Source organism: Toxoplasma gondii, chromosome Ib (genome assembly GCF_000006565.2).
Source record: "Toxoplasma gondii ME49 chromosome Ib, whole genome shotgun sequence".
NCBI lineage: Eukaryota > Apicomplexa > Conoidasida > Eucoccidiorida > Sarcocystidae > Toxoplasma > Toxoplasma gondii.
In genome coordinates this window covers 1,668,986-1,939,187 of record NC_031468.1, presented here as the reverse complement: position 1 = coordinate 1,939,187, position 270,202 = coordinate 1,668,986, and the positions used below count along the sequence as shown (strand labels likewise).

Sequence of the window (270,202 nt, the reverse complement as noted above, 5' to 3'; positions counted from 1 at the left end):
TAGAGTAGCACGCTACATTCCCCTCCCCCACATTCCTGGACGCCGGGTGACGAATCCTCACTCTCCGTTGCTGAGGGTTGCCGACATGGAGAGATCAAAATGCCTCGAATGCAGACACGCCTCGACAAACGGGTCCGCAGTCATTATTGCCTGTCATCAGCCTGCCGTCGCTACGAGCGGATCTCAATCGGCTGTTTATTCCCTCGGTCACACTCGCAGCTCTGGGGGCAACAGCTTGTCATCATTATCGCAGTCCATAGCGTTGGCAACGGCTTCCAAACTGTCGATGAACACTCTCGCGCGAAGTCCCACTCATACGTATACTTACCCTTGCATCCTAAACGAAAAATGCCAAAACGCGCGCTGGAACAAGTCTCTCAACCAATCCATGTGGCGGCAAAGCAGCACGCAGAGTTATACGAACTACTGCGGCGACGTCATCACCCGTCCCACAATACAACGGTAGTCTGCGACGTGGGCAAGCTATTATGATCTCAGTCTCCAGTAATCCACCGCGGCCTGTCGCCTGACTGGAGCGCCAGGGGTTCTGCGAAGCCCATCGACTACAACTGCTACGTCGAATGGAAAAGGCAGACCATGCACAACTCTCCTTCGACCATGGAGGTCCGCGGCACACTCCCTCATCCCAGCCATCCTCCCGCTGCCTACAAGAGGAAACGGGTGCAGCGGTTTTGCATCCCATCGGCGATTCGGTCTGACGTGGACACAAGGCCACCCTGGTGGTGGGGTACTGAGGCCAACCATGAGTCGCTGCCTCACCTCAAACTCCCTTTCCTTAGCGGCGTTTATGAGAACACCCATGTAATCCCTACAGACTGCGAAGCAAGCTCATCGTTAGACATAGGCGTCAGGTTGGGCAGTGATGCAACCACACCCTTCACTACGAAGCGAGTTTTCCAGGAAGTCGCTTCGCTCCGAATACTCGATCGTCGTTTGTGTTTACATTGGTACACATCGAATAAGCAGAGACATGAGAATACCTAAGATACCAAATATGACTCCAGTCATGAGAAACAGACAACCAAACTCTTCAGGATTGCGAACGAGATCCGCAGCAATCAATCGGCACCAACATATGGGTCAACAGCCTCGGAGACTACAGCGTTCCTCAAATTCAGCAGGAACGCAAACATCCGGCAAGGATGCGCGACACCACGGCTACAATCTTGCGTTCATATGAGCACGAATCTGCTCCAAAGCGAGCTGCTGCAACTGGGCGCTCATACGCGAGCCTGCCGCCGGCATAGGTGTCTCGAGGCGGAGGATCCCTGGCGATTGAAGGACCGGCCACGCGCGCGACGACCTTAAAGAATGTGGACCCGAAGGAGACAGCCAACCACCCACACGTGAATCGCCCTCCCCTTAGGACCGGAACATAACGCGTCCCTGTGGCACCAAGGACACTCAGTGGGGGAGAGAACGACACACTCAAATACACCGATCCTGTTGGTGAGGAGGCGGAAGCGGTGCTGCGCGGTGACACGCATAGCGCCAGAAGAGGTTATCACCTGCAAACGAGTCACGGCGTGTGACGCAACGGCGCTGTGTATTCCCTTCTTGGTTGATGCCTTCAACGAACGTCAGGTGACGAATTCGTACTTCTTGCAGCTTAATGTATGCGCGACAGATGAATGAAAAGACCTTTGATGGAAGGATACCGTGATGAACTGCTCCACAGTCATGACTGCCTGTCACCAGCGTAGCCTCTCTGCCATCAGAGGCCAGTTATGGGACGAACGTTTCGACATCCCCAGTCACAGGCCTGAGGGCCACGGCGTTTCATCATTGTCGCACTCGTTGTGCCTGCCCATGGTGACATATTAGATAAGTTGTGCTCTGACATTAAATCCCACTCATGCATCTGCAGCCGCGTTAGACTACACGACCAAGCCCCAAACGATCGCTGGGACCAGACTGTCAATCAATCCATGCGTACGTCAAGCGGAACGCCGCCTTCCATGAAATACTGCGCCGGCGACATCTCGTTGAACCACGAACATCTCTTCGACAACGTGGTCCAGATATTGCGCACACGTTGCCCAATGCACCACTGTCGCCTGTCGCCTGACTAGAGCGCCCGGGGCCTGACAGAGTCCGTCGACCTGAACTGGTAGTCGCATGGAAATCGCAGACCATGCATTACCTATAATAATCAAGAAGATCCTACTATACACCCACATACTCCCCAATCCAGTGACTACATTTCGAGTCATGCACCGTTGATGAATCACCATTCGGGTATTCAACGCTGCCTTAAGCAGCTGAGTGGGATGGGAATCAACTCTTCCTCACCCCTGGAGGCCCGGGTCAGATTTCCCCCGTTCAGGCCACCCCGGCGCCTCCTTTCCTGCAAGAACGAACTAATGCAGCATGTTCGTGGCATCGGTGATGCCCTCTGATGTGGAGAGACGGACACCTCGGTGCTCGAATGCGGAAGCCACCCCCTGAGTCGTTGCCTTTCTTGCGGATCCCTCATGGTGGCAAACTCTATGGGCTCTCCCATGTGATACGTACTGCCTATAAAGCAAGCCCACCAGTAGACGTATGCGTCAAGCAGAGACAGTGACGCGAGCGTCACTCCTTCACTACGAGTCGAGTTCTCCAAGAACCACGTGCTCTCAGGCTAAACGACCAGAATGACAGCCGCCACGCTAAACTGACATCAACATGTGGTCCAACAGTACCGAGTAAACTCACTAGTCCTCGAATATCTCAGTCGGCCAGATACTCGCGGGGGATACACCGTACCACGAGAACATGCTTACGCTCATAGACACACGCGCCTACACCCGAGCTAGCCTCTATGGCTGGGCGCCCATAGGCAAGCCTGCCGCCGGCACAGGTGACTCGAGGCGGAGGATCCCTGGGGGTTAAAGGACCGCCCGCCCGCACGTCGACCATAAACAATGTGGACCCGAAAGAGATAGCCAACCACCCAAACGTGAATCGCCCTCCCCTTAGGACCGGAACATAACGCGTCCCTGTGGCACCAAGGACACTCAGTGGGGGAGAGAACGACACACTCAATGGCAACACCAGGAACAGCTGTCAGCGCCCTTTCTTCCCGAATATACATCGGGACCCCAAGGGTCTGCCTGTGGCGCTACCCCAACACACGAGCAGTTCAATACACCGATCCTGTTGGTGAGGAGGCGGGAGCGGTGCTGCGCGGTGACACGCATAGCACCCAAAGACGTTAGCTGCTGCAACCCCAGAGTGGCGGCGTGTGACACAATGGCGCTGCATATTCCCTTCTTGGTTTATGACTTCAGTGAACGCCCCGTGGCGAATGCGCACTTCCTGCAGCTGAGGGAGTCCGCAGTGTATCTAATGAAACGCGGCGAATGAAGACACGCACCGTCGAACGGGTCCGCACTCATTAGCGCCTGCCATCAGTCTGTCCTCCCTATGCTTGGATGCGAGTACGGTGTTGATGTCCTCGACGTACCCAGTTGCGACCTCGAGGCCGGCGGCTGGTCACACGCGTCTGCCCATCTCTTGCAGGCTACACGAACAAAATCGAAAGGCTCGCTTGGACGACTCACTCAGCGAATCCAAGTACGAGTGCAACGGGGCGCAGCCTTGCACGATTCGCCGCGTCGGCATCATACTTCTTCCCCAATAATACTGCACAAACAATGTGCACAACATCCAACATCGAGACAGCCCCCCCCACAGGCGTCTCGCCCTCCCGTTAGGACCGGAAACACCACGCGCGCGTGAGGCACCAAAGACACGCAGCGGTCAAGAGAACGGCACGCTAAATGGCAACACCAGGTACAGCTGTCAGTACCCTTTCTTTTCGAATGTTCATCGGCCCACCAAGGTTCTATCTGTGGAGCTACGCTAACAGACGATCAACTCAATACACTGATCCTGTTGGTGAGGAGGCGGAAGCGGTGCTACGCGGTGACACGCATAGCGCCCAAAGACGTTATCCGCTGCAGCCGAGTGACGGCCTGTGACGCAACGGCGCAACATATTCCCTTCTCGGTTTATGCCTTCAATGAACGCCCCGTGACGAATGCGCACTTTCTGCAGCTGAGGGAGTCCCCAGTGTATCTAATGAAACGAGGCAAATGAAGACACGCACCGTCGAACGGGTCCGCACTCATTAGCGCCTGCCATCAGTCTGTCCTCCCTATGCTCGGATGCGAATACGGTGTTGATGCCCTCGACGTACCCAGATACGCGCTCGAGGCCGGCGGCTGGTCACACGCGTCTGCCCATCTCTTGCAGGCTACACGAACAAAACTGAAAGGCTCGCTTGGACGACTCACTCAACGAATCCACGTACGAGTGAAAGGGGTCGCAGCCTTGCACGATTCGCCGCGTCGGCATCATACTTCTTCCCCAATAATACTGCACAAAGAATGTGCACAACATCGAGACAGCCCCCCCCCACAGGCGACTCGCCCTCCCGTTAGGACCTGAGCACAACGCGTCCCTGCGGCACCAAGCACACGCAGTGGGCGAGGGAACCACAACCTCAATGGCAACACCAGGAATAGTTGTCAGCACCCCTTTTTCTCGACGGTTCATCGGGACCCCAAGGGTATGCCTGTGGCTCTACCCTAACAGATGGGCAACTCAATACACCGATCCTGTTGATGCGGAGGCGGAAGCGGTGCTACGCGGTGACACGCACAGCACCCGAAAGCGTTATCCGCTGCAGCCGAGTGGCGGCGTGTGACGCAACGACGCTGTATATTCCCTTCTTGGTTGATGCCGTCAATGAACGCTGCGTGACGAATGCGCACTCGTTGCAGCTGAGGATGTTCGCAGTGGATCGATCAAAACGCCGCAGATGAAGACCAGGCCTGACTGACTGGTCCTCAGTCATGGCTGCGTGCCACCGGTATGCCCTTTTTATGCTCCAGAAATCATATTGTGTCGACGCCATCAACCTCAGCAGTTGTTGTTTTGAGGTCAACGCCTCTGTCATTCAACCCGCACGCGCTGTGCTCGGCCAAGGCACCCAGAGAAGTGATTCATATTGGGACGTCAGAAGCCAGAGCTTCGTTTACTTACAAGCGAGTGCTTAAGCAGCAAACAAGGAGGAATCGCCGAGACCACGCTGTGAACACGCTCAAATGTGACACAGGCTATGCGCAGCCGTTCATGCTGTACGGCGTTGGTGAGTGTACCCGTTCCCCATCCGAAGATTGCTCTGTGACGTAGTTCAGCTACTCTTCACGCTGCCCATGATGAACAATTCTCGCCTCACCCCTAGTTACAGCTGCCGAGATGCAGTAGTGCTCGTCGACTGGAATTGCAGCGTCATATTGGACGCACGGCGACCACAGCTTCCTTTACTTATCATTTGTGTCGCTCTCAGTTTTACCAGCAGGCAGCTCCATGGCACATAGCCTCGTTCGAGCCATACCTTCCGCTACCGGAAGAGCACACTAGCGCAGCTGTTGTCGCAGGGCATGGATGATTACAACTGACGTGGAAGAAAGGAACCCTTGGTTGTGGATAATGAAAGCCATCCCTTATTCACTGCCTCCCTCACGGAGTGCGCTCCGTTCCGATTCTCATTAGACCTCCCACGTATGCATACTGCCTGAGGAACAAGGTCACATTTTACCACATAAACCGTGTCAGGAATGTCACGACCTTCTGTGAGATGCCCCAGCACAAAACCAATTTGAATGTAAGGCGCCAGATTTTTCGTCTTCCTCTGCCACCACAACTCATTTCCAACATCCACGCGCAACGCGACAATGCATAGAATAAACGGGAATTCCTTCACATCTGCAGCGCGCATTTACATTTTTGATCACCGCAAGTAGGTAGGTGCCTGTGCGCGAGCGAGCCATGAGCAGCAGCATCCTCATCTTTCAAATATGCACTCGCCACAAGAAAATATATTGGTTTAAGCGTGACCTGCCTCTTGAAGGTGATACGATCTAGAATCACAAGTCGGCCGATATCAGGGATTTGCCAATGAAGGTGTGCAGCATTTCCAAGGCTCCTGTACATCACAGCCTTTTATTTATATCGTGCCGGAACGTTTTGTTCTAGGAGGACGCTGTACTCAGAATCCACCACACAGCCAACCGCCAACTCGAATGCAGGCACTTCATTACGCCCACCGCGCGGGCCGACTGTGACGCAGCGCCGCCTCGCCATACTGCACTTCTCACCACGCGGACAAATACTGTGGTGGAAACACGATAACAGCACGAGCGTTGAGGGAAGACGGAAAAGTGAAACTCATGTAAACAAGCAGTCATGCTGCTCAACGAAGCGATGCGCCTCGTCTGAGAGGAATCGCATACAAAACGCACTACAACACAAAGACTATCCCAAGTATTTCTACTGTGTTCAGCACTCAAACACACCGCTTGCGAAGCCCAGAAGTCTACTCAGCCCCAAACCGCCAATTGACGATAGCGTGCGCGTTTGCTGCCCTGTTGTCTGGCCATCTTCAAGGAATAGCTCGCCACCGGCGCATACTGCTCTAATATGTAAAACACGTCAAGCCATTCCTTTGCTGGTAAAAGACGCCCATCCATTCTTTATGTCTAAGCATCCCGCCCGACCAGCAGCGGCCGCTGACGGCTTTGCATCGATGAAACAGACAGGATACGTCACCCCATCTGACAACATGACTTGTTTCTCTCACGTCAGCTCTGTTCTAGTACAAGGTGTCACACCTTTCACGAGGCTCTGGGTCCATCTGCACGCGCTGAGATGCGTCCCCAGTACAGGCCATCCTCTGTTGCAAGTGCGAGATGCCTTAGTCGCTGTACCAATGCCCTCTGAACAAAAGAAACCGCTAGGGTGCAAGCCGCGTCATCGAGCGGAGCTGCGGCTGTGTTCCCCGACTCTGGCACGTACTGCAATCACAGGACCACACAGCACCTCCCCATCCCCCACGCCGACTGTGAAGGCATCTGCCAAACTCATCTACTCGAAGCAGAGACGCCCAAACACGACGATATTCGATATCCACATGGTGAGCCTTTCTTTGGTGGCATTTCGCCCTGTGGTACAGTATATCTCGCATGCAAGGTCATCTGTAGCCTGAGAACGTTATCGATAACCGTCATGTAAACAGTACACTGCACACTTAATCCCGATGCTCAGATATCGTACATGACACCCGCTCGTCAGAGCCGCATCCTGCGGCTTCGCTACCGGGGCAGACTCTGCCTCAGCCGCTTAACGTGGCAAGCCTCCTTTATGGCCACGCCGCATGGACATAGCCGGTCCCCCCTAGTCCAGTCGTCTTCTGATTGCCTACAGCCTGATTTCGCGACCCAAATCTTCACCGTCTCCGCTGTGTACGAACGTCGCACCAGCCGATCCCGTGAAGGGCCTGGTCCCCCTTGAACCTGACTGTGAAGCCGTCGACACTCGCATTCAATCCCGATACACACGTCCCACCGCCGACAGCGGGCACATTCATCTGTCCGTTTTAGTCTGATATGATAGGATGACCTGTTCTCCACTGAACCAGGTCGTTGGGCGCTGCTACAGTCCCTCGACGAAGCCCAATCAGTCAGGCACACAGTGAGGGCTTAGTGCATATATCCCTGGTGCCTCTAAGAGTGCGACCGAGTACTCGGAAACAACGCACGTGTCAACACGTGTGGGCATGTCACAACGAACTCTTCTCTTGCTATGAGCAAACGCTAATCCCTCTACTCACAGTGTTCAGTGCCGTACAATCTGGCACCCGGTGAATCCGCTATTCATTCCACATGTGGGACGTTACAATCAGACTCGTAGGCAGTGGATGTCATGAGCGTTGACAAGAACCAGGCCCAGCGAGTGGAGTGAACCTCGACACATGCACCCAATTGGATCCAACAGCCTTTCAGAAACATGCTTGACATCACGTCTTACTTGTCGTGGCTACCATTTACTGCTTCTCTCTTACATCTCTGCTAAATCATTATGCCGTCAGCGCCGCTACCATGCCAGCCCGCTCTGATACCTAGCTCTGGTAGTTCTCAACTGACTCACATGCCGCCCCGACACTAGCTGGGCCCACTTGCACAGGTCGTTTGCCAGGTCTTTCCAGTGGTGAATTCACATTCCTTTTTCACTCCTAAATACCTACGCTGCGTGTCTGAACATTGAAACACAGACGACATACACGGACCACGCTGTGAACTAGCTGCGATACAAGGGGTCCGATACTACTACATACGAGACCTACCAAGTGGATATGGCCACCACCTTGTGACAGCATGGCCGAATTCAACCCGTGAACGCCATACGCAGACCTGTTCTAGGGCCCCTTCGCCGCTTCCTCATACAGCCCCGCAGGCCGCATTCACAGAACACTCTACAAGCGCTGACGCCACTTTGCCGGAGCCCACATTCGCTTTGAGCGTATGAGACCGTCCTCCATCATTGTCGCTGCCTTCGCATTGCCCCTCAGTCGCTGGCGATCTCATCATTAGCGTCCTTCCGGCACCGGCAAACACTCTCGACCATGTCCCTACTTCCTAAGTAGCAACGTGATAATACGTGCAACAACTACACTCAGGAGGCAAAGGACATTGTTCCACTTGCCCGAACTCGAACTCCATTCAGTTCTGACGCTTCCAAAACTTCGACCCTTATTATCAATGCAAGGCATATCCATCACCCTGATGGATTGCAGCAGTGGCGAGACGAGACAGAAGACACACACATCTTCGACACACATCTCGAACCCTAGCAAGCGCCAACATGTAGGCGTTTATAATCAACCCAAAGAAGGTCAACAGCATCCTAACGCTTCAATAATATGGTAGGAATCACTCCAATCAACGCAGTGAACGTAGAATAAAGTCGACACAACATGGCACGCACACACATCATATGCCGTTATCAATACGTACACTGTACTCAGCATCTCGCTTCATACAAGCGTCCTGCATGCAAGCGCTACACAACGAACGTCAGGTGAAACGATTATGACGCAATGGCGCTGCGCTATTCTACTCCGCCCCGCAAGCATACCAGAGTTACACTGGAATCATCACGGCAAACTGGAACCTTGGGGTAACCTACAAAAATCAAACACACGTGGACGTAGGGCGATGACGAACAAGACGTTCTTTATTTAGGAAGACATCCTCAGTACAGTCGGCCTTAACACCAAAGCGATTCTTATCCTATCCCCTACTCAATCGCAACACGTACGAAGCCTTTGCCCCGCCGTACACCGCAGCATGGCGGCACTACCCCTGCTGGAAGCTCTCTCCCCATACGCATCTTTCAGATTGACGGCAACGGCTTCCCCGCTATCCGTGCATACACGCTGAAGCTGGCGAAGACCGTGGCACCATGTTGAGCGAGAGCTTCTACGGGACAGAATCCGCCACACGCAGGAGGTTTCGCGGACAGCTCCAATACGACGGTAGCAACGCAACCCGCCACAACAACGCAGAACATATCTTGCTTATCTTGCGAGACCAAAATCTCTATTCAGGAACCTGCCACAGTCAGAGAGTCACTGGGTTCATCTATGCGCCCTAAGATAGGTCCCAGTACAGATCATCCTATTATGAAGGAACGAAACGCCTCGCCCACGGTACTTGTGAAGACTGTAGGAGGGAAAGAAGCAGAAGACGCAGCCCGGGCAGTATGCACACGGCGGCCTGCTACGTCGCCACTCTACGAAACTGAGGCTGTATCCCACGCAGCACACCATGAACTACACTCACGACTGCATACAACACAATTCCACGCAGTACCCTGCATTGTGCGGCCTTTCGGCAGACACGCTGATCCGAATCAGAGACAATCCGAACACGTCTCCAGTTGTTAACCCCTGTTGGGCACTATCTTGGTGGATTTTTTGCATTTGTTGCAGTACACATGACATTCCAGTTTGTCCGCGACCTGAGACCATTATCGATGACCTCATGTAAAGAGGCCACTGAGCCAGTGCAGTGGCGTAGTATACGTTATCTTACTCTCAGATGACGACCACGATACCCGATTGTCAAACAAATCTGCAACACACTACCTGTCACGCCGTTCGTACTTCGCCTCCACCACTGGCTGTGTCGCGCTTCCGGTTTTATGGCCGCATCAGACGAAAATCGCCGGTCGCACCATATAAACCGCTCCTCTACCAATCGCCTACACCCTGGTACCGCACTCGAAATAATCACCGGCTCAGACAAGTAAAGATGCATTGGTGACAGCTACCATGAGACGTCAAGACCACATTGAGCCCGACTATGAAGCCGTCACCACTAGCAGCCACCTTCCCTACACACAGGTCTCATCTTGACTGTGTGTGCGTGCATGGCGCCTTGTTCTCTTGAGACGCTACGAGGCCCTGTTAATACAAGTCGGTGGCCGCTCGGGATCACCCTGATTCACGTCCAGTACATTCGACATGAGGTTTGAGACTTGAGTCGAAATTTTCTGGAGCCTCTAGGCGTTCGAGCAGTCACATGGAGACACCACGCGCGACAATGCTCGTTTTCACGACGGTACGTTGAACGCCCTCCTCACGAAACGACGTCAAACCGTCTACTCACCCTAACATTCCCCAAAGAAGCTGATATCCCCTGGTTCCGAATTCTGCATGCCCTCCAACAAGCACCTGTCGGTTCATAGACGGACTAAGCGATCGAGCAAATCGTGGCCCGTTATCTCGCACATCCGAAGCAAACCTCCTACCCTCTGAAGCTGCATGGAACGTCAAATCCGGATGATTATGTGTGCAGTGTTGTCTAGCTTTTGCGTAAGTTGTTCCTCGCTCTCCTTTGCTGCCGCTCACCACTCTGAACTTCCAATACTCTACCCTCGATACACCGACAGGACCCCAACCTGCACAGCCGGCGCGGATGCCCAGGCCTCATGACCCTTAACGCTCTTACCTGCTTTCCGACACTCGCTGGACCCACCCGCATACAGTTCTCCACCGATACCAAACAGTGGACATACATTCTTTCTGCATCGCCCAATTGATGAATACCTACTCTTTGAACCTGAACGCGAAATAGAAGAAAGAGCAACTAGGTCTACGCTGTGGGTGCACCCAGGTGAGTCTCAAACGGCGGACAGCGGGTCACTCCATTCTCCCGACGGAGTGTTGGCTTGTTTCAACACGGCTATGGCTTTTCCACGAGCGGACTCCACCGAGCTGTTTCTTGCCTCAGGCCGTTGCAGAGGCCGTTTCGGAAGCACAAAACGTGCACCGCCTCAACTACGCTGCTGTACTCGTGGTAACACCGTGCCCCTCTCAAAGCCCATCGCTCGGATTTGACAACCCTAATTCGGGTAGGTGAACATCTGCAACCCTATGTAGCCATAGGCAGCCCTATATAGCTTCATACAGCTGCCTCGGTTGGTCCCACATCCGCGTATGTCCATTGAACAGGAACACCCATATGCTGCGTGCCTACGCGTTTGAACTCCAAAACCACCACTGCCCTCCCGATGGACTTTATTCCCATGCTTCGGCGTCCACAGAATACTTTTGCAAACAGCCAGAGGCTCTACCATTTGCCTACAGACTGTACAGCAACGCCACAATCGATCAAACAACGAGACCCAAGAGATGCATGCCAGCCTGTGGCATGTACCGTCACGAACCCATTTCGAATGGAAGGCATGCGATGCTTCGCCTCATGCGATTGATGCTGTGAATGTCCAACACCCACACGTGGTGTCGTCAGTACCACACACGACGCAGTAGTTGCACATCTGCCACACTCGTCTCGCCTGGATTCAGGGTGACGACCTTCAGCAGCATATCAGCTTCGAGCATGCGCATGCCGTCGCTACGCCCAGTGAACTAGATATGACCTGCTGTTAGCGGAACCTATTTCCGCCCTCACAATAAGTTAGCCAGCCATACAATGTAGTCACCATCCACCGTCAGACAACCGCCAACCCGCTGGCGCGTACCACGTGAAGCACGTCGCGCGAAACAAACGTGAGGCAGTGCCACCTCGGCCGTCTGCCCCGTCCTACACCCAGGCCGACACAGCGGTAGAAAATCGAAAGCGAACGCCATTGGTGAGACGACAGCAGAGCAACACTCATACGCACATGCAGTCACGAAGATCGAAACAATGTCGCGGCTACTTTGTACAGAGGTCATCTGCACAGTGACACAACATCGTACCCATGCCATATTTTTCTACTGTTCTCTACATCAAAAATGCACTGCCTCCGAATCCCTTGGATATCATTACAAAGCCCAAACAACGGCTCGAACTACCCGGTTAATTCGTCCCGTGTTCGTTCCCTGGCCTTCTCTATGGAATTTATCAACAACTTGGCTCCGCTGCATACCACCTGAACCTGGAGCACCGCGGCGATTCAACCCTTGAGAGGACGGCATACGAGGCGACCGATTCGAGAAAGAATTCGCTGTTTTCAACTGTGTCTGCAACAAACTCTCCCGCAGTGCAGCGGAAGCAACGGAGGCAAAACCAATGGATACAACGACCGGCTTGCATCATGCCATCGCTAGCCTGCTTGGGTAACGTTATACCCTTCAAGCCTCGGTGGGCTGCTTTTCTCTTTTGTGATGTGCTGCTACCGCAGCTCATTGTCAGCTGAATTCTCTTGGTACCTCAGCCACCGTACTTTTTCAAGCTGAAGAAGGTAGAGAGGTAGAACAACCACAAAAGCATGTACATATGTCGACCTGCTAAACCGTGGCCATACAAGGGTGATGTTGTGAATCGAGGACCCTCGTACGTCATTCAATCATGTCAGTCGAGACTCCTGGCATCCACGCCCACACGCGAAGTCACATAATACCAACTCTCTCGTTGTTCCCCTTGTCACATTCTCTGGGCCGCCACAAACATATACTTGCAACACAAGAACCTTTGTGACCGGACAGTCCCATTCACGACTCTCGTGCAAACCGAATGCTGTTCCTGCGTGGTACTACACGATATGCCGACATCCAGATGACGTAAATGATACCCGCTTGCCAAACATTTCCCCAACATGTTGTCTCTCCACGCGACTGAAGTCCACCTCAACCGTGGACCGTGGTCGCGCTTTCCTTCATTGCTACGGCGCTTGGGTTTCATTTGTCCTACCCTCGTGTGACCCCCTAACGATCGCGTACAGCCTGGATGGGACACCATAACCTCGTCCATGTCAGCTGTTTGCAGATGCCATGGAAGTAATCTTTGAACCGGACCGTTAATCGGCCGACGCTGGCGCCTACCGCATCAATGCCCAACGATGAATGCTCAACTACTAAATACACGCCGCCCCTAAATTGTCAGCCATGGAACGGTGCCCACACGCCATCCTTGAAAACCGTCAAAAACTGAACATTTTTACACGCCTTTTACACGCTGTCCAATCGAGAGAAGAAGCGTCCGTGGCTTCTCTGCGCGAGAGAGCTGGTACCTGTAGGGCTGCACCGTCATTTGTGTATGCATGCCGCAACAAACTATTTGGGTGTCGCATGCCTGTCCCCCAACCACGTACTCGCAGTATTATCTCTGTTACATGCTGATGTTCCGTCGTACCAAAACCAACACGCTCCCTGCGAACAACGAGGCACACCAAACACGTCCGCTGGATTGTCCGTCCGGCGTTACCTAATTCATCTCAAAGCACGTAGAAATAGCTTACCTGCTCAACCTAATGGAACGCCAAATCGGAACCACCACGCATGCAAAGACATTCTATTGATGTTGCTCCTCATTGCTTGCATCTGTCTCCAATCCACCTGCCCCGACCACCTTCCCAAATCAATGATCGATTTCCGCCTCATCCTTCGCAGTCGGCTTCAACGCCTACGCTCGTGGCCGGGAACGCCGTCAATATGCCTGGAGAGACTTGCTGATCCCAGTCGCATACCCTCATTCGTATGCTCTCACGTAGAGCACAGGCGTTCCGTCACTGACTCCAGTATTCTGAGTGCATACCGCAGTAGACTGAAGAAGAAAGATCACAAGAGAAGGGAGGGAACGCATTGATGGCATAGCCAGATGCGTCGGAAACGCTGTTCAACGAGCCACGCCTACCTGACCTGCATTTTCGCGACCCCCAATGCCAGATATGACGGCCGACATCGATGATCATGCCAACTAGCGGGAGGGAACAACTCAAGTCCACACAGTTATGATTCGCCTCATGGTCACATCCTGTACGATGCAAAGCCAATCGATAGGCAGGGATACGGCAGTGTTCACCACATACCACACTCACGCCTTCCTAGCTTCGTGTTTCTCCAGTGCATGTCGATACGCTCACGGCGTCTTTTTTTTAAGGACATTCGAATGAGCTGTCGAGCCTTCCAGTCACGAGTCACCATCTGATGCCTCCGTTCGCTCCGCCACGCTGTCACCATCGCGTCACTACCGACACCCGTAAATCGCTTGCTCCCTGATCATGAGCGTCTCCTCAGTACCGGCAAACGCCCAAAATCGTGTGCCTACTGTCTGTGCAGCAACACCACAGTCAGAAAGCATCTCGAGTTAGGAGACATGCGACCGCTTGCCAAACCCTGAATCACGGACGCGATCCAAATAGAAAGCATTCCATGCCTCCATAACGATTTCCGAACCACCAATATAGATTGCTACAAAGAAGGTACCATATCCTCCGTACAAAGCCGGCATTAAGAACATAAAGATCATAGTTAGACCCTCCAGTTGTCAACGAAATCCATATCCAACACTCAAACGCAACGCAGCGGCGCCGGACACAAATCCGGTTTACACAACGGCGACACGCACCTCAAATTTTGATCGCCGCAAACCGCTCTTCTCCTGTTTTCAGCGAGACGAGGGTCAGTGGCATGCGAGTGCTTCCACCATGCGCATGCCACCACTACAGTTAATACAATACACATGACCTCCTCTTGAGCGATACTCGCCTCCACTTTCGAAAGCCGTTAGCACGCCATACACTGTACGTATCGACCACAGGTTGACAGTCGCTAATACGCTTGCAGGCACCGCGTGAAGCGCGTAACGACAAAGGACTGAGAGGCAGTGCCAACTCGCAGGTCCACACTGTCCGCCCCAAAGGCCATCAGTGCACTGCAAACCCTTAAACAAATAAGAACGGTGAGAGATGGGATAAATTGCTGCTGCCCTGCAAACATTGAGACGTGACAAGCATTTAAATGTGGCGCACAGTCTACACAGGCGTCGTCCGCATAACCCTGTATAACAGGAAACCCATGGCCGTCCTCCCTCATGTGTCCCACACTCGAAGTCACCTTTGACGAAACCGGTGAAGATAGTAACAGAACCCGGAAGGCCGCGCAAACGGTCAGGTGGAGCGACCTGTTGAAACTGCTGGTCCGTCGTCGGCCCGCCTGCACCTTCTGATCTGGATCGACGCCGGCGCATACTTCCTGGGCCTGAACACTCAAGCGACGTCACTTCGCTACCACCCAACATGCGCAACAGCAGATCCGAGACAGTATCTCTACTGGTCAGCTGCTGTCGCCGATGGCTTCAACACGATATATAGAGGCGCAACGGTCCACATCAACGGAAACTGTGGTCGGTTTGCCCCGCGACACTGCCTTATTCAGAAACAGCACACACTTCTCGAGTCACGTCTGCATGCTCTGATATGCGCCGTCAGCAGTGGTCATGTGTTTACTGAGTGTCTCATCTAATATACCTTTTCCAGCTGAAGATAGGGAAGAGGCAGCGAAGCAGCCAAACCATATACAGTTTTTGGACAGGGCAAAACGCCATCACACTCAGTTGATGCAATGGTTTCAATAACAAGACCCGACGCCTTTTCCACCACGCCATATCCAAAGCCATTAAGGAATGCTCCACAATATCGTGTCACTTGCACGCATACATACTCACACATTTACACGCCGGATACCTTGTTCATGGCTCTCGTTGTGACGGTATCTCGGCTACTAAGACAGTGCATCACTCAAAGAGCGGTACTTCTGCGCCCACCAAGCATCATCCGTGACTCTATTCTCAACGCTACCACACACCAATGCCGCCACCCCCTCTTTACCGGCCTGTATGTATAGCCTCCTGCTTTTCTACTCGACCAGTCTCAGTCTCTGCCTCAGCCACAGAACGTGGCTAGGTTTTCTTTTACCGCTACGACGTGGACCTTATTATCACCCCCCGTCCAACGATTTGCAGTAACCTACACCCTGGATGGGATACCGAAACTTCCTCCATGTTAATCCTGTGAATACTCCATGAAAGCACGTCTTTTCATGCTTCTGGTCATCGTGAAACCAGACAGTAAAGCCGTCGACATCGGCAGTCATGTTGCCCGTTGCGGTGTCACACCATGGAGGATAGTTGTGTGTAACACATCACCGTTATTTCTCTGCAGTCGTGGTAAATTTCTTTCCCCCACCTGTACAAGCTTCCTTTCGATCTCGAACGCCATCGACAGATCATGAATTAGTTGTACAAATAGGACAGCCGTAGGGCCAAACACTCGATTTCCTTCAAACAGGTGACCGAATTCTGAAAACAAGCGTGCACTGTGGCATTTATGCGCATGCCGCAACACTGTCCGCTTTCAACGCGTGCCAATCCCCAAAGCGTCAACTCCCTCTATTATTCCTCGTACAAGTCGATGTGCCGTCGTAACGAATGCCGCAATCTTCACACAGCGCATTCATTCGAGTCTACACATGGGAGAAGCCCCCTTGCCTCAGCAGTATCATCGCGACCGCCATGATGCGCGCATACCAACTTCAGCTGAACAGCAGCGTTAAGCCTGAATCTCTAAATAACCACGTATGCGCAGTTGACGTCACTACACATCCAGCTACCATGTCAAGCCCTCAAGGTTTCCAGCGTGGTCAGTCTCACAACATGCGAAGCCAGCTCCGAAGTTAACGCCTCAGTCCCCGCGCTTACATACCGTCCGACAGTCGCTTATCTTAGTCGCATACAATTTCCTTGCAATTAACTCGCATGTTGACTTCCGTTTTGACTCATAACTACGTACATCTCGAGCCTGATGGAGAACCAGAAGTCACAACGCGGCTCACGCTTTGATCACATCTTGTTCCGCCTGAAATGACGGGTAACGAGCCACGCTTTCTCGCGGAAGACGATCCGATAACGACGGTGACGTTAACTCGTGGGCACAGATCACGACCCTCAGCATCTCTGCTGCTCTCTTCATGGTAATACCACACGCCTTGCAAAACGCATCCAGCAGATATAGCCGGCCGCAACTGATCACGTGATCACATCGAAGCCGTTACGTCCGCAAGCCAATGTATTTCACTTCCTGCCCCTGTCCCGCTTCCTGGAGAAGTAGCGCGTATCCATTTCACATAACGTTTCGCCTGTATCCGCGCCATCACACCAGAACCCACATTTGCTACGTGCGCATGCGTTCTCCCCCTGGCACCGTCGCTGCCTTCACGATGGCTCCTATGCGCTTGCGGCGGTATCCACAACGTCTCATCAGCGAGTTCACAATTCTTCTATCACGCGCCTACAGACTGTACAGCAACGCCACAATCGATCAAACAACGAGACCCAAGAGATGCATGCCAGCCTGTGGCATGTACCGTCACGAACCCATTTCGAATGGAAGGCATGCGATGCTTCGCCTCGCGCGATTGACGCTGTGAATGTCCAACACCCACACGTGGTGTTGTCAGTACCACACACGACGCAGTAGTTGCACATCTGCCACACTCGTCTCGCCTGGATTCAGGGTGACGACCTTCAGCAGCATATCAGCTTCGAGCATGCGCATGCCGTCACTACGCCCAGTGAACTAGATATGACCTGCTGTTAGCGGAACCTATTTCCGCCCTCACAATAAGTTAGCCAGCCACACAATGTAGTCACCATCCACCGTCAGACAACCGCCAACCCGCTGGCGCGTACCACGTGAAGCACGTCGCGCGAAACAAACGTGAGGCAGTGCCACCTCGGCCGTCTGTCCCGTCCTACACCCAGGCCGACACCCCATGGGAGACCTTCAAACGAACACGAAGGGTGAGAGGAAGTACTAACCAACACCATCTACACAGAGAGAAAGGGTGAGTGAAGGCCCCCAATGAAACGTGGTCCAAAATCTACGCAGACGTCATCCGTGCATCTATGTGCAGCCTCAAGCACAGCCTGCGCATTGCCATCCACTGACACCATATGTGCGCGTCCATTCAGGCTCAGCGTGGGAACACGGACAAACTGCTATACTGCTATCTTGGAAGTTTGATGACCAGCGCTCTGGCCGCATTTAAGCCGTCCAACGTCAGCCACGCATACCTCCTCGAGCTGGAAGATTACGCCACGCCACATCGCACGTGGAGCGTATGCGCGACGACCAGGTGGGGACAGAATCCGCATCGTTGCATGTTTGCAAATGCTATCCTTCGATGATCCAGACACGAAGCGCCACACCAGCAGAGGCCCTGACCGGCTTACCCCGCAAAAAAACCACCCTGCTAGGCAACGTTACCTCTGTCGGGAGTTGCTGGGCCCCTTCTCATGCCATGTGATATCCCTCCATTATCAGCAAGCGTCTGCAGACATATTCAGCGCTTTCGACGACGTACACCGTCAAGCTGGTAAATGGAAGGAGACAGAAGAACAGCCTGTCAATGTAGGCCGGCCAAGCCGTCATCTTCTCGAGTTGATTCCCATCCTGTTGTTACTTCGTCAACCAGCGGGAGAACGATAAAGGGTGAACAGGGTGCATGTATATTATATGAAGACTCACTACGTCTCCAACTTCATGGTTTACAATGGATCACGTTTGGGCAACCGCCTCCAAAACAGCACTCAACTTCTCTGTGCGTCAATTACTTCGAACAAACGTCGCGCAACTACAAGGCATCTACGCCCATGGATGACGCTTTGCTGTTATCTGTGTCGGGATCCTTCATTTGATAATCTCTCTTCACTTCCAAAGTATAACTCAAACTTTCACTTGTGTCTGCAGTCTAGCAGCGTAATCCATCACTCGCGTTGTGACGAGAGTCTTGTGCTCTGCCTCACCACGTTTCAGCAGCGGGTCTCAACGTTTCAACTCAGGATCGCTTGACAGAATAAAAAAGTTTGTGGGTCCCCTACTATGATGGTTCCCGTTGGTGGCGCTACCCAGGAGCACGGCCTGCTTTCATTGGATTCCTCAAGAACAAAGACACGAGAACGCATTGGTAGTCCCTGCACTGTGCACCTACAGTCTGCCAGGGAAACACAGAACGTTTTAGCCTGAGATGATAGTGGGAGTCCAAATCCAAAGGTCTGTTATGGATGCCCCTTGCACCCTTCACGCGGACGGTGCACAGTGCGGACGCTCAACCGAAGAAATTGCGACCATTCGGAGTAAAAAAAGTATCGAGGTCGAATAGGCTCCTCTCTACCTGTCCCTAATATCTAAACCGTCCCTCTTCTACGAATGCGTTTGCCTGTCACAGCCAACAGATCTACAAACACGCGTAGACGGCATAATCAGCCAGTGTCAACGAACGAAGCGGCACCGTGCTACCAGGCCACTGATCAGAGAGTAGACACAATCGCCCAGAGATATACGTCTCATTCCCTAACCGCGAAACGCACCACTTACACCACATCACAGCTTACAACCAGTCGATTCCAAATCAACCTCTCCATTCGTAACGTGCGAAAATTCAAGGTAGAGTCGATCTCCAACGCATTACCCAGTACCCTCAGAGAGACCACAGCCAGACCCCCGTCCTCCTTCTCCGTTGTAACTACTACATGACTCACATAACCTAAAATTACTGCGAGGCAGTGCCACCTCGACCTTCTCAGTCCGACCCGCATGCCAGCACTGCACTAGATAATCTAGAGTCAAACCCGATGGTGAGAGAGGACGGAGCAGACAATCACAAATAACTACCCAATCACGACTAAGAACGAAACGTCTGGTGTGCACAGATGTCACCTACTCAATGCACCATAACACCCTACTCAATCAAAATATCCCAACTGCGACTGCCACTCAAACACACCACTGACAAAACCCGCAGGTCTTCATTTAAACTCAACGCTGCGGCACAAAGCATCTATTGGAGTGATGTTGTCTGCGCTTGCTAACCTGCAGTCGTCCACCTGAAACGTCACTCATTCATACTTCCTTCAGCTGAGAAAAGGCGCCGTTTTACGCTGCATCCGGCTCGCATGTCCGACAGTCGACCTGAGGACGCATCGGCTGCTTGCACCAGTGTCTACAAGAAAGTTCCACCGCGAGGCTATTTACGCAACTCGCCACACAAGGGTCGCATGACCAGTCTACGCCGGGCCATCGCTTCCCTGCCCGAAGACATCGCTTCCTTCACGATTCACTTGGGTTCGCTGATTTTTTCTAGACTATGCTCCTACTAAATACCTGAATAGCCTGAGCTGACTGAAAGCTTTGAATGTCTTACCGTATCCAGCTGAAGAACGGATGAAGGTTGCAAAACAGCTGATTCATGTACACATGTCAACCTGCCAAGCTGTCAGCCGGCGTTAGTTCTGTGCCCCAAGATCATGGTATGCAATAACGTCACATTCGTGCATTATCCCGTCCTGGAAACGCCTGCTACACCGTCCGCCAAAGTTTTTCCGGCCGACGCCGGGCCACCGCAAGACAGCAACACTCACAAACGACACCAGTCGATGTCCTCTCCGTTGGCTTCATTGTGCCACTCTCTACCGCTTCACTAGTATACCTGAAATACAGGTTCATCTGCAATCTGACAAACGTATACACGACACTAGTCTCAGCATTATTCTGCACTGGTTAATCAACAAGCTACAACCTCAATTAGAATTCTCATAGTTGATGCCGGAGCGCCGAACACATCCACGACCTGCTGTCGTTCTACGCAACCACTGTTCGCCCGAGAGACTGGACGTAGCCACAGTTTCGCTCACAGTCACGTCGCTCGGACTGAACTGGTAGCTTCCACCTTCGACCCTCTGCAGATGACCTACAGCCTAGTAACGAGACCCAGGAGTGCACCGCTTCAGCTGTGTGAAGATGCAGTGGCAATCGTTCGCTTCTTCCCTCCCGCCCTCACTGAGCCTGACGGTGAGGCTGTCGCCACATTCATCGACCCAACAGACACAGAGGTCTCAGCGTCCAAGACCGTATCGTGCATGTCCTTTGTCTGAGTCGTTACTCCTTCCTGTCCACCATTACTGCAGTCCAACATTCCGTGCTAGAACACGCTCGTCACCATCTAAGCATGATTCCTTGCAAGAACGCCTTAACGCCACATAACAGTTTGTCTCTATAACGACAGGCAAGAACTCGGCAACAGCCTGCGCCACATCCCCTGCGCGCGTACCGCAGCAAACTCTGCCAACGCCACGTGTCAGGTCCCCTAAAATATTTATATACCCCCACTTTCATCCCCATAGAAGTTAGTGTCCCCTAGCATCCAGCATGCTTCCTACTCAACAGTCGCACCAGGCACGCGTACAATTCGCTCCCGCCTAAGCAGTTTCTTCGCAGGCCAATAACGTTAGCCTACTTCCTGAAACTGCAGGGGCGCACGCATCGCACAGCATGCACCAAACGATCAAGGACGTCAATCGTTCCTGACCGGTCAGGCCTCTCGCCCATCCACCTCCCCTGACTACCTTTCCATGGTCACTGCACTTTAGGTTTTGCAACGTCCACCGCCAGCTCCCAAGCCTACGCCCCACAGTCCGCAATGCTACCACATATCGTTCAGCATTCGATGACCTCACTCGTATAGATTGTGCCAACGATGGCAAGCGCTTGTCTTGCATTTCGGCTGTTTCACCCCCCAATCCCAACAAACGTACCTCATCAGCCTGACAGCGACCAAAAGGAAGGAACAGCGGAGGGGACGGGTCTTCACCCGCAGGCAACAAACCTCCCCTGGTGTCACTCGGTCGGCAAGAAGCCACGTCTCCTAGATCGTCTTCAAACGCGCTCGGTAAGACCTCAAATCGACGCAGACGCCGCCCTGTAGGAACGGATTACGACCCTCAGCATCTCTGCTGCTCTCTTCATGGTAATACCACACGCCTTGCAAAACGCATCCAGCAGATATAGCCGGCCGCAACTGATCACGTGATCACATCGAAGCCGTTACGTCCGCAAGCCAATGTATTTCACTTCCTGCCCCTGTCCCGCTTCCTGGAGAAGTAGCGCGTATCCATTTCACATAACGTTTCGCCTGTATCCGCGCCATCACACCAGAACCCACATTTGCTACGTGCGCATGCGTTCTCCCCCTGGCACCGTCGCTGCCTTCACGATGGCTCCTATGCGCTTGCGGCGGTATCCACAACGTCTCATCAGCGAGTTCACAATTCTTCTATCACGCGCCTACAGCATGTGCAGCAATGCTACAATCGATCAAACAGGGAAACCCGGGAGACATGCGAGCTTATTGTATGCCTCGTCACGAACTCGATTCAAATGGGAGGTACGCAGTGCTTCGCCTTCCACGATTGACGCAGTGAATATCCAACACCCTCGCGTGGTGTCGTCGTACAAAAAGCCAGACACAACACATTACATGCACATCTGCGACACGAGTCTCGCCTCCTGATCACTGCAAGCATATCGTGGCACGCGAGGCGTGCCAGTTAGTACTACGTGAGTACTTCAAACATGCGCGTAACAACACTACGCCTAATGAACTATGTATGAACTGGTGCTGACCAGAACTCGTCTCTACCCTCACAAACTGTTAGCACCCCACACACTTTCCTCAGCATTCGCCGGCAGACAAGTGCCAAAGCACAAACCAGCAGCACGCACAAAAAATCAAAAGAGTTGACTGAGAGGCAGAGTCAACTCGCACGTCTGTGCCGTCCTGCACGCACGGGCCAACAGTGCCGACACTGACGGAGGACGAACAGTCCAACACACATAACCGCCGAGCCATCACGATCGACGAAGGGTTGTTTCCGGTCTCGACCCACATCTATCGCACAACGCGCCACAGCATCATACCTTTTCTTCAAGCTTTATACTGTGTTCCTCACTCAAGCTCACCAATGCCAAAGCCCGTGACCCTCTATACCACCTCCGAGGAACGACGTAAACTACCTGATTGAGTAGCCTCCAGCGAGTTGACTGGCGAACCATCAGGTCGCCTCCAAAAAAAGCAACAGCTGCCTATCCGCCTGTGCATACTTCTTCGGCCTGTTGAAACACATCGCACCATGTCGGACCTGGAACGCATGTGCGACAGCCGATACTGGTGAGATCCCCCCCGTGTAGCGGCTAACGCAAGCCGCTTCAGTTCAATGATGGCAGACGCGACACACCACGCCAAGGGGTGCCATTCGTGGCTTAGCTCACTCCACCGTAAATATGCTTGAATACACCACCTGCCCCGATATATCCCAGGCCGAGTTGGTCCCCCACGTTGGCATTAACTGCAGCACCAAACGTCGCCTGAAGCTAGTCAAAGACTCAGATACAGTACACGTTGCTCCAGTAAGCGAAAAAAGAGGGAACCTCCACAGCCCAAGAGACGCCACCTGTCTTTATCATACGCGGTTGATATATTGTTATTCAAAGACAACAATGGAAACTGTTGTTGCTTGTCGCAGTGATGGTGTGTCTCAGGGTGCTTTTAAGCAGATCTTGCAGACAGTAGGCGACCGGAATGCGTTGGCGGCATCCGGTAGCCAATTCAACATCTCTTGGGGCAGTTTTGCCTGCCACTGCACATGTGTAAACATGCGAGTTTGATGGGAAAACTTTGTTCACGCTACTCCAAACCCCCTGCGTGAGAAGTCACTCGCCACGGCGGGTGGAGAAAAGCAGTGCTTCTCTCGCGATGCAGTAAAATGAAAAACGAAACAGCAAGCGAAGTGTCGTACTGGAACCTGGCTGATCTGAAGAGTAACTGCGCACAAGTGCTGCTGGGTTTAATGTGTCACCGAACCGCCCTGGAGAGTTGTTGATGCACAGTTGTGGTTCGTGCAGGTAATGAAAGTGTCAAGCTCACTACCAACAGCATGTTAACGCCGAAGCCACTTACACATTCTTCCTCGCCGCTGCGGTCACCATTGCTGTCGGCGCCGCCTTCTGCAAGTCTCCTTCTTGTGGTTCCTTCAGTTGTGTTCTTGTTCTCCTTCAGCTGTTGTCTGCACTGGTTCAGCTTAATTGTAGTAAGCACTACCGCGACGACGGCTGCGACCAGCAGGCTCAGCGTCACATTTAGAGCGGTTTTGTTACGACGTAATCCTGCAGTTTTATTTTTCAACGCGACGCCTCTGCAGTGCAGCAGGCAGACACACATCTTGTCCTATATTCCTTGACAGAGTCTTCGCAAATGGAGCATGAGTGATCCTGGCTAATTAACCGTTTGCATCGAAGCTGGCGAGCAGACATCACTGGGGAAGCATGATAGCTTCATGTTGCACACAAGGTCTGGTAATTAACAGACAGTTATTGACGCTTCACGTGATATCCGTTAATCGCGACCGCAACCCAGTATCTCATTCAGAGGGGTGGCACTCGCGGATCACGCGAATGTCTCCGACTGTAGTGTCTGTGTGGCCCCTGTATCTGCAACTTGGTTGCAACGGTTTTGGCTCAACTCTCAGCGTGTCAGCCGTACCTTTTCGAACTCCTAAAAATTACGGGGTGTGCTGCTTCCTGCTGATTCGTTTTGGCTGGTACACCTGTGGAGACCATGGCTGCTGCTTGGGCGTTGTTGTTCGTAGAGCTCACAGCTGGTACGAACAAATCTGCTGCCGCTGTTCCTTCACTTGCAACGCACCAGCTGGGCAGACCGCACAAGAGAACGGCAAAAAAGGCCAGAGCAGCTGCAGAAGATCGATACGCCATCCTGTTAATATGAGGAAAATGCAAAAGGGCACTCAACAGGTCAACGTGCCTGCTCAACGTGAGCGGGGCGGGCGAGCGGTGGAAAGTTCGACGACTTGTATACTGCAGGTATACGCGGACACGGTAGCGGCACGTCCGCTGTTTTTCTCGACATTCAAATAGCATGAATGCATTCGGGTGTTGGAAGCAACCTGTGAAAATGCCAGACAAAGAGCAAGCGTCAAACGAGAAATCGATACGATCCCTCCCTGTGGCCGCCACGTGGCACGTACCCCCGGAAAGCAGTAGACGCGTTGCCGCGCCAGCAGCGTCCGAGTGGCAGACCGAAACAACGTGCAAGCAACAGAACCGCGCCACACGGTAAAACGTGCACGTCCAGTTGTGTCCACTCCAAATTTCTGACATTGTCACATCGAGTGCCCCGTTACATCGACACGGAAAGAGCAAAAAGCAACCGTTACACGGGTACGTGTTTGTGGGCGAAACCCGAAGAACGGGCTCCCAGAAGAGAGGACGAACACAAAGATGGGCAGCGGCTTCAGCCCGCCCTGTTCGGTCTTTATATTCACTGCAGTTTCACCTGACGACAGCACACGAAAACTTCTGCTAGACCCCAACTCACGAGTTTATACGAAGAGGAGTGAAGTGGCTATTCGATTTCCAGTGAGCCTGAGCAGACATCAATCTCTCTGGCAAGCTAACGGAGATGGTGTCGAGCAAGCAGGGAGCAGCTATGCACCGCGTGGTTAAGCAGATGTGCACCATGATTTCTGTAGTACACAATTGTGTTGCTGGTAGACAGGAATGCACAGAAAATTGTAGTCTTAAAACTAGAAGGATGAGTGGGACCCAACAGTTCGCAGGGTTGCATCCAAAACCTCAGAAAAGCCCCGCAATGGACAGGAAGGTGAATGCACTGGAGCGACATAAAAGAAGACCCTCAATCACTGTTCCGTTCTCCATCACTTCACGTTTTTATCTCTTTGTTCTTGTATATCTCATCTGTCTCTATCTAGATGGTGAGTCTCCAACAGAAAATGCCTTGAACTCAAGCCCCCGGGGCTTTATACAGATGCTGTACCGATCCTTCGTAGTGCACCCCCTGAACAGTCTTAAAATGAACAGCTACTACCTCAGTGAGTCACAAATCATTAACTGGCTACAAGTGATACATTGTGCCTGTACGTGGCTGCCGTACTTCTGTCTGTTCTGGGCGCTCACACAGCCGCAGACTGGCCGCAGTCAAGCAACCGAACATGTGTTACAGCTGTGCGCAGCGTTAACTGCAGTCTCACCGTGATACTTGAGGGACCAAAAGGGTTTACTGATGTTGCCAGGAAATAGGAGGTTGCGTTTGCTTTCAAGTACACGACTTCCAAACCCCCAATACAGATTAGTATAAGGAAGTTAACGTCTCCTCTGTCACTTAAGTATGCAGTTTATTTGGAAGCTGGAATCATTTTCCTCTTGGATCTGTCGTGGCGGGCTCTGTACAGACTACGCCCAACAAGACATCACAATGCTATGAATGACTGATACACCTCTGAAGGCTGTCCGCGACAGCATACGAACCAAATTCAGAGCTGTCGCAGCATGTGACACGCTCAACAACGTAAACCGCAATGTTTGCCGCCATGCGCGTTTTAATCCGCGGCTCAATGGTTCTGCAGCAGTGTGTGCTATGCGCCGCATACTGGTACTGAGGCAAAAAGGTAGGCTGAGAAACTGTCAAGCTGAAATTAGCTGTAGAAGCGGACCGGGGGGGAGCGCAGGTCCGTGTTTCCGGAAAATCTGGATGAAGAAATGTCCTAGCATAGTGAAAGCAAACATTTTTAGCTGTATTAGGCAGTCGAATGAGGGGGATTACTCATTGTTAGGCTAATGTGATGACAGTTTCTACGCCTGTGTAATTGAACTGTATACAATGATTATGCTGTTCTATGCGTTTGTGTCGTTCCCCAGTCAATAATAATGAACGTCCAGTGTGCAGTAACGGTGAAAGCGGGGAGCAGACCAAGAACATCCCAGCGGACAGATAACGCTGGGTGTATGATGTGTGGCAGGCACACCTGGTGCCCTGAGACAAAAAGGACGCTGTACGTCTGCTAGCAGGCAGGACGAACCGATTCCATGCATGCAGGTGTAGTCGCCAAGTCTCTCCTTGTTAGTTTCTGATGCACAGTGCATCTTATACGACGAAGATTTCGCTAGAGGATATTCGAAAGAATGTCAAATCGCTTGCCCGCTGGTGAGACGCTTGATTCTCCGGACAGGCACTGGCGGACGACGTCCGCCCGCTAATGAGCCGTGAGTCTTGTTTCTTCTCGCTCAGAGAGTACGGCTTGCACAGCCTGCGCCGAAGTGTTAATTTACGATGCGGTCTATACGGCTTAACGCTATCGTGTTTCATGTTCGAATGGACCCCGCTGAGGAACCCCCCTCAAATCAAGCTGTGCATGGAACTCCTAAAAGAACGAATCCAACCAAGCATGAGCAGCTAGGCCGCTCGACTCAAATCTTTGTAGCCGCAGAAGGAAACGAAAAGTGCGAGCCCTGCTCCCGACTGATACCATGAAAAACCTTTCCCTCCTTCAGCATAAACCATCGCCTAACCGGAAAACTGATGATCTCCACCCCCAACCATGTTATAGAGAGAAACGCATCTCGACCAGCTGAAACAAGCGAGGCAACAACGACGGAAGGTCTGGCACGGCACCGTACAAATAGAATCAACTGTTTTCTGATTAGTGTATCCCTATTCCTCAGTCCACGAGTCTCCTTCTGAACGACCAAAACCGGAAGTAAAATCAGTTGTGAGGACAGAAATCAAATGCGGGGTGCACAAGCAAAAGCGGGCTGCAGATCCGGTAGCTATTGTAACGTTACAGTGTTCACTCTCCACGGTCGGCCAACACATTCGAGGTACCAAATACGGGATCAATTCCCATATCCGCCGCGACGCGCGCTATTTGTCCGTGCGCCTGATACGGATCGTAGAATGTATGTCTATGCCGCGACTTAACTCACAATTTTGTGTAGTGGTGTCACAAAATTGCCTTACCTGAGAGGGTATAACTCGTGCGCAGAATAATTGCAGTCTTCCGTTAAATATGAAGTGCGCCGGAACGATTCACAGCTCCCCTTAAATGAAAGTCACTGGGTGATTTTCATCTCAGCAGCCACCACTGTCTTGGCCGAGACCGGAGACAATCTGAGATAAAGAGGCAAAACGCCGACTACCAATCCCACAGTGGTTTTTCAAATCGAACTCGATTGACTGATTCGATCCTGATCTCACCTACAGATGATGCGTCCTGCAAGTCCATGATAACATGGTTCCGTAACTTAGAAATATACAAGAACGTGCGACTCAAGCTTGTTGTTCACTTTTCTGGACGACGCTGCCCTGTAATGCCGACACGGAAGTAGACACAGTTCTTAGAATTAACGGGAAACCTTCTCATGGCTTCACATCGCACCTCTCATTTTTTGGGATGTGTTCGCGCCATTGTTGTCACTGCGTGCATCCAAATTCTTTCTTGACGGGAGAGTCCCATACTCACTACCTGAACCTAGACATTCGTATGAATACGGGTTCCCTGCCACCACAACCTCATCCTTCACATTGTTTTCAGAATTTTCTCGTAACAACACCCTTTCACGAGACTGCAGGCATCTCCTGGTTGTGCCGATCCAACACCTGGCATGAGGCAATGCTGGTTTCGTGATACTTCTATGTGTCCCTTGGTTACCACAAGCACCAGGAAGCCCCCAACCATAACGGTCATAAGCATCGTAAAGGCATTGAACTGGCGACCAAAACGCCGTGAACATCTGACAGTGGCTACACATGTGAATGGTCACTTACGCCTTCGCAGCCATTCTTGTATCACCCTGTGTGTCTGTTTCGTATTAAGCACATTTCCACCTAAAACATGCGACGCGCGATAAGATTCTCACTCTGTTCGAGCAAATTTCTTTCGGGTTACTTCATGCCGCCTTCTCTCTTAGATTCCCCTTTGGGATTGAGGACTTGACATTTTCAGAGCCACTTCACGTGTAATTCAGGATGTGTACTGCTCTCTTAGTGAACCCCAAGCTTCTGCGCTACGAAACAATTTGAAATATGTTGACAAGGGACGCTGCGATGGCTTCAGACTCCACTCGAATGTTCGTTCGCTCACTGTGGGGATGTGGCACGTTCGTCGTTTTTCGTCAATGTGCAGTTGAACCGGTTACCCCTCGTGAGAACACTACGGCAAGCTGTATCATGTGGAGTCGACTGACGATGGCATACCCGGGAAATGCGCCTCATGCATGCTGAAGAAACGAATGCCACGAGACGAAACTCTTCAGTTTATCGGTTTCTCCCTCTATACAACTTTGTCCAGTGCTTTTGTGTTGCATGGTGTCTTCCAATGCTTAGTTCTCGCTTTTTACAACAAAACTTGTCTCGTAGTTCCCAACGACAGGCTCATCGCGCGGTGACACCACCCTGTAGGCGCGAGGTTTTGACGGTGCGAAAAAGTGAGAGGCCGAAGACACCGTAGAGTTCTACTGGCTTCCCCACTTCCCCAAAGCCGTTCCCTTTTAGGAACGTCTGTAAGTGATGAGGCGGATGGCTTCGCTTCCGATGGTGCTTCAGCTGAGGGCGAGACGCGCCACTTTTAGTCACATACACAACATACCGTTTCGACAAGCTGTGTGAAGACTGCCGTATTGCCAGGGGAGGTGCGTCCTGTCTGATTAACTATGCACCAAAACAACTACTGACTCGTCAGATTTTCGTGATCATTCGCAGCTTGGACTAATACAAGCATTTGAATCATGGTTGGAAAACGTTTAAAAGAAGAAGGCGATTGCGTGGTGTAAGCTCGTGGATATGGTTTGGCCCCCGTCCACGTAGGCGTTGGTTCTCCACGTCAGGCTTGCATGCGCACGCCACTGCATGCAGCGAAGACAATAAATGGAATCAACTTTTCTGACTCGACACTAGTTTCTTCAGTAAACAGAAGCGTTTTCACGACTACCCCGACTGTCTAATCGGTTGCACCCTGCGTTGTACTCCTTCTTCTGCCGTTTCTGCTTGATGCTTCCGCCGTGAGATGGCGAGCTCATCAAAGTAACTTTCCTTGTTGTTGAGTTCCGAGTTTTCTCCCGTGCGAAGAGCTCGATTTTTCCCATCCCTATCACAAATTGATCGCGTTTCCCTCATAGCCTAGGCAGTTTCTCTGGGCTGTACGGTCTTTATGTTTTTGTCACTTCCACTCTTCCGCCTGCTAGTCTTGCGTTCCTAGAGTTGTCTGCAACTCCTCGAATCAACTTTGCCTCAGGAATTTCGAGTTCACGCTGACTATCTTTCGTCTCTCTGTTCCGACTCGATACAACATTTCCCACGACTTTGCGCTGCGGCAATCTGCCTTGGCCTTAGGCAAGAATTACACTTCCGTCTTTTCCATTTGGTGGTGCATCGTGAAGGCAAAGCAGCTTCTTGCTTCTGGTTCGTCCCGTTTGCGCCGGCGTTTCCGAACCGCGTGCCCTTGAGCAACTCGATCGATGAATGTGGTCATATCCGTATCTCTCCGTTTGCATGCGCTGCACGGTCTCAGATTTCAGCCCGCAGCACGGAGGTCAAATGATGGTTTCCTGCTGGCTTTTTTGGCGCGTCTCAAGATCGACTTCCCGCCGTTGCCCATTGCATATATTTTAGTCTTTTCCTCCTCGAGTCTTCTCGTCTCATGTTGACTTTCTTGACTAAGGTTGTGAGGTGCGGACAAGCAGAGACTCCAGAGAGTTGCGGAACCCCGCAGCGTGGAGACGGCGTGGCTGAGGCAGTTTGAGGAGAAGAGCTCTGTAAACTCAGAAAGTAACGCTCAACTAGTAACACAGAACTCACCGAGAGACGGCTGCACACGGACAGCGTCAAGGAGCATGCATTTTCCCGTGATATTCGCCTCTTTCGACTTCCTGTCTTGGCGTCAAAAATGGATCTGCTGAAAAATATTATAGCGAAGCAGAAAGAGGCAGTTGCGGGTAGGTCGACGCATTTGATGCGGTGCTCTTCTTTTGTCTGTTTACCGGAAATACGCAGCTCTGTGGTGGTCTCCAGTCTTCAGAGAAGCTTTTCTATCCTAGTCACGAAGAGTGCATGCGTGGATATCTTGCATGATCTTGCATGAGCGCAGAAACCCCTTCAGATGGAGTTTTCTTTGTCTTCTTCGAGTTCTGCGGAAATCCCTCTGGTCATCTTCGGGCATTTAGCTGCCGAGGTGAAGAGAATGCTGTCTGTTGCTTTTTCCATGCGTTTGACAATGCGTGCATCTCCCCGTGTGCTTCCCCGTCGAGGCCACCCCCCAAAAAACTGTAGAAACGTTTTGTGCTTGCTTGCGGGGACTTTTGTCGATTTTTTTGTGACGAAAGCATTCGATAAAACAGTGCGTCACCCTCTTACTGGGACGTTTATCTAAATTTCAAGGCCAGATGCATCGTACGCGTTCTGTGGGGAGTAGAGACTGCGAGGTGGGCTACGCCCAAACACGAAATACAGAAGATCGTGAAGTCTTTCTGTTGTTTCTAATGCAGTGGAACTTGCATCCGGTAAACACAGAACTTCGAGATACAAACCGTTCTCAGTCTCGGCTGTGTACGGAGGCTATAGTAACTTCTTCGTACCACTATCTGTTGGTGATCTGGAAGTTGTGTTCCGCAGAACTAACATGTTTGTTTCCTTTTTCATAGCAACCCAGGAGCCAACTCTTGTGGTACCCGAGTAGTGCGTGTCAAGATTTTATCCTCTTGGCTTTAGGAGAAGAACATGGACAGTACGTCACTCTCTTCCGGCTTCCTTTTGGTTTTGTGTCTCAGCCGAGAAGGAGGCGACAGGGGGGCAGCGGTGGATTCAGCGTGGAAAGCTTGAACAGCAGCTTCGAGAGGAGGTCCAGCGGAAAAGCCTTGAAGAAGAAAAGAAACGAAAAAGAGACGAAAATGAGAGACTGAAGGTGAGATGGGGAAGCCTCTGGTTGTTTGGAAGAGACGCTGCATGCATGGAAAAAACTCGTCCCATCATCCCACACAAACGAGAGTTCCCCTTCAAATGTAATACCGGAGCTGGGCTAAGAGCATCTGGTGACAGTTTATTCCCGATCTGCCATTCGAGACTGTGTAAAGATACCCAACAGAACTGCACTGGTCACCTGAGTTGACATTCCAGGACTACTGCGGTCGTATTAACGATTCCGTCTTTCAGCTCCAGATCCATGTTGCAGAACAACTCATGTGGTGACCGAGAACGTGAGGAGTCTTCTATCGCAGCGAGTGATCCCAGCAAACGTCTGTTTGCTTCAATTGGCCAAAGCCTCCTTTCTGGGAAGCAAATAAGATGCAAGAACTTCCTGAGAAAAAGGGATGCTGCGGATTTGCCTGTCTCAGGAACTGGCACGACATTTAGCGCCGAAGAAAAGAAAGGACGCTCAATCGGCGGAGCACGCTGAGAGTGCAGCGGACGTTCACGACTTGCTGAGTGAGTGCTTGGCTTTTCTTATGTTTGACCCACTCCACAATCCCCATTTTTCTCAAGCACTCCTCGTAGCTATGAGGGAACGCCACATTATGAAGCGAAAGCGCTTAAAATGTCAAATCCAAAGAGAGAGAGAGCATTACAAATGACGTTCATGGAACACCTGCATTTCATTTCGGGGGAGCTTCGTTCAAGACCTGTGTCTCGCATTCTTGTTTTTTCTGCTGGCGGTGTTTGCAGACGACGAGGAGACAGAACCTCCTCTCCCCAAGCAGGAAATTTTCAAGAAGCTGAGGAAAATGAAGGAGCCGGTTACGCTCTTTGGCGAAAGTGACTGGCAGCGGTGAGGTTTGTTTTTTGACCGTAGAGAAAGATCGCGTTAAGCTCGCGTTGGTAGGAAACGGCCGCAGATGAGGTGCTGTGCTAGTCATTCCGACTCTCGTTCGCATGGCGTTTATGGAAAACGCTTTAGATAGAACTACTGTCGAATGTGAAGAATGAAAGGACCTCCGACGCCCAGAGGCTGACCACGTCTGCATCGACGCCGCGCGCACGGTGGTGCTTCTCAACGCGCAGGTGGTGCAGTTTTTGATTTTCTCTCCTTTGCGATTTGAACCGCGACGGCTGTTTGCTGTGTGATGACTCGAGGCGTGTTTGTGACGTCACTGCATGCATGCGCCTCAATGCCTAGTTTATTGACGAGCAGAATGACGGAGTTGTAGCGAAGAGTTGAAAAACGTACGTCTGTATTTGCGCTAGATCTTCGAGGTCCCCACACCCTCAGCAGCGGGGATGTTGGAGTAGTTGTTTGCCCTGTGCATGCAAGTGAACTGAGCAATCCTAAAACTCTACGCCTAGAACATTACCGGTACGGAACGATGGGAACTTGCCGACAGACGGATCGCTTCAGTCTTCGGTTCTATAACGAAGGGATATGCGATGGCGCGGCAACCTTTTCGTCTTTTTTTCAGGTACACCCGCCTGTGTGAATTGGAGCTGCTGCACCACGAGGACGAGTTGATGGGGGGACAGCGGAATGCTTTCCTGAATCCCCAGGATGACGATGAAGAGGATGAAGACAATCTCAAAGGTATATCGACACATTGGCTTTTCCCGACATACTTTCGTATTTGCTGAAGCAATGCTGTCAGACCGAATCCTCACCAGGGAGTTTTTCTGTGTGCATCCTGCTTTTTTACCCTCAAGCTCAGCTGCCCGCCATATTTGGTGACGAGTTTGTGCGCTGAGGACGCGGCTTAAAAGTAGGCGGATCCCTCCGCGAATTTACTTTGGCGTCGATTCGACGGGATTTCACGTTTCTCGTTGACTCGTCTTTGACATGTTGATGACTCAAATAGCAACAAACCACCGGTTTTGGATTGATTACTTTCAACACCGCAAAACCTGCAGGGAAGTACTATTAAAGTCTTCAGCCGTTGCGGCCTCTGTTCAGATGCCACGATGGAATGTAGCCTTCTCAGTCTGCCAACTCGATTCCTGAGAACGCCACTGCCGCGCACACTGAGGACGCATGTACACACACTCCGTACCCCGTGACCTGCCTGACTCGATCTGGTTGGCGAGTCTACAAGGTGCGTTTGGAGTGTGCCTGCACCCTCAGAGACAGAAGGAAGTGGTTTTCTCCTTTTCTTCGTTTCAGAGAGAGCCTCCAGCCCGCGAAGGCGACCACCCAGAAGAGAGCAAGGAGATGCGGACGAGGATTCTGGATCTTCTCCGCATGCAAGACCCGGTGGAGAGGAGGCACCTGATGCTGGATCAAGGAAACAAGGATACCTCTCTTCGTCGAGCGAGCGTGATTCAGGAGCTCCTGCAGACAAGGAAGCTGCGGCTGAGAAACGAACAAAGGCGACAAACACAGCAGGTTCAGGGAGCGACGAGGAGGACGGCACAGATGGAAGCGGAGTCGGCCGCGGTGGGCAGCAAGAACGACAGCCGTCGAAAGAAACCGTGTACGTCCAGTGCGTTGTTGTGAACGTTCGTTTCAACGAGGTGGAACTGACACCAGACATCCACGCGGGAGTTAGATAACTGTAACTCCAGTTGAACCGTCTCCAAGTCCTGTGAATCAAAACAGCAGAGAAGACGAACTCGGCTTCTGTCGCACGCCACGAATTGACATCCCAGTGAATCGTTGAAGGACAGTGCGTCTTTAGGTTTTCCAACTCAGGAGGCCGGCGCTGTACTTCGAGGGGTCGCTGTAAATATACTTCTTATCAAGTTTGCAGCATGCATTGTTCATTTGTTTACTAGTTCAGAATGATTTTTGAAAAAGAAAATACGAAAAAAAACATCCGGCTTTGTCTACAGACAGACTCCCATTGGATGTCGAAGATTCTTGCAGGACTCATTGGCTTCCTAGACTGAGCGTCGGAGAATTGTTGAAGGACAAACGGTTCTGAGTTCCCAACCTTGAGGAGAACAAGCGGCGGATGTAAAAGGGGGGGCAGCGCTGCTGCGAGATGATGCTAAGCGACAGAAAGAAGACTCAGACTGGCCAGATGAGATAATTTACCTATCGACTACTGAAAATCAGTGTTTGTTCTGAAAAAAATCGACGCTCATGGTTTCAGTGTCCAGGAGTACCTGGCGCCCTTTTGCCGGTTTATCCGCGCATGCAGACGAACAAATAAATGCCTGGCAGATTTGTCTTCACCTGTGTCCGCAGGGTCACGCGGTGGATACGGACTATGTTGCAGGAGTGGGAGGCGGAACTGAAAGCCAGGTAAACGCCCGTTTTATTTTCGTTTTTTCTTTCAAGTTTTTGTTCTAGATGCCTCGCCGCTCTCGAGTTTCCCTAACCTTGGAACTCCGCATTTCTTTGATTCTCTTCGTTATACTTGGAAATTTGCGTTTTCCGGTTGTGCGGTTACGCCTAGAATATCATCGGTACGAAACAGCCTTATTGTCGTAGGATATTAGACCCAACACTTGTAGCCGTCTTTTAAAGCAGTCCAGGGCCGTGGTGGTGTACAGCGATCATACAGAACTCGGTTTCTGCATCTGACAATTTTTAGACAATGACCGCAAATATCGTCGTGACTGCATGCAACACACTTTTTTTCGTTTTGTGTTTTTCCAGACCTGAGGAGAAGAAAAACAGCGCTGAAGGCAAACTCATGACGAGTCTACAGCGACAGACCCGAAAGGATTTGAAGCCGCTGCTGAGAAAACTTCGGCACAAAGAGTGAGGAAACAAATCGGATCCTGGTCTTCTGTTTAGTAGCTGAATGAACTCTTTCTACCACTTATGTGTATTCTGTTCGATTAACATTCGTTGACGAAGTTGTAAACTCGCCGCGCCTGAGCAGTGTAGATTGGATGTGGTGGTACCCATGGTCATTTCCTGGGACGCAGACTTGGTTTATTGACAGTTTTCCTTAATGCGGCAGTCTGGTTTTGGAGGGGGGACATCGCGCGGTTCTTCGTTGTTGGAGTTCAATGTCCTACCGGTATTCGTGCTTGCTTGGAAGCCATAGTCGTTAATAACGTTGGTTTATGTTTGATAGTCTATACCAACCGAGTAAAAACCGTGATGTCTTTCTGTCGTTTATATGCGTTTTGTAATGTTTGTCAAGTGTTTGTGTTGCTTGAGATCTATCTCAGGCTTGAGAACGACATTTTACAGAAACTGCACATCATGGTGCAGTGCTGCGAGGAGAGAAAGTACCGCAGCGCGCACGACACGTAAGGAGGATGACTGGATGCTGCCTGTAGGCTGTGGATATCTCGCAGGTTCTGTGTCTTATGTGCGTTGATTCCTTTCTGAAAAGTGACAGCGAGGCCACAGCGAAATACATTTGCTGCGTAAGTCAAACACGGTAGCTTAGCTGTTGCCTTCCATACTTTACTACCGGGCTGGTTCGATGCGTGTGCAAAACCAACACTGTTGAGGACTGCAGGGTCCAGGCGAACAGGAATAGCGGCAGGATGTTGAAATGAAGAGGACTGTCAACAAAAGGATTCGTTCCCGCTGTTTATTAGCAGGACACATCCGTGGTTTTTGATTGTCATTATGGCGGATCAGTCAGCTGTTTTCTTCCAGGGCTTGCGCTTTCTCCTTTTAGGTACATGCTCTTGGCTATCGGCAACGCCGCGTGGCCAGTCGGGGTCACGATGGTCGGCATCCACGAGCGTGTGGGCCGATCGAAACTATTTTCTTCTCAAGTGGCACATATTCTTAACGACGAAACGACGCGCAAGTATATCCAGATGTTCAAGCGACTGATGTCCTTCTGTCAACGGCGCTATCCTGCGGACCCTTCCCAAACAATATCGCTGAGCACCATCCACATCTGAGATTTCGCACAGGGGGGAAACCTTAGTCGCTTCCACCACACGGCACAGCTCCATTTCCGTGTTGGCGGCTGCGACACTACATGTTGACGCGGTTTATTTTGGAAACACCGCGATGCAGCTGACAGAAATGCCCTGAGACTCCAAAGTTGAACGAGACATGACAGGGTATCGAGAGCCCGTCAACTTGAATGCACAGGTGGACATTTAATTATTGTACGGTTTCTAACTGTTTGCCTCCTCAGTTCAAGTTAAGGAATCTTTTGTCTACAACTTGTACAACCGTGGGAGGCACCTTACAATAGATACTGATGGACTCTTGGCATGGCAACTCGCAGCGGCACCCCCCGCAGTGAGAGACTCTGAGGCACTATTCCGATTACACAGGAGCGAAAAGCAATTTTGACTTGCTTGGGGTAGACAATGCAGTAGAAATGAAGGACACGATAACTCGACACTTAGCACAGAATCTGTCCGTAGACCTTTTGGGTTCGGCAGAGTCCTTGGCAGGAGCAACTTGTAAAGCTCAACAATTATATTGCAATTTTTGGCGCCGATGGGACTAGTTACCCAGTGAATTCCGTGGGCATAAGCCCGTTCAAACATTCATAGTAGTTCAGCGTAAAATATGCTATTTTGGTTTTTCAAGCGTGCCAAGAGCACGATTCGCGGCCAGTCAGTGCTTCGAGAGCCGTCTGGGGTTCACGAAAAGCACCGCAGATGTTCATTACCACCAAATCGAATCCTAAGCTGGTCCGCTGATAATCGCTCTGCTGCTTGTCTCTCAGTTCGTATACGCCCCATATGGTTAGGAACAATTGCTACTAGAATTCAGCGAATTTTTTTGTTGTCGATACGTCCGGGGTTACTGCCCTTAACTGACGCATGGAACGTGCCCACCTCTGGGGCAGCGATCGCTGTTCAAGAGTGTCAGAAAGCGTGAGAGTCCAACTCTGAACCACGGACATTATTTACAGCGATGAACTACCGTGTCACTTCTCATAATCTGTATTGGTCTGTAACCCAGACAGCAGCGACCGTCGCCGGCACCTCGTGGCAAAAGACCGGACAGCAGCAGAGGGACTTCAGGAGTGTCAAAAAAAAGAAGCACAACCGGCGAGCTAAGTTTTGGGGGTTCGCCGGAATGATACCAGTTCCCTCTACTTGAAGCAGGTTTTCTATGTCGTGCATCGGCTGCACTTCGATTAACCTCCCGCCTTCGTGGTGCCTACCTGCTGCCTTTTCCCAACTCGTCTTCTAGGCCTGTCTTCCTCTTCGCTACACTCTTTTTCTCTGGCGCTACGTTTTAACACCACAAAAGAACGAAGACGCCGTCCAGCCATTAACCCAGTTCCCAGCAAAGACATCCTGGGATTGTGTACACGGAGACGCGCTTAATGAGAAGACGGTGTCACCCCACCCCGAAACGGGCAGCCCTGCAGAGTGCCAGGCGAAAGCAAACTTGATTTCGCATGTTTAACCATACTCGAGTGTCGCCGAAGGGAATACGCGACTCCGCTATTACGTCCACGGGGCATGGCTGAGCGTTCGCCAGCAGTGACCCTACCCTGCCAATCGTCCAACTTTCCAGACTCGATCAGCATACGAAGTACTGACATATCTCATTCATTATCAATCCCAATTTACAATGTGTACCAAAAAGAACATTGCTTATATATGCGCCTGATTATTGTGAACCGGTATTCCTCGGTATAGCTCTGCTGAACTAGTCATAGCGATGCACCTCTCTTTCTTTGAAACACATTTTCTGGGCGCTTGCTGTATCCAACAGACTCGCACTCCTGAAAAACAGGGTGATAGTCGCCACAGGTGTATGTCCCTGAGTGTGGTGGCAAAGCACCTGATCGGAATTCCACTACATTTTGTGTCAATGCGAATCAAAATCAAAATATACAGCTTTCCCAAGCCGGCGACCCTGTTCCTTAACTGACTGATGCCCTACTATTTTGTTTGCGCCTTCCCCAATTTTCAGAGTCAGAGACTTGGAGCGTGTTCTGTTGTTTTCTCCAAACGGAACCTCTGTCAAATCATGAAGTCTGTTGTTTAGTGCAAGCAAACCGATTCTGAGCAGAACGCCACACCTTAACGGTCCAGCGTTTGACGAGGTCCACCTTGTTTCTCGAACACACTGCCACTGTCAATAAGCGGGAGTGTAGCAGTACGAAACCATGAGGCTTCCACCTACTCCAAATGCCTGCAACGACGATCATGACATGGGCGGGGGCTGTGTGGACCACGGACAGTTGACCGTAGGCTTTACCAATAAAGCCTGGAATAGTTCAGAGTTCAGACCTACGGGAGGCAGTCGTCCGTTTCCATAGCAACAAAGAAGTGACCACTCAACTGAGGGAATTCTTTATCTGGCAGAACACCTGCACTCTCCTAACTTAGAAGCCAACCGCCACCCCCGTAGATTGCTCAAGACAGCTCAGAGTGCTGGAGTTAGACTTCCTACGACATTAAGGCCATTCCTTATTGGTTGCGACCTAGGAGTAACATATGGAGAACTGTGACCCGGGGTATTAACAGCGAGAGAGAACGAATCTCACCACCTGCCATTTCTGTCTTCGAGCTGCCACTAGAATAAGCAGGTCGTTTGCACGCAGACAGACTTTTCTTACCTTAAAAAGGTCGGCGACGAACTCGTCCGGCTGGGGCTGGATAAAGTTGTTGACGTAAACGTACTGCACAAAACGGCGCACAAATCCCGACAACACAGCCACAAAAGAACTCGTCAACTCCACCAGGTGATGATTCCAGTGTCCGCTAGCGTGGGGTTGCCTAGATCTCCATAGAAACACTAAAATAGCGCTGCGTCATAGTAAACGAAAACCTGTTTTTTTTATCCAGACTTTTCTGGACCACCCTTGAGAGACAAACGTACTAAGCATGAAGTGTAATGAAATTCGTTACACAGTACAGGGTTCAGCTGTGCAGGTGTCCCTGAGTTTTGGGCCTATCGCAAATTTCCACCCGGAAAATCAGCGTATTTTCGAGATAGCGACAAAGTGGAAAGCAGTCAGTAGCAAATGCCGGCGTAGTGCCCTGACCTTTTGCGCACAGAGCTCAAGCGATGCTGAGACGACCAAATACTTGAAAAATCGAGAAGGCGATTTGAAAGTGACTTTTATTGTACTGGTGACCAGGGCGATGCTTAATATATGCCATCCCCCAACACAGCTAAAAACCTGTATTAAAACAGTTGTCGCAATCACTTTTTCCGGTCGTAGCGTGCGGACTCACACCACCAGTCACTGAGGAAAACGAAACCGACAACAGCTTCGAGTTCCTCTGTGCAGACGTTCTGAATCAGCAGGATTTCCAAGACACGCTACGCTTCAGAAAAGCCCTTCTACTGACTTGAATGTTCCACATCTCCAACATAACCCATGTGAAATCACCGCAGTGTCGTAGGGTACAGAGTGCCACCGCCGTTAGTTGCACGAACTGCTCCTGAGCCTTCAACGGTAGTCAGCGAAAAACCCTTGGGTGTCACAGAGCGAAATGCCCGCCTGCTCACGATTCACACCCCTTTTCTGAAAAAGATGCTGTGTTGAGAGTTTGAGTTTGAGACCGAGGAGTTTCTTTCGAATTTCTAAAGACCATGGCTATCTCACAAGATGGTCGCGTTTTAGCGCCTTTTTGAGAAAACTGATCACCGTGTCGAACCGCTGGTAGCCGTCCACCTTGAATCGACTCACGCGGAGGCGAGCCGCGCCACCGACGTTCGACAGGGAAATGTGAACTGAACACAAACATGCAACAACCAAATCCCTTTTGACGCATCTGCTCCCCGTGGTCACTCTTCACGTTTCCGACAACAGAAACGACGCTGAAGGTGAGAGACACACCGGCGCCCTCGCGCGGTGCACGCTTGTCAAAGGGTCCATCGCACAACCAGGTGAATTATAAATGAATTCACCTCTCGATGCACAAACACACCCAAACTAGATGTTGGCGAAACACGCACGATCTCCGGAGTGCACAACGTCACAGAATTCTGAATAAAAATCTGTGAATCTCTCTTTGGAGTACATCTTAAAGCAATCATCAGAAACGTTTCTCGCACAAAATAGGTCGAGGAAAGAAATACTCCTGCTGCCACAGAGCAGCAAACGAAACCTGAGGAAATGGGCAGAGATTCACAGGTTCCAGGAAACAAAGACAAGACTGAAACGCGTAGATGGACTACACAGCGACACGACACCAAGCAAGAGTGACCATCTAGAGGGTAGAAAACATGTCAAGAGATCTCCTGCTCTGCGCAGGCACCCGCCTAAAACACTTGGAGCTCCCGCACAGAGGCAGAGAGAGTCTGCTGGGGCTCGCGACACTTGTCGGCCAACAAAAAAGACAACTCGCCCGCAGAAGCCGGAAAATGAGCGTTTGAGAGAGACAGTCCTCTGCTCGCCGACAGAAAGGAAAATATGAACAGGAAGACTCCACCGACAAATACGGTCACGAGTCCGTCTCCAAACGAGCAATGTTCTTCAGATTTTCACAACCTCTGAGTGGAGTCAGGAACTCCCGACACTACCGTTGCTCCAAATTGTGCTTGGTGTGTTTGAATTTCAATGTCCTACGACACTGCGATCATTCCATATGGGTTTTGTTCACACGCAATGGATCGACGCCGGCGTCCTACGTCGAACGCTTAGCCAGGAAGCCACGGATTTGCCACTTGTAAAACCTGCCTGTCGCGCGCTGGGGCGTTCGTGGTGACACAGACTGATGCCCCACCGAGTTTGGAGGCCCGACCTTTGAACGCAGCCTCCTCTGTTGAGCACTGCCACGCAGGCGGGGAAAACGACGAATGGAAATGAGAAGAGAGAGAGAAACGAGACCGCACGCTTCTCGACGTGCTCGTGCTCGCGCCTTACCTTTGAAATCGCGTAGCTGGAAAAAGTGGCTTTCTACATCCCAGTCAGGAGTGATCGACGGGACCCATCGAAGCTCCCATTCCTCTTCGCCGTGCGTGTCGTTTTCCGACAGAGACGGCGTCTCGAGATCGGAGAAAGACTGTTTCGTTTTCATCTCGTGCTGAGCTTGCTGTTGCAATTCTGTTTCCAGAGACTGTCCAACTTGATTCAGACGTCTTCCGGCGCTGTCTTCACCTCCGCTGCCGTCTTCACCTCCGCTGCTGTCGTTCTGTCTCCCACGTCTGGCGTCTCTGCGCACCTCCCTGGCTGCTGAGGGCGCAGGAAACAGAAACGCGTCTGCAGTGTGGGGATTTCCTCTTGTCACTTCTTCTTCAGATTTCGCCAGAGAAGCGGAGACACAGACGCCGGCCTGACAGACGGGAAGAAAACAGCACGAAAAAACTGGAGAAGGGTCTCTTCGGACGACGACATGGACGCGTGTTTTTGCGAAAAAGTAGGGTTGAGCTCTGTAAAGAGATCATCAAAGAAACTTCAGTTCAATTTGAAATGTTTTCAACGTGCCCAGCGCACTGACTGGACTTTGGAGACATGAACTTTGGCGCTTAAATCCATCTAAAAAGATTTTAGACATGATTCCATTCACAAACGCAGGAGGGTCACATTACTGTGCTTGAGTGCTATCGCAGACCGATGCGACTACAACGTCATATCTCGGGGCAGACGCAGGCGAGAACTTCTGAGAACGGCTTTTCCCTGCCATAAAACGTATGAGGCGTCTTTGTTGAACTGGACATAGACACCACGGTGGCGATCGACCACAGAACTCCCTCGTTTCGACAGACTGCAGAAACGTCTCAAGCATTCGCTAGCATTCGCTAGCATACGCTGGCGTTCGCTATCCAGTTGACTAAGCTTCGGTCGTATCGAACGTCTACCAAATATCTCAAAGAGACGATTGGAGATAGGAGGTTTGCGGTGCCTGTAGCACTCCAGAACGCACTTGTCCCCACGCTAGCACCACGCCGACACAGGCAGAGGCTCTACGGAGCTACTTTGAGTGGAGGTAAACTGGACAGACATCCAAGAGGCACACAAGTGGAACCCCATTTACAATACCCACTCCTCGGTTCAGCGACGAGACACGACATTCTTCTATAAGACGCACCTTGTTTGTTTCACGTGAAATTTCACTCTCCTGCGACCACCCTTCTCCTGTCAGAGAGCTGAGAGATTTCCTGTTCTCCTGGGAGCATGGTGTTCCAGGCGCCTCTCGCGCGTCCAGATCGGCCGCGTCAGGCTGACTGTTCGGCGAGCACAAGAACGCTGTTCGGTGACTGTTGTTTCGGCGATTTACCAAAGACGACTCGCTCTGCGTCCCGGCGACACTCGGGTCTTCAGAGCGAGTATCGAGGTCCTCTCGAGGAGACTCGAACTCGTCTTCCTCAAGGCTGTCAGCAGCTGTATTATCGCCTCCTCTCAGCTCGTGACCCCTCCTCGGCGTTTGCAGTCGCCCTTCGGACTCGTTTTCCTCATCTCCCTCCGCTCGCGTTTTGACATTCTTTGAGGATAACGCGGTGACCGTCGGCCCACACATTTCAGGTCGAGAGGCGACGTTTCTCGACGCAGAGGCGTCCGTCTGAGATGCCTGCATCGGGAGAACATGATTTTCCGGAAAAACAGTTCCCCTCTGGCTTTCGCGAATGCCTGTTGAAGACGCGGGCATGCCGTCACGTCGTTGCGGTCTCACGCTGCTTCCACTCCTCGCTGCAGAAGGCGACAAGTACAAGTCCGCAGCTGCATGCGCCTCCAAGAACTCCTTCGACTCTTGACACGCAGAGGACGGCGCCCGACGACCGACCTCCAACCGCCTCCCTGTTTCGCTTCCAGACTTCTGGAAATCCGCATCCGAGACTGAAGTCCAGAACTTCCGCTGTTCGCGTGGATCTTCTCGCTGTCCGGTCTTTTCGGCTTTTTCAGAAGTTGTTTCTTCTCCACAGACAGCAGGATCCTCCGGAGTGTTCGACGCTTCCTGTTCCCTGCTCTCGCTGCGACGCGTCGGAACTGCCTTGCTGCGTTCACCTGAACTATCTCTGTAAGGAAACGCGAGCTCTGAAGAGGCACTCGACCTGCCTTTTGCTGCATCTTCATCGGGCTCGGAGCTGTGCACAGACGCCCCTTGGCTGTCTCTTCCGAGCGTCGCCTTCAGTTTGAAAAAGCCGTCGTCTGCAGGATCTGAATCCGAGTCTCCAGAGTCGAGCAAGCTCGCAGACCCACTGTCGCTGTCGAGAAGAGAGGACGCCTCGCCGCTGCTGCTCGTGCTGCTGAGCGCTTCAAGTTCACCCAGATCGCCCTGGTGACTCGCTGAGACAGAACGACCGGAACTCGGGTCGACGACGTTCGACGCAGACGAGAACGAGTTTCTCCTTCCTGCGGAACTTTCGTTCGCATGTGCATCAGAAGGCTGAGAAACTCCCCAGACCCCAGAATGCGGCTCCGACGCCAGCTGGCTGGCACAGAGTCCTGCGGGTCCAGAGGGAGAAGTCTCTGGAGACATGCTGGAAAAAGAGCGAGAAAAAGGAAAGAAAAGTGATGCGGGAGAAACATGCGTCTACCAAGGAGACCGCAGGGGATGGACGGAAGCCGTGGGAGGACACGACCATCGGAGTCGAAGAAAGGCGATGAAGAAAATCAACCGGAATAGCCACGAGCAAAAAAAAACTCAACACAGGGGGTTTCGAACAGGTCTCGTACAGTTAGTTAACCGGACGGCAAAGTGATGAGACGAGAGCGAAGCGAGCACGCTTGGTTCTCGACTTGGAGAGTCGAAAAATTCCGACGAGGGTTCCAGATTTCAATCAGAGAAAACGCAGTGAGCTGCAGCCGAGGGGAAGCTGCCTTTTATCCCCGTAGGTCAGTGACAGACGCGAAATGACTGGCGTACTTTGCGGGTTTCGTCTTCTTGCACAAACGGGTTTGATGTGATGGAACGACCACGGCGAAACACCTTCGGATGTCGAAGAAGAGCTGCTGGATCGCTGCAAGCATTTACACGTTGTGCAGCGCCATTCGACACGAACTCTTGACTTCAGACTCATCTACAGCAGCGGTCCCTGCTGCGCCCAAAGAGTGACTCAGCATCCCTTTTCGCCACGTACCGAGGGCATGCAAGACCAACCAGAAAACAACTGAAGTTTGCGTGGACCTGGCCACCAAAAATCCCCAGAGTTTTTGACAGCTCAAGGAAAAAGCTGGATTTCCCGAAACGGCCGTCTCCGCAGACAACCGAGGCACCCCGCGACAGTGAATCTATCCGGGCAGGGACTGAGGAGCTACGCGAGCGAACAGAAGTTTGAGTTGGCGATTAAGAAACGCTATGGAAAATATACAGAGGAAAGACACTTTAGTGGAACGCTGGAATGGCTGAAAAGCGACGACACGCTGTCTGCATGCAGCCTATCCAGCTATTCTCGGACCGTGACTCGGTTCCGCATGCTTTTGTCCGATTTGCCACTCCATTCTCAGAATACACAGACACACATGCACTCGATAGCTCGTAATGCCAGCCAGAAAAGAAACGGAAGCGGCAGTCACTTTGTGTCGGCTTCTAACGCCCCAGAATTTTGGTCAAAGTCGGCGACGGAACCCCAGAGTCTTGGTCTGCGTGCGTTGAATCGATTGTGATTCTTTCTTACCTGCTAGAGACAGTATTCCAACGCTTTAAAAATCTTCTGTGCGCATGTAAATGACTCTAGAAAGTCGACAGATCTATATGGCGCGCCCTTTTCACTTGTCTTTTGCCATCAAATGACATGGCGGGTGCAGGAACCGGCCTTCCGAGAAACAAAGGGGTGTGCCCGAGAGCGCTCTGTTCTTCGATTCAGATCTAGAGCCCAACTCTCCTTTTCCCACAACTTCTTTCCGAGTGAACTGGGCAGTTTCTTGGACTTTTCGCGGAAACCCACACTCCGACGTAACCGTATTTCACTGTCTCTGCATAGAAAACGGAGACACATCGGCTTCCCCATTCTTGACGCCTTCGGTGCCACGACCTCTCGTGTTTTTTCTCTTTTCGAAGAACGGCACGAGTTGATTTCCATACCTTAACAAGCCGGTCTCGTAGGCTCTCGGTTTGTCTTTTTTTTCGTTTGTTTCTTCTTTAGTTCTGTCCATCTTTCTTTTCTTCTGTTCTCCTTCTCTACGATTCTTGTGCTGTTTTACTGAACGTCAAAGTTCGTTTCGTCTTTCTGCGTGAAAAGTCCTTCAGAAAGTCAATGCTGAAGAATCAATATATATTTATGTATATATATGTCTTTCGAACGCCGTATGACATCCAGAGCAAGCAGCCTTTTTTAATGAAACGCACGAAGAAAATCTGACCAGTGTCCTCGTTTCTCTTCTTCTGTTCTCCACCGCCATTCGGGGATTAGCTTTGCTACGTATTTCGTCTTGTCTTGTTTTTTCATATCACCACGAGTTGCCATCGAAGGAGAGTTTCTGCCTCGTCTGCGACCCTTCCTTTCGCGCCTCGTTTCCCCCTTTTTTTTGTCATTTCAATTCAGAGTGTTTCTGCCGCAATGCAGCTTCTCTTCGCCGGTGTTTGTGATGGAAGTCGAAGGCTCTTTGCTCCCCTTCTGAATCATGGCTCTTCTGCTGCGGTCGCCGACCGCAGCCGTTCAGTTGTCGATTTTTCTCCTTTTTTCGTTCGTGTTTTTCCTTCCCCCTCTATGCCTGGCTCTCCAGTCGACGAAGTTCAGTGCCGAGACGCATCGCCCCCTCAGATTCCGGCGTCACACTCGAGGTTTCTTCCACTCAACTTCTTGTTTTCTGCACTCCGTCCAGAGTAGCAGTGCCGTCTCTGATCGAAAAGCCTTTCTTGCTTGTCGCCTTCTGCATCCGCATCATTCGCTGTTCTGTTTCGCGTCGACGCCTCACCTGGATCCCCGGGAACACGCAGTTGCAGTCGATCCGAGACTCTTCGTTCGCTCCCTTGTCTTTTCTAGAAATTCAAGGACAGGAGAGATACGTCCAGGGTTTCTGAAACGCCAGCAGCTGCGGCACTCTCTGCACGCATGCACAGAGGAGGACGCCTCGTCACAGGAGAGCTTTTTTCTCCCCGAACGCAGAGGGCGGGGACGAGAAGGAGGTCCAGAGACAGCCAGAGGCTTCGCCGCTCCCCACACTGGCACGGAGAAGGAGATTTCTCCTCGCTCGAGACCGCCGGCGGACTGGCGGGCTCTTCCAGGAGCAGCAGTGCCTGTTCCTGGGTCAGAGAATTGTGCAGGGAAGCCGGGAGAAGCGGAGCATGTTGAGGCAGCGAGTCTCCCTCATGACGGCGCAGATCCGTTCAGGCCGTTTCTGCGACCGCACCGAGCGCGAGGGTCGCTCGTGCGCGCTGACGGAATAAAGCCGGAATTTCTCCTGTCCGGTGTCGTCGCCGTTCGCCAAGACGGCGAGGAAGTGAGCACAGGCGAAGAAGGAGGCCAGACGAAGAGTGGAGGTGCAGAGACGATGCAAGGCTCTCCAGAAGGAGAAAAGAAGCTGCCTCGTCACACAATGCTTCTGAAAAGCCTGGAGACCGACTGGCTTTCTGTAGGCAAAGTTGCGGGTGTCCACGGCCTGGCAGGAGAGGTCAAAGTCCGAGCCACAACTTACAGAATTCAAGAACGCCTGTGTGAACCAGGTAAGGATTCTGTTTCGTGGATGCTGGGAAGTCTTCCCCTGTCCATTCACTCGCGGAGACACCTGTGTCGCAAAGACGGGCGTTGTACGTGGAACTCCCCAACAGTGGCTCGAGTCAGGAGATATCAAAGGCGACCGAAGATCCAGGCGGCAGTTGAACGACAGGAACTCTCGCGACAAGCGGACCGGGGCACAGAGGAGGACTCGCAGCTCGTTTCTGGGGTGGAGGAGCCGAACAGAGAAAGAATTGGTGATGAAGAAAAAGTGAAGCACTCAGATGCGGGGGAGAGAGAGCGGACGGCTCTCGCGGGTGCGGGAGATCGTCTACGCAGGCGAGGCGATGCATAAGTTTCTCCGTAGACCGTGAAGCTTTCGGAGCGACCCTTCGCTGCACAGATGTGGGCTTCCTGTGAACGGCGATACACAAGCAGAGTCGCTCGCCATGCAGGAGTTTCTCACTGACGTGCGTTGACAAGGAGTTGCTGCCTTTCCGTGGACATGCGGGTCCTACAGTCGCATCCGAGTGTCGACAGGGACATGGCTTTAAGAGGAGACAGTCGGTCTACTGCATTTTGACTGCCAAACGAAACTGTGTGCTCCTTACTTCCACCCCAAGAAAAGGGTCGTGTAAATACCGGATTCAGAAAAGCACGGTGAGCGCACACAAACAGGGGCGGTACGTTCGTCTGCTGTTCCTTGCTTCCTAGGCAGACGCGTGTTCTACACTCCGCCAGGACGCGGACGACTCATCTCACTAGAAATTGAGTGGGCTCGACGCACAGCCGAATCGCGAGTGTTTTTGATGAAATTCAAGAATATCGGCGACAGGTGAGGAACGTAAATTCTCGACATTCATTAACTCGTAACTTCGCGTCTTCTTCAGTTCCTCCTCGCCATGAGGTTGCCTGTTCTTGTCTGGGGTCTCAACTCGGCACCGACTTCAGCCCTGTAGACCTCGCAAATACGTTCTTGATTTCCGCGGAGTTGCTGCGCAGGTCATCTTCGCGTCTGTCGCACAGATCTTGAAAAGGCGGCATCCAAACTTCCACACACAGGGATTGGTGAAGAGAAGGTGCCATTCTCTTTTGACAACTCTGGCTTAATTCCGTGTAGCAAAAGATCTCCATTGTAAATGTTTAGGGGAAAGATACCTGGACGCACGCGGCTGTTTAGTCTAGTGGTATGATTCTCGCTTAGGGTGCGAGAGGTCCCGGGTTCAATTCCCGGAACAGCCCGATGTCTCAAGAGCGCGTTTATCTCGAGTTTCGGGGGAGGAACTCTCGGTTTACTGTCCTAATGTGTCAACTGATGGGCATCGTGATAACAGGAAAGGAATAGACACCTTACACCTCTCTCATCTCTCGTATGCTTTTCAGTCTGCAGGGAATTCCTACAAGGTCGGATTCTCCTTGTTCTTGCACCGATGCGTAGCTGGATAAACACTTTCTCCCTGTGATGTTTTCGTGGAGAGCACCCGTTTTGTGTTTAGTGTCTACTGCGAAGTTTTGTATTTTGTGTTTCCGTGAGGACTGTCGCGGCGCGTGTTGGTGTCTTGGTTGCAAATACTGATTCTCGTGAACACAAGTAGTCGAATGTACTTGTTTGGAGCAGCCCGAGAAGCTCAGAACGCAATGGTTCTCTGAAAATATGAATCTTACCTCAGGAAGTTCCTGTTGGGCAACTTTTGCCTTCGTGAAGGTCTTGCTTTCACCCTGAACGATGAGAGACTTCATTCTACACTGTCGCGGTTTCTACGGGACTCTAAATGCCGGGGCTTGATCTGGGGAGCATCTCGAACAGGAACAGCAGAGAGACGCCATTTGAGTGAATTTCATTCGTTTTGATTTCAGTGGAGGAACACGTTCTGCGTCCGGACTGTATGGACCTTCCCAACGCTTTTGTACGTTCTAAGTGCTTCTGCTGGGACTCACGTGAACAACCGAATGCAGCTGTGTGAGCCTGCGTTCGCCTAAGTCTCGGACATTCCGTTTCCCTAGAGCTGTACGGAGCTAATCGAACCTCGAGGCAAAGAACTTGATCGTCTGTTTCAAGTTCCCCTGTCCAACACAGTCTATGAGTGACGGTTCTACTGGGGTCTGTTTTTTCAGAACCTCAGCTTTGTCCTTGAATGGAGGGCTCCTCCTCATTTCAGCACACCAGGCGCGGCAGGACTTGCCTCCTGGAAAAGTTCTGGTTTCCGACATCGCGGGGTTCTTTGTCACCGTTCACGGAGACCCTCAGAGAAACAAGGTGGGTTCTGTTTTGACACGCCACTTGTGCGGTGTTTTTTAATGCGATCTGGCAAGGATCTGTGCAACATTTGCTTTCTGGGCAAGCTGTGTTTTCTGTGCAGCCCGTGGTTTCTTACGGGAGGAGAAACTTGCACTATGCTGCACTTCCGATGGCGAAGCGCAGTCTTTCGTGTGGCGTGCACACGTTCCAGTTGACAAAAGCTCGGTCTATTGAAGACGACGATGAAGTCGCGTTCTTTTGTACCTGTTTCCTTGAACTTCTTGTATTTAGATTCGTGGAAATGCTCGGCGAGTAAGACATCATTCCACGTTTTCACCACTTCAGCGTGACAGTAGTTATGTGAGTCTCTCTGTGGTGTTTATGCCTTCTATTCAGATCGGACACATCGTTCGAGTAATTCCGAAGGAAACAACAGTGAGAGAGGTATGCGAAAGACGCCCGATTTCGCTGATGGATGTAGAGTGCACGCGCGTATTTCTGTAGGCATCAGATTTACAGTGACTCGCGCAAAGAGTCTCTTTTCTATTTGCACGCGTGTTGCTGTAGAGTTCAAATCTAAAGTTTCTACTCACACAAAACGTCCTTGCATATTTACGTAGTCTCGCGTCTTTCGAGTGGTTGTCGCCCTCTCCTTGACGCGCAGCAGCTGTCCGACGTTTCCGTGTCGAAAAGCAAAAGGAAGAGTTTCACCCTTTCTCTGATTCAGAGACTCGCGCGTCGAATTCGCGTAGGACCCTTAACTGGCGGTCCCTGTTGATTTGCCCGGGGTCCAGCAAGTAACGTTTTTCTCACGTTCCGTGGGTTTCCGGCTTCGGTTTTCCCTGGAATTCATAGCGGTGTCGGTGATTGTTTCTACTCGTCATACTGACGTGTGAGTAGGACGTTTTTCACGCTTTGATACAAGTGGTAACAGCAATCCCTCTATATGACTCCGAGCCGATAAGCGATACGGAGGAATCTTACTGCGTCATAGGATGTTGAAATCCAGCACTAAAAGTGCTGGAACATAACCAGTGTAGAAGAATTTCAGTGTCATAGGATCCTAAAGTGTAGACACAGCCAATGTGGAATGACCTGGATAGCATAGAGTGTTGAAGTTCAGCACTTGCGTCTGTCTCTGTGCTTATGTCGAACGTTCTAGTCCGTCATCCCTGCGGCCGACGACTCTCTGGAAATTCTGCTGTACCCCGATGTGGCTGCCAAGCCCCTGCTGCATGATTTTGCGCCGCCGCTGCGGCAGTTGCCCGCCGAGATTTTCGGGGAGAAGTACCTGAAAAGGAGTAAGCTGGAGGACCGCATGGAGGAGTGCGGCCTGGAGGTTTTGTTTCAGTGCGAATTTTGCGGAAAAAAGTTCAGGCAGTACGACCGAGCGAACGCACACGAGCTGCGGTGCATGCACACCTCGAGCAACTCGACTTTGGTGGCGGATTTCGAAGGGCGGCTTCTGGATCGCCGTCGGGAGGTTCTGCGGGATTTCGTGCAGCAGCGACAGGAGCGCCTCTGGCGCTACGGCCGGGCTTCTGACAGCTCAGACGAAGAGAAGCCTTTGCTGCTTCTCGACGAAAAAGGCGACAGCTACTCAGACGCTGAGGCCGCGGTCCGGACCCTCGGCGTGGGCGACCCGGGGGAACGCGACTTCGTGTGGCAGACACGGGAAGAACTGAGGAAATTGGAGCCTTCGGAGAGGAAAACAGACGGCGAATGGTGGGTCGACGAAGGGAAGGAAGGCACAGATTGGATCGAAGACGACGACGAACGATTTGCGCAAGTCGGAGACGGCACAGATCGAGGGGATCTCCTGACTCTCCAGAATCTGGTCATGGGAGGTTCGCAGGCGGGGAGGCTCTCCGCGGCAGAAACGGATCTCGACGCGCCAGCAGGGAAAAAAACGTAAGTTTGAGATGCTGCTGACTTGTCGATCGCCTCCAGATAAAAGGTAGTACTCAGCTTTCACACCTAGGGCCTCCAACGCAGTTTCCACGGACCTCAGCAACGAGCCAGGAGACTGCTACGTTCCTTCACTGAAAACAGGCCCGTGACAAAGGCTCTTCTTTCTGCGCGTTGTTCGCGGTAGAAATCATGAATGCCTGCACATTGTTTCGCCACCTCCAGTTTTAGTTTGCTTGTCAGTTCGCAAATGAGCCGTAGGTAACAACGCGTCTCCGGTCGAGTTCGCTTGGGTCAGAAAATTCGCTCGATGAATAATGGAGCAGATTCGTAGAGAAAAAGCCGACGCTCCTCTTGGGTTGGCTACTTTCAACGCAGTTCACTTTGGCAGTGCAGAACACCACAGAAACTTGCGTGGAGTGTCTTTCCTTTGCTATCAGGTTCTTGCTTCCGTTAACGTTTAACCAAACCGTCTGGGACATTGACTTCGCAACCCGGTCGGTTGCGATTAGTGCACCTCCCAGTCTCCTGGACTAAAAGCGAAACACAACCCTTGAGCGCCTTTTATGTCGAAGCGGCCTGCAGCCCGCCCACAAACACAGATGCTTTGCCTGAAGGGAATTGTCAGGGTGTTTTTGCCGCGGAAGGCTTGCTGTGCCTGCGTGCACATCCTCCCCCCTCTTCTTCTAGAGTTTCGGTCTTAAGGCGGCACTTGAAACTTCTCTTTGCGTAAATTTGCCTTCCAGCGTCTTTCAAACCCTCCAATTCTCCTCGATGCAATAACACAGATCCATTCAACAGGAATCACTCAACATGACTGTCGCTGTCGAATTCCTTGGTTTTCTTGTTCGTCACATTCAGAGAACTCTGGGTGGCTCAAAGAGGCTGCGTCTGCTTTTTATGTCTCTCATCGCCGAGTCCCCCGTGCACAGAAAGGCTCTTTTCCAGTGGGCCGATGAACGGAGCTAGAAACTGCGACTCAGGATCAGCTGAGGTGCAGAAGCCGTTAATATGCTGTAGAAAGTAGGCCATTGGCACTCCTCTCACATGCGAGACTAGATGACCTATCTTGCAAGGCGGATGGACGCAAAACACACATGCATACATCGTCGTGCGTGTATCTATCTCAGTACTTTTATTCGTATGGCTGCCTCCTGTGGACAGGTGCAAGGGCAATTCCCCGGACATACGTATCGTTGTGATGTTTACGCGTCGTAGTCGCGGCCCGCAAATGAGAAGTAGGGATACAGAAGGCGGTATCACAAGACTCGCAATCGCCTGATGATTCAGGCTCTTTGCAATCTGCCTCTCTGGTGTGATAAAGAAGGGGAAAAAGACACATAAGCCCCAAGACACGTGGAGAGGAAGCAAATGAAGGGGAAGGGCGTACACCAGTGGTGCTCCACAAAAACGAAACAAGACCACTGAACGTGCTGCATATGCTGTGTGAGACAGTCTTTATTTTTTTTTCTGTTGTGGCAGTTTTAGAAAGCCACAAACACCCGACAGAAACCCCCATTCATCCACAGGGGAGTCATTTTCTGAAAAGAACTTCGGAAACACAAGAAATGGGTTTGAATCCACCACGGAAATTATCTTGGCATTTTTCACATCTTTCTGAATTGCCTCTTTGTTCGGGGAAAGCTGCAGAAGCGTGTGGACGAGAAGGGGAGAAAGTCTCCCGCGAAACACCCACGTACGGCTCCACAAAAGGTCCACCCGAAACGCGCCTGGGCTCTGCACACGGAGAAGCCGTTCCACCGGCAGATCTTGCGCGAAAGAACTGTCGCTGTCGCGCTGCTCTACCAGATAAAAAACACTTACTGAGAGAAGAGTTAAGACTGAGAGTACTGCGTACAAAGTTGGAACTCTTCCGAGATGTGAGGTAGACAGTTCTAGCTCGCGGGTCACTTGCACAGAGACAACAGTTATTTCAACAACGCGATAACCACGCGGGTGCTGGGTCCTGATACTGACTATCGAGTGAGATTACTACGTCTGCACAAACTACTTTTTCGCAGAGTCGGTTTGGATTGGAATTCTTTTCGACGCCGCATGCGGGACAAGAAGATAGTCGTGACCACTCTGAGGTGGCGGTGCGTACCGGTGGACAGGTTTTGACTTATCTGACCGTGAAAGTGTCACCACACACGCCGCTGTTGGCGTAGGAAAGTTGATCTAGTTAGGCACGACTCACAATCGATTGAGTATGACTGCCGGTGACTATCCATCATTGACACATGCAGATTAAAACGACTTAAACGTGGAAGACAACTTTTTTGTCAACCGGAAATTTGGTTGATTCGTGTGTGTGGTGACATCCCGACGGTTTTGGGGGCAGAAGCCGCGCAGCAGAGTCGAATTTTCGTTTGAGAACGCGAGTATCACATGCTCCTTTTGCGTTTTGAGTCTTTCGAGCCTTGCTTCCCGGTTTTCAGAGAGCGTTGACGCCGCCGAAGGACTGCTCCATAGAGCGCAAATTCCTTCGCCGCTTGGTGGCGAATGCGACAATCATCAGCGAAAGGAGAACCTGAAAACCGCGACAGAAACGCACACTCAGCTTCAGCGAATACACTCGAGTCACTCGGACACCGAATACATGCAGTGCAGGTTCTTTTCACTTGATTTCTGGGTGCCGCAAACCTCAGACGACGCTCTGGAATCCGCGTGCGTTTCGCTTCCCAACCCTGTGCGAAGGGAATAGAAGACGCTTCTCTCACAAAAGATGCGAGAGTCAAACTGGATGCACAGAGGATACGAGGACTTCTTTGACGGTCTGCTGCCGCGAAAAACACTGAAAACGTCCGTAGGAAAGGCCACAGGAGACAGAGAGCGAGGAAGGCCTCGAGCCTCTCCGATATGGAACAACTGTGAAGCAGAAAAGCGCCTTTTTCTGAATTCAAGTCGAAGAGAACAAGTTTTCTCGGCGCGAAAGCGGAAGAAGCAGTGGAAAGCTCGGAAAACTTGCAAATAAATGACAGGTGTTCTTGCGCACAACCTGTACCAGACCAGCCGCCCCCGTCGTCGGTGGGATTCACGCAGTTCCTTTTGCGTCAGATAAAGCAAGTGGAAGGGAAGAGAGTCTTTTTAGTGAGTAAAGGTATTTCAACTTCGGAAAACGTCTTCCAGAAAAGGAGTTCTACTGCAGTCGATGTCTAACGGACTTCCTTCCCAGTCTCCCCGTCCTCTCTCTGCGACGCAGAGTACTCTCGTGACTTTTACTCAAGGAGTGCTCTTCTGTACCTTGGACACAAACAGACAAAGCCAGCCCAAGAGAGCGTAGACGAGAGTCGAAGGCGACGTCCACGAAACCCTGCAGACAACGAAACGCGTTAAAAAGTCGGATTCCACAGAAACAAGGAGGCGCTAAGCACGTTGATGGTGTGACAGTGGAGCGTCTTTATAAAAAAAACGAAGAGTGTGCAGAGACGGGCAACCCGCACGCAGCCAGTTGACGTAGACGGCTTCGGCTCTCGTAGTCGTAGCACTCTCAACTTCTGCGCTGCTTCTCTCAGGTGAACATGCACCGGCGAAAGCGAGCCTTGTTCCCCCGTTTCGGAGAAACAACACCATTTCTCACTGTCACTTAACTTTTTTCGTGACCCTGCTCGCATTGCTCTGAAGAGCGAGCCGCCCACTGAAGGAGACAGCTGCGCAGGAGACGATTCAATGTCTCTTCTGCTCGAGGTCACCCGTCGGGCACCGCCCCAGCACTGCTCCTTTTTACCGAACGTTTGTGATGAAACGACAGAATGCGGCATCTCCATGGCTTTTCAGCCCCAGCAGAAAAAGCCATGGTGGTCTCGAGAGTCAAACTCCTCCAACGCAGAAGCCTTCCACAAGATGAAGCGCGTGTCAGGGGAGAAAATCAAAAGACACTGTTCATCTCACCATCCGCTCCTGTTTCTCTCTCTTCTCTCTCTCTTCTTCACTCCTTTTCGCTTTCTGTTGCTCGCTCTCCTCCTGTTTCTACCTCATCACCACTTTTAACCTCTTTTTCTCCCTGTCATCTCTTCTCGCTTTCTCTCTGGTCTCCCTCCCGCCACCGTGCTTCGCTCTATCTCTTTATCATCCCTTCGTTTCTCCGGTTTATCACGGAAAAGCGAACAGGTCCTCATAGCGAAGATTCAAAACCTAACCGCAGAAAGGAAGGAAGAAGACCTGAGGCACATCTGACCTGAGTCTTCTGTCGAACGGACAGAACGAGAAAACGCACTGGCGGTCTCTCAAAATGCTGGCTGCAGCGAAGGAACGAGCAGCAACCGAATTCACACACGATCTTCTTTCGAAGATCGGCGGGATGTGCACTTACACCGGCAAGCAGGCAATGATGAGGGTGACGATAGGAAGCTCCATGAATCCAATGCGTCTGCAGGCGCGAGGCAGAACGAAACAGAACACAGAAAACTACTTAAGACGGATTAAAAAAGTCTCGGATCCTTCTCGTAATCGAAGAGAGAGATCAAGACGGAGACAAGGAAGACTAAGACAAACAGCAGAAGGATAACGCCGCTGGGAGCTCTTGGTGTTCCTCCGGAGAGTTTTCTGGGAGTCGGCAATCGAAACTTCGCATGCGAAAAGGGGGAACACGAAAGAGAGATGAAGAGAGAAAGTCCAGAATTCACAAGACTTTCGGCAAAGTACCTTGTTGGAATGTGAGAGAAAGCATACATGCCCCGACAAGGAACTTTGAAATTTCCATCTGGAAGCAGGTGGCGTTGGGCTTGCGGAACTCGAGAGAGCAGAACGTCCGCCAACAGCACCTGAAAAAGGAAAACAAAAAGTTGAAAAAACACATCAGTGGAGAAAATACGTGGACTGAAAACACACCGAAGAGAAAGAAGTGATCACGCGCAGAGAGACAGAGACACAAAGACAGCGAAACAAAGGAAAAAACAACGTGTGATAAGAAGGAACAGGAGAGGAGAGAGCGGAGAAGTGGAATCATGCCACGGGGGGAAGAAACTGACAAGAACTCGCCACTGCACGCACCTTGTCTGCTTCCTCATCTTGTCTTTTGAAAAGACAGAAATCAACAAAAGGCGCTTCCTCACACAAACGACTCGCACCGCTTCTCTCTTTCCCGACAGTGGATTCGTCTGCTGACCGTGAGAGGGCCGGCCAGGGAGCAAGTGTCTCTACACCCCGTGTGAGTTGAACGAATGTGCATCACATTTCTCATGTTTAATGATGTTTCAAGTTCCTAGTGCTACGATGCAAAGGAATCCAGGTGCAGTTCCCTTGCTGAATTCTCTCTTTTCGCGATGCAGAGACACTCTCGCTTTCCTCCACAGGGTAATCCCTGTCCGTCTACTCCGTAGTGGACCCCTCTTGAGCACAGGATGATTTTCTTTCCTGACTTCGCTCCACAGTGCATGAGACCTGCAGGGAGAGCGCGTTTCTCACGTGTTGATATTCGTCGAAGGCAGTCGCTTGGATGTTGTTGAATTTGACGAGATAGAGGAACTTCACCCAGTCCACTGCGATCTCCAGCAGAAAAACTCCGCACTGACAGCCAAAACAAAGAACATCCACGGTCGCATGAGAATGGCAGTGCCGCACAGGTGCTGCTTTCCCTGCGTACATGGCATACTCTTGCTTGTCTGCAGAGCCTTTCTGAGGGATTCTTGGCAACTGTGTCCGTCTATCTTTGGAGAGAAAATGAACGCACCGCTCTTTGAGCAGGACGCGGTTCGACGTTCCCAAACAGCGACTGCGCAAAAAACGCGACCTTTGTGACGCCACACACCGCGAAAGACCTCATCTACAGACACATCCACGAATAGGCATTTATGCGCGTAAATACATATAAAGATACATGTATATATACATATGCATACATATACATATATATACATATATATATATATACATTATGCACCCGCACATAGGTGTCTAAATGTATAGACCCTCGAACACAGAGAAAGGAGAAAAAGAGCGACGGCAAAGAGAGTCTGCATCTGACAGTGAATTGCCCCTCCGATTTCTGCCCCAATTCTTTCAACCTTGCTTCCTTCACACCGATCGATTCTTTCCTTCCACTCTTAAACTCCTTTTCACTTTTCGTCGAAGAGAAGAGCACGTTTCTCCGCAGCGGCCAGGCGAATGACGTTCCACTCTTTTGAACGTGAACTGCGTCGAAGCGTTTTCAGTTCTGGGATTTTCCTTTCATCTCACCAGCCAGGAACAGACAGCAGCAAGGGAAGTCGCGCGCGGAGATGCTGCGGTGGCGAGCTTGAGGGAGACGATGAACGCGTCGCAGCAAAGTTGAAATCTCTCCACCACGTCGGCCGCGACAATCGAGTAGAGAGTCGTGGGCGAAAACTTCTTGAACACCGAAGACTTTATCTCCCCGAAGTTGTTCGTCACCACAATCAAAAACATGGCCGACTGAAAACACGCAGAAGGGGGCCAGTGAGCTATTTCCAAAAAAATCTATGCACATGCATCTGAGCTCATATATGTGTACATATACGTACATAACCGTACACCCTTTAATGATATATATATATATATATATATATTTGCAGTATATCTGTGCACGCATAGCGACGCCTGTAATATATATATATATATATATATATATAATATACATGAGCGCAACTTTAACCTGCGTCCAATGCATATATAGGCATAGATAAATGCAGGCATATATGTAGTACACATACAGACTTTTAAGCCGTGTCCATAGGAAATATCGGCATCTACACATGCACATGCGTGTATTTTTTATGTATATATTCAGTAATTACGCGCAGTTTTAAGCCGTGCTCACTAGAACCTGATGCACAAATGTATATACATATTTATATTTACATATACGTATATATATATATATATATATATATATGTATCAGAATGCCTGGGACAGGTGTGCAAGACAGTCTTCTGTGTTTTCTTCTCTTGTGGTCCATCACCGTTAGTCTCGAGTTTTGGTCCTCACAGTTCACTACCTCCGTTCGTCTGTTGTTTCTCTCACTCGAACTCTTTGACCTCTCACCTCGGACGAGTTGATCGCAATATTGAGACTGAGCACGCGAATCAAATGCATGCATGTGTGAACGAGGACGTAGGCAAGAACGAGGAGGTACTGCGCAACCCACAACATCCACTTGTTCCACTCCACTCCTGTCTGCACCGAGAGTTTCCCGGACGCTCGCGACGACCGTGAACAAGCGGTGCTCGCTCTTCTCTCCGGATCCGCCTTCTCCTGCTCTCGCCGCTCACCAGGTCCTTCTCCCGACGCGCCTTCCCTCCCTCGCCTTATATTCAGAGAGCCGGCGGCTTCTTGGGCTGGCGCCTCCACACTGCACGCGACAGAGGCAGAAGAAGAAGCGACGAGGAGCACCGCCGGAGAGCGAGGAGAAAGGAAACCTGCCGCGTCCAAATGACCTGCAGAGTGCCGCAGCGTTCCTCTCCTTCCCACGCAAGATGCAGACGAAGAACGAGAAGAAGAATGAGAAGCCGAATGGGCCGAATGAGATCGAGAAGAACGAGAAGGAGAAGAATGATAAGGACCGGAAAAGGACGGAAGTTGACTTTGAGCCATTTGTGAGGTCGCTTTGCCTGCATGCACAGGAGAAGTCTGCTTGAATGCCTGAGATTCCCCGGCATCTTGAGAGGTCTCTCCCCTGCTCTTCGGAGAGATTCTCGGGGAATCGTGGACTTCTGTATGCGCCAGAAACGTCCAGCACTCTCGCTCAAAGTCTCCTGCCCAAGTGTGTCGTTTGAGAAGTGCATGAGGCTCTACAAAAGCTTCCTCTCCGGCCTGCCCCGTCGATTCACGAAACACAGAACACAATCTGGACTCGCGTTCCGTTTCCTCGTCTCCGTCCTCCGTCTTCAACAGTCGTCCGTTTGTCTCGTCGTTCTCTGGCGTCGTACGCACATCTGCGCGACACTTGAGAAACGCCGAGGAACCTTCAGAACTGCTCTCCTTGTTCTCTCCTCCGATGATGAACTCGAGTTCTCTTTCTCTGTCCTCTCTGCTGCGAAAAGCAGACTCGTTCTCTTTCTCTTCTTCCTGCCTGTGTCCTTTCCTCTTCTCTTCTCGTCCTTCCGCTTCTTTTCGCTTTCGCCCCCCTTCGTCTCGACATACGCGGCCTTCTTCAGACTCTCTTTGATGGCGTTTCCAGGTGTGGGGAAACGCAAGCACGGACGACCTCGTCTCCTCTTTTCTCTCGGCGGTCTCTGTGTTCTCCTCGCCTTCATCTGCAGTCGAAGCGGAGGACGCCTGCACAGGCCTGGAGAGGAGCTGAACCGTCGTCCGCATCAAGGCATCGAATATGTCTCTGCCGAGAGATCTCCACATCTTCTCAAAGAGCTCGAGCATGTTGAAAACGACGTATAGCTTCATGAATGGCTGGGCGCGAATGTAGTGGTACACCCGAGACGTATCGACCAGCAGAAAGAGAGAGACGCTCGCCACTAACAAAGAAAAACGCACCAATGCGCATACGTCTGCAGGCGCCAGCAGCGGCGGTTGGCGAGAAACACCCAGAGGAAACGCAGACACACCCGAGAGGCCGAAAGACGAGGAAGCATGCGGAGAAGAAGAGCAGAAAGAAGAAGAGGAAGAAGAAGACGAAGATGAAGAAGATGAAGAAGATGAAGAGCAGGAAGAAGAAGACGGAGAAGAGGTAGAAGAAGAAACAGTGGGCCTGAACTCCTGTGTAGGTGATGAAAGAGTTTGAGAGTCTTTGTACAAGGGTTTGAAGAGTCGCATGAAAGATGAATTCCCAGAACGTTTCTCTCCTTTGTCGCTGTCTTTCATCTCCTGTTGAAAATGCTTGTCTGAATTTGAGGCAGTGTCTCTCTTCAGCGTCTCCTCGGCTGCAGTGTTTCTCTTTTCTTCTGAAGAGAGGCGAATCCGCAGCAAAGAGCGAGAGACTCTTTGTGCACGCGAAAAGACCCATCCCAGAGAGAAACGACCTGGGCGCTTTAGCAGTCCGGCAACGCCGAAAAGCCTATCCTCCTCCAGTTCTCCCCCCTCTCTTCTCAGTCTCTCTTCTTCTCGCTCTCGCCTAGGTCTCTCCTCTCTTTCACCGTGGACTTGCGTTTTAACTGCGTTCCCAGCTTCCCGAGTCTCTCCTTCAGAGAGGGTGATCTCTCGGTTCTCCAGCGAAGAACTCCTCTTCTCCTCGACGCTCGTAGCCTCGCACGCCCTCGACTTTCTTCCACCAACATCAAGTGTGTGCTTTTCGCCTTCAGAGACTTCCTTTCTCGGCAAAAAGTCCTTCTTCTCCTCTGCCGTTTTGTGCGAAAAACAAGAGAGCTTGCGAAAAGACCACACCTTTCGCAGAAAGTGAGAGACGAAACGACGAAACGCGTCTCCAGGCGAACTCGGTCCGCCTTTGGAGACGCTGACGTAACTCCAAGCCGGGACCGGAGGCCTCCCGCTCGGGTGTACATCCACCTCGTCGAGAAAGCCTTCCTTCGCACCCTTCCTCTTCCCAGCTTTCTTGTCGCTTCGCCGACGCAGCTGCCCTCTGCGATGGTCCGCTCGCAGCTCCTGGGGTGTACAGACACCTGAAGTGGCTGCCTGTGCAGGCTCACCCATTTGTCTTTGCAGATTTCGCTCTTCGCTGGGTCCGACATGACGCAGGGAAAATGCCGCGCGTCTGCAGCTTTCAGACACTTGGTGGACCAACGAGAGAGAAAACGTCCTCGAGGCTCCAAAGAGAACTTGCAGAACTAAGAGAAGGGACATACCGATCTGCCACAGGAACGCCTGGATTTCTGCGAGTCTTCTCGTGGAGGTGAAGAAGTTGGACGCGTCTCTCCTGTCACTGACTGTCTCCAAATCTCCTCTCCGCGTGTGGGGTGTCTGTATTTGCCCATCTTCGAATCTCGGCACTCGCTTTCCTGTCTCCACAGAAAGAACGCCCTCTTCAGCTCCGCAGTTTATCCGTCCTTCATAGTTCTCTCTTTTCTCTCGTGTACTGCCGCTTCCGGCTTCTCTTCCAATCTCTGTCTCCTCTTCTGCCTCTCTGATCCCCCTTTTTCCATCTCTTCCCACCTCTTCTTCTCCCGGACTGTTTCTCTCCGCTTGCGTCGCAGACTTGCTTCTCGCGTCGGAGTCGTCTGCGGAGAAAGTCGTTTTTCCTTCCACTTTATACCTTGACTGCATGCATTCCTTTGCTGTTCCCGCGCCCGATGTTCTCTCCGTTTGCCTCCTTCCAGAAGCCCCCCCGAGAGCCCCGAACACGATCCGCGTGATGAGCACGAGAGCTTGAATCGGCATGAACGTTACTTCATACAAGACCGCGTCTAGGCAAAGAGCAGTTCCCAGGTAAACGACCTTTTCCAATCTGTAGGGCACACGACAAAGATTTCGCAAAGGCGTTTCTGGGATCGTGCAGCCGTCGTCAGTCTTCTTCTTCTCGCGCTCCGGGCGGCTCTGCTTCGCGTCCGCGCCGTCGTTCTTGCGTTGCATGCGTTCCGAAGAAAAAAACGGTTCTGCATGCGCGAGAGAGGCTCGGGTTCCGAAGAAGCGCGAGTCGCCAGCGCCGACTATCTCCCCGATCGTCAGACGCCGCACCAGTGGCGGAAATCCTTCAAGCAAGAGTCCTTCTCCACTCGTTCTCTGAAGCGCTTCTCGCGGCGGAGACGGAAGTCTCTTTTCTGCGTTTCTGCTCTCTCCCATCTGCGTGCAGCGCCCTGATCTGCTTGAGCCTTCACATCGCGCCGAGCGACCCCTGCAAAAGGTTAGCGAGTCTCTTTCCTCTCTGCGAGTTGAGCTGAGAGGAATCGAACTCGCCTCCTGTTCGCAGTCCCTGCGTCTCTCTCCTAGCAGATGGCCTTCCCGCGAGCCTCTGAGGACAAAAGAGTCGAGCGGCTCACAAGGAGGAGAATCGCGAGGATTGCAGAACTCTGTTCTTTCTCCGGAGAGTCTTCTGGGGAAGAACTCTGAGGTGCCGCGCCGACGAGGCCATTCTCGGTTTCTTCTTCTCTCCTCGTTTTGTTGAGCCGCTGAAGGGCAGGTCTTTGAGAGGGAAGAACCCCCGTCTTTTCTCGAAGCGTTGGGATGTGAACTCGCGAGGGAACGCCCACAGTCTCGCGGTCTCTTCTCAGACTCGCCGCAACTGGACGACCTCCGCGAACAAACGAAACGCGCCTCCTCTGCCCGATCGCGCTTGGTGTCTCGTCTCGCAACCCCCAATGCAGCAGGCGCGTCGTCTGCTTTCTGCGAAGCAGAAGCCGTTTGCCCCCCTTTGTTGCCATCGTTCTTCTGCCGAGGAAGCGGGCGAAAGGAGAAGACTTCATCGACGACGAAGGCCCCCAGGAGACGCAGCCGCTCCCGAACTGTGCTGCCTTCGTTCCATACGTTTTCCTCCTCGTCTTCTTCTCTCTCGCTTTTCGAGTTTGCGCCCGACGCATGCGCCAAGCCTCCTTTGTCGAAGGCCGCAAAACGCGAAGACAAGAGCTCCTGGGGATGCAGCGGCGAGTCTGGAGAAGAGAACCATTCGGGTGTCTTGACAGGCAACGTGGCACTTCGGTGAAGAGTGATCTCCCCATTCCTTTCCTTCCTCGAAATTCCAGAGAAACTGCCTCCCACAGCCTTTCCTGTCGAGACTTCCTCCCTTGGTAAGCAAACAGGGAAACCGCTCACAGTCTGCTTTCCATCCTTTTTCTCCTCGCTGACTGCGGCAATGCACGCAGTGCGCCTCTCCGCAGAAGCTCCGATTGCCTGCGAACTCTCTCCATCTTCGTCTTCGCTCTCCTCAACAGGCCTGAAGTTGAAATTCGGTATCCTCATGCTTGTGGCGTTCACTTGAGCGGGAGACGGAAAAGACGCCCTTTTTATCTCAGGAGGAAATGGCACGCGACGACTGTTAGGTCGTTCTTCTGTCTTCCTCTCTATTCCTCCTGCCTCTCTCCTCCCTACTTCTTTATGTGCTCTCTCTCTCTTCTCTCCCTTCTGGTCTCTTCCCTCCAGTGTCGCTTCTTCTGCGTCGCCTCTTCCATCGCCAGATATCTCAGTTCGTCGACTTCGACGCTTCTCTCCTGTCTGTCTTGCCTGCTGTCTCTCCTTTCTCGCTCCTCCCTCTCCTGCCTCTGCTGTCTCTTCTCGAGCACGCCTCTGCATGAACGACGACGAACGACGCCTTGCCGGAAGCGTTCTGGAGGGAAACTGTGAAATTTCCGGACCAGGGAAGAGGGAAGGAAGAGGAGTGGCGAAGCCCGAAGACAAAGGCGTCTGTGTACTCACCTCTTTTTCGATCCTGTTTTCACCTTCTCGAAAAGTCGACTGTCTCCTCCCTCTGTCGGTCCCCGCGCCGTGACTCGCGCTTCTCTCGCGACCTCTGTCTCTCTCTCCTGCTTCGTCCTCTTCAGGAGAACTCGCCTTTCTCGCAACCGCAAAGGGTCTCCTCTCTACCTCCTCCAAAGTCCCCGAACTCCACGCGCCACAGACACGTACTCTTCTCTCAGCAGGTGCGACTTGTGAACGCCTTTTCTTCTCCCGAGGAAGAGCAGGCGCAGTTTCCTCTCCCTCTCTGAGTCGCGGTGTTCTTCTCTCCTTCTCCCCTTGCAGTCGCGCTACCTCTGCTCGCAGCTCATCCAGCTGCTGCTGGTGTCTCGACAGCATACACGCGAAGATGCCAGCTGTCGAGAAGGTGGACTCCCGAGAGACGAGTGCTTCAAACGCCGCACACGTTGCAGGCGAAGGGGCTCTGGCACTCGAGAAAGCGCAAAGAGAAGTTCCACTTGGGGGAAAAGCAGGTCCCAGCATCCCTCTGGGGATACTCTGGAGAGACTGCGGCAAAATCCCCGGGCGTGTCACACGAGACACACACGAAGGATCTCCTTGTCTCTCGTCTGTCGGTCCAGCCAGCTGCTGCGAAACGCCCTTTCTCTGACGACCCATGGAACGAGAAGAAGACGAAGAAGACGAAGAAGACGCAGGAGGAAAAAACAGAGAAAAAGACGAAGAAGGAGAGAAAGACCTCGTCGAGTTTCCCTTCACTCCCTCTTTGGTTTTTCTCGAGCTCTCAAAAATGGAGAGTCTCGTTTGGGGGACTGCACGCAAGAAGTCCGAATCAGATGTGTCTTCTTCGTCTCTCTCCTCTGTCTCTTTCGCAAACGCAGGCGAGTCAGGAGCTGGCGAAGCCGCAGGCGAGAACGGTAGGAACTCTCCAGAGAAAAACGCTCCTTTCTCGCGACGCAGAGAAGAGGTCGGAAAAACCACCTCGACGTTCGTCTGAGGCGGATAGAGGACAGGCGTCTCCAAACGCCCCACAGTTGAAAGAGACCCTCTCTCTTCCTGGGCTGATGGACTTCGCCTGCCAGGTTTCTCCATACACTCCGGTAGAAGAGACAATACGCTGTCTCCGCGACTCGCATACGCATCGGCCGAAGTGCCTGGAGGAGAGAGAGAAGACGTTTTCTGCGCATGCGTCGAGAGAGACAGATCGTGGGCAGGCTCAGAGAGCGCTGACACCAAACTGGCTCCCGAGGGCGACAACGCCGGGCTCCTCTGGTTGAGTGTCTCGACAGACAAGAAGCGCACAGAAGAAGGCAAAAAACCGGAAGGGACGCTGAGGAGTTGCGCGCCAGACGTCTCGCCTTCCTTTGCTTCGCCGAGAGTCTCCTTTGACTCGAAGCGGCGCTCTGAATCCGCACTGTTTTCACGATGCGTCCATGCAGCCGAGAGCGAAGGTTGTTCGCGGTGACGACAGGAGAAGCCACCGGAGAAAGAGCACAAACTGGCGCCACCGTCTTCTACAGACAAACACGAGGGTCGCCTACGGTCGTCTCCGCGGGCAGAGAAAGAATCACAGGAGACAGAGGCGCAAGACCGCGAACTCTGGAGGTCAACAAAAGAGTGCGATCTCTCAAGGCTCTCGAAATCCAGGGAGACACGCGCAAGCGGCGAGCAGCAGGGCGCGCTCTCACACCGTTCTGTCCGCCCTCGCACGAAGGCGGGAGAAGAGAAAGCAGATACTTCTCTCTCTTCTTTCCCCGGTTCTCTTTTCTTTGTCTGAGGCCTCTCCACCCTCGTCGACCTCGAACCTGATACCACTGTCGATCCAGGGTGAGACAGAACAGATTCTGTCTCTCCAGGTCGATGCTGAGCAAAGGAAAGAGAACGGCGGTCGCGTGCAGCGTTAAGCAGTTGGCGGCCCTCGTGCGGCTGTGAATCCTGCGAATCCAGGAACCTGAATCGATTACTTGGAATAGAATCTCGTTGAGACTTCCCGACCTCGTGGCCATGAAGCTCGGGCAGAAACTCGGTAGAAGAACTCGCTGACGAAGCATGCGCGCCTCCCGCAGGGCACCCCGAGAGTGAAAATGACGCCGCAGCAGAAGCGAAGAACGGAGATGTGTCAGGCTTGAAAACTCGGTGGTTTTCCAGAGAAGAAAGGTCTGGCGATTTTCTTCTTGGCAATCTCCTCTCTTCCGTCCGCGTTTGGTTTCCCGACAAATCCAGAGAAAACTCAAAGTCCGAAGCATACTTGCGGGTCCAAGGCACCCTTTTTTTCGCATCTCCAGTGGCCTCTGCCGGGTCTACGTACACCTGACTAGACACGCGGCGCGGCGGCGGAAGTTCGGAGGCGCGTTTAGCCTCCAAGTAAGGATCGCTCTTCTCCCCACAGGCTCTCTGTCTTCTTTCTTCTGCTGGTACACTGACGTTCTCCCTTCTCGTCGCGTCTGTCTCCTTTCTCTCTTGAGCTGACGCGTCTGCACCTGTCGAGGCAGGAGACAGCCAGGCCCCGAAGGCGACATCTGCAGGGGTGCGGATACACTCAGGAGAAAAGAAGCCGTCTGTGGCGAGATCGGAGGAGAGAAAAGAAGAGAGGTTATCGCCGTGGTGGCAGCGAAACGGATAAGGCAACTCTTCCTCGAGAGCAGAGGGACACAGCGAAGAGACGAGTCGATTCGAAACCTCCACCTCTCGAATCCTCTTCTGGGACCGAGACAAACTGTCATTGACAGCTGCGTCTTCTCCGCCATTCTCAATCTGACGCCCCCCTCTATACGATGCGGAACTTCGTCCTCGCAGCTGCTTCTGACCTTCGACTGGATGAGAAGAACCAGCCGACGATTCACTTTCTCCAAAGTCGACAAATCCTGGAACATGACAACAACGAGAAAGAGACGGTCTCGCCCTCCTGGGAGAACTTCCAGATTCATCGATGCGGAGACCGCAAGAATTGATCTGCTTCTCTCGACTGGTCACTCTTCCTTCTCGTTGCTCCCCGCCTTCATCTTGCTTGCCTTCTGCATCCTTTTCTTCTTCACCTGCTTCGAGTGTGTCTGGGGGAAAAGGTTTCTGAAATGAGTGAGGGTCCAGAGAGGTGCGCGCGTCGTCAAGTGAGGAAACGCTTCTGACCTCGTTAGGAGAGTTGCTCCACTCATTAGGGGCGGCTACGCGTTCCAAGACACATTTTCGAGTTTTACCAAGAGGCATTTCCTTCGAAGCAGATGACCATTCCTCGCCTCTTGCCTTCGCCTCTTCTTCCGCGAGAGCAGGGACCGTTGCTGGACGTTGTCGACTGGGCGTCGAACGACTTTCCCTGTCCCGACAATCACCTGCGTGTTCGTTTTTCCTCTCTCGTTCACTTTCTTGCGAAAAAGACAACTTTCCGTCCGGCCTCGAGGCAGAAAGACCTGCCCGGGCTCCCAGAGACGCCAAGCGAGGGAAGCAGAGCAATCGCCTGACCGTGTAGTGTGTACACACACCCGAGCTGGTCCGAAAGGATCGGAAGGCGCTGTCACAAGAAGTCTGCGATGTGGAGGTGGAAGCTGACCGCTGCAGAAAAGCTTTGTAAAACTCTGAGTGCGATGAGGCGCCACCCTCTAGCGACTCTGCGACTTCTTTCCCCGAAGGCCGAGACACACCGCTATCGGAAACACCTTGCAAGTCCAGAGTTCCGGCAGACACTCGCGAAAAAGCGTCAGGAGATGAGGTACCATTTTGTTTCTCGACTGTTCCATTTCTTCCCTTTTCTCGCTCAGTTAAAGCCGTTCCCCTCTCGTCCAACCTCTCTGTTTCTGTGTGGAGAGAACCAGGCGTTCCCGAAGAAGCGCTCGACAGACACGACGCGGCGACTGCAAGGGCTGACGCAGGTGCCAGCGAGCTCGGCAGCTCAAAGGCGATGCCTTCGGGCAAACCTGTTCGAGTTGGAAATCCCCTCCGGCCAGCGCTCTCCTCTTTACCGAGTGGCGGCGGCGTCCGTCTGCAAAGGTGGAGTTGGAAGGCATTTCCTGGACTCCGAAGAAGCCCATATTCGCCGCGGGGAGGGGGAGACTCTGACAAAGACCGGGAGTCCTCCGCGGGAACTGTGGCGAGGCGCTCACTCGCTGGAGAGGCGACAGCGGCAGATGCCGCTGGCGAGGACGGCAGGGAGAGCAGCGAGCGCTGGGTGAGAGAAGGCGAAAGTGAGTGAGATCGTCGTTTCCGAGGCCCTGCATGAAAGGTTTTTCTTCGCAAGTATCGCAGTCCTGAGTCGCCGAGGTTCCAGTGTCTGGACGCGTGGAAAGAGCTGGAAGCTGCAGAGCGGCCTAGAGACCCAAGACGAACAAACGGCCAGTCCTGGAAGTCTCCTTCGAGGTGTCCAGAGCGACCTCCGCGCTCGGGCGAGTTGCCCTGGTCTCGTTTGGCGTCCTGGCGCAAGCGGCCAGGTTCTCCAAGAAACGGGAGAGACGACGTTCCGTGATCTTCGACGATGCACTCCAGTCTCCGCGTCGGAACCGGACGGAGACGCGCAGACTCTCCGCTCTTCTTGAAGTCTCTCCACAACCTTCCGTACCGCAGTGGTGAAACTCCAAGACCTTCCTCCGCCTTCTCCTCGCTCCCCGCCGCGAAAACCGCCTCGCCTCCTGCGCGGCGCGGACTCTCTTTGGCACTGCCCATCTGCGTTCCCTCCGGAAGGTCGCGCAGCATAGTGCCGTGGACCGAACTGTCTAAAAAAGGAGAGAAAGACGAATGGAAGGAGGCAGGGTCTGCCGAAAGAAAACGATCCGGAGACTGGCTGGAACCGCGCTCCGCTGAAGTGTGCAGCGAGACGTTCCAGCTGGTGGCATGGCGAACAGAGCGGGAACTGGGGCTGCGCCGCGGACGCTCGGGAGAACGCGGCAGGCTCTCGCGCCCAACGCCAGCCGACGGCCCTGTGTACATACCCCTGGGGCTGCCTGCGCCGCAGTCGCCGTTTTGATGGAGTGTGCGCGGCGTGGAGAACCAGTGGCGGGAGTCTCTGGAAAGCAGACAGACGGCCTCGTCGCTGTCCGAAACCGCGGCCTCGTCGTCAAGGGAAAGTCGCCGCCAACAAGAAGACGCGTCAGGAGCTGAGTAGTAGGAATAGACAGAATTTGCGTCGTCTTCCCCTGGACTCCCGACGTCGCGCTGAAACAGAACGTCACCAGCCAAGGAACCGTAAAGCGTGTACGGCGGGGTGGGCCCCGCGCCCGAAAGACCCTTCTCGGCGGCAGAGGTCGCGGCTTCTACATCGGGCACAGAGAGGCTCTGGACTGAAGCATCACGGGGGAGAAGCGCGACAGGTTCTGCTGGTAAGGGAGAAGTGTCATGTTCGTTTTCTTGTTGGTGCTGCCGGACAGAGCTGGCGCAGTCAACTGGCTCTTCGTCGGCTGAATCAGACGATCCGCGCGGAGCCACACCGGACGAAACGGAAAGCCAAGACGCCCGACCCGGCGAGAAGGCATTCATAGTCCCGTCATGGGAACTGCTTTTCCGAAATGTCTGCTCGTCACTGTCGGAAGTTTCTACAACGGTTGTGGCGCCGCTCTTTGGCGGCAGCTCTGGCGGTTCAGGAGTCATCGAGGCGGCTCATTCAAAAAACGTTCCTTCGCGTAGAGCGGGCTCCGTCCCTCACGCCTCGCCGTAGAGGAAGCATGAGTTCGTCCGAAGAAGGAACGCACAGCGGGAGAGTACCTTTGAAACGAAATGTTGCACGGAAACTGCGGCAGAAATGTCGAGAAACGCTGAAACGAAAGACGTCTGACACCACGGCTGGACGGATGCGCGGCAGAAAACAGCTGCGCCCGGTGTCCGTACGGCAGCCGTTAGTGTCGGAAGCCACAGAATCGGTGCACAAGGGCAACTCGAGAAAAGGGTGTGAGCATCTTCTGGAGTTTACCGCGTTTTCGACCGTTTGACGAAGGGGAAGAGCAAGCCTGGTGACAAAGACCGCTCGGCGGGAGAGAAGAAAAAGTACCGTGTTAGACAAGCCGACCAGAGAAGCCAGTAACGCTGACCCACATCACGCAAGAATCCGACAGCAGGATGCTGGGCTTTTTGAATTCCTCGGGGAGCGCTCTAGGGACTCGAGTTTCACCTCTTCAGACAAAAACTGCAGCCAAAAATACCCGGCGGAGACCGCCCAGTTTGCGGCGGCCTCCTTCGAGCAACTGAAAATGATAATGGCAACAGGAACGCCCTCAAAGTAGATGGTTCAACAGTTATCCGAGAGAATGCCAGAAGACAGCCAGTCTGGCTGAGCAGGCTCAAACTTGAAGGACAGAAAAGGTGCCTGGGACTAGCGTCGTGAGAAACGGCAACGAAACTTCGTGCATGCGGACCGTCTAGACACGAAGAATGCTTGCAGTCCAGGTCGGGGGAGCCGAGCCCCCTTTTCTGGAGTTTGTCACAAACACCGCGGCATTTAAACAATAGCAGTTTTTAATGTTTAGAAGTGACCAGAGGGACCGGTCTTCTGAAGCAATGAACGCGTCAAAGTGTGTAACCGTGGATTTGCCGCGATCCGCGCATGCGCGAAATACGCATCGATGTCCTCGGAACTTGGCCTCGGTTCCTGGCAACAGACAGCTCTTCTACTCCGGGCGATAAATGGGAATATGTGTCCAGGTAAACTGCAAACGAAACGCATGTATCATTGAAAGACGTTCCGTTTTGGATTGTCTATGAAGTGCACAAGGAAGGCTCTGGTGGCCAGCCGATGTTGCCCGAAGGTGGCGCACACCGCCGACATCGAGATGCGGCGACAAGAAAACGATCCTCGCAAAAAAGTTGGGGGACTACAAATTGATTTGGGTCCCAATCGTACCCAAAAACTTTCAAGGCGATTCTTGGGTCTTATTGGGCAAAGGAAAGTAGTCGTCACAGCGGCGGTGTTCCGTGGCCCATAGTGAATCCCGATAACGTGGAACAAGTCTCCGGGTCAGGACAGGCATGCCTCAAGTATTTACCAACTTCGTTGGAACATATGTTGTGTCATAAACGCAGGAAGAGATAGAGGAGTTCTTCATGACGCGTACCATATTAAACCCAGAAAGTGCACTGTGGGCCAGTTCGGCTGTCCTCGATTTATCCTGGGTATGTCACAGAACTAGACCTTAACTGTTTCGACGAGAATCTTACCTGAGCAAATAAAGGTGGATCAGCGGCAGGAGAGAAACCGACAGCCAGCGCAGACGCCTACCGATGAGATACTTTTGAGAACAACATGTTTCAATGCGGCTGAACAGAGTCTGGCGGCCACTCGTGAAATCCCATGGAAAGTCACTAGCGAAGAGCTCCAGATTAGCTTTCTTTTGTGCAGTTGGAGGCTGCAGCTCAAATACATCTTGTCTTCACGGTTAACTGAGCCGTCACCAAAATCTCGGAGTGCGTCGGAAAACACAAGAAAACGGCGATGCTTCAATGCCATCCACATTACCCTCCCAAACAAGAAGTACGTGATCGATTTGATGTTTCAAATAGAGGCAGCCTCTAGCATTTCAACTGCAGCATCACATGTGTGGAAGCTTAGCGACTGCGAACCAGAAATCAAATCTGTAGATACAGAATACACAAAGTTGATGGAGACTGCGAAGCCCGGCACGGCGCAACAGGCCGCTGTAGCAAACTGTAGTTTTCAGTGCGTGAGGGTCACCTTTGATCCTATTTTAGAAACTGTAGTTTGGCCGTTAGGTTGGACGGCATTAGACAGGAATTCATGCTCTCTTCTAAGGATGCGTGAAACACGGGCCTCCCCTTTTGCCAGAAAAAGGAGGTAAAGCGCATCTGAAGGATATCGGCGTACTTCCGTTTGCGATTGTACGGCGCGTTTTCGATGTGTCGTGGGAAATAGGTTTAAACAACTGCTGCGGGGTGGACGAAATGTTGTCAGGTGGCAAATCAGAAGCGACTACCCCAAAGTATGTTGCAAATTCCACGTATTTCACCTTCCTCCGTTGAAAGTTTCCCCGTTGTGGCAACCTTCTGGTCAACGAGCTGACCATGGGGTGGAGCGCCTTCCAAACCGAAACGTGGAAACATCTGGGTTCAGAGCGTCAAATTTCTGGCGTACTCTTTTTATGACACATTTCACATGATACACTCGTGTGACACGTCTCCATTTCTGGTAACTCCCCGCTCTACCCCGGGTCCAACGGAAAACTGAGTGGGCGCACACGCGCGTCTCAAACCTCGTTACGATCGTGTGACAGGCCATCTGCAAATTTTTTATTTGGTGATTTTCTATTGCTTTCTTCAGCTGATGCTTGCATGCGGAAGCCCTCGCCTCCTGTCACATGTGATTGCACCAGCCGCCTTCACAAAAGCCTCCATGCTGGGCAATTTAGAGCGAGGGTACCTACAGAGATCTGCATTTGATTTCAGACTGCAGCGTCACTCGCTGAAGGAACACGCGTATAGATTTTGCGCGTGGTGACGACATGCTCATATCCCTGAAATCGTTATTTGTGTCTCGTAAGTGGCGCCATGGTTGAAACTCGAGGCGAGAGTAGCGTTAGGAGGTCGTTGCCTGGACGCAGCCGGACTGTGACCCTCGCACTCTGCTTCTTCGTTTGTCTACTGTGTTATTCGTCCGAAAATGTGCTTCAGATTCTCGGCCCCGGGATTTTCCCACGCGCGGACGCCTCAGGAACGCTTAAAGTAGAAGCAACGGGACCACTTGCGAATACCCGAGGAGCTACTGAAGCGTCCGCACCGAAACACAACTCGACAAAAGCGGCTGTCGACGCCTTGCGTGAAGCAGCAGTGGAGGAGTGGCAGCAACTCATTGACGCCGAGAGGGCGTGGGAGGAAGCCTGGGTCCGAGCTGCTTTCGAGAATTCGACAAAATCAAACGGCAGTTGATCGGAATTATATTGAGGCACCGACAGACGACTGCAAAGCACGGGGCACGGAGAGTTAGAGTGGCTCGTCGCTGGATGGCCTGGTAATGATGTGGTGAGTCTGCTACAGAAGAATACTGTTGCAGACTCTTGTCACAGCTGCGTGATCACTGGAGTCATTGACATCTCGTCAACGTTTTAGACATGTAAGCTCGGTACACTGAAGCGATTTGTTCGCGCTAGTGGGTTTTTTGTGACACGCTCTCGAAGAGGCTGTGAAGAAGGGAATGAACAGGGCAAGGAAACGTCGAGTGGCCGTGGAGCGTCCGCCGCATACAGGCACTAAATTCTACACTTAATTCAGCACCAGTTCTAGCGCCCTCTGCAAAGGAGTCGAATCTTAGCACGTGTATGGGAAGCGGTTAAGGTGATATCCGGACGGTTCTAGCGTGTTGCGTTTCCGCCTCATTATCTGCAGGATAGCGAGTCTTTACCCTGCTTGTTTGCCCTCCATTGTCTGCCGCTGTTTCGTAGCAGTATCGTTGACAGATCACGTATTGACTTCTACGCTGCGACAGCAACTATACGTCTTGCCGGCAGAGCTAGACCGAACTATATCTGCATCCCCGACGTATAGCTGAACTATCTGACTGCACAGGCATCAAGCATGCGTTTCTTCTTTTGTCTGAAACTGAACTCAGTGACACGGTTTGCGTTTCTGGCTTCCCACTGCGCTGCCCGACACCCGCGCATTCAGAGGCGCCTGGGTGAAATTTCACTGCAGTAGAAACTGACTTGGCTATAACTTCGTGATTCCTCGCGTGATGGGAAAACTGAATGGATGGGTGCAGGTCCATCATGTCGCACGCCGATACCTCTATCTCTGTCGTCATCTCCACACGGATGTGGCATCTTCGGGAAGCTACACAGAGTGTTTAGCTACACAGTCTCCCGCTGGCATTTTGCATTTTCACGCAGGTACTATCGTTAAAACTTGACCTTTATAGTTCCTTTCTCTATCGCGGGACACAGATGGAGTTCCGAAAAGCCCAACCAAAACCTTTGAGTCGTCTCCAGCACAGGAAAGGAGTTCAGTTTGAATGCGTGCCACGAGTCGTCCACCATCCCGTGTGACTTTTAAAAACTTGCCAGAGAAACTCGCCTACCTCCAGCGCTCAACAAGCAATGAGTGGGCTTCCCACCCCATGAACCATAACGTACCCGCAGACAGCTGCCACGCAGTAGGTTGTGCTTTCCCCACTCCTTCTACACATACGTTGACGCCGACGCCGCTGCTGTTTTTCACGTGTTTCGCCCGTGTGACACCACATAACCTCACTTCTCTCTCCCGACTGTGTACAGAGACCCGGTGCTCACCGGCTGAGAGAGTGAGAATACGTTTGCCCAGAAATACCGACTGAGGCAGTGAGAGTCGTTATGCTGCGGCGGGAGAACGGTTGGAGGAAGTGGATCGTCTTTTTATTAAAGACGATCCCTCCATTCACCCCGTCCCTCCCCCCCCCCCCCGTGACCTCCGCAGTGTTCTCATGAAGTCCATAAACTTCCATATGGCTACAGCCAAAAAAACATTTGCACAATACCTCTAACAGGGCAATCAGCGCCATCTCTTGTTATATTCAGCGACAGCCGAAATTGCAACCTGAAACGGAATCTAAACACAAACTAGGTCCCATGCGAGCCCACCACGCCAAAAACTCTTGACGAGGAAACTTCGCACTCTTTCCACGACACAGGGCTTGAAAAACTCTTGACAAACCAACAAAACACTTTGGAACAACTCGCGGGAAACAATGTCACTTTAAAAAATCTTGACAGGCGAGAAGCATTCACTACGCACTGTGAAACAACTCGCGACGAACAAAGTCACCTTCAAACTCTTGACAAACGTGAAACATTCACTACCACACTGCGAAACAACTCGTGGCGGACAGATTCCCTTTTAAAAATCTTGACAAACGTGAAACATTCACTATACACTGTGAGACAAGTTGCGACGAACAAAGTCACCTTGAAACTCATGACAAATGTGAAACATTCACTATACACTGTGAGACAAGTTGCGACGAACAAAGTCACCTTGAAACTCATGACAAATGTGAAACATTCACTATACACTGTGAGACAAGTTGCGACGAACAAAGTCACCTTGAAACTCATGACAAACGTGAAACATTCACTGTTCACTGTGAGACAAGTTGCGACGAACAAAGTCACCTTCAAACTCTTGACAAACGTGAAACATTCACTGTTCACTGTGAGACACGTTGCGACGAACAAAGGCACTTTGAAAGTTTTTGACAAATATGGACAAATATGAAACATTCACCACGACACTTTTGGACCCACTGGAACGGTGCATCGATGAGCTGGCCTGGTGGCTGGGCGTGACTTCAAATCACGTGGCGCCTAGCGGCGCAGGGGTTCGATTCCTCCTTCGGTGCGGGGACGTCCCGCGAATGTATCTAAACTTGTGTAAACTTGTGAGGCAAGCAAAAAGTTTTCCTCGAGCTAACAGCAACTGCCCTGTCCCCGTCCCCTGGGAACAAAAGTTAAACAGGAAAACCCGTCGCAAGTTTCCTGTCTCTGCGTAAAAGGCGGAAGGTTAGTGCCGTTTCGGACAATCGACTCCGAAGGAACAGCGGGTCACACTTCTGTTTGCCTCCAGTTTGGATCAACAGCATGCACAGACAGCGTACAACGCAAAACTTCGCTCATACCGCATATGGCCCGTGAGTGGCTGAATCTATATCTTCGTTTTCCGCACTTTATTCCTCAAGCGAGTGATTTCGCTTGTCCTGTTTACGAGGTGCTGACCATTCGCGGTCTTGTGGCTTTGTAGAACGGACTCCAGCTCGGCCCCCGCCCAGTCTGCGTTGCGGCTCCTTCTGACAGCGAATTGTCCGTGTCTGTGAACTGACGCGCTTAGAAATTCGGTACGAGGAGGCGTGAGAGTTGCGACTTTCTGGTAAGGACTAATTCAAATCGATTCCGCTCCCAGACAACTGGTTTCGTTGCTTGCATCGAAAGCCCCGAATAGAGAGCAAAGCCCCTTTCTCTTCAGCCTGTATACGCAGCTCCAACTCGGTGGCGCTGAGGTCGTTGTTTGAGTAACGGAACTAGAGCAAATTTTCCGCTTTTCTCCACGCATACATCTGTCCTCTTTTTGCACGTTTCTTCTGCGCTGAATGTCCGTTTCGTTTGTTCCGAAAAAAGCGACACGGCCGCTGAAGACCACGCCGACGTCATCGCGTCACCGGCCGCAGCCGTCTTTGCGATTTTTTTCACAAAGTGTTCGAGTCTGTGAACGAGCAAACTGAAGACGTAACGAAGTAGAAGTGTTTTTTCCTTGAACTAGAGGACCTATTTGTAAATCGCGAGAACAGTCTCTTCCGTAGTGTCGTGCCGCGTAAAGGAACGTGACGCATCCCAGTCAGCGTCTCGATCTCAAAGGGAATTCTGAGCCAGTCGTTCCTCCTCCCCTACCCATACAAGCTCCCAAATCGGTAATTATTTCTTCCTCGCAGATTGAGGAGACGCCCTAAAATCCTCGTTCCCGCAAACAGGACCCGAGCGTCTACTAACGTGGACGCGTTTACCCTCTTTTTTTCCACCGTTCGCTGCGCCAGAGAGCGACGTCAACCGAAGAAAGAAGCTGCGTCCATTGTGAAACGCCCTTTTTTCTTTCTTTGGTCTTCTTTGACGGCCTTGTATTTGCAAGCGAACAGTCTCTCGTGTTTACCCCGCGCTGGCATTTAGGGAAACGGGTTTCTGCGCCTGCTTCATGAGGGGGCGCTTTCTGCAGTGCTGTCCATCCGGGGCAGGGCAGTTCCTTAGAACGAAGTTCACTCTGAGATAGGAGCAGGCTTGCCATGGAGAAAGTCACCAAGAAAATTTTCGTGGGAAGCATCCCCCACACTGTCACGGAGGTAAGCGATTTGTGATTTGCTGCGTGGAAACCTTCCAACCGAAAGAGTGGCTGTATTGTCTTCTGAGTACGCAGCTTTGCCTCCCCATTCAGATCATCGTGTCATTTTCGTCTACCTTCCGTGTTCGTTTCCGTTCCGTCACATTTTAGCGGATGCCAAACTTGCTCCAGCTCTCTTCTGTCGCAGTCTACACACACAGGTCCACTCTAAAAGTGGATGGGTCTGTCGCGCTCGCGCGTTCGAACCCGTGGTCTTTGTCTTATTCACGCAGCCTTCTCGAATCGTGACATTATGCTGCTCCTGCAAATCGAGTAAGGCTTGCCGAGTTGCGTGTATCTATTTTTAAGCTCGCTGCACACTTGTGACTAAGCCCAAAGTGTTTGACGATCAAACGCTTGTTTCACTTGCAAGTATTTCTCCGTTTTGAGTAGGTGCGGCTTTGTTCGCTTCACAGCTCGCTCCATAGTGAACCGCTCGAGAAAAACCTACAGCTGTACACCGGGGAACACCCACGAAAAAGCCGAGCTCAAACACATCAACGACGCGCAACGAAGCCGTGGAAAGTGAACTCGTATCACCTACAGGCGTATCAGTCTAGTCGCGAAAGGGAATTGCACATCCTGCATCGCCGTTTCTACACCAACAGTCACCGTGTGAGGGGCTCCAGTCAGGGAGCTCCAGACTCGTTCAATTTTTTCAAGGTCCCAGTGCTTCCAAACGCTGAAAGGGTGGTCGTTTCCTTTGCTCAAACAGCGCTCGAGCTTCAGTTGTTACCTGATTCGTACTGCATGCCCAAGAGTCGAAAGATTTTTCATTCTTGTCAACGGGGGACGCGGGATACTTTCTCGGGAGTGGGTTCGACTCAGAAAAAGAAAGACAATATCTTTAAGAGTCTCGAAAAACACTCGTGGAAAGAACGCTCGATACTGGGAGACCAAGTATGCATACAAGGGTCAGACTGAAATTGACACAGATTCCTACAAACCGTGGAAATCGCTCTTTGTCTAGCATGCGCTGGAGGGGGAAGCATTCGACTAACGTCTTAGGTCGTGAAAGTCTTTGCTCGCCAGATCCAAGTTATGGCGTGTGAGCAGAAAATCGAGTTTAGGGTCTAGATACATGTAAAAACATATATATATATATATATATATAAGTGTACGGCTGAAGGCATTTCTAGGGTGTGCGTGGTTCTTTTTTGGGTAAGGGAATGTTTTTTTTGTATTTTCGGAATTTTTAACGTTGGTGAGTTTCTCGGTGAGAGGGTTTCGGGGCGTTTCCGAGGCGCGCGTGTCGCTGTGCGGGGGGATCGCGTTCGCTGATGTGGTTTTCGTTTTTTCGATCTCTCGAAACTTTGCGTTTCCCTGCTGTTTCGTTTCTGCGGCTGCCTCGCGTCTCCACAGTCCGCTAGGTTTTGAGTTGCCGTTTTTCTCAGGAAGAATTCCGGAAGAAGGTGGAGGAACACGGCTCCGTCACTGCGTTGTTTTACATGAAGGATCAAACTGAGGGAGATCGCGGCTGGGCATTCGTCACCTACGAGACGGTCTACGACGCACAAAATGCCATCGAGGCCTTGAATGAAAAGCATCTCTTCAATGTGCGAGCAAAGACACAGAACAGCCGAAACGCGGGGTGTCGGAGCGAAGTTCACCCTAAGCCGAAAAAACGTTTCCTGAGAGTGCATGGAGAGAGAAACTGAAAACCGGAGGGATGCGGAGTCGAAAAAACGGTGGTGGGGAGACCAGGCGCCGTCTTTGTTGGCGCTAAGCTGTTAACCTGCAAACAGCGAGGAAGTGAAGAATCTTAGCAAGGCAGGAACAAGGCCGCGTGGTGCGGTCTGCGGTCCCTTTGTCGGTGTTCATCCAGCCTCAAGTTCTCTTGAGACGTTTCGCTGAGTGTTTCGGTCGAGCAGTAGTCTCTCGCACTTTGGAAAACGGAGAGAACGGTCGAAAGAGGAATCGATGAGTAAATTACCGAGAGGTCCTGCAGGTGTGAGCGCAAAGTAAATGGTGCAGAAGGCTTCGAATTGTTTGCCGCGCCTAAACTGCCACGATTTCGAGCTGCCTGTCTGCCTTCAATGAAACCCCCTTCTTTTCATACCTCTGTTGTTCTTCCTTTCGCTTTCTACGTCACCATCGCCTCTCGTCTTTCTCTGTTCTTCTGTCCCCATTTTCACTCCTTTTCATCTTTTATTTTTTTCCAGGACAGCTCAGGCCCCGCGCTAGAGGTGCGCTTCGCCAACCAGAAGCCCGGCTCGAATTCAACTTCTTTTCAAAACAAGCCTGCGAGCGCCGCTCCTGGGCCATCGGGTGAGATTGCTTTTCGCTGGAGTTCACAGAAACCGCATCTCGTTTCCGAATAAAACCACACGCTAGTTGAAGAAAAGGAGCGCGCAGGTCTGAGACGAGAACAACGGAAAACTGTATCGGAGAATACACAGGAAACTGTGTTTTCCTGCACCTGTTTGGCTTTGCCAGTTTCGCCGCCCAGTTTCTGTGGAGTTTCCTGCGTGAATTGTTCTCACGCCTTTCTCTCTCCTTCTTCTTTAAAGCAGCACGAGGTCGACCTGACCCTCCGCCGTCTCCTCTGAGGAGGGGTCTGTCTTCCACGCCTGTTGTTCTTTATTTCTTCCTGCAGGCTTTTTTCTTTCCGTGACAGTGTTTCTTTTCCTGCCGCTGGTGCGACAGTCGAATGTATCCTTGTCTCCATCGCCACCTGCTGGTTCCGGAGAGAAACTCTGTTTCCAGATGTCTCTGTCTGTTGCCTCGCCTCTCGGTTGTACCGTCTTCTTGTCTCTCAAATTTCCTTGTGTTCTTCCTCTCTTTTCCTCGATAACCGTTTCTCGTTTCTCGATGCCTTGCGTTGGTCAACTGGAGTGACCACCGAAAAGTGCATAACGCGGTTTCAACGCGGCTGTACCGTGGGAAACAGCGGAGACGTCCTGAACCAATCTGAGTCGAGAAACAGGCTCTTCCGTCTTTGCTTTTTCTCTCAAGTGTGAATCCCTGATGGTGTCTTCCTCTCACGTTTTCTGTTTTTCCTCTGTTGTTCTTCGCTTCTTTGCAGTGTGGCAAGAATACTTCACACCTGAGGGATACGCGTACTACTATAATACCTCTACGGGTACGGACCTGTTTCGAGTTCCTTGGTTTTTTCGCAGAAGTGCAGCTTGGTGCGCAGTGCGTGATTCTCTGGAGGAGACTGCATACGCATGCAATACAGAAAAAGGGCCCGCATCCAGCGCTCTCAACAGTCTCTGGGCTCGCGACGATGCTTCAGCTTTCTCAGAGTTTCATTTTCAGAAAGAGTTCTGGAATCACAGAACCATGAACATGTGGGAAGAGGTTCATGGAGAACGACGGTAGATAAGGAGAGCGAAATTTTTGTATATAGGTGAAAGATGGAGATATACGTGGAAACGTGACTGCATAGATAACTGAGAAATACGGCAATCGAGTGACAGAAACTAGAGAAATATATATATATATATATACATACATACATACATACATACATACATATATGTATGTATATATTCATATATGCATTTGTCTCTACATACTTTTTCACTTTTTTGCGTGCATTTCAGGTGTCACGCAGTGGGAGAAACCGGAGGACTTTGACAAGCCGGCCCCGGTGGTGGTTTCCAGGCCTGCTTCTGTGGGCATTGTGAACCATGCGGCAACGCGCTTCGGTCCTCCGGGTGAGTTGAAGGCAAGAAGAACAGTGAGGCGCTTCGCTCTGTCTGTTCCTAGAGATCTCGCGCGTTTTCAGGCCGAGACAAAGGCAACAGGCAATTTCTTCGCAGAAGTCTCGAGCTGCGTTTGTGGCCGACGTCGAGCGTGACGGAGTTTCGAGTGGAGGTAGACGTTCGCGATGCTTTTCCTTTTCTCGTATTTCGTTTCCAGAGTTTTTTCGGCCTCCCTCATTCTTGCGTGGGCACTTTCATGCACTCACTTTCTTCAGTTTTCTGCGTAGCGGATTTCCCTTGCGTGCGACAGCGAGGTCTCTTATGTGAAGGGTGTAGGGTGTGTTTGCCTTTTTACTCTCGCTTGAACTCTTCTCTTCTCTTTTTCGTACTTTCCCCCTTTTTTTCGTTTCTTCTTTCCTTCGGGAAGCAATGCGTTTGCACTGCCCTCTTTGCTGCGAGTGGAATGGCTCTCTTGAACATCACTTGCCTTCCTTTTCTTCAGGAAGCAATGTATTTGTGGCGAACCTGCCCTACGAGTGGAATGACATCGACCTCATTCAACACTTTCAACATTTTGGAAACATTCTCTCTGCGCGGATTCAAAGAGGCACCGAGGGAAACAGCCGCGGATTTGGATTCGTCTCCTTCGACAACTCTCAAGCGGTAAAGATTTCAGAGAAAGGCTCCCGACTCAACGGGCTGCACGAGCGTCGATTCGCTTCTCGCGCGAGTGCTAAACGGCGTTGCTTTCGTTTACGTCTTCTGCGATCTGAGAAAGTTCTCGTCGGAGGGTCGAGCGAGAGACGTCCACATTTTGATGCAAATGGAGAGAAGGCGTCTTGGGGGTTTTGAAGAGCTTTTTATGAAATGCAGTTGAAGTGGGGGAGAGAACATGCTGCGACACAGACGCGTTAACGAAGCTGCTCGTGCTCGGTGCATGCAGTTTTTTCGTTTCATTGTTGGGAGTTTTTGGAGATGTGGAGAGGCAAGACGAGACAACAGGTATTTTAGAAAGCATGTCCCCGAAGCTTCTCAGTAAGAAACGCAAGGCTCTTTCGAGCATCTTCAGACGTCTGCAAACATCGACCTCGCCTATTCAGATATCCGGTTTCCACGGAGCATGTTGCGTTTTTAAAATGTTTCTATCTAACAAGTCAGACAGTGTTGCATGCAGTGACCCTGTGCAGCTCTTTCGTTTCTTCCAGTTTTTCCGCCGGTCTTGCAGGCAGTCAACGCGATCCGTGGTATGAACGGATTCAGTTGTGGGGGTCGGTACTTGCGAGTCTTCCTCAAAAAGGGAGAAGAACACTACCTCACCGCGGGTAGGCAATCCCCATTTTCACCTTTTCTTTTCTCTCTCTCTGATCTCGTTCTCTCTTCTCTCCTCCTCGCTGCCTTCTGTTTCTTCTCTCCGTTTTTCTTCTCGCTCTTTTCTTGTCTTCCTGTTTCGCCGGGGGACCCTTGTGTTGGCAGTGGTTTCCTTTGTCAGCGAGGACCTCGCGAAAAATCGAAGGCGATACTTCTTTGCTTCCACGCAAAAAGTCTTTTCGCGTTTCTCTCTTTCCTCTCAACAGTTGCTTCGGCGTCTCTCTGTCTCTCTTCGTGCCTCTTCGAGTGAATGTACAGACACCGGAAGCAACCAGATATTACCCTTTGAACTTACGAGAACAAACATGCTGTTGCCGGCAGCAAGAAGCACTCGGTTTTTGTCCTCTTGTCGTTCTTTTCTCGTCTTTTTTCTCTTCGTTCGTCCGTTCAAGCACTTTTTTTCTGAGCGCGTCGAGGACGGCCGGAACGCACTCGGCGTTTCCCCGTCTCGCTGTCCACCTCGGTTTACATTTGTTTCGTACAGTGACGTTACAGGACTTTACATTTGTGTCGACAAATTACTTCTGTCTTCATTCTTGTTGACATCCTGGAAATGGAGCTCTTTAGATTCTCCCAGCGTCTCAAAAAGTCACTACATCTCTTCGAGTGTCGTTGAGCAACGTTGAACTCGTAGAAACGCAGCCTGCCTTCGTATCACGGGGGTTTGACCTTCTTGTCTGCAGTTTCGTCGAGGACAAGACGCGTCCATCAACTTTCCAAAATACTCACCAGTTTCTTCTTCCGGATTCCATCCCTGTGCATGCAGCGATGCAGGCGCAAGTTGCGCAGTACCTGGAAGCAGACAGGCGACCGCGACAGAGCGCCCGGCCGTACTGAGCTTCGGTGTAGGATGCAGAGGGTACGAGACGAAGCGGGAGAGCTTCATCTCGAATTCTCGTCATCTACGCGAAGGACCTCTCTTCTGTGTCTCCACCGCGTCTCCGCTGGCGAGTTGCTCGCAGTTCGTGCTCGAGGCGCGGGGCGTAAAACGTTCACCTGAGAGCTGTCTGGCAGGAGCCTGCAGGACCTCTGGGAAGTCTGTGTGTCTTTGCGCGGTGCTTGGGTAGCGCTCGAGTTTGTTTTAGGTGAAATGAACTGAGACAAGTGGTATTCGTCTTCCTTCGTCGGGATATCCTGTTTTTCGACGCGATCGCCTGCCTCGTATCCAGAGCGATCTGTCTCTGTCTGCAACGCCGCGCGCGAGGCCTTCTCAGAGAACAGGACAGCGACTCTCTATCGCAGAATCTGGCTCCTATAACGCGCCTGAAAACGCGCCATCAGCAGGTCGCTTTTCCTCTGCACATAAGCACTACGCTGCGCTACGTCTTTCCACACTTTCCCCTGTTTGTATGCGCGTCTGTCGAAGTCGGGAAAGAACTTGGAGAAGAAGAACGCCCCGACTTCGCGCGCTTGTTTTTGGTCGACTCTCAGGAAACTCAGTGGGGGCTGGCTGTTCTCTCATCGCCCTCCTTGTCCTTCGGAATCGCCAGGTCGATCTTCGGAGTTGTCTGGGATGGACAATGGCTCGCGGAAATTGGTGCATGCGCGTTCCGTCTTGTGGAACCCGCGCGCCGAAGAAGAAACGCACTCAAAAAGGGTGAAAGAGCAGGCTTGCGATCGCAAAAACAATGAAGGATAACTCCCTTTCGTGGAAGAAAGAATCCACATTTGTCTGTGTCAAAATTCGCACTCAAGGCGCAAAGTGACTTTGGTTTTTCTACTAAAGTTTCTTACTGAGCATCGCCATCACTCTTCTGTCTCTTCTGTCGTCCATTTCGCTTCCTTCACATGCGCCTCTGCCCTGTTTTCATATCGGTTTCGTGTGTCTGTTTCGTTCCCTCTTCGGATCCTCCTTCTGTTGTTTTCTCTCACGTTCGCGTCTCGTCTGTCGCTCTTGTCTCTCTCGCTTCTCCGCGGCGGTGTCAATGCCGGGTCGCTTGTCTCCTCGACGGATTTCCAGCTCCGTCGCTCCCCTTCTATGAGAGACCTTGCTTCCGAAATAAAGATTTGACTTTTTCCAAGAAATTCCCCTGCGTGACAAACAAGCGAAGTCGCTTCTCTCCGCCACCCCACCCAATTCCGCGAGTTGTCTCACCTCTTCAGGCGTACAGACACCCCGTGCGCACTACTACATATATGTATATATATATATATATATATATATATATATGTTTCTATTCGTGTACAAATAGAAGTATAATTCAGCGGAGACTCAAGAAAAGAATGGTTGAAATCCATCGGAGTCTGTACACATCTATCACTATATGGAGAAGTGGATATTTATACAATGATGCATCCATGCGTTTATATATATGTAGATATGTAGATATAGCCGCGTAGGTGCTTGGATATTCGCAGAACTTGGAACTCAGAGTTTGAAGCAAATCGATTTCTCTCGTTTTTAGATTCAATTCGACTTTGATGCGTAGAGAAGGATCGGGGAAAGTGTCTTTTTCCTTTCCGGTTCCTCATGAACTGCATGCATGCAGTCTCGAGGGTCGTTTTTCGGGGTAGTGCTCGTCGCTACAGCTGTGCGAGTTCACAGGTTTGCTGCATTTTCCGTTCAGCGAAAATGCTGAAAAGTTCCAGTGCGTTTCCAGTGTTGTGGGAGGCAGCGGTTGCCTTCCAGTGGCACCTCCGAATTTGCTTCTCGAGGAATTTCAATCTCTCCAAAACCCTGCACAAAGAAGCGAAGGGATCTGAGAGAAAGGCAGGGGAGATGACAGAAGGTTCGCTCTTCTTGACTTCGGAAATTCTTCGATTGCTTCACGGCGGGAATGCGAACCGCATGCCGTCCGTTTTTGAAAAAGAAACGAAACGCAGCGCGAAAGGAACGAGAAAGGCGTCCACGTAGAGAGATAGACACCGAGAGGAAGAAGAAGGCCGAGATCCTGGCAGTTCGCTTCTTTCTGAAGAACAACCTTCTGAGACCGAAGAAGTGGAGGGAGAAGCGAAAGCGGAGGAACGCGGAAGAAGTTAGAGAATGACGGTACGAGATGGAACGACCCAGGCGACAGAGCAAGTTGACCGCATGTGTGTCTAGTGGATTGCCACTGAAGAAAAGAACTACGCGTCCAGAGAAGAGAGCACAAGAAGCGTGTGAAGAGCGTTTCTTTTCAGACGCAAGAATCTGTCTCTGTCCTCGCGTCGTTCCACGCGCTCCGCCCTGAGGTATCCTTTGAGAACTTGGCCGAGAAGATGTGTGTCGCACTGCGAGAAAAAAAAGAGAACTTTTGAACTTCCAAGTCAAGCAGGAAGCAGCTTTCATCTCACTGCTCTGCCGCTGCACTGAGCAATGACTTGCAACAACATGCAAATCGAGAAATCAGGCGAAATCGGAACCTTCACTCAACAAGTCCGGTGCCGACGGAAGCCCCAGTCCGTGAGAGCCATGCATAACATCATAAAACTGGAAAACCAGAGTGAACAGGGTATTTTCACAGCTTCAAAACGTTCGTGGGGTCTTCAGATCTTCAGATAGACGCTCGCTTACAGAGGAGCGAGGATCACCGTCGGACACACCCAGTTCAAATCGTTCGTCCCTTCCTTCGTTTCCTTGTTTCATGCCAGATTCCCCCCCGATAATACGATCGAAAGTCTCTTCTTCTCCTCAACGGCTCTTCCCTCTGCTCCTCTGCGGACTCAAAAAAGAAGGACCACAATAAAGACCATCGTTTAGGGAGCAATCATCTCTGAAACTTTCCGAATTGTAAAGTGCTTCGTGGTCTCCTTACCTCTCCTCCGAGGAGGCGCAAGGTCTGTAGATAGACGTCTCTTCTTCTTTGACGCTGCGTAGTCTTGCCCTCTTTCTCTGAACAGCCTCCTTCCGTCTCTTTCTCTGTCGCTTCCGGGTGCCTTTCTCCTTCTGCGCCTTTCAAGACATCCTCGCGGCGACGTCTCTGCTTAGCTTTTTCCCTCACAGCGGCGCCTTCGCGGTCCACCAAAAGCAGCAGCCGTTCCACCGTTTGCGTTGCGAGTTCCTCACTGCTTCTACAAGACTTCTCTGTTGGAGGAAGATCTCTCTCAGCGAAGCTCCGTCCTTTCTCCGGGGAGACAGAGAAGCGAAAGCCTCCTCTCTCTCTGTTGCACTGCTCGCGACTCCGCAGGCTCTCTCTCGTGTTTCTGCCCTCTTCTTTCTCTGCTTCTGAGTCCCGTCGCCCCTGCTCCGTTTCGCTTTCGAGAGGAACGCGGAAAACGGACGAGGCGAGAGAACTGGAGGACAGAAGGCAAGTCGGAGAAGAAGAGCGAGAATCGGAAGCAGGGCATCGCGACAGAAATCGAAGAAAAAGAAGAAGATCCATGACAGCGGCGTCCACGTCGAGAAGCGAAGCCGAGAGGTCGTTCTCTTCCGTTTCTTCGCGCGGCTCGATGATGGCACCTCGGCGACAAAGGGGAAGCGTCGCCTCGAAGAAAGGCAGAAACTCGGCTGTACAGACACTGAAGAGAAGCGCCTGACCTGCAAACCGGTACTCACAGACACGCAAGCAAGCCTCTCACTGACTTCAGTGTCTCGACAGCCTCGTCCCTCCCGCAGAACACAGAGCCTGAGAAGCGACAACGCCGTCTAGACTGCCAACAACTATCGTGGTCAATGCATACAGACAAACATCCCCGAAATTGCACTGAACTAACTCAGTCGATGAGGTCTCCGTTTCACATCGTCGCAACAGACACAGAGAACGCGCAGACGCAGCTAGAGAAACTGTCTGGTGTCTGTACACCTTGGAGAAGAGCGTAATCAGCAATGCATGCATCCAAGTAAGAAACACTCGAAGGAAATGAGACAACAGAAGAGAGCTAACAGACACGGCCTCAGAATTCTTTTCGGGGTCACTCGGAGTTGCAGAAGAAAACGTTCGATGGGCATCTATAAAAAAGAACAGGGGACGCATGGGGTGTGTCTGCACACCTATGGTCTTCCACTGGGTCTGGGTGAGGCTTCTCTGAGCGCTGAGTGCGGCGGCAGCGAGGAGGAGCAGAAGTTCCTCGTAGGCTTCTCGAAGGACCTCAACCATGTCGACTTCTTGTTCGTAGGCTGGCGACAAGACAGGGAATGAGTCTCCTTCCGGGATCCCGGCCAGGTTCCCAGTTCTTTGCAACTCCGACTGTCGAGGAAGCGAGGAACGCGCGAACTCGTCGCGAGACCTCAGGTGTACAGACAGCTGAGTGAGGTGTCTGTACACCTCAGCAAAGGAGCGCGTGAGAGGTGCCAGGGCACTTGGGGGTACGGCGCAGAATGCCGGAACTTCTGTCTCTTTTCTCGCTTTTTTTTCTGTCTCAAACGCTTCTTCGCCTGCTCTCTCTCCTCGACACTCTTTCGCCTCTCGTGCAATCTTCCGTCTTCTTGCCTGCGCGTTTCGTCGCCCTGCACCCGTAGCTGTGGATTTCTCTTCGCCTCCATCTCGTTCGGATCCCATAGAGACCTCTATCCGTTTTTCAGAAGCTGCAAAGCGATTGACTCCACCTTCCTCGTTTCTCTCTCTCTCCCTCGACGCCGGAGAAGGCTGCGTCCTGTGACTTTCTTCGGGCAGGAGCAGCCAGCTGGCCGTCGCCGCAAGCGCCCTCAGGTGTCTCTGCACACCCGGGGAGAGCGCCGGTGCCGGACGCGTCCAGAGAGTTTCGTTTGTTTCTTCGTCTCGCGAGAGGTTGCCTCTGAACACGAGTTCTTTCCCCTCTTTTTCTGCGAAAGGCGGTCTTGCGCGAGGTACTTCGAGACTCTGAGGGACAACGGATTTATCGGAGCCCCCGCCTCGGCCAGTTGAGAGGACAACTCCTTGAGTTGAGGCAGCGAGAGATGCAGGAAGACAGGGAGAGAGAAAGAGGTTGTTGGTCGCCACGACTAGACGCAGAAAGTGGAGAAGTGACAATTTCGACAGTCTGTCGCCAGGCAGAAGCAGCTGAAGGACTTCCTCTCCCGTTGCATGCGCCAGGTGTCTCAAGAGAATTGCGCTGTCTCCCTCTCTCTGGAGAGGAGAGGAAGAAACGTTCTTCGCTTTGAGTTGCTCAGTCAACAGCGCGAGCGCGTGCAACAGGCCGACTCCGAGGGCAGCGGACTGCGGCACACTCTGAAAGACCGCCGGCGACCGAGGAGAAGCAGACAACGGAGAAGCCCCAGAAGAATGAGGATCCAAGGGAGACGAAAACGACAGGAGAGAAGAGGAAGAAGAGGAAGACGAAGAAGAGGCAGAAAAGTACGAAGAGGAAGGAGGAGAAGCAGAAGGATCGAGAGGGGTATGGCAATGTGAAATATCGTCATATCGAGCAGACCGAGGACAAGAAGCCGCAGGAAGCTGGCGTAGCTGCAGAAGAATAACTCGAATCAAGGTGAGGAGAAATGCATCCAAACGCCTCTCGGATGCCACTGCGAAAGGGAGGAAGGAGAGGCTGTTGAGTGTACGTATTCCCAATGGATCTCGCATGTTGAGCGAGAAACGGAAATCTCTTTGAGCGTTGAAATCACCCAAGTACACGTTCACATCCTTCGTTCCCTCGGCTGACTGAAGCGTCGTCCTCCCTTCTCTCTGTTTCACCTCCTCACGCTCCAACCTATCGCGACGCTCTCTCTCGTTTGTTTTCTTCGTCTGCAGCACCACGACAAGAGGCTCTGTGTGAACGTCTTTGCTGTGTCTTTCTGCATTCGCTGCATCTGTCCTGTCTCTGTGGATCTCCGTGGTTTCTCCTCCTTCTCCCAAGACTCCTTCCTGTCTTCTCCACGGCCTCTCTGCTCGCGAGGCCTCCGAGGAAGAAGAGTTCTTCCACTTTTTCCTTCCGATCCTCGTTGTCTCTGCATGCGCCCCGTCGCCCCGCTCATTTGCAATCGACTGTGCGCAGCTCCCGTCCACTCCTCGCTGCCTCGCGCGCTCGCCCTGCGTTGTCGCGAGTCGAGGAAGAAGAAGCAGCTCCTCGTTGTTCGTCAGAAATTCGCATATGCCAGTGTAGTGACGTCCAGACAGTTTCAGAAGTTGAAGGAGGCGCAGCAGCGGACGCGAGGCCAAGTGTCGCTCCCAGCTCTCGGGTGGCAACAGAAGAAGTTGCTGCAGTTCTTTCAGCACCCCGACAGGTCCTACAAACGGAAGGTCTTCCTGGTCCACGTCGTCTTCCTTCGCTCGCGCTTCTCGACTCCCTCTCTCTTGCTCACCATTGCCTTCAATATGTCTCTCGATGGTTCTTCTACACTCGCTGTTGGGAACGCTTCGGGACTCTTCTGCAGTGCCCCGGGCGCCCCTGTCGGTCTCGTTTTCGCTGTCTGTCTCTCCGTGTCTTTCGCGGTCATGCTCTAGTCGTCGGCGTCCTTCGATTCGGCAAAGTCGTCCAGAGTTCCGAGCGAGTCTCTCGCTCGACAGCCTCTTCGCTTCTGCGACTTGCAGGTGGAAACAGAGCGAGAGGGAGGGGAGAAGCAGCGCATCCATCAGGCGGGTGTCTCCTCGCTGTTCGAGGAATGCAGACATGCACTGCCTCACCAAGTTCGAGCTTCTCCGATCCGCGGTTTGCCTTTTCTCCTCCACCTTCGCTCGCGCGAGGAGCACCCTGCCGAACGCGCGCAGGAGCTCCGCCTCGCGACTCTTCTCTTCTTGTTTCCGCCGGAACTTCTCAAAGTGAGCGAGGAAGTGGACAGGCTGCTGCATCCGTCGCCGGTGCTTACGTACAGCCGCCAGCGAGGCAGCAGTGCCGCGCAGGCTCCGCGAGTGCGACAAAATCGAGGAAGGGAACACCGAAGAAAACAGAGAAGAAAAAGCGAGACAAGCGCCGCTTCTCTCCACAACAAAGCCGCAGGCAGACGAAGACAGATGGGAAGCAAGCGAAGAAGAATCTGATGGAGACAGGACCCGAGAAGAAGGAAAAGAGGACGGAGGAACAGGCGAAGCAGAAAAAGCAGAAAAAGAAGGCGAAGAAGACGAAGAAGAAGAAGACGAAGCAGAAGAAGAAGACGAAGACGACGAAGCAGAAGAAGGCGAAGAAGATGAAGCAGAAGAAGAAGGCGAAGAAGAACGCTTACAGACAGATGGATGGTAGCTCTTGGAAGACTGAGACGACAGAGACCCTGAAAAACAAGAGGACGAGGAAGGCAAGGCTTCCCTGGAAAGGCCGCAGTTTGCGTTTCCAGCAAAAACGTCGCCTTCTCCTGTCTCCTCTCTCTTCTTTGGTGTCCCTTCGAAATCGATCTCTTTTCTCTCTGTGTGTTTGTTTTCACTGTCGAATGTGGACGCGTATCTTTCCCCGTGCTCCTCCTCTGGTTCCTCGGATCCACGCGGTCCAGCGCGGGGCAAAGAATGAAGGAGTCGCCGAATCTCCTTCAGCAGCCAGACCTTTTTTCTCTCCTCTTGTTCTCCACACAACTGTTCTTCCTCTCGTGACTCCGTGGGGACTTCGGATCTCCCTCTGCCCGCCCTCTGCGTCTCGCTGACGCGCTCCAGGAGGAACCCCCGAGACTGCGACAGCAGCGACTCTGGAAGAGAACTTGTGTCTCTGGTTTCGCGGACAAGTTCAGACACAAGGCACTCTGCAAGTCCGTCCAGTTCTCCCCAAAACTGTGCTCTCCATTTCTCGGCCTCAACCGTCTGCTCTTCTCCACGCTCCCTCCTCTCGTCAGCCGTTTGTTCACCGCAGGCGAGGGAAGGGCGCGTAGGGCCTGGACCGCTGGCTGCTTCTTGACTGCCTGTGCAGAGAGGAGGAAGTGAAGAAGAAGCAGAAGAAGCAGAGGGAGAAGAAAAAGCAGAGGAAGAAGAAGTCGAAGAATGAGAAGAACAAGGGGAAGGAGAAACGCGAATCTCACGTGACGAAGTCGAAGCAGCTGCACCATGAAAAGTATCTCTCAGACTCTTCTGTTCTGGAGCTGGGGCCGACGCCCGGCATATCGCGCGAAAGATAAGCAGAGAAGACACGCATTTCTGCAAGTCCGTCGCCTTCATTTTCTCGCGCTGCCTCTCCACCTGACTGCTGACAGCTCGACAGAGCGCAAGGGCCTTCTCGGGTGTGCATACACCACGTTGCATGCGCTGGCGACACGGTGACGGCTCCAGAGCAGACTGAAAGAAGGGAGTGAAGAAAACGAGGATCAGCCGCGACAGGGACGAAGGGTGAAGAAGGATGGGAGCGGCAGTTTTTGCCTCCCCCTTTCCCTCCGTAAAAACTGGCAAGATACCCGAAGTCTCACTGTCTCCAGACGGCTCCGCAGCACTCGCCTCCAGATGATTCTCTATCCGTTGTTGTCCTCGAAATCGCCCTCTCTCTGTTTTCCTGAGACTTTCTTCAGCAACGAACTCGCTGCTTCCACGCATCTTGGTCCTACCCCCTTCCTCCTCCTCTGCCTCATTTCTTATATCGTCGCCTCTCTCTTCTTTTCGCTCGTCTCCTCTCTGTTCTCTTCTCTCCTCTTCTCTCTCGTCGTTGCTCGCTGGTTTTTCCGCCTCCTCAAACTCCTCGCGAGACGTCTGAGGGTCTGAAAGCCGATTCAAGAGTTTTGCGGCATCCCCGCATGCAGCTGGTGGGGCACCGAGGCTCTCGCCCTTGCGGCGCGCGCTGTCTCCATTGTCCGACACTGCTCTTGCCTCGCTTTCGCTTCGTCTTCGACCCTCTTCACATCGTCGGTCGCCGCGGTCCTCTGTCTGCGTTCTCCCTTTCGCAGGTGTGGGGACGGCTCTGCAGAGAGAGGGAGGGAGGCGAGTTGCAGACGAAAGTTCGTAGGGAGTGGTGAGCAAGCACAGAAGCGAGTCGCAAAGGGAGTCCAGCAAGTCTCCGCTCGTCAGAGAGCTCTGCGCTGCCAGCGCCAGCTCCATGAGCTGCGAACCGGAAAACGCACCGGCAGAAGAGGAGGCAGCAGCAACTGGGGAAGGAGAAGAACGAGGAGAAGACGACGGAGAAGAAGAAGACCCCGGGGCAAAAGAACAGGTGAGGGCACCCACGCGAGTGTGGAGCGTGACAAAGAGGAGAAGAAGACGTTCGACTGTCTTCGCATCTCGACGGTGTCCTTCTCGCCAGGCGTTTTGAATTCGCGATTTGTGTGAAAGGCTGATGGGCGACTCCGAGCAGGAATCCATCGACATGAACAACTCGGGCCTTTCCATAGCATGCAGAGAGTGAATTCCGCTTCCAAGGTCTCCATCCACTGGTCTCCTTAGTTCGCTCTGCGTTTCGCCCTGAAGACTTTCTTCTTCTTTCTCCAAGTCGCCCTCGTTTCCCTCTTCTTTTCTCGCCCCCTTGGGCGCTGCTTCCAGAGCACAGAGAGACAGAAGGCGAGTAAAGTCTGCGAACTGTCGGCGCTGTGCGCCTCGCAGCTCCCTCAGTCTGCGGCTCGCGACTTGGCTGACGCGCGCGAGAAGGCGAGGCGAGAGGAGCGCATGCAGAAGCCACACATCTTTCCCGAGACCCTGTAAAAAACCTCTCGAGACCTTTTCAAGTGTCTCTGTTTGCAGCGGCTCGGAGGCGAAGCAGGCGACAGCTGCCGCGCGAGCGACGGAAGCGTTTTCCTCTTCGAAGACCCCACGGCCCCCCGAGCGCGGCTCCGCGGGTGAGGCGCGAAGTCTCGCGTCCAACAGCTCGGATGCGCGTCCACCCGAAGGCCGCAGCGAGAGTGCGAACTGCGCCTGTGCAGAGGAAAGGGTCAGAAGAAGGTGGAGATCGACGAGCGAGAAGCTGTCGGCGTTTTCTACGAGGATTTGCTCGAGCTGCTGAGTGAGAATCGGCGGAACGAGAAGCGCATGTCTCTCCGCCTGGGCATCCGCACATCTCTCGGGACTCCTTTGCTGGGTCTGCAGCTCTTCGCGGAGACTGGCAAGTTCGCGTTGCAGCTGCAAGAGTCGTCGCTGCGCGAGCCGGAGCGTCCGAGGTGGAGACGGCGTCGCGTCGCGCATGCTCTGCAGTCTCTGCTCCCGCTGCTGAGACACAAAGGCCGCTTGCCGCTCTTGCATCTGGTAGAGAAACCCAAAGAGAAGGGGAAACGACGACCGAAGAAGCAGAGGCTTCTTCACGGCAGACGAAGAAACCTCGAGCGATTCCGATCCGCTAACAGACAAAGACAGATTCGGAAGTGCCTGAGAGGCGGCAGCGCCAGACGAGGAAGAGGCGGGGCCAATGACAGGGACAAGAAGCTGTTTCAAGGACCTCTTGAAAAGCACTGCAACATGCGCCACAGCCGATGCCTCTTGCGCATCTTTTCCAGGCGCAGATGTCAGTTCTGCTTCCCTCGCTTCATCGCCGAGACGATGCGCGTCGTCTCCTCTTTCTCCTTTCTGCCGGCGACTTCTCGTCTCCGCTCGCGCCGCTCTCCGCAGGTGCTCTGTCGTCCAGGAGAGCCTCTCTTCGTCTGTGCGTGTCTGTCTGCAAGAGTTCACTTTGCTCGTCTGTGTCGCTCTCGCCTCCCTTCCGGTCTGACGCCCGAACGCTCCTTGCTCAGAAGCAGACCTGAGGGCCATCCAACCTGCCAAGTCGCCTGCAGTGTCGACCTCCCGTTGCCTCGCCTTTCCCCCCGCTGTCGGTCGACTTGGGCCATCCAGCCGAGAAGACTCTTCTCCAGGCGATCTGCCGCCGCCGAGATCCACCCACTGCGCAGTCGACTGCTTCTCACGCTGAGTCGCTACCAGTGCAGGAGGCGCGACTCCGTAAAACGCAGCTGCCTCGACGTCTGGAGGTCTTCTACGTGGACGCTCTCTCCTGGGAGGCGCTTCGAGGTCACACGCTCCGTTTTCCGCGGAAAAAGAAAACAAAGACTCCCCCTCTGACTCGGCCGCATCCCCAAGGCCGCCGTCCTCGGGTGTAGGTACACCCGAAACGCCCACCCGACGTTTGTCCGTAGGCACTGGTCGCGCGTTTCCCCTCGTTCTCTCTGCTTCGCAGGAACGTCGAAGATGTGCGTTGAATCTGCGCGTGACTTCTCTCCCGCGTTTGCTCTCTAAATCCACGCTGAGGACGCGAGAGGACCTTTTCGAAAGATCGTTCCGTTCCGGTGCTCTCGACATGCAGGAGCGCTCCTGTCTTGCCTTCGTCCCCGGGTCGGGCGTCGGTACGCGCGAACTCCACGGGCTCTCAGAAACGGTTTGATGCCAGCAGCTGCCGTTTCGTATGGCGCGTGCGACATCCTGTTTTGCGCGTTTTTCGTCTCGGCAAAGAGCTCCAGTTTCCGTCGGGAAGGTCTGGTAGAAAGCCACCCGCGACGGCTTCGTAGACGCCGAAAGCCACCCAGTCTCCAGTGACCCTGGCGACCGGTCGCGGTCGCTTTTCGGGGAAAACGGGCATGCATCTCGTCTCGTAGAAGTGACGAAGTAGTTGACTGGAGAGAGTTGGAAGTCACATCTTGGAAGAGCGTTTTTCTGCACAGCCACATCGGCGAAACGCGTTGCGCATCGGCTGCTGCCTCTCAGCATCTGGTTGAGCTGAACGGAAGCGGAGCGTTGGTCATCTCTGCGGAGAAAGGGGACGGAGCGCTTCGTCGTGCTCCAGAATGTTAAAGATTGCGTCGGGCCATGGCTCTATCTCGAGAAGAGACAGAAATGAGAGACGAGTGGAAAACACCGGCGTAAAGATTTGCAGCTCGAACGATGACGCCGGTGTCGCATGCCCCGTCGTGACTTCTAGGAAAAGATTTGTCAACGAGAGTAGGACTAAGCTCGCTGTCCGGAAGTGACCAGCCTCAAAGCCGCCTGAAATTCTCCGTCAACTCCTCACCGAGACGCCAGCGCGCGCCGTGGAAAGAGTCTCTCTCAAAGACAGTCAACTGAGAATGGTTTTCGCCGCAGTTTGAAATGAGGACAAACACAGGCAGAAGCCATTCGGAAGGCAGGCGATGCAGACTGAAACTCGTGGAGCTGGAAGAAACGAGAAAACGGTGCCTCGCGCGTCCCGAGTTCCTCGCAGGACACTCACCTCGAAAGCGTGGGCGGGGGGCGGGGGTTGACTCTACAAAGAACGTTTGAAAGGCCTCTGGTGCGAAATCTGCAAATTCTCCTGGACATGTTGGACAGATTGAAGGATTGGATTGGAAAAGGAAGAAATCGCGATAAACATCCGACGTCGGACAGGTGAAGTCGATCGTCAGCAGCGATGGAATCTGCATGCGTAGCGTTGCGACAATGTGCTGTTCAAGGGCACAGCAAAACTGGTAGCAGGCGCATGGTACGACCTAGCAGAACTGGAGTCACAGCATAAACTGACGAATGAAAAGTTACGTTTGGTGTTCGAGAATCGATCCGTTTCCTAGAGAACAGGAACAGGGTTACAGAGGAAGAGGAATGGGCGAAAAACGACTTCCTAATTCAAAATGAATACGGGCACCGAGGATCGAACTCGGGATCTTCTGCGTGTTAGGCAGACGTCATAGCCACTAGACCATGCCCGCTTGCTCAGACACTTTGGTTGTACACAGTCAACATCGCCGTCAATACCCCTTTTCACTTTTACACCGATTGAGTTACTGTAGCACAGATTACCCTTGCATACAGGAGTGGTTGTTTCTGAACAACGCGTGCTGGGCAGGCGAACGAATGGAGTTTAGTAAGGCCACGCACGGAACTCTCTTTTGACGACCCTGACGGAGCCACAAGTTATGTGAAAGTCAGCAGCCTACTGTAGACAAAAAGGATTTCCTCGCCTCGTGTGTCAGTGAGACTTATGATTATGTCGCGGAATTCAGCTACCGACCTCTCCGACCGTCAAGAGTGATGCCAGTCCAACGCACTCACGGTTGAGCAGGTTTCGGTTTGGGCCATCTGAATGGGCGACGAGGAAGTGCGTTTCAAGGACGTCGAGTGGGAACGTCAGCGAAAAAAGGCGAAGAAAGATGTCAGACTTGATGCACTCAACATGAGGATCATGAAAAGCACAGGCGAACATGGATTTAGTAGACAACGACCATCGAGAGCTAAACCACTCGTGGCTCTTCAATATGCATTTCTCTAGACAACCAAGCTCCATACTCGAGAAATGGAAACTGCAGCTAGATCCGTATTTACTCCTGGGGATTCGAGCCCTCGGCGACTCAAATGCGCCGAATTATGGACATGTCAAAGCCGAACGGCCGTGTATTCTTTACCTTGCGTGTGAACGAGGAAAAACTGCCGAGGCTTTTGGATTCTGATGCCACTGGGCTGCCGCAAACACAGCTGCAGTTTCTTTTCGCGTTTAGATCTCCTCTGAATGCTGCGTGACGTCGTTAGAGAAGGCGACTTCATCATCGGTGGTGGCTTTTTGGAGTTGTGCTGATATCTCACGAGCTCTTGGGTGTGATGTATTCACAGTCTTGTTACGCACAGGAGAGTGAACACCAAGTCCGCAGATGTATGCAAGCGTACAAAAAGGGTTCGTCCACATCGGCGGCTCAGCGGGAGAAACGACAAGCGTACTTCATCTTTGCTGGATGCTTCTAACACTGTGAGTCTGTAAAATGAAGTGCCGCTGCGTCGTTTGGAAGCAGGGTTTTAACACATGTATTTGTTGACTGCAAGTCATCTAGGCCGAGTAGTCATCTACGTCTCTTCTGTGCGCAAGACATTGAAAGGCGTCGTTCCCAAGACGAAGAGGCGCTGAAACGTGGTAGGTTGTTGACCTTCAGTTTACAAGGCGTTTTGTACTGTTGGCACATACCGGTCGCATTGCCTAGAAATGAGCTTGGCAGCCGACAACAGGGACGATGCAAAAAGAGTAGCCAAAAAATCAAGTGTCCTCAGACTGTCACTCACCCGAACAACACTGCGAGTCCCACTCTGATGTTCCTGGCAGCTGAGGAAAATGAAGGAAGCAAACGCGTAACGCCTGTGCGCAGAGCGACAAGATGGTCACACGGGTCTCTATCCCAGTTGTGGTTTTGAGTTGCCGCTCCGTACCACGACTCTGATCAACTCGAATCCACGATTTGGAAGACACGAGCACCGCATTCCTCGTGGAAGGGAAGAATTCCTGTCCTTTCTGTGTTCCTTCCCCCACGATCACAGCCAGTGAGCTGCGGCGTTAAGGAACACAGACAAAACTGCGCTTTTGATAGGTAACGCACTGATCGTGCAATGCGTAGAGATGCATCGAAATGGCAACAGCTGCTTGCCATTCTCCCGCAGTAAGACTGTCAAAACAAGTCGCGGGATGTACCCTTTGGGAGGGATCTGCTAAATAGCTCGTCCACGTACTGCCGTCGAAAGACGGCTCACCAGAGAATGCCTCCGAGGAAAGCCACGGTTTTTCTTCAACGGGCAAGCGTCTGCTTGTGAGTCCGCGATGTGTGTGGTCCTCGGGGGACTGGTGGCGAGGACTGAGGAGGCAACAGGCGAGTCCTGTGGCCAATCTCGCGTTGATAACGGCTGAAGTATCGTCGAGGAAAGCTCGGTAATGCGGCCAGGTTTGAGCACTCTCCCCGATTCTCTGCGTCTTTGTACCGGAAGTGTTCCCGTGCGCTTTGTCGACGCCTGAGCAACACCGTGACACGCTCGCGCGCTTTCGGTTTCGTCGACTCCGAGAGCTAAGAAGGACGGGATGCTGCTCCAAGAGCGAGGACTCAGAGTCTGCGTCGCAGAGACGGCCGCCATTCCTTTCCCTGGAGAGAAAACTCGGCTGATGTCGCGCAACCGCGCTCGGTTTGATGTGCGTCGATCGGAGGCGAGGCTCGCGGAATTCTTCGGGACCGCGTTTTCGAGGCAAGCGAACTGCAGAACAAAGTTCCGTCGCCCTCTCTGTCTCATCCTCAACCTTGGAGAGAGCCAGGACCTCGGCGTAGCTCTTTGTTCTCGTCTGTCCTGTTGAAACCGCAAGCTCCTCGCAAGTGATCCCAGGGGACTGCGGCCGTTTGACGATGTCTGCGTAGGTCAGCGGCGGCACACAGGGGAGGTCCAAGTTTCCAGAGTCTCTGGGTTCGTCTCGCTGGCCTTTCATAGATCCGAATTGTCGCCTTGAGACTTTCTGCAGCAACGTACAAGAAGGTGACGACTCATCGCCGATGCTCCCCGGACTTCCCGCACACCGCGCGACGTCGGCGTAGCTCTGTCTAGGGGTGGTTTTGGTCTCAGTTTCGCGGGACGGGGACCCAAGCAGACTTCCAACGCGAAATGCTTCCTTTCGCGGAGGCCGAGAAGATTCGAGGGGAGCTGCCCCCTTTTTTCTGTTCAGTCTAGTCGATTTCACCTTCATACTAAGCGTGTGTGGAGAAACAAATCGCCGGTGGCGAGGTACGCAGCGACACCTCTCGAGACAGAGTCGCAATTCGCGCAGAACGATATGCACGTGGCGATGAGCAAGACAATTTAGAGAAATAAGACGCCAATGAGACAGGAACTCTACAGAAGAAAAAACATAAATGAAGCGCGTTCGCGGGGAGCCTGTCGACAACTAGCCATCAACAGGGCGTTATACGCGTATGAGCAAGTGTGAACTCAGGCCGAGCGTCGATGACCAGTCCGAATCCAGTGCAATTTCCGCTCTTCTTTCCTATCAACTCTGAAGACACCTCGAGATAGGGATGTGTTCTGTTTCTCTGACATCGACTTTTTTCCGCGACACCGGCGAAATACGCGTCGGAACGTTCCCAGAAAGGACACCCTGTTCAACAAACAAGCAACCTGAACTTGTGAGGTCTACATCCGCTGAAAACGTGTTGAACTGTGTGTGGCGACTGGGGGTTCTCTGAAGTGTTTCTGCGGCCTGGTCTTTCGCTAGCAACCGCATTTTACGTAAGGTTAACACCCCGCGCCAATCGAGAACTTCCGGGCTCTTTAGATGTGTAGGAACATGTCGCTGCAGCGGACAGTTGAAAGCCGAAAAAGCAAACGTTTCTCTCCACGTCGCATTTTTCGAGGGAGCGTTAACAAGCTTTTTTATGGAGAGCAGTTGGGTCAGACGACCAGGTCTTTGACGAACGAGAAGTCCAGTTGACACGATCCACGCAACAATCCGGACGAACTCTGGGAAGACTCACTTGTCTACATACGCACACACACTCAGTTTTTCCGTTTCACTTCAGCGCTCTTCTTCCCTCGTTTTTTCCCCGCACCTTTCTGAGGAGTTTCTTCCTGGGTTTGATGCTGCGTGAAGAGAGCAGCCAGCCTGGCGGGGTCGTGCGGCGTCCACTCGACAGGGTGTCTGTGGAAACATGGCCACGACGGAAAACAGAGAATCGCCGCAATGGCCATGCACATCAAAATCGTGTACACTGTGACCGTGAAGTCTTCCAGAATCCCTCCGACGAAAAACCCGCTGAGGCCACCCGCCCACGCAAAGTATATCAACCACGAGTATACTCGCTCCTGCCCCTTGAAGTCAACGGTTCCGGACTTCACCGCCTTGAAACAGGAGGCAAGCGTCTCGCCACACGAAGAGATCCCCATCGTTTCCCAGAAAAAACCACAAAACGAAACGCTCGCGCTTCGCAGCCCGCTTTCAACACCACGGGGAACACTGTTCTGAAAACGGTGCGGCTTGCGAACGCGGGATAGGAGCCGGGACGACACTCCGTCGACAGGTTCAACAGCTTGTTGACAGAGAACACGATACAAATTGAGATGCCTTGGTTTGGAACTTGAAACTGCAGTGAAGTGGACCTAGCTTGCCATCCGGTCCCTGCTACACTTGCTAAACAGAGGCGGCATCCGAGCCCAGCAGCCACAGGACAAGTGGACGCTTGCAGATTGTTCGTTCCCTGAAATGGAGAAAACTGTGATGTTCCCAGAAAAAGTGAAAGAAAACGGTGCCCTAAAGACCATGAGGTCCGTCCTAAAGCGAGACACCGTCGAGAAGTGTCCAAAATTTCAGCGCATTTTGCTACAGGAGGCTTCCGGAGAACCCAGAAAAAAGGAAGGGAACTCCACACTTCTTGAAGGCAATCGGCGAACAAGAAGTGAGAGAAGGGCGGCTTTTGAGAAGCAGGGAACAACAACACAGTCTGAGACGAAAAGTAAGCACAAAAGGTTCACCGTGAAAACTCGGTTCGTCCGAGAGGCCGAAGAGATCGTCTACGCCGGGCACAGACAAGCGTCTTTTTCTGCGACACTCGACACACAACCTTCTCTGTTTTTTCTCTGACACTGGAGGAGAATTCGGACATCAAAAACGACGGAGGAAAGAGAGGAAGCAGGGAATGCAGTGAGCACACGTCTTGCGGAACACAGCGCGAAACCCCCTGCAACTTTTCCCCTGGCCGACCACTTCTGGGTTTGCTTACCCGACTCCCTCGGCAGAAGCTGCGTTTCGAGTCAGCGAATTTTCGCCCTTAAAAAAACCGTTGCGCCTTCAAAGTTGTGAATTCTGCGAAGGTTTTTTCGCAAGCAAGACGTACGGGCACGGTACCTTTTCAGAACATTGTTGCCGCGATGTCGCACTGGTGCTGCTGCCTAGAAACGATGTCGTTTTCCCGCTCCTGAGACAGTATGCGTGATCGGCTGTGGATTTTCGGCGGAGGAGTAGGGCGGCCAGAACGAGCATGTCGTGCATCTTTTTTTCTGATTTGCCTCAGAGGCATTTTTTCTGTGCGTGTTTTTCTCTAAACGAGGGTTTTGTTTGTCACGAAGCGGCGCGTTTTGCGTTCACCGCGGCCAGCCGCCCTCCCAGACAAGTAGTACCCCCCTCCGTCGATAGCGTGTGGACGTGTGTGGACCTCAGCTACTCGAATTCGCGATTCTTTTTGCGCTCGAGAAACCAGCAGTTGGGCTTCCCCATTCTGGACTCTGAGGTGTTTTTCCCGCGCTCTGCGTTAACGTCGCTGCAGCGCCGGGCGCTTCTTATCTGAGGACGATCCTCTGCGTCCTCGTTTACCGGCTTCCTCCCTTCCCCCATTCGAGGTGGTACATGTACGCTCACACAGAGCAGGAGGCAGCAGACGAGAAGTCCCGCGACATATTTGTGACTACATCCTACGCTTTCTGGAAAACGGGGGGACTCAAACTCGACGACTTTCCGAGCGGCCCCGGTGGTGAATACAGACCGAGGAGACAGAAGCTGGGTACTGCGGAGAACTGACCCAGACGGCGCAGAAGCAAAAGTAAATCACAAAGAGAACCGACACTTACGGGAGAGAGGCCAGTCGCCTTAGAAAGGACTTCGCGAGGCGACTTTGGTCCGCTAACGCATGCAGTCCCGAAAAAACCGAACTGCCTTCGCGGGTGCAAGTCGTTTTCGACGCTCGTGTTTCTCTGTTGCAGAGGATTGGGTTCGTTTTTCACTCCTTCTTGTCGAGGTTCAACTCGGCTGCATCCTGTTGTGTGACAGACGAACGTTTGCTGTCGCGATTCTCTCCTGTGCGTGGAAAGAACGCCCTTTGCCCACTCTGAGGGTCACCACGTCGTAGTGTCTGACCGATCTGTCTCCAGAGCAGAGCTTCCACGTTTCTCGGTTTCCAGATTCGAGTTGTTTCCACTCTCGACCATGACGGACATCTTTAACGAAGTCGATGAATTCCTCATGGAGGACGACGACGGCGATGACCCCCTTCCCCCTTTCCCTCAGATGAAAAATGCTCCGAGTTCCCCGGCTCAACTCACATGTCATTCTCTGCCTTCTTCTCATCTCCCTCCCTCTTCTTCTCCTGCTTCTGATTCTCCTTCCTCTGCTTCCCCATTCGCGGACGGCGGATTTCGATTCGGGCGTCTCGCGGCGGGGGCTGGCAGATGGCTCGGTGCGCATGCAGAGAGGTATTCTGAAGGCGAGCGAGAGAACTCTCAGAGCGCGTGGACGCGGTTGAACAGCGTAACAGCTGCAGTGACAGAGCACCTGTCTCGCGGAAGAGAAGAGGCAGCGGAAAACGCGAACTGGAGGAACCTCGGCGAGGTGACCGCAGCTGTCGCAGGCCGCATGGCCGCCGTCTCTTCAGCTCCTGCTGCCTCAGAAGGTGAGGAGACAGAATGCACAGTGAGGCGAGAGCAGACGCGTCGTCGAGAGGAAAGGTAGAGCTTGAACAGACCAAGGGAAGAGAAGTCCGTAACGACAGAGCCGCCCGCTCCTCACTCGGCGACGCCACCCTGCGTTCCTCATGCCTCTGCCACTGCGCCTCGTCAAGCGAAGACCGCCGAGACTGAAAGCAGCCTTCGTCTGTTTTTCGCGGTCTTGGTGGAGGTGACAGGCTTGGAACAGGAAGGCCGTCGTCGGAATGGGGAAACGTTTGTGAGGCGTCGAAAGGCGTCGTCGCGTTCTCCTGAGGCTGGCCGCAATGCGAGATGCGAAGGCGTCCAAGCCGATCCGCTGCTTCAGAGCGGCTGGAGCGCCCGTGTCTCTTCAAAATCTGTTGAGAAGGGGAGGATTCAGAGCGGAAACAACAGGCAGACATGATACCAGGAGACGGATAGAGAGTGCGAGAGCGGAGACCGCGATGCGAGATTCAGACGAGAGAAGCAGAAGACAGTGGAGGAGAGGGAGAAGAGAGACTGAACGTTTACGAGGAGACAGAAGGGAGGCGTTTTCGAGGAGATAGTTATTATGAATAGAGACGCGCAGAATAGACTAATCAGGCTGTAGATGGAGAACTCCTGCATGCCTTTAAAAGTGAGAGACAACAGCAGGAAGTTCCGAACCAGAAACCACACAGGAATGAGACTTCGAGAGGGCATGTAGGCTGTTTGATGCTGTCGTTCGCCTTGAGCAAGGAACATGCACTGAGGCTCTTTGCGTAAAGAAGTGAGAAAGTCCTTCTTGATGTCGGTGCCGTGTGTCCGTGGCGAGTCTGCCTAGTCTCTGCTCGATTCTTTCATTAAATCTGCTTCTTTTTGCGGTGACGATCTTCGCGTCCAGGCTTTTCACTCGTTCATGGCTCTGGACCGATGGCGTATTCTTTCATTACTTCCGGTTTCGCTTTCCCTTCAGGGATGAAGTGGGGGATGGGTGTGTTGAAAGAAACCTTTTCTTCCATCCAGAAAGAGCTGCTCTTCTCCGAGGAAGAGACGGAAGTCCCCGCCGAGAGGCTCGGAGAGGCGCGCGACCAACTGGAGCAGAGAGGAGGAACGGAGACTCTGGGAGAGGAGAGTCCGGCGCAGGGAGTCATCGGCGGTGGACAAGGAAGGGAGGTCGGCGAGTCTCGCGGCTCAAGCCACAGCGAAGAAGACGTTCGCGTCGACTCTCCGGTCAGCCGATCGTCGCATGCTGCCGTTCAAGCCGCGACAGCCGCAGCCGGACGCGCAGTCGCTGCTCTCTCAGCCCACTTCACTCGCCTCAGAGACCACGGAGACGAAGAAGAGGAGGAACGAGAACAAGCGCGAGCAAGGGAAGTCGAGAGAGAAGAGAGAAACGAGAGAGACGAAGAGAGAGAACGACGCACAGGGAATCGAGAAGACGACAGAGAAGGGAGAAAGGAAGAAAGAGGAAAAAGCGACGATGTCGGAGACCCGCCCGCGTCTGTATGGGACGACGAGTTCAGCGTCTCGGACGAGGAGTCCTGCGACGAGCTGCGGCTGCATGCAGGCTCTGAAGCTAAGCACCTCTCGGTCTCTGGAGCGAATTTCAGCGAAGACACCAAAGAGAGAAAACGAGAACAGTCTGAACTCAAAGAAGAGAGACAGGGAGAAGAAGGAGACACTGTGGGGTGCGCGAAAGAAGAGCCCGAGGCGCAGGTGTCTCCGATGCCTCGCCCAGAAGCAACGGTGCATGCATCTCAAGGGGGCTTTCTCGACGAAGAAAATGGAGACTCAGCTCCCCGTCTGTCTCCTTCAAACGCATCTTCTCTCGCGTCTTCACCTCTCGTGTCTTCTCCTCCCACAGCTTGTCCTGTCTTATCTTCTCTGGTGACGTCTTCTCGTTCTCCAGAAAAGGAGGCGGAGGCTTTTTCGTTTCCTTCCTCGAAGTCGGTTTGCTCTCCTGAGTTTCGTTCTTCTCTCTCTCCGTCAGTGCCGGGTCTCGCGGCGCCAGTGTCTGGCTCCTTCCCCTTTCCTGTCTCTTCTTCTCTTTCTCTTTCGCTGTCTCAGTCGTCGCCTTCGTCTGCGTCTTTGTCGCAATCTACGTCGGCTGTCGCACCTGCTTCTCACTCGGTCGATTCAGAGGGCAACAGAGAGAGAGAAGACAGCGGAGAGGGAGAAGAAAACAGAGAACGAGGAAGGGGGAGAGCAATGGGAGAGAGAGAGGAGGAAGAGTGGCGAGAGAAAGAACAGAGAGAGGAACATCGAGAAGGAGACTCCTCGCTGCGAAGCTGGGAAGCTCTCGACTCGATTCATCTGACGCCTTCGAGCGGTGTACGTACAGCGGAGACGAGCAGCAACCCTCAGAGCCACCCGAGTCCAGGAGATTCCTGTTCGCCGTTCGAAGGATCTTTCATGAGTTTTCGTCAGCAGGTTGCTCCTGTTTCAGAAGTGATTGTATCGGAGTCTCTCGATTTACAGGCCGAACGCAGCGCTCCTTCCTCGCAAGGATTTAACGTCGGCGTCTCGTGCGAAGAAGCGAGGCAAGCCAAAGAAGAAGACGATCAGTTGGTCGCCCCCCCTCAGTCTCGGCTGGCGCCCCAGCAGCCTCCATTCTCTGCTTCTTCTCCTCTTTCCGACTTGTCGAGACTCCCGTCAGCAGGCTCGGCGCAAGCGTCTGAGACGCCGCGCGCTCGGCCTGACTCCTCAGATGGAGGTCCACCCGGAGACCGCCTGCGCGTTTCGGGGGAACATGAGGCACTGCTTTCCGCGTTTCCAAGACCGGGGAGTTTTGTCTTCGAGAACGTTACAGAAAAGGCAGAAATCGAATTCGAGAACAGTTTAGAAATAGCTGGAAATCTCTCGAGTCGCTCCGCCGCCTCGCCGACGTCTCCAGGAGATCGCGCCGCTGCGAGCGATTCAGGTTCAAGTACACCTGAAGTTGTGGGATCCGCCGCCAGGCCGCGAGATGCGATGCGCCTCCTCGACGAAGAGCAGGAGCGGGTGCGTGATCTTGACCATCCTCCGTCGATTTCTGGGCATCTCTCTCCCGTTGCTTCTGGGTTCTGTGGAGTCCGCGCGGACGCCCGAGACGAAACGCTGAGTGGAAAGCAGAGGGAACTCTCCTCGCGAGTCGACGACCTTGAAGAGAGCGCAGAACGACCGCACCCTGGAGCAGCGGCGGACGGAGTCGACCGCCGAGACGCGCGAGGTACTTCACGTACACCCGGGAGCGAGGCGTCTCTGGAGAAGGGGGAGGAGGCGAGGCGAGACGCTGGGACTTTGGACGACGCCTGGGTCGGCGAGAAGAAAAACACAGACTGGACAGGAGACGCGATTCTTCTTGAAGTCGAGGATGGAAGGCGTATGGGCGGAGAGAAGTCCAGAGACGGGTGGTCCGGGCCCGGGGAGAACGAGAGTCTGGGCGTCTTCAAACCGAGAAACTGCGTCGTCTCTCTCGCCTCTTCACCTTCTTCTGTACCGTCTTCTTGTCTGGATGGAGAGGAGCACCGGGAGGCGCTTCTGCGCGCTGCAGCGGCCGTCGTGACGACTGGAGAAAACGAACGAGACCTGGCGAGTCGCCGCAACAGCGGAAGCAGCGCAAGTCGAGGTTTACGTCGCACACCCGAGCCGGAGGACAAGAAGCTCGGGCACCGAGCCGGCGCAGAGTCTGCAGAGAAGTCCGCGAAAGTTGCGGGATTTCACCGAGACGATTCAAATGCTTCCGGATTCAAAGTCGGTAAGGAAATCACAGTCAAATACTCTTCACATGCGTTTCTTCTGTGTCTCTTCACCGATCTGGCACAGTTCAAAGAGAACGATGTATGTAGCTACACTCACATGTAGGAGCTTATTCCTGGCGATTCATTCTTCCGTTTTCCCCCGTTTTTGTACGAGTTGTGTAGTTGCTTCGTTTCTGGAGAGAAAAGAGGTTCGAAGAGAGGGTGTTCGGAAACGCTTGTGCGTTTCTAGGTTCATGTTTCTCCATCCCATTGTCCCCGTTGCTCTTCGCGTCTTGGTCTCTCCGTTGTGGGGCGGTTTCGTTTTTCTCTCTTGTCTCTGTCTTCGTGCCGGGTGTCCCGGTGTCGCTTCACGTTTTTTCGTTTTTGTATTTTTTGTCTTTTTTATTTGTTTTGGTTATTTTGTTTTCAATGTGTCTTCTTTTATTTTCTTTTTAGACTCGGAGGCGAATTCCGTGAGTGAGCTGAGCAGCGGGCAACCTACGCCGTCCATGTACGTGCGGCTGCAGAAGCAAATTCAGCAGAAGGAAGCCTACGCGGCCGAGCTGGAGAGTCGCCTCGAAGAGAAGCAGATTGCACTCGACAGGCTACAGAGCGACCTCGAACGCGAGAGGATGGAACGAGAAGAGGGAGAGAGAAGACTCCGCGAAGAAGCGAGGTCACAACAACAAGAGAGTTTGCGAGAAGAAAGTGAGAGAGAACGACAGATGCAGAGAGAAGTCGAGAGTCAGTTGTCTGCGCAAGTGAAACATTTGGAGGAGGAGTTGTCTTCTCTCCGGGAGAAGGAGATGCAGTTGCTCGAGGAGATCAAGAAGCGCGAGGAGGCCGTTTCTCTGGGGAGAGAGCGAGAAGAAGAGCTGCGTGCAGAGTGGAAGAAATGCGAGGAGGCGCTGCTGCTGCAGGAGAGACGGGAACGCGAGTTTCGGAAGCAGACGGAGAGAGAACGCCTTGCGGAGAGGAAATTGCAAGAAGAGCGAGAGACGGAGGCGGACCGGGACTTCAGCGACCGCCTGCAGAGACTTCTCGAAGAAGAAACGAAGAATCTACAGGAGCAGCTGCACATCGAGACGCAACTTCACGACCGGAAATGCGGCGCGTACGAAGAAGAACTGAAGGCGAAGTCCCTCGAAGTCGACTCTCTCTCTGCCCGCCTTGCTGCTCTCTCCGCGACCTTTGAAAAAGAGAAAAACGAGTTGGTCGCTCAAGTCAGAGAGCGCGAAAAACGCGAAGGAAACGAACTCGCAGAGAAACTGCAGCAGACACAAAGACAACTCTCCGAAGTCCATGCGCGTCTCGACGAAAACGTCAAGTCTCTGGAGGTAGGACAGCGGCGTCGTGGACATGGGACGGCGGTTGCTTTTTTCTTTTTCTCCTCTTCTCGGCGACGCGTGACAGAGGTGTGTGGGGACGTGTTTCGTTTCTTTTTTCGAGAAGAAACTTCGACTTCCAACTCGCTCGAAAGCGGGAGAGAAATCGAGAACTTCGTCTCTTTTGTGGGTTTATCCTGTTAGGAGGAGCTGAGGCGTCGTCAGGAACTAGAACGCACTCTCGAGGCGCGAGAAAAGGAAGCTGAAGAAGCGAGGTAAACAGACCAGCCGGTATCGATTCACCTTTCCAGAACTCTAGCTCCCGTCTTTCTCTGTCACTGTCTTCTTCTCCTTTCTCGTCTCGTTCTCCGGATTCTCGTTCTTCTCCCTCTTCGTCGTCTGTCGCCGGTTTTTGTTGAGTTCCTTTATTCTCCGTCCTTTTATCACCGCCTTCCCTTTCGTTCAGTTTTCCAGCTTCTCTGCATCTCTCGCGCTCTCTTGAAAGTTTGCGTCTCCCCTCGTCCTTCCGGTCTTACCCCTTTTTTGTCGGACTTCTCTCTCGTCGCCGTTCTTTTCTTTCTCGCAAGACAGTGGCCGGACTTCTCTCCTCCGTCCGCCCTTTGCTGCCTCTCCCGCAGGCCTTTTCTGCTCTGGCCGTTTCTCTTCTCTTGTTCCTCCGTTTCTGTCAGTTTGTTCGCCTTCGTCTTCCTTTCCCTCTGTTCCGGTTCATTTGACCGGATTGCAGCTTGGCGCTTCACGAAGCCACAGAGAGAATTGCTGCGTTGTCGAGAGAAGTCGACGCGGCGCGAGCGGCTCGGGAGAAGCAGCGCGAGACCGAGACGGGGCTGCTGGCCCGCGTCGAGCGCCTGCAGGTAGACAGAAGAGAGATCCGCAGAGTCGATCGCGGAACTCTGTGAAGTGCAGTGCGGAGGGAGATCGAGGAAGGGAGAGGGAGAGCTTTCGCGCTGCGCAGTGGCATTGACATATCTCCAGCGCCCCGCAGGTGCAGAAGCCGCGACTGGAGGGAGTTCCCTTGTCTCGCTTGTGGTCATGCGGACGCCGAGTATCTCCCGAATATGCAGAGTTGAAGTGATCTTGTAGACAGCGGCTCCGGTAGGATGGAGCGACGGACCGACACCCCTGAGCACCTGTCCATGGACCGAAGAGAACGCGGAGTCTCTGTAGCTGCCAGTCATTCGAGGCCTGCATTGTCGGGTGTGATCCTTGTCTCTGCAATGTTTCCAGAAAACGGAGACGGAACTGGAAGCCCTCTTGACGTCTGAGTCGACTGCACGCAGACGCGAAAAAGAGGAGTACGACTTGCAAACGGAGGTAAGCGCGGACGAAAGGTCGAGCAGCCGCTCGAAGAACGAAGCGCAGCGTGGAGGAATCCGAACAGAGGAGAGAGGACGAGAGTCAGAGAGAGAGACGGCGAACAGGAAGGTTGGAAGTCTCTCTTTCTTTCGAGAGGAGCCGGCTGTCGACAGAGTGCGGGGGCCTGGAGACACCGCGAAGAGACAAGAGGTGACTGAAAACTTCAGAAAAGGCGTTTTTCCTGAAGGAAACTTCAGCAAGAACGACTCGAGGTCGGAGTAGAGAAGCGACGCGCCAGCGTTTGGGATGAAGAGGGAGGCTGTTGCCTCCCCTTTTTAGCGAGAAAAGAGCTCGCGGATCCTAGCAAGACCGTGAAAGAGCAGTGTACATACACCCTGTGAAAGACAGGCGTACACATCCACGCTCTCTGCTCAATGATTTCTCTCTGGGACGGGTCTGACCACACGCTGGCGAAAAGCGACTTTGCTCTGAAAGGAAAGATCTCATCTGCGTTTCTGCAGATTGCCATTTCGAACCAGTCGTTCGTCTGCAAATGTGATCCCGTCGACGGAGCACATGCACATACGTGTATATATCTGTATGTTGGTGTGTAGCTAGCTGGAAGTATTTATGTCAATAGACTGGTGTATAGGTATACATATCTGAGAAACAGTCATCTATCTTTCTAGATTTATCCTTGTGTGTGTCTCTGTCTCTATTTGTCTGTATGTCCGTCATTTAGCTGTCTGTGTCTTTCTATATCGATGGTTATCTGTATTTACACCTCTCTAAACGTGTGGATATCAGCTAAATATTTGTTCATGGGATGCATGTGTATACGCAGGTCTATTTCAGTGTTCTGCGTATCCCAACTCCGTAATTTGTTTAAATGCATTGTTTCGCTCCTGAGTTGCGAAAACGAATTCTGCATGAAGACTTTCCTTGTTTTCAAGAGAGGCTGGTAGTGTGTCTCTGCGTGTTCCCCAAATATTTACAGTTGTTTTGAATAAAAACGACGGTTTTCTTTTTATTTACATCTACGTTCGCTTTTCTGTTCAGTTACATCTATTGCTTTGTGCGCAGCGACAAATATATGCATATATATACATGTATACATGGAATTATGGATGTGTGTGTATGTATGCGATGCATGTGAAGACAGTTTGTGTTCCATTTATCAAGACGTTTCTTCCTTCTTCATGCTTTCTTTCGTTCGTCTTCTTTCTTTCCTTCTTTTGCGTAGGCGCTTCACACTCGCGTACAGGAGGCGGAGAGAGACGCAGCACACTGCCGCTCGATGCTGGAGAAGAGCGCGGAAAAACATGCATCCGACCTGGAAGAGTTGCGGCGGGAGAGGCGTCTGGTGAGAAACGCCTGTCAAAAACAGAAAATAGATCGAGTAAATGTAGGAGACCGAAAGAGCGAAGCGATGGCGAACAGAAGAGAGGCAGGGAGGAAACGAAGAAGGAAGTGACAAGGAAAAAGAGACGAGGGCGAAGGATAAGAAAGATGACAAAGTGGAGATGCCCGCCTGCGCCTGTCGTGACCTCTCCACACATCGAGGACTTGTGAGGCGAGAAGAGAGAAAAAAAGAGCTTTCTTTCCAGAGGAATGTGTCATTTGGTTTTTTCTATTTTTCCAGGAAGAAGAGCGCCTCTCAACGCAGCTGCTCGCAGCGTCCTGTGCGTCGGCGGACTGGCAAAAAATTCAGGAAACATGGGAACTGGAAAAAGAGGAAATCGAACGAGAAAGAAATGCTGCCTTCCTCGCTCTGGACGAAACCAAGGAAAAAATGAATCAACTGTCTCAGCAATATGCAGCAGTAAGAAACACGAACGAAAGCTGAAAAAGAAAAGAACGTTCCTCCCTATTTGTACTGGTTTCTCATCCATATATAATCCATATATTATATATATATATTTGTATATGTATATATATACATATATTTGTATATACGTGTATGAAGCTGTGTGTCAGTTTGGACACAGACAAAGATCTACATTAGCATGTGTACGCAGATGCAAACAAAAATATACTGGCGTATGCGTGTGAGTTTCTACAGATGTAAATACAAATGCGAGGGAGGCTTTTCTTTGGGTCGTCCTTTTCTTCGCATATTTGTGTCCAGAGGAACTCAGGATCCTCCCCATTTACTCTGAAAAAACATATGTATATATATATATATATGTATCGAGAGAGAAAGAGAGCTATTGGCCAGTTAGTTGATTTTTTAACTCCAGTGTAGGCAGTTCCTTCAGAGTGTACAAAGTGGCGGGAAAGACGCGGGGGAAATGCGCGCGAGTTCAGGCGTCGGGGCAGGGGAGAGACTTTGAGAAACGCATTTTGAATCAAGCTGTCGAGGTTTCTTTGACCTTTTCGGCGGTGTAGAGCGTCCGTCGAGGCAGACGCGTGGTTCAGTTTTCCCAGGCCTTGTTCTCGGAGTTTTCATCGGTCGCGTTCTCGCCCAGCGATACGGTCTCGTGTGATGTGAGTCGTTTCTTGTTTTGGAATTCTCGACTTTTCTTCCCGAGGGCTGGCTGTCCTTCTGTGTTCAGCTCGCGGCGGATCTCGCGACCAAGCAGAAGGAGGTCGATGCGTTGAGAGCTTCTTCTCGGCGAGGCAGCGCGCTCTCTGCTTCCTGTGGCGACTGTGCCAAGACGGAGGAGATCGAAAACGGAGGAAGTGCAGACAACGAAGCAGAGGAGAGACGAGAGAGAGAAGACGAACAAGATCGCCTCGCGCAGCTTCTCGCGGCGAACGTAGAGATTAACCTGCTTCAGCGAGAACTTGAGTAAGGAACAAGGGGGAAAGAAAGGGAAAAGAAGGAGGTAGCGGTGCATCCGTCGATAACAGGATATCTATTCATATATGTTTTATGTAGGTATATGTGTGTGTATTTCTGTTCTGTTTAGTCTTTCGCTGTGAGGCCAGTGTGTGTTTGCTGCATGCAGAGCTCTCAAAGAAGAGGTCCGAGAAGTGAAGGACGAGAGGGGAGGTCTGCAGGAGAGTCTGAAGAAAGTTCAGGAGCAGAAGGAGAAGGCGGAAGCCACAGTCGCCACCCTGAAGGTGACCATGCTGTTTGTTCAATTTGCGGTTTTTTTAGAAACAAACAAATCGACGCATGCAGTGTAAATCGTGTTCGAAACCTCGCTGACAAGTCTGCGTGCCATCACTCTTCACTGTTGTGGTGCCTCTGTCGCCAAGAGTCATGTTCGTGATTCAGATTCTGTCGAACTGCGTCTCTTCTGCACTTTGCTCTCGTGACGGCGAAAAGATGCAAGTCTCTCTGTAGGAGGAGAAGAATAAGCGACCTTCAGTAAAAAAACTGTAGAAAAAGAAATGTAACAGTGTAACTCTGCTGCAGGAAGGTTTTTGTTTCGCGAGCACAAAGTCTATACTCTTCTGTTGACCACTGGGCTTCTGTTTCTCTTTTTTTATGTAAGGCGGTTTCGCAGACGACGTCTCTCCAGCAGTCGCACTTTCGTTGTTGTCTTGAAGAGCGTCGCCGCACGGTTTTTCCTGTCCCATTTTTCAACGGAAATTTGTGATCTTTTTTCTTTTTTCAAAGGCGGAGATGGAAGCAGTTGCTGCGGCGAGTCCGGCGCGGGAGGGCCGCGTCGAGCCACTGGAGGCGCGCCGCGAGTCTGACTTGGCGTACTGGCAAAGTCAGCTGGCGGAGAGAGACCATAGAATCGCTCTGTTGACAAGCGAGAGAAACGCCTTGAGTTACCGGCTGCAGCTGAAGACGGTGGGCGGCGACGCAGAGAAGAAAGGCCGCGAAACGAACGAGAAAAGGCTAGGTGGCGACGCCCAGAGAGAGCGCGAGTCCCCGCGCGACGCGGAGGCTCCGCGAGCGAGCGAACTGCAAGATCTGGAGGCTGGAGAGGAACTCTTTGAGGAGAATCCGCGCGCATCTCTTCGAGGAAGAGAAGAAAAGAGAGGAGCTCTCGTCGCAACAGCGCGAAAAGCTGGCAGAGTCGCTCGACATGTGAAGCTGTACGCGCGAGCCATCTGGGGAGACCTCAGAAGCGGTGGATGTACACCTTGGAAAGCAAAGTCTTGGCAACCGATCGACCGGCCCTTCAAGTGAGGAGAGACTTGGGGGCAAACAACTTCGGCTGAGGGACATTTGGAACAGAAAGTTTTCAGTCCTCGATGGACAGCGAGCGCTGTCGACACTCGCAAGAGAGAGAGCCTGGGTGCCCTCTCAGACAATGAGAAAGCGAGTCGGCCTTCTTTGGAGAAGGAGAGACAAAGAACTGGGGTGCTAGGACAGACAGTGGAAGCCACGGAAATCTATCAGGAATGTACATTTTTAGCCGAAAAAAAGAAATGTGTACCCGTCTGCACATCATGTCCAGCCACACAAAGGCATATATATATATATATATATATATATGTATATATGTAAACTTAAATATTATGTACAGGGACGAAGATGTAGATGCATTGATGAACATGGATGTATGAAAAAGGAAGCGCTCAACAGCAGAAAAAAAACAGTTCAATGCTCCGCGAGAGAGGCTTCTATATATGCTGAGGTGTTGATGTTGAGAGGAGAGAGAAGGCCTGCGAATTCTCGTCTTTGTAGAGAGAAAACAAGAGTTCAAGCTCCAGGACAGCTTCTCCAGAGTTCTCTGACTTGGTCGGCGACGGTGTGTGAACACCCGATGAATTGCATGCGGCCTGCACTGAGTTTGTTTGTTCCCTGAGTCTCTTTTTCGTGCGTATTTTTTTTGGATTTTTTGTTGTTCAGGGATTTCAGCCGAGTTCTCGCGGACAGTGGAGCCCATCGCCTCGCTTTCTATCTTTACTTTCTGCTTCTTCACGTTCTCTTCTTTTTCCGGCTTTTTTTTCCTCCCCTCGGCCCTGCCGCACCATGCTCAGGAGCTCTCTCCTCTGACGTTGCATCTTTTGGCGCAGTCCCGACTTTACACCCTCCCTCCCCGCCGTCTTAGGTTTTTCTGGACTTCTGAGAAAACATGTTTGTCTCCATCTTCTTCACGACGTCTTCGCCTTCCTTCTCTCATCTCTCATCTCAGGGAAAGCAGCTGGGATGTTTTCGTCGCTCCTTGGGTCTCTCCGTCGCCTCTGCGTCTGTTACAAAGAAGTCGCAGAGCTACGCATGAAAGAGAAGTCTGGAATGGAGCTGCAGAGCGTTTTTTAAAAGTGCGAACCGTCGCCGGGAAGTTGTTCTTCTCTCCTCTCTCACTGAAGCGAGAACCAGCGAGTCTTCGGATGCTGGTACCCTCGCACTGTCTAGGATAGGAGGAGTTACGAGTTTCATCGAAGTAATCGTCTCTGAGGATTACTTCCAACCTTTCTGTAGAGAAATCACCACGGTGCTTTTCTATTCGCTTTTCTGCGGTGTGAAGACTCCGAGCTCCTCCCCGCCTACGGTAGAACGCGAAATCCACCGACAGTTCTGGGGATGTCTGCGTGGACAGTTAGGTTCGCTTTGGGGAGAGAAGAGACTGACGATCTGTCGGAAAAGCGAGATCGTCATTCCGTAACCTCCACGTTCAAATCGCAGTTGAAGTTGTTTGCTTTCTCCTGAACACAGCAAGTGAATTCAAAAGTTCAACTCTGTACGTCAAGCAGGAGGACGGGATGTTAGCGGTATGGTGGTGTCGTCCTCCCTGTGGGTTAAAAGGTAGATCGCGAAAGTGGATTTTGAACAGAAGAAAGCGAGAGAGGGAGAGTCGCTTCACGCTGCGTATATGTGTGTTTTTCTCAACTTCAATCTGGAGGTTTTCTCTTGTAACAGAGAGGCTCTTGTGTTGAATTTCCGGGATAGAAAGCGGAAACGTGCATGAGAAAGGACTTCAACTGCGTTTGTAGCAGCTTTTCAAGGTGAATTTTCTGTCACAATTTTCCTACGCAAAACAGCTGAGAACGCAGGGTGCGAGGAGCAGGAGCAGTGGCGTCAGTCTTTTACTGGTTGACAAGTGCGTTGATACACTCGGGCACAGACACGAAAAAAACAAGATTTCTCACTCAACTCTAGATCTTCACGAGTCGAGGAAAGACAGAGGTTTCTAGGTGTGTATCTCGTGACTTTGCTCCATGTCTGCCGAGACTGTGCATATCCAGAACTGCGTTTATCCAAATCTCTACCCATTTCTTCACCTATCTCTGCTGTTCTGTCAGCGTATGTCTCTTTGTCTCTATGTGTCTCTCTCTGACTACATCTTTACAACATATCTACCTCTATTTGTCAGTCTAGCGAGATGGAAGAGTTGTACACTTCTGCCGATCTTTGCGCATCTTCATGTTTCTCTATCTTTCCCTATATTTATCTTTCCGCAGAATATACATGCATGCATGTTTCAACACGTTTTATTCTTCTCTCTTTCGATATGCATGAATGTATATAAATATACCTTCATATATGCATGCACATCCCTGTGTGACTGTAAAAATCGAGTGAAAGTACTCAAAACTAGGAACGAGGCTGTTGCGGCGCGCGTCGTCCGAAATTCTCGTCTTGTTGAATGCGGAGCAACAGAGCGACGTTTTTAATTTCCAGTTATACTTATCTTAGATGTGCAGTCCCCCCAAATCGAGAGCTCAACTGAAAAGATACAGCGTGCGAATGGAGGGAACTGGTCTTCGCAGTACGTTTAATGTAGCGTTCTCGCCGATTTACTTTCACCACTGGCTCCGAGGGAAGAACAAGCGGCGTTTACTTTTCTTGCGAAAGAGCAATCCGGTTCTTGCGAGGAACCCCGCTCACTCGTTTGCAGCAGGGATTCGGACGCAAACTTCTCGGTTGCACACTGCCCGGTTCGCGCGCTTGAATGTCGATTCATCCTCGTCGTTTCCAAATCCGCAGAGATCCACACAGCTGCAATGCACCTCCACGCAACAGTCGCGTTCAGGCGTCCACATGACGCTGGCGAAAAGAAGAAGAGCGCTCCGAACAAGAAATTGTTGCACGCAGAGCGCCGCGAAAGCAACTTTACAGAATGGAAGAATGGAACACTGCACCGGTTCCGAGAGAAGAAGCTCTCACACAGTGTGTCTTTGCATGGACATCTTTCAAAAGCACACAAGTTACATCGGTCTCCTCCTGCATGTGGTGCACTCCTTTTCTGCTTGATCCTTTTTTCTTCGCTCATGTGCGAAACAAGAACTTCTGCCCAGACGGCGTCGACCCGGAGACGCGCTGGGGGCGCTGGAGCACCTCGCTTGCGTTAGCTCTGCCGCGCCGACGGCTTCTCCGTGAAGTCAGGGGAGACACAGGCGGCATCCGAGAAGCAAAGCACCGCCTCCAGGTTACCACCGCGGAAGACGGTGTCGAGAGAGTCAAAAAAGTGAGAGGGTCTTTCCCTGGAAAGGACTCAACGCAAAAGACAGGAACCCAGCAAGCCTGTCGCCCTTCCCGCTGCGGCCCGTATGAGGCCATTCAGATCTTCAGATCTTCAGATGCTTCCACAGTCCCCAGTCGCTTGAGAGAAATATGTCAGTATTCGATTCCCCAAGGCGTTTCGCTCCGCGTCCATCTCTACCCCCACACCCTGCAGTTCTCTCCACTGCCTCTGTTGCCCCTCGGTCGTTTTCTGGTGTCGGTGAACTGCCTCTTTTTTCCGCTCCTCTCCCTTTTTTCCTCCTGTTTTCCCCCTACGAACTGTCGCTGCTGTCGTCTGAAGAGCCTGGTGACCTGGCTTTCCGGGCCGCAGACGCGTTTTTGAGGTCTTGCTTCCCCATGGCGCGTTCGACGCGTTGGACGTCCCTCTTTCCAGCCTTCTTTTTGAGTTTCAGCTGGACATCCTTGAGGCGCGCCTCGATGGCTTCGAGGCGCGCTTCGAAGCCATTGACTGCGTCCGCGGTTTTCTCCGTGTCGGCCATGCGCTTCATCATTTCATCTCGGTCTTCTCCCTGAAAAATGATTGCCTTCGTCGCCTTCTTCTGCTCCGCCAAGCGCTCGCCGACCTTCACCACCTGCTGCTCGATGTCTGCGAGTTTCGTTTCGCTGCCGCTCACCGAGTTGCGCACCTTGAGTAACGTCTTCTCGATTTCTCGAGCAGTGGACGCAATTCCCTCGAGACTCTTGCGCGCGGTTCTGTTCTCGGTCTGCGCCTGACCCAGATACGCAAAGGTGCAGACCGGCGTTGCCCGGTAGATGACCGACTCGTGTCTTCCCTTGGCGTCCGAGTCGTTGCCAAAGATGATCACCGAACGCGTCGTCGACGAGATGGCGATCGGCCCGAACAAAACGTTCAGCGACTCTCCCCCCGGCCTGGCGAGGAAGACGTCACAGAGAAACCAGTAGTTCAGGGAAAGGTCGTACCCGTACAGATCTTTGAAGGACGTTTTGCCGAACCACTCGCAGACCTCGCCGCCGCAGATCCACATGCGGTTGTTGGCGAAAGCGCACGAGTGCTTCATCCGCGCTCGCGGCGGCGAGCCGCTGGCGTCCGTGACTTGCTTCCAAACCTTTTTGTCTCTGTAGTAGATCCACAGTTCGTTGGAAGCGCCTCCGGAACCCGTGCTGTCGCCGCCAAAAAGGAGAAGACACTCGCGTGAAGAACGCGCTGGACAGCCGGCGACCAGTGTGTGGTAACAGCGAGCAGGGACGTCCGCGGCAGGATCTGCGAGAGGGAGTTCCGCCCAAACGTCGTCCTCGTTGAATACGTACGCGTCGTCCTTCAACGTGCCTTGGCAGTCGATTCCGCCGTGAACGTACATCTTCTTGAAGTCCGTGCTCGAACAAGCGGCATGGCTAGACCTCGCGTTTGGAGCAGGACCTCCCGTGAGGACTTCTTTCCACGAGCTGGTGACGGGGTCGAAATTCCAGACACGATCGGTCTTCTCTCCTGAGCTGTTCTCTCCGCCGAAAAGCGTGATGACTCCTTTCTGAGGGTCTGCACTCCCCTTCGAGGGCCTCCGACGAACGAAACTTGCCGCGAGACGGCTCTCGCGGGCAGCGGACTCGGAGCTCCCTTCGCGCCTGGACGCCTTCACGAGAGAAAACAGATTCTCTTGGTAGTCGTAAACCATCACAGACTCGTGGGGATCTTCACTGTCGCAGGCGTCGTACTTTGCGCCGTAACAGAAGATCTCCCGGCCGACGAAAGCCACGGAGTGACACTCGAAAGACTTGAAGTCCTTGGCATTCTGGAGGACTTCAGTCAAGCAGAAACACGCTGGGGATAACGCGCCGACGTCTTTCTTCACATCTTTCTCCTCCTTCTTCTGGGTCTTGGAGTCTTGCGCGCCCTTCTTATCTTTCTCGTCATTCTTGGGCTTGCTCTCGTCCTTTTTTGACTCTTTCTCGGGTGCCATCGCAGCCACAGCCTGACTTCACACCTAGAAAAAGTGGCAGTACCGGCCTTTGTTGACCCGGCGAACTCCGCAGAAGAAAACGTGTGCGCCCGTCGAAAGTTACGTGAGGCTTTCAGATCTGAACTAACGAAGCGCCTGCGCAAACTTGAGGAACGGAGAATCGAAGCCGGCGGCAGACGAGGCGACAAACGACCACAATTCTCGAGGAGAGCAACGAAGCTCTCCGCCTTCCGTATGCAGTGGACTAAGCCCCGCAACCTGGAAAAGCTACCGAGTCAAGTACAGCAACAAGCCGGGCGGTAAATAATCAAGCAAAAATGCCGCTGAGAATTCGCACGTTCCTTGCACAGTTGACCAAGCCACGCTAGCGGCCGGGCCACAGAGGAAAGTGCAGACGAACTGCTGCGGAAGAAAAATCTGTTCTCCCACGTTCATTTACGTTGTCGCCTCGGTTAAGAATTGCGACGAACAAAAGTGTTTTTTCGTTTTTTAAAAAGTCGTTCTGTGAAAAATGTTGACGGTGGTCGTTCTTCCGGCAATCAGAGGCAAGCTGCGTGCATGCAGAGTTGACCTTGGATCTCATACAGAAGCAGACCTTTCTCCCGAGATGCAGACACATTTTCCACTTTGAGAGATTTGTTCATTCTCCTTCTCCACATTAACTTGCAGTAAGCGTGTTCGAGCTTGCTCGGGCGCACAGAGAATTATTCCACTTCGTCGTCGCGAATAGGGTCTTCTCGAGCCGGACGTGCGAGACTCCCATCACCATCATGACTTTTTGAGTACAAAATGCTGTCGGAGAAAGTTGACACACCATACTGCATACTTCTGCTCCTTCGTTGAATCGCAAGAGCTTGCTTGACATCACCGAACGGGTTTTGCTGGAGCAAGAGCCACCGGAGATTCGATGAGCACGTGAGGTGGTCAGAATAGAGGTCACGACTCACGGAAGAAGCACTGGGGGAAAGTGCTAAAAGGCTGTGATATATCAATGTTGTAGACGCTACGCCATCATGCTGATGGTTTCCTCTGCACATCTTCTCTTTTCAGTGGTTAAAAGGGCGAAGATACAACTCAAGAGTCACTCGCAAACAATTGTCTGAACTGTCCGTTGCGACGTGACTGGCTAGTAGACCGTGGATTACTTCGCAGTGTAAAAAACAAGCTACCTACGCTTGAATAATATAGGGTACTTAGCTTAATGTTAGCATATATACACAATTACACAAAGCGTTTAAGGGGGGGACGACAAATCGAGGTACAAAGCAGTCACTCTTGCTCGCCGACACAGAAAGGAAAAATGGGAAACAAAGAGACGTTCCGGCTTGAGGCAGGTAGCTGCCCACGCAAAAAAGTAGAAGGCCAAGTTCTTTGCCTGGATACTCGTTCCATTCTGTGCAACTGAAAGTAAATAGTACGATGGAGTCGGCAGAGTCGCAGGAAGAAAGAAAAAGCCACTAACGGCCATTACGAGAAGACTCTGTACAACGAAACGATCTCGTCCAACGCTCGTCTAACTCTCCGGCATATCTTTCCCGTTAAGCGAAACGTAACAGACCTCCAGGTGGAGAAGTTGGTCTTCTGTTCAATGCCCCGTCGACAGTGTCCTCCAAATAGCCGAGGTACCAAATACGGTATGGGAGAAATCCGATGCTGGCAAGCTATCCGATTCAAGATGGAGACTGAGGACTAAACGTGGCTCCGTTGGATGCGTTGGAAACGCATCTTGAGCGTTATATCGTTTTATTACATCGTTAACATTCCCTGAAAGCGTGAGCAAGTTTGCCAGGACACAAAGAGTTTTGGAACGAAAGGGAGACTTTTGATGTCCAAAGAAAGCGGTACACTTGCCCCTGTGGTCACCGATGCGTCGAGTGTCCCTTGCCTCATTTCCCTCGTTCGGGAAACTCATGGCAGACTCAGATAGAAAAAAGCAGTATCCTCTTCTGCGGATACGATGAAAAGAAAAGACAGGAGGCTGTCAGGCGTTCGATAAGAAGGCTCACACTTGTCTGCATCTCATTATGACACGCAACGCAACGTCTCTCTGTGCGTCCCGTCGTTCCGGTTTAGTGACGACCGATTTGCAGTCACCGATCAAAATCGTGGTCTCTTCTTCGCGTTTGGATGATTCTAGGAATGCTTGTCAAAGTTCCTACGCGTGGACGAGAGAGGGCCACAAAAAACAGAACTGAAGAAAAGCCTGCTGAAAGCGTTACACACCACCAGCTCGACCTCGGTTTACGCAAAAAACATATTTTCCTAACAAGTTCGTATTATGAGGTTAACCTACACCAAGCGTAACGAGCACCTCTACTCGCTGGCCAACTCCTCTCAACGTCCTATATAAACAGTTCCTCATGCTCTCTATGCATACACATTTATATATATGAATACCAAGATGTCCTGTGCCTCATTTGGACATCGAGCGGAGGTCTGGGTACGCGCGAAATTCATTTTGAGCAGAAAAACATTTTTCGCACTCTTTGATATTGGGTCACGGACCAGGAAAGCCCTCTGTGGCTTTTGTTCCAGTCCGTTCATACAGCCAAAAAGCGAATGGAAAATCTCAGTAACTTTTCTCGTGGCAAGAACGGCCATATCAAGTTATGGATCGACGATGCCCTGCGTGTCGATTCTGAAGAAAATGTCAGTTGCGTTGTCGAGACCTGAGCCGAAGACAACTCGCAAACACCGTAGCGGACCAAGAACGGTCGGTCCTTCTCCCTCTGCACTGTGCGGGAGAAAGGGCATGTATCTCTGCTCCATTCTGTGAATCATCATTCTGCAGTCGACGCAGTTGCTCCACGTACACCCGAGAGCAGGTCGGACTCTTGGGTCTTCCCCACCAAAGAGCAGCCGCCTGGGGGCCATTTGTCGGCTCGACCAGACGAGTTCGCCGTCGATTCCCGTGGCGACGCTTCGCCACTCCCACCGCGGAGAAGTGGCTTCACATCGTGGACGCACCTCCGGGTCGGTTCCGCTCCTTTCGTACGCCGTCGCATGAGAAGAATGCGTGACGTTTAGATCCAAATTGTCTTCCTCGTCAGTCACATCACTCACCTGGTTGAGGACAAGGCAGCAGGCCCCGTGAGAGGCGGCGAATCGCCTGAGGATCGCTCCAATCCGCATGAGCTTGGTCGCGCGGTCCACGAGGCCCGACACTTTGTGTTTCGCATCTGAACCCTTGAGGTCTTGCACGCCATCTGTTCTCGAAGCCGGAAGGCGGAAGACGGCTGCGATCGAGTCGATCACAATCAGCGCCACGCGGTAAGACAGAAACAAACGCGGCAGCCGCCGAGTGAGCGTCACCCAGAGCTCCTCTTCCGTGGAAACTTCCTCCATGAACACCCGCTGCATCAGAGCCTTCGCGGCGGGAACCGTGGAATCGAAGCCGCACTCGTGCCGAACTCGACGTGCACTCATAATTTCGTGGAGCCGCTGAACGGGAAACCCACCCTCTGTGTGGATGTAAAACGCGGCAGTGGGCTTGTCGGCCTCTGTCTGAAGTTCCGTCGGGTCTGTCGCAGAATTCTCCGAAAACGCATTAAACGGCGCATCTTTGGACCGCGGCGCCAGGGCTTCGTCAGACTGTGCAGAACATCGGCTTTCCTCAGGTTGGCCGCTCCGAAGGAGGGTCTCGGCCACCAGCGACAAGGCGAACTGCGTTTTTCCGCAGCCAGCCTTCCCAGAAATCTCCACAAGCATCCCCCGAGGAACTCCGCCATTCAAGTGGTGATCCACGGCACGGCAGCCAACCGGCAGCGGGCAACTCTCAAGGTGTCTGGACACCCCGGAGGCAAGAATTTCCGTGGCCGTTCGCAGTGGGCACGCGTACGCGGGTGGCGGCCACGGGAGCGAAATATCTGCTGGCGCGGCGGAACCTGTGGCGGCGAGTCTGATTATCGACTGTGCCGCTTCGAAAAACGCAGCAGACTCTCCCTGCGTTTCGAAGCGACCGTCAGATGATGCCGGTAAAACGCGTTCTTCACCCGCCAGCGTCAAACTGCTCGGGGCAGTATGGACGGCTCCCGCCGCTCCGCTATCAGCCATTGACGCGGTACCGGTGGTACGCCCACGAAGATGACAAATCTTGGACCGCACACCCACCCTGTCGAAAAGGAGGAAGCGACGTCATCAGTTACAGAGAGAAAAGCAGATAACCGTGGATTTTTTGAAAATATGAGGGCGGGTGGAGGAACGACGGGCACGCGCACACAGCACACTGACAAAGTCGACGCAGACTGGGGGTCCGGTACACCCGGGGTACAGGCACTTGTCTAATTTTGAAACCTGCTGAGACTCACAGCGCTCGAGTTTTGAAACGTGAATCGTCACCGTGGCGAAATGTTTCCTACAGAAATGAGAAATAGAACTTCGAAGTCGACAGTATGCCGCGCATGCGCCAGTGCATGCCTAGAAACCGCTAGTTGTTTGCGCGGACAAACTCACAAGACAACAAAGAGTGTCCTGAAAGGGAATGTCCGGCCGCTTGGCTTCTTTCCTTCCACTTAGGAACCCCATTACTCTTCCCCTTCTTGTTCACGTGTCTCGGAAACACATTTGCCGGCTTTCAAGGTTAGAACGTGGATACTCGGAAGATGGGTCCTGAAAGTTTTGTGTAAACCGTGCCGCAGTCCCGCAGAGAATGGTGCTCAACTCGCGCATCGTCCGAACACGAACGTCATGGAAACGTTGTTCCTTTTAACTGGTTGTAGCTGTGAAGAGTGCCTTTTGCTGTCCGTGGCTCATTAGGAGGAGCTAGTGATTGAGTGGAAAGCCAGTGGCCACCCCCAGGGGTTTCGGGGGCTTCCTGAATCGCCAGCGAACGCAGCACCATTTGTACTATCAAATCAACCTTCTTCTTGCGTCGTTCCATCTTGTATTCCATCATATGTGGGAGAAAACGGATGGGAAGGCTTTGTGGCGCGTGGAGCAGACAGCAAGACATACTGCCACGTATGGCGTGTGCACTACAAGCAACTGCCAGAACGTCCGGTGTCCATGTACACTGACAGCGACTAAAGAAAACTACAGTGCATCTTCAGATAAAAAGACGCTTACCACATACATTATCGTGTGTAGATTGAAATGACCGCTTTCGTGTCAAGTTTACTGTTGTCTGTACTTAGGCTAGTCACTGCCTTCGCCAGAAAATTGAATTCTGCGTGGGCACGGAAAAGTGACACGTTTTCCACTGGAATTCGGAATGAGCGAGATGGGGTTACCAGATCATACGACCTTGTGTTTGCTCTCTGAATCCAACTTTCTCTTCCCGTGCAATCCGTTTTCGTGCGGAGGATGTGGTAAGCTTTTTCGTAACAATTTACATCGGGAGTTCGGAACTTGTCTCCCCGCGACTAATGCCGGTAGAACAGCTTCAACGAGTGGATTGGTTATGACTCCATTAGATCTCCTTGCACGTACCGAGTTCTACAAGTCTTAGCACCGAGTGCTGAATTCGAGCGCAGGGCTCCCAGGAAATCCAAGAAAGAACTTTTTCCTCATCACATCAAAACACTGCCGTAGAACTGCATAGCTTTCCCGAGTTCTGGACAGGAAAATAGCTTCTCACTACACTCAGCAGTACGCATGTTCTGGGAAACACTGGCATTCCCAGTTTCGGCTGCGATTCGCGGCTAGATGGTCCTCTCCCATCGAAGCGCCTTTTCCGCTAGGTAAAAGGAAAAACCGCCACGGTCTCTGCCCCGACGAAACGCCGAAACTCGTCGCAGCTCAACCACTTCCCCAACCCGGCGCGCAAAGCAAATGCTCCGCCTTCCGCCAGAACAGACCATACCGACCCCTCTCAGTTTTCACCCACGAGTCCGGTGCCTCTCTCTAACGGAACACTACAGAACTCCCATCCAACTTTTTTGCTTTCGCGCATGCACGCACTCAGGCTGCAGCCCAGGCTGTGCTGCGAAGACGCTTGGCTCGACCGCTCGCGGGCCTCTCTGCCCCGGCGTTAGTCCCTAAACCTAAAAACGGAACGGATCCCGGCGTCTCCCCAGACGAGACACCCGCTCCACTGTCTCCGCCGCTTTGCGCCGCGGTGCCTGGGGCTCCGCCGGCCGCCGGAGACACGCCGGCAACGGGCGCTGAGGCGACGGGGGCAGACACAGTTGGTCGCGTATCGGGGAGATCCAAGCGCCTTCGCCCTCGAGTGAAACGTTCGCCCTGAAAAAAAAGAAAAAGTTCTCCGACATGTGTTTGTGTGAAGGAAATCGCAACATCGACACCGAAAGACAAACACTGGAGCCTGAGCAACGTACGAGAGAGAGGAGGGACATCGAGGACATAGACGACTGAACGTATTCCATGCAACGTTTCTAGAGACACGAAGGAGGACCGAAAACGACCAATACGAGGAAACCCATAACCTGTGAAATCCAAGGAAGACACCAAAGAACGACACAAAGACGAGAATGAAACAGAGACGGCCGAAAGCCCGTAGGAAGTTTACAATCCTCTCTGTAAACTTGGAGACTGCAACTCAATGGGAAAAACACTCAGAAGAAAGGCGAGAAGCGCGACAAGTCACGGGGACAGGAGAAAAATCTGGATTTCTAAAGGGCCGGCGAAAGAACAACGTAAAAACCATGAATGCACAAACAACAACCCACTTCCAACTCGGCATTTGCAAGGTGCACGTCACCCTCGGCAGGAATTCGGAAAGGACGTCTTCTCTCAGAATAAGAGTCCAAGGTCGTTTCTTCTCACTGCGTCTCAGTCATCTCGACGAGATGGAAAAACTCTAGGCATTTCTCTGCATGCAAGACGCCTGCAAATCTCCAAAAACCTACCTCTTCTTTCTTCAAGAGTCTGACGAGAGCCTCTGCCCTCTTGCCGACGTCGCCAGCGGTTCTGGAGCGGACGAACCAGTCAAGTCTCCACTGCGTGTCTCTCAGCAACAGATCTCGCATCTTGTCCCAGTTCCCGTAACCTAAAAAACAAGAAAGTTCACACACGACTGAAGAAGGAAACTGAAACCTTCCTGGAATCTCTCGTGAACCTACACCTAGAAAGTCTTCGAGTAGAAACATTACGCATGTTCCTCGTCTGTCCACTCATCGTGTCACACACAAATCTACACATGCATGTATGCATGCATATATTTATCCACAGGTACAGCTATAATATTTATGTACACGAGTAAGATGTCTGGACAGAGGGAGGTGGTTTCGTTGCTCAAGAACAGGCGAACTTTCCGGTGATTCTTCTCGGTGTCGCCCTCCTCGTGGAGCTCCAGGAAAGCTGTTTCCCCGAAGCGAGAACTCTATTCATTTGTTACCTAGGAGAGTTGTCATGTTAAGAATCCACCGGTCTTCCTGCTCAGTGAAAATGCTGCGACTCTTCGCAGCTCCGCCGTAGGGAATCAACAGCCGCCGCCAAGGAACCTCGCACTGCTGCTGGCGCCGAACAATCACCTGAGAGATTCAAGGAGAGAAAAGTTGAAACGCTCCTGAGACTTGGAGAGCTTTCGAGGTTCGAGAAGTCGTTTTCAGAAACGCTTTTCGACTGAAGCCCTTTTCAGAGCTAAAGATTCCCATCTTCGAAAAAAAGGATCTGCAACAACTGTCAGCTTGTCCGAAGGCTGTCTGGAGTTCTGGAGACGCAACTTAAAGGTGTGGGCCAGCGCGGACGGAAGCCGACCTTTCCTTAAAAAGTAAGCGAACGCTGTCGATGGAGGAGAGACTGTGGGGAACACGAAACGAAGATGCGCCGGAGAGAAGGCGACGCTCGAGACTAAAAAGAAAATGGAGAACGAGACGCGAAATCCCGAGTGTGGAGTCCACGGAACCCCCGGCGCCTCTGGTAGGCAGACGTCAGGAGAAACGCACAAGTGAAAGGAAGCAGACAAGACAGAACAGCAAGGACGCCTACCGACCCAAACAGTCCCTTCTCCTCTGAGGTCCGTCTCGAGCTGCTCCTCAAACGAGAAGCGAGACGAGGATGTTCTCTGCATGCTGCAGCTCCCAGCCTCCCTCGTCTCTCAACAAAGACCGAAAAAAAGTCTCATTCGTCTCCTACGCACTCGCCTCCACGCACCTGTTCGAGTTCTCTTCGTTTGTTGATGACTGCTTCTCCTTCTTCGATGCGTCGGATCCATTTTTCCCAGCCCTGAATCTCAGGGTAGCGACTCCAAAAAACTCGAGAATAAGCCGCCACCTCTTCCACGCTCTTGCCGTCCACTTCCGTCGCAATTCGCGCAATGTCATGTCGACCGTACATTTCGTTTCCTCTGAAAAAAAAACAGACTCCAGACAGTCGCCTCAACTGCACGCTTCCTTTCCTTTCAGAAGCGAAGGAAACGAAGAAACCTACGAGACGCGAACGGACGGCTGATTCGCCGTGGTGTCTGTCTCGCGCCGGGTGTCCAGACTTCCGAGGACTCAGACCAGGCGCCAAGTGCTCGAGACAGTTCGCTTCTCGGCCTTGTTTCTCTCCACTGTTTCGTCGGAAAAAAAGAAATCCCGACGAGTGTTGCATCGCCTCCCAACTCCTCGCCCCGTCCATTCCTCTATCTCTCAATCTCGAAATGTCTTCTACCTCTCCTTTCGATGTCTCTCCACCTGTGTTTGTGTGTATATCTCTCCTCTCTCCCTGTGTGAAGATCTGTCTCCTTTCCCTCTCTTTTGCTGGTTGAGGCTCTTCCGTTCTCTGACGCTTCTCGCTTTAGATATTCCCTTCTGTTCAATCCTCTCTTTCCACTTACTTGACGAACTGGATGAAGTCTCGTTTGCCCCAACTTCCGAAACCTTCTCTGAGAAGTCGCTGCTTTTCTTCTCTTTCCTCATCCGTCGGCGCCCGCGTCGTTCCCTGATTCCGGTAGTACATCAACTCGACCGCATGCAGTTCTTCAATTCGGCGTCGGTCGTAGAACTGCCACTCCTGGAAGCCACAGAAAAAAAGACAACGCCTCATCGAGAGTTTATTGCACCTGTTGTCTAAAGAATGGAATGACAGTCCGCGCAAGGACTCTCTGGAGTCAACGGAACCGAAGCACTGCCTGGACACCATGGACGCGGTCCCCTTCTCACGGAAAAAAGGACGCACGGAAACGGCTTTTTTTGTCAAGCCGTCGAAAGGACAACGAAAGATCGAGAAGGCCAGCTGACTTCACCTTGACTCCAGAAGCGTCAGGAGTGGAGTCTCTGCCGAAGCGTTGCGAGAAAGACTCCTCTCACACAGAGAGACGCAGTTGTGTCCTTGCCAGCACAACGATTTAGGTTCTTTTCCTCGATGAGACCTCCGGCAAACGAGCCTCGAAAAGCTGAAAAATCTCTTTCTCTCCCCCCGGGGCTCACCTGCATTGCCGGGAGACGGACCGCTCTCGGGACATGCTTGACTTTTCTCTGTTCGGCGCTCTGCTGCAGCTGCATTTCTTGTTCTTTCTGCATGCGAATCCTTCGCCTGCTTTCGCGCTCGTTCTGCGCCTCGAGTGTCTGTACAGCCAAAGAGGCCCAGGCCTCGCGGTCTGCCTTCCGCTGCTGGTCCGTATAGTCTATCCCGTCGTATTCGTACAGACTCGACGAAGGCGCAGAGTTGATTGTGAAGTCCAGCAAGCTCTTCTTCACATGTGCCTGCAGCTTCTCGTTCATCGCATCCGTTCGCTCCTGGCCTCTGAAGAAAAAGACGAGACAGACAGGCCGGAGGCGACGTCCACCTCCTTCCACGGACTCAGCAGCGAAACCGAAACGACATTCAAACAGCTGCGAACCTTCAAAAAAGAAATGCGAAGCCATACATCATGCGTAGGCAAAAATGCACACACAAACATGTAAGCAAATACACATATATATATACATATATATATATATATGGATATCTATGTCTGTGCATATATATATATATATATGTATATATATATATATGTATATATATATATATATGTATATATATATATATGTATATATATATATATGTAAATATATTTATGTATACATGTGTGAAGATGGTTTACAAAGAGGGATGGAGATGACATTACCTGCACATGCGCATATCTCTACGTGCGTTCGGGTATGTGTGTTTCGATGCATGTTTCACATCGCTTTCAAATGCAGAACCGTTTTTCCGACCTCGCAAGAATGGCTTCGAGTTCCTCTTCTGTGACGTCTTCTCCTGCCCCCGACTTGAAGATGTGATCCGCGCCGAACTGAACCATCGTCATGAGCTCGTTCTTCGAGAGTTGCTTTTGTTGATTCTGCTGGTCGCTCAAACGTCCCTGCTGGATGATCGCCGTGTCCAGCTGCAGCTTGAGCATCGCTCGTTCGATGATTTTCTGCTCGATCGTGTGCTCATGCACCAGGCGATATACATTCACTGCGCTCTTTTGACCTGCAAACGCGCGCAGTGCAGAGCGGAAGAAGACATCCATATGGCTCTTGCATTCCCCTGGGCATTCGCTCCGCGTTCTGATTTCAGAGCTGCGCGTGAGCGGCGAGTCACTACCAGTCTTTGCAGAGACAGGGAGCCGTTCAAGCTGAACACCGAGAACAGTGTGTCTTCACCGACAAGAAGAAAGATGAAGACAAATTCCTCTCTGAAAACCGTCGGTCGTCGCTTCGAACTCTGACAGACGAACCGCCACAACCCACCCTCCACCACATACGCATACACACATACACACACAAACACAAATACACGCAGCCGGTCTCTGAAAAAGTGGAAGCTTCTTCTACAGAAAACAGACTGAAGACTGTTGTCATCGAGAAAAAGCAGGGTCTCCATCGGAAGGTGCAAACCATGCCCCTGCGAGGAAACTCCTGAACACCGCGACGAACCAGTGCACCGCCACAACAATGCACAGAGACGCTTTTGCAAACATCTCTCTCCACAAACGCGGCTCCATCGGCCTAGGTACAGTTACACAAATGCAACTCTATATAGTTGTGTATGATGTAGACTTGTGTGTATGGGGGAATGGGGGGGGGTAGGCAGTGCGAGAATCTGATGCCCTCTCTCTGTCTCTCTCTGTCTCTCTCTCTCTGTCTCTCTCTCGAGTGTTCGCGCTGATCTCGCTGTTTGAACGCGGAACAATTTGCATCGGAACTGAGCGCGTACCGATTCGATGGACGCGGTCCATGGCCTGCAGGTCGACCTGAGGGTTCCAGTCCGAGTCGTAGAGAATGACGGTGTCCGCAGTCGCCAGATTGATGCCGAGGCCTCCCGCTCGAGTGGAGAGAAGAAAAATGGGGATGTCGCTTCCTGGTGCGTTGAACGCCTCGATTTGTCTGTCTCTCTCGTCGCCGGAAGTATTCCCGTCGATCCGGCAGTACTTAAAGAGACGAATGCGACAGTAGTCTTCGAGAATGTCGATCATCTTCGTCATCTGCGTGAAAATCAGACAGCGTCGATTCTCCTGAATCAACCGCCGCAGCAGACGGTCGCAAAAACGCAGCTTCCCTGCGTTCTCAATCACATGCTCTCCAAACGGATCTGCATGCTCCGATTCGTAGCCTGAGAACCAAAAAGCGCAAAGACAGCGAAGAAACGCAGTGGCGGGAAAGAAGGCGAAAAAGGCATGCCAGACGTCGAGCAGCCACACCGAGACAAAGACGGAAAACCCACTGGATAGCGAAGCGGCTGCCGACCGATGCAGAGACAAAGGAAAAACGCAAGACAGCTACATAAATGCAATATACAGCAACAGACAGATACACGTATATACACCTCAACACACAAAACGATCTACATACATATATACATATACATATATATATATGTATATATATATATATATATATGCGTGGAAAGAGATGTACAGAGAGCTACCACAAGATGCACCTAAGAGAAAAGGTAGAAATCCAGGATAGCGCCAAATACATGCATGACGACGCACATCTCGAACCAGGTGCACCGATTCGTATATATATAGATATATATATTTAGATACATATACGTATATATATATATATATATACACCTATAGAGAAGCATAGAAATGTGTAGGGAGGTCGCAACGTTTATCAAGACAGAAAAGAGTGAAACAGTCTGGCATGATTTCATCGAAGCAAAGTTGCGAGTGTTTCTTGGAAGTTCGTCTCCGCCTACCGTCGAAGAGGTAAGGATGGTTGCAAGCTTTGCGCAGCTGCATAGCCAAGTTGAGGAGCTGCGTGCGACCCGCGCCCTCTGCGCCCTGAAGCGCCGCCACATTCTTCGTCAGCAGATCTTTGTACAGCTGCTTCTGCATAGCTGGAGAGAAAGAGACCAACATAGAACGCACGAAAAACGAGGAAACATCGTGCGAAACGGAAAAAACAAAAACGAAAAGCATGGGGAACGAAATAGTCTGGACTGGGGCGCTCCAGAAAGTCGCTCAACAAGCCAAAAAGCGGATTTCAGGTGGAAACACAGCCCGATAAAACCGGAAACCTACAAAGACGTCTTTTGCGGTCACCAAGACTTCCACAGAAAAGGTATCGCAGGTATGGAAGTACTATTTGGACCATGCTTTTCAAGAATTCTAACGTTTGATGTATATACAAACAGAAGGTAATCATCAATCAAACGTCGACTTGGGGACGCTTCATGAATGTTCTTAGGCGTTCGTAAAAAATACTTCAGTGCCTCTCAGGAGGACACAACTACTGCCAGCCATCTTTCCCCAGGTGAGAAGCCACCCCAGAGATCTTCACGGGTGAAGAGGAATTCCTCTCTCTCTCTCTCCTTGCTTCTTCTTCCTGTTGGCTTTCTTCTTGCTTTTTCTTCTTTCGCCTCCCCTCTGCACCAAGGTCGGTTTTCTTCGCTGTTTGCTGTCTGTCGCGCTACCTGAAAGGGGGACAACGAGGAGGAGTTCCTTTTTCGGTGGCATTTCCTTGAGAACTTCTTTCTTCACACGACGCAGCATGAAAGGTCGCAAAATGCGGTGGAGCCTCGTGACGATTTTCATATTTCTTTCTTCTCGCTCCTCCGCAGTCATCTCCGAGCCCGCTTCGCCTGTCCCTGTCAAGTCGAAGAGATGTTCGAACTCCGCCGAGGACGAGAACAGCGAGGGAAAGAGGAAATTCAGCAGCGCCCACAACTCCCGCAAGTTGTTCTGAACAGGAGAAAGCAAAGGTTACTCCGACGAGCAAATGAGAAGTCGCACATCGTGAAAGCTGTGGTTCTCACATGTCGCCTGCGTTTCTCACATGTCGCCTGCGTTTCTCACATGTCGCCTGCGTTTCTCTTCTGAAGCAACCAGAGCGTGTCAAGAACGTGGATTCGCTGAGTCTCGATTTGCCGCTTGCTGCGAAGCTCTGCCGCCTGTTTGTTTTTCTTGACGGCAGTTCTCTGACTCTTCTTCTGACCTGGAGAGGGGTGCCAGTAAGGAGGAGTCGGTGCTTTGTGTTGAAGAGCCGGGCAGTTTGCGCGAGTTTCGAACTCTCGTTTTTGATCCTGTGAGCTTCGTCGATGATGATGTACTCCCAGTCGACTTTGAGGAACTGCGCGCGTTCGAGGATGCACATTTCGAACGAGGTGACAACCACGTCGACGCGGTCCGGCAGAACTCCGTCGTCTTCTTCCTTCTCCTCTTTCGCGCCTTCTTCTCCATCCTCGTCCGGTCTCTCGGCGCCCTTCAAGTCCTTCTGCGTTTCGTCGTCGCTCTTCTCTTCTTCGCTCTCCGGAGACGACTCCGACCGCAGCGTCTTCTCGCCAGGAAAGGAGAAAGGAAACGAAGAAGCTTGCGTCCGAGAGACGATGTGCGCCAACGTTCGGCGGCGCGTCTCCTTGTCCCCCAGCACCCTCACGGCGTTGATGGACGGACAGAACTTGCGGAACTCTGTCATCCAGTTGCCTGAATTCGAAGCAGGGTGGAGAGAAGAAACAGAAGAAACGCAGCGGGAGAAATAAAAAGACCGAAAGGAAAGCAAATGAAAAAAAAGATGAGAGAGTGACATGTCGAGGATACGCGACACGCGAGACAATGAGCCGATACAGGGAGAGAACACTCGCGCAACGCCTTCCGGCAGAGAAAAAAACTGATCAAGAACGCCTTTTCCGTATTGAACAATTGCACTCGAAATCGAGATACGACTCTTTCCAAATCCTTGAGCCCCCCGAACTCTCTCACACACGGCCCTCCGCAAAAGAAGGAGAGACCTCTACGTAGGCCTCTCCCTATCACTCCAAGTACGGGACTTTGCGAAGCTCCTCCTATTAAAGGTTGTGTCGAGGAGACCCAAGACTGGTGGATTTCTCGGTTCTCTGAGAACACCGACTCTGAAGTGGGTGACAGCAGTTATCAGAAGCCAAGAGAGCTTTCTTCTCGAAGTGACGGATGAAAATCCTCGGCACTCCTTCCCGAAAGGAAGCATCTCGACACAGGAGGAAACGCAGAAGAAAACAACTCGGTGTAGCACCCGGGGCCGTGGAGGACGAAATCCACATTTTCCAGTCTTTCATATCTGTTTTTTGCGTTGTTGTTGAGGGTCGGAAGTTTCGCCCCTGTGTGTGAGTGCTCCCATCCCCTGATGAAGCCGTCGAGGAAAGCGACCGGTCCTGTTTCGTACTGCAACCACGGCGCCGCCTGCGTCAAGCGTGAGTTGACCGAGAAGCTGCGGCTCTCTCCACCGAGTGCCGCGGAGCCTTCTGTGCTTCGTTTTCGCGGTCCTTGTTTCCTCACCGATGGTGCTCTTGGGAGCGAGAACGAGGTGCGGTCCGTCGACTCCCTTTCCCTCCTTCAAGAAGGCGAGGAGAGAGATCGTTTGATACGTTTTTCCGAGACCCATTTCGTCCGCCAGGATTCCGTTCATGCCGCGTTCGTGGAGTTGAATGAGCCAGTTGAGACCCTCGAGTTGGTACGGCTTCGGTGGACACCTGAGAATCGACGGATGCGTGGAGAGACGCGTGATGACCGGGCGGCTCCTGAACTCCTCCTCCAAGTACGGCGATCCCTCTTCTGGGCCTCGACGTCGCTTTCGAGCTCGCCGCGCATCTTCTCCACTTTTGCCTTCCTCGAAGTCTGGGCCGTCTTCCTCGTCCGAGGAGACGACTCGGCGCGAACGCCGCGAAGGTCCCGACCCCACAGCCTTCTCGCCGCACGGTCCGAGGCCAGACGCAGCGCCGCTCTCGACAGCCTCTCTGGAGGCCGAAAACTGGCGAGTCGCCTCCTGCTTTCGGCTGTGGTGGCAGAGAGAAAGCAAGTAACTCTCACCGTACTCGAGAAGCATCTGCAACTTCCCCATCGAATCTTCCCGCCCGTCTCTGGAGACCGCGCTGTCGCCGCCGCGCGTTCCAGGACTCTCCGCGTCGGCCGCGGAACCGTTGAGATGCCCGGAAGTCAAACTCCGAGAGTCACTTTTTTCTCTCGTCCCCAGACAAGAAGCGGAGGGAGAAGAAGGAGAAGACGAAGGAGAAGACGAAGGAGGAGAGGACGGAAACTGCGAAGAGAGGACAGCGTTGCTCCCAGGAGTGAAGACAGAGTGACCGTTGCGAAGAGCGGCTGCGTCGAGGTGACCACAGGGAGACGAGGAGACAGAAGAGACTTGTGCGCAGGTGCCGTCCTTTCCAGGAAAATCGGATGCATGCGTCTCCACAGGCCCTCCGGCCTCAACATCTCCCTCCGGTTCGACTTCCATGTTGCTCGAAGAAAAAAAGAAAGCAGGGACTTTGAGAGGGGAAACCTACGTGCGACTCTCCCCTCGCGCGCGGGGAAGACGACAATGAGGACTTCAGTTGAAGAACAGGCCAATTGACGCGTAGAGAGGGAGAGATGGCGAGGAGAGGATCAAACAGGAGACAAGGTGAAACGCAAGAGAAAAAGGAAAAAGCGAGACAACAGCTGCGAGGAGAGGCGTTTGGAACAAGAGACGTCCCTACATTACGAGACAAGGAACCAAGAGAAAGGGGGCTTTCCCGGAGGAAGTGCAACGGAAAGAAAAAAATTCAAGAAGAACTGCATGCGCAATGTGCCTGGCTCCTTAGTTCACATGTCCCTCTGCTCGGTAGCTGCGAGAACAGTTGACGCACCTCGGCTGCACAGGAACACCGACTTTACTTTGTTTGTTAAAAAGGAATTACACCAGACAAAAGGGAAGTCTCTCTTTGACCCGCAGCGCATTCCGGTGGGAAGTCACCTGAGAGGAGAAAGAGCGAGCCTCAGAATCTCAAGCAGCAATCTCCTTGTTTGGGTGAGAGACTCCTCTTGACAAAAAAACCGAAACGCGCTAGGGGTCAGAAACACGAGCAGAGCGCATGCATTTCTTCCAGAAGACTGAAAAGGCAAAAGATGAAGGCGAGAATCGAATGGAAGGTACATCAAATCCGAAAAACAACGAGAGAGTTCGACCCACAAATGCGGCGTTGTCCGAGAGAAGCAGGAAAACAGCCACCCGAAAGGACGCACTGGCTCTCCTTTGAGGTACGGAGACTCCGGAGGGTCAGTTTCAAAAGAAAGTCAGGAAAGGCAAACGCCCTTTTCACACCTCTCCTTGTGTTCATGCATCAGCACAGCTTTGCTCCGCATAGAGGGCAGGAAGCCGAGGCAACCGGCGACGAGGAACAGGGGGAACTTGAAGAACTGCAGGTCGAATTTAGTGCGCTCTGTGATTAACAACGGTGGAAAGAGTCGTGGTTTTGATGGCAAAGAGCCAAAGGGGTAGGAAGGGATTTTTTACAGCGCCCACCGTCCCAGAGGAGTTCCGGAAATCCGCAGAGTGACAAGTGCAGCCAGAGACCGTGGGTTCGCCACGGACAAAAGAGGCCGCGGTAGTACGGGAATCGTGGCAGACAAGCAGTGTGTGGACGAGCAAAATTTTGGATCTCCATTCGTGATTTACGCCGGGAAAAGGCTGGAGAACCGCGGCGAGAACTCGGGACGCAGGCCGAGGCGAGACGGGTGAACAGGTTCCAAGGAGCGAGCAGCCGAGGAAGAACGTCAGACAAGAGAGAAAAGAGTCAAGCACACATAGGTCACTCTCATTTGAACTGCAAGAAACCGCGATTCTGCCTATGTCACTTTACGTGTAGACAAGGAAGACGTACCGCGAATCCGGCGGACGCGTCAGCCGGAACGCGAAAAACCTGGGAAGCGGAAAGAGACATCCTAGCGGAGGAACGCCGTCAGCCACCCCATTCGTTTGCACTGAGGACAGGAACGGACCGGAAACCTCAATATCTCGGCGTGCAATGTCGCGCAGAGAATCGCCGGAAGGAAATTTTGCCGTCGTCGCTGCAAACTGCTCTGCGACGGCCTGGAACTTCCCGAGAAAGGCGGACGGCTTCAACGCGCTGACGTTGCAGCGCGAAGCTGAACAACTCGGCTCCCGCGCCTCCTCTCTGCGAACCTCTCGTCTGCTGCGGAAAATCTCTTTTCCTGCGACGACAAGGGGGTTTCGGCGCGCTGTCGCACGTGCATGCTCCCAAGTGCCTACGACCACAGGAAAGGTTGCACGAGGCGGCTAGGCCGCCGTGTCCCCAAAGGGATTCAAGAGGCGATTTCCCATCACTTGCTCACAGATTTTCAGCAGAAATTTCACTCGTGGCAAAAGTGAAGAAGTGAGCTTTTTCCTGCACCGTGACGTGGACCAGTTGCGCGCAACTCGCTCCGCGGTGTGTGCATATATACACCTGAGTCGTTACGGAAATCGCCGTGGGTTTTCGCGCAGGACTTGCGACAGCACCACAGCGACGGCAAAAATGACTGCGTTTCCGATCTGTCGAGAAGGTTTCAGTCGTGCGGATCAACTGTGGAAAGACGAGATTGGTGTGACTGTTGCACGGTTGAATTTCCACGCGGGTACGGCCACAAAACATACCCATTTGTATCGGGGGACGTAGCCCGCGGCGTACGCCGTACGGCGTCTCTGCGTACGGCACCGGGTGTGATAAGAGAGGGATGTGGATGAAGACTTTCTCTCTTGAACCCTGTAGTGACTGGCCAGGAGGAGAGTTTGTATTTCAGCCCGATAACACTGCCAGATGCGTTTCCATCCGAAACCAATTGGCGTACTTCTGCTAGTCAAGACATTTTCAATAGAGATGCAAGGGTCCACGCGTCTTGCAAGATCTGCGAGACTCCGCCAAATGTGCGCACGAAGGCAGACTTTCAAATGGATATTGGGAAAGAGTAGTAAAGGTGTTGTTGCATTGTAGAGGAACACAAACAACTGCTTGACTCGGACTCTACCTCGAAACGGAGCGCCGCCCCCTTGTCTCGTCGTCCTCAGTGGTTTTCCGAGGCGACGAGAACTACCGCTTCTGAACGTGCTTCTAAGAAACGAATCCTCGTTCAAAGTTTTTGCACACAGTATGCAGCTAAACCCTTTTGGTGTACACCTCATAAGTGCCTTCAAGCAGCAGGGATGAAGACCTTGGTGAGTCTCTGCGACTCGACCTTGATATAGTGCTTAGTGTGGCTTACGTTTGAGGGGCTGCTACGCTGGCTTCGTTGTTCCCAAACGATTCATGAATTGTTTCTGATGATCAAGTGAATGTAGAAGAGTGTTTGCCGACAGCGACACTTCAGCTATTTTGTGGATGCGTCCGTACACTCCTGTTTCGGAATGTGAGCTGTTGAAGTCCCGTCGAACGGGTGCACGAATCTCAGTGTGTGGAATTCACTCTCAAGATGCAAAGCACCCATGCGAGTTACATTGGAGAGTTGTCATTCCGTCGCGGTCCAGTAATCGCTTTCCACGCGTATAAGTATCAGTCACACAACGCAGATAATTGCGGGATGATTCACCGATAGTCGGTTGTGTCTGACCACGCAGCGCCCCCATGCTGTTTTTGTTGATCGAGCAGATTAAATTTCCAACGGTCAAATTCTCGTCAACCCGTGGCTTGTTGCGTTAAAGGAGATTCCATCCCGAGAAACTGTCCATCCCTGAATAGTAATCCAATGAGGGTGCGTATAGATGTTTTTGTGCAGTACCTTTCTCACCCCTTAGACGGCGGATGACGGAAACCCAATCAGCCTGCGTCAATTCGAAAGCCTCTGGGTGGATGTACCACTTGTGCATCGTGTTGAGAAACCACTGGATCATCTTTAATACCTGAAAGTCACCCAAAGCATTTCAAACACACACAGCACCGCAGTTGCTACCGCAAGGCTCCACTCTTTCAGCGGCAGGAACTTGCTCGATATCACCGTCACAGATATGGCAAAATGCAGCGTGTGGCAGTGACTAGCGCTGTCCTCAATAGAAAGCGAGTCTGTGCATTTCAACCGGGGAGAAAGGGTTTTTTCTTCCGTCTTTATGCGTTCGTCCACAGCCTCCCTTACAGCCGTAGGACCGCCGAATCACTCCTCGGCACTCTCTACTATCCATCTGGCCGGTCTTCGTGAGTGCATCTCAACCTTTTTCTTCTCCCCGGTCTTTTTCGCTGTTTTTTCTTCGTTTTGCTCTAATGTTCGTGAGTTTGAAGCAGTCGTACGTGGCTTTGTATGTTGTGGTGAGCTTAGATAGGGGTTTAGATGCGCTTCTGTTCCTGCAGTTCCGCGAATGTTGGAACGAGCTGCACGGCACATTTCGACGTAACTCTGACACCCAACGCCGAATCCGTGAAAATGGTTCCATCCCACACGAGTGACTCGAAAGAAGGAAACCACAAACGTTTTCTTCGTGAAAGGCTGCCTGACTTTAAAGGCCATCTCGCTCGGCATGATCTAGAGTCGAGGACACGAGGCAGAGCACTCGTTCTTTCGGTGATTCCCATCGCTTGCAAGGCGACAGAAGTTGTGAGAGCGTCGCATTGACCGCTGTCACCGGCGACGTTTTTGAAACGACTTTCGACGCTTGAAGTGATTCAAGAACGTGATGACTGCCTCGGGATCGTGACCACCAGGAACGAGCTCGATGCAGGGTAGTTCCCACGAAAAAAAGCTCTTTGAGTGGGACGAGTGAGATGGAACGCAGCCGTCTTTTCTTTTCAAAATCCGAACTCTCTTGCACTCTGTGGTTCGCGCTGGCTTTCTCGTAGCGAAAAACTCTGGGGAATAGCCGACTGATTTTTCCACGCCGGCTCAAACCCTCCGTTTCTTGAAAAACATGATACCCTCCTTGACAGAGTCGTTCAGAAGCGCAGCTTCTCTTCAGACAAAACACGACGATAACAGACACAACAAACACGGAAAAACGTGACCGGAAAACTTCCTTTTGGAGTACGCAACAACGCCCACACAACATTACTTTCTCAACTAGGTTCCCGAAGCAAGCGCCGAAACAACGCCTGTTTTCCACTTCTCTGTGCATGGCTTCTAAGCGCTCGCTGCCGTTTCACTGTTGCAAAATCGCCACAAAAGACACACCATCAGGCACACACACACACAACGCCTTGTTAAGTCCTTACCACCCATGGAGAAGAGAGCGCTACCTCAACAAAAAAAGACATGCCCGTCAAACTCCTCGTTTCTTCTTCGTCTTTTGTCTCCTCGCCTTGCCCCTTATGATCCCTTTTTTCTGTACAACATCTAGAGATCCTTGCCTCCGAAAGTCTCTTCTTCATCTTTCTCCTCTCCTTTCTCTCCCCCGGTTGCTTCTCGTGCGACCGAAGACGCACACCGCGACAAAGAAACAGTATCGGCTGCCGAGGAAAAAGAATTTACTCCACTTCCCAACAACGCATGCAAATCCCTTTTCTGGCACCCCTCCTGCTCTTCGCTCTGAATCTCCACCGACTGTTCTCTCTCCTCCAGAGTCTTCGTTCCTGCTTCTCCCCCGACATGCTGCATGTCGACTTCTTCCACTTTCGCGGCGCTTTCCCGCGACGGCTTCTCTGGAAGTTCCACTCTCTCTTCTGTTTTTTGTGTCTGCCTAGCCTCAGCAAGAGACGAGCCGGGGGCCGCATGCGAACAACCGATCCCAGAAGTGACAACGCCGAGTGCCGACAGCTCCTGAGACGTCTCACGCAAAACAAATCCGTCTCCTTGTTGAGAATCCGGAGCGACCCCCTCTGAAGAAGAAGAACACACAGGAGCAGAACTCCCTACGGGAGGTCCTTCGGCAGACTGCGTAGCCTCGGAGACAGAACAGTTTTTCGTAGCTTCGGCGCCAGGGAAGACCGCACTCGCTCCGCGAAGTCCGTCGGTCGGGTGTACACACAGCGTATCTTCCTGCTTCTCAGATGGTCCCTGTGTCTCCGGAACTTCTTCCAACGATTCTGGTGACACTGGGGGAAGAAAAGAGCACGAAGAGACAACTGCAGGTGCAACCAGAGTCGGCTCCGTTCCCTTTTCTTCGGAGAAAGTTGGCAGCAACGACGAAGAGGCGCGCGTGGAAGAAGCTGGACCAAAAGAGGCTTCACCGGCTCCAACGACTGTTTGCGACGCAGGTGGCTTCGTCTCCTTCGTCTCCTTTTCTGCGCCTGTCGTCTCTCCCGTCTCCGGAGTTCCCTGACCTTCTCCTTCCCTCTCTTTTCTCTCTTCTGTGTCGCATGTCTCTCCTGTCGCTACAGCAACGGTCGCTGTTGACTCTGCCTGCACTGCCCCGTCTACACATGCGGAAGCGGGGACGCAGGGAGCAGCAGACGGGGAAGACAACTCCGCGTTCGTCTCCCCACATCCTTCGCTTTCTGCATTGAGAGTCCTGGTCTCCTCCAGTGCAATTTCGATGCGACAAAGAGACTCAGAAGCTTCTTCACTCCCGTCACCTTGCCGCTCTTCAGCGTTTCCTCTCGCGAGAGAAGTCGCCGCCCCCCCGCTGCTCTCCGTACGAACGCCCCACTCACCAGGTCTTGCAGGGACACCGGGAACCACAGCCTCGCCTTCTTCGGGGTCGTTGTCTTCCGCGTTTTCCACTCTGTCCTCGTTTGCAGGAGCAAGGAACTTAGCCGCATCGCTGGCTCCCGAACCCAGTTCGCTGGAACCTATTTCCCTCGCACCGACATCTCTCGATCCCGCTTCTCTCTCTGAACACTCTGCTGGATGCGCGGTCTCCACTGCAGGGTCCCCCCGCCCCTGCGCGGCTCGACAGTTTGATCGGTCTGTCGACTCTGCTGGATTTCCAGGAGGATTCACAGGCCTCGAAGGCGCGCAAAGGAAAGAACTTTCTTGGATCTTCGCCCCGTGGCTCGCCGTTTGACTCGCAGCCGGGGGAAGCACAAGACCTGTCTTCCCCGCTCCAGCGCTCCCACAAATCCCCCCCGCAGTCGGCACTTGCGCCGCCTTCTTCGAAGCGGCTGCTTGCGCCGCAGCTGCCAACGCCATGGGCAGCTTTCCGGCGGCGACCGCCGCGGTGCATGCAGCGAGAAGCGCCTGCGGATTTGCGGAGACAGGGGAGACAGAAGAGACCGAGGCGGCGAGAGAAGAGAGTGGCGGGGGCTGGAAAGGCGAGGCAGCGGGCAGTTCCGGAGAGCGGGATCCGAGAGGAGACACCGAGCAAGGCGCGCCTCCGGGAGAAGAAGCAGCGACGTTGGAGAGAAGAGAAGAAGAGAGAGAAGAAAGAGAAGAGAGGGAAGACGGGAGAGAAGGAGGGAGAGGAGAAAGAGAAGGAGTCCGTCCAGAGGGGGATGCGTTTCGAGTGGGTCCGGCAGGCCGATTGGGCGTTGCTCGGAGCGACGCACTCGGAGGGAGAGAGGAACTGTCTGGCGGCTTGAGGAGGGCATTCGCCGGCGGGAGAAACGGCGAGGAGAAGGTGGAGGAGACTTCTGCAGCATCGCCCGGCTTCTCATCCTTCGCTTCCTTTCGGACTGCCGCACCTGCAGCCAGCGCCCCGAGAGCAGACAGCGAAACAGGAAGGGGCGAGAGAACAGGCGACGTGACCAGCGGCGGAGACACTAGGCCCGTGAGGAGACTCCGCGAAGAGACAGGTGTGGGGTGGGAGGGCAGCAGCGCGGGAGAGGCAAGCACCGAAGAAGGCAGTGGTTTTTGCTGAGTTAGCGCGGCCTTCGCCGCCGCAGCCGCCCGCGCCGCTGCAGCCGCCTGAACGAGCAGTCCGAGAGCCGACGAAGGAAGCATGGAGACAGACGAAGCAGAAGACTGAGGACTTCCCTTCACCGAAGCAGTTGCCGCGTTGCCTCCAGTCGTCTCCGACATCTGAGAGTGACTGGGAGTCGAACTCGAACTCGGAGTCATCCCGGAACTCGACATGCCAGAGACGCCGCCTCCCGTCTCTTCCTCCTTCTTGTCTGATTTCTCGGACTGTGACGCGAGTTTCGCCAGTGTCGCGAGGCACTCTGGACTCGGCTTCCCCTCCAGAACGAGGCCTGACGCTGAGGCAGCCGCCAGGCTCCTCAGCATCTCTGCATGCGACGAAGACCAATTGAGGCCGCGCCCGCCAGGCACACCCAGCGGTACCGACAGCGGAGACCCCGCAGGTTTCGCCGAAGAGACACCTGTCTCCGTCGACTCGCCAGATGCCACAGAAGACGAGGACGCAGACGAGGAAGAAGAGGAAGACGCGGTAGAAGAAGAGGCAGAAGACGAGGACGAAGCCGAGGAAGAAGGCAAGTTCTTGGAGAAAGCGAGAGCAGCTGAGAGCGGAGATGCAGCCGAGTCCGCATGTGCGGCGAGAGGAAACAGCGGTGGAGTCTGCGAGGAGAGAGCAGGGAGGAGCGCGGGTGAAGAACCTGAAGACGGCGAGGCAGACAGCGAAGCCAGTAGAGAGAGAGAAGGATCCGGACCTGCCTGCGAACCTGGCAACGAGGCGAAACCGGCGCGCGGCGTCGGAGACGAGCAAGGAGGAGAAGAAGCCGGCGTGGAGAGAGCAGAGACGCCCGAGACGGACCGCGACAGCGACGCAGAAAGAGTCTCCAACAGACCCTGGGGACGCACTCCAGACAGCTTGGGCGTTCGCTGACACCCCAATACCGCACCGGCCTTCCCCTCAGCTCCTGCACCCGCTGTGCCTGTCTGGCCTAACGAGGCGAGGGATAAGAGAGGAGAGAGAGGCGAGGACGCGAGGAGAGAGGAGCGCAGCAGCGCAGCGGAGCCAGGCAGAGAGACGCCCGCCGCGGAGGAGGGGAGCATGAGGGGCGCGTTGCGGCTTTTGAGGTCCGCCCCCGGCGCTCCAGAGAGCAGCGGCAGCAGCGGCGAGGAGAGAGAAGTCCGCGAGTCCAGCATGCCGAGAAGAACCTCTTTCTGCTTCGCCGTCATACATAAAAAGGAGGCAGGACTGTTCGGCACAGGGGACTTGCCTGTCTGAGGCATGTTCGGCTTCTTCTCCTGACTCGCGGGAGGCGAGGGCAGGTCTTTCTTCCGGTCCTCGCCTTCGCCCGCGCTTTGTGCAGACACCCCAGACGCGAGACTCTCGCTCTCTTCTGTCTGAGTGCCCTCTCCGGTCGCACCCAGTAGCGCGGCTGCCTGGCCGCTCTGCAGGGCGAGAAGGCGTTTGCGCTCGCGGTCTTCGAGATTCTCTGCACTCTCCTCGCTCTTGAAGCGTTTCGCATCGCTCGCAGGAAACCTCTCTCTGCTTCCTTTCCTCTCGAGAGCGCTCTCCGCATGTTGCGAGCTTCCGCGAGGCACAGACGCCCCAGTCGCCTCGCCGTCTTCCCCGCCACTCGCCGCCTCTCTCCTCTCTCCGTCGACGACGCCCTCGCCGTTCACAGACATCTCCGAAAACTCTCCTTTCTCACCTTCTGTTCCGACTCCTCCCGCCAGTGTGCCTCCGAGGCCAGTTCCGAGTTTGGATTTGCGGTTTTCCATTCCGGCTTTCTCTCCGGAGACGGCCGCGACCCCAGCAGCTTTCTCGCTGTGGCCTTGCCGCCTTCTCTGGGAATTCCACAGTCCCGTTTGCTTCCCCCGCAAGACGCCTCGGAGACGCAGCAGCAGCGCGTCGAGCGCGCGCGCTCTCGGACTCTGCCACCCTGCGCGGTCTTGTCCGCTGCCCGGAACAGACGTCTGGGAGGCCTTCTGGCCGCATGCACTGCCCCTCGAATTCGAGTTGTTTCGACCTGACCGCGACCGCGTCATGTACGACGGTCCATCTTCGTCGCTTCCGCGACCGCGCTGCGCCGCCGCCTGCAAGCATGTCAGAACGGTGTTCAGCTGTCGGTACGAGAAGCTCGGCGCGGGCAGGTATGAAGCGGCGTGTGAAGGAGACTGTGAGGGCAGGGTGCGCGAGTTCGCCTGCGAGGTCGGGGGGACGGCTGCCCGGGTCTCGACCGACGCAGGCGGCCGTGTGGGGAGGCGCTCTGGATGCCTTTCGATGAAGAAACACCCAGGAACGCATGCAAGAGGCACCGTCTGACTTGGCGACGCCGCAGGCTGCGCTGAGCGAGGCGGGAAGCCCCGAGAACCTTTCGGCGGCGCATGCAGCGGAGGCGAAAACCACGCGGGGACGTTGGCGACTCGGCCGGGAGGCACAAATCCCGAAAAAGTAGAAGGAAAAAAGTACCCCTCCCGCAAATTCTCCAAAAACAATTCGCGCGCGGGCTGCCCGCGAGCGTCCACTTCCACGTCCGAGTCAGGCGCCTCATCCGCCGGACGAGTTCCCACAGGATCCTACGCGAAATCAAAGAAGAAAGCAGAGATGGAGACAAGAGACACATGGAGAGAGATGGAGAGATTACAAGAAGTAGGAAGAGAGAAAAAAGAGGAGACAGGAGGGGAAGGGAAGAGATCGAGAGAGTCGAGCGACAGGGAGAACGGAGGTGAAAGAGGTTGCGAAAGAAGAGAAAGAGACAGCGAAAAGAAAGATGTCGGTACGAGGGTGTAAAAAGCGACGAAAGACGACAGAGACAAGGATAGAAGAGACGGAAGGGAGGGGGAAACTACGTGGAAAGCATGCAAGCCTTGGGCGTGAGGGGGAGGAGAGAACGCGCGTCCTGACGTGAGCAGAAGCGATGGGGAGAAAGGAAGCAGATTTCTTTATTTCAGGACGCATCGTCGTTAACATGAATCTTGTTCACAAACCTCAGATTCTCTGCCTTTTCGAGACCTCTGTTTTTACTTTTTGAAATTGCAAACTCACCTTGAGAACGTTCCAGATTGATCGCTGGTGAAGGAGATAGCCGCTAAACACGTCGAAGGGCAGCGCATTCTGCGCGTTGAAACTCCGCATTTGCGCGGTGGAGCACTCTGACTCGAGCCGAGCCATGGCCTAAAAAAGGAAAAAAATTCAAATAAAAATTAAAAAAAAAATCACTTACAAGAACAGAAAAGCGAAGGAGACCAACAGCGAAGACGCAACTGAAAGAAGGAAAACGCACAACGACAAGACATTTCCAGCTTTTCTGGGAAGTGTAACGACCGAAGAACCTCGCCGTGAGACTAGACACACCAGGGTCGTAACTACAAACAATGGATACTCGGCACTCGAAATACTACATATATTTACAGAAACTCTATAATTGTTTATCTCCTTCTTCTGGCTTGTGAAAAAGAAACGCACCGGCACAGAGGCACAGGGTGATGAAGGCAAATACGCAAACATCGTTCCACAAAAAACCGAGGTTCATGGGCGAGACAGAAAAAACAAACGAGAGAAGAGAGAAGACGAGAAGCATCTCCGAAGAAGAAAAAACTCTCACCTCTGCAACAAGTTCCTCTCGACGAAGCTGCTTAGATCCGAGAAGGCGGTTCTTCTTCTTGCTCCGTGCAGTGTCTTCGAGTTCTTGCAGGCGTCGCTTTAACCCAAATTGATACTTGAAACGATAGTAAAAATCCTGAAAAAATCGCAGGAAAAAAAATGAAAGTTATGGAAGACAAAAAAGAAGATCGGGAAGAAGACACTGACAGCTACATGAAGTGCCACGAATGCAGGCGTACACAGTACAAAGACATCTACATAGAAATAGAGTCAACGACTGATCGAGACTGATATACATACATATATATATAGACATAGATATGTCGATACGGATGTATATAGATCAATACGCGCGCCTACGTATTATAATATAGAGGACTAGACACAGATAGACAAATCGAGATGGAGATCGACATAGAAATATATATATATATATATATATACATAAATGCCGGTAGGTATATATATATATATATATATATATATCAATAAGCCGACGGATATATATACGGAGAAATGTCGCCCTCTGCTTGTCTCTTTTCGACGGCAGACTTTCGGGTGACTGCGTAGAAAGACAGAGCACTGCGGCGCATGCGTCGAGGCGAAAAGGCCCGCGATGTCAGCGTTCGTATGAAAGCCTTTTCGCAGAAAAACAACCACACAGTTCACGACCCAGATTCTAGTTCTATCGCGATTCCATTCCAGATATGCAAAAAAACGGCGGTGGATAAAAACAGTCTTGAGCGGGGAGGAGACATCATTTTTCCAGGTCTGATAAAGACACGAAAGTCCCGAGAACACCGAACAGGGAAACGTCAGTATCCCCCACTAAGACTCCTTCAACACTGGCTATGGTATATATACATATACATATATATATATATATATATATATGTATATATATATATGTATATGTGCATATATTTGTATGTATATAAAAATACATGGATTTCGGTTACCACTCGACTTGAGGCTCCACAGCATTCGTTGTGTTCTCGATGGAATAGAAGGAGGAAGCGAAGGACCTTCGCTTCTTCTTTGTGAAGGAATGAACTGCTGCGAAGAGCTGCAGTTCTCTTCCGCGACTCAGACAACAGCTGGCAGGGGTGCATGTCAGGAGGAGAGAGGAACGCGTTTTTTTCGCGAGAGAAGAACGAGGAAAGAGAGCAAATCTCTTTTCTCAATTGCATTGGCTGCCGCACACTCAGCGCGCTTACCACACAGTCTTTGGTGTTTTTTCCGTCGAGATAAGAAGCAATTTTTTCAAAGTTCTTCGGGTACATGAGAAATTTCTCTACGAACGTTCGCGCCTCCGCCTCTGCCCAGACCGTCGCGGTTTTCTTCTCCAGTTCCACCTGCGCTACATCCTTCAGCTGCGAAACCACAACAGAAAAGTCTCTCGCTGAAACCTCTTCATCTTTCAAACAGAGCAGACCAGACGAGACACTCCACAACAGAGACAGCAGAGCAGGCGTTTGTGAGGTTGGGAGAACTGAGAAAGAGTTCCACAAACACCGAGCATAAAAGTCTCTTGCAGCCCAAGTCGCCCCAGCACCACTTGGGACTCTTGGCAGAGACGATGGACGCCTGATCTGCAGGCGTCGACCTTCTCGTTTGTTTTGTTTCCTGCGTTTCTGAAGTTCATACGTCCTCCTCCCCAGCGTCTCTCGCTCCCTGTGTGTGCCCGGCTTTCCTTCCCGCTCTGCCTCTCCTGGTTTCTTCTTTTCCTTCTTCTTTTCTCTTGTCTTCTTTTCTCTCGTCTTCTCCCCTCTGCTCCCCGTGCAGGCCCTCGACTGCCGGTGCTCCTCTCCGTACCAGAGAGGATCGATCGTGGAAGGAGACAGCTCGCTCGATGTCCAGAATCGCAAAGTCGAGGTCTTTCTCGATGAGGTCGAGGGGATAGACGCCCGGGCCTTGCTCGGAGCGTCGGTCGAGTCGCTGTCGCGCGCTCTGCCCCAGAGAGAAGAGACACGAGTCGCGCCAAAAGACTCCCGGCCCTGTCAAATTCGCGTAGTTCGCCTGCATCCACTCGCGCTTCGACTCGCGACTCGCCGCCTCCTCCTTCGCTCGCTGTCGATCTGTGCCGCCCGCCGCGCCGGAGCCGGAGCCTGAAGTAGTGACGGAGGTCGCACACTCCTGCCCTCGCGCGCTGCGTCGCGATCCCTCGCCTGCAGTTCTCTTCTCTTCCTCAGTAGCCGCTTCTGCCAGCTCGCAGCCGCTCTGGTACGGCGCCCAGCGACTCCCGGTGCGAAAACCGGCGGGAAGAGACACGAGCTGCTCGGGATGGTCGAGCGCCCGGACGGGCAGCACCCCCCAGGCGAAAGCGTCTCCTTCCGAAATCCGCAGCCGCTCCGCCGCCAAGCGCGTTCTGAAGCACAGAGAGCGGCGAGAGTGCCACAGAAGAGAGACAGAGGCCCAGAGGCCCAAAGGCGCGGTGGGAGACGCATGTGGACGAGGAAGACAGACGACGAGCGCATGGTGAGGGGCACTCCCCACTCAGAGCGTCTCGGACTCACGGAAGCCAAAGAGGAAAGGTGAGGGGAGTTCAGACGCAAACGAAGGCGGTGCGTGAGAGCAAAAGACCAAGAGAAACAATGAGGAAAACAGACGTCGTCGACGGTTTCTCTGTCCATCACTCGTAGATACAAAAGAGAGAGAGAGCGAACATCGACACGGCAAGGCGGACTGTCTGCAAGGATGTCCAAGAAAAAACGCGTGTTTCTGTTGAAACGGTCCTGTTCAAGTCTATGACTCAAAATGAAAACGAAGCTTCTTCCCCTCTCGTCACGCATCTCATTGCTCTGTACGACTACCTCTTACCGTTCTACACTTCCCTCCAAAGACTTCATCAAACAGCTGAACGAGATCTCTGTACACTCCACACTCTCCCGAAAAACGAGAGCGAACAGTCAGTCACAGGCCTCTCTCTACCTCCTTTTCGAGTGCCTCCTGCCCAACTCGACTCCCGCCCTTCTCGGCTCTCGCCACTCACCTGCGCCAAGACTTAAAGAGAGCTCGACAAAGACGTTTCTGCTGACGGAAAAGACTTTGCATTTTCGCCTTTCTCTGCGCCAACACCTGCCAGACACGCCGGATACCTGCAGGTCCGGGCACCGCGTCGCCGTCCTGCTTTGAACAGTTTTTCTCGAAGTTCTCCACGACTGCCAAGAGAGAAAACTCCCTCGGCGTCTCTGTCCCCCTACCGCCACGGCCTTCCCCGGAGACAGTAGAGGGTGACCTGTCTGAACCTCCGGTTTTGCTTTCCGAAGCTCCAGTTTTGTTCTTCGCTTTCTCTTCTCTGTCATCTCTCTCTTCTTCTCGCTCTTTCCTCTTTCCTGTCGTCTTGTTCTTCCCGCCGCGCCCGCCTCTGCCTGCGCGCCCCCTGATACCCTTCCCCGAAGGGCCTTCGGACCTCGAGTCGCCCTCGAACGCAGCCTCTCCCTTCTCTCTTTCCTCCTCGGTCCTCTCCCGCGAACTCCCGCGGCCTCCACTCTCCACGTCCCTCTCCGTTTCGACCTCGGCCTCTCTCGCTGTCTCCGTCGCGAGAAAGAAAGGCGCTCTCGGAGTCGCAGGCGCGGCGCCTGCACCCTCGGCCTTCTCCCCCTCTGCCTGGCTGAAGCGGCGCGGGTGCGCGGAACCATCCACTTCCGACGCGAGTCTGTCGGCGGCGAAATCCTCCTCCGACAGCTCCAGAGCGACCTGCCAAGGCTCCACAGTGCTCGGCTTGTGGGGCAGGAAAAACGCGAGCTCGACAAACTCTTCCTTCCCGCGATCGCGGACCAAGCTGTCGACCGAGAGACGCAAGTGTCTCGAAGGCGTCTTCGCCCAACGCTCCTCCCTCTCGGCGATCGAAATCGCCTGCACAACATCCGACACAGGCAAACCTAAAGCTCTCAAAGATCCCCACCAACGTCTCAGAGAAGAAGCACAAGACGATGAAGTTGATGAAGATGACGAGGACGATGAAGATGACGCTGTGCCGCTTGGTTCGTCACTCAACTTTTTGAGAGGAGGAGATCTTTCGCGAACTGAAAGAGAATCTTCTCTCCGGCAACTCCTGGGAGTTGCTTCGTCTGGGAAACACTGCATGCAAAGCTCGGATGCTTGCTTCTGAAATTGGAGAAGAGCCTCGCGCTGTCCTCGCCTTACACGGCTTAAAAACGCAAGAGCATCGTCCATCACAAAATACGCATCCTTTTCCCTTCTGTTTCCTCGTCCACCTTCTTCCTCCTCTTCGTTTTCTTCTTCCTCGCTCTTTTTCCTTCGCTTTTCTTGGTCTCCGGTCCGCGCATCGGCGCCTCGTTCCTCGTCTGGTCTCTTTCGTTTGCTTGGTCTGGAGGGGGCGCCGTCAGAGCAGCTCAGCGAGGGCGACGAGGTGAGAGGCCCAGTAGGCGCAGCAGCGGAAGAGGCCCTTTGGGAAGCAGATTTCCCCTCTGAAACTTCGACACAGCAAGTACACTTGGGGATGCGGCACTGCGGCGGAAAGGGAGGAGAGGAAACTGGCGGTCGCAGGAACGGGGGTTTGCATCGGACGAGACTCGCAGAAGAGAAAAATCGCGGATCCTGCAAAGATGGCAAAAGCTGCTTTTCCTGTGCTTCACGCGGAGCCAAACGTCCTTCTCTGTCGCTTGAGGTATCGTCCTTCCCTTCCTTTCCTTCACTCGAAACTCCACTCCCGGCATCTGAACCCAACAAGCAGAGAGGCGAGGGCGCCTTTGCCCCCGTTCTCTCCGTTCCCTCTGTCTTGTTCTCCGTTGTCTCCGGTCTGTCTCCTTGTTCACTTTCTCCGTGACTCGAGTCCTTGCGCTGCTCCCTTCTTTCTTTCTCTACGTCTGCCTCCCCTCCATGACGTATCCGCGGCTCTCCCCCTTCTCCCTCTTCTTCCGCTTCGACCTCGAGCTGCAGCTTGCACTCAAAGGGCATTTCGCGCAGCCATTCCGCAGGCACACCGTCCCTTCTCACGTACAAAACCACCCGCTCCACGCTGCCGCCTCCAAACCCAGGCAGAGAAGCCCACCGCCTCTCTTCATCGCTGCGGCCGCCCTCGTCCTCCTCGGCGAGAGCGGAGCCGCCCGCAGCAGGTCCCACCGGCCCGGCCTTCTGCCCCACAGGCCCCGCCCTCCCCTCGCCTTTCCCCAACGTCCCTTCTCGCTCCGAGAGCGCGGACGCACCCAAGGCAGAGTTGGAGCCCAGCCAGCCTGCCGAGGCGCCGCTCGTCACCTCGCCCCCCCAGACGGTCGCGGGGACCGGCGGGTCGAACCAGACCGCGGGGCTCTGCGGCAGCGCGGCGAAAGGCGACAGAGAAGAAGCTGCAAAAGGCGAGGGAAAGCAAGAGATGAAAGCCTCTCGCCTCTCCCCCGAGGAGGACACCAGCTGGGACGCAGGATCCGCCCGAGAGGCTTTGGAGCCCCAGACCCCGTCGGCATGCGAGACCGCGCCCCGCGACCCCCGCCGGTCTTCTTCACACACACTGTCGGTTTTGCCGTCCTCGCCCAACTCCCGGGAGTCCTGCCCGCCCTCGTCGTCGCCCCCAGAGACACCTGGGCTCTTCTCGGCCCCTCCGGCCACTCGCGGAGACACGCCCCCCACACTCGCGGCGACTGCGGTCGCAGCGGCGACGGTTGAGGCGAGACTCGGGCCGTCTCCTAGGCGACTGAGAGGCTCGCGTACTTGAACAATGGCGACTTGCGCGACTTCTCTGAGAAACTCGAGAAGCGAAACAAGCGCCCGTCGTCGATTTGTCACCCGAATCCCCGCAGAAATATCCTCGCCATGCGACAGCCACGGACCTCTCCGGATCCCGTCGGACCCCACCGCCGGCTGCAGCTGCTGCGCCGCGAGGAAGAGCGCCGGGAGGGCCGGCGGCACCGGAGCGTAGAAGGCGCCTGAACAGGACAGAGACGACCCCATATTAACAGACCCGTCGTGGCTGGTGTTTTCTCCAGAAGGCCTCTCCGGAGAACAACGGTCACCACCTGCGTTGGACGCTTCCCAGTTTTTCGTTTTCTCCCAAAAGGAAGCTGCAGCGCGAATGTACGCTTCTTCATGCGTGTGCTTCGTCGCGAGGGAGAACAACTCGAGAGGCAGACGCTGCTGCTTGGCCGTTCTGTCCGCCTCCACCCAATCTGCCCCTGCCCGCGCCGTCGCCGCGCGCCCGCCACGCTTCTTACCGCCCCCCGCGGCCCGCGGCCCCGTCGCGAGGCCCTTGCCCTTCGCCAGGGCTCCAGAGCGTCCCGCGCTGCTGCATGCACTCAGGAGGAAACCGTCGCCCCTTTCGCTCGCGGCCTCGCCCTGGGCCTCAAAACCGCCGCTAAGCAATGAGTCGTTTCCGCAGGAGTTGAACGCCGCAGAGACGGCCGCAAAACCATGCGGAGCCCCGGAGCCAGCTGGTCCGCCAGAAGGGTACCCTCCGAGGAGCGCCGCGACGGTCAGGGCCTCCTCGGATCGGCTCTCCGCACTCGGCGAGTGCGGCTGCGCCAAGGCGCCTCGGAGGTCTTCACCAGAATCCTGGGCCTCCAAGGCGGAGCCTGGGAGGAGACAAAGTGTCTCCTCGGAGTCAGTCTCGCCTGGGGCGAGAGATGGCGACGAGTCGCCCGGGGCCTCGGGGCGTGACGCCCCCGGAAGGACCTCGAGCGACCTCGAGCGCTTTGGTTTTCTAGAGTCCGAAACGCCTTCCCCGGGAACCGCCAAGGAAGCCGAAGACAGAGAACATGAACTCCCTTCATCCCCGACACTCAGGCGGATGTCGTCACATTCTTCATCGTTCGTGTCTGTCCCCTCGCCAGATGGATCTTGGGCCAGGGCCCCATGGCACCCCCCTCCCGCCTCGGATCCGTCCCCCGTGACGGTGCGAGTCGCCTCCTGCAGAGTCTCCGAAACCAGTCCTGGCGCGTTCCGCTGATCCCCACCGCCCCGGGGAAAGGCTGAGCTCGCGGGCCTAAGAAATCCGCTCGCGCTGGCCCCGTCTGGTGTGTTCGGACATGCTTCGAAGCCAAAATCTGTGGGGCACCTGGCGCTCGAGTCCGAGGTGATCGAAGGAAGCAAAAGAGACAGGCGCGAGGCCACCCGCGAGCGCGAGGCCGCACTCGGGGCGAGTCGGTGACTTTGCGGGCCGGTGTCTCCCGCTGCGGCGTCGCCCTGGTCTTCATCCGCGCCGAGGAGTCCGCCCCCCGAGGTGGAGGCGAGAGGCGAAGAAGGCAGAGAAGAGACAATACTTTCGGAGACAACGGAAGTCAAAGGGAGGTTGTTGAAAGCAGCAGGCCAGGCCGAGGGCGGCAACCACGCGCTGTCTCCGCGGTCCGGCCTGCAGACTCCTGGGGGAAGCGCGAAGAGACCCCGCGAGCCCCCGACACTCGGAAGGCCCTCGAAGGCGGGGGCGAAGCAGTAGGGGGGCAGACCGATCTCGTTCGCAGAGGGAAATGGAGAAATCTCACACTCCGCGACATTCTGAAATTCCTTCTCCAGTATCCCAATGTCCTCTTCCGCCGCGCCGACCGCCGCGAGAAGAGTTTCTCGCACACTCTTAATCTTCCTCTCGAGGCGTTTTCTGCGCAGCAGAGAAGCATACGCAGGAGTCCTCGAAAGACAGTGTTTTGACTTTTGTTTCCTGTGCCGGTTAGCTCGCAGAGGCAAGAACGAAGACAGGCTCGTTCCGCAAAAAGATGGAAAGAGATGCGCGCTTTTACCCAGGTCACGCATGTCCAAAGAGCCAGCTGTCTTTTCTCTCGGCGGGTGCCCCTTCTCTTTGTCTTCCCAGTTCTCTATCTCCTCTTCTCTGTCCTCTTCTCCTTCCACCTTCTTGCCGACTTCCTCTTCCTCCGAGTCTTCCTCGCCGTCCTCTCTGGAATGCGGTGGCCCCCCTTCACCGCTTCGCTCCCCGGAGAAGACCCCGGCCGAGAGACCGACCGCGGCCTCGGCTTCCATGTCCAACTCGCGAAGTAACATCGCGGCTGTGTCCGCAAAATGTTTCTCCTCTGCCATCATTTTTTCCTCGACCTCCCCACCCGCTTGCTCCAGCGCGCGAAGGAGACGAAAGAGCTGCGGATCCGTGACAAGCGAACACTCTCCGGAAGCAGACATCTCCTCTTGCTTCTCAGGAGTCGAGGAAGGCGAGACCGACGGAGAAGAAGGGAGAGGGGGCGGCGACTGGGGGGCACTGGCGCTCGGAGACACCGGGGCCTCTCGGTCGCTGTCTCCAGTTTCAAGTGATGCAGAAAGACCAAAGGAAGGCGCAACAGACAAAGAAACGTCTTTCGAAAGAGACAAGTCTCCATCGTCACCTGAATCGGATTTACCCTGACGTAGCGCTTTGGAGATTTCCAAAGAGGTGGGGTCGTGGCTCTCCGCCTCAGTCCTCTCCTCCTTCACACTATCAACTGGAGGAGAAGACGCAGATGTAGCGGTGGTTTGTTCTTCTTTCAAAGTGTCTGCTGGAATGCCTTCTCGTCCCTCTTTTCCTGCGCGTTCTCGCGTCTCCTCTGTTACGAATTTCTCGTTTTCCGTGTGTGCTTCCGCCGTCATCGTCTCTTCTCTCTCTCTGCGCGCATCCCCTTTCGCGGACGTCTCAGGTTCCTCCGCCGCGTCTGCTGGCACCTTCGCCTTCGTGTCTGTCGCGGAATTGACTGACTCTGAGTGGGCCTCGTTTACGTTTGGCTGGTTGTCTTCGGTTTTGAGGAAACAGGCAGAAAGGGGGGCGATCTTAAAATCCTCGTTGCGGGTCGGAAGAGCAGAGACTCCAGTCTCGCTGCCTTCTTCGCGAGCCTTGGCTGCTGCCTCTTGCGCCTTCTTCGCCAGCGCCTTGTGCAGAGCTGCGAGGCCCATGCCGACGATGTTCTCTGTCCGCTCTGCGTCCTTCTGCGTCGGTGGCGAGCTCGCCGCGGGAAGCGAAGGAAACAAAGGATCTCCAGAACCTGCAAAGCCGAGGCGGTCCAGCCGCGGTCCGCCACCCGGCGCAGCAGTTGAAACAGAAGAGTCTTCTGCAAATGCAGACCCAATAGAGCGGCCCGCGCGCAGGCCGCCACCCAGCGGTGTGGTACCGCCAGAGGAGTTGGGTGCAGGTGCAGCGGGGGAGCTGCCTGCCTGGGTGCCGGAGTCGGAGGGACTGGCGCCTTCCTCGCTCCCGTCGAGGGGGAAAGCATTTCCGTCACGAGGCGACTGGCGCTGAGAAGACAAGGGTGGCGAGGAGGATGGCGCAGAGGGGGCGAGACCGGAGACGGCGACTGAAGAACTACTGGAGGCGAAAGAAGCGGTGAAAAACTCCGTGGAAACCGACGAACTGGCGCCTGACAAGGAAGACGGACCGCCTAGACTCGGGTCCATGAGAAGCCCCATAGAGGAGGAGACGCACGTTGCGGCGTTCTCCGTCGAGGCGGAGTCCTCATCGTCTTGCAGCGCAAAATGCATTTTGCGGAGGAGGTCGTCGTCCTCCTCCTCCACGGTGAAAGATGCATCGTACAAATCAGACGAGACAGATCGACTCAGAAAGGCGCCAGGAAGCGAGGAAGCCGAAGACTCGAAGGAGGAGGAAGTCGAGAGCGGAGGTGCGCCGCCGACAGCAGCGGACGGAACGTCCGCTGAAGGCCTGGCCTCAGACTCTGCCGGGGGATCAGCGGGGAGGTGAGAAACGTCATTTTGTTCGAGACCTACGTGGAGTTCAGACGAAGACGGAAGATGCGACTCGGGGGAGGCCGAAGCGTCCTCGCTCGAGGGCTCTGCCATCCTGGTCCCGAAAGGGGGAGAAGATGCGCTGATCAGACTGCCACGTTCCCCAGAGCCAGGCCATTTAATGGATGGGGAAACGGGGCGCTCAAGATACAAAAATCCGGTTCGTACCACAGAAAAAGACGGCGGTCAAAATCTGCGGACGCAACCCGTCGCCACGAGACGCTGAAATCACTTTTCCACGCGGAGAAAGGGTGAGACGTTTCTGCAGAGAACTGATTATAGAATAACCGTCTCGCAAGAATCGCGTACCAAGATGCATGCAACCCCTGCGAAAAACAGAACCCTCCGTCCGGCCGCCGCCAACAGTCGGCAACTCGCAGCGTGTCCTGTTTCCTCTCGGTCGCCGCAGAACTCTCTCTGGAAGTTCCAGACGTTTATTTTCGGATTCTTCAAAAAGTGAAAACCTAAAACTCTGGTTGCCGCAGTACATGAGTGAACCGCTGGAGTGCTGTCTACTCCCGGTATAAGTACAGACCGTGTGACGCATACTGGCAGCTGGCGAGTCGGGTCGAGAGTCCAGCTGCTGGGCGTGCCAGGCTGCAAACTCGGAGACGCGTGGATTCAAGCCTGTCCCGAAAAGCAAATGAGAACCAGAAACGGCGCTAGACACTAAAAGTGTTTCTTAGTACGGGATAAAGTGCAGAGATACTTCGACAGAGCTCGTCTAGATGACAAATAGAAGCCCGCCTGTTTGTTACAGAGTTACGGTTAAGGAGTTCGCATCACTCAGAAGCTCACTAAATCACGCTAAAACGTCGCTGAACAGTTCTTCTATCATTTTCTCTTACAACTGCCTTGGTTGCTCAGCTCACGACGAAGTTCGTCTCTTTGCCGGGAGGATTTTCGACTCAGTAACAGAACGTAGCCAGCGCGTGGCCTCACACGTGTCACACCAAGAGCAAAACTCCAACCATGGTGCGAGATTTCGCGTGGATGAAGAATTCTTTATCATCTGTTTTGGTGTATCCTCATCTTTTTGAGTGACAACACAAAGTTTTGTCCATAAGTGTCCCGGATTCACTGGTAATTTTGGCAGCGCCGGGGACCGCCGAGAAGAGCATGCGGCCGTGCCACGCCAGCCCGAGTAGATCTGCTGTCGAGGCTTCTGGATTTCCTTTTGTTGATCAGCCCGCCAAGCAGGCACACCAGTCACTCTTGATGTTTATTTTTTGGAACTTCAGGTACTGTAATGTTAGTTTTAAGTCGTACTGCTTTCACATGCTGGATATTCTCACGATATTGATTCGGTTTTTCATTCAAGCCTACGCAGTGACACGAACGGGCAGATGCAGCATAGTTATGGCGGGTGTAGGTCCAAGGCCCGGAAGTTTATGGCAGTTTCCTTGGGTGGAGTTCTGCTGCTTTTAGACCAGAAAGCCTTTGCGAATGGGGCAAATGAGGAGGCCCTGCGTGGGAACTGGGTGTCAAATGCGGAGAGCGCCCAGAGCCAAACGGACACCTCGGCCGGAGTTGCCATTTGTACAGCTGCCGAAGACGACAATGTCACGCCATCTACTGCGACACTGTCTTTGTCGCAGAGTTCCCTCACAGCTACTTTGGCGTGTGTCAATAGTTAGAACAAGGAGCAGGGCAACAACACGGCTATGCTGGCAAGTTTGACCGCTGTCTGCGACGGACAGACTACAAGACCGCCGGCTTCGCGTGCAGGCGATTGCAAGATCGGGAATGAGGTCCTGGACAATTCGTGACGCTGGCAAAATATTCTGAGATGGTCGAGAGCTCGGATGGACCCAAATAAACAGAGACGAGAAGGACCACGAAGAGTGGACGCTCCAGCTAAAGGAAACGGATCTTCCTCTAACAGACAAAACATTCTTTGTCGGATGCCAAACCGTTGCTCCGGCGTCTAACAAGTCTTGCAAAGTGACAGTGAACGTGAATGCCAGACCATCCTCTGCTGACGACAAAAATGTTGTCAGCTGCGCATACGGTCAGGCTAGCAACGAGAAGGCCGTGGAGGTCGAGATGTCAGAAGAGAAGAACACTCTCACCGTTGACTGTGGTAAAGACGGATCGATGCAGCCTACAGACTACACAACTCAGTACTGTGCACCCGACACAGCTAGGTTGGACGACTGCGCAAATAACTATTTAGATATTCTGGACAAGTTTCACAGTAACTGGTGGACGAGCATAGAAAAAAAATTCCGTGTTACGCTAGCTATCCCGAAGACCGATTTCTCGACTGAAGACCAACACGTCGTTGTGGGATGCGCCGCCCATCCCACATCTGCAACAACGCCCCAAAAGGCATAGCATTCGTCTGAGTTTGTGTCTACACCATCATCGGCGAGCTCTGCCTTTTCTGCCTTCAATCGTCAACCAGTAACTGGTACCACTGGAGTGGCTGTTATATCAGCTTTTCTGGCCGGTTCTCTTTAAGCATGGTGACGAGTGTAAAGTTGTTCAGAAGTTTTAACCTCTTTCTGTGTCCGGTTAGCGTCAAATGACTATGCATCTGTGTAGTGGTATTTTCTCTCATGGTATCCATAACTCTCTGAGAGATGTATCTCTCCATTTTTGTGACAGAAGCTCGTTGTGGTCCTCTTTCGTCCTGCGTCGACAAGGCCTACAATTCCTGGCAGACCAGCGGACTGAGAAGCCTTGCCGTTGACAATCAGACATGCAGACCATGTCACACACACACACACACACACACATGTGGGGGCATTCTCCTAGACTGAATGAATCCGATCCAGTTTGCAGAAAAGGATTTCGCATTCTGGATGCAGCCCTTTCGGGAAGAAGGTCATGTGGGAATTATGCAGATATGTAAAGAAATATCCGTCTGTTGGTTAGTTGATCTGCGTTTGAATTTGTACCGCAGTGCCTTAAGCTAGCGTCGCGAAGACGTGAACAGGGATTCTCTTAACAGAGGCCCTATGCTTAAACATGGAGCCTCAAACGCCTTTTCGTGAAGAAAAAGGATGCCACATCAGAGAACACCGGGATGCTGGGATTCATTCAAACTCCTGTAGCCGACAGTCTGGGCGCAGCCAAGTGCAGGCACCATTCAACAACCTTGTTGTGCTTGCGCAGACGACAAGGGCAGGCGGCAGAGTGTATTTCTGCTATCAGAGACCCTCCGCAATACAACGCAGACTTCTTGACTGCTGATACACACCGGTATTTGTGGTACAAACTTTTTCCCGATGTCGTAGCCGGTCAACACAGCCTGCCCGTAGAAGACAAACGCAGGACGAAGGCGCACCGCACTTGTCAGTTGTTCTTTCTTTGGAACAATTAATCTGTTGTGTCTTACGAGTTCCGGCACCCCGAACTTGACACCTGCAGCAACTGCACGAATGCGGTAGTTTAGCAAAATCCGCCTGTTGTCATAATGCTGAACCCAGCCGAAACTGAAGAGACTCCACCTCAGTAGTCAAACAGGAGACCTCCACCACACATGTACTAACAACCGCTTCCACCTTTTCAAGTAAGAAAGAACCACACACAAAGCTTGTCTGTGAAATCCGTCAAACCGGCCCCGATAAAAATTCCAGCCAGCCTACGGTTGCCTGTGTGCCTGCGGCGTTCACCCGCCCGCGCCGCCCGCGCCGCTCCCCCTGTCCCTGGCACGGACGCAGTGAGTGCCTCGCAGCCAGTAAAAGCAAACCTGATTCATTTTTTATCGTCGGGTTGCATTGTTGTTTCTTGCTGCTTCATGTCCTTCGCAGCGGTCTTTAGTGGTTTGCCATTTTTTTCAAGCACGTTCGCAGGTTGTTATCCAGCCTCCACAATGGCGAAAGTAAGCAGAATGCATCGTCGATGCGGTGTCCGGTCAAAAGCCAGAAAGATGATGGCAGTTTGTTTCGGCGTAGTCGTGCTCCTTGCCAGTGGAGCAGTTGTTGCATACGAGATGGGGGAGGGCTTGCTTCGTCGGTCTTTAAGTTCGGAGACTGCCCTGAATTCAGTCGCAGCCTGCAATTTGGGTACGGAAAACACCATCGCAACTCCTGGAACGTTGACGTTGTCTGAAAGTTCCCTTAGCGCCACCGTGAGTTGTTTGGGGCAAGGCAACACATTTGTACCAGCAGATCTGAAGAAAGTCTGCGACGGACAGACGATCGCCAGGGGAAACCAGAGCGACTCCACAAACTGCATGGTTGGCTCAGTCGCAGCAGGTAAGACAGTTTCACTGCAACAGCTCCTCGGCGCAAATCACGAGATCCAATGGTCTACATCGCAAAATACCGACACAACACAAGGAGGAGAAGTGCGGACTCTCAAACTAACCGTGTCAGACCTTCCTCGAACTGACAAATCATTCGTCGTCGGATGCCAGAAGAATGCTGATACAAATAAGTCATGCAAAGTGACAGTTAACGTGAATGCCAGGCCATCATCTGCTGACGACAAAAATGTTGTCAGCTGCGCATACGGTCAGGCTAGCAACGAGAAGGCCGTGGAGGTCGAGATGTCAGAAGAAAATAACACTCTCACCGTTGACTGTGGTAAAGACGGATCGATGCAGCCTACAGACTACACAACTCAGTACTGTGCACCCGACGGTGGAAAACTGGAAGAATGCACAGAGAAGTACTCTGATATTCTGGACGGGTTCGACAGCAAATGGTGGACGAAAACAGACGACAGTACCTCCGCTACTCTGACTATCCCGAAGACAAACTTCCCCACTGAAGAAAAGCTTTTCCTCGTAGGGTGCACGCCAAAGTCCACAGCTTCCCACAAAGACGAAAAAGCGCCGATTCTGCCTAAATCAGATGTCAAAGCATCATCTTGCCGTGTGCTTGTCACTGTCAAGGCGGCGAGCTCTGCCACCTCTGCATTTACTCCGCAAGTAGTGGCAGCGACCACTGGAGTGGCTGCTCTATCAGCGCTCCTCGCTGGTTCTGTGTAGATTTCTTGGGTTGTTGAGTTATCCAAAAATTACAATTTCCTTTCTTGTCCACATCAATCCGAGTGGCTATGCGACTGTGGGGCGCGCGGTTCGTTTCACACGTTATCGATACATCTCCCTGAGGTGTGTATGTCCCTGCCTGCAAACAGAATCTCGTGGTTTGTTTTGTTGCCGCTGGAAGTCAACTTGATGTTGTTACGAAGACCAGGTGCCTCACGTCATATGCCAATTGTGAACCCAATCGCATGTCTGCGGTTGACCGCAGTGAACGCTTCATGTACTAAATTGTTTTGCATGACGACGGCAAAGACTCCAAGTACCGGGGAGCGACCCCAAAAACCAGGCATTTGCATTGCCTGTCACAGCAGCTGATCGGCAAGCAGACCAAAACCCTGCGGTCCACTACTGCAGTGTGTGGAGCGGCTTTCTTTTGAGCAAGAGAAGGAAGTCATGTGAGCATTGTTCATAACTTGCGAGTGGTGCCATCTGTCGCTAATTTAGTCAGCGACCATTTGTCTCCTAAAAAGGTATTGGCTTGTATCCATTCGAAGGACAATTGTTAACTGAGCTTCATTCGTTGGGTCGCCGGATGCTGGCGAGCTAAGTCTCGTTTGTCACTCTTTGTGTGCCCACTACCAGACGATGGCCGAATACGTCACAGCAGGCAGCAAAGAAAAGTTCACTCCTCGGACCCAGTGGTGTGAGTGGAAGGGAGTTCGTGTATGACCTGCAGATAGGCGCGTTCATAAATGTATGATCGTTCATTGCAAGCACGGCGATGTGACAAAATATACGCGGACAGCGCTACGAACAGAATAAGGGAAAACATACTGAGGGAAATTGTCTGTGTGGAGAGGGACTCGGCGACGAGTCGTTGGATGAAGAAAACAACCACAAAACAAGAGGATCGTGTTGACGAGAATGGGCTGGAGCAGTGATGTGCAACCAGTCCAACGTACGAAAACACGGTTTTAGAATGCGTGCGGCGTGTGTGGATCTTGCCCACTAGTAACGATTTTCTTAAGGGAACGCTTTGTCCATTACTCTACATGGGGGATTGTAAACGTGCGATTGATGGTTACATAGTTTAAATCCTAAAAAGGCAAATCCAGTAGGGAGATGACATACCCCCCAAAGGTAGGTTGGCAGGGGGCCAGGATGATAAGAATAATAGGGACTAACAGCTTTACATGAAGTAAGTAAATAAGAAAATTGCTCTGGATGTTGGCACCTCGTGCCGCAGCGAAAAATAACCCCCCGAAAATCATCATTTACAAAACTAAACCGCTGTCCTTTAGTCTTGAGTGATCTTGCTTGTGTTTTACGCCTCACGAACGTCAACATTGGCAGTGTTAAATTGTTCAAGTCGCACCACCCTGACCGTGCGGCGAACTCTTCCAAGCCCGTCGTACGGGCACTGCAGGAAATTCATCCTGCAAAGCGACAATTACTGTGACTGCGAGACTCCTCTGTTGACGACAAAAATGTTTTCACATGTGCTTACGGCAAGGACAGCAACAAAGACGCTGTAGAAGTCGAGAGGTCAGAGGACAAGAACCCTCTCACCATTGACTGTGGCAACGACGGATCGATGCAGCCTAAAGATTAGGATGATGCGCTGAGAACTGCACTGAGATTCTAAGCCACTTCAACAGTAACTGGTGGAAGAAAGCGAACAGCAGTACCTCTGCTATAGTGCTTATCCCGAAGACCGGCTTCCCTTCCGCAGATCAGCTCATCACTGTAGGCTGTGTTCTGAATGCAGCTAGCGCGGACCATCGGCAAGGAACACACGAAAACTCTGTGTCGGGGCCATCGGCTTGGCGTGTTCAAGATTGTTAATGTCTCGAACTCCGCATCTTCTGCATCATTCACTTCACCAGTAGTAGCTGCGACTTCTGGGGCGGCACTCGTAGTGGGGCTTTTCTCAATTTCCTGGGAAGCACCTTCGTGAGCCAGGGAGGGGGGGGCGGGGTAGGGTTCCGTGTTGACACTTTGTGTTGCCCGCACGTGTCCCTTTATCTTCATGGTCATGCGCGGCGCTTACTGTTTCGTGATGTCTATACGCATTTCCGGGATGTGTAGTTTCTTTTCAGACGACAAAAAAGCTGTTGTGTGCAGCGCTCCAGCATCATGTCCACGGCGGCGTGGTCTGCTTGTGAGGCAGAACCACGGTTTAGATTAGAATCAAACTATCAACGCAGACACATATGCTTCATTGAAGACCGTATGGATGGAAGTGGCGCTAGCACCGAGATATTTTGCATGCGCACAACAAGTGACACCGTCAAAAGAACCAGAGGACGCTGATGAACACTGTTGCAACTGCCGGTGGCTGCAGCGCAGGGGCACAGGGGGAACAGAGCGGTTGCGATTCTTACTCTGCAAGGGAATTGCAAAGACCCTCATCTACACAGAAGCAACGTGCTGAATCTTTTGGTGGCTGGTTGATGGGTTTCATGGTTCTTTTCTCCTGTTCCAGCAGTCAATAGACAAGGCCCCTCTTATCCGCTGGGGGCGTCTGAACGCCCTTCGCCCAGGCTGGCTGTCTAGCCTTCTTTCACATTTCTGTTTATATGACGGTACATTATGAACGTGAACACTTTTTCAATATTGACCTTCTTTAATGATCATGATGGTTGAGCTACAAGGACTTGCTCGTCCGACTCAGCTAATCTGGCGCACTATGCCAGTCTGGTGACAGTCTACGTTTCCAGCGCGCCCACTGCAGACTCATTCTTCAGCAAACACCCTTTGAACCTCCGACGAAAGTGTTAGAAACGTGTTATCCATGTAGTACTACATGCATTGGCATACATACCTGTATAGCCCTCTTTGTCAACGGATTGCTGGGAGGATCTGATTCATATCAACGTCATGAGAGAGCGTCCTAAATAGATCTGGAGAGAACAGCTACTTGAAAACAGACACGGCAGTTATCTTCCTACTAATAGAAGCGATCACCCCTCTAGAGCACTTGTAGGTTGCATATTTGTCTGAAATGTCTGCACGAAAGACACTTTGACAGACTCGCCGCAGTACCGTCCGCGTGGTTCAGTCTCCTCTGTCATTCCATGCTCCATCGTGTACTTCTCCCTACATTCGCCGTCTGGAAACTCGCATCTGGTTTCCACCTGGAGTTCTTCACGTTATACTGTAGAGATGAGGGGGCTCCGTTGTGTACAGTATTTGTGGGCGAATGGAGATGCGTGCATCCACATACTGCAACTTCGCCAGTACAAATTAGATATTCGGAAGTCACTTTTAGTCCTGTAAACTAGGTTAGCGACTATGAAGAAGCTGCTTCACCCACAATCTCGTGTCTCCACACTCGAAAGAGACCCACATAGGCTCAGCTCTATCAAATGTCGCTGGGTGTGACAGAGTACACAGCTCTCTCTTCGGAAAGTAAGTCAAACCAGCTGGAAACCAGCTAGTCAGTAAGCATATTTGATCTCCGCCGATGTGCGTTCCTACTGTCTTCTTCAATCTCGTCACCTGATAGGCTACTGGGAGAGTGTCTGAGTGCGGTCAAAACTGAGCTCGGAGTCACCTGCGGACCGGCGTCTAGAGCCTGCAACGCCGTGCCCGCCTCTGGAGTACGTGGGTTGAGGCGCTCACCGATTTTCCGGCGCGGACGAGTGCCCGCCAGGCTCTCCTCCACTCCGGCAAAGCGCTTTATCGGCAGAATGTTGGTATTTTCTTGTTTCTTGACTTCAGACTCAGCTCGTTTCATCTCTTTGTATTTCTCGTTCAAAGAAATCTTCAGACTGTCAGTCAAATCTACACAGTGGGAAAAAAAATTTGTCGTCGTGGAGAGTTCCGGTCAAAGGCGTGAAAGTTGATGGTAATTTGTTTGGGTGGAGTTTTGCTCTTATCTGGAGGACGAGCTATCGCTGGCGAGCCATATGAGGGCCTTCCTCGTCGGAATTTGGCTTCTGAAGGAGCCGTCGCAAGGGCAGAATCAGGTAGCGCAGAAAATGCCGCAACATGTACTCTGCAGGCCAACACTACTCCCGTCGAGCCGACTAGCGCACCATTGATGCTGACAAATGATGCTCTAACCACAATCACCGGCGTTTGCGACAGACAGAAACAGAAAGGCAAAAGGGTCTCTGACTCCTGCAACGCTGCGGGCGGTAGCACGGTCTCCGCTGTGGTGTTACAACAATTCCTCGGGAAAAGTCCAGCAGTCGAATGGACAGAAGCGGAAGTGGCCGGATCAACAGGAGTCCTACGAACGCTGACGCTAAATGAGAAGGGCCTTCCTATACCAGATGAATCATTCGTCGTCGGCTGTCAAAGGGGTTTAGGGTTTAGTGCCAGCGAATGTGAAAGCTAGACCCTCGGCTGTTGACGACAAAACTCTTGTCACATCTGCATACGGCCAGACCAGCAACCAGTGGAAGTTGTGACTTCACAAAACACAAACACACTCAGGATTGACTGTGGCAGCGACGGTTCCTTGCAGCTTGAAGAATAAACATCTTATTACTACTACCCCGATGATACCCTGCAGAAACGCTCAAAAAAAGCTACTCTGATATTCTGGACAACTATGAAACCACTTGATCGTCAGAAACCGAACCAGGAACCTCGGCTACGTTGATTCCCTTCCCTGCTCTAGCCCACCGCCTGCTTGTAGGCTGTGCTCTGAAAGCGAAGGACGCGGAAAAGTCAAAAGACACAGATAGCAAGAATGAGGCTGGATCTGCGGCAAGCGCTGCCTCCTCTGCATTTATCTCTCCGCAAGTCACAGCTGCTGTCTATGGTGCGGCTCTCCTAGCAGGGCTTTTCTCGGCTTCCTGGTAAGCAGGCGGGAGATTCTGTGACCTCCCTGGGGTGTTAAACATCGTTTCTTGTCCATACGCGTGAGAACTTCTATGCGATTGTGGAATTCACCAGCTTTCTAGCAAACTACGTACATCTCACCGGAATGAACGAGTTCTTTTTTATTCGCAGATGTTTCTTTGTTTTTGTACATCCTCGATACTTGGACACGGAAACGGTGCAATCCTGAAACCCAGGTGCCACAAGCGAGAGACATTCAGCACAGCACAAACATGCAATGTTTTTGCAAACCATCATGGACTTCAGGAAATTCTGGCAGTTAATAATCATGTGGGAGTAAATGGATGTCGCATTCGAAACAAATCATAAGGGCCCTGTGCATTTAATGTTGACGATGCCGTTGTGTCTGCGTCTGACCCACAAAAAGATCGCGAAAATCTGCAGTTTACGGGGACCCGCCAGGGAGCCCGCAAATCTCGTCTTGACACCAAATCGTTGGACCGAGGGGATGTGATTTCAAGGTTTTTGTTAAGTATCACAGCATCTCCAACTGTCAAAGGGTCATGCTTCCCTGTTTGCCTATGTGGTTGTGCCTAAACACTCTTCATCAAGGCCCTGTGCATCCCTGTTCTGGTCTGGGTGTGCGTCCACGGGCACGCGTATGCGCAGTCACGCTCCAGCAAGATTGAAATCAGCTACTAATGTATCATCACCCTCTGCATAAACGCAAATGCATACACGCCGGCCAGCTATAACTGAGCATTTGGAGCACCTTAACATCAGGTGAAGTCTGTCATGGACGCATTCAACCCAATAATCATGAACTCGACTTCCAGGGAGAAGGCGATTTCATGCGCTACACAGACGGAGATATCATCGTTAGTCCAGTCTTTCACTTCCGAGAGTTGCGTGTGACGTGTATACGCGAATAGAGTCAGAAGCGCAAACAAGGTGCTCCACACAGAAACAGTATCCTTGGACGAAAAGGCGAAGTCGAGATGTTTGTTAATGAACCAGCACTACGCCTGGAATGCGCGGAGGAAGTATGTGGGATGTTGTTCACAACGATGCCAATCAAACAAGTAACCTATAATCGAGAGTATACACTGCGTCTGGACTGTGTCGAGTGTGACTGTCTTCGTCCGATGTCGACCCAACCCGTCAGGAGACCTACCGATCATTTATCTTTAAATTCGCGGACTGCATTCCATCAACATAATTGATGTGTGTCAATATGGATAAGAGTCAATCGATACTGGACAACCGCTGCAGTGGCATTCATACGCGTCGTGGCTGAACGAGCGATTGGCAAGTCGTTGGTCCGCATTCAGATGAAGCAACGTTACGAAATGAAACAGATACCCATTCATACCACTTCTCCGTTTATATACATATATATAGAGAGAGACAGTGAGATAGAGAGATATATCGGTGCAATGGGGCCGCTTAGACACCTCGCCCATCGGCCAGCAGCTGGACCAGTTAGAAAACCAGCGAATCTGCCCGAAGAATTCCTGGATCGAAGAAAAATTCCTGTTTGTTTGTGTCATCACTGGTGTCTCAAACGTGCCACCAGAGCAGCAAGGACTGGACTGATGTACGACTGCCGCCAAACCTCAACACGAAGTAACATCCGTGCCGACGTATTGGGCGTACAACGCCATGCCCGGCCCTCAGCGCAGGTGAGTTGAGCTGCTCGTGGAAAATTTGGCGCACGGAGTACCCGCCAACCAGACGAGCAAGCGTTGCTGAAGTTTCGTTGACACAATCTAGGCATTATTTCCGTGCTTCTCATTTACCATTTCTGTGGTGCCAATTTTTCTTGCCGGTTTGTGTAGAGGAAATCTATATTTTGTCGTTGAAGCATACACAATGGCTCGAACAGGCAAGGTGCAACAGCGTCGTGGAGGGTTGAGGTCGGGGGCACGGAAGTTAGTGGCAGTTTGTTTGAGTGGAGTTGTGCTGTTATCCGGTGGATCAGTTGTTGCTACCGAGCCGGTTGAGGGTCTTCTTCGTCGGAACCTGGACACACAAGCCAGCGGCCCACAGAACGGATCAGCAACCAGAGAAAATACTGTAACGTGTACTCTGTCCGGCAGTACAGTTTCCGTAACGCCGGCGACTGGAGCATCGTTGGCACTGTCAAAAGCCTCTCTCACCGCTTCCTTTGAATGCATAGGTGATAGCTACACAGCCGTCCCTAGTGAAAAGACGAAAATTTGCGATGAATCGAAGGCTTCCAACGAAGATGACTCCGAGTCTTGCAACTTTGGGGACTCTAACGTGGGCAGTGCGGTGACGCTTCAAGAGATCCTCGGGGCAAGTCAATTGATTGAATGGACAGAAACAAGCACATCCGACAAAAACTCAATCTTACGGACGCTGAAGCTCACTGATTCAGACCTTCCTCGAACCGACAAAACGTTCGTGGTCGGTTGTGACAAGAAAGGAGCACGGAATGCTACGCCTACGCCGCCATGCAGAGTGACAGTGAACGTGAGTGCCAGACCATCCTCTGTTGACGACAAAAATGTTGTCATTTGCGCATACGGCAAGAACGGCAATGACAAGGTCGTAGAAGTCGAGATGTCGCAAGACAAAAACACTCTCACGATTGACTGCGGTAAAGACGGATCGATGCAGCCTGAAGACTTCACAAGTCGCCACTGCCCTCCGGAGACCCAAACATTGGAAGGATGCACAGAGGTCTACACGGATATTTCGGACAAGTTTGAAAGCAATTGGTGGACAGGCAAAGAAGACAACAACCCTGTTACGCTGACTATCCCGCAGACCGAGTTCCCAACAGAAGACAAGCGCTTCCTTCTAGGCTGCACTCCGAATTCCACAACTACTCCAGCGCCCGACAAGAAAACGGACCATTCCCCGTCGGCTGTGAACGAATCATCCTGCCTTGTGCGTGTGACCGTCAAGGCGGCAAGTTCCGCCTCCTCTGCCTCATCCATTCCGCAAGTAGTAGCTGCGACCTCTGGTGCGGCTCTGCTGGCAGCGATCTTTTCAGGGTCTTTGTAAGCACGTTCGTGACACAGGCGAACAATTTTTCTATCTTCTTTGTGCCTGTGCTCTTCCTGTTAGCAGTGAATTCATGGAGCACCCTCACTATTAGGGGATTTCCATGCACTGACTCAGGGTGTGTGTTGTTCGTCCGAACGCCCAAAACTGTTTGGTGTGTAGTTTCGTTGTTGTGCACAGCGCTTTTGCGCTTTTGTGAGGCTAAAGGGCGCCACATTAAAGACAGATTCTAAACACCTTGATAAATGATTCAGTGACGGCCCCATGGTGCCAAGAGTTAATGAACACTACTATGGTTTCCAAGTGTATGCTTACTGCCCCCTCCCAGAAGGTCGCCGATGAGTCTGTTGCGTAGCGACACTTTCTTGAACAGAAGAAGCAGAGTCAGCGAATGGCCTCGACGTTAGGTGCACAGCTTTTAAGGAGCGAAATCCTGGTTTTTTCAGCTACAGCCAAATCTGTCCGAACTAATTCACTGCACTAGTCGGAGACCTCGCGGGCAATGCAGAATGAATTTGCTTATCTGCATATCAGCAGCTCCGAGAGCAAAGCTACATGCATCAAAATCTCCAATAGTGGTCTTGTGGATGATCGTGAAGCATCCGCGCTACCTTAGAATCTCAATATGACTCCAGTTGTGAGACACAGACAACCAAGTTCTTTATGAATGCTGTACACCACCACACCAATGGAGTGCTTAAGAGGTAAAATTTCTGGATTTCAATTTCCTACGAGAGGGGGGGCATGCCCTCTGGATTGTACGAAGCTAGGCCAGGCGGAACAAGTCCGTCAACATCCGACGTTTCCAGAACGGGCAGAGCTCATGCAGGCTGTAAAACCTCTGCACCGAGTGACTACACATTAGGATAGAATGGAGGTACCTACGTAGAACGACACAGATTGATAAACGTGTGTGCATACTTCTCCGGGTCAACGATTTTATGCGTAACTCTGATGGAGGAGAACATCGCGAGAGGGACAACGGAAAGCCTCTCGAGAGACAACACCTACCTGAACGGAGGCACGAGAAAAGTAATATGTCAGAAAATGGCGTCCAATCGTGAGCAAGCGGTAGCCTAAAGGGATCAGTGACGCAGGAGTGTAAGCCCTCCTGATGGATGTGGAAACTCCACTCAAACGTGACACTTGTCAGAAGCGTGTTGACTGTGACCCTCCTCGTCTAGTGGCGCAACACCATAAGTCAAACACACACTGGGAACTGCATTTTTAAAACGTCCGAATTCGCGGTCGGTTCCAATGAAGCAATTCCTCCAGAAACATCAACTGGCGTTGAATTCCGTTGTCACGGGTTATCCGAATAATATCTTTCGCCAGCGTATAGACAACAACCCACACATTTGCGGTTTCCAAGTAGGTCTCACGCACAGTTTTTTCTCAAACAGAAAGACAAGATCATTAATAGTGTGCGACTGCCTCCAACTCCATGAAGTTCCTCACTTCCGGACCGCCTCCAGTGTCGGGTAGCCCTGCCCGCCCCCCGAGCAGCGGGGTCGAGCCGCTACCCGATTTCCTAGTCCGGCAGAGTGCTCGCCAAGCAGGAAACCAGTCAGTCAGCTACGAGGTTTCCCTGGCAGAACGAAGGTATTATCTTGCTTCTGCTAATTCCGGCTTCAGTTTTCTTCATTTGTGCGTCAGGAGATTCGGCGGCTCTCCTCATTTTGTTCAATCAAATCTACACAATGGCGAAAACAGGCAAAGTGCAACATTGCCGTGGCGCCGTCAGGTCTAAGGCCCAGAAGTTGATGGCAGTTTGCTTGAGTGGAGTTCTGCTGTTTTCGAGTGGAAACACTATTGCCGCTGAGTCGTTTGAAGGTCTTCTTCGTCGGAATTTGTCTTCAGGAGGCAGCAGCAACGGGGCGGAATCAGTCACTCCTGAAATCGTTGCAACATGCCCTGCCACAAACGAGGGGGCCACTGCCCCGGTTCCGGCGACGTTGACTCTCTCAAAAAGCAGTCTGACTGCCACCGTTAAGTGCTTGGATGCAAGCCACACGGCCGTACCTGCCACAGCAACACACGTGTGCGTTGCCTCAGATGCCGACGTCACCGGTGCCTCCGACTCTGAGTCCTGCATTATTGGGAGCTCTGGCGGGGGCAAACCGGTGACGCTGCAAAGTCTCCTCGAGGCAACTCACCCGATTAGCTGGACGGAAAAGCCCGCATCCAGTGATGGTCAAACAGGAAAAGAGCGGACACTTCAGCTCGCAGAAACCGATCTCCCTCGAACAGACAAAACATTCTTTGTCGGCTGCAAAGGCAGTACGACTGCTGCTAACACGTCCTGCAAGGTGATAGTGAACGTCAGTGCCCGGCCATCGTCTGTTGACGACAAAAATGTCGTCACATGTGCGTTCGGCAAGAACAGCAACGACAAGGCTGTGGAAGTCGAGATGTCACAAGACAAGAACGCCCTCACCATCGATTGTGGCAAAAACGGGTCGATGCGGCCTGTGGATTACACAACTCACTACTGCTCTCCCGATGATAATAGCTTGGACCAATGCAAAAAACAGACCTACACTGACATTCTGGAAACGTTCGACAGCAAATGGTGGACGAAGACAGCAGACGGTACCCAAGCTACACTGACTATCCCGAAGACAAACTTTCCTGTTGAAGACCAGCGCCTGCTTCTAGGCTGTCTCCCGGAAGCCCAAAAGACGGATAGCCCGCAAGAGAAAGAGGTCAACAACGACTCTGTGTCTGCGACGTCGCCCTGCCGTGTGGTTGTGACTGTGAAGGCGGCGCGCTCCGCCTCCTCGGCATCGGCTAGCCCACAAGTAGTAGCCACTGTCTCGGGAGTGGCTTTCCTAGTGGGGCTTTTCTCGAGTTCCTCATAAGGAAGTGGGTGATTCCGGCTTGGGCAGGGGAGTTCAACAGCTCTTCTTGTCCATAGACTTGGTAGTGACTGCGTTGTTATGCAATTTATCCGTTTTCTGACAAAGCACCTACATCTCTCGGGGATGTACGACTTTTATCTTAGTGACAGACGTTTTGATTTTGGTACATTGTCGAGATTTGGATACGGAGGGGCGTATTTGTAAGTCTCAGGTGCAACAGGCGACAGTCAATCAGTACAACATACACATGCATTACATGTGGAAAACACCGTGGATAATTCCTCGCTGAAATAAATCAGTTAGCGGGATGCTCTACAGCTAACATTGACATTCGCTATCTGCGTTTTCAAATCAAGCAGACCCAAAACTCATGCACTTCACAGTGAGGCTCCAGGGAGGGAGACAACTCGATCTCCGCCCCAAATGTGAGATATTCGATCACGTTAGTGCCAGTTCACAGTTCAGCAAGTGCCATACTCGTACCAACTGACAGCGAGTAAAAACCTGGTTAATTCCCCAAGTGTTTGTGTGACGACTTGTCCTCGTTAACGGATATACACATTTGCGACAGTACTCCTCAGCGCTGCTAGAGCGGCCTAACCTCAATCGTACCATCACCTCAAGTAACGAAGCTAGGTCATTTATTCCAACCTGCTTTACCTAACCGTTTTGAGGACCTTAGATCTGACGAAGTCTGAGAGAGACACAGTGACACCGTCATCCCTCAGAGCAAGACCACGACATCTGTGGCGAAGGCAATTCATGTGATGCAGAGAGGGACGTGCCTCATATAGACACATTTCCTCTGCCAGTGTTCCTTGCGACGATCCGGCCGACGACGGGGTCGAGGTGGTTAACAGCAAACATGTCCAGAGAACGTGATTCTTGACGCGAAAACGAGGACAAGCTTTGTGTGTGCGGGGAACTACAAAACGTCAGAGACAAGCGGACAAAGTATTTACGACGCTGCCCGCATCGCCTCCGCTCATCACACGAATATCCTGTATTCGTTTAACTGCAGTCCGTCCAGACCCTGCGCACTCGAATGACCTTGTACCTCTGGTTGAGACCTGCCAACTGAAAACCAGCGCCAACATATAGCTGTAAACGAAGGCGCCCACCATCGGCTGCGACGGACTGTGCCACGCTCTCCTCTGTTCAACCTAGAAGCACGTGGCTAAAACATCTACAAAAACGTTTTGCGTTTGCTTGTAGAACACATCCCTTTTTTCGCATGGGGGGAGTTTGTCGATGTCTCGGCCAATCGATGGTTAACCGCCACAGCGGCCAACTAGTGGCAACGTGGATGAACGAAAAGCCAGTTTGACAAGCCGTTAAGTTCGCATTTAGAAGCAGTAAGATCAAGTAAAACAACTACTCGATCGTGCCACCTCTGCAAATATCTCTCTGGAGACAAAGGGAATTGTGAAACGCTCCAGAGAGGTATACCTCGTCAATACGGGGCATTCAGATCGTCTGCATCTGAACGTCCACGCGCCACTGCGGTGCAACGGGAACGATGTAGAATTCCGCATCGCCGGAGACGTTTAGAAAAAACGAAGCGTAACATAACTACCTCATACGCTGTACTAAGTTTCCTGAACGACTACATTAATTGAAAACGTACGGACGGACGATTACGCAAACTGCATTTCCGCTCTTAAGCATGTATGTGCCTAGAAGATAGCGCGGTGACAAGTCACTGTGTCCCTGACATCTGTTTCCACTGAAACTGACACACTGTGTATGACACGAAGCCTCCATTTGTGGAACTGAGACTGTACAATTGTGGTTAAGATACCTTTCAATGATGCGTACGAAGTACATCTTCGCATGGCACATGGAACCTGTTGTCCCTGTAGATTCATAAGAGGAATACGCGTGACTGATGTGGACAGTGCGCACCCGGTCGTCGCACACAACGTGTCGGATAACGAGGGCAGAGGGAGAATAGTACAAAATAGTACGGCGTACAGCTCGGTACAGGCAGCAGATTCGGGGACGCGATTCGCTCGATAAGCATCTACTTTCCACTCCAATTGACTACACGTGCACGTGCGAAGCCAGTAGGCGCGAATGAGTACGTTCACTCGACGTGTGTACCTCGAACAAACCCCCCAGCTGTCGATAATATACTATGCAGTTGCAGACATTGTGTTCCCACGCGAAGAAATGCAACTGCTACTCAACGGGTAAGGGCGAGCAGAACGCGGCATATGTTTCACTATATCGCTTTCAATGCAAATCACTCTCTACCCTAAGTCGCGTCACTGAGAAATGCACCTGCGCTCGGGTCACTACCATCGACTGTCCACTACGCGCAATGTACGTACACCGGAACGGTTGACCTGTGCGAGTGATGAACAAAATAGCAATTACAGAGAGCAACTCTCTGCGGTACGACTAGGAAGATATGTATATATATATATATATATAAATATATAATGTATATGTCGGCATGGATAGCACCTCGACGGATTCCATCCGCTGTATAGAGGATTCACATACGTTTGAGAATACGTAGTGTGCGACGGAACATTCAAATCCTGGAATCGAGATGCCCGAGAGCGGCAGCGAGACTGCGCAGATGGACGCAAGGGCAAAAGAGAACTTAATCTGGTCCTCGCCCAAAAGAGTAAATCGAGACAGTGACAAGGAACCCACACGTGCACTATTTTGCGTGGCGGGATGCGGACTGCATATTTTGCAGGGGAGCACACACCCACAGGTTTGCTACACGACGCGGGACTGTGCTTACGAGACAGCAGGGCCTTTTCCTTACCCGTCGCCTGAGACGGCTGGTGCTCCGAAAGTACAAAGCATGCATCCAAGCGGACACAGAAAAGAGTTACACGTTCTCACACGCGCACCATGCAAAGAACGTAGACCGAAAATTCAAGAAACGAGTGAACTGTCTCAAAAAGACTCCCATTTTCTAAGCTCCGCTACACACACAGAAGCCGCTCACGCTTCGGCCAGCTGCGCGTCTGCTCCACGTCTTTCTCCTTCCTCGCGAGCGAAGGAAATCGTTTCCTCTTCTCAGACTGAGGCAGCGAGCCTAAAAAGAAATAGTTTTGCGTCTTCCCTACACCCGAACAACGCGACGAGAGACTCGCGCCACGAGAGACCGCAAAACCCCCACACGTCGTCCAGGAGCGACGACCACACGGCGGACGCCTGCTCGGCCCATCTATCGTGTAAGACACGTACGACGTCTATACACGCAGAGACCGATTTCCTGCCGTCCTCAACCACTCGACATCTGCCGTCTATGCGAGTCATCTCCATGGCTTACCCTTTCTCTCTTGGTCCGCCAAGCGCCTGTGCTCCGTCTTCTCTCCTGCTCCTTCCATTTCCTTCCCCAGCTGGGTTCGCCCGGGGTGACGATACAGTCCGAGAATTCACAGCTGAGACAGCACCTGTCTCCGCGTTGCGGCGTGAAACTCCACGAACCTGTACGTCTCCTGAGAGCAGCCAATTGACCGTCTTCAAACGCAGTCGCTCTGTTGCCGAGCGCCTTTCCTCTTGCCACCAGAAGCACGTTTTCCACTTGGGGACTTGAGAACTGTTTTGCGTTTAGAAAACGACGTGTCTCCACTCGAGAGCTCATAGATCTCCCCTCTCTCATTACTCAACCAGTTCAGAAGCGACTGTTCCTCCCTTTGCATTCCGCCTACATTCTCGCCTCCATCCCGTCTTCACAACGCACTGCATGCGCCTCTCCCGCTCTCCGAGCCAGCCGCGACACGACCCCGAACCCTCTGGATTCTCTGCGCCGGAGTAGTGTGCGCTAAGTCCGCGGTCGGAGACAGAGAGAACACTCTTGGAAACAACGCAGTTTTCTACCTAGAGAGCGGGAGTCCGGAAGAGTTTCTCCGGAACGGAACCATTTTAAAACATCTAGTAAGGCGTGAAGCGCTGTTGGCCTCCGCTGCCGCCATAGACGCCTCCACCCTGGCTGTAGCCGCTTCCCCACTGCTGCTGCATGCCACCGGCGTTGCCGCGAGGGCCCTGCGGGTTGTTCTGGGGTTGAAGCAGGTGCTGGACGTACTGCTCCTCCCCCTTCTTCACAGACACCTTCAGGCGCTTGCCGCCAGCCATGAAGCCGTTCATGTTGTTCACGGCGGTCGCGGCCGACTCCACGTTGTCGTAGGAGACGAAGGCGAATCCTCGGTTCCTGCCAGTCGTTCTGTCCGTCGCCACACGGGCAGACACCACGTTGCCGAAGCCCCCAAAGTTCTGCATCAAGTCGTAGTAAGTCCACTCGTTCGGGACGTGGAACACAAAAATGTTCGCGCCGGGGGGACCTAAAAAAAACAGGGAAACGTGCATTCATACATGCGATTTGCAGGCGTGAGGACCTTCCACCTCCACCTCTTCGCCACCGAGTTCCGCCTCCAAAGAACTGATGCATTCTCAGCCCTGATTAAGCGGCTCTCGCCGCCAACGCTCCCTCCTGTCGCTCTTCTTCTGCTGCGCATTTCCCCGTTCGTTCCTCCTTTCTCCACTCCCTCCCCCCGCCCCCGCGTCCGTCTCCCGCTTCTCTGTTCCGACCGCTTCGCGGCGTCCTCGCACGACTTCCTCACCTTCAGCGTTGCTGCTCTGTCCAGAGCCGGCAGCCATTCCGCCGGCGCCGCCCATGTGCGGAGGCGCGGGAGGGAGTTGATAGAACTCCTGGGGCCGATCCCAAGTGGTGACGTTGGTGTACTCGTTGTGGTAGTACGCGCGACCGTCTTGCGTGAAGTATTCCTTCCACTGACCAGCTGCTCGCGGATTGCTGTTGTTCGGAGTACCCATCTGCGTGCTGCTGCCCATGCCCATAGCAGGACCGCCCATGCCACCCATGTTGCTGGCGCCCATGCCGCCCATGTTGCCCATGCGACCCGGACCGCGCATGCCCTGCGGGCCTCCCATGGCTGCAAGGGGACAAACACAACAGCTCGGCAAATGTGGATGTGTGGACGACGGCAGACCCCAAGGACGACGTGGAACGAGAGAGACGAACATCCGTCGCCACAGACACCTTGTCCTTGGAAAGGGTCTCACACTCTCTAATACACACCGAGAGCCGAACACAGCGCAAGTGCAAGATCCGTTCTCTACTCATGCAGACAAGCCTGTGGTTCTTTCGGTGTGGGAATGCGCCGTTACCTTGTTGGTTCATCATCTGCTGCTGTCGGGCAGCCTTCGACTCTGCGAACCGGACTTCGACGGGGCGGGTGCATCCCTCGAAGGTGTGTTTGCCGCTGAGAGTGCGAACTGCATGCAGAGCCTCCTCCTTGAAGGCAAACTTGACAAAGCAGCAGCCCTTGCCGGTGTTCTGCACGTTGTCCTTCATGACGAAAACCTCCTCGACAGTTCCGTAGGTGGAGAAGAACTGGCGCACCTCGTCTTCAGTCATCGTCCGGGGAATCGAGCCGATAAAGAGCTTCGCCTGATCCTGACCGGGTTCGCAGGATGAAGTTGCAAAACCTAGCTTCTCGGCTTCGCCTGTGGCGTACTTGACGGTGATCGGACCCATGCTCTGCTCCAAAATACGAGTGCTGTTCAGGCCGCGAATCGCCGCGTCGGCAGCAGCAATCGAGTCTGAAAGAAAAGAGACGACAGAAATCATGTCCGTGCAGTGGTGACTACATGTATAGACACACATGCATTCAACGAATAAGGAAAGACTCCTCCAACATGTACGTATGTGTATGTTGGTGCGACTCGTTTGCATGTGAACAGGGGATCGCCGACAAGCGTTGCCGTCAGCGATTGCTTGGAGTTTCAGCAAGCACACACAAAAGAAGCTACCCTACAGTCAAGACTTCACCTCTTCTCGATATGGCCTGGGAAAGCGACGGGTGTCTATATGAGACGCACACAGCAAATGTCTCGCTTCGTTTCGACAAATGCGCTGTTCTCCTCGCTTCTCAGCCCCTCCTGAGGAAAGCCACCGTTTGAGAAGGCAAAGCAGCTTCACCTTGGAGGAGTCCCATCCGAAACTCGACACCGTTCCACTCGTCGAAGAACAGACTGCTGAAGCTCACCCATTTTGATGAAGGCGCTGTTCTTGTGCTTGCCAGTCGCCTTGTCGCGGATGATCACCGCCTCCTTGACTTCACCGAACTCCTCGAAGATCGGGCGCAACGCGGCGTCTTCCATCGACTGAGGAACGCGGCCAACGAACAACTTGATTTCGACGCGCGGCGCCATGTGGCCAGCAGGACGGGGTACGCCGCTCACGGGGGCGCCGACCGTCGCGCCGTTCTCCATTTCGCCTGCCTGTGGAATTGCGCCTTCCATTTTATCGAAACAAAGTCCAAAGGGAACGCCTGCAGACACAAAAACGCGCGAAAAACACTGTCGCCTCTACGGGAAATCGAGCTGCAGCAGACGGCTTCTGCGTGGTGCGCTGCAAAGGGCGAGAACAACTCAGAGGTTCTGAGACGAGCGGAGCGCATGCACCTGGAAACAGATTCTCAATAAATGCTTAAAGCGGGGACCACAGAACAGTGAAACGAGAGAACTAACGGAGCGCGCGACAGCAAGAAGGGAGTGCTGGAACGGCGGAATCCGCCTCGTCCGGCAGTGAGCTTCGCTAGTGCGTAAAGTTGAAGCACAAACGACGAAGAGCGAGAAACAGTGACAATACAAGCGAGCACCACGCAGTCGAGACTACCGACTGATGTTGTGAAAGACTGCGGGTTGCACGGAGGGGCAGGGGAGAATGCCACGCGTGGGAGAAACGAGGGGAGGAGCCAGTATCGCGAGTGAACACAGGAGACAGACACAAACCATTCAACGGAAAGAGTTAATTGAGAAAGAAACGATTTCGGGACAAAGCGGCCGAAAAAGTCACACGGGGAAACAGAGCACAGAGCACAGAGGGACGGCCGCCACCCGACATTCTATTGCGCAAGGGAATCATGGGTACACAAGGAGCGAAGTGGAGGTGGACACTGAAAGCAAACCCTAATTTGCGATTCTGTGAAGAAAGCAAGCGAAAAAAACGAGCTCCCTTTGGATTTCCTACGTAAAAACGAGTATGCACCAGAATCTGGAACCCCTGCGACAAAGTGAGAAGTCCCCCATCACCTGTCGTTCTGGTTGTGTTCGCCCGCGGAAGGCACAGAAATTCCCGATGTTAGGAATAGAAAAAGAGGTCGAAAAATGCAGATCGACGAATCACGGGAGAGCGTTCCCTGCGCGAAGGCTCTCTGAGCCCAGGGAATGTTTCTTGCACGAAACTCGCGAAGGAAACACAACTGTCGAAGATGCCTTCGCGCACGCAGGCGTCGCAGGTGGAAATGCCGGGGTGGCAGCACACTCTCCTGCGCGCGCTCTCATCTTCTAACCAGAAATCGGCGTTTTCTGGCCGACGCTGGAACCTCACAGAAAATGCGAAAGAAAACAGTTCGCGCGGCGCAGCAGATCTCAGCAAAAGACGTACCTTTTATGGAACCGATGGAAAACCGCAAACGCGGCAGGCCTTTAACGTAGGGACGACAGAAACGGTAAGGCGGAAGAGAGGAGGCTTTTTGGACCCCGGATGCGTGCGTCGCGGCTCAGCAGGAAAGGCAAGAATGGAAAAAGAAGGTTCTCAAGAAAGCCACGACACCAGCGGCAGAAACCGCCATTAAGCGACCACGCTTCGCCGCTTTCCGTTCAGGGACGACACGATCGCCACAAGGGCAGACCAACCTCCCCACGCGTCTCGCCTTTAACACTGGCACACGCGCGCTCCACATGTGGGATCCACGCGTTCATATCGCCGATCTGCGAATTGCCACACGCGCATGCGCAGCGAGCAACAACCGAGCAGACAGCTTCAGCCTGAGACGAAATTGACGATCAAAAACGCGACCGAGATCAACCGCGGTGTACACACACCCCATGCGCTTGAAGCGCGCACGTTTCTGTCGATGTTCGTGTGTGTGTGTGTGTAAAGGTACATCTTCGTGGAAATGCACAAATTGCCAGAGCGACGGACTTGCGGTGAGGCGGCTCTGGCCACCGGACGGCGGAAACACGCAGTGGAAACACTCCCAACGAGGCACTGGCCTCTTCCAGTGATGTTAGAAAGCAACAGGCGCGGAAGCCGACAGCGCCATCCGAGGATGCTCCACAGTCTGGATTTTTTCAGACGGTGGCTACGCACCTCAGACGCGTACCAGCCAAGCGACCCGAGAAATTGTCGGGTACCGGGCCAGCGGAAGCTGCCGGTAGAGTGCCCTTGGATAGAGGAAACAGTTGACCACACGAAGTGCAAGGAAGTCCTCATTCAGGTCTCTGGAGACGGAAAGCTCGGTAGTAGTAGTTTTACGGGATGTCAACGGAGAAACAGTTCGTGGAACGTGCAAGTTACGCGGAGACACGCACATCAGTGGCGATATATGTGCAGTAGACTTGATCCTATCGGTTAAAAACTCACAAGCGAACACAGCTGCTGTTTCTTCCACAGGAGCAGAACGCTGCATCGCCAGTGCCAACACATCTTTGTGTTTCGCGAGAAGCGAGGTACCCTCGAGTGCGGCTAACGGAACATTCCCCTTCACCAAGCGCAGCTCTCGTGCAAGTAGGACAACGAGGAATGCACTCTCATTATCGTAGGCGAGGCTTCAAACTGGAATGCTCAGCACGTGAGGCCGAATCGTCCGTGATAACTGATGAGGTCCCGTGGACGGGGGAGACGAAGTTTTTTGGCAATCTTGAGAACTCTTCATGCGTAGATGCGCCTTTTTTTCCCGGAGTTTTGCAGTGTCCCGCCAGTTGTGTAGATGGCAAACGAAACGGGGAAAAGTGGTACTGCTGAAACGTTCCTGCAGGAGCGCTGAGAGAAATCTTGCACGTAGCAGTGAGGGTGCACTCGCCGTGGCGATCAAACAAACGGGAGGACGTATTGTCGGGCACTGTTGCCTTTTCGGCACACGTAAGGAAGCATGGGAGCTCTCACAACCAAGACATAAAGAGTACGCAAGTCAGCCACCAGGAAACGTGGAGAGCCGATTTGAGAATGCGCCTCTTGTGTAGCAGGTTGGGCAGATCTTGCCGCGGGGGTTAACGGCATGTGTAGAAGGGCGAGCTCCAGCTGCTCCGCCGTCCCGTGCACGAAGGCGTTTTTCGTAGAAATCACACACTTGTAGAATGCAAAGCGCTGAGTGCTCTTCTCTCGTCGAAAACGCCCCCAACGGATTTATTGGAAACACAATCTGCTCATGACACGGCGTCACCCGTCGAGGTGACTCCCGAGAATGCACCCATCGTTACTCTGCATGGCTTTCAGCCGGCAATACCGCAGCATCAGAAGCCAGGCGCGTTAACCAAAGTCCTAATCATATGGTTGTACGGCCCCGGCGGAAATTAACACCTTTGTATCTTCAAACTTTTCTTTCCCCTGCAGCCGAGACACTCTCCCGCTTGTCCTCATTCTGGCACTCTCACGTTCCCAGGCTGCACCGCCAATTCAACGACATAATGGAACTGCTGCTTGACACACCTGGCACTAGACCGCTCCGCCAGAAACTCAGCGCCAACGCGTGTACCTCTGAATGTGCTTACTTGATTTCTAGGGCTCAGTCTTCTGTGTTTCCTCATCCAACGCTCATCCTTGAGTCAACCGTGGACGGCTTTCTGTCCTTCTGTAAAAAGAAAAAAAAAACGAGGATGCACAGCCACCTTCTCTTTCAAGATGTGACCGCTCGTCCACGTGATCCCCCACTGTGAAAAGAGCTTTTTTCGCTCCCCTTTCGATCCGCCAGAGGAGATTCGTGCTCCTGAAGCAAACAGCTCCTCGCCAGTCTTTTCCCTTCCAGTCGATGGCGGACACGTGCGTCCAGCGTCGCTTGCTCATCTGTCGCTCGAGGAAGATTTGATCCTCTTTACGTTTCAAGGGACGTACAGGTGTCGCGGGTCTGCCTGTCGGGGCATCTCGTTCCTCATATTCAAAGGTAACTCTATGCACCTACATTCTTCCACGTCTTGAGCAGACGCAGCGTTCGTCAGGGACCGTGAACTCGCTGCGCTTGAAGAAAGGTCAGGAGAACGGCAGAAGTTCAGTCACGGGAAAGCATGCCGTCTGAGGAGCCCCGGGACTGGGTAGCGCTTTCGCTCTTCGCGCACGAGGAGAAAAAACGTTGATCTGTCGCTGTTCTTCGATGCAAAAGAGTGATTTCTTTTAACTGCAGACCTCTGTCAACGGATGCAGCATCATCGAGTGTGGAAACCACTAGTGCTGTAAAGCTACGCGGAAAGAACACAGACGACAACTTGCTTCCTCCTCTTTCCAGGGTAAATGACAATCCTTTTGGAGCGCAGCCGAAAGAAAAGATTCTTCGAGGCCTCATCGGCACTCAGGATTGTGGATCTCGGGTTTTGGTGTCGCAAAATACTCAGCCACGAAAGCGTGTGCAGCGAGCCCAAGAGTTCCCGTCCCGCCGCTTCGATTCGGCGCAAAAGACCTCTGAGATGTTCAGCGGACCACGATGTACACACGAAGACTCTATACAAAAGACGGCGGGTGTCGAGAGTTGATATATAAAAACGTAGAGACAGACGGCAAGAGGTTTATCCTACAGAGACGCACATCGTTTTGGCGTGGAGACACGACGCCCGTCAGCTCCGCGTCCACTCAAGTCCACACAAAAAACGCGCATGCGCAGCTGCCGCTTAGTCCTTCAGCCCCTGTGCGTTTCCCTCACCCTTCCTCCTCATGTCTCGCGGCCTCCGACGAGACCTCTTCTTACGCGCGCTTCTTCTCCCTGCACCTTCTACACACTCGCGTTCCCCTCTTGCTACCCCACGCACAACGAAATCCCCCCTCTTCTCTCCTCTTTCCTCGGTTTCCTTCTGCTTTCCAACTCCTCTCCGCTCGCACTCAAGCCTGCGCAGCTTCTGCGGGAGTAGTTCCCTCGACGCCATTCACTTTGTGTTCCTCGGCCTTCTCGCCTTCGCATTCCTTTCCATGGCCGCCGCAGCAGCCGCCTTCGTGCTCGTGTTCGTCCTCTTTCTGCATGGAGTCGTCGAGGTCATGCAAGTCGTCCTCGTCGTCAGAGTCCATGTCTCCCATATCTCCAAAGTCCATGTCTCCCATGCCGCCCATACCGCCGAGGCCGCCCATGCCGCCCATACCGCCGAGGCCGCCCATGCCTCCGAGGCCGCCCATGCCTCCAAAGTCCATCGAGTTCATGTCGAAGTCGCCCATGTCCATGCCCTTCGCATCTTCGTCGTCGGAGTCAATCCACTTGTCCCAGTCACACTTCAGCCAATGAAGCTTCGTCTTTCCACTCAAAGTCCTCCAGCGCTCCTTCTCCTTCTTAACCAACTTAAACTGGACGTTGCGCTGGACGCTGTACTTCGAATCCTGGAAACAGAAAAACCGAGGCAGGCGAGGCAGTGGCGCAAAACATCCCAAGAAGCGAGCTCCGTACACGTCCCTATTCACCACCGAGCTGTCTCCAGACGCGGGGCGGCAGACGCATGCATGGGGGTGTTGAACTTGGCGTATTGAACGCGAACGTATCGAGCTGTGCATGTGCGTCTAAATGCAGGCGTACATGCAGATGCATATATACATGTATACACATATATGTGGATGCATAGGGTGACTGTATGCTTTGTAGGAATCGACAAAGTCATTTGACGAGGACTGGGTACTTTTGCATGCAGATAATTTTTTCGAGCGCGTGTTTGTCGGTTTCGGATTGCGGTGGACAGAAAGCAGTGCGCTTACCTCGACGATGATAGGGTGAGGGAAGTCGAGGTGGAAAGCAAAGGCCTTCTTATCACTTGTGCACTTGAAGTCGAGAGAAGATTCCTGTAGGTTGACTTGCAAGTCCTCGGGGGACTGCACTTGCACTGTGAGGAAGATGAACTCCTTTGTCTCTGCCCAGGCGCACTGGGGACTGTGAACTTGTGCGTCCCTGAAGAACACGAGAAAAACAGGTTGATAGAGGTATATGAAAAAGAAAAAACAGCAGAGCTGAAGTGCTCCCTCCCCTTGGATGAAGGGTGAAACAAAGACTCGTTTCAAAAAAGAACCTCGGTCCACCAAGCGAAGTCCTCACAACAGGGAAAGACAGACAAACACATTCAACAACAGCAAACAATAGACACTGCTCCGCAGCAAGTCTGCAGATCTGAATCCGTAATCAAACCTTACGGCGATATCTATATACATATGTGCACAGAGATACACACACATGGATACATGCATGAAAATACGCCCGCAGAAATACTCATTTTGACCACGGAAGCATTCCTCTTGCTACAAGGGGATACTTGCACCAGGACTAATCTTGTCAATTCTACACACGCCAAGCAAACAGAGCTGTCTGCCCTCGTTTCCCTTTTGATTGACAACGCAGGATGCCTCTTCCACACCCCGGCGCGAAAAAGTCACCCGTCACGGTGGAGGCGCCTTTGGAATACGGATTCGTTCGAACGCAACCCGCATCGAATATACCCCCCGATCTTCCACCTCCCCTCTCCTTCCCTTTCCCCCTCTTTCTGCCTGCGGCATTTTCTCGCGTTTACTGGTTTTCTGCCTTCCCGTCTGCCCACTCTACTCTTGACTCGGGAGACCGAACACGTTCTGTAGAAGACACACTCTAGCACCTCTTCTTCCCGCTCCTGCCGTTAGACCGCGAGAGAATCCTCTCCTTTTGCGCGACCGAAACTCGAAAACGACAGGCTCGTTTCTCTGCTTTGGTGCCTCTCTATGCTCTTAGCCCCCAGCAGGTTCTGGCAGCGATGCGAGGCGGGGAAAAAGACCGGAAACCGGAAACGCGTTTCGAGGTGACCGGCCGCGCGGGGCGGAAGCGACTTACGCCATGGTTTTTCCAGAGATTCCGCTTAGTTGACAAAAGGCGTCGAATCGCAAAAAAAGTCGCGACGGAAAAGAGAAAAAGCAGAGCAAAAGTCTCCTCGCGTGCACTTCCCGACACACTCCCCACTTTCGGCCACCGCTGCCTCAGCTCTCTCGGGTGTGTTCGCACTGTGCACAGACACGCAGAAGCAGCCTCCGTCTCAGTTTTTCGCGGAAAACGCGGTGTTCGCGCAAGGCGCACCTCAGCTGGTCTCGACTTGAGCGAAGAAGTCTGCTCTGCCCCTCAAAAACGAACCCTCAACAGCCTCTCTAACTCGTGCGCGCAAACTAAACAAGGTGCGCGCGCGGGCACCACCCCCTTCTGCAACTTTGTGCCGGCCGCTCGTCCACACCCGCCAGACAGAAAAGCCGGGCGGCTTATACGAAAATCGTCTCACGTTTTCCACGCGTCTTTGAAAGAGACCTGATCGCGCGCTTCGCTCTCGCCTTCTGCAGGGCAGAAAACCGGCTTTGCCACTGCCTGGGAAGCCCGGCTTCTCAGGTGTCATGACACCCGAAAGAAACGCGCTCGCGGTTCTCGTCCGCTTCCGCAAAAGTGGTTTTTCACTCGTGCTAGACGGCATGTTTGGAGGAGGCGCGCGACGAGGCTGGGCGCGGCGCAGAAGCCGCGCATGTGCTAGGACGACGAGTGGAAGGAAAGGTCCGCTTTTCGCGAAAAGAAGATCCGAGCCGGGCGCCTGAGCTAACGAGTTTCAGGCTCGCGTGTCGCTTGCGACCAGGCCGACGCGGCCGGCAGTCCTTCTCTGCTATAGTTTTGGCACCGAAAGCGAACTTTCTCGGACCGAGCGAGGCGGTCGTGTGGCCCTGACTTTGCCTGTTTCGGCGGAACGCGACAGGAGACGCGAGGTCGTCGAGGCTCGAAGGAAGCAACACGCCGTGACCGCTCGCGGGACTTTTTTGTGGCTTCTCGGCCGTTGTCGGCAAGCGTCATTCGCCGCAAAGCCCGCTGAGCTGTCTGTTTTCCGTCGGAACTGAGAAGAAAGCGACAGCATTCCGTTGTCAACCGCTGAACATTGGCTTTTTTCATCCTTACCCCGGAACCTGGACGTTCTTTTTGGCCCTCCCCGGCTCCCGAAAAAGAGCCTGCCCCCCAGCGGCGCGTCGGTTCGCGGGTTTCCCCCGTACTTTTCTTATTTCGCAGAGTTTTGACCGTTTGTCCCTCTTACCCCGCGGCCTCGCTCTCGAACACCATGGACAGCAGCGAGACGCACTACGTCTCCTTCCTCAACGGCGAGGACGACGGGCTGGAGAACGGCGAGCTTCACCAGCGACGAGGCGTCCGCGCTGGCCGGCCGAGTCCTCCGTTCGTTGTTACGACCCGCACGTACTTCTGGAAGAAATTTCTCCGTCAACGCAACTTCACAGCGCGGGCGTGGATCGCACTCGTGGCTGCGGCGGTGTCTCTCCTTGTCTTTGCCTCGTTCCTCATTCAGTGGCAGGGCGAAGACGACCGCGCGGTCTTCCCGCCGTCGCCAGTTGAGGACCACCAACCCCCCGCCAACATCTGGGAATGGAAAGAGGCGCACTTTCAGGACGCCTTCAGCAGCTTCCAAGCCATGTACGCCAAGAGCTACGCGACTGAGGAAGAAAAACAGAGGCGATACGCCATCTTCAAAAACAACCTCGTCTACATTCACACACACAACCAACAAGGTAGGCACTCGCGCAGTGTGCGTGGTGGGAGGGGCCGCAAACTTTCTTCTTCTGCGCTCGTTAATGCGTCGACAGAACTCTCAGTGAACAAAAGTATTCCATAGTTCGAGGACACACAAAACTCCTCGAAACTGCGGGCTGGACGTCGTGTCTGGAGTCCATCTTTGCATCAAAAAGTTGAGGCTCGGTGCATCTGAAGAGGCGTTCTCATGCAATGCGGAGCCTAGAACATATACTCGATGAGGAGAAACCGCGGAGTCTCAACGTCAGCTCTGCTGTGGAGCGGATAATAAGTATCCATTTTCAATGCGACTTCGTCCAAGACACGGTGTATGATCTACATGTTCCGAATGGCGGGGGGGGGCACTGGAGGATACGGCAACTTCTTTAGACCAATCTGCGCTGGGGGTCGGAAGTCGGGCTCCCGAGAATCAACGCAGTCTCCTGTTTCCGACACCCTTGCAGTGAAGTCGCTTGGTCTGATCCGTGAACTTCGACAAACATGGCGTGGATTTTTTTTCCGCTGTCCCCCGACACGAACGGTGCTCCTTTCGCACTCTTCTGACTGAACGCGTCAACCGGCAGGTTGAAGACGAGCGCGGCTTCCGTTTTTCCGCGCCTTTTCTCATTCGTTTCACTTCCTCCGAGGCATCTTTAGGTGAAGCGAACGCATCTCTCTCTGTTTCGAGGGAAACGTTTGGACGCGTGACTTTTTTCGTGAGTTCTGCCGGGTTGTGTGTGGCTACTGAACACATTCCCTGCGTTGAGAGAAGGTGCTCGGTTTTCGTGGTTGTTAGATCGGCCTTGCATCGAAAGACTCGGTTTTCCTCCGCCTGCATGCAGGATATTCCTACTCCCTCAAGATGAATCACTTTGGAGACTTGTCGCGCGACGAGTTCCGCCGGAAGTACCTCGGCTTCAAGAAGTCCCGCAACCTGAAGTCGCACCACCTTGGGGTAAGTGGCTTGGGTTTGTTCTCGATCAGCCGTGCGACGGAAATGGTTTCTGCTCTGTACGGTCCGAAGCGGTCGAGGAAAGAGATGGTGGATTCAGTGTCTGCAGGCGTCGTCGCGGGGAAGAGCTTCCCAGACATATCTGCGTTAGTGGAAGCGTGGACTCGGCGACGAGAGGGAGATGTTGATTCACTGGAGAAGAAGATGGCAGTCAAACTTGGGGTGCAACCTGTCGCTGAAGTGGCGACGGGCTCCAACTCGTGGAGTCCGACTTCGTACGACTGAGATGAGATCCACTTTGACAGCTTTTCTTTGGTGTCTTTGTCTTTGTTTTGGTCCGTGGTTTTTGTTTCCAGCTGCGCGTCAAACACACTGAGTCGAGAAGGGTGTTTCTGTTCCCGGCACACCTTGTTTTTGATCCACTTCACCTTTTGGTGCCCTTTCGTCTTTTTTTTCTGTCTTGCTCTCTGCGTTCCTCTTTCTCCTTCTCTATTTCTTCTCTCCCCTCTACGTTTTTTTCTCTCAGCCCCTCTCTGCCTTTCTCCCGCTTCCCCTGCGCACTTTCCATCCGCTCTGCTTCCCAGTCTCGTTCCCCCGCGTTTCCTTCTTCTCCCGTTTTTTGTCCGTGTTCCGGTTCCTGCTCCTGTTCCTGTTCCTGTTCGTTTTCTTCCTTCCGTCTCGCTCTCCTCTCACCGGGCTCCTGCCGCGCGACGCGCTCCGCTGTCTCCCGCGCTGCTTCCTGTGTCAGGTGGCGACGGAGTTGCTGAATGTACTGCCAAGTGAACTGCCTGCTGGAGTGGACTGGCGCTCGCGCGGATGCGTGACGCCGGTGAAGGACCAGCGAGACTGCGGCTCTTGCTGGGCGTTCTCGACCACAGGGGCTCTCGAGGGCGCGCACTGCGCAAAGACGGGCAAGCTGGTGAGTTTGAGTGAGCAGGAGCTGATGGACTGCTCGCGAGCAGAGGGCAACCAGAGTTGCAGTGGCGGCGAGATGAACGACGCGTTTCAGTACGTCTTGGACAGCGGCGGGATCTGCTCGGAGGATGCGTATCCGTACCTTGCCCGAGACGAGGAGTGTCGAGCGCAGAGCTGTGAGAAAGTCGTGAAGATCTTGGGCTTCAAGGACGTACCACGGAGAAGCGAGGCTGCGATGAAGGCCGCTCTCGCGAAGAGTCCAGTGAGCATCGCCATCGAAGCCGACCAGATGCCTTTCCAGTTCTACCACGAGGGAGTCTTTGACGCGTCTTGTGGCACAGACCTCGACCACGGCGTCCTCCTCGTCGGATACGGAACGGACAAAGAGTCGAAGAAGGACTTCTGGATCATGAAAAACTCCTGGGGCACCGGCTGGGGCAGAGACGGATACATGTACATGGCCATGCACAAAGGCGAAGAGGTGAGCAGAGAACGAACGAAGGAGAAAGCGGAGCGAAGGCGTGGAGAACTCAGGACAAGATCTCCAGGAGGCAAAAGAGAGACGCAAACGAAGGAAGAGGAACGGGTGGGAGAAGACGAAGGAAAAAAAGTCAGGTGGAAGAAAGAACGCATGCGGGAGAAGAAGGAGGGGACCAGGACGAGGGGAAGACATGTTTTGAAAAATCCGAGGAAGAGCAGGGGAACAAGGAGAGAGGAGGGCGGAACTGCGGTCCGAGAGGATGCGCGCGCGGGCGTGTGATGCGCGTGATTGTGATACGAAAAACGATTGGTCTGGAGAGAAAGGAACACAGGTATCAGACGACATTTGTGTCTGGTATCAAACGCGTTCTCCTTTTTTTGTGTGTCTGCAGGGGCAGTGCGGCCTTCTCTTAGATGCGTCTTTCCCCGTGATGTGACGCGACCGTGGCTTTCGGGAAGTTCGTGGAAGGAAGTGAGAAGGAAGACGGAGGTTCTGGCTGGAGGAGCGACATGGAGGCGACCAACGGGGGAGAGGAAAGAGAAGGAAAACGGCGGAGACAAGAGAAGCAGCCAGCGCAAAGAGGAGACGCATTGGATGTGAAGGGGGGAGAGGAGGGAGGGGAACATGTGGAGGTCTTCGCGTCGCGGGACTTCTCTCTCTGCAACCTTTGGACTTTTTAAGGGATCTGTCTCGCCTCGAACTTCCCAGGTCAAGACGCGCCTCTAAGAGCGCATGTGCCTCGCGAGTCAGTCCACTGTATGTACACCTGCGCGCGTCTTTAGCGCCTTTGGCGGATCGTGTTTCGGGGACCTTCGCTGCCCCGCCTGAAATGCTTGTGCTTCGTCTTCGTCAGTTGCATGCAGTTTTTATAGTGTTTGTGTATCATAGCTCCTTGCGAGAAATTGGAACTCCGGCGATGCGAACTCGACGCTGCAAGCCGTCGAACCGTGCAGATGCTTGTCGAGAGAGGCCTGTGCTTGAAAAGGCAGGCGAACTTCTCAGTCGTCCGGGTGTTCTGCAGAGCTTCTGAGTGTCGCGTTTTCCGAAAAAGGTCTGTGTCTTCGGTTTGGCTGAACTTTTGGTCTCCCGCGTCGTCTGCGTCCCTGTCGCTCGGCGGAAGAGAAGGCGCCACAGGGCGAGACGCAGAGAAGCACGGACACTCGAAGGTATTTTCCGGCGTTTCTCTCCTGCAACGAGAAGCTCCGTTATTGTCAGCTACGCCCTCATTTGAGGAAGACTCTTGAACAGCCAGCGTCGCTGAAGTACAAAAACACTCGCGGAACAGTTTCGAAGACTTTTGAAGATATTCGGGGACATAGCCGACTCTGAAGAAGATCCAAATAAACGCAGAGAGAACGCACTGGGGAGGGGCTCTCTGCGCCGTTTTCGGAAAGAGTGGAACTTCAGTCCACGTTCTGGACGCATGCAGAGGTCGCAACCTGCACTTTGGCTCGGCTTTGCCAGCTGCGTGTGACAGGCGACTCATGAAGGAGAACTTCTTTGTTCGCTTGAATGTACTTCGACACTCTTGAAGATGTGACATTCTGTGACTACATTACAAAACTAACGGTCGCAAGGTGCGGGGATAACAGGTGAACTCATAATAATATTTACTTGTGCCCTTCGTCTCTTAGGTCTGCCCTCATCTTTGCCGAGGGTCTGTGCTGCGTCCGCTTTGGCGCACAAGAGGATTTCTCAACGGGAGCAAACTTCGTTGTCTGTGTGAGCGCGAGAAAGCCGTCTGTCCAGAGTTCCTCACATGCTGGACAGAAGCGTCTGCCGCCTTTACTGAAGCGCGAGCTGGTTCTCTCTTTGAACACAGCAGAGAGACGCAGGAGTCGTCTCTCTGCTGGGGCCCTCTTGGGGAAGTCTCGGCTCTCTGTGAATTTTTGAGTCCAATGCCGAAAGCCTTCGTTCTGCGGCTTCTCATGGAAAGCAGAGTCTAGGTGTGAAGAAGCGGCTCGGTTCGAGAGAGTGCAAGGCGCCACTGGCAAAGCGCGTCGAACGTAGTGTCCTCTGTAGAGGTGTACGTACACTGCAGAGGAGGGAGGCGGCGCGTTGCGTCCGGGCAGGCGCGAAGCCAGTTTCGTCGGAGGGAAACGCGTCTGTGTTCGGGCGCTGCGCCGGAGCGTTTCTCTGGAACTCAGCGACGCTGGATTTCACAGGACTTGACAGACATCCCAGAGTTTTCAAGTCTGGAGGAGACGGGGGAGACACACGGGAGAGATAGAAAAGAGACGCCACGCACTCGAGAGAAACGAGAGAAACTAGAGCTGCTGCTGGCGATTCTTGTCGATCATCGTTCGCCAGTCCTGCGTCACTTCGATTAAATTCGCATTGCGCGTCGCCGCTCCGCTGAAGAAACACAGTCGCACTTCTCAACCTCAAAGACATGTGGATCTGTTGGAGCGCATCTAACACAGCGTACACGAATGGCTTTCTACAATGCGAAGCTGCTGCCGGTATCGACTTCCATCTCGCCCTGCCGATGTGCATGTCTCCACGTCGACGCCTCTTCACCTTCGTGTAGGCATCAGCATCAACATCTCTAGATGCAGTTTGTATCGTTCTAGCGCATGCATCTCTCTCTGTCTGCGCTCCCCTCGATATGCCGACCTCTCGCCACTGTTCTATCTACATTTGCATGAGTCTGTTTCCATCTGTCGGTGAAGATAGACGCGTGGTGAGCGGCTGTGTCTTTACCTGGTTACCAACCAGACAAAGGCGGGGCTGCAGCAGGCCGCGACCGCAGCAGGTGAAGAGGAGTCGAGATACGCAACGCCTTTTTTTCCTCGCGTCATGCGAATCACAGAACCGCGGAGAGAAAGGGAAGCACACAGCAGAAACGAATCAGACAAACACTCGAGCAGGAGAGACACCCGCGCGCACCTTGCGATTTGTCGCTCTTTCCACTCCTCGATTTTCTGTCGTTCGCGCTGCTCCCTCTCCAGCTCCCGTCGTTCTCTCTCCTGAAGGAGGAAACAGACACCAGACGTTTTTTCGTCAGAGACACCAGACACCCCGCAGATTCACACACAGAGCCTTGCCTATCTGCACTGGCAAAGAAGAGAGACATCGAGACATGCGCAGGACTGCAGAAAAGGAACTTTTCCGTAGAACTAACTGCCTCGTAGAAGGACCAAGCAGGGTCCTTCAGCAGAACTATTTCCTAGAACGTCAACATCTACAGAGACTCACGGCGCAGCTGTTGGTTTGAGAATGAGCGGATCCACGCAGTTTCCACGCAGGTTTGTGTGCACAACTCCTTCTTGAAGAAGAGCAGGTTAATTCCACGCAGTAACGAAGACACAAATCCCAGCTGCTGGTTCACGGAAGCGTCCACAGTCTCGCCCTCGTCGAGTTTCAGAGCAACTCGCGGAACGTTCGTCCTCACCCTTTCCAGTCTTTCTTCTTCTTCGTCTTCGCGCTCTCGCGTGCGTCTCCACTTGTCCACGAGCTTCATTTTCTTCCGCAAAACTGGATTTGTCGTGGACGCCAGAGACACTCCAACTGCATGCGCTCTCCCCTTCTTCTCCCCAGCTGCTGTCTGCGCGTGATCGCGCGCTCGCAGGGCACCGGAAGCTTCAGAGAGAAGAGGCGCTTGGGTTTTGGCGTCTTCTTTCAGAGCGACTGAAGCTGCGTCTGCGCCGCGAGGTTCGCCTGAGAAGAGAGGGAGAAAGCCGGAAAAGGAGAAGGAAAGACAGGGGAGACATGAACCTCTCGGAGACGAACAACAGGCTCCAGAGATTGCAGAGAAAAACACCCAGAGGGAAGGGGAGGAGTTGCGGGGCGTTCTCTGAAATCAGCGAATGGAAACGCGCGATGTTTCCTGAGAAGCAGGCTGCCGTGGAGGAGGAGGGGAGAGAGACGGGAGAGAGGAACAAGCACTCGAGGCGGAGCGACTTTGAACATTTCGGAGAAGTCGATCCACGCGACAGACTCCGCGAGCTGTACAAAGACTCTAACGGCCTCCCCTCTGCGCGTCTCTGCAAAAACGCGCGCTGCGCAAGAAGAGCAACTGGAAAAGCAGTCTTGGAGGCGAGAGAAAAAGCGGGAGAAGAGCGAATGAGAAAGACATATTGAAAGAAAACTCCGGAGAAGAGAGAAGAAACGCCACACACGCCGGCCTTGAGTCAGAACGCCGGGTGGACGTGATGCGCCTGTCTGTCTTCTCGCTACCTTTTCGCGTTCCAGGACTGACGAGGAAAACCTGCTTTTCTCACTCGCGCCCCTGCACAAACTGTGAAACTGCTGAGAGACACAAAGAATTCTCTCCAGTCCCGAAAAAGCCTTCAGAGCGCGACGCGCCCTGCAGATGAGACCGGCGCGAACGCAGCTCAGGAGGTCGCCTCTCTCGATATCTGAGACGTCTTCGCTCTGCTTTCGGTGCAGAGTTCTGCTCTTCTTTCTTCTCTCAACGACTACCTCTCCCCTGTGTCGCGCAAAATCATCTGTTTCGCGGTTTCCGGAGAGACGAAACACAGCGGATTCACCCAGCAAAGAGAAGCACGGGCAGAGGACCGACGGAACAGGAGAGAAAGTTGCAAAACGGGGAGCGACGCGCGACAGAGACAGACGAGAGAGGTTAAGAGGAAAAACAGAAACGGGAGAAGGTGATGGAGGAGCAGGAGGAGGAGAGTCACAAGAGCGACAGGGAATCACGGCGTTATGCTTTGAGCAAACAAATGCAATGGCCCTGTTCGACCCAGACGTCGAGCTTTTCTGGAGGAAGAGGAATCTGGCGATCGTCGTCTCTCTCGATGCATCTCCTTTGCGCCTGAACAAGGACAGCGAACAAGGAGAAAAACCACGGAGAAGCTGACGTGATAAAAAAGCGCGCCTTTTCTCTGAGTGCCTGCAGCAAATGTTTTTGCCTGAGTTTTCGCTGCGAAGCGGAAATAAACAAACGAAAATGCCGCTTCTCCCGTTCCCTTTCTCTTACCTTTCACTCACGGCAACTCTGCCGTCGACGGAGGTAGGAATAGAACGCACTCCTTCTCGTTCTCCTCTGTCTCCGCAGTCCTGCTCGTCCTCTTTCTCTTCCATGCTTATGCTCTTTCTCCGTCTCTCAGGTCGAAACTGTTTAGACTTCGTACCAGCCTTTGAAAGAGCGTCGAGAAGCGAGGCGAAAAGATCTTGGCCACGGTCAAGGAGCATCGCCGACCTGCTTGTTTTCTTTTCGCTTTCTCTCGGACTCTTCTCTCTTTCTTTGTGAGTCTTCTCGTCTCCTCCGCCTCCTGTTTCTCTTCTTTTTCTCTGTGCTTTTTCTCTCTGCGTCTCCACGTTCGAAGCTCCCGGTGCCTCGCGCGCTCAGGACGCCCGATGCGTACCGGCGCCAGAGCCGCAGAGCCAGCGACACAAGTCAGACACGATCAAGGAAGAAGAACGAGAAAAAGAAGCAGAGAGAGACCGAAGAAGGACAAGAAGACCGAACCAGAGAGAAGAAAAAACGCGAAATACGAGCAAGAGAGGAGAAGCAGAAAGGACACAGAGAAGAAACTCAGAGAAGATCGCGCGTCGGATCGCAGCGAGTCCTCGCAAGTCGCTTGGAGACGCAGACGGAGAAAAACCGGTTTTTCATGCCCCAGGGTCTCTCTGGAAACCAAGAAGTCGTTTTTCGGGAGAACGAACATGCAACACAGGGGCGAATCACCGTCTCCACGACACTCGCAAGCTCGCGTCGCAGAGAGAGACCGCATGCGTTGGACTTCTCGACAAATGACTTTCTGTTCTCTCCTTGAAATGCAAAAAAAACCAGTCTCTGTTTCCACTCTCTCCGCGGCCTACCTGACGCATGCGGCGCTCTTGCTCGTTGATCCGACGCCCCCGCAACTCCTTTCTCTCCTTCCTTCTCTGCTCGTTCTTCTCCTTCCTTCTCTCCGCGCTCTTCTCCTTTCTTCTCTCCTTCTTTGTCTCCCTTCTTCTCTCTTTCTGTGTCCTTCTGCTCTCGGGACTCTGCTTCAGAAGACTCGTCTTCGTCTGAAGACGGCATCGGCGGCGGTGGCGAAGGCGGCAGAGGCGCTTCCTCATCGCTTTTGTAGCTAGCACAGACACTCCTCGAAGCAGAGAGAGAAGAAGAGGAAGAAGAAGCGAGAGACGAAGAGGAAGAAGAAGAGAGAGAAGAAGGAAGTCTTGGAGAGAATCCAGTTCGTTTGGGGTCGTAGACCGAGCGAATGCAGGAGAAAGCAGAGACAGGACCTGAGGATGGAGGACTGTCAGCCGCTCGAGAAGTTTGTGATTTGGAGAGAGGAGAACTGGCAGAACTTGAAGACGCCTTTGTGGAGCTTGAAGAAGAGCTCGACTTTTCATCTTTCTCCGTCGCTGCGGCGGAAGAGTAGGGAAAAGCAGAAGCTAACTCCGAGCTGTTTGACTGAAGCTTCTCGCGTCTTTCTTCTTGCTCGACTCTCGCCTGGAGGGTCAATCAGCGGAGACAAACAGACACACCAACTGCTCCAAACAAAGGCAGAACTGCATGCCAACAGTCAGAGAAAGATCGACGCAGGCGAGAACAGGGAGAGAACGTTCCGAGGGTGCCGCTCAAAAAGGAGAGACGCCAAGGCGGCAGCTGAGGTGAAACGGATGTCTCTGTTGCTCGACAACACCCAGCAAGTTGGTCGCTACGCGGGCGCCGGCTTCGCGATGTGAGCGCATCGCACATGCCACCAGCAGTCTGTACAGCGCCAAAAGCGAGTAGAGAAAAAGAGAAAACTCGCGCAAACGAAGAGACTCTCTAACTCGAGATGAAAACGACACCGGCAGGTGCAGGCGTCTGCGCAGGGAGAGAAGATCCAGCGCCGGGCAAACCTCCCCCCCACAAAAAACAGGGGGAATGCCAGCTCGATAAAAATGTGCAGACACACTTGTAGTTTGATTCACCATGTTTCCTTCTTCCTGAAGCGGTTCTACTGCTAAATCGGTTGACTAATACAGCTGGTGGTGCAGAAGCTTTTAGAGAAGACTCGAGAGTCTTGTTCTTTCTTCTGTGTGTAGGGCAAAAAATGCAAGAACTGAAGGCGACTCTTCGTCCCGAGCATATCCTGCCCATAGCTGTCTAGACAGGGGAAGTCGACTACATCTCCCGCCTCAGTTGCAGTTCTGAATGCTCTTGCAGACGATGATCTTACGGTTCCAACTCGGAAGGAACAACTGCACGGAGGACAATAGCTCGACACAAGGAGATCCGGAGACCTCGAAAGTCGAAACACATCTGCATGGACGCCGAAAGACAGGAAGCTACGCGCTGCGACCGCGGATTGTCTTCTCGGCGTTTCTGTCGCAACGGAACGAGAGAAAACAGAGGTTGTCCTGAAGCAGTTTCAGCGTACCTTCAGGTCTTCTCTCAGCGTGCGAAGCGTTCCGAGGAAGTACGCGCTGTCCAAGGCCCCCGCTTGCCAATCGAACTGCGACAGAAAGAAAAGAAAAAATGGCAAAAAATGCATGCGAAAGATTCGCCGACCGGCCGCACAAACAACAGAACGCCATGGCTTCTGAGTTCCGCGTTCTTCCACTATCTTCCCTTGTTCTTCCTTCTCTGTCTTTGCCTTCGTTCTTGCGCTCTCCTTCTCCGCTCCATTCGCGCCTCAATTCTTTGCATTTCTTCCACCATTCCCCGTTCTTCTTCTCACCCTGCGCGTCTCCAGAGCAGCTTCGGTGCGCCTGCGCCACAACGCCTCAGCGGGCGACGCCAGCTTGCTGAGCTCCGCCGCGACGGTCCACAGCAGCGCTTCAATCTGAACAGAAGACAGAAAAGAAAGAGGAAAGAAGACAAGCGACAAAGGAAGTCGGAAACCGAAACACAAAGAGAGACAAGGACGAGCGAGAAGCAGCCACGGAAGTGAAACCTCACAAGCAGACGTGATGTCTCACCGACTGAAGAGGCGCTACCCGAGATTCACCAAGCTCCCAAACGAAAAAAGCATATATTTATATATGTATATGGATACCTTTATATGCGTAAATGCATGCATGGATGCTCCTATATACATACGCGTAAGTGTACGTGAAAATACACAGACACACAGATCTGTTCCTACATGTGGACTTACACGCATATGCAGATATATATATATATATATATATATACATATACATATATACATATATACACGTATACACATATATATACGTCTCTCTCTCTATCTACAATATATATATATATATATATATATGATGAGAAGAATCTGTTTTGTTAGGGAGGAAGGAGTGGGCGTTCTGTTCCTCTCTTCTTTTCTTGCTCTCACCTGTTTGGTTTCGTGTGTCGAGCCTTTTTTCTTGGGAGTTTTCGGGTGTTTCTCTTTGCAGTACTTGCAGAAGGTGCAGAGACATTTGCAGATCCCAGCCGAAACGAAGCTGTCTCCAGTGGACGCCGCCTGCGATCGCTTGCTGTGCTCTGTTCCGGTTTCTCCCCGCGACTCCCGTCTGCGCTCTGCCTCGAGTTCCGCCTCCACGATCTCCTCCAGCAAATCGTCTCCTTCTTCGATGCCGTGACGGCTCTCCGCTGCTCTTTCTCTTTCTCTTCTCTCTCCTCTGTCTCTCCTCGCTCTATCCTCAGACTCTGTAGAGACACTGTGTGAAGCTGAGCGGCCTTCGGCGTCTCTGCCGCGGCCCTCGCCTTCCTCTAAGCTGTCTCCACTCTCGGCTGCCGAGGCCGCGTCTTCGTCGGAGAAAAACTCTTCTTCGCTGCCCGCGCTCGCTGCGGTGTACGTCCACCGGAGGCGGCGCCGCCGGGTGCGCTCGCGCTCTTCGTGCTCGTCGACGGCGCGCTGGATGAAGGCGATTTGTTTGAGGAATTCCGCGACTTTCTCCTCGGGCGTCTTCAGCTTCTCCGTGGGCGTCGGCACGAACTGCTCGCGAACTCTGCTCCTTCCGCTCCGGACCTCTCTGCCGTCTGAGCCGCGGAGTGCATGCACTCGCGAGTGGCTGGGGTCTCCCGCGTCGCCGGCAGGTCCGGCCTGCGGCTTCGCGTCTTCCGCGACAGTTCGTTTCGTCCTCGAAATGATTCGCAAGACAGGCGCACTCGGCTGTTGATTCCCTGTTTTCGCAGGGTCTGTCTTTCCTTTTTCGTCATCGAGGGAGCAGCGCTCTTGCGTTTCTCCTTCCGCAGAGAAGAGAAGCTCGGTGTCCCGTCCAGTTCGGCTCTGCGCAGAAGACGCGCCTGAGTCTTCCTCGTCGTCGTCGTACTCCGCTGGCAGGAGCGTTCTGTCTCCTGCGTCTCTCCCGCCGCGCTCCTCCGGCTGTTCCATACGCGAAGAGGCTCGGACTCTCGAAGTCCCTTCGCCTGTCTCGACACTCAAAGAGGACGGCCGCTGCGTCTGCGAATCCACCACTTGACGACAGACAGGAGAAGAGGAAGAAAGAGAGGAAGAAGAGGACGACGACAGGCAAGAAGAGTGAGGAGACGCAGCAGGTGCGTCAGACAGAGAAGAAGAACGGACTGAAGGCTCTCCACTTCCCTCGGAAGGCGAAGTCGCTTCGGTTGCGACGCCTCTGCCGTCCTCCGTGCAGTCTGCGTTCTGACTCTCCAACTCCGCAATTTCCGACATGAACGAAGAAAACAGATCCTCAACTGCCGACGTCGCGCCCTGCCCTGTGTCTGCCTTCTCGCTCGCATGAACGCTTTCAGACGCCCCGCGCTCTGGCGAAGAAGAGGACGCCTCCGTGGTCAGTCGGAGACGAGGAGAACAAGAGGAAGAAGAAGAGAGAGAAGAGGAGAAAGAAGAGAGAGAAGATGAAGAAGAAGAGAGAGAAGAGGAAGACGAGGGACTCCGGTTTATGGGATTCCGAGCGGGGGGGCTGAGAGACTTGTGATCCGCGAGTGTCTCGGCCGAGTCTGTTTGACGAGAGCTTGTCTGCTTCGTTGCCAGCTTCCCTGCACACCAGAAGCGCGAAAAAAGCATTTGCGATCCTTCTTCTTTCGAGGAAAAACATTTCTCGGTCGGCGCGCTTTGTCGAGAAGAGAGTTCTTTCGAGCCCCACTTGGTGCGGCAAGAAAAATGGATCTCTTTCGAGCTACAAATGGAGATCTTTCGAGCTAAAAATGGAGATCTTTCGAGCTACAAATGGATATCTTTCGAGTTTTTTTCTCTCCAGCACTTAGCGCGCCACCACGCGGTCGGAGGTGAGACACAGCAGGAAACCTTTGCGGCGATGTAAAGAGTTAAAAAAACTCGAAAAGGCTTGCTTTGCACTCGCGGAAGGTAAAGAAAGGAGAAGTCAAAGAATCTGCAGAAGAACGAGTGCCTCCGCCCTCTGGAAGAAGAAACCTTCCTCGCCTTCCGACAAGAGACGCAGGCGAGGCGGCGGTTAGGCGGGGGCAGGAGAAGTCCGAAAAGCGACGAAGGAATGAAGGAGCACAGCGATCGAGATGTACGATTCAGTACATCATTGTAGAGGTATCTCTGCTTCGTCGCGCTTGTCGTCTCTCTCACGCTCTCTCCATTTAAACATAAATATACACTCGAGCATACGTGGATTTCAGCCTAGGGTGTCCGTATACGCGCTTGGCTTCGAGAAAACTTCACAATCTACGACTCTCGCTCAAGAGGAAGTAACCTTCTCCTCGCCTCATCTCCCGTATCCCCTTGCATCTGTGTGCTCCGACATTGGGTACGCTCTAGGCGCTTTCCTCCGAAAAATCTCTCGAAATTCGCCTCCCGCGCAGATCCTTCCTTTACCACAAAAAAAACTTTATAAACGCATTCATACAAATACATGCAGAAAGTGAATCTCTGCCTCTCATGCTATCTACATGACTATATACATATATACATATATATATGCATATATATACATATATATGTACATATATATGTACGTATAGATCCACGTACAAACATATGCATATATATACACGTATACATATATATATATATATATACATGTCTACATGAATACACCATTTATAGATGCATATGCGTGTATATATATATATATATATATATATATATATATATAGATATATACGAACAAGCGTTTGGTGGACATGGATGAAGGTCTCGACTTCTTTTGCTTACGTTTTTTCAACAGGGGTGTGGGCAGACGCGGGGGCGGGGGCATGAGAACATGGTCAGGGAGGGGAGAAGAAGGGTCTCTGCGAGTCTGTTGTGCTTTTTCAGCGCGCGTCGAAGAGAGAGAATCTTTTTTCTCTTCTCTGTCGGCAGTCGCGTCGCTCTTCTCGCCGCTGCGAGGCCTGCCGACAGAAGAGGAGGCAGGGTGCTGCGGTTCCTGCGCATCGCTCGAAGCTTTCGCGAGCCTCTTTCCGTCCTCCTCCGCGTCTCGGCGCCCTTCGTCTGAGTCTGGCATCTTTCGCCGAGCTTCACAGGTGCGGTTCCTGCGCGCTCTCGAAGACTGGACGGACGAGAGACGCGAAAAAGGAAAGGGAATGGCGCGAAGGATGCGGAAGCGAGAAGGTCAGAGAAGAACCGGAGACAGGGAGACCGACGAAGAGAAGAGAGTCCCGGAGTTGGGGGTGGCGATGGAGGAGACGCCTGAACGCTCTGCGACGGCGCCTTGCTCCGCGAAACGAAGCGCCTTCTCCTCCTCCTCTTGTTGTTGAACGATTTTGAGGACAACAGTGGATCTCGAAGAAAGAAACTGCGGTTGCGCCCACGCAAAGAAGAGAAAGAGCTCGCCAATACTCGCCTCAGACCGCCCCGCGTTCCGAGGCTCCTCCGGCCACCGAAGACTGTCGAGCGAAGAGCGCAGGCGGAGAGGAGGCGACCAGCGAATTCGGACGGCGAGGAGAAAGAAGGAGAGGAGACGCAGAAACAAAGATGGTTAATCGGAGTCGGGGACCGAGGTCGAACGCATGCAGGTGTGGAGTCCGGAGAAGCTCAGAAGGAAGAGAAGGAGACTCGCGCATCAGAAAGACCTCTTCTCCAGGAGGCCTTTCTGGTGGATACTCGGAGAGAAGAACGAAGGAAATCAGAGAAGCGAGAAGCGAGACGCGAGAAGCGAGAAGCAGTACTGAAGAGACCGTCGCACTCGACTGAGAAGACGGACCAGCCGCATCCTCGCAGAGCGACGTCTGAAGAGATCCTCGAAGCTGCGTGCAGCAGCGGTGACAGACACAGACACAGACAGACGGTTGAGTTTCTCTGGAAACCTTTTCCTCCGTTTGCTCAGCGAGTCCCAAAAAAATTCCTCCGAGAAGACTGGACAACGAACTCTGCGCGTCCGAGTGTCGATAAACCTGCGAGAGAGAGAGGCCGAGCGCCGAGCTCGCCGGGCGTCTTTTCGCGGAAAAAACGCATGCACAGCGGAGACGAGAACAAAGACGACCAAGGGTGGAGCTGGGGGGTGCGAGACACAACGCGTCGCCTCGCGAGTCTCTTCCTCTCTGAAAAAGAAAAGAAAAAGAGCGTTGTTTCCAGAGCGAGAAAGAACGCGTACAGACCATTTCCGCTCCGAGGGAACTCCTGACTCCCTCCTTCTCCTCGACGCCCGATGGTTGTCTCGGCGGTGTTTCCGGTGTGGACCAGCGAATGCGATTTGAAAAAACAAAGTTTTTTCTGAAGAGCGAGACTGCACCTTCTCCCGAGAGAAGTCTCTCTTCTCTCTTCACTTCTGGTACATCCTCCGTTCGTCCTTCCGCCAGGCGAAAAGGGGAACTCGTCGTCCCTCGCGGTTCGCAGTTTCAGAGCTGCAGAGAGACACCGCACTTGCCGCGAAGCGGGTGCAAATGTCTCTCCCAGAACGCAGAGCTGTCTAGAGGAAATAAGAAATTCGACGCGCTTCTTTCATAAAGACTTTGTTTCTTCTCATCGCGCAGAAGCCATTCAGACGGAGCGCCCCTCGCCTCTCAACTCTCGCCGGCGGTCAGCACTCTGACCTCTGCATCTTCTTCTTCTTCTTCTCCTTCTTCTTCTTCTCCTTCTCCTTCTCCTTCTTCTTTGTCGTCCCCATTTGGGCTTCTTTCGCCTTCCATCCGTTTCTGCGAGTTCTTCGCGGCGCCTTTGCAATTTCGAGGCTTCAGTTCGCAGAAGGGACTGCGATTGCCGACACAAAGAGCTCAGCTTTTCTCGCCGGCTTCGCTTCTCTACTTTCTCTCCCCCAGCGCGTTTCTCTCTTCACCATTGTCGCGAGTCGCTAGGAAGAGAGCTAGACGTATTCTTGCCTCCGCTTTGCCCTCCCCTTCCCCCTGCGGCTTTCTTCTCTCCAGCCGACTCTCTGTCTTCCTCTCGCTCTCAGGAGTTGCTCCCTCGTCCTGCCGCTGCGTTTCTTCTTTCCTTCTTCAGTCTTGCTTCCTCTCCCGGCCAGTCTTCTCCCGTTTTTGTCTCGTCTCCCCTTGTCTCTGTGTCGCCTCTCCTTGCCTCGGCAGTTTCTCTCGTTCTTGATCAAGTTTTTCTCTGCTTTCCGAAGATGCCTCAGCGACCGTCGTCTCCGCACCAGCTGGTGGCTGCTTCGGTGTTCGACTGCAAAGCAGACCGTCTCTGTTCGCCTTCTGGGAGCCGCGAGTCCGCCTCTGAGACGGCTGAGTCTCGCGAGTCCGCTCAGGTCCCCGCACCGGAAGAAAGTCCTTTTCCTGCGCTGCCCGGCGCTCACGCGTCGCTCGCAGAAATCTCTTGCTGCCCATTGCCGGCTCTGCACCTCAAGCGAGAATGCGGCAGAGGCGAGGAGCTCGAGAACAGCCTCTCGCAGCGACTCGTCCTCGTCGCCAAATGCGTCGACCCTCGCGCGCGCTCCAACCTCGCAGCCTCCACAGCGTCCGAGAAAGCGGAGAGCCTCTCGGCAAGCGCCGCCGCTGAACGAAGAAAAACAGCAGCACAAGAGGAAGGGAGAGAAGAGCAACCAGAAGAGCAGGCAAGAGAGGAAGGAGGAGAGGAACGAGGAGAGGAAGGAGGAGAAGGGGAGGGAGGAGAGGAAGGAGGAGAGGAGGGAGGGAAGGACGGAGAAGAGGAGGAAAGGGAACGCGGCGAGAGCGGGGAGTTCCAGAAGGTGGATTTGTCCAAGCGTGGAGACAAGAGAGGAGAGCGGCAAGCCACAGAGGCGACGCGGCGCGATGGAGGCCTTGCGGCGAAGCTGCTTGCGGTGGAGAGACAGCTGACGGAGACGCGGAAGCGAGACATTTCGCCGGTCGTCTGCAGGCGGCGCAGGTGCGGCTCGGTCATCGGTCCGCCGCCGGAAGACTCAGAAAAGACTCCACGAGAAGCGAAGAAGAGAAGAAGCAGCATCCCAGACGCAGAGAGCCCGGTGAGGGCGGCCTCGCCCACGAGCACACCGCGCCTGGAGAAGCAGCGCATGTCGAGAGAAGAAAAGGAGCGAGAAAGGAGAGAACAGGAAGAGCGCGAGCGAGAGAGGAGACGCGAGACGGAAGGCGAAGACTCTGAAGACTCGTCGCAAGATGACTGAGACCTGCGCAGCGCGCGAAGTCGAAGCCAGACGACTCGCTCGCTGGCCACAAGGCCTCTGCACATCGAGGGAACGAGAGAGAAAGTGAAGAGACAGCAGAACACTGGAGACAAGGTAGAACGGTGGGGGAGACAAGGTAGAACGATGGAGACAAGGTAGAACGGTGGGGGAGACAAGGTAGAACGATGGAGACAAGGTAGAACGATGGGGGAGACAAGGTAGAACGATGGAGGCAAGGTAGAACGATGGAGGCAAGGTAGAACGATGGGGGAGACAAGGTAGAACGATGGAGACAAGGTAGAACGATGGAGACAAGGTAGAAAGATGGAGACAAGGTAGAAAGATGGAGACAAGGTAGAACGATGGGGGAGACAAGGTAGAACGATGGAGGCAAGGTAGAACGATGGAGGCAAGGTAGAACGATGGGGGAGACAAGGTAGAACGATGGAGACAAGGTAGAACGATGGAGGAGAGGGAGAGAGAAAAACAGAGATGAAAACTGCAGCAACGTGAGGAGAGAGAAGCAAACCCATTCCAGAGGGGCGCACTCGAGAGCATCGCCACCAGGGAACGAGAACGGACAGGTGTATCCGCGCGTCACCGCAGCAGGAGCATCCGACAGTTCCAGCGACCTTTTCAGTTCGACAGGCGCGCTCATGCCGAATCGTTTCTCTTTTGATGTCGTGGAGCGGCAACGCTCTCTGCCTTACCGGCATTTCCGCCTTCTCTCTCGACAGGCAGAGACACACAGACTCGCTCGGTGGAGAAGGAGGCGTGCGTCCACAAGGTGACGGTGGCCAGCTTCACTGTTTTTCACAGAGAAAAAGACAAAAGGCTTCCAGCCCTTTCGGCGTCGCCGTAGCTGGATGCGTCCAAGCATATGCAACTGCAAATCGATCCTTACATATGCATGCACATATACATATCTATATATCTATATCTATATATATAGATATATAGATATGTATATGTTTATGCATTTATATTTGTATATGTATATTTCAAAATGTATATACAGATATATATATATATATATATGTATATGTTTCTATGTGTGTCTTTGAGCGTGCGGTGGCGCCTGTGAAGCGGTGCGAAGGGTGACCGTCTCGTAAATGTTTTTCTGCTGAAGAGGGGAGACTTTTCGCATGTGAAAACGAGGGCTCTTGGCCAAGACGTCGAGACAGGCGATTCGCGGATTCGCACCCAACTGGAGAAACTTGACGATCGCAAAAAATCGAAACAAATGCGTTCTGAAAGTCGGCACATCACGCAGAGGAGACGCTCTGAGAGCCGCCGTCGCGCTCCATCTCACTCGACAGCACTAAACGCATGAATACATACAAATATATATATATATATATATACATATATATACATATATATAGTGATCTCCATAAATCTACATCTGTCTACATATAGGTACATATATAAATAAATATATATATATATATATATATATGTTTATATATTTATACGTTAATATTTTTATATCTATACGTAGATCTCCATGTGCACACAGATGCGTATATATTTATGCATCTAATTGCATAGGTAGGCATCTCTATATCTCCATGTGTGACTAAGTGTGAATCTTTGCGCAGGTGTATTTCTTTTTTAGCAGCAGTGTCGCGTCCAGTTTGGAAGCCGTTTTCTCCGAGTGGCGTCCTCGCCGGTCGCGGACTTCCCTCTGCGTTTGCGAACATTTTTTAAGACGAAAAAAGACAAAAGTTCAGCCTTTTCAAAGGCGCGGCCTCCGCACGCGGCACTTGAAGGGACAAGCGCGCTGCATGCGCAGAAACGAAGGACAAATCCACCGTTGCGCGCGAGGGTAAAACAGGAGAAAAATCCACGAGGGGAAGACGAAGAGTCAAGAGGAAGCACAGACGAACGCAGAAAAAAACGCAGAAAGAAGAAAAGCACAGAACCGAAGACGGAGGCAGGCTGTCTCTCTTTGCCTCTTCCAGCACAGTGGAGACGCTGCGGGCACCTCTCGTGATGCTCCTAGGACTGAACAGGCCGCCTTGGTGGTTGAACGAGTTGCTCGATTTCAGACTGGGGCTTGGACGCATTTCAAGCGAGAGGAGGAAGGGGGAAACGCACAGGCTTCTTCAGTCCACGGAAGAGCGAAAGCGGAAGCAAGGTAGACCGAGGAAGAACGGAGAGAAGACGAGGAAATCGGCAAATTCCGACGTTCATCGATACGCTCTCGACGGGCAATCGCGCGCAATGTGACCAATCTGATCGAAAGAGAAACAGGACGGGAGAGAAAAAGAGTCCTCGAACATCTCCTCACTTCCACTCCTTCACACATGCACTGAGGTAACTGTCAGCGTCGAGGAACGAAGGAATGCGAACAACGCGAAAAAAGAAGAAAGACAAGAGAGACGAGCGAGGAGATGAGAGAAGAGAGAAACACCAGACGTACGCAAGAAGCGACGCGCCCACCGGAGAAGGAAGCGAACGCAGAACCACGAGGCCGGGGAGAACAGGAAAAACGGAGGATGCACCTCGAAACCTCACCTTGCCGCAGACGTAGCAGTTCTTGTCTGCAAATCTCTGTGCCTGTTGCTCCAATCGTGCTGCCGCTTTGCTGCGCGAGTTCACACAGACAGCAGCAGAAAAAGTGGATTTTCTGCCCCCCTCAGTTTGGGCCTCTCCTCCCCCATGACACTATCTCCCTGCGTCTGCTGAACCTCGGCGAGAAGTCCTCGGCCGCAGCAACATACGGCGCAAACAGAGACACGAACAGAGACGGGAAAGGAGAGAGACCGCGAGGGAGAGCACCCGAGACGGTGGTTTCCACAGCAATTTCCAGACTTCTTCCATCTCCTCACTTGCTGGCGATGATGTCATGATACTTTCCAGCTCTCTGGCGTCGAAACATTTCAAAGGGATCGTCGGTGGGCGGCGGCTGTCGTTGCTCCATCCGTTCCTCGACTTCCGCCGCTGCACCCAGACCGAGTCGAGCTCCGCGCAGTCCTGAAACGCAAACGAGAGGACGTCAGGAGTTCTCTTTCGAAGACGACGTTTCTCTCGGCGCGCCCGTTGCCAAGGCTGCACTCTCCCCACCTCGAGCAGTCAAAAACTCCTGCCCTCCTCCCTCCACGGGCAGACCCCAGAGCTCCGGCCGTGTTGTCATAGCAGACCCGTGACTGGGCAGTCGTTTCGCCTTGTTGAGGGAGTGGATGCGCGGGTGAAGGTGAACAGAGAGACGCGTTGCATGCAGGCGACTCACCGGGATGCCCAGAGAAAGAGCCGTCGTCGCCGACGCCCATTTCCGTGTTGACCCAGGAAGGCGGCTTGTCGACTGGAAGGCCGCCTCGCTTCACTTCCCGCATTCGGCGCTCGCGGTCTCTGCAGCAAGTTCCACGCATGCGAAAAGTGGAGCCACAGTTTCATTTGCGCGAAAACACCGACGAGGAAACACACTCCTCTCCCTCCAGACGCATCGACAAGCACAAACCGCCGACGACTCGAGTTAAAAAGAGAAAGAAAGAAACCGCCTCAAAGTGGGTACACAAAGACAGATGCATGAAGAAAGAGACAGCAAGAGAGAAAGATACACACACTTACACATATATATATATATATACATATATATATACATTTATATACATTTATATAGATATATATATTCATTTATATACATACATATACATATATATGTACGAATATATATATATATATATATGTAGACAAGATGCGGACGCGAGAGAACGGAAAGACAGAAGACTTGAAACGTCAGTTGCAAGACTGGGAGAAGAGCGACAGAGAAAGCGAAGACATTCTCTTCTTTTGTGGGGTTTACTCATGGAGAAGGAAGTTGTACGAAGATGATGAAACGCGGACTCTTCCTCTTTTCACGCATGCCTTTTTTTTGAGTGTCTCTTTGGTATCCGGCCTTCCACCTCTCTTGTTTTCGAGGAAATACGCCTCTCTGTGTCCCGTTACCTTTCTCTCCACACTCTAGGTCTCTTTATGTTTCTCTCCTTCCCCTCCCCCCCCAACTTTTCCTCTTCCTCGCTGTCGCCCGATTCGTTTCTGTATGCCTGTTCCCGGCGCTGCGCCAAGCCATGTCTTCTGTCTCCTTCTCTCCAACTTCGTCTCTTTGCTCGCTCTCGGCGTCTCCTTTCTGACCTCTCTCGCAGTCGGTCGTCGAGACACGCAGAGGGCGAAGGATCTCTGGAGGCGCTTCTGGACTGGCTGCGCCGGCGTCGTCGCCGAGGAGACTCTGTGGAGGACCAGCTGCCCGACCTCGACTTTCTCCCGTTCTCCCGCGAGTCACGAGAATTCGAACGCGAACGTCGCTCTCTAACAATTAGCAAACACACAGAAAAGCCAGTTTCCTTCGCCTTCATCCCGCCACACCTCCATGCACAAACTCGACATCAACAATCAGATCCAGGGACTTGCACCGACATCGAGCAGTGCTTACACACACATACACATGTATACATATATATATATATACATGTATATTCATATGTACAAGCATGTATTTGTATATGGATATGCAGTAGAGGTGTGTATATTTCTATGCATGTGCTCCAGGGATATGAAAATCAAGCAAAGAGTATACAGATGCCTGTGTGAGCATGCTCCCGAGTGCATTGGAAGTCGGAGGTAGTAAGAAGCGGTGCGCCGGAATTGTGTGTCTCTCGTTTTCCTTCGCGAGCAATTCTTTTTCCCGATGAACGCTAGACCCACTGGTCCAACCGATCTAAATCGTGACGTCTCTTTGTCGTTTAAATCAATCTGCCAATGCTGGTCTCCGGTCTGCCTGCCAAAGTGTGCAGAGAGAGCGACAGAAAGGGAGAAAAGAGAGAGAGAGGAGAGAGAGGAGAGAAAGAGACGGAGAGAAAAAAAGGGGGAAAAAGAGAAAAAAAGAGAAAAAAAAGAAAGAGAGTTTAGGGCGAGAGGCCTTTGGACGAGAAGGCGAGTGGACTGGCACCGGCGCGCATGCCTTCTTTGTCGTGTGTCTGAAGAAGAGGTCTTTGAACGAAAAAGGCGATTGAGTAAGCAGCGGAAAGAGAAACGCAGAGCAGACAAGACCCTTACGATTGGCGATTCAGCTTCTCCTCGATTTCCTCCAAGTCCTCGTAGAAGTCGCGAATTCGATCCAACATGTAATCCGAGGGGGGCTCGACAGCTGAAGAACTCAGGACAAAAGAAACGCAGTGAATCGAGCGGCCTTCCCACGGAGCCCCGGACCTGCCGAGATCGAAAAGAGCCGGAGGTGTCCATACAGCGAAAGAGAGAGAAGACAACATGCGGACAGACTACGAGAGAGCAAGAAGCAGAGCGAACCGGCGAGGCAGTTTGGCAGGAACGTGGAGCACCGCAGCGAGGGAATACGCAAAACAAGTGCAAAAAGAAACGCAAACAAACAAACGCATAAATGTGTATATTTGTACATTTCAGCTATGTCTTCAGAAATCGAAGCGAACGTCGCGGGCGGTCCAACACACAGACGCACGTTGCGGAGAGTCTTTTTTTCGAGAAGAAGTCTCTTCTCGACGAGAGACGCGAGCGTGACTGCGTTTCTTCGGAACCACACGCATGCACTTGCGCTAGGCAAAAACGCAGCTTTCCTCGTCTGCAGAACTTTTTCCTTCTTCGAAACTCACCTGGAAGCTGCTGCGGCGTCGTCAGCGGGTCGAGGGCGCGATACGGGACGAAGGCAGTCTGCATGTTCTTCGCCTGCAGACACACAGTTCTCGCAACCGGCCGAACGGCATGAGGAGCCTTGCCTGCTTACGGAGGTATTTGGAGACAACAGCGGGCTTCTGGCAAAAGACGAACACAGAAGATGAACTCCAAGGTCACTGGAGAGACAAGCTCCCGCATTCACAGAGACACGAACAACAGACTCGAACGCACTGCGGCAACCTCCACTGACCAACACCTCCGCAGAGACTTTCAGATGCACAGAGAACTCGATGCACAAAACGACATGCGCAGGTTTAACGCCCGTCTATTATAAACAGACGTAGAAAAACCAGAGACAGACACACATAGCTCCATAAATAACATACATATATATATATATATATATGGGTATTCAGATAATCGATTTACAGACGCACTGAGAGACGGAGAGATAAAGGGAGACGCACCCATGTAAATGTGTAGATAGGCATACATATATAGATGGATACGTACCTGTAGCTACTGATTTGCACAGATATGAAAACGAATATCCCTAAAAACTGCACTATCTAGAGTGAAGCGAACTCAACCGTTTCCTCAGCCTACTCGTTTGCTCATGCTCCGAAGCATCGTCGCCATCATGCCGACAGGAACACTCTCTGGAGTATACCCCATTTCATCTGGGCGTCTGTCGAAGCCGCCGTGCATGCGTGAGTGGCTGCCAGGCCGAGGCGGCGGAGGCGGCGGAACTTGGCCCGAAGAAAGGTTTTCCCCCATCGTTCCTGCAGAGAAGAGACATTCCGAAAGAAAAGAGACGAGACATGGGGAGAGAAAGGAGAGTAGAACGTGAAGGGACAAGGGGACAAGGAAGGGCTCGGAGACGGGGAAAGAAAGGAGGGGAGAAAGGAGAGGAGAAAGGAGGGGAGAATAGACAGACCAGATCAAAGGAGAGACGAAGACGAGCGAGACTAAAACGCCGAGAAAGAGAGAAGAAAACATGGGAGGAGACAAAGAAACAGAGACCAACCATAATGCAACAAAGGATTCTTGATGGTGAGAAAGAGGTGTTGAAAGAGAGGGGTACTTTCCAGCACAGAGCGAGGAGACTAGGAAGAACGATGGAGAGAATCCGCGACGAAAGGAGAAGGTCACTTCTCATGTGGAACAAGCAGACTGGGGAATTCCAAGCGCTTCAGAAGGCCTCCTCTCCCTCGGCATTCAAAAGTGTATCGACATATTAGCCCATCGCAGCTTTCCTCTGATGAAAAACGCGAAAAACGCACCAGGGTAACCGGGAGAGACACCTGGCTGCATGAACGGATGTCGCCCCTGCAAACAAACAGAAAAACATCGACGACTACCTTTGTATATATATATATATATAAACGTTAATACTATATATATATATATATTTATTTGAGCATAAATGCAGAGGCAGAGATGTTTTGATTTTGGGAGGATTTTTTCGTCTACTTTACCTCGACGTGGGGACACACGTAAATGTAAACGCAGATGTCTGTGTAATGATCTGTGTATCTATTTTTGCAAGGAGAACTGGAAGCATGTATGAGATAAAGACGTTTGCGAAGGCAATTTCCTGGAATTTTCTCGTTTCCGGAAAGTACCTGCGAGGCATCTGGGAAGCGGCTCGAAAGGCGAGAGTCGAAAGCGGCTCTGAAAAAAGAGAAAAAAGACACAAAGCGATCTCGAAACTACGACTGAAAACCTCTCAACCCCTTTCATTCTCAAACTTCCAAAAGACACAAAGAATCGCTAGAAAACACCCATGGAAAGGTGTTAGACAAAGTAAGCATCCGCTGCAGGGAGCTCGCCAGCAACGGCAGCTGTATGTACACGGGGCGACGCACTGTGGATCGTCGCCCGCGTTCGGGCTCAGGTATCTCCCGACATCCGGGGACGACATCAGGAAACTCATTTCTTCTTGCTCGTCTTCGTCGATGATGCCGCGCTTCACCCAGAGACTCAAGATCTTCTCCACCTGCATGTGAACGAGCGAAACACACCGAAAAACAGAGGAAAAAGCGAGAAAGTCGGTGACTCAAAAGCTCAACCACCTCTTCGGGGTAAGTGGGTCCATTGAATCCAGCCTGGTCTTCTGCTATTTTACTCAAAGCCAACACATGGTTCATTTTTCTTACCTTCTCAATCGAGCTCGGGTCTCGCGCCGCCGCCTGGTAGGCGTCGCGAAGCATCCACACCAAGTAGGGCTTGAAGGCGCTGATCAGAACACTCCCTTTTTTGTGAACAAATTCGTTCTGAAAATAAAAAAACCGTCCAGAGAAAACGCGATGAAACGCTGAAGAGAGACAGTCAACAAAGCCCCGAAAAAAGGCAATGTCTCCTCGATCAAGGAAGCTGGCTTCTGTGAGGGTGTCTGCGGTTGTTCGTTTGAATCGCATGATTGTCTCCCCGCGTCCTCGTTTGTCTCTGTGCCCATCTCTTTTCCCCTCTTTCTGTGCAGAGTGACTTGAACTAAAAATAAGTTGAACATTCGCTACAGTGACCAAAACGACCTCGATTTGATCACTCCACCAACTCCCACAACTCATACGTCACTATCGATCGCTTTACAAGACTGCACACAAATATTTATATATATATTTATATATATATGCTTAAATACATAAATATGCATATATACATATATACGTGTATGTGTATGACGAGATAGCGAAGTGCATGCAGAGACTCACGTCAACGTAGTTACATGCGCAGAACAAAGCGTCCAGAAGAGACAATGTGCATGGTACTGCGGACTCTTTTGCATCCCGCCTGTACGCGGGATCTAAGTTCTCTTCCCCTACGACGAGGACAACGCGCAAACAAAATCTCCGTGGCCACCGGGCGTCTCAACACCGATACCACCGCGACAGTAATCGCGGCAATGGAAAATGCTTCTTTTTTTGTGCGTTTTTCTACCAACTGTTTCGCATTCGCGTACCTGAACCACGTCGTGAACGAGGTAGAGGACATTCAATTTATGGAGAAAACTGCCGAGGGTCGCTTGTTTTTTCTTCAGTGCACACGCGAGACTCTGCGCTGCCTCCTCACTCCCCCCGCCGTTCACTTCCATCCAGTGTCGCCCGCTACGGATCGCCGTCGACGTCGCTTGCTTCTCCAGAGATAGCACTACATCTAAAAAAGGAAAATGATAAACACACAGACTGGATAACACAACCCCTCTCCAGATAGGTGCAACTGCACACACACGCAAATATACCGATATATATATGTATATATATATATATACTGGTGAAGATGTGATTTTGAAAAAACTGCGTTGTTTACGGATATACATATATATATCTGACTTACATGTATAAAGACGTGGATCTGTCTGTCATTATAAACATATATTCATATACATATATACATATAATTACACGTATACATTTACGGTTTTGTGACGAAGAGAAAACGGCCTCCCTTTTTCTCCGAGACGTGACAAAGATCATGTGTGTTTCTCGGCATATGTGGCTACATCTCTCTACTTCTGGGTTTCTCTCTGCTTTGACGAAGCTTGGTTGATGTTTCGCGCTGGAGATTCCCCGAAACGTGTGATTACTAAAGTTTCGAGGACATTCCCTGTTGATCTGAGTTGCCGGATAAACTCACCGTCGAGCTCCTTCGCAAGCGCTTCAGAGAGGGCAGCGCGCTCCGGCGGCTCTGCAGAAAAACAAAACCGGTGCCTGGTTGTGTGAGGAGGCAGTACGCACGAAATGTCTGAAAAAGGACAGCTGAGACAGGCCTGTGCGTCGGTCTAACTCAAATCGAGCAAAGCAGAGATACGGGAACACCTCAGATACTGAGAATGCCCCGTACCTAGAGAGATACAGACAACTCCAGTCTTCGCGGTGGCTGTACAATACGTTCTCGTGAGTAAATGCACACGCAAATACCTGTGATAAAAGGAACGTGCTCGCGTATTCCCCAGTACGAAAGTATACGCGGAAAAAAAGATGAAGAGGACATGCGGCACATACCAAAGGGAAAAGACAGACGGACAGGAAGAACAGAAGGACCGGAGAGACCGACACAAGAAAAGGAAGCGAAGAAACACAGATGCAGCCTAGAACGATGAGATGTGAAAGAAGCACACGAGGCGAAGACTACCCTTCTCCTGCTTGCCTTGGTACTGCATAATGAGGGAATCGATGTCGAACTCTCTCGTCAGCTGGTTCGCGTCTCCTGTCTCTGTTCCCTGCAGCAAAGAAGGAGAAGTTGCGTCCCACGAGAAATTCAGAGCGCGCGAAAAGACACACACACACACACATACACAGACTCAGCGCGACAGAAAAACGAAACCTCGGAGAAAGAGCAAACGCACAAAACTCACCACAATGAACAGACCGAAACTGCTCCGTCTCCTTACCACGTTCTGCATGTTGCCCTCGACCGCTGCAGCCTGTTCACTGGGATCCAGGCCCTGCTGGAGGCAGCTGACTGCGTAGCGAAAGTAGTCGTAGCCTTCTCCACCATTGATAAATGCGAAGCGAGGATCGGCCCCGTCTCGCTGTCGAACCAGAGCCTCCATCTCCGGATTGCGGCAGCAGTATTCTGCGCAAAAAAGAAAACCTCGAGAGGGAGGAACGTGGCAAAAAGGTCTCACGCAGTGGCGAACAAGGGGAGACAACACAGGGGCGAAGCGCGTCTCGAAAACGGCAGCCTGGCGGCTTGTTAGTTTCTTCACGTAGCGGCAAAGAAGGCCATTCCCCGACATCTCTCCGTCAGTCGCGCGCATCAGCCCCGCCTCTGGGGAGCACACGTCCTCCCCGCTCCCACCTGTCCCTCGAGTCCAGTTGCTGATGAGGCGCAGGGTGCATACAGCTGAACTCAGATGCCGAGCGAGCACAGTGCTCGACCGCTTTTCGTGACGAGCCCGCGACCCGCGATGACGAACCAGCCGCCAACCGCCCCTTCGTCATCGCGCTGTCTCTACACCCTAGCTCTCACCTGCAATGGTGTGGATGCGCTTGACAAGTTCGGGGTCGGCGGGAGGGCGGACGGGTTGCGGCAGCCCATACCCCACGGTGTGCTCGTACCCCCCGGGGTGACTCGGGTACGCTCCCTGCTGCGAGTAGAAATTGTTTGCAATCGAACTCCCGTCTCGGTAACCCGCATTGGGTGGGCTGTAGACGACGGGCGCAGGCGGAGTGCCGTGGTACTGCTGGCTGTAGTCCAGACTTCCTTGACCTGTGCCGTAGTAGCCGCCTCCAGGCGTCTGCGAGTAACTGGAACCCGCCGCAGAAGCTTGCTGGCCATAGTTCATGCCTTGCTGAGAGAAATCTCTGCCCTGCTGACCGTACGGACTCGCCGAGTGCGCGTAAGGCGTCTGCGACGGCGTCTGCATGTAGTCGCACGCGTTTTGTGCGTACATCTGATGCTGCTGATTGTAGTTTTGCGGGTCGTAGCTCGGCTGTACGTACTGCCCAGTACTCCCGCCAGCCGACCCCAGGGAGTAGCCGGCACTTCCAGGGGGTGTCTGCTGCATTCCTGTGCCGCACGGAGACGGCGTGGCTGGCCACATGGTGCACGAATGGCGAGGAAGCAGTAGGAGCGGCAAAATGACAAGAAACACCAGACTGGCTAAGGATCGAAACTCACGTCGCGCGTAGGAAGAAACGCCGGGAAAAGAAGACGCGCTGCAGCGCCAACCTATTCGCGCAAGCACCAGAGGGAGGACCGCAGACCTTCGTCTGCCCGGAAAAATCCTGTGATGCCGCCCTCCAACCGAGAGAACCGCGGATCCTAGTCTTGATGAAAAATGCGGAAAAGCAGATGCGCGGGATCTAAGAGAAAAGGGGATGAAGAGAAACGGTGCCGGGAGCGACCACGACTGCAGTCCGCATGCGACGGACAGCAGCGAAGGGGCAGAACATCTGGAGGGTCACGGCCGTCCACAGGAGGAAAGCGTGGAACCACCGTTGTTGGCTTCCCGAGGGAAGAATCTGACGAGGCAATGAACATGAAAAGGCACCCGCAAAAACGGCGCTTTGGACGAACCCACTAGAAAAGGCAGACTTTCTCGCGAGTCGATGTTCCGCCGGGGCAGCACATGCAGCCGCTCCCCGCTTTTTCGCGTCGACACATTGCTTAGCCAACAGCTTTTCCACAGACCGCACCAGTGTTGGTATCGGAAACACGACCACGGCGCATGGCCGCCGCACAGAACACGGGCCCCCCCTGCGCATCTCCGTGGCTCTCGAAGAAGTCGACCGCGAAAGAACGCAATTCAAGGAGAAAAGAAGCGAGAGGAGTGTGTACGTTTTTCTCTCTGAATCGCACTTGATTCTTGAGTGTCTCTCTGTCTCTCTCTTCTGTGTGCGCCGTACCACGAAACTCCGGTTAACTTGCTTCGCTCGAGCTTCTGGGTGGATCTCTGTGCGTGGCAGGCGGAGACAGCGAAGCCGCACGGTGGCGCACGCTTCAACTACTCGCTCCCAAGCAGCAATGGAGAACCTTATTCTTTTCGTAGCAGTTTGTGTTTTGTCTCTCATCTGTCGATCTGAAGCATTTACTGTCGGTCCAGGTTCCAGGTTCTGCGCCGGACAATCTGGGCTTGCCGGATCTGTCTTACCAGGCTGTTCAGCGCACGCTGGACGAGGAATCTCCACCTCACGGCTTGACCCGCCGTCAGTCACCTCGCTTTCCTCGGCGTGGCGTGGTGCGAAAGAAATCTCTGGACTAACGGAAAGCACAGCTAACCCCGTGTTTGATGTCGAAAAAATCCGCGAGATTCTGCCGCACCGGTTCCCCTTCTTGCTCGTGGACAAAGTCCTCGAGTTCGAGCCGGGAAAGCGTGCGGTTGGTGTCAAGCAAATATCGGCAAACGAAGACCAGTTCAACGGTCACTTTCCACACCGAGCAATATTGCCAGGCGTCCTGCAGGTGGAAGCTTTAGCACAGCTTGCGGGCATCGTCGCTTTGCAGCCTCCAATTAGCAACGGCCAAGGGAATTTCTTCTTCGCAGGTGTAGACGGTGTGAAATGGAAGAAACCCGTCGTACCAGGTAAGGCGTCTATCCCCTCAGCCTTCAGCTAAAACGGAGAGAGAGAGTGATCGAGAACAAGTCGTGTTGTTGCGCGTGTCTGCGTGTGCATCAGGCGACACTTTGGTCATGGAGGTCGAGTTGACTGCATGGAAAGAGAAGTTTGGCATCGCAAAAGCTACTGGAAAGGCGTTCGTGGACGGAAAGCCAGCTATAGAAGTTGGCGAGATGACATTTGCACTCGTACGATGAAGTTGTACAAGGCAGGTGGCTCGCGGGACCGTGCCGCGAATGCGGGGATAGGGTGAATCTGACACATTGAATTAATGCGCAGGCCGGTACACCTGTCCACTAGTGACTAAACGACTGGTTGAGGCCATGCACAGAACTCTTCTCGGTTCTTGTTTTGGAAGCTAGGACACGAGGCTGCTGAATCCGGGGTCTCCGTAAACCCTGCACTCACCGAATGGGTTACCCAGGGAGGCGCGTGCCGTGTTGATATCAATACTCACCGACAGACAGACGTGGTCGCCTTCACTGCCTCCCAGACTGCGAACAATGCCTCTGCGAATTGCAGCGACGTTTTTGACTGTGCTACTCACCTTGAGATGTCGCCATGAAGAGCGAAGAGTAGACCGGGTACGGCAGTTTGCAAGTGTACTTCACGCCGGAGATGCATTCTCAGGTTACAGGATGCGAGCGAGAGAGCCTTACCGGGAAGTTTTTGAGCACACATAGGTGCACCGGTCCCACAAACAGACAGCCGCATAGAACAGACATCACTGTATTCAAAACGTGCGTGACAACGTTGAACATGCCACTAGCTACCATTGCTCCTTTCCTAACAGCAGCGTGTCAGCCACCTAAGCATCTGAAGCTGGTTTGGAAATATGCCTCATACCTCGCGTAGTTGCAGGTGTTGACAAGGTGCTAGAACGCGAGGCTATGGAAACAATATAAAGCCGTCCAAAAGAGAGTCGACCCACCTCCAGTCTCTTGCACGACGCGTCGCTGTTACACGGCACATCTAGTGTCGAGGAAGGTAATATCTACAGTTTACCAAACGCAGGTTCATTTGATCGTACCCCCGGTCTGGATCTGCGGAAGCAATTTCTACGAGATTCGTGAGTCGTGCGGAGGAGGCGCGCTCACCGGCATAGCTTTCGACGCCGCTGATATTTCTTGAAAGTGGCTCCAGTTCGGCTTTACATAGACATCTTCGATTTGTCTGAGCTAGGGCAGGGAAAGCTATGGAAACCGCATGGTGACTCAATTCCACCGCACACTACCTTATGAAACTGCTGTTTCAACATCCTAATGAAATTTTTAACTTTGACGGTATCCTCATCAGCAGCACTCTGCAGGGACATGTTGACACACTGCTTTGCTCTCAGCATCGTAACACTCGGACCGTCGTTTGGATAAACTTGTATTGATCGTAGAAGTCGGAGCCGATGTGCTCTTTCAGCGTCGTCTGCAGAAAGACTTTGGCAGCGAGTGGGGTGCAGATGAATGGTGTGTCTTCGTACCTCGACGGCTTTTTCATCTTCTGGTGCTAAATTGTCCGGCCTTCACAAGGATCATTCATCGACAGTTGTTGTAGGCATGGACTTCCTCCCTCAGCCTTACAGTTCATAAAAGTGCTTCAGCATTCCCCTGAGACTCAGATATGCTAAAGGCAAAACAGTGGAAGTTTAGGACTGGAAAGCTGACCTGAAGTAGGAAAGCTCCGCAGCTACTGGAAAGGAAGTTATGCAGCCGTCGTGGGTCTACATTAGAATTGGCTCACGGACCTCCGTACTGGTCTTTTAGTCGACGTTCCACATCGCTGATGACTAAATGTCAACCAGAATAACCAACTGCAAACAGAGGTACTGTGTTTTCGAAATGCGAAGCTCACAACGAACTGGAAACGGCTTCGAAGAATCTGCCCTTGCCAACAACACGGCGATTGGAGCCAAAGGGGCCAGAGCGAACACCAGTCCAAGCCCCCTCATCGTGTCGAGCGTATTTCAAAGATTCGCGTAGTTCGACGCGATCATGAGTGTAAGCTGCGTTGCCCACTTTCGAGGGTGAAGCAGCTAGGTGTCCGTACACCGTATAGAGAGGGATTATCTGCGCGGCGCTCCCGTGGAGTGCCCGTCGAGCATTTCAAAAGTTGTACACTTGTGGATGTGTCCGCGGAGCATCATTCATAAAAAGCATATTTACCGGTATCACTATATTGTATCGCGCTGGCGTTTAGCAAACATGCCAATATCTCCCCACAGCTAATCGGCTGCGCTGGCGAACACGGACCTAAAACACGGCATCGTCACTAGTCGCTCACGGAGTGTATATTGCATTCTACGCGACAAGCGTTCCTTACGGAAACTGCCTCGAGAAGATGGAAGACGAGCTATCATGTGGCAGTCACGTGGAACAGTTTTCTGCTTCGAACACATCTTGCCACGAAAAGAGGAAGCCTGTCTTTGCCGGCAGAGCGGTTGTCGGAAGCGAGTGAGTCCCAAGGGTTCTCACCAACCTCAGATATAGTAGCCTGATCAGGAAATTGGCACCAGACAGTGAGAATCGATTCATCCACAGCCACAAAAGGAACTGATACTGCGCTAATAGTGCAGCCCATTGCTACCGAGTCGCTCACCTGGACAGAATAAACGTGATACAGACGCCCAACGCCATCAAGGCACAAACAGTGAACTGCAAAAGGGCCGTCAATGAACCCAGCCTCGAAAGCTCCGCAGAAGTCAGAGTCGCTGGATCTGCGCCATGAAGAACGCGGTGTGCTTCGTTATGGGAAATGTCTGCGCAGCAAAATTGGACAAAGCTGCAGAGCAACATTTTGAGTAAAATAGCGCGGGGTTAACGAAGCATTGGAAGTGACGCTGTTAGCGAAGATCGGCTTACGTCTGAGGATCTGGCTTGCGAAGACTGGAGCCCCGTGTAGCAGAATTGGCCACCGGATGATCTGCAGCAATACCCATACAAGCACAACTCAGACAACCGTGTTTCACACGCGGGTCCGCCATGCTGTGGTCGTTCAGCGAAAGTACCCATGTCGCATTCATAACTCACCTGAAGAAAAGATTTTCTTCGGTGAAGAAGCTCTCTGCCAGCCAGGGTGCACGCAAGGATGAACCCGGTGCCCACTTGCATTGGAACAATGAACCCAGCGTAGTACAACGTGAAGGACCACAGGATACCGGCTTGGTGGTCTGGCAATCCATGTGGACTGGGTCCTCTCCCCGTGACCGGTCCTGAGATCAGGACAACGGTAGGCATGTTCCTTAGCGACGACACAACTTTCAGTGCTTGCATGCCGACGTCAGCCTGCACCAGAAAAAAGCATAGCAGTTCCACAACGCACGCATGCTACGATGGAAACAAAGGCTCTTGGGGTGTAAGCTGGGGTTGTGTGGGCGGCAAGAAACAGCCTTGCCGCAAAACCATCTCGCTCATTTCTCATACCGTAGCAATCACGCAAGAGGCGACGGCGCTGTACACGATTACATCGCCCGGTCGTTGAATTAGCTTCTTTGAGAACGCCTTGTAGATCACCGCGTACTTGATCAGCTCTTGTATGGTTGCCTCCAACAGGAAAGTGTCGACGAAGCTCCACAGAGGGTAGCCTGGCCTCACAAACCAGGGTTTATCTGGGCGATACGTGGCAAAGTCCAGCAGGCGGATGACCATCATCCATCCCGACCTCACCACCGGCAGCACCAACGAGAGTGGAACTGCAAGGGCCAGTGTCGAGAGTGCCACGTAGGCGATCTGCATTGTCACGCTCTTCACATACAGAGCCGTTTGATCAACTGGTTTTGGATTCAGTTACTTTTTTAACTCCACATAGTACGCTGGAACAGACCATTCACGTACGATGTCAAGTGGTGTCACGAGCCGGTTATCTTTGACGGGTTCGCGTGAAAGCATTCGACTATCCTAACAAAAGCAGCTCGGGTTTCTCACCTGTTTCGAAGGTATCTGACGACCGAAAACCTGCAAACGCAGCAAACACAACATGATTTCTAGGAAGTCATTTCACTGTTGCGTTGTCTCGGTGTCACACGGCGTCACTATCACAGCCGAAAGTCCGAACCAACACGTCTCCCTCTGCCTGCTGGCACCTTACATAGAAAACAAAGAAGAAAAGGACGGCCACAGGGATTGTGGCGGTAACGACGAGGCTCCCGGTGCCGAATTTAGTCAGAAGCGTACAGCCGAAGACAACCAACGTGTAAACGAAGAAAACGATAAGCGCTTCGGCTGTGCATTTTCCTGTGCAGAACGGCTCTTGCTCGTCTTCATCCTCTTTCGGTGCCGCAAAGCCGCAGCTGGCCTCCGGCTCCGCCATGATCCCGAACTGAGCAGGAAACAGTGGTGAAAATAGTGTTTTTATGCGTTGATACGCACGCGAGTCCCCTCTACGGCTCGGCTGAGAGAGAGCCCTTTGAATGGAGCTTGAGCACACCGTCTGATGAACTCGCAAGAGGCGTGATTCAGATTTATCGACCGTCTACGGCAAGTATGTTCTGGCGTCCAATGATCCAGCCTGTCTGTTTCTGTTTCTTAACCATCAAGACATGCGCAGTTGCGACATCCCCGTTCCGGCGAAACGACGCAGTCGCCGGGAAAGCACCGCTGTCTCTGCATGCCGTTCCGATGACCCATCCGTCTCGAACCCTGAACTGACCAACAAATATAGTGTCTGCAGAGTGAGTCGCAGACACATCCACCATTTTGCGGCATTCGTTTGGTCTTCTCACGGCCATAAATCATAAGCGGGAGTATCCAATGCTCTCCAGAGCAACGCACACAGTCCCGGGTGCGTTATCCAACCCCCAGTAGCAGCCCGCGCAGTTTCTCTTCTGGACTGCCGACCCCAGTCACCGTGTTGCAACCAGATAAAACGAAAAGCCGGAAATAAAAGGATGTAACGGGTTAAGGACTCGACGTTTTTTACAATGCTCGAGTCCAAGAGATCTGATGAATCCGTACGTCGACCCCCTTTCGCAACGGAGACAGGCGAATCCTCTGTGTCTCCGGCTGCTGCAACTCTGCACACTCGTGCAATAAGTAGGAGAGAAAACCGATGCTTTCCGCGGGGACGCATTAACACACACAAACAAGAAATCTCTTCTTTTTTTTGTTCTCACCCAGTCGTGACGGCATTGTGTGACTGCGGCGGTAGGTTCTTAGCTCGTAGCTGCGCATTTACTCGACCCTAGAACACCCGTACAAGACTTGGGCTCCGGAAACAGCTGGAACTCCGTGCAGGTGGGTTGAGCTTGTCATTTAAATATGATGGGAAAGTAGTGTTCACACATTCTCTTTAAAACCCCTTGGACGACTCCTCGATTCTTATGTGTGCCACTCTCCATATGAGTGCAGGACAACCAGATACATGAGGCACTGTGCAGTTTTTCGTAGTTTCTGCTCGACTGTTTGCTACAAGAGCAACGCGGTGTAAACTGTGCTGCTCGGATCGTACTGGCGTCTGGCATGCGGTTAACTATAACAGTCTCCTCTGCTGTCTGACGGACATTTCGTTGAGCTGTGCGGTTGGAGAGTATCCGGGCATCCATCGATTGCCTAGTTTTCTGCTCCAACTCCATATCTCGCTCGGATCTAAATCTGTAAACTTCCTTTCTAAGAATCAGCGCCTCCATTTTTTGCTTAGTCGATTAGGCAGATGACTACGCCGAATGAAGTGGCTGATATAAACGGAGAGCGGTACTGGAGAGGTCTCCGACTGGAGAGTACTGATACTCAGCTTAGGTGTAGGTTCGTCGTGAATCAAACTCACATGGTTTGTTGTCTAATCCACCAACGCGAAAGGAAAGCAACCGTATCTGGGAGCCCAGCATGGCCCTTTATATTCTGAAACTAACAAAGAGAGCTGAAGTGCAATGTTGACGTACTGAGAAAGGGCTCAAGACAGATGCAACCAAAACAGCTTTTCCAGGTCGAGCGAAAAGGCACAGCTTCCGTTTCAAGAGTTGAGAGGTTTTCATCGTCCGCTGCACAAGTTGCTGATGGCCTACGTGGTTGTAAGCCAACTCAAGGTTGTTAGCGCATTCGGTGGCTCTTAGATTTCAAACGTTTTAACGACCAAGTGTCTTGGCATCCCGGCCGCGAGCTTCTCCCCAACTGACTCCATCAAGTTCCACGTCGTTTCCCGGCCAAAGCGACGTCATCAAACGACGAAAAACACAGGCGTACGCTTCTTCGGAAATCTGACGTTGTCCCCTCCGCTGCAACTGCTGTCCGGAAGGCGCCCACACAGATATTTTCTCTTCCATCGCGCGTTTGCTCCTGCCATCCCACTAGGAAACGCAGGTAACCCTCATTAAGGTCGGAACGTGTACTTCATATCCTCACAAGAATCTCGACAACCGACGACCCCTCATACAAAACTCTGTGTACTCCGCGGATCGTCAACGCTCCAACGTTGGCGCACCGCAGCTGCCCGTCCCCTTCACCAGATCATCGGACAGGGAATAAACACAACTTGGAGACAGGACTCTTTGCATAGGGCGCTTTCAAGAAAACAGCAGAATCTCAGCCACGTTCCTTGCTTGGCGTTTTACCCAGAGAAGCCTCCCACACACGCCACTGTGTCGCCCACCCGCCCGCTCACGCCGACAGGGTATTACCACTCGGATGCGTCCTGTGGCTGCAAGAGAGCAGCGAAATTTTACATTTTCCCCGAATCTCGAAAGTCAAGAAAGGTCGTTGAAGAAATCCTCGCGGCGCTGCTCGGCACCGGCCACAACGTGCTCTGCATCCTCCTACGAGATAGCTGGACGGCGTCTGCACTGCGGGGGGCGTGTGGTACATTTTCAGTGTGCGGAAAAGCGTCTAAAGGTGGATCTGGAGAGCTGGACGAAGTCGAAAAAAACGGGGGCTTTTCCTGAGAAAGGGTCCGACGCTTAGCTGTGTCTCGGACTGGGGACGAAAAAGGGAACTTATTCGAGGGTTCGGAAGTACTTTCCGCTGGAGGTTGCACAACTGGAAAGGCAGCGCTTCTCAGCCGCACGAGATCGCTGTGCGATGCTGAGTCCGTGTCGTTTAGGGTGAAACTACGCTGATCCGCTGGTTCACAAGACAGGGGGGACGTCTGGAGATGTTTTGTACCTTTTACTTGGGCAGAACCGCGAGCTCCGGCGGGAGTCGGCTCTGAGGCGTGTGGACTCGGCAAAGCCGTGACCTCTGAATACGCCTCCTCCGTCACTGCATGCGAAAGCAAAGATTTCTGTCGACTGCTCGACTTGTGCAGAGCCACAGGCGACGTTTCCGGAGACAGAATCCGCAAATGCTTGACTCCACCTGTGGCGCTTCTTTCCTCGGCCTTCCCGATTGCAGGGGAGAGCCCGAGAGTTCCCCAGTGAACTTCAAGCACCTGCGGGACGTTCCGTGCCCCCTTTTTCTTCAAGACCGAAGCCCTGCAGACACTCTGTGCGTTTTTCGCAACATTTCCCCCACAGTCTGAGCCCAGAGTTCCACTTCCAGGAAGGACAGAAGCCGGCGACATGCGGTCTGCGTCGGAACTTTTGTTTGGCGCCGATTGCCGGCCTCCCGAGGCCAGAGTCCTAGGTTTCACAGTGCGAACTCCGGCCGACGCTCGCGGGGCTTTTCGTCCCACGCTTTGACTTGCAGGGCCTTTCTTGGCCCGCGCATTCCCAGGCCTCGCGGGTCGACCGTGAAGCCGCCCTTCAGAGGTGAAACTCGTCTTCGAACCCTCAGCGGCCTGGCGCTTGCCCCGCCGGACTCGCCCACCTTCTCTCGAAGTTTCGCTCACCGTCGTCGCAGAAACCGCGACTCTCCGAGGGCGCGGAGAACCCCCGAGAGTTTGAGGGCAACGTGCAAAGCCGCCGCTTTCCGATTCGCCACCAAGTCGCGAAGCGGATGTGTCTAAACTCGCAGAGGCGCCAGACTCGGGCTCGAAGGAAGAAGTTCCGAGTCCAACTCTGTTTCCCTGTGTCGCTCTGCTCTTCCGACTCGAAACGCTTCGCGGGGCCTGCCACTCCGTCGGCGCCTCTCTCGAGTCTACGCCCTCTTTCGAGCAAACACCGTTCGCTGCAGCGTCCTTCTCGCCGCCCGGAGACAGGGGGTGCCGGCATCTCTGATGGAGACGACTGTGTCCCCGCCCGCAGCCGTCAAGCCGAGAAAACTGTCGAGCTTCTGCCTCACTCCTGAGCGCGAGCAGCGACGAGGCCGTTGACAGGGACGGAGAACGCCGGTAAAACTCTTCGTCAAAGCCGCGAAACGCGTACAGTGGATGGCTCTCGGAGAATCCTGCAAGTTCCGGAAACCCAGGCTTCTCCGGTGTACACCCACCTGAGAGCTCCGACCCGGGACTTGTGTGCCGAGTTTCCGCGCCGGGACCCGTCGAGGCATACGCGAGTGGCTGCGAGCCGGGCAAACTGGAGAGTTCCAAAGGCAGGGATCCTCCCGTTTTTTTGTGCGCGAGGTCGATGACCGCGAATTCGGAGTCCTGAACGCAGCCAGAATCAAAGGGGTGAACAGCGTGAAGAAACTCTCAAGCGGCCGCCTCTCAGACACGCGAACCTAAGACGGAGAAAACGGGTGCCCTGCTGCCAGTACAGGCAAGTCTCTCTTCGCTGCATCAGCGGATTCAGGTCTGCGCACAAGCCCGATGGCCTCACTGGACTGCGTAACAGAGAGACGAACAGGAATCGCACGCTTGACGGTTTTTTCTCCCCGCTGTCAACAGGAGGGGAAGAAACAAAAAAAGGCTCTCGCCGTGCCGGTGGTAAGGAGGCGTCGGACAAGGGCAGTCAAGACACCAACTTCACGGACAAGCAAGACGCGTTTCGGTTTGACCTGCCGCAAACGATATTGAAAGGAAACGAACTGTCTGGCATCGCCAGCAACCGAAGATCGCCTCTTCAACTGGGGAAAGCGAACCGAAACGACACAAGAGAGAATGGGTTCCTCCTGTTCCGCGACTCGAAAGTATCCAGGGTTTCTTCTTCACTGACCTCGAACATGTTGATGAAATTCGCAATGGTGTATCGCCGGCCTCGCGCCACCACCTCCAGGCGCCTGGTCTGAGTTTCGGGGTCGGTGCCGAGCTGAACGCGAACGGGCATGCGTCCGTAGATGTACAGCCCCGGTCGCACACGCGTAAAAATGATTTTATTTGTCCTGCAAAGCAAGAAAGGAGAGACCTGCAGAATGCGTGAACCGGACGCGTCTGCGACTGTTCTAAGACAGCCCTGGCCTTCGCCTCCCGGGCCATCGGAAACGCAGGGCACTGCAGTCGTGGAGGCGAAGCACGAGTCCGATCGTGTCTCCCTAAAAATTCCCCTCGGAGGAAAAAACGTCTTCACAAGAGCGACCGAGACAAATTGACAGCGAGACGCGAAAGAAAAGACGCAGACGGACATCCGCAGGAAAGAGTGTGCAGCCTGTGTCGCGCTAGAAACCACGGAGACTTCCATGTCTTCGCTTCCTGGCAAGTCAAGGCCTCTCCTTCTTGGTCTCGACGGCGGTTTTTATGCATAACACACACAGGCACTTTCTCCAGTTGACGTACAGAGACAACGCGCCCTCAGCCCCTGCCTTTAGGGTGGACGTTGCCGACCCATCTTGTATCCAGAGTGGAACAGCTAAAAGGAGGAAATCAAAAGGTTAAGGCAGGTGAAAAACCTGTGTCCACATGCAACTCACAGTCTCCATCAAGATGTCTTTACTACAGAGAGCTCGTCTGCATCCCCCGTTGCGAACACCGCAAAATGGAGGGAGGCATGCAGGCCAAGGCCTCGAAGACGACGACCACAGAAGAAAAGAAAGAGAAGCCTTCGAACAAAGATCCACCACAAGCTCCACAGACGTTGGCGGGTGTGGTTTGGAGCTTCTTTTCTCCGGGTATACGTAGCGGCGCTTTGGCGGCATACTTTCCACTGAACTGTACGGAAAGCTTTGGCTAAATGCGAAGAGACCATGTGCCAGGCCTTCTCTGCCCCCCTCTTTTGCTGGACTGCAGTAAACTCTCTCAGGTACTTCGGAACGCTTTTTCTGTTCCTTCGTTGATCTTCCCCTCACCGTTGATTGACGAACTGCGCCAGAGCCGTATCCACCGGACATGTCCGGATAGGGGAATAGTGGGGGTCGCCGAAGACCGGGCACACGTCGAACTGAACTTTCTTCGAGCGATCTGAAGCGCCGCGAAACGAGAAAGCTGCACTTTCCGCGCTTGTTATTCGCAGCGTCTGTGCTGGAGCCGCCTGATTGTCGCCCTCACTCTCGGTCAGAGACAGAAGGGAGTATCCTGGACGCTGCGACTCGCGAACGGACTCCGCCTCAGAGGGGTCGGTGCTGCGCAGGCGAAAAAGTAAAGCGCACCACGCCTAGGAGTTTGCCGTTGGCAGAAACTCCGATCTTCGGACTGACAGAAGTACAGCTGACGTTCGTCTAGAATCGACGAAAAGAATCGTGCCTATGGCGTCGACGAGAGAAGTGAGGACGGCCGCATGGGAGAAAGAAGAGCCTTCGTGCAAGGCCCAGGGCACCCAAAAAGCCGACTGCATGTGGAGAACGTACTTCCGACATTCTCGACTTTGAGGTTCCAGTGAGAACGCCCCTTCTATCTCGTACCTCGGCATGTACTAGGAGTTGGTGTTATGCGAAGACAGATTTCAGAGTACGCTGATGATCTCCGTCACATTCGTACAGGGCGTTCAAGCTTGCAGATGCGCATGTACCGTTGTGTCAAGAAGCACCCAGATTTCTCTGATTAGCTTTAAACTATCTTTGTTGCAGATACGCGGAGTTCAACTGAGTTCCGCCTCTATCGCTGCTTCTTCAACGTAGTGCACCGAGACAGAGAGCGACACAAAAGACGAAACACACGCCTCTGGAAACCGCTTCATGTTCTTCAGAAAAATGATGTTTCCAAGATTCAAAAAGGGACATTAAAAACGTTTTTGCAATGAAAAACGAAACTGCGTACCTAGAGGTCGGCGGTAGTTCACGGGGCGGGTTTCTGTCGCCGCTGCTGCCTTTCTCTTCAGACTCCGACTCAGTTGCTACTCCACCTGACTGCGCTCTGGAAGTTCTCCCCTTGACTCGGGAAAGCATGCGAGTCAGTGCTTTTGCCTGAAAAAAGGAAAAGGAAGGAAACGAAAACGAAGGCAACTGAGACTGGGACAAGCAACGGAGACAAAACATTTCCACTGTTGGAGAGGGAGGTCCGCAGGTCCCAGGGTCTGCAGAAAAGGACTGAGGTAAAAAATCCCAAAGGAACTCAGAAATGGAACGAGAGGACAGCAACGAATGCGTGCTCAAAAAGTGAAAAGTGCAGAAAATAAACGAACCTGTTTCTGAAGGTCTTTGTTCACGGCAGTCAACGCCACGATGTGGTTCTTCATTTCTATCTCCCGGGTGCTGCGATCTCGCAGAGCTTTTTGAAGAAACTGACGAAAAAATCCAAAAACAGAGGCACCAAGACACAAGACTGGCTTGGTGTGTGTTCCACCGTCAGTGAGAAGGCCTCTCTGTCGATGAAACGCAGTCGAAAGAGAGTTGGAAGAACGCTGTCGAGTGTATCAGCAGTTGTTTCTCCAGCTTGCTCTTGTTTATAGAAGCACCGTCCACCCAACTTTGAGGAAGGAGTCACGACATAAATGAAATCTAAACTGTGGACGAGACACCCTTGTTCGGCTGTGTTCTTGATCAAAAACAGTGGGTCGAGCTACTTTGAATCTGCGTTTCTCCACTGCAGACTCTATCCACCGCAGCAAACAGCCCTGAAAAACGAAAGACCTAGAAAGATCGAAAATCTCGATCTGTGAAAACATTCGCCTGACGTCAGCTCCTTCCCGGATATCGCTCTTCAACACAAAACAGACGAAGCAGGCGCGGACGGTTTCCGTAGAGCCGTACACATCCCGTTTGAAGGTGTACGAGAGAGTCAAGGTCTCCAAGAACCATCTCCCTCATGTTCTTGTCGACGCGCAAACAGGAGCAACGCCCCGCTCAGTGGAAGGACTCACATCAGCAGTGCTGTTTGCAATCCGCAGTTCGTTCTTCAGTCGGTGAATTTCTTCGCGCATGCAGTTTGCGTCTTTTTCTTTTGACGATGCCTCGCATTTCTTCTGAGAAAATGCGGAGTTGTTTGTTTCTGCCTCGCCCTTCTGCGCAGAGTCCTCGACAGTCGCCACTTCCAGCTCGGCCTTCACGAGCTGCTGTTTTCCGTCAACCAGCTGGAGAAGAAACAACGGAATAAAAAAACGTTTTTCCCTTTTGGGGGAGAACTCGAGCGTCTGTCCCTCACAATTGGAGTCCTCTTCAGGATCCTCGGGACTACCGTGTCTCTGTTTCTGCGATCAAGGCTAGAAACGAATACTTCCAGAGTCGATGAGTCAGCTGGGGATTTGACGACAAAGCATTCAACTTGGAAGTTGCACGGACCCCTGCCGAGAATCAGAGATGTAGTCGCCCAGTGTGAACAAGTACACCGCCAAGGACGGTGATTTTCACCAGCCTTTCTGTCAACTCCTTCGAGGACTGCCTTGTTCGTACCATCCCAGAACCTTACTTGTTTCTGAAAGTCTTCCACTTGAGCACTTCGCGCGAAAGTATGTTTTCTCGGAACTTCTCTGGGCGCATTGGTTAGGTCGCTGCCCTGGAAATTTGTCGGTGTTACGGACTCCGGCAAGTCCCCGATCCACCGACCACGAGGCCTGTCGCTTTCAGCCTCTGTGTTCCTTGGAGCCGACTTTCCGTCGAGACTCGCAGCGCGGAAAGAACTCCCCGTTCCATCCTGAATTTTTAGAGTTTCAGTTAACCAGTTAGCTCGTGGCCTTTGCGAGCTGGAGCGCCGCGCCGACGAGAGGCGCCCTCCCCGTTCACTAAAAAGTTCGATGTTCTCAGTAGCCTGTGCGCCCTTCACGGTCGTACACTCGTCTGCAGTCATAGCATGCGTCTGGAGTGTGTTGAGAGATGTTGAGGACGCTTCTGACGGTAAATGAGGAACAGATGCGTCGGGGCATTGCGGCGCGGAAGTTGAAGGCTCTGTCTCGGCGGCGGGTGAGCTTGGAGAAATTTCTCCCTCTTCGTTAGTCGAAAGTGGCCGAAACGAGCGTTTGGGAGTCTCCCCCCGCTGAGATGCGTCTTCTCTCGATTGGTAAGCGCATGTTTCCTCGTTTTTGCAGAGAAACGAATCGTTTTCAGAGGTAAGCGACGCGCAGCGAGAGCAGCCTAGAAGATCCACTGTGGACTCCTCGCTCGGAAGAAAGTCACTTTGCGAGGCTTTTTCAGCGCCGCTGCCGTCCGTCGTGAGAGAGGACTGCCTCTCAGAAAATCGGTTTTTAGAAAAAGCGACAAGACTTCCAGGTTCGCCGACTGGCAGAGCCGCCGCAGACTGCGACGTGTCCACGGCGTCGGCCGCCATCTCCCGTGAGATCCTCTTTTGCTGGTAAGAAAGACAAAAATGGAGAAAGGAAGGAGATTCGCGGGTGGAAAGCGGTCGCTTTTAACAAATCTTGTCGGAAACTGGCGGTGCGCACATCAAAGGAAAGTGCAAGACACGCCTCGACCCCATCGGGAGAAAAGATTGCTCGAATCCCGGAGTGTTTGCGTATATACGCGAAACGTAAGCAAGAATGTGGCCAGAGATGCGACATTCACCGCAAATCGAGAAACAATCCCAAAACGAAGACCAGAACTGGATTAAGGCATCACTTTTCACTTTACTTCGCTGCAGGAAGGGCTTTTCCGTTGCAGCTTTGCGAAAGACAATCTCTCGAGTCCGAGTTCCACACGCTGAAGCTAGTCGATGCACGACGTAGGGTTCTGCGGGAGGGCCGTTCAGGAGCTGAAAAACGAGAATCTGCGACACACTCAAGAGCCTGCGAATAGCACCAGTGCATGTCTTCTCCGTAGAGAGTGGAAAAGTTTGTGCGGAAGGTTCTCTCAAATTCAAAGACAGGGAACGAATAGCAAATGAAGCACCTGGCAGCTGTCGCCACGCCGCCTAGCCAACGGACACTGGGACATTTGAAGACAGAATCGGCGTGGGTGGTGGTTTTCTAGAAACTGGCCAACCAGAAAAGAAAGTGAGCCTCCTACTTTCTTCAGAATGTCTCCAATATAGCTTTGAATAGTTGGAAAGGCGTTTTCCAGGATTGTAATTTCCTTTTTACCTGTAACGAACTTTACTCGACCCTCTTGCGTGTTTCGCGGAGTCGGAATCCGCGCCACGCGTCGCGAGACACGTTTTGGTGGAAATCGGGAGATTTTTTATTTCAGAGTTTGATGGAAGGATGTGTTTCCTGTCTCGGAGGAAGTCTCATGCTTGCTGCTGAACCGAGTAACGCCCATAGTGAAGGGTGGCAGAAACCGATCCTCAGAGCTGGTTTAAGTGATACCCGTACTGACTTTCCGGAAATTTCTCTTCTTCCGCAGAAGCACAAATTTGCACACAGATCTTCAGTGTTACATTCAGCAAGGACTAGAGAAGATATCTGAAACTTGGTTGTTGCGCAGTCGGAGCAGTTTTCGTCTGCATGCTCTCAGCGTTCCGCGAACGTTCCACTTGACCAGTACGGACTACCGAACCTGGTCCAATTTGACGAGTCAGAAAAGTCAGCCGACGAGTTTGCATCGAAGGAGCATATTTTCGTGTCAACTAAGCTGCACAGGTTGCTGGCGGACAGTGCAACATGATGTCTCTGTCGTGATGCTCGATGTTCTCGATGCCACCTAAGCGACACGTGAAGCTAGACCCTGGGTTTAGATCTTGAAAGTCTTTGTTCACCTCTCACTGAAGTTAGCATTTCGATTCATCTCACATTCAACGTGACAGACTTTCGGTAAAAGCTGGACTACTTTCACTCAGATTTTTCGTTATGTGCTTCCCTTGTAAGTGAGAGGATTCCGAAGCAAGCGAATGCAGCGAACCCAAGAGGGTACGGCAACCTGGCGTCCTTGAGTTCTCGGAAAACAAGCAACGATCTCGGGGCCTGTAGGAGCAGCAGTCACAGTTGTTAAGTGCGTGAATGCTCTTACAGTCTGGCCGCATCGGCTCTCAGTCTCTTCGACATTTGCAAGAGAAAAAGTACCTTTCCAGAAGAAAAGGGAAGTTCCTGACGCGGTTTAGAGCAGTTTCTAGAAACAAGAGATGAACTGAGACACATTTGATGCCCAGGCACTCGGACCTGGACAGAACTGCATTTTCCAAACGCACCCCAGCAGCCACATTAGGTTTTACACCTTCAGGCGCCATCACTTTTGGGGGGGGGAATGACTCCGGCTCTATCAAAACACAAATTACGACCCATCGGCGTCTGGTTCTTCTAAGAGAATATCTAGCAAATCGTCCAGGTGTGCAGTTGAAGAGAAAGTCGCAGTGTCGACACTTGCTCGGATATCCGATTCTCCACCGACGGTTCTGTCCCGCGCATCAGCGTGCGCTTCTCTGTCCGCAATTTCGGCTGGCGTTGGCGGCCCAAGCGCTTGACGTTCTGCTTTGCTCAGTTCCTCAAAAAATGCCACCCCATTTTCTTCGCCGTCGTCTCTGGAAAAGAGGTCAGTGCCTTCCCCACCCGCATCTATGCCAGTCTCTCCTCGACTACATTTTCTAACGGAGACAGAGGAAACCGAACCCTCCGAGTTCGACTCTCTTTCGCGAAGAGAGGCACCTTTTTCTGCTCCATCTGTCGCAGACGCCATGCCAGAAAAGGTCGTTTTGCATGTCAGTGCGCTTTCCCGTGAGTTTCTTTCCCGATCACCATCGCTAGTTGAAACAGAACGACAAGATAAAATTTGCGCGTCTGATACAAAGGCATTCCCAGTGCCGCCTGAGTCCCGAAAGAGTTCTTGAGGTTTCTGAAATGCGTCGGAATCCTCTACACCTTCTAAATCTTCGATTAACAATGAGGTGTCGTCGATAGGTGTGCTCTGTAGGGTTTGTTCCCGCTGCTGCCCACATGTCCCCTGCGAAGCAAAACTCTGATCTGGATAAACTCGGCTCCGCATTTCTTCTTTAACGTGCGAGATAGGAAACACACGACCGGCTGCTCTCTCGGTTTCCTGTGCTTCCGATCTTTCGCGGTGCGTTTGTGGTAGCGGTGGATGCTCGGAGGAGAAAGTTTCTCCGACGCCTCCAGGCGCTTTCACAGAGAGAGGACCGAGAGAAATGCTGAACAAGAGAAAACGGCACTCGCAAACTTTCAGTGAGTAAAAGGAAACGACGCTAGTCAAACAAGGCGCTTGCTTCTCGAGAAGGACATCCGCACGCCGTAAAATCCCTCGGGAAATGCGCTCTATTATCAGTTCCGGAAATCCCTCTGATCTGAACAGTTCTTCCCTTTTCGTTGCTGCTCACATCTGTTGGTTTGCTACATGGTTCTCACGCTTCGCTCCGTGTGATTCTTCGAAAGCGACAAGAAGTAACTCGAAAAATAACACACCAAAGCGCAAGCTCCTGCAATAAAAATCTCTAAACTACAAGAAATGATCGGCGAGTTATCCTCACCGACAACCAGTTATTAGGGAAGTAAACAAGTAAACGCAGTGGACAGTCAACTTCATGCACTTTAAGCATAGGTTCTAGGCGTGGTAATGCGGACTTCTCTTACCACGCATGTTCAGGCTTTCCAAACCGATTCTATCTTCCGTGTAGAAACATGCAGGTCTCATGGCACTCGAAGTGATGACGAGAGAAACATATTGTCAAGCAGCCTAATTAGGCTTTTTTGCTGTTTTTCTTGGTCCCACGCACCTCGGAAACTTTTTTGAACCGGCGTCAGAGACACGTGTCTGAACCGAGAAAGAAGAAAAACAAGAGAAAATCACAAACCGCGAACTGGAAAACAAGCTTGCATGAACAGAAAGCATTAGTGTGGAGAGAGAGGAGACACTGTGAAGAGTTTTAGAGTGAACGCAGCCCCCGAGAGCACCATTCGAAAAGAACGTTCCGCTGTCGTGTCTGCGAAAACGCCGACGAAGCCAAAAAAGACATTAAACAACGAACTTAAGGGCAAGCAGAGTGCAGGTACAGATTCTCAGGTGCGAAACCCCCCGCAACAAAGCGCGGTTTCATCCCCAGGATAAACATCTTTTCGACTTGTCAGGCTTCGCTGCGAGTGTGCGTCACCAACGCAACCTAGCACTCTTACAAAGATGTACATCTACAGACGTAAATGTATTTGTCCAGGAAAAACATTTTGAAGCAACATCAGCGGTCAGACACGCAAATATATGACATACATACAGAGTCAACTTCTGTAGATTTCGACGCATGTGCATATCTGTGAGGCATCTTCTCTTTCACAGACTGCGCTGAGTACTTTTCTGGAGTGTGCGGCTGTCACCTTCGATTTCCTAGCGTCCTGATCCTTTCTCGTTGAAATTCTCTCTCTAATGGAAGGCGCTCCTGTCTGCTCCACGCAATAAATCTGAAACTTCACTCAGACCGAGCATAGGTACAACTGCATCCGCATACACATGCATACCTATATATGATATATATGTATATATATATATATATATATGTTTTGTACGTGCGTCCGTATACATTGGTGTGTCAGGGAGGGATGGTTGTCACTTTTGTTGTATGCCGAGACAGCGGAAAAGCTCACCAGCAGGGCCTCCTTGTTGCGCTCGACACTGAAGGCCGCTTGGAAAGAAGCTGTCCAATCTTCAGGCGGAAAGATCTGAAAAAATGCGTGAGCAAGGTGTTTATTTTCCTTTGAGAAACGGAGCCCCGCAGACCGCTGTGAATCTTGATACGTGAAAACGGCGCCTGTTTCGCTTTTGAGTGCCGTTTTTGAAGACAGAAAAATCGGGTGTCAACCTTCCGCGCTGCCGCGAGAGCTTTCGTATTCAGAAGTGCTGTTGAAGTCATTCAAAACAGTTTTCTAGAAGATACCATCGCTTCTCTTGTTCCCTACCATTCGCGCCTCACTTTCACCGCTCCGAAAAAGATATGCGCCATTCTCGGTGGCACACGAGTGCATGCATTGTTTTTGACAAAAACGCCACCAACGCTTTGCTTGCCAGACTCTGTCTATTCTCGAATGAACGAAAGGTCCGGCAAGCTCTAGCCCCCCCCTGGTACACGCCTTACACTCTTTTCTGTTTTTTCCCCCAGCAGTCACCGCATATCTTTTGCCTCTCCGTGTCTCCTTCCCTTGTCTTCTTTCCTGCCATGTCTATTGTCTCTGTTTTGATCGCCCGTATCGAACAGTGGTTCGCCTTCGTTCTCTCTTTTCCTCTTTTTCTCTCGATTTCTGCCTTCTTGCTGTCTTCACTTCCTCTCTCACCTGTAGAATGTTAGCATGCACGATTGCGAGACATGGCAGCCGGCAGTTCGAGAGAAAAACTGTGACCTGAAAAAAAGTTAAACCTCGCGAGTGTCGCCTCTCTTTTTTCCTTTTCTCCGACGCTTCTCATACGCTGTTCACCACGCTCCACGAATCACCTTCCACGAGGAGTGCAGAGAGTCAAAAAAGGAAGGATCTTTTACTCGGACATACATCATTTTCGCAGATATACATCAATATGAAGATGAGCAGAGAGACGGATAGATTCTACGCAGATGTGCGAAGACAAGTCTCTAGTAGCAGAGAAGCCATCGTTTTTATTTGCGCTCGTGCCTGTTTTGAACTGCGGACTTCCGAGACAAAGAGGAGACTTACATCTCGAAGAAGGAGGGCAGCGCCAGAGACGAAATTCGCGCCGTGCAGGCTGACGGCCCGGCTGTGAACTGCCGCGGGCATCTCGCCTGTGGGGTCCTGGAAAAAAATAAAAGAGGAGAAATCGACGACACACTGGAAAGATGCGAGGGCGACGGCGACGAAGAAGTCGTCTCTCAGCGACAGAAAGAGCCTGAGTGCGCTGCCCAGAGAAATTGTATATCGACAGAGACACCCGCGCAAGGATGTTTGGAGGGACAGAGGGAGAGACAGAACGAGAGGAGAGAAAGCAAAAGAACAGAGAAGGAGAGGGGGATCACAGAAAGAAGAGATGCGGTGTCGATGCGTCGCCGGTTGCAGTGTTTCACCACGACAGCGACAGGTTTCGCGATTTCCCGAGGCAAACAGAACTGAGAAAGAGCAGAACACTAACTGTCACTTGCAGCAAAGCTTCTTCGACTTTCTCCTCGGTTGCTTCGGCGCTTCGAGAGCGTGCGACAGAAGTTTTGATGGACACGATCAGCTGAGGGACCTGCGCAGAAAAGTCATGTGAAGACAAAAATGCAGGAAACGCGATTTCCCTGATATGTCGCCATGTTCTCTGGATGACGAAATTCTGTGAACTCGAGTTTCGCTCACACACCCCATTCAAACCTGCAAACATAGATCTAACTATATATATATATATATAAATACATTTACAATTATATATATATATATATATGTATGGCTGCGAAGCATGTCGACAAAAGTGTGAGTGAACACTGTTGTTTATGCTTGCATAGATTCCAATGTCCACCCTATCTGACGCGGTACAGGTTGCTCTCTACGCCCTCTCGAATGCAAGTGCAAGTGTACATCATGTACATCTCCATCTCTCTCGGGGATAATAAAGACAGGAGCCTTCTACAAACAATTGCACGCGTTCACTTGGCTGCGCATGCGTGAATGTTTTTTTGCTGCTCAGGGAATCGACCTTATACGCCGCGGGGGCGACGCGGTTGAGAATGGAAGAAATGTTGTCTCTGTACATGAAGGAGCAGCTGCAGAACGTACAAAAGACAGAAACAACAAATGCACAACTCGCATCCAATTACTTCTTCCCCTGACTTTTGCAACAAAGGGCCTTTATTTACGAAAATTCGATTTGAGCTCATGCATGTGTACATGCTTGATCATTTATACACATACATACATATATACATATGCATATATACATATATATACATATATATATATTTATATAAACATACTTACATAAATGTGCATATGCGTATCAATTCATACATGCATAAATACACATGTATGTATGAATGAATACGTGACTGTGTGTGTGCATATCTTTATCTCCCAGGAGTCGCACATCTCCAGTGAATGACAGAGACAGATTTGCTTTCTTCTCCGTTGCGCTTCCTTGCAACTTGCTTTCGTTTCTCTGCCGTCGGGAAGTTCCGGGAGAGGGGAACCGACCTTGTTCGTCGCTTCTTGTGAAACTCGAGAGGCATTCAACGAAAAACGGCAAACGCACAAAAACTCGCAAAAAAGCTGCTGAAGTGTGTCTCCGTATTAACGGCGAGAAAAGACGGAAAGCAAGACGGATACAACTATATACGCACATATATATATATATACATTATATTATATATATGCATAAAAATGTATGTATATGTGCATGTATGAATATAGATATAAATATGTATTCATATATGAATATATATGCGTGCACCCATGCATGCATACATGGGCACACACGCATTTGCGCATACGTTTTTGTACGAGGAAAAAAACCGGAGAGGGGTTACGTCCAGCACGAGTCACAGAACAAAGTGAGAAAAGAAGTGAGCACGGAGAGAAGAGAGAAAACGAGCAGACGGCCAGGAAGACCGAAAGGATTCGGAGATGTAGTGTTTCTCACCTGAGGTCTGCGGCTTCCGATGGAAAGGGCGTTAGTCCCAGGTGGAAATCTGCCGAGGATAAACGCACACAAGTGAATCCGGGAGAGATTTTGAAGCTATAAGGAAACAGGAGGCTGGAGAGACACTCGACTTGTCTTTGCAACTGCATGCTGGAGTTTTGGTCGCCGTTCGCGCCCATTCATCTCCTCCAGAAGAGTCGCGCGAGCATCGTGTCTGTGACTGCATGCATGCGTCTTCGACCTCGAGGCGCGAGGAGGCAGAGACCTCTTCAGCCTCATCAAACGCAAGACATGCAAAGAGACGACTCTCCAAGTCGCCGCAGCCGCACTCACTTTTTACAATTTCCCCCAAGTGTACATACACACGCACACTCTCCAGAAAAAAACGGCCGGACTGCACAACCCTCTCTCCCTCCCTGCAGTCTCCTTCTCGTGGTCTTCACTGTCTGCTGCATGCAGAAATCGAAGCGACGAACAGAGTTCTAGCCTGCTTGCATGTATTTGCTGTGCACAATCGCGTCTCGACGATCAACTCAAGCGACACCCTAAAACGATTGTGCGTCGGTCCTCTTAGAGAGAGTTCCGCAACTCGACAGGGCGACAGAAACAAGACTCGGTACGCATTAACGCGTGATGTTGAAGGTTCACCGTCAAGAGGCAAGGACGCGAAGAAGAGAGCCTTGATCCAGGCGACATTCCGACCGAGGTTCTGTCCGTCGAGCTCTGAGTCTTCTTCGCTGTCTACACACTCCACGTCCTCTCGATCCGGAGAAGGTTGCGGGCTGCGTCCTTGTGCGCTGCGCGGCGTCCCGCTCGCGACCGGAGAACGAGAACTCTCTCTGCAGCACGGCGGAAAAGACTCCAGACAATCGACGGATTTATCGGGAAAGAGAGAACAAAGATACAGGCGACGCACCACAGAAGACACAGATTCCTCAGGGAAGAAGGGTGAAGAACACAAAAGAATACAGAGAAGACCACAGAACCTGACGCAGGAACGAGGTGGAAAAAACTGGAAGGCTTTGCACACCTAGACAGCAGCTCTCAGAGCGACTGGAGAAGATAACGCAGACGACGAAGCAAAAGGCAGGGACCGGGCAAATCCGAGAGTCGACCGCACAGAAGCGAAACAGAGAAAAAACACAATGTTAAATAAACATGCGACACAACAAGGGTGCTGCGTTCTCTAAAGAAAGTCCATACAGAAGCGAGTGTACATGCACACATACCCCTGTTTATACAACTGTCCAGAGTCTCTATCTCGCAGCGCTGGACTGAATATGTGAAGTGAAAGTGCTAACGAACATACATAAAAAATATGTCCGTTCGAAGCACAAGGAAAAGTAAACGTCACACTGCAACTCAATGCATCTGCAAAGTTCTTCACTCCCCTACTGCGTGGTGGTTTGACTATAACTGAAGCTCGACAAAGATGGCGCGATAAAAAGAAACTCAACTCACGTCTTCATCCGTTTCGCTGGGTCGGCTTGCTGTCGGCGTCGGAGGAGGACGCCGGCAGGACCTGCGAGTTTCGGCGTTCGTGTTGTTTTACAGAAACCTCCACCTCTATTCTCTGCGTTCGACAAATCGCTTCCAATGGTTTCTCTTTCGATGCGTTGTCCCCGTCCTCTGTCTTCTGCCTGGTGCCCGCGACTCTCCTGGGTCACCTGCCGGGGAGTACATACACCCCGGAGCTCCGGCTTGACTTGGAGGCCACAGCCCCGCAGGCGCGCGCGCGGAACGGGAGGAGCGTCCACGTTCGTTGTTTTTGCAAGAGTCTCGCGGCGTTGGCTGGGGAATCTTTCTGCGAATGACTGGAACGGAGAGCTCGCAAAACCTGCGCCAGAGGCCGACCGTGTTTGCCCTAAAGCATGCTCTGAAGCGTCGTCCTGAGGGATCCGTCCACCGGACGCGGCAAGCCACTGACTGCTCTTTCGAGCAACGTTGCGGCTGGGGCAGAAGTGCGCAGTCTGCGACTGAGAGGAGACACCCGCCGGCTGCGTTTCGGTTCCGAGAGACTCCCGACGAGAAGGGCCTCTTGCCGCGTTCGGGACCAAAGACGCGGTGTACGTACACCCGAGGTCGCGAGGCCTTGAGGCAAGGGGGACCTCCTGGGCGACTGCGTAGGTGGATTTCTCAGGAGACGTTGGCGGTTCCGCCTCGAATGCGTTCGGATGGCCAGAATCGCGAGATGGCTGGAATTTGAAGGTTCCTTCTTGCGAAGCTCCAGAACACAGAAAGCTCCCCTTCCCCAGATCCGCCCACAGCCTCCCTCCGCCCGGCCTACCAGCAGGCAGTCGAGGCGGTGGCCTTCGACTGTCTGCGCGGTCTTTTTGATTATCTGGCGCCTTCGAGACTTCCGCAGGCTTCCCCAAAGAGAGCGAGAGCGAGTCTCCCCAAGCTCGCGGTTCAACCGGTGCCGGGTTTCCTGCTCCACTCTCGGACTTCAAAGCCGACAATTTGCCCCATGTCCGTTGAGGCACCTGCAAACGCGCCTCAGCCGGGCCCTCGGGTGTACGTACACCGCGCGACTCTGCTCCATGCGGGTTCTGTTTGCTCGACAGAAACGCAGAGGGCCAGATGCGGTGCGGCTTGTCTCCTCCCTGAGAAGCAGAGGTTGGAAGAGACTGGTGACACTGTCGAGGCAGGGACGAAGAGAAGCAAGTTTCTTGACTGGGGCGAGGAGAAGAGAGCGGGGGACAGCCCTCTGAAGCAGAGCCTGCTTGAAAATACGTCTTCCCGGCAAAACAGGAAGGTACGCCGGGGGAAGCAGGCGGGACGCATGCAGTTCGCGTGGCATCCGAGAAAATCGATTTCTCTCCACAGCGCGAGAGAGAAGCAACCCAGCCTGGAGTGTCTCGCGAGAGCTTTGAAGAGGGCGAAATGCGAGCCTCGGGCCTTTGCTTCGCATGCAGCTCCTTGCCCTCGTCATTGAAGACGTCTTCCAAATCAAAGTCCTCCTCCATGGCCAGCGCGGAAAGATGCTGATTTCCACGGCTGCATTTTCTTGAAGACTCTGAGTCTCCTTTTAATCCAGACTCCACGACCTATCAAACACGGCTCTTCACTTTACTTTCTCCTCCCTCTCCTCTCTCATGTCTGCTTCTCCTTCTGCTCCAGAAAGCCAGACTGTAAAGCTCCCGCGCCTCCATAGATACACAGCTGCACATAAATCTCCATTCAGTATCCCTACATATACTATGTATTTGCATATTTGTACATATATTTATATATATAAGCATTTATATAGGCGTGTACAGATGTATGGGGAGATGAAATCGCGTTGACTTGAATCGCTTTACGGCCTTTCAGGAAGTTGCCGATTTCCAAGCACCCACACAGGAGGGGGGCTACCCCGCACAAGGTTGAGTTCGATACGAGACATGCCTGCGTCTGTGCTGACGTTGCATTCTCGATTCTGAGGTCAAATGGAGAGAAAGTGGAGGTGCCACAGCAGGTCTTGACAGAGGAGACCTCTGTGCTCAGGAGACAGTTTTTTTTCAGCAGGCGACGCTGAGGCAGCGCCCCTGCCGGGCGGGCGGCAAGACGAGAGCACGCTATCTTCTATCGGGAGGAGAAGCGCGAAACGCCTTTGTGAAGAACAGAAGTGTTTCTTTCGCGAAAAATCCCTCGAGCAAACACTGCTGAGAAAGAGAGGACGTTTTTAGTCGAAGACTTGCAGTGCGAGATGGACAGGCGGACCTCGCCGAAGCCAGAGGGAGGGGAACGACGAGACAGCCGCCGAGACACACCCGGGGGATGCTTGGCATCTCTGAGAGACCCGGGACTTTTGGAGGCCGAAACTGAACAGAAAAACCAGGGGAACGAAACGCATGCGCTAGCCACGACGGAGGCGTTTTCTTGAGAAGCGACTGCGGCAAATCCTTTCTGCGTGCATGCACACAGCTCGACGCGCGCATGCTGCATGTTGCACGGTAAGACACGAAGCAAGTTTGTCGAAAATCAAAGCTTCGGCAGAAAACTGAATCTCTTCGATACACCTGAACTTCCCTACAAATGCACAACTTCCGATTCCTACGCACACAGAACAAGACTAATCGCTTTCCTCCGGAATTCTGCAGTTACCTATATATATATATATATATAATATAAATATGAATATAAATAGGAATATAAAATACATACGTTTGCTAAGTGTGTATCTCAATCAGTGTGTAGGAAGGGAAATATATGCGTTGATGGAAGAATTGTGTATAGGATTGATCAAGCGTCGATGTGTGTGAGTAGAGAAGCACACTGAGAGACATTTGTTTAAGTGCAACAGGAACTGATCACGTTGAGACAGGCAATTTTTGTGGCAATTTCATACTAAAGTGTATGCGTGAAGGACTGTGTGTAGAGGCTTTGCCTACTCGCTTTGTCGAAAAAGGTCCAATGCTCTCGCTCTTTGTTTCATACTCTGACAGTCTGTTCTCTGGAAGCGACACTGAAGAGAACTCTTCCCAACCTCGAACGCGTTGTTTGTTTTGTCTTGAAGTGTTCTTTACTGAATTTCGTTCTTGTTCAGCTCTCTGTTCTTGTTTTCTACTTCCCAAGGGTCGTGGCGCACATCTTCCTCTCGTCTGATTTTCGTCAGTGAGAGAACGCATGCGTTTAAGTTGTCTCACTCGTCCACTGCCACTGTTTGTGTAAAGCCTATATATCTACATACATTTTAAATACATATCTATACGTATTTCTATACTCATACATGCATATATCAATATAGGCTGTTGAAAAGTGGAAGATGTGCCAAGTGTGCTTGTTTCTCTTGGTCCGTTTGTGGGAGGCCCGGCTGTTCAATCGACGATAATTCACGCCTCGACATCTGATCAGCAGTGGGCGACTACGGAAGAAAAAGTGTAGGACCTCCTTGACCGCCTCGGTTTTCTGAAACTAGGTCTGCAGCGAGCGAACATACGGAACGGAAGTTATTACGCGGCGAGTGAAGAACGCCCGGAAGCTTGCGTTTGATAAGAAGTTTGTGACCGCTTAACGCAAGAGACACTCTTCACTGTTTGTCGACGTGGAGGCTGCTGAGCTACCACAAAAGCTCGAGGACCCGGTACGATATAGGGAGACAGACCTTCAAGGTCTAACGAGGAAGACCTCTCGCAGCATCTTCACAGAGAGAGAATTGTTTTTAAACTTTGGCGGCCCTTTCTCTTTCAATGTGAAACAGGGAAACGTCAACCTTCAGGCGTTTTCTGATGGGTAGATTACAGGACTCGGGGACTCTGTAGTCCACTCTTTACACGCTTGCAGCCTCGCGAGAGAGGCCATGCCGTCACGATTTCTCTCCGACGATTGTCGCTGCACTGCGATGATTTTTTCAAGTGTACGTACACTGGAGTGTTGGCGCGCCAGGCGCTTCGCTGAGTCGACGCCGACTTCGTTTCGGAACAGGAACTAAATGCTGACTTTGACGGTGCGAAAGGATCCCGACAGAGACATTTTTCGCGAGCGCTTCGAGGAGGAAGTCTCAAAACTGAGAACCGCACTTTACTGAAGTGTGCACAGTGGAGTCGGGTGTACATACAGTTAGCATCACGCATAAACAAATGTGTCTGCATCCAGAGCAGCTGGAAACATGTAGTTCAGTGTGGATTTCTGCGGCCTGTCCCGAACAGAGATGCGTGTGGGGTTTCAACCGTGAGAAAGGACAGAAAAAAAACCGAACAGGATCTCCGTTTGAAGGTTTCCGCACATCTTTTTGCAGCCAAAAAGTGACACGTAGCATCTCTCGGAGGACTCAAAACGAACTTCACATTTCTGAATAACTGGGTTTCCACAGGTCCACTCGCTTTTCCTAGACAGTTTTCACTCGGTGTTTGAGCTGAGAAACCAAGACTTCTCGAATCGCCAGTTGTTGCTCTAAAAAGAAGACGCAGGCAAGAAAAAAAAGATAGAGGCAACAGAAAATGCTTTTCACATACCCCGGCTGAACTGCCAGGCACTCCCGCTCTACCGGGAACGCATTAGGCGCCTACAGTCCCGCGTTCAAGTTTTTTTCGCAAATACGTTTTTCTTCTCGCATGCATGCCACCGAACGAAGTGGCTCTCGACAACAGGAGGGCTGGGTGTCGAAAAAATGAGAGAAACTCTCTTAGTCGCTGAACAGCGGATTGTTCGCGGCCTGCAGTGGACAGGAAACACAAAAGCCCAGTTTCTATTTGTTTCCACCTCAAAAGGGTGACCCGGAAAAGACAAACGCCTTTCGCCAGGTGTTGATGCAGTTCGCTAGGCTGCAGACGGACAGGCGGCGGTTCCGCACACTTCACATGCACTCTGAAGCTGGAGTTTCTGGCGTGATGGAAGAACGGAGTCGAATTGAGGCAAACAAGTTTGAAACGCATTCTACAAGCCCCCGCATACACATCACAACGATAGAGGTGTCTGTACACTCGGAAGCGCGCAAATATGTGAACAACTTTGAACGGCGAAGAGGCACGCGGTGTACATACACCTGACGCGCTCTGTGGAGAAGAGGTATGGATGTGAGTGTCGATTCACACATCTCGATTTGTGTCTATCGACAGACAGTCTGTCTCCGTTGACGCTAGCGAAATAGACAGAACTCTCATTTTCCGCGAGCGCGCGAAAACGAACCTGGAATTTGACTTTCTCAAAGACATGCTTGGCTGCAGACGCCGAGGCACCTTTTGAATCTGAAAAAAACGAAACTCATGAACCGTTTCGAGGGATGTTTCTAGGAACAAAACCTGAAGGTTCCACATTTGAAGTTGAAAAATTCAAAAACCAACCACTCTCTGTTTTGAAGCCTCGTTTTTAAAAATTCAAAAATACAAACCTCAACGCTGCAGGTCCCTATCCACACCTCTGCCTGCGAAATCGCGTCTGCATGCACCTCTCTCTGACTTGAGAAAAATAAAAAACAAATAGTGTTCTCCGAGAGACACCCACATTCAACAACCCTCCAGATCTCGACGGCGACACGGCGACCTCGAATAATGCAAAAACAACCTCTTATTTCAAAGAAATCCACTTCTTCTCACCAAAAACGCCTGAAGACGAAAGCGCGCGAGCCTTGTCCGGAAGGGATCCTGCTGCCACCAAGCCGCCCGTCGCCGGCGAGAAGCTTCCAGGGTCACTCACGTTCTGCCCCGGAGTTGTCGGAGCCGCTGCGAAAAAAGTCCATTCATTTAAATCAAAGAACCTTTCGTTGGCTTTTCATAAATCAAAGATTCACTCTCTTACTATTTACAAATCAGAAACGAAAAAAGTCTTTCATTCTCTTCCTGTACTTCAAAACGAATACACTCCTTTTGTCTCTTTCACTTTCTATCTTGCTCTCCGCATCTACGTCGTTTCTCTTTCTCCTCTTTCTCCCTGTCCACATCTCTCCTCTTTCTGTCGTTCCTGTTGTGTTGTTCTGACCTGCGGAGGCTGCGACCCCGTTGGCTCTTTGCGAACCTCCCAGGTAGGCGCTGTGCGCGTCTGGTCTCTGCATGCCGCCCGCGATCGGCTGCCCTCGACCTTCTCCACTTCCGAAACTCGAGAAAGACTGGAGATTCGGCAGCGCCCTCGTGCCTGCGTCTCTCTGCAGCTCTCGCAAGTCTCGGTCGAAGTTCTCGTCTACAGTGTCCAAGTTCAGTGCCGCAATCGTCGGATCGCGCTGGAGCACTGCGGACGCGCGCTTCAAGGTCTGCAGCTGAGACATCAGCGCCCGACGCTCCTCCATGATGTGAGGCGGCTGCGAAGAAAAAACAGACAAGGCATGCACGGGGGAACCATGCACCGTCTGTGGGCCAGAAGCGCGACTGGGAGCGTCCGAAAAGACGTCTGTGAACAGAGTGAGCCGATCGGTGTAGAGGTGAAGGATCACAGAACAAAGACGAAAGGAGCAACCATTCCAAAGACTATAAAAACGAAGAAATGAGTACACATAGTGGTCGGAGTCGACAGACATGCACGTAGACGCGACAGACAACAGCCCCTGGGTCGCAGGCCGCGAACAGCGAAGACTGACACCTAAGAGGTTCCAGACTGTGAAACGAATTTGCAAAAGACACAGAGACAAAGCAGCTGTTGTCCTTCGCTCGAAATTGGAACTTCTGCGAAAACATCTTAAAAATTACCTCGCCCAAAAGAGCAGAGAACTGAGTCTCGTCGTTCAGCTGATTGTACAGTTCAAACTGGAGTTTCTCTTGCAGCTGGCGCACCAGGAAGAAGCCGATCGTCTTCGGTACCTGAAAAAACAAAAAAATCCTGCCAACCTCCCCAGCTCAAAGATACACAGATCCTCTAAGAAGGAAAAAAGAGCTACTCATAAGCTTTTTCTATGTATAGAGACGTTCATCAGGGACTACCTCTCAGTATACACTCTTACACGCATACACATATATGCATTCATACATGCATATATATATATATATATACATATCCATATATATATATATATATATACAATGTAGGTACACGTACAGACGTCTGTCGTTATGGGTGTGTCTTTGCATGTTGTCTACAGATACAGGAAGAGGATAAAGAGCTCATCTGCATCTATGCAAATATAAATATATACATATATATATATATACAAATATACACATCATCCGGAACGACTAAGCAATACACGTTTTTAACCGAGTAGACTTACGGAGTCCCGGACGTTGCGGAGAACGAGAGCGAAGTAGGAATCGAGGCGGCGGCGGATTTCGCGAATGAATTGCTCTGCACAGATACCCGGAGAAGCAGAAAGGGAGTGGAAAACTCAAAGTCCAACCTTTACTCTCCGGTAGACAGAGGTAGCAGCGAGTGCTCCCTCGAGAAGGCGAGCAAACCCTCCCCCCCAAAAAACTGGGGAAAAACGACACAGACACCTTGTGATAATAAATACATATAAATATATATATATGTACATATGTGGAGATGTACGTGTAGATATATGTGTATATATGTGCATGTATATGTGACTGGGGATGTAGATGAGAAGAGAGCTTGAGGTCGTCACCTCTTTGTTCATCTGTGTTTGTACGTATTCCTGTCCACAGCTCCCTTTACGGAAACAGGTCCGAGAACATGAGCATGGCATCGTTCGCATGCGTCCTTCTCATATAAGGCCTCTCCTTTACGCTTTCACTCGACTGTCGAGATGCACTCTCCAGGTTCCGCTTTGAGCCCCCGAGCTCAGCTGAGGCGTCGATTTTTTCTCCTCTTGCTCTCTTCTGTCTCTGCGACCTCTTCCCCGGGCTTACCGCTGTAGACAGTTTTCTTCTTTTCTCTGGAGTTCTGAGACCAAATGGTGGTGACGCTCTGCTGCATGCTGGAGAGCATTTGCTGCGCGCGCTCTGCATGCGTCGGCGGGGGCACTGGCTTCCCGTCTGGGCCGAGCTGCACAGGGCGTCCGTCGGCGCCGTAGAGCTGAACCTGTCCCTGTCCCTGCTGCGGAAACGCACCCTGCGCGACGTCTGGAGACTCTTGGCTGATCATGCTGCCATGCTCAGAGAGGTACTTGGCGTCATTGGTGAACAAGTAGCCGGTCTCCGCGTCCACGATCTGCTGCAGAATCACCTTCGTGTGATCCCGCTCGCGAATCAAAATCTCCTGTGACAGCTCGAGAACCTTTTCCGCCAACGCAGGGAACCGCCCGAACACCCGGTTCGCGATCTTCTGACTCAAGAGCTCCAAGGTCTGCGATACGCGATCTAGAAAGACACACAGCGAAGCAGCGGTCCGAAACGCGTGAGTTAGAGGGGAGGTGCAGGTCAGTGAGACACGCACGACCTAAACAAAGAGAAAGAGACGCGCGGAACGGGGGAGGCAAACATACGGCAACAGACCGGAGAGAACGAAGCAACGCGACCAGTCGAACTGTGTGAAAGAGAGCTGCCGAGCGAAGAAGAAAGAACGAAAAGAACAGGGAAACAAAGAGACAAACAGTAAAGGAAAACGAGAGAAAACAATAGAAAACGAGAGGGAGAACAGAAAAAAGATAAAGGAGAAGAGAAAGGACAGAAGGAAGAACAAGATACAGACCAAGAAAGAAAAGAAGTCGCCGAGATAAAAAGAAAGAAAAGAACCAAGAAGCGTGAGGAGAAGCAGCGAAAAGAACGGATCGATGACAGACCACAGAAGTGAGACAAAGGAATAACAAAGCTGACGCTGTCTTTCCGCTGGCAACAGATGCGTTTCGAAAGTTGAATTTCTCTTGTCCCCCCTTTTTCTGTCGCGCGTCGATCTTTGTTTTCTCACCAAGACATTCAATCACGGGAGCCTGAATGCGCTTCAAATACGGAAGAATCAAATACTCGAAAGTGTCAGGAGAAGGAAATCCGGGAAGGGAGTCTCCTTCATGCAGGCGAATGGCTACGTCGATTTCGTAGTCGCTGATGTCCTCTGTCACTTTCCTGTCGTTGAACTCCTCGAGAAGCTCATTGAAAATCGTGCGAATCTGACTGCCTCCAGTGATGTCCTTCTGCTAAAAAACGCATGCAGTCGGAAAAAACCTGGAAAAACACTCTTCGCGTCAATATATACATACATATACGTGCATACAACTGTATACGCAAAGATCCACAAAGCCATACACATATGCATATATACATATACATATACATATATATATATATATATTGGGGTATAAATATAAGCGGATAAGGGTGTAAACAGAAGCATCAGTGATGTCTATACGGGGGACCCCTCTGCAGGCAACGTTCCACAGGCCTTTGCCTCGTGTGTGCTGGTAAACATTTAGACGCATACGCGTTTGTTGTAGATCGATGTAGACAGGTAGATGCAGATCGATATAGATAGAAAAACAGATACACAGATCGACACAGAGAGGTGCATATCTAGAGAGAGATGGACATAGATACACGTGACATGTAAATACGGAAACATGAAAGATAAAACAAGGTAGAAAACACTTGTGGATCTCGAGAGACAAAGATCCTTGAATACAGATAAACGTGGACTTGCTGCGCTAGAGAGATCTTACATGTTCGAAGTACATCTGAAGGCGTTTGTCGTATTTGCCTCGGATTGTGTTCTTAAAAATTTCGACGTAGTCTGTAATTGCCGTCCACAGCAGCTGGGCTCGCTCAGACGGTTCCATCGGCACTCCCTATGTAAGCCGAACACAGATACAGGAAACGACGCGAAAAATGCGCTGTCGACTGTGCCAACTAGAAAATGGAAACAGCAGCATGCACACTCAGACGTCTCCACAGAACGACGCATTCGCAGGAAAACGAATCTACAGCTAGCAAGTCTGTAATGTACCCTTCACCCCCTCACACATGGCTTCCACCTATATATTCTGCACATACAGAGACTACAAAGGAAGAAAAACAGAAACATGTTTGTCGACTTCCACCTGTGTATACACCGAAACACAAATTCGTATACTACATATAAATATATATATATATATAAATGGATGTGTGTGTGTGGATGTGCATTTGTAGACATGACATATCTCGACACACCCACAAGGACAAGCCTAGATAAACGCATATAAGCATATATATATATATATATATATATATGTACATATATACAACTGTATATGAATGTATATATGAGTGTATACAAATGTATATAAATGTGTAGGAATGTAGAAGACAGAGAGAGGGCGTACCTCGCCGAGTTCCTGCAGTCGGTCGAGGACGACGCGAGTTTTGCTGGAAATTTCGCGTTTGATTTCCGGCAGAAAGTTCTTGATGTGCCGGAACAGAACCTTGGTCAACTTGTCCACGAGAGAGTGCACACCCACAAGGTGCGGTGGCAGCAACCTGTAAGTCGGATGCGTCGCGAAAAAAGTCTTCTCTTCTTCCAGGCACTCGCGCACAGACTTGCCCTCGCGGATGTCTGCCTGCGACCTGTTCCGTACTCCTGAAAAAAAAGACGAAGGTAAAACACCCGAAACGCCGACAATACAGAAATACGAAGCGAAAACCAGAAACATGAAATCCATACACAGTCTCCCACATGCACTCAGACCCCTTCTACACCACAGACAAACATATACATATACATATACACATACATATACACATACATATATATGTATATATATACGCATATACATACATATACATATATATCTATATCTATCTATCTATATATATATATATATGACATGTCCATATACATATGTAGATGCATATGTGTACAAGTAGATGTACGTATCCGTGTGCCTGTAGGTGTGCATTTATGAAAAACAATGCGTCGCACTGTAAGAGTCGCTGAGGGAATTGGTGGACGGGTCGATTCGCGAAGAGTTTGGCCGCGCGACTGCTCACCTGTGTATCCGAGTCGCAGGGGAATTTCTTCGCCCATGAGCATCTTCGCTGCATCTGTTCCTCTGTCCATCAAATCGATTTTCGTGATGACTCCAATCGTCCTCACTCCGCGAGGATCCACGCGGCGAGACATCTGAAGCGCGTCCGAGGTAGACATGTCTGAAAAAACGCAAACATCCGCCCCAATCTCCCGTTCGCCTCTGTAGTTCTCATCCAAACGTACACTCATACACAAACATATATATATATATATATATATGTATGTACATGTATCCATGCATGTGTATGCATGTTCATATTCATGGAAATTGTTCATATACATATACATATACATATACATATATATATATATATATATATGTATTTGCGCTTATGTGAGACTGTGTAGATAAATATAAGTGAATCGGTTTGTGCAGACAGGGTAAAAAGGAGGGATTTGGGGGTGGAGGTCTGGAGTGAAATGTGATACTTTCAGCTGCGGAAAGCGGGGCAAAGTCTCTTCAGTTCTCGAGTCCGAAAGATCCCTTGTCACGAATGAAGTCCTCTGGACGAGAACGAGCGCAGCGCCCCACTGACGAAAAAACACACGGTAAAATGCACCGATGGGTGCATCAGAAGACGCCGCTGCTGTACAGACACCGTGGAAAGTAAGCCACGACATCTTATTGGTCTCGCGTCGCCGACGGTCATGGATGTTTTCGAAGTTCGTCCATCTCACTCACCAACATTCGCTGGAATAACAGCGAGAATGATCGTTCGGGGATCCGACGCGTACCTGCAGAGAGCAGACATTTCCAGCGTTTTTTACGAAATAAAAAATGCAACTGCATGCAAACGTCTCTCTCGACTACATACTCGGCATCCCCTCCCCCGAAAGAGACACAGTTGCCGCACTTTCACGATGAACTCTCTTTTTTTTCGAAGGAACCTCGATCGAAGGAATTTCGTTCTTTTCACAGTCTCTCCTCACCGCAGCGCCATTTGTCGAGTGAGCATCTCAATGTCTTCACACTGGTCAGAGCCCTTTAGTGGAACTCGTGTGATTCCCGGGAGATCGATCAGCGACAGATCTGGGCACTGGGTCGCGTAGATCGTGAGGACAATAGGACTGTCGATGATTCCCTTGTTCTTGCCTGAGACAAACAGCAGATTCACCGATTTCTGCGCGTGCATGTCCTCCGGGGAGACCACGAAACTCATAAATTCGCAAGTCCGGCGCATGCAGGCGCGCCGAAACTCAGAGGGACCCGGCAAAGGCAGCCGACGCAAAGTTTGTCGTCTGGGGAAACAAAGTTGAAACGCCTTTTGAACCCCTTGAGACTCAACGAACGACGCTCACAGCACTGCCAAATCCGTATTTGAGGGAAGAGTGTCGAACGCAAGTGAAAGAGGTGATGTGAAACAGTTTGGGGATGGACGGAAAAAAAAGTCACATGAACGACCGAACTGAGAGAACAGAAGGCGTCAAGTGTGCAGAACGCAATTGGAAGTATCGGGGTCCCTCATGGCGGCATGCGAGCATCACTCGACTCGCGCTTCGGCGTCTAGGCGGCCGCCAGCGCGAGCAGGCTCCGGCAAGCTCGGACAAGGAAAACGGAGACAGAAATGAAAAGGAAGACTTTCACTCCTTGCACTACTGAAAGGCATGCGTAAACGTGGAAAAGCCTGTCGCCTGAACTTTCCGAGCTTTCAGTTTTTGAAGTGCTCGCAAAAAAAGGACTGCTACGCACACAGTTGCGCATGCAACGCACACACCTTGACACAGTCGCCACCTGGAGATTATGACAACTACTCGAAAACGATACAGGAGAGACAGGACAGAGCGTAACTGCACACAGACAAGAACACACATGAATACTTCTACACTGTTCACGGATACACGAATATACAGATATATATATATATACATGTATATATATATATATATACATGTATATATATGTGTATATATATGTGTATATACATATACATATATATATATATATATGAATAGAAGTACGTTTGTAGAGGGCGGAAAAGCATGTCCACACATGAGGTTGAGAAAAGAGCGAACGGGTTTCACATCAATAAGTTGTGCAGTGGCATGTTTAGATAACTGAAGTTGACGTGACTGTGAATCGCCTCTCACCAGCCACTTGGTCTGTCAGGCGGTCGATTTCTTGGCGCACTTGTTCGAAGTCGCGAATCTTCCTCTCCTTGTCATTTTCGAAGACCGCGTAGGCTTCATTCAAGTCATGCTCCGCTGCGAACACCAAGTGGAGAAGTCAAGTAACACACCTGCAAAAAGAACTGAAAACTCGTCCACGGCAAACGGCTACCCCATATACAAGTATGTGCATATGCGGGGGGGGGCATGCACAGACATGCATATATATATATATACTTATCTGCAGGCCATAAGCATAGATATGCCTACATCGATATACATGTATCTAACATGATATGTATATATATAGGCATATACATATATATACGTATATCTATAGTGAAACACATATTCTTAAATATGTAGAGATAGATGTAGATATGTAGGCATAGATCTTGATGTAGCTGCAAGCCCGAGGACGGACGAAGATTTGAAAGTTTTGGTGAAATGTGTATGGCAGTTTTTTACCCTCAGAGAGATGAACAAGGCGCAGTTCGAGAGGGCGTCGCGTAACCACTCCATCGCCGCGAGGCAGGAAGTCCAAGCCGACGATGGCTTCCAAAACGGAGCTTTTGCCTGTCGTGCATGCACGCAGAACGGAGAGGAACTGGGGAGAGACACAGTGGCGCGGCAAGGACAGGAGCGCCCCTCCGGGAAGCAAGTGTGTGTCAGAAGACGCAAAAAGTCGCGTGGATCCGATGCAGAACGTCAAAACGTCAGATGTCCTCGCAGGCGCGGGAACACGGCGACTCGCGCGAAAAACGAAAACAACAGGGTGTCTCAGCAGCGCTTACACCTCGTCGTCAGTGCAGCTCCGAATCCCGGTACAAGCATGCTAGTTGCATACACACACGGCCAAGGATGCACACACACTCACATATACATCTATACATGCACATATACTTATATATATATATATATATATAGTTCGATATGCGTATGTGCATTTTGGATATGTGTGTGTGCAGTTCTGTGAGATTACCTGCGGACTGTGTCCCCACGACGCAGATTCTCGGCAACTGGATAAACTGCTGAAGACCGACATCTCGGAGTTCGTCCTGAGAGCAGACAGGCAGACCTAGAACGCAAGGAGTCAATGTCGCTCCTTCAAATGAACAGCGCAGTCCTTCCCGAATTTAGGTCTCCACAGTACACAGTATCGACACTCGAGTGTGCACACACAGACATGGAACTGTGCGAGGAACTATCGGTATTGAGAGGGAGGGCGGACGCCGCGTGTAACAAAGTGATACGGAGAAGCGAAATGACGAGGAACTGCGGATGAAACACAGATGCAACAGAAGGCGTTTTCTGTGCGTCTCCACCCATTTGCATCTTGCGAGACGAATCAGCGACTCCATAGAAGATGCGAGCCTCCAGATACCAGAGAAAATCCAGAAAATGCAGGAATGCGAACGACACGGGTCCGTGCACTCCAGTGGACAGACAGCCGACCACGCCACACACAGAGTTCTGCACACTGGAAGCAGCCATTTTGGACCGCGTAGAAGCGCCGTTTTCCACCCCTCCAGACGAGACACGACAGAAGCACGCATGACTTCGCTTGAACGCGCCTCTGAATTGGCGATACGCAGCATTTGATCCACACGGCGCCGACATTTGAGTGTCTACATCTCGACTGTTGGCGGTCGCAGCAGTTCCGGTTCGCTGAATGGAACGGTCTGCATCGCGGACTGGTCAGATCAGGAGACAACCAGAGTTATGTCGCAAAAAGTGGCTTACCACGACGTTAATGAGTTTCCTCAACTGTTGATACATTTGAGACTCGACTTTGACGCCGTTTGTCATGGACTTCTCCCCGTCGCCAGGGGCCGAGACGGCCGGCGGCCGCGCCGAGACGTCCTCGCGTTTGCCGTCCATCTGCCGAAGATTTCGGAGGAAAACGCGTTTTTAGAGTTGACACGTGGCTCAAGACACAAAGGCGAGGAGGCGGGAGAGACTTGGCATCCCCGAAAGGACGGGTTCCGGAAAAAATCGCTAGAGACGTGAACTGTAGACCTCCCGAGGAAAAGTGTGGAACACTGCGGGCTGCAGGATGGAGGTTTCTCGCACGGTCGCCGGCGAAAGTGTCTGTCTCTTGTCTTATCTCGAAGGCGATTCGGCGAAACGGGCTCTCGGGAATTCGGGGGAAGATACTGACAAAGACTTCTCCGCAAACCCGAAAAGAAAAGGGCAAACTCTTGTCTTTCTTAGCAATGCCACCGTCGGCCCTAACGCGCGAGCGAGTCGTCCAGCACGACAGAAACACGCTCGGAGCCCCTGGCCACAGGTTTTCGACGTAGAAAGTCCGTTCAGATGGGAATTTGCGGAATTCTTTTCTTTCGTTAATCCGCTGGTGGGGGGCGTCCGCAAACGCTCTACAAGCCACACCCACCTAGTTGCAGGACCCCGTCGCTAGTCGGTAGCCCACTCGCGGCACACTTTTCTCCCCCTTTCGCATGTTCGCGGCGAAGACGGAGCGTTTCGGAGGGAATGACAGCAAGCAAACAGCGGCCTTAGGAGCGAAGAGAACTGAATATGTGACTCCGTCGCCCAACTCGAATAGACAGACATGAAAGTGTCGGTTTTGCAACACGGACAAGGACTCTATCTAGTTGACACACAGACGCTACTCAGTCCATCGAGGAGTTCTGACTACCACCACCGCACTACTGGACTGCGTAAAATACGTAGACAGCGGAAAACGATGGAGTTTTTTCACTATCTTACGTTACCTTGATTCTTCTCCGTTGGTTCCTGGAATCAAGGAGCTTCCAGGACGACATTGATTGGACGGAACTCGCTGGCTTCGTCAGCATCGCCCTGAGTCGGCCGTTCCCAGAAGGCCTGGAAAAAGGGACGAGCAGTCTTCCTCCCGTACAGTGATACGGGCCGAAAAAAAACGTCTGAGTTTCTCTCGCTGTTCAATACACGAGGAGCAGCAGTCCTCCACAAATTAAGCCGAAAACGCAGCCGGATGTGGAGGCAACGAGCGTCACAGATGCGTGGAGATTCCGGAAAAAAAGAGTCCAGAAACCTCTCCGCAAAAGCGGGGTGACTATGAGTCGGCGTGCTCTCTTCGCTGTCGCTTGGCGGGGCGAACAAAGGGCGTTTTAACTGCCGCTTTTCCAATCCAGCGAGGTATCGCCTCTTCCTTGTCCCCAATCTGAAACGTGAACTGGAAGAAAGAGTAGTGTCCTGTCGGTGGCACTGGACGGCAAAGCGTGAAAGCGATCGGCGGGAGAGAGTTCTTCTGGGCCGAGGGAAACGACTGTCACAAAGTGGAAGACGGAGCTAACGAATCCACTTTTTAAGACGAAGGTAAAGTCCATCGGCAACGATGGTATGCCAAATGTGGATGATGCTCCGGCAAGCTGCAAGAAGTTTACTGTTTAAGTAAAGGGGAAGAAGAGCTGGTCGTTCTGACGAGTTCAGATAGATTGACTAGGGAAAAGGTGCCTGCAGTGTGGCGTTGCCAGTTTTTCGCCAGCGTATATTTGCGTAAATATCTGCGTGAAGTCGAAAAACAGGAATCAGCGACACAAGAAGTCTCACAGTGTACCCGGGGTTCGTGTCCAGTCGCTTCCACCCGGTAGTCTCTCAACTCACACATATAAGCGGTAAAGACAAGTACATCAGGACTTCCGCGCTGTTATAGGTCGGCTGAATAAGAATCCGCATCCGTCGCTTTTTCGCAGGAGAGGGATTGCTGGTATCCTGCGTGGTAATAGCAAGAGAAGACGACTCGTCAAATGTTAGAATGATCCGGGCCACCGTACTGGGACTAGTCAGTCGAGACAGGGTGATTCATAACCTTCTGGGGAGTCGGCACTGCGACTTCGTTTAGAGCTTGACCCGTAGAACAGCAGGGTCAACACAGAAATCTCGCTACCAGAGAGAGGGTGGTTGTGATGTTTGCACGAAAAGGTTTGCATGAGAAACGGGACGATGGGTTGGTCCTGATAATGCCGCCTGCCCCGGTTCCTCCGAGAAAGCGTATCCGGTTCTCTTTCGGCAGTTCTCTCTGATTACTGGCACCTCAGTAATGCGTAGGATGCTGAACTGAAGACAATGTTACGTGTACTAAATTCCTTCCGACGGCTCTACACCATGGAGCCACTGGACTGCCTCAGAACAAAGCTCAAAGTGTCGGATTTCAGTATCGTGTGAGTTGCATCCGCGGCAGTTCACTTCTTTAGCGTGTTTTCACACTTCGTACCTCTTTGGATTGCTTGTGTATTCACTTCCTGTCTAAAGAAAAACAAGTCTTCAACGAAACTTTCAACAAATCGCCGCATGTGTCCCGCTAGAGTACTCAAGATTTAGTGGAACCTGAAACAACGGGTTTTCGATCCGGTAAACAAAGACTTTCAAGATGTAAGCCCGTCGTTCAACTCGCAGGATCTACACTGCCCAGAAAAAGGGAGCTTACATAAACTGCGGAATCTCATTTTAGGAAGTGTGGCTCTGATTTTCCTGCTTCTCTGGGATGGCGAGTCCCTATATGCCCCTGTCAACTCGCTACTTGACGCTGCTGAGTTCACGGGAAAAAACGTATGGACGTTTATGCTTGACGAATGTCACATACATATACATGTGCTGATTCACTTACATATATGCATATGTATATACCTGTATGTATTTACGTATAACATACGTATATATATATATATATATATATATATTCACAGGATCTTTACACTTTCTTTCGTAGGTGGAATGTATTCTGCCTTCCTGTTCGCTTGCCTGCGATGCGCAGGAGTTCATGATGTCCACATGATGAGATCGAGGGTTCTATGAGTGTTTGCAGGAAATGTATGTTCTTGTAATTCCTATTCTAATAGCGTCTCCAGCTCAGCAGCAACATGAATTTTTAGCCGCGTGTCGGGTCCCGTTGAAGGATTGACCCTTCTGCAGCGACAAAGTCCCAGAAAGCTCTCCCATTCTGGTCTGCTTATTCCTCTCCCCTCTAAAGAAAGCGTTTCTCTCGTTCTGTAGAGGCAACTGTTTTCTTCTGACGAAAAGGCGCCAAAGCGCACGACGGGCCACAGGGCGTCGGCGTCTCGCCAGCGCTCGAAGACATGTAAGTAAATTTCTTCCAGAGATACTGTGTTTTTCTGGATGTTTTTCTCTCCATAGAGCAGCCAGGCACTGGAAAAAGTGAAAGGCGTTTTTCGATGCGTTTCCGCGAATTTTTGAGACGACCCACCTGTTCAACAACTTGTGCCTTACACATACGCATGTGCGACCAAGAAGAGGTACCGGGACACCGACTGTCTGTGCTCTCTGGGGTTGAGTTCTGAAAGGCATCGTCACGTCAGATGAAAGGCGCTAGAACCCCCCCAACAAAGACTGGAGTTCAGGACATTTTCATTTCTACGCTTTCAAGTACCCTCCGAGTCTTACATCTTCTCGATTCTACCCTCTCGAAGCCGGTCCTGCCGGCGGTACGCTTTCCCTAGTTCGCCGTCGAAAAGCGGAGCGTTGTTTTCTGGGTGACGTGGATGAGATTTTGGAACCTCCTTCTCCGTCATGTCTGCAAATCAGTTTGAAAGGAAGTTTCCTCGTCTCTCGGCCCTGTCCTGTTGTGATGCTGACGCCCGGAAAAGTCGAGTCTCCTCAGCTTCTCTCAAAAAACCGTCCCGGCGGTGACCGTTGACTAGGCGCGGACATCCGGGGAACGTGTCGATTCATCTGTGCGTTGTCTTTCTTTTCGCTTCATTGTGGCCATAAAAGGGCGCCCTTTTTCCTCAACTCTTCGGTCGCGCGACTCTGCGGACGCCGAAATTCAGTTGACTGGACCGGCGTTTTCGATCGGAAAAGAAATCGAAAAGTCAAGCGCCGTCGCTTCAGCCTACCCAGACAGCCTCGTCCTCAAAGATGACGAGAGGTCGACACAAGCGAGCCCGAGACGAGAGGTACGCTCCTGTTTGAACCTATTAATTAGCTGAAACAAACGGGGTGGACGGGCACTTGCGTTCAGAATTTACCGGGGATCTTCGTCCTCCGATTGCGGGGGCTTTCTTCTGGGGTGCTTCCCGCACTCTCGAGTCTCTGTAAAACGAAGAAGCCGGTTGCTGTACGAGGACTTCACGGGGTGATTGAATTAGAGGCTGAAGTGGCAGTGAACGTGGCTTTTCACGAAAGTTGCAGACAGGAAGCGTCCAAGCCGTGAGTTTCAATCTATCCGTCACTGGCTTGCCTCTATTTTTTCTCCGGCTTTCTTCGACACCCGCTGCAGTACGAACCCCTTTGATGCGTGACATGGATCCCGGAGCATCACGTTAACTCCGCATCTTGCGTGCAGTGCTTTTCTCCAGCAACAGAAGCTGGATTCGAATTGCACCAGTTACTCAAATTGTCTCGTTTTCCGAGAACCGGGCTCGGACCGCGCAGTTCGCTGTCGGCCGACTGGGTGGATCCTCTGTTGCGAGGCTCCCAGAGGGAGGAAGACGCATTTGTGTTTCCTAGGTAGACAACCAGAGAGCGAGGGATTCGACTTGTTGCCTCGAATATTTTTTTGACCGTTTGTTCCCGCACCCGACTGTGCCTTGTCCTTCTCAGTCTCTCCAGCGAGTCTCGGAGCCGCCACGCGTCCCGATCACGCAGCCCCGAAGTAAGGAGAAAGGTTGAACACACAGGTTGAGATTTGCAAGAAACTGCATTTTTCCAGTTTCCTCGAGTGTCCTCTCTGCTGTCCCTCGACTCCGTCGGCGTCCTCCACATTCGCTTCTCGGTCCCCCCTCCCCCCCCCCGTGAATCGAATGTCCCCAGCCCCAGGGTCCTCGTTGCAAGTCAATTGCAGTTCTGGATGTTGGAGCGTTTGTACAGAAACTGCGTCTCTTCTCACTTTGATTGTGTTCCAAAGTGTTTGGCCCAGCGAGGCTCGTCACGTCCTCCTTCCGCCTCAGCATTGTTTTCGTCTGCGCCGTAGAACGGGTGACCGACAGTGTTCCTGTTTATCCGTAGCGCGCGCTCTGTGCTCGCGTTTCTGCGCGAAAATCCTGAGCTCTGGGGAGAGTATGGAAGACGTAACTTCTGTGTGTTTGTGTCGCGTCTCTCCTGAACTCTTTCGCTTCGTGCCATGTGCTCTGTTGCACACGCTGACGCCTTTGCATTTCCGAGTCCCGGAGCAGTCCTCCTTCTGACTCGGCTATCCGGGAATCGGCGTCTTCGCCTGTGACCTGGACGCGGAAAACGCGCCTTCAAAACCGTTTAGGCTTGAGAGCTACAACACAAAAACCGCCTGTTTGCGGCCCAGGCCCAGCGCTCGGCCTGAGACTGGGGACTGTCGATGCGCCTCGCGTGAACGACGAGAGAATCGCCTCTCATGTGCTAAGCAGTCGGGACCTGCGAACTGGGAGAAGGACTCTCTGAGAAGTAGTTAAATCTTCTCCTAAGAGTCACCTCTGAGCGAGAGTCAGAAACTCGAAAGTGACTCTGAAAAACAGAATGAGGGACGGTCACCTCCAAGGTCGTCGACGTTTACACGAATTATTACTTCAGCAGAAAAGAAGACCTGTGTGCTTCAAATCAAAAGCCATTCCCGCTTCTCTGATCTGTTCGACTCTCTCCACATCTCTGTCTCCGATCCAATTCCACATTTCCCTTTCTACCTGGGTTCCAGCAATATGTATATATGTATACCTGTATCTGTATATATATCAATCTATTTGCCTTTACTTGCATATATATGCATGTGAGTGCTTGGATTTGCCATCCTTTGTTTTCATCCCGAACGCACCTCGAGTAACTTGATGAGAACCCAGAGACGGTCATTTCCAGCAACAAGCCAGTTGGTCGCACTGTTTAAAAGTCCGATTTTCGGAGTTTTCCAGCTAAACAAAACTCTTTTTCTTCAGTATTTGGCCGAGAAGGAACCGTTCCTGCACCTTAAACTGGCGCCTGCTGAAAATTTCCAACTGCGTGCGCCGTGGCGCGGGGGGTTTGCAAGTTCCTTCAAAGGCCGCAAGTCTGTCTGTGGGAGTTTCTGCCTCAGTGGTTAACTATCGACTGAACGTCCGAATTTAGGTGTAACGAGAGCGCTTCGAAGGCCGCGTTGTGGAGTGGAGTTGTGAACAGTCGAAGACTTGTGCAAGAGAAGGACCTATTTCACAGTTTCATGTCCCTCCGTGTCACTGCCTTTTCTCTCGCCCAGGACTTCAGAGAGGAGGAGATCAGACACCGGGAAGGAGAGCAGCCGCTCCTCTTTACTCCAGAGCCGCGACGAGAGCGAGCGCCTCCGAGAAACGCGAACACAGAGTGGCAAGATAAAATCAGTCGAGCAATCGGAAAAGTACGATTCGAGGAAAAGCAGGAGAGAAGAAAGGAGAAGTACATGTGCAGAGAGAGGCACTTGGTGTGACGTACAGACACCGGGAATTGGTTGAGCACTTTAGTGCGGTGAAGAAAAAGGAGAAAGTGGAACAGAAAGCGTTCTTCGGCGCGGATTTTAGAGACATTTCGATGGCAACTGCACCATGTAATTCCACCTGTTTCTCTCTCCTCATCTTCGCTTGACCCCGTAGAATCAGAGAAACAACTCCAGTTACATTTTCGTTGTCTCAGTGTTGGTGTAAAATGTAGCTTTTTCCAAAGTAACCTTGTGTGTCGGGAAGAAAACGACGATCTGGCGCAAATGGTCTCCCCATCCACAGCGCCTCGCGTCACCTGCTTCTGTCTCTTCTTTCTTCCTCCCTTGCGCATTCTTTCTTCTTCATCCATCTCCGTCGTTGCGCACATCTCTGTTCTTGGTCTGTCCTTTTTTCTCCGGCCATTCTTCCTTTTCCTTCTCTCTTTCGTATTTTGACTGGTGAATCAAGAACCTCGTGCATGCGTGAAAGATCCCGGAAACGACTCACGACGCAGAAGCAGAAGGCGTTTCGTTTTTTCAGGACCGGCCGGTCACAGAGGCCATGCGGGAGAAGTGGGCGAAGCAGCGAGAGCGACGTATCTACATCACCTCTCTGAAAGTCCCCGTGTCTGAGGAAGAGCTCAGAGCCGTTTTCCAGTCCTTCGGGGAAATTAAGCAAGTCTACATTCCCCCTAGAGAGGACGAGAAGAAACGGACGACGTACGCGCTGATGGATTTCGCTACGCTCGAGGCTGCGGTGCGTCTGGGGATTCGTTTGAAAGGACCTGGAAACTTTCACGGAAGTACAACTCTTCAGAAGGCGAGGAGCCCCGTCGCTCGTGCATGCGTGCCGTCCGCTACAGGCTGCGATTTCGCCTCGCGAGACGCCCATAGGTCTCACGTCTGTCTACCGAGCAGCGAGGAGGGAGTAGAAGGAGAGACGCCATGCGTCGAAGAGTGGACGAACGAATGCAGAGGAGAGGAAGAAAGAGTGGAGAGGAGAAGAAGTCTAGAGGGAGAAGAAGTCTAGAGGGAGAAGAAGAGAGAGCACAGCAGAACGCAGAAAGAAGATGAGGAGACAGAAGCAGTTGAATCAGGGCGCCGGTGACAGACGTTCAGGTTCCCCTGTTGCAGTGCTTTGACGAGGCGTTGGCAGCGCTTTTCTCTGTGCTTTTTTCGACAGCAAACGGCTGTACAGGCTATGAACAATTTCCGGTTCAAAGGGCAACGCATTCAAGTGGCGCATGCATCCCCTGCGATGGGACATCATGCTTCGAGAGAGGCGCAGAAGGACGAAGGACCGAAGCGTGTGTCTGTGTCGAAGCGAGCTGCGGTGAGAGCTGCTTTGTTCAGGGGAAGCATGCACATGCATAAAACCTCGCAGGGGTATTTTTCTTGTCGATATATAGATCGACGACCGCATTCTCTGCGTGCTTGCGACTAGACGGCAGAAGAGCGATCACGCTCTCGGAGAGAGGAGACTGCGCCTTGGTGTAGGGCCGCTTCGGATACTCGACATTTGCTTCCGAGCTGCGTACAAGAACCGCGAGACTCACGGTGGCAGATTCCTTCCGAGTTCTTTGTGTGTGAGGTCTTGTCGGACCCCCGTCAACATGGTCCTCTGTCTACGTTTCGCGTTGGGGTGCGGACGACATGCGCATCGGAGGGAAGGCCGTCTCGTCTGACTTGGTTCATTTCCATTCTGCTCTGCAGTGCCATCCGTTTTGTCTTCCGATCTACTGGGCTGTCGAGGCTGCCTCTCAGTCGCCGTTGCCGCCGGTTCCTCCTTCTCAACCGCTCTTTCTCTGTCTCGGGATGCTTTTTCGTCTCCTGCGTCTTCTTCTCCGTGGCTGGAGTCGCTCTCCTTTTCCGGTGCCTGTTCGCAACTTCTCTGCAGACTCCGTCAACTGGTCTCTTCGGTGTGGCGACGTACCAGCAGTTCGCGACTCGCGCCGAGTCAGGTGAGAACGCGAACTCCCAGACACAGGTCTGGGTCGTCAAAACGCGCCGTCGTTGACGCCGACAGCCGATGCGTTCCGTCCAGACTGTCGCCTGCGGGGGAGGCGGCTTCGAACGTCGAAGGAGAGAAGTCGGTAGATTCCTGGTTCGTGGAAGACATCGCAGAGACGAGGAAGCGTAACAGAACTGCGGAGAGGCGCAGAGAGATGCACACGCAAGAGAGTTAGAAGCTCATGCATGCATCGACGCTCGCGGGGGGGGAGGGGGGGAATGGAAAACACAGGACGCACCCTTCTGGCGTCTTCAGCGTCGGTCTGTTTTCGAGCTTTCCACCTTTGTCGCGTGCTTTGTCTTCGAACACGGCGTCTCTGCAGAGGACTTGGCGAACCCTCTCAGTGGATCGAAAGTCGTCAAAGTCACGAATCTGCCGGAGGGATTTTCTGAGGCGGAAGTGAAGGTGGGCCTCCGGAGACACCCAAAGAGAAAGAAGCAGCTAACCAAGATTCAGAAACGCGAGCAGTGCGAAACACGGTCTTGCCGCCTTCTTGATCCATGCGGTGCTTTTCTTCTTCACTTCTGCGTTGGCCTGGATATGTCCTTGTCGCTCTCTCCGGGTCTTCTCTCCGCATGTATATGTCCGCCCACATGTACCTATATACACATAAATCTCTCTCTCTCCGTCTTTCCATATGTGTTCTATAAATAAAAATATATATATATATGTATATATGTAGGTGTATAAATATTCATTCATGCATCTATACATCTATACATATATATATATATACATAGGTGTATATACTAGTATGCACACTTAGTAATAGAATTGGTGGATGCGAAGCTGAGTGCAAGTTTGCGCGGATGTATGGATGCAGGCAAATGCCACTGAGCGTCGATTTTTCTTTTTCGGCGTATTTTCTGTCTTGCATGTTGAATGCGTTTCTCTGACTGTATGTACAGCAAGTTTTTGACGTCTTCGGGTCTATCACAACTCTCGATCATTTTCCTCATCGTCGAGAGGCTTATGTTCACTTCTTTGAAAAGAGCCATGCCAACACTGCAGTCGCCACAATGCACGGCTTCGACGTCGGAGGTAGGCTTTCTCAGTACAAAAGATATTTTTTTTACGCCGGGGATAACTGACCAGATAGTCTTGGGAGTTCTAATCCTTGGATGGTATCAATCCTCACTCGAACGTGAAGGAAAGCGATTTATCGTCCCGTCTATCTTGTGCCCTTCGCTCTCTGCAGGACATGCGTCTACTCTCAGTTACGCAGGTCTCTTCCTCCTCGTTTTCTGTTGTCTCTCTCTTTTCTTCTCTTCTTTCCTTCTTCCTCTCATGTGCCTTCCCTCGTTTTTTTCCTTCTCTCTCCTCTCGTCCTTTCTCTCGTTCTTGCGGCTTTTCTGCGGTGCATCTGCCGTTCACGTGCTCTTTCGCATTGCTGCCGTCGCGTCTTGTCGCCCCTCTCGAATTTCCGAATTTCGGAGTCTTCTCTGGGGAACCGTTTCTGTGGCGCGTCGAGTCAAATTGGTGACGCGCAGTCTCCGTTTTCTCCTGTGTATTTCCCTCCACTTTCTTCTCAAGGACGACTCTCTATCGTACGCTTGACGCGGAATTGAAAAATCGATTCTTCAACATTTGCGTCTCCTTTGTGTCAATTTCCAAACAGGAAATACTCTCCACGTGACTCTGGATGCTCGGAACGGCGATGCCCCTTCGACGTTGATCGTTTTGAAAAACCTCATGGAGGTTGCTGAGCTCGACGACGACGTAAAAGATGAGGTCGGTTTTGACAAGCAGATCGTCCTTAACTCTGTTCTCTTTCTGGACTGTGACTGTCACTTTTGTGTCTTTCAATGCATTTTTCAACCTGTTTTTTCCCATTCTTTATGTGTTTCTCCGGGTGTCTATATGTTGGTCGATATGTCAACCTGTCTCTCTCGACATACATCTATTCGTGTGGGAACGCATATATATATATATATATATATATATGCATATGTACATGCATTCACATAGATGGACACAGATTTGTAGCTGTGTGTAGAGGCTTCGGCGGAGTTTTCTTTTTTACTGTGTGTTTCAGGAACCTCTGTCCTGTTCAACTGGTACTTCCTTCCTCACGCGTTTGCTTTGTATATCCTCGTGATTGTTTATGTCTTCTTATGTCTGTGTCTTCGCTCTCTTGTATGCTTGCATTTGCTGCTGTAGCCCGGCGTCGGACCGTGATTTCTCTCTTCCTGCTATCCGAGGAGTTCCTGTCTCGCTCTTGTGTTTTTTGTAGATCTATCAAGAATGTCTCAAACACGGAAAAGTTGTGGAAGTGCGTATTCACGTCGTCGCGAGTACGCAGGAGGTTCGCGCCTTCGCGCTCTATCAGTTGCCGGAACGTAGGCGAGAAAGTATTTTTCGGAAAAAAATGGGCGAAAGGCGTCGGAAAACACTGGCTGTCAAGACGGAAGAAATCCAAAGGAAAAAGGGTGACAAAACCGGTTCTCCACGAAAGAAATACGTGAACGACGCGACCAAGAAATACTTTTTCTGAGAAGCCATCACACGTCACTAAAGCAGAACTCGTGGTACACCCCAAGGCGGGCGCCCTTCCATGCATGCGCTGCCTGAGGAGGAATTGAGCTTTTTTGTCGAGAGAAATTCGGGGGCTGCTGCGCGTCGAAGCGGATGCGATGTTTCGTCCACAAGGTGGAGAAACCGAGAAAAGAGGATCTGGTCTCCCTGACTCTCAGCGAGGCCTGAGACTCGAAAAGAAGATTGTAACCATACACGAATCTTCACGTATACGGTCCTCGTCATGTTCCGGCTTCTGAAGTTGCGCATCTAAGGTGAAACCATTGATGTATGCATGCATCGGGATAAGCATGCGTCCAAGTTTACATGCAGAAGATCAAAGAGAAAGATACAACTACGTACATCTCAAGTATATTTTATGTATATATATATGTGTGTGTCTGTATGACTTTTTATGTAGTTGGGCTGGGGGTTTTCTGGCCGAGACAGCAGATGTTTGCCTTGAGGTTTTCAAGTTTTCGATATTTCTGTTCCACTTTTGTTGTGCCTTTTGCCCGACTGCACAGAGGCGAACAGAGCGGTGCGCGTTTTGAACGAACGCAGTTTCGCTAAGAGAAAAGTGAAATGCGAGTTGTACGACATGGCGGCGTACTCCCAGAGGCGCTACGAACTGTAGGGTCCCCCGAACGCCCCGCAGTTCAGCAATGGCAACTTCACTTTCTCGGCGCACAAGGACCAGCTCAGCGTCCCCTTTCTTCTGCACGAAGAAGATCCGCCAGTCCTTTTTTCTTTGGTCCATTTTTCCTGCGGACCTGTTCCTTCCAGGGACAGACCAAGTCGCGAAATCTTCGGCGAACAACACGGCTGGTGTCTCGGTACCTTTTGCGTCTTTTTTCCTTGCCCATCTCGGCAGAGAGCTCGAAACTCAGAAGGTCTCTCCAGGGACGTTGCATAACAAGCGACAGGCTGCTTTCCTTGACGAGTTGCTTATCTCGTTTGGTTGCCTCTCTCCTTTATTGTCCAATTCGTGGGCGTGTGTCGAGTTGTACGTGATTCCTTCCCGCTTTTTTCTCGACTTTCGCGCCTCTCCTGCTCCATCACTCTCTGCCCCAGGGACCCGTCTGGACCCTTGGATGCCTGCTTTGTGTCCACGACTTTGTTTTTTAAGAAAGCCGCTCTTCGCTGCCCTTCTTGCTTTCTGAACTGTCTTCTGTCTTGCGGAGTTTCTTCGTCTTCGTCCTCTCTCTCGTGTTCTGCTTCCTCGAGTCCTGTGAATCGAAATTCAAGGAACGCGGAGGAGGCTGCTGCTTTCGCTGGTCGCACCGATGAAACGTGGTTGACCTCTCTGCAGGGTCTGCTGATTTTTTTTGTGTTGTGGGTGCGGTGGAAAGTCCTGTTGTTTTGGAGAGCGACGATTTGTCGACGACGGACGTCCGAGTTTCCTCGTCAATGAGTGAGTTCTTTGTCACACATGTCGGCGCGCGACACCCCTACGAGAAGACATTCTAGGCGAGCGGCGTTTTTGGAGAAAAACAGCTTTTTCCCCATAGACCTCAAACCACATTTGCATTTCCTTTGACCGCATGTCAAATTGTTTTTCGTTCACATTTGATTTCATCTTTAAGGACATCTAATTCGTCTTCAGTTACATTTAAAGATACGTTAAATTACGCGTAAATTCCTCTTTGCAACAAATACATTCATAGTCGTCATGCTCCAGTAGGGGTGTGTCTCAGCCACACATTCACCTTTTCACAAGATAGGGTCCCTTTCTGCCGGCATGTAAAAAAGGCAGGGAGAAGGATGCTAGAAAAGAACCAGAAGGACCTTCAGCGAGAGGGAGGAATCTCTCGATTTCTTCCACGGATTTTCTTTCTCCAGAAGCCATTTTCGTCAGTTCCTTGTCACAGTCTATTCGAGTTCAGACTTCTGGTTCCGCAGAAGAAAAAAAACTGTCTCCTCGACCCACTGCGTTCGCTTTTTAAAGTTCATGTGCTTCCAAGGTTTTTTTTTCCAACAGATGTGCCACCGTGGAGACTGACTCTGTACACGGCGTTAATCCTGTACCCAGTTCTTTTAGATATCTTCTCTGCACTGACGCGCCTTTGCAGATATCGAGAGATGTATCTTTCTCTGCGTACCATTATGTAAACATCTGTATATAAATATGTATGAAACTCCCTCGGCACATGCATGTCGAAAAGGGTCTTCGCCTGTTGATGGATCTCCCAGATCTCGGATTTTCCTCTTCCTTGGTTTTCTTTGTTGGAGTCGCAGCTCGATTGGTGTGGACTTTTGTACCCCGAAGCGCGTTCTTCTGCTTTCACATTCCTGTCAACCTTGTCACCCGATGATCTCTATTATCACAGCACACGGTCGTCAGGAGCTTTTCGACAGTACGTGCATTCCGAGAGAGCACACACAGACAAGAGAGACGCTGGAGTTCCCCTGTCAACGCCGAGGTCGAAGCCGCTTGCGCTTCTGCGAGTGTTTCTCTCTGGAAAACTGTGGATTCTGGAGAAGACACGCGAGAAAAAGTAACCGGACATGTTTTTCTTGTCTGGAGCGCATTTTTTAGATCTTCCGAATGCAACATCAGCTATATGTCACATACGACAAAGTGGGTATCTGATGTCGTCCGTCTCAAGAACTCACATCGTTTCCAGCTGCGAAAATGCGGAGACTTCGGTGTCACTTGCACTCACGCGGAACATTTCCTACGCAGAGGCGAGTGCGGTCATTGGTGTAGTGACTTTCTCACCAAATTCTCGAAAATTTCTTCTGCATCCACGCTGAGAGTGCCTCTCTCTCTCTCGGATGCACACTCCCTTTGCTTTTCGCGCGCGCGTGGACGGAAACGAGAACTGAATGAGGGGATTCTGGACCAACCGGAAATAACAGCAAGCGCTTCAACTCATGCCTCGGTTTGCTGAATTCTTTGCGCGAACTTCAAATCTGTAGACACGACGAAGGCGCTTGCCACGATCTGTCTCTGCGTGTGTCTCCTTCCGTCTCTGCTTGTGTCTCCTTCTGTCTCTGCTTGTGTCTCCTTCTGTCTCTGCTTGTGTCTCCTTCTGTCTCTGCTTGTGTCTCCTTCTGTCTCTGCGTGTGTCTCCTTCTGTCTCTGCGTGTGTCTCCTTCTGTCTGTCCTGAGCGCCACGGGAGCAGCACTGGCAGTAGCTGCCGTCTGCATGCGTCTGTGTGCATGCACCGCAACTGCGAGAAGAAGAGCTGCGCGCGCTGTCTTTGACATTTTCGCCATTTTTTCCGACTTTTCCTCTCTTCTCCACTAAACGCGTTGAGTGTTGTGCCCGCTTGACTGCCGTCCGTTCTGTCTCTCCTCGAGAAGCGTTGTCTCTCTCTCCACTCTTGTCAAAGAATATCCACGCGCGTTTCAAGAGAGACAGCGACAAGGAACGCTGCATCTTTGAGGAGACGGCGTCGCGCGAGAGCCTGCTGTGAAACGAAGATTTCTCTGTGTGTGCTGAGTTCAACTTCCGCACCGCTTTGTTTCTCTCGTGATGAGAGAGGAGCGAAAGGAGGAAGCCGCAGAACGCCTGCTGTGTCCGTCTCCATCTCGCCTTGAGCAAGTGTGAGAACTTTTCTTGCGTCGCATCTTTCGGGTGTTCCTCGCTCCCTCTGTCTGCTGCCCAGCGACCAGACAGCAGCGCAACCGTTTGCTCGTTTTCCTCCCCTTTTCCCCTCCAGTTTCTCGTCTCCTTTCCGACGCCTGCATGCTGCGTGTAACTCGCGTTTCCTCTTCTCTCTTCTCCTTCCCTCTGCCGTTTTTTTTCTTCTTCCGTCTCCCTGCCTCTGTTCACGAAACAGGGCACTGAGAGGCGCCTTTTTCTTTCATTCGTCTTCACCTTCTTTGCCTGGGCATCCTTTCTCTTCGGCAAGTTCGTTCTGTCTCGCTGCGGGAGGCGAGAAACCGACAGAGAGATACACGACGTATTCTTTTTACATGTTTCGAGAGAGCGAGTTTTCTTTCTCCCCACGGCGCCTTCCACCTGAACTTTACGTGACCGCGCGAATGCCTCTTCTTCTTCGCTCTCAGAGAGGGACGCCTGCAGAAAATGAGAATTCGCTGGAACTAGACAGACCTGCGTCTGTCGAAAAACACGCATGAGTCTGTCAATTCTTTACGTTCGCGTTTCCTGGTTTCCGTCTCCACATCCGTCTTCTTTTTTCTCTCGTTCGTGCTTGCTTCCTGTTTGTTCTCTCTCTTTTCTTTTTCTTTTTTTCTTTTTTTTTCTTTTTTTCCCTTTTTTTCTTCCTTTTTTTTCTTTTTTCGGTCCACGAACATGGGGACTGCGTGGTGCCCTCTCGAGGGTGCGGGCTGGGACTCCTCAGCCTCTTCTTTCAGACGAGGCCTGGGTCTGCGTCGACTCCTTTCTCTCTCGGTTTTCCTTCTTCTCCCCTTTCCTTTTATCTTTCTTTCTCCCGCACACGCTGTGGTGCGCCTCCCGCCTTCGCCTGCGCCTCCTGTTTCCCCTTCCTTCACTTCTTCCCGGTTTTCAGGGAGACGGCTGCGCTCTCCCTCCGAGATGGGGGCTGAAAGGCCGACAAGCCGGGTGCCTCCCGCGGCCATCTTGTCTTCTTTCGAAAACCGAGAGAGAGAACAGAGAGCGAAGAGCACACTCAAAGCGGCTGCAGAGGCTGCGTCTTCGGCGAGAACGACGGGATCGTCTTGTCCGACTTCTTGTTCTTCTCTTGCGTCGTCGCTCTCGTCCCCCATCTTCACAGACCCTCCTCTGACAGACGTCCGATCTATCGCACCCCACTGTCCTTCCACGTCTTCTTCTCCATCTTCTTCTCTGTCTTCTTCTCTGTCTTCTTCTCCATCTTCTTCTCCGTCTTCTTCTCTGTCTTCTTCTCCATCTTCTTCTCTGTCTTCTTCTCTGTCTTCTTCTCCGTCTTCTTCGCCTGATGCTTCTCTCTCCTCGTCTTCGTTGTCTTCACTGGTTTCGTCTCTGCGAGGAGGACGTTCGTTTTTCTCGTCTTCTCCGCCTTCGCCCACGGCGCCTGTGGCGGGGAATCTGTTTGTCGTGAAAGGGTCGCATGCAAGAGATCCTTCAGTGGTTTTCCTCTCGCCGCGCGACATGGCGGCGCTGCAGGTACAACGAGGCGACGTCGTTCTTCTCTCTGGGCGGCGAAAGCGGGAGACTGTCGCCATCGCGATGCCCGACAGGAGCCTCGAGGCGCGTCACGTCGTCCTCCACGCGCATGCACTGAAGAACATCAAACTGCATGCACAGGACGCCATCAAAGTCACCCCACAGCGGCTGCTGCCTCATGCCCGGCGAGTCTTCGTCTTGCCTTTCTCAGACACTCTCGGAGACGTCCGCGATGGCGGCGCAGGGCGCTCGGAAGGCCGCGACCGAGACGCGTCCGGAGAGAAACCGAGCGTCGAAGCAGTGGCGACAAAGTTCTTTCGTCATACGTCTCGCCCTGTGAAAGTCGGAGACCAGTTTGTGTTGGAGTTTCCAGTGCATGCGAAGGGAGAGCACGGCGCGACAGGCAAGGTCGAGGTGAAAGTCATGCAAATCGACACAGACGGAAAAGACGACCAAGAAGTTGCACTCGTTGATGACGCCACAGAACTCATCTGCGAAGGCGAGCCTCTCGATCGCGGTACGCTGTCTCAGCTGCTGGTGTGGGGGCTGTGCGCGCGTTTCAGGTGTCTCCACGCGCCAGTGTCTCCTCCTGGCGCTGCTTTCTCTGCATGCAGCTCTCTTGGAATTTGTCGAGATCTGTGTCGTTGCCCGCCAATCCCGAGGGTGAAGTCACCAAGCTCTCTACACGTTGTCGCCGAAGCCCAAGAGCCGCTCTGTCCGATCGAAAGCTCTTGTGGCCTCCACAAGCAAGTCCCAGACTTGCTTTAAGAGATTCGTTTTCAAGTTCTTTCCTTCCTCTCGCTTTTCTCTGCAAGCAACGCCTTCGCAGCTGTGATCTCCTTTTGCGTCGCTCCCCTCCCTTCAGCGCAGTTCGACGCCTCCTCAATGATCACCTACGACGATGTGGGCGGCCTCAAAAAGGAACTGAATCTCATCCGAGAACTCGTTGAGTTGCCGCTGAGATTTCCAGAGATCTTCAAGCAGGTGCGAGGACGAACACGAGGACGAACACAAAATGCATGCAGAAACAGGACAGAAAGGGAAACCATTCGACGCGCCTCGCTCTTGGTGACGCGAAGAGGCTCTCTCCGGCATCTTCCTTCAGAGAGAGAAAAAGAGGAACTCGAAGGAGGGAGAGCGGCAGAGGGAAGTGACGTCGAGCACGAGTGGTGGGGATGGAGGAAACGAGGTAGAGGAAGAGACACAGAGTCACGGACACAGAGAGGAGGAGAGAAGAAGAAAGGGAGCAAACGAGGAAGAAAAAAAAGAGAGAGAAAAGCAGAAGATGAAGGACCGTGAACGAGAGGTAGAGAGGAAGAGGAACGGATAGAGCAAAATCGAAAGGGAAAACATGAAGAAGACAACAGAAAGAGGGAGAGAGAAGCGGAACGCAGACCTGAGAGCCGAGGTGTCATCAGCCGAGGCTGTCGCGCGTGACGTTTCTTCACCCCGATGTCGAATGGTCTTCGATTGCAAGTGCTCTGCGTCCAGCGCGAAAGGCTTTAAACATCAGCCAGGAAGAGCCGCAATCTGTGTTTTCCCCGCAAATCCTCTATCTGCTTTACCAGCATGGCCATCTCTCTTGTGCCACCGGCCTGCCTCGCATGTCTCCCTGCAGTCGCCTTGTGTGTCTTCTTTTCTGTGTTTCTTCTCCTCTCTCTCCAGCTTCAGTTCTCGTTTCCTGCTCTTTTCTCGTGATTCCAGCCTTCGCGTGCAACCTTCTCTCTGCTGTTTTGGCCTTTTCTTCGTTGCATCTGCTTCTGGTCTTCTCCCCGCTTCGGCGTCTTCACTCCGACTGCATTTGCTTCGCTTTTCTGTCTTCGTCCCGCTGCGTGTCTCGCCACCAGGTGGGTGTACAGACACCGCGGGGCGTATTGCTTCACGGTTCGAGCGGCTGTGGAAAGACCTTGCTGGCGAAGGCGATCGCCAACGAATGTGGCGCGAACTTCCTCACCGTCAACGGCCCGGAAGTGATGGTGAGGCGAACCTCCGCGCACAGGAGCAGACACGCAGAAGACCCAACCGCGAGAGAGAACGAGCTGTGCGGGGATATATAGAGAGAAGGAGATAGAGCCGAGGCGGTAACGGAAAAAAGGAAGGAGAAAGGTGAAGAGAAGAAGGTAAAGGGAAGGAGCTAGGGAGAAGGAGAAGGAGACAGAGAGAACGAAATACAGAGAACGAAACATATAGGAGGAGGGGATTTGCATTCTGTTTCCACGTCTCCTACGAGCGGTGAATGGACCTGCATCGAGACAAAGATGTATCGACATGGTGTCAAAACATTCGAAGGTAATAACGCCCTGAGTCCGTAGTTCATCATGAAGAGCGCTGGTTACTGCTGTTCACTGGAGAAGAAGCCTGGACAGTTGTCCCTCACGGATCACTGAGACGTCTCATGTGTAACGTCGGTTTGCGACAGAAAATTCGCAGATGAAAACAAGTTTCAGCTGTTGCATCTGTTGTGTAACCTTTGATATGCGGAGGCGAGAGCGTTTTGTTTTTTCTCTCTTGTGTCTCGTTTGAGTTTTTCCGAGCTCGCTCTGTGATGGTGAGCCAGAATTGACCAGCAAGCGGCGTGGAACTCGACGCGTTCAGCAGGGAACCACGGGAGCTTCTCTGCATCGCAGCACCGTTTGCATTGATTGTTTTCCTCTTGCTCTCTCTGCTGTTGTATCGTTCTCTGCCCTCGTCTCTCCTCTCTTTCTCTCTCTCTGGCACCTCCTTCTCTCTTTCGCTTTCGTTTCCCTCACGTTTTCTCCCGCATTCTGCTGATTTTCCTTTCGTTGTCCTCGGCGCGGTTTCTTTCAGTCCAAGTTGGCTGGGGAGAGCGAGGCGAATTTGCGGCGGATTTTCGAGGAGGCGGCGGCTTTGTCTCCGTGTCTCCTTTTCATCGATGAGATCGATTCGATTGCGAGCAAGCGCGAGAAGACGCAGGGCGAAGTTGAGAAACGCATTGTTGCCCAAGTGAGGCAGAGACAAACGAACAACACAGCCTCCGCGGAGACTCGCATTCTTGTTACGTTGATGTCTCCCATTCGTGTTCTCCAACTCCTCTTCTCTTTTTCCTCGTTTGCTGGGTCTCTATCTTCACCCTTTGCTTCACCTCCTACCATTTTTGTGTATTCCTCGCTCTCGCCTGTCAATTCCTCTTTCTCTCTCTCTATATATATATCTCTATCTCTATATATATCTCCGTCTGCCTGTATCTCTTTCTTTCTCTCGATCACCTCGATCTCTTTACCGATCTCGATCTCCCGTCAACTCCCTCCATCTGAATTTTCCTGCTTCTATCTTGCCGGTGGAAATCAAACCGTTTCAGGCGAAGACTCTGCTTTTCCGTGGTACTGGCACATCTCCGAACCGAGTTTTAACGGATGTCTTTTTCCGGGGAGTCTAGACGCCACAATCGACTGTTCATTTAGAGCTCGAGTGTCTTTACCGGATACTGCTCTTTCGTTTTACCTGCGGCTTGACTCGGCTCCTCTTTCTTTTTCGCCTCAGCTTCTCACACTGATGGACGGCGTGAGCAGCGACAAAGGCATCGTCGTGCTCGCCGCAACGAACCGCCCCAATCAGCTGGACCCTGCGCTTCGGCGGTGAGTCTACGCCGAGCTCAAGAGTCTCCGTTTCCACTTCTGGACCTCAAACAACCTGCTGCCTCTGTCCATGTTTACATCTCTCGATGGATTTTGAGGAAATGCATGCATGCGTGCGCTCCACACATAAATATAAATGTATATATCTGTGACTATACTTACGACTATCTGTCTCGGTTTATGTCCCAACGCATGCATGCCCATCTTTGTATCCGTATATCAGTATACACACAGACACACAAGCGCATGTATAACCCTTTCTCTCTATCCATATATATATATATATATATGTATACATAAAGAGAGAGAGATGTATATGTTTATGCACTGTGTGTCTGCACAAGTGAGTGCATATGGGGGAGCGTTTTCAGGGAGTTGTGTTTTTAGAGCATGTTTTTTCACCGAGAGTCGGGTCTTTTGAAGTCCAGGTTTGCGGCGTCCGTGTGTGAAACCAGCTTCGGGCGCTTCGACCGCGAGATTGAAATTCCGATTCCCGACGAGAAGGGGAGGACAGAGATTCTGAAGAAGAAGGCAGAAAAGATGAATTTAGGTCCAGACGTCGACCTCGAAAAGATCGCCAAGGACGCTCACGGATTCGTCGGCGCAGACATGGCGCAGCTCTGTCTGGAAGCCGCCATGCAGTGCGTGCGAGAAAACTGCCAGTTCGTCGACTTCGACAAAGACGAAGTCGACCCCGAGGTAAATCAAGAGGAACCTGCGGGCGCAGGGAGCGAGCGAAGAGAAAGGAGAGAGCAGAGCGAAGAAAGAGATGAGAAAGGAGAAAGACACGAGACAGAAGAGCGAGAAGAGAGGGCAGAGAAGAACACACGAAGAAAACTGGATGCGTCGCTGGCGACAGGGAGAGAACGTCCGTCTTCAGAGAAGACTTTGGCCTCCCGAGAGCGGCACAACGAAGGCAGAAACTGAAGAACCTTACCGCCAGTCACGTTAGAGAGAAGCCGAGAACGTAGACTTTCGAGACATGTGCGACAGACGCCTGCAACTTTTTTCCTCTTCAGACTCTAGCGAAGTTTCAGGTTCGCATGCCTCACTTTGTCCACGCCCTGTCGGTCGTCAATCCAAGTGCACTGCGAGAGAGACATGTCGAAGTGCCAGACGTTCGCTGGGAAGACATTGGTGGTCTAACAGAAGTGAAGGAAGAACTCGTTGAGACAGGTGAGAATGCAGAACTGGAGCTTTTGCGCGAGGAAATGCAGGAGCACCAGCTGAAGAAGAGGAAGGAGGTGAGGCCGAACAAAGGCGTGACTTGCGACAGAAAGCTGAAAGAATGCTGTTTTTGAATGGCGCGCATATCCCCAGCAGATGGGCAGG

General features: G+C 52.3%; 34 protein-coding genes and 3 non-coding genes across 37 annotated transcripts in view; 16 read left to right on the top strand and 21 right to left on the bottom strand.

Moving 5' to 3' along the window:
• Window positions 1-22,942: 22,942 nt before the first annotated feature.
• On the bottom strand, window positions 22,943-24,190 carry TGME49_321270 (hypothetical protein; the record flags this gene model as incomplete). The annotated part of the gene is made up of 2 exons (XM_018783014.1): window positions 22,943-23,082; window positions 23,930-24,190. 2 exons carry the CDS (start codon window positions 24,188-24,190, stop codon window positions 23,056-23,058), a joined length of 288 nt encoding a protein of 95 aa, XP_018638393.1. The 3' UTR covers window positions 22,943-23,055.
• A 311-nt stretch (window positions 24,191-24,501) lies between these two features.
• Window positions 24,502-24,873, bottom strand: TGME49_321280 (hypothetical protein; the record flags this gene model as incomplete). Its single annotated transcript, XM_002371631.2, has 1 exon — window positions 24,502-24,873. The coding sequence occupies exon 1, from the start codon at window positions 24,739-24,741 to the stop codon at window positions 24,502-24,504; it is 240 nt and encodes a 79-aa protein (XP_002371672.1). The 5' UTR covers window positions 24,742-24,873.
• Window positions 24,874-29,728: 4,855 nt separating this feature from the next.
• TGME49_321290 (Prp18 domain-containing protein) lies at window positions 29,729-36,798 on the top strand. Its single transcript, XM_018783015.1, has 10 exons — window positions 29,729-30,774; window positions 31,606-31,739; window positions 32,170-32,260; window positions 32,498-32,600; window positions 33,229-33,347; window positions 33,918-34,227; window positions 34,944-35,000; window positions 35,358-35,462; window positions 35,882-35,962; window positions 36,343-36,798. Exons 1-10 carry the CDS (start codon window positions 30,726-30,728, stop codon window positions 36,572-36,574), a joined length of 1,281 nt encoding a protein of 426 aa, XP_018638394.1. The 5' UTR covers window positions 29,729-30,725; the 3' UTR covers window positions 36,575-36,798.
• Window positions 36,799-37,283: 485 nt separating this feature from the next.
• Window positions 37,284-44,842, bottom strand: TGME49_321300 (autophagy-related 12 variant 1, putative). The gene is made up of 5 exons (XM_018783016.1): window positions 42,638-44,842; window positions 41,473-41,881; window positions 40,210-40,337; window positions 39,214-39,276; window positions 37,284-38,786 (listed from the first exon to the last, which is right to left on the bottom strand). Exons 1-5 carry the CDS (start codon window positions 44,024-44,026, stop codon window positions 38,730-38,732), a joined length of 2,046 nt encoding a protein of 681 aa, XP_018638395.1. The 5' UTR covers window positions 44,027-44,842; the 3' UTR covers window positions 37,284-38,729.
• Window positions 44,843-45,047: 205 nt separating this feature from the next.
• On the top strand, window positions 45,048-52,601 carry TGME49_321310 (16S rRNA processing protein RimM domain-containing protein). The gene is made up of 6 exons (XM_018783017.1): window positions 45,048-47,152; window positions 47,859-47,979; window positions 49,260-49,401; window positions 49,780-49,827; window positions 50,546-51,294; window positions 51,732-52,601. The coding sequence occupies exons 1-6, from the start codon at window positions 46,111-46,113 to the stop codon at window positions 51,826-51,828; spliced, it is 2,199 nt and encodes a 732-aa protein (XP_018638396.1). The 5' UTR covers window positions 45,048-46,110; the 3' UTR covers window positions 51,829-52,601.
• On the top strand, window positions 48,315-48,386 carry TGME49_321320. The gene has a single exon. It is a non-coding gene; the product is annotated as a tRNA-Pro (tRNA).
• A 1,063-nt stretch (window positions 52,602-53,664) lies between the features above and the next one.
• Window positions 53,665-69,070, bottom strand: TGME49_321340 (membrane protein, putative; the record flags this gene model as incomplete). Its single annotated transcript, XM_002371636.1, has 7 exons — window positions 53,665-53,821; window positions 54,535-54,604; window positions 55,604-55,660; window positions 55,936-56,054; window positions 56,698-56,799; window positions 57,469-57,681; window positions 58,292-69,070. 7 exons carry the CDS (start codon window positions 69,068-69,070, stop codon window positions 53,726-53,728), a joined length of 11,436 nt encoding a protein of 3,811 aa, XP_002371677.1. The 3' UTR covers window positions 53,665-53,725.
• Window positions 69,071-70,498: 1,428 nt separating this feature from the next.
• Window positions 70,499-83,431, top strand: TGME49_321360 (clustered-asparagine-rich protein). Its single transcript, XM_002371637.2, has 8 exons — window positions 70,499-76,277; window positions 77,710-77,871; window positions 78,478-78,583; window positions 79,341-79,397; window positions 79,864-79,977; window positions 80,468-80,628; window positions 81,191-81,287; window positions 82,100-83,431. Exons 1-8 carry the CDS (start codon window positions 76,221-76,223, stop codon window positions 82,168-82,170), a joined length of 825 nt encoding a protein of 274 aa, XP_002371678.1. The 5' UTR covers window positions 70,499-76,220; the 3' UTR covers window positions 82,171-83,431.
• TGME49_321350 lies at window positions 74,707-74,793 on the top strand. Its single transcript has one exon. It is a non-coding gene; the product is annotated as a tRNA-Sec (tRNA).
• Window positions 83,432-84,399: 968 nt separating the features above from the next.
• TGME49_321370 (hypothetical protein) lies at window positions 84,400-93,692 on the bottom strand (the record flags this gene model as incomplete). Its single annotated transcript, XM_018783018.1, has 3 exons — window positions 84,400-84,543; window positions 85,068-85,789; window positions 86,243-93,692. 3 exons carry the CDS (start codon window positions 93,690-93,692, stop codon window positions 84,400-84,402), a joined length of 8,316 nt encoding a protein of 2,771 aa, XP_018638397.1.
• Window positions 93,693-94,590: 898 nt separating this feature from the next.
• Window positions 94,591-94,663, bottom strand: TGME49_321380. Its single transcript has one exon. It is a non-coding gene; the product is annotated as a tRNA-Val (tRNA).
• A 1,240-nt stretch (window positions 94,664-95,903) lies between these two features.
• Window positions 95,904-97,762, bottom strand: TGME49_321390 (hypothetical protein). Its single transcript, XM_002371639.2, has one exon. It carries the CDS (start codon window positions 97,435-97,437, stop codon window positions 96,271-96,273), a length of 1,167 nt encoding a protein of 388 aa, XP_002371680.1. The 5' UTR covers window positions 97,438-97,762; the 3' UTR covers window positions 95,904-96,270.
• Window positions 97,763-98,099: 337 nt separating this feature from the next.
• On the bottom strand, window positions 98,100-99,374 carry TGME49_321400 (microsomal signal peptidase (spc12) domain-containing protein). Its single transcript, XM_002371640.2, has one exon. It carries the CDS (start codon window positions 98,628-98,630, stop codon window positions 98,244-98,246), a length of 387 nt encoding a protein of 128 aa, XP_002371681.1. The 5' UTR covers window positions 98,631-99,374; the 3' UTR covers window positions 98,100-98,243.
• TGME49_321410 (hypothetical protein) lies at window positions 98,102-113,961 on the top strand. The gene is made up of 12 exons (XM_018783019.1): window positions 98,102-101,125; window positions 102,094-104,856; window positions 105,296-106,176; window positions 106,369-106,439; window positions 106,910-107,036; window positions 107,410-107,496; window positions 108,722-108,841; window positions 109,121-109,300; window positions 110,034-110,269; window positions 110,430-110,544; window positions 111,047-111,564; window positions 112,235-113,961. The coding sequence occupies exons 1-12, from the start codon at window positions 100,663-100,665 to the stop codon at window positions 112,434-112,436; spliced, it is 5,763 nt and encodes a 1,920-aa protein (XP_018638398.1). The 5' UTR covers window positions 98,102-100,662; the 3' UTR covers window positions 112,437-113,961.
• TGME49_321420 (kelch repeat-containing protein) lies at window positions 113,377-117,265 on the bottom strand. The gene has a single exon (XM_002371642.2). The coding sequence runs from the start codon at window positions 116,764-116,766 to the stop codon at window positions 115,102-115,104; it is 1,665 nt and encodes a 554-aa protein (XP_002371683.1). The 5' UTR covers window positions 116,767-117,265; the 3' UTR covers window positions 113,377-115,101.
• An 801-nt stretch (window positions 117,266-118,066) lies between these two features.
• On the bottom strand, window positions 118,067-121,130 carry TGME49_321430 (hypothetical protein). The gene has a single exon (XM_002371643.2). It carries the CDS (start codon window positions 120,817-120,819, stop codon window positions 119,374-119,376), a length of 1,446 nt encoding a protein of 481 aa, XP_002371684.1. The 5' UTR covers window positions 120,820-121,130; the 3' UTR covers window positions 118,067-119,373.
• A 1,000-nt stretch (window positions 121,131-122,130) lies between these two features.
• Window positions 122,131-134,000, bottom strand: SANT (SWI2/SNF2 ISWI-like SANT). Its single transcript, XM_002371644.2, has 12 exons — window positions 131,378-134,000; window positions 130,062-130,549; window positions 129,541-129,808; window positions 128,824-128,964; window positions 127,834-128,229; window positions 126,849-127,107; window positions 126,078-126,393; window positions 125,486-125,661; window positions 124,819-125,011; window positions 124,061-124,196; window positions 123,573-123,712; window positions 122,131-122,946 (listed from the first exon to the last, which is right to left on the bottom strand). Exons 1-12 carry the CDS (start codon window positions 132,330-132,332, stop codon window positions 122,665-122,667), a joined length of 3,750 nt encoding a protein of 1,249 aa, XP_002371685.1. The 5' UTR covers window positions 132,333-134,000; the 3' UTR covers window positions 122,131-122,664.
• Window positions 134,001-134,219: 219 nt separating this feature from the next.
• On the bottom strand, window positions 134,220-155,559 carry TGME49_321450 (Myb family DNA-binding domain-containing protein). Its single transcript, XM_018783020.1, has 6 exons — window positions 146,155-155,559; window positions 144,978-145,530; window positions 144,380-144,535; window positions 143,164-143,298; window positions 142,605-142,733; window positions 134,220-142,135 (listed from the first exon to the last, which is right to left on the bottom strand). Exons 1-6 carry the CDS (start codon window positions 152,877-152,879, stop codon window positions 137,168-137,170), a joined length of 12,666 nt encoding a protein of 4,221 aa, XP_018638399.1. The 5' UTR covers window positions 152,880-155,559; the 3' UTR covers window positions 134,220-137,167.
• On the top strand, window positions 153,276-155,475 carry TGME49_321460 (hypothetical protein). The gene is made up of 2 exons (XM_002371646.2): window positions 153,276-153,800; window positions 154,254-155,475. Exons 1-2 carry the CDS (start codon window positions 153,554-153,556, stop codon window positions 154,460-154,462), a joined length of 456 nt encoding a protein of 151 aa, XP_002371687.1. The 5' UTR covers window positions 153,276-153,553; the 3' UTR covers window positions 154,463-155,475.
• Window positions 155,560-156,545: 986 nt separating the features above from the next.
• On the top strand, window positions 156,546-158,057 carry SRS12D (SAG-related sequence SRS12D). Its single transcript, XM_002371647.2, has one exon. The coding sequence runs from the start codon at window positions 156,571-156,573 to the stop codon at window positions 157,765-157,767; it is 1,197 nt and encodes a 398-aa protein (XP_002371688.2). The 5' UTR covers window positions 156,546-156,570; the 3' UTR covers window positions 157,768-158,057.
• Window positions 158,058-162,977: 4,920 nt separating this feature from the next.
• SRS12B (SAG-related sequence SRS12B) lies at window positions 162,978-165,850 on the top strand. The gene has a single exon (XM_002371648.2). The coding sequence runs from the start codon at window positions 164,431-164,433 to the stop codon at window positions 165,589-165,591; it is 1,161 nt and encodes a 386-aa protein (XP_002371689.1). The 5' UTR covers window positions 162,978-164,430; the 3' UTR covers window positions 165,592-165,850.
• A 454-nt stretch (window positions 165,851-166,304) lies between these two features.
• SRS12A (SAG-related sequence SRS12A) lies at window positions 166,305-170,856 on the top strand. Its single transcript, XM_018783021.1, has one exon. It carries the CDS (start codon window positions 167,292-167,294, stop codon window positions 168,450-168,452), a length of 1,161 nt encoding a protein of 386 aa, XP_018638400.1. The 5' UTR covers window positions 166,305-167,291; the 3' UTR covers window positions 168,453-170,856.
• Window positions 168,463-176,246, bottom strand: TGME49_321500 (RNA recognition motif-containing protein). The gene is made up of 5 exons (XM_018783022.1): window positions 175,888-176,246; window positions 174,485-174,769; window positions 173,604-174,038; window positions 173,039-173,368; window positions 168,463-172,759 (listed from the first exon to the last, which is right to left on the bottom strand). Exons 2-5 carry the CDS (start codon window positions 174,738-174,740, stop codon window positions 172,353-172,355), a joined length of 1,428 nt encoding a protein of 475 aa, XP_018638402.1. The 5' UTR covers window positions 174,741-174,769; window positions 175,888-176,246; the 3' UTR covers window positions 168,463-172,352.
• On the top strand, window positions 175,712-176,806 carry TGME49_321510 (hypothetical protein; the record flags this gene model as incomplete). The annotated part of the gene is made up of 2 exons (XM_018783023.1): window positions 175,712-175,951; window positions 176,386-176,806. The coding sequence occupies 2 exons, from the start codon at window positions 175,712-175,714 to the stop codon at window positions 176,434-176,436; spliced, it is 291 nt and encodes a 96-aa protein (XP_018638401.1). The 3' UTR covers window positions 176,437-176,806.
• A 1,782-nt stretch (window positions 176,807-178,588) lies between these two features.
• On the bottom strand, window positions 178,589-181,750 carry TGME49_321520 (hypothetical protein). Its single transcript, XM_018783024.1, has 4 exons — window positions 181,698-181,750; window positions 181,262-181,428; window positions 180,166-180,355; window positions 178,589-179,796 (listed from the first exon to the last, which is right to left on the bottom strand). The coding sequence occupies exons 2-4, from the start codon at window positions 181,264-181,266 to the stop codon at window positions 179,311-179,313; spliced, it is 681 nt and encodes a 226-aa protein (XP_018638403.1). The 5' UTR covers window positions 181,267-181,428; window positions 181,698-181,750; the 3' UTR covers window positions 178,589-179,310.
• Window positions 181,751-181,822: 72 nt separating this feature from the next.
• Window positions 181,823-187,568, top strand: CPL (cathepsin CPL). The gene is made up of 4 exons (XM_002371653.2): window positions 181,823-182,973; window positions 183,817-183,929; window positions 184,675-185,322; window positions 185,714-187,568. Exons 1-4 carry the CDS (start codon window positions 182,511-182,513, stop codon window positions 185,756-185,758), a joined length of 1,269 nt encoding a protein of 422 aa, XP_002371694.1. The 5' UTR covers window positions 181,823-182,510; the 3' UTR covers window positions 185,759-187,568.
• Window positions 187,153-197,683, bottom strand: TGME49_321540 (hypothetical protein). Its single transcript, XM_018783025.1, has 8 exons — window positions 196,335-197,683; window positions 193,563-195,190; window positions 192,948-193,052; window positions 192,648-192,722; window positions 191,110-191,731; window positions 188,717-188,982; window positions 188,212-188,291; window positions 187,153-187,677 (listed from the first exon to the last, which is right to left on the bottom strand). Exons 1-8 carry the CDS (start codon window positions 196,621-196,623, stop codon window positions 187,590-187,592), a joined length of 3,153 nt encoding a protein of 1,050 aa, XP_018638404.1. The 5' UTR covers window positions 196,624-197,683; the 3' UTR covers window positions 187,153-187,589.
• Window positions 197,684-197,687: 4 nt separating this feature from the next.
• TGME49_321550 (hypothetical protein) lies at window positions 197,688-200,874 on the top strand. The gene is made up of 2 exons (XM_018783026.1): window positions 197,688-199,889; window positions 200,086-200,874. The coding sequence occupies exon 1, from the start codon at window positions 198,682-198,684 to the stop codon at window positions 199,669-199,671; it is 990 nt and encodes a 329-aa protein (XP_018638405.1). The 5' UTR covers window positions 197,688-198,681; the 3' UTR covers window positions 199,672-199,889; window positions 200,086-200,874.
• A 492-nt stretch (window positions 200,875-201,366) lies between these two features.
• TGME49_321560 (zinc knuckle domain-containing protein) lies at window positions 201,367-211,318 on the bottom strand. The gene is made up of 17 exons (XM_018783027.1): window positions 210,295-211,318; window positions 209,714-209,898; window positions 209,470-209,542; window positions 208,957-209,007; window positions 208,283-208,476; window positions 207,480-207,596; window positions 207,189-207,319; window positions 206,946-206,994; window positions 206,604-206,649; window positions 205,927-206,102; window positions 205,299-205,371; window positions 204,730-204,820; window positions 203,809-203,982; window positions 202,907-203,025; window positions 202,506-202,650; window positions 202,192-202,261; window positions 201,367-201,908 (listed from the first exon to the last, which is right to left on the bottom strand). Exons 1-17 carry the CDS (start codon window positions 210,866-210,868, stop codon window positions 201,864-201,866), a joined length of 2,313 nt encoding a protein of 770 aa, XP_018638406.1. The 5' UTR covers window positions 210,869-211,318; the 3' UTR covers window positions 201,367-201,863.
• Window positions 211,292-212,935, top strand: TGME49_321570 (beta-hydroxyacyl-acyl carrier protein dehydratase (FABZ)). The gene is made up of 2 exons (XM_002371657.1): window positions 211,292-212,350; window positions 212,445-212,935. Exons 1-2 carry the CDS (start codon window positions 211,792-211,794, stop codon window positions 212,579-212,581), a joined length of 696 nt encoding a protein of 231 aa, XP_002371698.1. The 5' UTR covers window positions 211,292-211,791; the 3' UTR covers window positions 212,582-212,935.
• Window positions 212,466-214,368, bottom strand: TGME49_321580 (membrane protein, putative). Its single transcript, XM_018783028.1, has 15 exons — window positions 214,230-214,368; window positions 214,123-214,164; window positions 214,043-214,067; window positions 213,959-213,985; window positions 213,859-213,898; window positions 213,741-213,803; window positions 213,619-213,687; window positions 213,482-213,562; window positions 213,415-213,427; window positions 213,316-213,356; window positions 213,231-213,259; window positions 213,044-213,170; window positions 212,932-212,989; window positions 212,842-212,878; window positions 212,466-212,782 (listed from the first exon to the last, which is right to left on the bottom strand). Exons 1-15 carry the CDS (start codon window positions 214,324-214,326, stop codon window positions 212,743-212,745), a joined length of 789 nt encoding a protein of 262 aa, XP_018638407.1. The 5' UTR covers window positions 214,327-214,368; the 3' UTR covers window positions 212,466-212,742.
• Window positions 214,369-214,423: 55 nt separating this feature from the next.
• TGME49_321590 (hypothetical protein) lies at window positions 214,424-217,274 on the bottom strand. The gene is made up of 7 exons (XM_002371659.1): window positions 216,462-217,274; window positions 216,299-216,328; window positions 215,798-216,103; window positions 215,405-215,659; window positions 215,237-215,297; window positions 214,974-215,133; window positions 214,424-214,868 (listed from the first exon to the last, which is right to left on the bottom strand). Exons 1-7 carry the CDS (start codon window positions 216,681-216,683, stop codon window positions 214,742-214,744), a joined length of 1,161 nt encoding a protein of 386 aa, XP_002371700.1. The 5' UTR covers window positions 216,684-217,274; the 3' UTR covers window positions 214,424-214,741.
• Window positions 217,275-218,312: 1,038 nt separating this feature from the next.
• Window positions 218,313-226,203, bottom strand: TGME49_321600 (hypothetical protein). The gene is made up of 7 exons (XM_002371660.2): window positions 224,895-226,203; window positions 224,350-224,559; window positions 223,672-223,770; window positions 223,308-223,453; window positions 222,401-222,673; window positions 221,335-221,500; window positions 218,313-220,826 (listed from the first exon to the last, which is right to left on the bottom strand). The coding sequence occupies exons 1-7, from the start codon at window positions 225,747-225,749 to the stop codon at window positions 219,027-219,029; spliced, it is 3,549 nt and encodes a 1,182-aa protein (XP_002371701.1). The 5' UTR covers window positions 225,750-226,203; the 3' UTR covers window positions 218,313-219,026.
• Window positions 226,204-228,880: 2,677 nt separating this feature from the next.
• Window positions 228,881-236,519, bottom strand: TGME49_321610 (hypothetical protein). The gene is made up of 9 exons (XM_018783029.1): window positions 234,371-236,519; window positions 233,558-233,748; window positions 232,910-232,958; window positions 231,971-232,037; window positions 231,428-231,526; window positions 230,998-231,093; window positions 230,623-230,688; window positions 229,939-230,013; window positions 228,881-229,117 (listed from the first exon to the last, which is right to left on the bottom strand). Exons 1-9 carry the CDS (start codon window positions 235,873-235,875, stop codon window positions 229,040-229,042), a joined length of 2,226 nt encoding a protein of 741 aa, XP_018638408.1. The 5' UTR covers window positions 235,876-236,519; the 3' UTR covers window positions 228,881-229,039.
• A 1,602-nt stretch (window positions 236,520-238,121) lies between these two features.
• DRPB (dynamin-related protein DRPB) lies at window positions 238,122-249,653 on the bottom strand. Its single transcript, XM_002371662.2, has 17 exons — window positions 249,062-249,653; window positions 248,301-248,376; window positions 247,787-247,894; window positions 247,301-247,414; window positions 246,143-246,305; window positions 245,895-245,947; window positions 245,173-245,331; window positions 244,509-244,762; window positions 243,867-243,992; window positions 243,122-243,347; window positions 242,125-242,574; window positions 241,527-241,600; window positions 241,009-241,119; window positions 240,308-240,623; window positions 239,926-240,051; window positions 239,519-239,577; window positions 238,122-239,045 (listed from the first exon to the last, which is right to left on the bottom strand). The coding sequence occupies exons 1-17, from the start codon at window positions 249,197-249,199 to the stop codon at window positions 239,016-239,018; spliced, it is 2,583 nt and encodes an 860-aa protein (XP_002371703.1). The 5' UTR covers window positions 249,200-249,653; the 3' UTR covers window positions 238,122-239,015.
• A 2,775-nt stretch (window positions 249,654-252,428) lies between these two features.
• Window positions 252,429-261,740, top strand: TGME49_321630 (RNA recognition motif-containing protein). Its single transcript, XM_002371663.2, has 11 exons — window positions 252,429-253,236; window positions 253,883-253,934; window positions 255,477-255,614; window positions 256,213-256,428; window positions 256,855-257,004; window positions 257,569-257,632; window positions 258,005-258,087; window positions 258,591-258,723; window positions 259,301-259,413; window positions 259,916-260,021; window positions 260,724-261,740. Exons 1-11 carry the CDS (start codon window positions 253,199-253,201, stop codon window positions 260,831-260,833), a joined length of 1,203 nt encoding a protein of 400 aa, XP_002371704.1. The 5' UTR covers window positions 252,429-253,198; the 3' UTR covers window positions 260,834-261,740.
• Window positions 261,741-263,698: 1,958 nt separating this feature from the next.
• The window catches only part of CDC48AP (cell division protein CDC48AP), a 10,243-nt gene continuing 3,739 nt past the window's right edge, over window positions 263,699-270,202 (top strand). Inside the window, exons 1-7 of the mRNA XM_002371664.2 lie at window positions 263,699-265,791; window positions 266,140-266,258; window positions 267,122-267,250; window positions 268,083-268,238; window positions 268,776-268,870; window positions 269,326-269,569; window positions 269,890-270,046. Of these exons, the coding sequence (XP_002371705.2) occupies window positions 264,462-265,791; window positions 266,140-266,258; window positions 267,122-267,250; window positions 268,083-268,238; window positions 268,776-268,870; window positions 269,326-269,569; window positions 269,890-270,046 (2,230 nt within the window). The 5' untranslated portion in view covers window positions 263,699-264,461. The remainder of the gene's footprint in view (window positions 265,792-266,139; window positions 266,259-267,121; window positions 267,251-268,082; window positions 268,239-268,775; window positions 268,871-269,325; window positions 269,570-269,889; window positions 270,047-270,202) is intronic.

What these genes read in the sequence shown, in the direction of transcription:
- TGME49_321500 (XM_018783022.1), bottom strand. Translation starts at nt 174,740, where the DNA reads ATGGAAGGCGCAATTCCACAGGCAGGCGAAATGGAGAACGGCGCGACG. An exon ending in CAGCGCCTTCATCAAAATGG is followed by an intron (nt 174,039 to 174,484) that starts GTGAGCTTCAGC and finishes CTTTTCTTTCAG; the next exon opens with ACTCGATTGCTGCTGCCGAC. An exon ending in GCAGATGATGAACCAACAAG is followed by an intron (nt 173,369 to 173,603) that starts GTAACGGCGCAT and finishes GTCCCCTTGCAG; the next exon opens with CCATGGGAGGCCCGCAGGGC.
- CPL (XM_002371653.2), top strand. Translation starts at nt 182,511, where the DNA reads ATGGACAGCAGCGAGACGCACTACGTCTCCTTCCTCAACGGCGAGGAC. An exon ending in TCACACACACAACCAACAAG is followed by an intron (nt 182,974 to 183,816) that starts GTAGGCACTCGC and finishes GCCTGCATGCAG; the next exon opens with GATATTCCTACTCCCTCAAG. An exon ending in TGAAGTCGCACCACCTTGGG is followed by an intron (nt 183,930 to 184,674) that starts GTAAGTGGCTTG and finishes TTCCTGTGTCAG; the next exon opens with GTGGCGACGGAGTTGCTGAA.
- TGME49_321450 (XM_018783020.1), bottom strand. Translation starts at nt 152,879, where the DNA reads ATGGCAGAGCCCTCGAGCGAGGACGCTTCGGCCTCCCCCGAGTCGCAT. An exon ending in AAAACACCAAAGACTGTGTG is followed by an intron (nt 143,299 to 144,379) that starts GTAAGCGCGCTG and finishes CGATTTTTTCAG; the next exon opens with GATTTTTACTATCGTTTCAA. An exon ending in CAATCTGGAACGTTCTCAAG is followed by an intron (nt 142,136 to 142,604) that starts GTGAGTTTGCAA and finishes GATTTCGCGTAG; the next exon opens with GATCCTGTGGGAACTCGTCC.
- TGME49_321590 (XM_002371659.1), bottom strand. Translation starts at nt 216,683, where the DNA reads ATGGCGGAGCCGGAGGCCAGCTGCGGCTTTGCGGCACCGAAAGAGGAT. An exon ending in GTCAGATACCTTCGAAACAG is followed by an intron (nt 216,104 to 216,298) that starts GTGAGAAACCCG and finishes GTGACAATGCAG; the next exon opens with ATCGCCTACGTGGCACTCTC. An exon ending in CCTCTTGCGTGATTGCTACG is followed by an intron (nt 215,660 to 215,797) that starts GTATGAGAAATG and finishes TTTCTGGTGCAG; the next exon opens with GCTGACGTCGGCATGCAAGC.
- DRPB (XM_002371662.2), bottom strand. Translation starts at nt 249,199, where the DNA reads ATGGACGGCAAACGCGAGGACGTCTCGGCGCGGCCGCCGGCCGTCTCG. An exon ending in TTCGTCTTCAGGCGTTTTTG is followed by an intron (nt 239,578 to 239,925) that starts GTGAGAAGAAGT and finishes CGTTTTTTTCAG; the next exon opens with ATTCAAAAGGTGCCTCGGCG. An exon ending in TTGAGAAAGTCAAATTCCAG is followed by an intron (nt 239,046 to 239,518) that starts GTTCGTTTTCGC and finishes TGTCCACTGCAG; the next exon opens with GCCGCGAACAATCCGCTGTT.
- SANT (XM_002371644.2), bottom strand. Translation starts at nt 132,332, where the DNA reads ATGGAAGTCGAACCGGAGGGAGATGTTGAGGCCGGAGGGCCTGTGGAG. An exon ending in CCATCCTTACCTCTTCGACG is followed by an intron (nt 128,230 to 128,823) that starts GTAGGCGGAGAC and finishes TTTGGTTCTCAG; the next exon opens with GCTACGAATCGGAGCATGCA. An exon ending in AACGAAGAGAACTCGAACAG is followed by an intron (nt 124,197 to 124,818) that starts GTGCGTGGAGGC and finishes TGAATCTCTCAG; the next exon opens with GTGATTGTTCGGCGCCAGCA.
- TGME49_321520 (XM_018783024.1), bottom strand. An exon ending in CTCACCCTATCATCGTCGAG is followed by an intron (nt 179,797 to 180,165) that starts GTAAGCGCACTG and finishes TTCTGTTTCCAG; the next exon opens with GATTCGAAGTACAGCGTCCA.
- TGME49_321540 (XM_018783025.1), bottom strand. Translation starts at nt 196,623, where the DNA reads ATGCCAGACTCAGACGAAGGGCGCCGAGACGCGGAGGAGGACGGAAAG. An exon ending in CACACCCCTGTTGAAAAAAC is followed by an intron (nt 195,191 to 196,334) that starts GTAAGCAAAAGA and finishes TCTGGTGTGCAG; the next exon opens with GGAAGCTGGCAACGAAGCAG. An exon ending in AAGAGCGCCGCATGCGTCAG is followed by an intron (nt 188,983 to 191,109) that starts GTAGGCCGCGGA and finishes CTCTCTTCTCAG; the next exon opens with GCGAACCTCGCGGCGCAGAC.
- SRS12B (XM_002371648.2), top strand. Translation starts at nt 164,431, where the DNA reads ATGGCTCGAACAGGCAAGGTGCAACAGCGTCGTGGAGGGTTGAGGTCG.
- TGME49_321420 (XM_002371642.2), bottom strand. Translation starts at nt 116,766, where the DNA reads ATGGCACCCGAGAAAGAGTCAAAAAAGGACGAGAGCAAGCCCAAGAAT.
- TGME49_321460 (XM_002371646.2), top strand. Translation starts at nt 153,554, where the DNA reads ATGACAAATAGAAGCCCGCCTGTTTGTTACAGAGTTACGGTTAAGGAG. An exon ending in AGAGCAAAACTCCAACCATG is followed by an intron (nt 153,801 to 154,253) that starts GTGCGAGATTTC and finishes TGCTGCTTTTAG; the next exon opens with ACCAGAAAGCCTTTGCGAAT.
- TGME49_321430 (XM_002371643.2), bottom strand. Translation starts at nt 120,819, where the DNA reads ATGGCTGATAGCGGAGCGGCGGGAGCCGTCCATACTGCCCCGAGCAGT.
- TGME49_321580 (XM_018783028.1), bottom strand. Translation starts at nt 214,326, where the DNA reads ATGAGGGGGCTTGGACTGGTGTTCGCTCTGGCCCCTTTGGCTCCAATC. An exon ending in ACTAAAAGACCAGTACGGAG is followed by an intron (nt 214,068 to 214,122) that starts GTCCGTGAGCCA and finishes CTTCCTTTCCAG; the next exon opens with TAGCTGCGGAGCTTTCCTAC. An exon ending in AACACCTGCAACTACGCGAG is followed by an intron (nt 213,171 to 213,230) that starts GTATGAGGCATA and finishes CGCTGCTGTTAG; the next exon opens with GAAAGGAGCAATGGTAGCTA.
- TGME49_321570 (XM_002371657.1), top strand. Translation starts at nt 211,792, where the DNA reads ATGGAGAACCTTATTCTTTTCGTAGCAGTTTGTGTTTTGTCTCTCATC. An exon ending in GAAGAAACCCGTCGTACCAG is followed by an intron (nt 212,351 to 212,444) that starts GTAAGGCGTCTA and finishes CGTGTGCATCAG; the next exon opens with GCGACACTTTGGTCATGGAG.
- TGME49_321400 (XM_002371640.2), bottom strand. Translation starts at nt 98,630, where the DNA reads ATGGGGATCTCTTCGTGTGGCGAGACGCTTGCCTCCTGTTTCAAGGCG.
- SRS12D (XM_002371647.2), top strand. Translation starts at nt 156,571, where the DNA reads ATGTCCTTCGCAGCGGTCTTTAGTGGTTTGCCATTTTTTTCAAGCACG.
- TGME49_321560 (XM_018783027.1), bottom strand. Translation starts at nt 210,868, where the DNA reads ATGTGGCCAGCCACGCCGTCTCCGTGCGGCACAGGAATGCAGCAGACA. An exon ending in GCTTGCGAAGGAGCTCGACG is followed by an intron (nt 208,477 to 208,956) that starts GTGAGTTTATCC and finishes TTCCTTTTTTAG; the next exon opens with ATGTAGTGCTATCTCTGGAG. An exon ending in CTCTTTCTCTGGGCATCCCG is followed by an intron (nt 202,651 to 202,906) that starts GTGAGTCGCCTG and finishes TTTGCGTTTCAG; the next exon opens with GACTGCGCGGAGCTCGACTC.
- TGME49_321290 (XM_018783015.1), top strand. Translation starts at nt 30,726, where the DNA reads ATGGATCTGCTGAAAAATATTATAGCGAAGCAGAAAGAGGCAGTTGCG. An exon ending in GGACGTTCACGACTTGCTGA is followed by an intron (nt 32,261 to 32,497) that starts GTGAGTGCTTGG and finishes CGGTGTTTGCAG; the next exon opens with ACGACGAGGAGACAGAACCT. An exon ending in GGCGAAAGTGACTGGCAGCG is followed by an intron (nt 32,601 to 33,228) that starts GTGAGGTTTGTT and finishes TCTTTTTTTCAG; the next exon opens with GTACACCCGCCTGTGTGAAT.
- SRS12A (XM_018783021.1), top strand. Translation starts at nt 167,292, where the DNA reads ATGGCGAAAACAGGCAAAGTGCAACATTGCCGTGGCGCCGTCAGGTCT.
- TGME49_321410 (XM_018783019.1), top strand. Translation starts at nt 100,663, where the DNA reads ATGACGGACATCTTTAACGAAGTCGATGAATTCCTCATGGAGGACGAC. An exon ending in AAGGAAGCTGAAGAAGCGAG is followed by an intron (nt 106,440 to 106,909) that starts GTAAACAGACCA and finishes ACCGGATTGCAG; the next exon opens with CTTGGCGCTTCACGAAGCCA. An exon ending in CCGATCGACCGGCCCTTCAA is followed by an intron (nt 111,565 to 112,234) that starts GTGAGGAGAGAC and finishes TTTGTTGTTCAG; the next exon opens with GGATTTCAGCCGAGTTCTCG.
- TGME49_321390 (XM_002371639.2), bottom strand. Translation starts at nt 97,437, where the DNA reads ATGAAGGTGAAATCGACTAGACTGAACAGAAAAAAGGGGGCAGCTCCC.
- TGME49_321310 (XM_018783017.1), top strand. Translation starts at nt 46,111, where the DNA reads ATGGCTCTTCTGCTGCGGTCGCCGACCGCAGCCGTTCAGTTGTCGATT. An exon ending in AGAACGCCTGTGTGAACCAG is followed by an intron (nt 47,153 to 47,858) that starts GTAAGGATTCTG and finishes CTTGCTTCCTAG; the next exon opens with GCAGACGCGTGTTCTACACT. An exon ending in GAGACCCTCAGAGAAACAAG is followed by an intron (nt 49,402 to 49,779) that starts GTGGGTTCTGTT and finishes CCTTCTATTCAG; the next exon opens with ATCGGACACATCGTTCGAGT.
- TGME49_321300 (XM_018783016.1), bottom strand. Translation starts at nt 44,026, where the DNA reads ATGTCTCCAGAGACTTCTCCCTCTGGACCCGCAGGACTCTGTGCCAGC. An exon ending in TTTCACGTGAAACAAACAAG is followed by an intron (nt 41,882 to 42,637) that starts GTGCGTCTTATA and finishes CCCGTCTGTCAG; the next exon opens with GCCGGCGTCTGTGTCTCCGC. An exon ending in CGCTAAAACGCGACCATCTT is followed by an intron (nt 39,277 to 40,209) that starts GTGAGATAGCCA and finishes CGTTTTGTGCAG; the next exon opens with TACGTTTACGTCAACAACTT.
- TGME49_321610 (XM_018783029.1), bottom strand. Translation starts at nt 235,875, where the DNA reads ATGGAGGAGGACTTTGATTTGGAAGACGTCTTCAATGACGAGGGCAAG. An exon ending in TCGCCCCCGCGGCGTATAAG is followed by an intron (nt 231,527 to 231,970) that starts GTCGATTCCCTG and finishes TTTTCTGCGCAG; the next exon opens with GTCCCTCAGCTGATCGTGTC. An exon ending in GCAACAAGGAGGCCCTGCTG is followed by an intron (nt 229,118 to 229,938) that starts GTGAGCTTTTCC and finishes TTCTCGGTTCAG; the next exon opens with ACACGTGTCTCTGACGCCGG.
- TGME49_321600 (XM_002371660.2), bottom strand. Translation starts at nt 225,749, where the DNA reads ATGGCGGCCGACGCCGTGGACACGTCGCAGTCTGCGGCGGCTCTGCCA. An exon ending in TTGCAAACAGCACTGCTGAT is followed by an intron (nt 223,771 to 224,349) that starts GTGAGTCCTTCC and finishes TTTTTTCGTCAG; the next exon opens with TTTCTTCAAAAAGCTCTGCG. An exon ending in ATTTCATCAACATGTTCGAG is followed by an intron (nt 220,827 to 221,334) that starts GTCAGTGAAGAA and finishes GGCTGCGTTCAG; the next exon opens with GACTCCGAATTCGCGGTCAT.
- TGME49_321360 (XM_002371637.2), top strand. Translation starts at nt 76,221, where the DNA reads ATGGAGAAAGTCACCAAGAAAATTTTCGTGGGAAGCATCCCCCACACT. An exon ending in CGCCGCTCCTGGGCCATCGG is followed by an intron (nt 78,584 to 79,340) that starts GTGAGATTGCTT and finishes GCTTCTTTGCAG; the next exon opens with TGTGGCAAGAATACTTCACA. An exon ending in AGAACACTACCTCACCGCGG is followed by an intron (nt 81,288 to 82,099) that starts GTAGGCAATCCC and finishes CTGTGCATGCAG; the next exon opens with CGATGCAGGCGCAAGTTGCG.
- TGME49_321630 (XM_002371663.2), top strand. Translation starts at nt 253,199, where the DNA reads ATGACGAGAGGTCGACACAAGCGAGCCCGAGACGAGAG. An exon ending in CTGTGTCGAAGCGAGCTGCG is followed by an intron (nt 257,005 to 257,568) that starts GTGAGAGCTGCT and finishes ACTTCTCTGCAG; the next exon opens with ACTCCGTCAACTGGTCTCTT. An exon ending in CGCGACTCGCGCCGAGTCAG is followed by an intron (nt 257,633 to 258,004) that starts GTGAGAACGCGA and finishes GCGTCTCTGCAG; the next exon opens with AGGACTTGGCGAACCCTCTC.
- TGME49_321550 (XM_018783026.1), top strand. Translation starts at nt 198,682, where the DNA reads ATGCCTCAGCGACCGTCGTCTCCGCACCAGCTGGTGGCTGCTTCGGTG.